Source organism: Polypterus senegalus, chromosome 10 (assembly GCF_016835505.1).
Source record: "Polypterus senegalus isolate Bchr_013 chromosome 10, ASM1683550v1, whole genome shotgun sequence".
NCBI lineage: Eukaryota > Metazoa > Chordata > Cladistia > Polypteriformes > Polypteridae > Polypterus > Polypterus senegalus.
Window position 1 is genome coordinate 74,114,721 of NC_053163.1, and position 214,297 is coordinate 74,329,017.

Consider the following 214,297-nt stretch of genomic DNA (forward strand, 5'->3'; position numbering starts at 1 on the left):
ATACAGTATATAAAATGATCTCGCGGGCGGATATAATTACGCCGGGCCAGATGTGGCCGCTGCCCTTGAGTTTGACACATATGGACTAAATAGAACTTGAAAAGATATATTTTTCAAATGTGATCGCAATTCAGATAGAGTTGGCGCACTACAGCCTGCATGCCTCAATGAGTCATCCTCCCTCTAGCTCTTACTTTTTACCGTTCATCTAATGAATACACTGAGTACGGCTTTACCAAAACAATCATTGATGGCGAATAAAGTATCCATTATTCGAGTATGTAGAAGCGGGATATATATATATATATATATATATATATATACCAGCGTATCATGCGGAAGTAGTGTGTTAAAAAGGTAGAAAAGAAAAGGGAACATTTTAAAAATAGCGTAACATGACTGTCAATATACAGTATTTGTTTTGTGAGTGTTACTGAGTGTTGCTGTCATCAAGGATTTGATTATCATTATTTCTTTCAATCAGGTTCGTATTTGTAGGATGTGTTGTGTTCAAGTTACATTCCGTGTTTGTCAATCGTTGTAAAGATGACAGGTTTCATTCATCGATTAGTTTCTTACTGCATCAATAAACAGCTCGTCTTCTTCTTTATCTGAGACCTGACACACTGCATGCACGGGTTTTTACACTGTCTTCCTTTAGCGGGACATTGACTTTTTCCACCGTGTGCTTTGTTTCCACAGTAGCTGCATTTATGAATATGCTTATCAGGCGCTTCATATTTTTGCTGCCTTTTCAATTGTGTAATTGGTTTTGTTCAGCACTCTTTGGAACTGTTGCTTTTATCTGTGCACTGCGTCAGTTCCGTGAGCCACTTTCGGTGTACTTGCATCGAAGGTTCCCAGCTGTGCTGGTGCCATCTCGTGCTATGTCCATAGCTTTATTTAATGTTACCTTAGTCCTGGCACTTAAAACTTTCTCTCGCAGTTTAAGCTGAGTTTTTGTCAAACACCACCCTGACCATCTCATCTTCCTCTCCATAAGCACAGTCCTTCACCCGTGAATATTTAGTGGGAGTTTGCTATTGGATTGCGCTGACGGACGGCCTTATATGGGCAGGCACTAAATTACAAGCGCCAGCGTCAACCTGTCTATGAACTTAATTTAAAGTGTAGGTTTACATGGTGCTTTGTTTCGAGTAGCAGAACTCATGAATATGGTTGTATATGTCACTCTTCGCTTCTTATTGTTTAAGCTGCCTTCTCAATTATATAATGCATGTTTTCTTGGCGCTTTTTGAGGTCTTCCTGGTTTTCTATGTACTGCGTGATTACGTGGGAAGCGTGATGATGTCACCGAAACTCCCCCGGCGTTGAAGCTCATCTCCATTACAGTAAATGGAAAAACTGCTTCAGTTATGACCATTCGCGTAGAATTTCGATATAAAACCTGCCCAACTTTTGTAAGGAAGCTGTAAGGAATGAACCTGCCAAATTTCAGCCTTCCACCTACACGGGAAGTTGGAGAATTAGTGATGAGTCAGTGAGTGAGTGAGTGAGTGAGTCAGTGAGTGAGTGAGTGAGGGCTTTGCCTTAGATAGATAGATAGATAGATAGATAGATAGATAGATAGATAGATAGATAGATAGATATGAGAACAACATATATATATATATGTTGTTCTCATATCTATCTATCTATCTATATATATACTAATAAAAGGCAAAGCCCTCACTCACTCACTCACTCATCACTAATTCTCCAACTTCCCGTGTGGGTGGAAGGCTGAAATTTGGCAGGTTCATTCCTTACAGCTTCCTTACAAAAGTTGGGCAGGTTTTATATCTAAATTCTATAATGGTCATAACTGGAAGCTGTTTTCTCCATTTACTGTAATGGAGATGAGCTTGAACGCCGTGGGGTGGAGTTTAGTGTGACATCATCACGCCTCCCGCGTAATCCGCAGTACATAGAAAACCAGGAAGACCTCCAAAAAGCTGAAGAAAACATGCATTATATAATTGAGAAGGCAGCGAAACAATAAGAAGCGGCGGTGACATATACAACCATATTCATGAGTTCTGCTACTTGAGAAACAAAGCGCGATGTAAACCTACACTTTAAATTAAGTTCATAGACAGGCTGAGACAGTGTAAAAAAAAACCGTGCATGCAGTGTGTCAGGTCTCAGATAAAGAAGCAGACGAGCTGTTTATTGATGCAGTAAGAAACTAATCGATGAAAGAAACCTGTCATCTTTACAACGATTGACAAACACGGAATGTAACTTGAACACAACACATCCTACAAATACGAACCTGATTGAAAGAAATAATGATAATCAAATCCTTGATGACAGCAACACTCAGTAACACTCACAAAACAAATACTGTATATTGACAGTCATGTTACGTTATTTTTAAAATGTTCCCTTTCTTTTTCTAGCTTTTTAACACACTACTTCTCACGATACGCGGGTATATATATATGTATATATATACTGATCTACATATTTGAATAATGGATACTTTATTCGCCATCAATGATTGTTTTGGTAAAGCCATACTCAGTGTATTCATTAGATGAACGGTAAAAAAGTAAGGGCGAGGGGAGGATGACTTATTGAGGCATGCAGGCTGTAGTGTGCGTCAACTCTATCTGAATTGCGCGATCACATTTGAAAAATATATCTTTTCAAGTTCTATTTAGTCCATATGTGTCCAAACTCAAGGGCGCGGGCCACATCCGCCCGGCGTAATTATATCCGCCCGAGATCATTTTATATACTGTATTATTGTTATTAATGGCCCGGTATATGAAGCTGGTAACACAATAAACTACAGATCCCATAATGCAGCGCTTCAGCTGTCTTGCCGAACACTTACCGCGTTAATCAAGTCTACCTTATGATGCTGCAAGTTATTGCGAAGCTAGAGTTATTGCGCACTGAGTTTGCACATCTACATGCGGCTCGAACCTTGTGCATGTTTGGTAGCACATATCTGTGTGAGAAGCTCTTCTCAGTGATAAAGACTAACAAAACAGCACACAGGAGTCGCCTCACTGATGAGCACCTGCAATCCATCCTGAGAATCTCCACAACACAGAACCTCACACCAAACAGAAACGAACTTGTGGCCAAAAAAAGATGCCAGGCGCCCAGCTCTAAAATGACATATGAGCAAAGACAACTGAATGATTTGATTTGTTATTGCACGTAAGAGCGGGAGTCAACCGTTTTAACAAACAGCGTATTGCACTGATACGAAATAGCTGTGTGTGTATATATGTAGATATGTATGTATATGTATATATATATGTTTATATGTGTGTGTGTATGTATGTGTATATATATATATATATGTATTTGTGTGTATATATGTGTGTGTATGTATGTATGTGTATGTATGTGTGTGTGTATATATATATATATATATATATATATATATATATATATATGACAACAACACTCATCACTCACAACAGTGACTAAACAATTACATTGACAATCATGTTACGTTATTTTCAAAATGTTTCCTTTTCTTTTCATTGCTGCTTTAACACACTACTTCTCCGCTGCGAAGCGCGGGTATTTTTGCTAGTGTATATATATATATATATATATATGGGCGGCATGGTGGCGCAGTGGTAGCGCTGCTGCCTCGCAGTTAGGAGACCCGGGTTCGCTTCCCGGGTCCTCCCTGCGTGGAGTTTGCATGTTCTCCCGTGTCTGCATGGGTTTCCTCCGGCGCCCGGTTTCCTCCCACAATCCAAAGACATGCAGGTTAGGTGGATTGGCGATTCTAAATTGGCCCTAGGGTGTGCTTGGTGTGTTTGTGTGTGTCCTGCGGTGGGTTGGCACCCTGCCCAGGATTGGTTCCTGCCTTGTGCCCTGTGTTGGCTGGGATTGGCTCCAGCAGACCCCGTGACCCTGTATTCGATTCAGCTGGTTAGAAAATGTATATATATATATATATATATATATATATATAGATAGATAGATAGATAGATAGATAGATAGATAGATAGATAGATAGATAGATAGATAGATAGATAGATAGATAGATAGATAGATAGATAGATAGATATGATAGATACAACAACACTCATATCAATGACAAAACAATTACATTAACAATCATGTTACGTTATTTTTAAAATTTTTCCTTTTCTTTTTCGTACCTTCTTTAACACACTACTTCTCCGCTGCGAAGCGCGGGTATTCTGCTAGTTTATGTATATAGCTTGGATGGTTGAAAATATGCTGTTGTTTGCAGTTGTTTGCAAAATTTGTTCAATAAAAGAGTTCTATATTTTGATTGCAACTGTCATGCAATGTGATTCATTCTCTTCATTAGTGCCACCCCTTTGAAAACTATCACTTCATGGGGCCATGCAAGCATGTATTAATACAGTGGAACCTTGGATTGCAAGTAACTTAGTTTACGAGTGTTTTGCAAAATGAGCTAAAATTTTTAATACATTTTTACTTGATAAACGAGCGAGGTCTTGCAATACGAGTAGTACATAAACGCTTTGTCTGCCCAAGTGTCACGTGATCACAACTGAGCTGATGTTTCTTCTCTCTCTCACTGCGAGATTGTGGGTAATCGTCAGTCGGCGTGCCTCACTCATATAGTCAACATCCGTACAAGCGTATACTGTTTACTACATTATTGTGACCACGTGTGTGTGTGCTGTGACGTGCAAGTCCCCATCTTGCACCCCAAAACACAAAGCTGAGTCTCTGTACTTTAGCGACACCAGTTTTATTCAACTTGAAACAGGAATAGCGCAGTTATTTATTGTAGCGGGATCTGCCACTCTCCTATACACAGACACAGCAGTCAAGCAGGGTCGTGCCCAGGTTAGTGGCCAAGTAATACTATGCCCTGCGCATTTATAATGTTCCTTGTATCACCCATTCACGGCAGGTACTTATAGGAAGTCTGTGATCTCTTCAGATTCGAATTTACGGCGAACTGCTACAGCGCTGGGAGACTGCGATTGCTTTGGTACACTCTTCTGCATGTCGTCCCATTGGGTGGAATCCCACAAGAGTATAGAAACTCACTCACACCAGCCATGATTCTTTTCAAAGGTAAAGTGCAGGTTAATTTGCTTTATGTATTTTTACTTTAGATTTTGTATTAATCATTTTTATATGAATAGTTTTCGTTGTGGAACGAATCATATGAGTTTCCATTATTTCTTATGAGGAAATTTGTTTCCAGAACAAATTATGCTCGCAAACCGATGTTCCACTGTACTTGTGTGCACATTAAATTTTTTTTTTGTACAATGCACAATTCTCATGACAGTGGAACAGGTTATTCTTAGCCAGTCTACTGCAGTAATTGAAGTAGAAGATGTGTTTAACATCCACTCCATCATGGGAAAAAAATACAGTTGAATACCGTGAAACCAGTATAATTTTGAAAAATACCGTGATATAGAATTTTGGTCATACTGCCCAGCACTACATTGGAACACATACATAACAGACATAGACAAGAGTTTTGACTCCCTGGAGGTACCATAAATATGACATGGGCTGCTGAATGGTAACCAGTTAACAACAAACAGCTTTAAAATATCACTGTTAGCACAAATGCAACATCTGCTACGTAAGAAGATAAAAGAAGAGCAGCTCCCACTTTAGCTAGTTATAAAGAGCACCTTCTGTCCCCCAAAAAAGCAAAACAGAAACTAGCCCTAAAGCCACAAGGTCATTCAGACCAATAAAGCTTTTCTGCCTATCTTCGATGTTGGGGAAGTACCAGAGTACTACAAAACATATGTAAACACTACAAAAGGTGCAAACATGACAAATGACAATAAGGAGGTCTGGATTTTAACCTGGGACTTTGACTATATGAACCAATAACAACCTATTAATTCTTAAGCTAGTGCAAAATCGTAAAGTCAGTTTTAATTTAGTTCAAACCTTGTGTATATCATTTTAGGTTTCATAGATGAATCAAAAAAGCTTGAAAAAAATAGATGAATATATACCATCAAATAAAACTAAAACAAATGGACACCAATGAAAATAAAGTGATTTACCATCAAAAGCAACAATGCATAATGTAAGCTTGCATCTTTAAACTAGAGGCAGGGGTTTCAAATAGGGAACATAACTGGAGGTTCATACTCTTCTTCTTTTGGCTGCTCCCGTTATGGGTTGCCACAGCAGATCATCTTCTTCCATATCTTCCGGAGGTTCATACTCCAATACAGTAAAATGTGATGTCCAGAAATTAAAACTTATCAGTCTTATGAAATTTATTTAAGTTATTAAGGTGGATGAAAAAAAAATCTACTTTATTTTAAGTGTGCAGGTAAGCGAGATTCTGGTGAACATAATGGACTCAGAAAAAATAAAGAAGGATATAACCATGGCACAGATATTTTCAAAAAATGTATATACTATGGGCTGCCTTGGCTACACAGTGGCAAGCATTCCAGCCTCACAGATTCAGTATTCTGTGACTTATTTTATTTGTGGAGTTTGCATGTTCATCTCAAGTTTGCACTGGTTTCCCTTCTGGTACTCCAGTTTTACTCCTACATTCCTAAAGATGTGCTTGTTAAGTACATAGGAAACTAAATTGGCCCCAGTATGTGTGAATGTGTCATTTCGTCCTTGGTTCCTGTTGGACGTACACTGCTGCCTAAATAGGCTCCTTGCAATTGTAAATGAGATTACTTGCACTTAGGAATGTACAGTATGTATGTGTATGCAGTATAAGCAGCAAGACTGTTTGAATTTCTATAGGAAATGAAAGTAAACATAGCGAAAAAGATTTTTTTAAAACTTTAAACCATTACTTTTGGAGCCAACTATTATCTTGATTTTATTACTAAGTTTGAAAAACTTAACCTCAAAAGTATTACAGTACTTGAGATTAGGAAAAGAGGTATTTGATCTGAGACAAAACCAAGTAATATGGGGGTACCAAGCACTAAGCTATACAGTCAACAACTTTGTGAAATTAACATTAGCAGTTAATACAGTCTACAGAATGAAATCATCTGTCATATACAATGTGAATAAAATAAGTTTTACTAATGTGCACAGTATTACAGATTTTTGCCAGCAACACCTGAAACCACTCTATCAACAACCTTGGATTACACAGGTATGATGTGGCACTAATATAAAAGGAGTTACCTTGCAATTATATAGTCATTATTAACTTGGAGACTTGTTAATAAAATTTTGTTATGGAAACATATTTACCCTTATCCAGCCATTTATCATACTTAAATTGTTACCAGCATAGGCTACAGTCAGGTTTGAAAATGCACAAGTATATGAGATGGATGTCAACAGTAATTAACTAATTCTCTCAATAAAAGACAAATTCAGCTGCATTCTACATTGGCCATATGTGTTTTACTATATGGAAGGTTTGGTTTATGCTATGTAGTAGACAAAGAGTTGCAAGACAGAAGAAACTGAGCATAACACTTTAACACTACTGTGAAAAGCAACTAGTTTCTACTCCCACTATGTCATTTTGTTCAAGTTTTATATTGCTTCACTCCCCAAATAATTCAGAATAGTGCATTTCCTCAGATTTCAAAGGTCCAAAAAAAGTGGGTGGCTATACAAGCAGAATTTTGGAGTTTAATAAAATGGCAGCTTCCCAGAGGTGAATCAATGATGTATTTAGGATTTCTGTTTACTGGACAAAATGGCATTCAGTCTTGAATGTGGAAGTACCAATAACGAGTCACATTCTGATGTAAATGTTTTTCAAAAATGTATGTATGTAATTAAAAGGTCCAAATTTAATATAAAAATTACATAATTTGTAACTTGCATTTTTGATTAGATACATTTTTAATTATACAATTCTGTCAAAATGTTAGGTGCTGTCACTGAATTTCCAACCCATTCCTAAGGAGGGGTGCATTCACCCTGTAACCATTTTCCATGGATTGTGGTCTGAGGTAGTAAGATTAACTGTACATGTGCCATCTCTGTTATCTACTATCTGTAGTGTTCTGGCACATTGAAGTGGAGCGGATGGTTTGGGATGGGAAACTGTAAGATCCATTAACAAATAAACTACAGTACAGTTGTCAAAAGTATTGAAATATTGATAAGCATCAGTTTTAAAATTACTTTAATACTCATATTTCACAGTATTGATTCTACATTACGAATGCATTTCTAGTTCGCCATGGTTCAAGCTGCAGCCCTGTTTCCATACATTCAAAAGTTTTAATAACATTGTTATTTCAGAGTGTGAGACCTTTCAACAGTATGCCTTAACTAACAAAGAGGGAAACCATAGTGGCATCTGGAAATACTTTCACTTTCATGCTATCCTGTTTGCAAGAACTGCAATCCAGTCAATACAGAAAAATTTGGGAGACATCTTATTTCTAAATTATAAAAACATTAATAATGAGTATAAACTGCAGATGCTATGATTGATCAGCCGCCAATCTACAGCGGCCTATTTTCACTAAAAGACTTGAAATTGGCTGACCACAAAGAATGATCTTTTCAGCCCCTGCTTTTCCAGATTTTACAGTCATTTAGTTGCAGTGCTCCTGTATGCAAGGTATTACAGTAATTGAACCACTGTAATTGAGGTCATTTACAGTCCTCTTCCTGTAGTGAAACAAAGCAAATCAAAGGTTGTTTTTCAAGAGAGCAGATACGATTGGAATATTAGCCTTTAAATTAAAGAAAGTGGAGTAATAAACTGAGAAAAAGGAATTGGAGAAGTCATCCTTTGCAATGGCAAGAAAAGCTATTTTAATGACTTCAGACCTTTTTTAATTTTGTCCTTTAAATTAAAACAGACACCATTTGAGCTTGCACAGTGAGCTTGTTTTAAGTGCAGCCACTTATATTTTTAATTGGGAAAAGAAAACAAAAGCAAATTTGAAATTGCTGCTTAGTAAACAATAGGTTTGTTAGCTTAACAGAAAAAATGTGTCTTTTACTTACAAACTTGTTAAGCCTGTTCGTTTGTGTCTTCTTGATAAAGAAGTAATTTGCGGCTATTTTAAATATTTGTACTGTGTTTATTTTTTGTTGCTGTTTGTCATAAAGTTTAGGTTTTGGTAAGAAACGAGGACTGCATTAATAAAATAGTAATCTACTGTATATTTATAATTACACCTCAAGAATTATTAATGTCTAGCAATACCCTGAAGAAAGAAAAAAAAAAACACCCGTATAAACATTGCAGAAAAAAAAAAAATCAAACAATATTATAGCTTGCACTTGCGAGAAGCATTTTCTTTAATGACATATATGTATTATGAATATTTTTGTACAAACACATTTTTTTAGTATTAGAATTGTATTTATTTATTTCAGTATTTTATTTTATTTATTTTAGTATCTTTATGGTCACTGAACAATAAGTCTACAGGATTCAATTTTGTTAATAAAAAATGAACAGTCAACACCTGTGGTCTATAGTTTTTACAGTAAAAATATACTTTAATAATATATGACATAAGGCTTCCCTGTACAGTGGAACCTTGGTTCACAACCATAATTCGTTCCAAAACTCTGGTCGTAAACCGAAGTAATTTCCCCCATAGGATTGTATGTAAATACAATTAATCCATTCTAGACCGTACGAACTGTATGTAAATATAATTTTTTTAAAAGATTTTTAAGCACAAATATAGTTAATTATACCATAGAATGCACAGCGTAATAGTAAACTAAATGTAAAAACATTGAATAACACTGAGAAAATCTTGAACAACAGAGAAAACTAACACTGTAAGAGTTCGCACTATAGCGCTACGAACCACTCCCTAAAAACCACTTTTTTTTAATGAGTTTTAAGCAGAGGAAATAAAAAGATCATTTGAAAAATCCATAATTTAATAAACCACCAAGAAAAGTAACATTGCAACAATGCACGCTACAAACCAATCGCTGTAAACAGAAGTGAAGTGGAGGTTAAAATCCAATAGAAAAAGTCTTCATTAAATAAAACGAGGTTAAAACAATGCTCGGATCGGTCTCTTTAAAACAAGCCTGGTGCATTCTTTAACTGCCTTCTCGGCCTTATGTGTCCAGCTGTCTCTCTCTCGCGTGCACGCACGCCCGTGTCTGTGTGTGTGTCTCCCTCGCTCGCATGCGTGTGTCTCTTGCTCGCATGCGTGTCTCTGTGTGTGTGTCTCTCTCTGCACAGGGAGAGACCGAACATGTGCGGAAATCATCGGTGCGCACAAACCGAAAGGAAAACTGGCTTGTTCGTATACCGAGTCTATGGTCATGAACAGATGCTAAAGTTTGGCGAACTTTTTGGTCGTAAACCGATTTGTACGTGTTCTGAGACGTTCGTGAACCAAGGTTCTACTGTATCTGGTTATGCAGGAGCTTAGTGTGCTAAGTTTTTTTTAAAGGGATAATGGGAAAAAAAATTCAGAATTGGCCAATCAAGTAACATGAAATTGGTGATTAGTATCAGCCTTAAAAGAAATGTCTGTTTTAATTAAAAGACAAAATAAAGATCTGGATTCCTTAAAGTATCTTTTCTTGCCATTTGTCTAGTTGCACAGGATGACTTCTCCTATTACTTTTTTTTTCAGTTTATTACTCCACTTTCTTTAACGTAAAGGCTAATATACCAATTCTAGCCAACCCGCGGCGTACCATACGCCCATAATCAGGCCGTTTTTTTTTTATAATTTTGAAGCACAGGGAGGAAATTAACATTTGAAAAATCGGTAATGTAATAAATCAGCAAGAAAAGCAACATTGTAACAATGCACGGAACAAACCAAAACACAATCGTCCGTGCAGCGCTCAAGCACAGAGGGTGGAACGGGAGGAGAGGAGAAGGGCGTCCACTAGCTCCCTCCGTCATGCTAATCTGCTGATTTCTCGTCCAGTATGCACTGCCTGCTCATGTGCCCACCTCCAACTCGTCACTTGAGTCGTTGTCGTCTTTGTTCAGTCCAGATGCACCTGTGACTCACGTAGATTTTTCATTGCTCTGTGCAGTTTTGGTTGCCTTTCTATATATAATCCACCAAGACACCCGACCACGGTAGCAGCGAGGTGGGAGGGAGGTGTGTACAAAGTGCAGGAGCATCAAAGAAGACGCATGTTTGTTGCGGATGCGAATTGCTGTATGTAGCGTGTAAAACAGTTTGCTATGGTGCACGCGGTCGTGCATTGTAACCGAAAACTCGGTTTTTAAAGACTGCTCACTTCATTGTGTATACGACTGTAGGTGAATGAAAAGATGCAACTCTGGAGAGGGCAACATACAATACAGCGTTTTACACGCTGCGTACAGCGATTCACACTCGCGACAAATTGTTTTACACGCGGCATACAGAGATTTACATCCATGACAAACATGCCTCTTCTTAGATAGTCGTGTCGCGTCCACCCTCGTTCTCGAAGCATACACACCGCCTGGTCATGTGGTGCCTCCTTGTGAACCGGTCAGGCACAGAGAAGGTCAGCTGCCGAGAGAGCGTCTCGACTGTTGCAGGGCCTGCATTGGTGAAGCAGGTGAGACGGTAATGAAACAGAGGCACAGGGCTTATTAGTTTTTAAAGACTGCCTCCTTCATTGGGTTTTAACCAATGCACGGAACGAACCAACACACAATCGTCCGTGCGGCGCTCAGGCGCGGAGGGTGGAACAGGAGGAGAGGAGAAGGACGTCCATTCCGCTCCCTCCGTCATGCTAGTCTGCTAATTTCTCGTTCAGTATACACTGCCTGCTCATGTGCCCACCTCCAACTCATCAATCAAGTCGTTGTCGTCTTTGTACAGTCCAGATGCACCTGTGACTCACGTAGACTTTTCACTGCTCTGTGCGGTTTTGGCTGCCTTTCTATATATAATCCACCAAGACACCCGACCACGGTGGTAGCGAGGTGGGAGGGGGGTGTGTACAAAGTGCAGGAGCATCTAAGAAGAAGCATGTTTGTTGCGGATGCGAATTGCTGTATGCAGTGTGTAAAACAGTTTGCTATGGTGCACGCGGTCGTGTGCCGTAACCTAAAACTCGTTTTTTAAAGACTGCTCACTTCATTGTGTTTTAACCTCAGTTGTCAAGGAATGTTTTAAGGATCCCATGGGATATCCCTCGCAAACAGTTTTACATGCTGCATATGGCAATTCACCTCCGTGAGAAACATACCTCTATGAACAGAGATGCTAATATGCCTCTTGTTCACAGATAAAACAAGCTCCCAATCTGCAGCTTTTTGTTTACACTGCAGGAAGGTTGTTGCAAAAAAAGGACATGTGCTAACTCAGCTACCAACACCTTGCATTAAGGAGCACTACAACTAAATTTCCTAAAAGATTAAAAAAGCAGGGGCTGAAAATATCAATTTTTTTTTTAATCAGCGTTTTTACCAATCATCTATCAAGTCAGTTTTTTTCTGAAAATTAGTTGATTCCTATCAGCAGTCTATCGATTGGAGTATCCCTACTCTACAATTTAAGATGCTGTGACTTTTCAGTGCTCAACCGCATAAGCAATAGTACTCCTCTGTAGGGCTGTTCGATATAACGATATATATCGGATGACAATATGAAAACGTCTATCGCTGCACATTACGCTATCGTTTGTTTTGTGGTGTCGCAAAATAAACTGTTTACGGCAATGTTTTTTCATTGTTTTGATGGCCACCACGTGAATGCAGACACACTAGCATGGCTGATGAAGACGAGGCAACACCAGGTAGCTCCACACAGAAGGACCTTGTTCCTAAACGAGGGGCTACCTCTGTAGTATGGAGATGGTTTGGATTTGAAAAGTCTGACACGGACCAGAAAACGGTACTGTGCAAATTATGCTGCAAACTGATCGCTACCACAGACTCCAACACGACAAACCTCTTCTACACCTCCGCAAAAAGCACGTGAGCGAGCATGCAGAGAGTTTACAACTGAGAGGCAGGCCACGTAGGATATTACAGTTGTAAAGGTACTATTTAAACGAGCATGTTAAAAGCTTGGAAGATTAATTGCTACCAAAACAATTTGCTTAAGGCATAATTTTCCCTGCAGCGTTTGCTGTCAGCGTTAATCTTGTTAAAATTACGTTTACGCCACAACTGCATTAACGGCAAATCTCCGTTAACGAGTTACCGCGGATCGCCCGTGCTTGGGGCTGGACAGCATCAACACGTTAGCGCCGTCCAGTCCCACACACGGGGTGATCAGCTGTAACTCATTAACGGAGATTTGCCACACTACGATGTGCAAATTAACATTTTACTAGAATGTAGCCTAAAAAATATTATATTTAATATCCATCCATCCATCCATTTTCTAACCCGCTGAATCCGAATAGGGTCAAGGGGGTCTGCTGGAGCCAATCCCAGCCAACACAGGGCACAAGGCAGGAACCAATCCTGGGCAGGGTGCCAACCCACCGCATGTATATTTAATATTATATATTTAATATATTTTTGTCGTAAGCCTTATTGCTGCTACAGTTTGAAGTACAATGTTTACATTTGGTTTTGACAGTTAATGTTAGACTTGTATTTATTTTGTTTAAAGGGTTTATTGGCCTTATATAGTTTAGTTGTTAGTGCTTTGATCCTTTTATATTTAATATATGTTGTGAGAGTTATTGCTGCTACAGTTCACATTTTGTTTATGTCAGGCATTTTATATAGCAGTATTTTATATTGGGCCTTTAGTAATTTGTTTTTGAAAAGTGTTTTATATTTGATACATTAACATTTTATGTTTACATTCTAAGTCAAACATTTGCTCAAATGTTCTAAATAAAAGAACAGAAATAATTACAAGTTGAGTACTTCTCATTTTTGATTTTTTTAATTTAAATGAAAAAAAAGGAGTGGTGATTATATAAACTATTCACTGAATACAAAGAAAATGTACTATATCGTGATATCGGGATATGAAATGAAATATCGGGATATAAGATTTTGGTCATATCGCACAGCCCTACTCCTCTGTATGCTCATATACTTCAAAGTATACTGTGCTTCAAAGCATGTCTTTAGTATGTCAGGGTTCATCTGCAGCCCAACAAAAGCAGGTCGTGGCCTCACGGAAGAGCGAACGGACTTGGTAGTCTTTCTTGTAAAAATTTGGAAGTTACAAAGACATCACAGTTTAGCTACACAAAAATGTAATGTGCATTTTTTTCAGTTATTCAAAGCCTTTAAGTATGGTAGTAATCTGTTTATGTGTTACTTTTGTGAAGAATTGTTTACAAAGCACCACATTATGTAGATATTTAAGTGAAAAGAACATTAATATTTGTTTCAGTATTTTCTGCATTCTGTTTTGTATCCTGTTTGCAAAATAATGTAATACTTAGTTATCATTTAATGACATTTGTAATATTTCATTGTGCTAATTCAATAACAGTATGTTTCCATAAACGTAAAAAAAAAAAAAACTGCTGACCGCTTTGATTTTTAACCAAACTTTAATCTGACCTTTTACAGAAGATTGCACTATAACAATTCATCCCACTACGCTGACACGAGACGATCGCTACCGCTAACCTGTCCTAAGTGGTGGCAGATGATAAAAGGATAGACGGAAAATCACACCTCAATAAATCCCCCATATACCCGTTATTCTACAAGGTTCAGTCACCCCTGATGCCAGCACATTTATAGTCCACAAAAAAAGAACTAATGGTCCATCTCTATAATCACATGAGGAATATATTACATCAAAAAAAAAAGAAAACAATCCCTTTCATATGCCATCCCCCAACCCTAAAATAACCGTTATATGTTGCGCTAAATATATATATATATATATACACATACACACACTCACCTAAAGGATTATTAGGAACACCTGTTCAATTTCTCATTAATGCAATTATCTAATTAACCAATCACGCGGCAGTTTATGTATTTAGGGGTGTGGTCCTGGTCAAGACAATCTCCTGAACTCCAAACTGAATGTCAGAATGGGAAAGAAAGGTGATTTAAGCAATTTTGAGCGTGGCATGGTTGTTGGTGCCAGACGGGCCGGTCTGAGTATTTCAAAATCTGCTCAGTTACTGGGATTTTCACGCACAACCATTTCAAGGGTTTACAAAGAATGGTGTGAAAAGGGAAAAACATTCAGTATGCGGCAGTCCTGTGGGCGAAAATGCCTTGTTGATGCTAGAGGTCAGAGGAGAATGGGCCGACTGATTCAAGCTGATAGAAGAGCAACTTTGACTGAAATAACCACTCGTTACAACCGAGGTATGCAGCAAAGCATTTGTGAAGCCACAACACGCACAACCTTGAGGCGGATGGGCTACAACAGCAGAAGACCCCACCGGTACCACTCATCTCCACTACAAATAGGAAAAAAGAGGCTACAATTTGCACGAGCTCACCAAAATTGGACAGTTGAAGACTGGAAAAATGTTGCCTGGTCTGATGAGTCTCGATTTCTGTTGAGACATTCAAATGGTAGAGTCAGAATTTGGCCTAAACAGAATGAGAACATGGATCCATCATGCCTTGTTACCACTGTGCAGGATGGTGGTGGTGGTGTAATGGTGTGGGGGATGTTTTCTTGGCACACTTTAGGCCCCTTAGTGCCAATCGGGCATCGTTTAAATGCCACGGGCTACCTGAGCATTGTTTCTGACCATGTCCATCCCTTCATGACCACCATGTACCCATCCTCTGATGGCTACTTCCAGCAGGATAATGCACCATGTCACAAAGCTCAATCATTTCAAATTGGTTTCTTGAACATGACAATGAGTTCACTGTACTAAAATGGCCCCCACAGTCACCAGATCTCAACCCAATAGAGCATCTTTGGGATGTGGTGGAACAGGAGCTTCGTGCCCTGGATGTGCATCCCACAAATCTCCGTCAACTGCAAGATGCTATCCTATCAATATGGGCCAACATTTCTAAAGAATGCTTTCAGCACCTTGTTGAATCAATGCCACGTAGAATTAAGGCAGTTCTGAAGGCGAAAGGGGTCAAACACCGTATTAGTATGGTGTTCCTAATAATCCTTTAGGTGAGTGTATATTTTATATATATATATATATATATATATATATATATATATATATATATATATATATATATATACACACACACATACACAGGTGATGGTCATAAAATTAGAATATGACAAAGTTTATTTATTTCAGTAATTCCATTCAAGAAGTGAAACTTGTATATTAGATTCATTCATTACACACAGACTGATGTACTTCAAATGTTTATTTCTTTTAATTTTGATGATTGTAACTGACAACTAATGAAAGTCCCAAATTCAGTATCTCGGAAAATTAGAATATCAATTAAGACAAATGCAAAAAAAGGATTTTTTAGAAATGTTGGCCAACTGAAAGGTATGAACATGAAAAGTATGAGCATGTACAGCACTCAATATTTAGTTGGGGCTCCTTTGGCCTGGATTACTGCAGCAATGCGGTGTGGCATGGAGTCGATCAGTCTGTGGCACTGCTCAGTTGTTATGAGAGCCCATGTTGCTCCGATAGTGGCCTTCAGCCCTTCTGAATTGTTGGGTCTGGCGTATTGCATCTTTCTCTTCACAATACCCCATAGATTTTCTATGGGGTTAAGGTCAGGCGAGTTTGCTGGCCAATCAAGAACAGGGATACCATGGTCCTTAAATCAGGTACTAGTAGCTTTGGCACTGTGTGCAGGTGCCAGGTCCTGTTGGAAAATGAAATCTGCATCTCCATAAAGTTAGTCAGCATCAGGAAGCATGAAGTGCTCTAAAACTTCCTGGTGGACGGCTGCGTTGACCTTGGACCTCAGAAAACACAATGGACCAACACCAGCAGATGACATGGCACCCCAAACCATCACTGACTGTGGAAACTTTACACTGGACCTCAAGCAATGTGGATTCTGTGCCTCTCCTCTCTTCCTCCAGACTCTGGGACCTTGATTTCCAAAGGAAATACAACAAAACTTTGGACCACTCAGCAGCAGTCCAGTCCTTTTTGTCTTTAGCCCAGGCGAGACGCTTCTGACGATGTCTCTTGTTCAAGAGTGGCTTGACACAAGGAATGCGACAGCTGAAACCCATGTCTTGCATACGTCTGTGCGTGGTGGTTCTTGAAGCACTGACTCCAGCTGCAGTCCACTCTTTGTGAATCTCCCCCACAGTTTTGAATGGGTTTTGTTTCACAATCCTCTCCAGGGTGGGGTTATCCCTATTGCTTGTACACTTTTTTCTACCACATCTTGTCCTTCCCTTCGCCTCTCTATTAATGTGCTTGGACACAGAGCTCTGTGAACAGCCAGTCTCTTTAGCAATGATCTTTTGCGTCTTGCCCTCCTTGTGCAAGGTGTCAATGGTCGTCTTTTGGACAACTGTCAAGTCAGCAGTCTTCCCCATGATTGTGTAGCCTACAGAACTAGACAGAGACCATTTAAAGGCTTTTGCAGGTGTTTTGAGTCAATTAGCTGATTAGAGTGTGGCACCAGGTGTCTTCAATATTGAACCTTTTCACAATATTCTAATTTTCCGAGATACTGAATTTGGGACTTCCTTAGTTGTCAGTTATAATCATCAAAATTAAAAGAAATAAACATTTGAAATACATCAGTCTGTGTGTAATGAATGAATCTAATATACAAGTTTCACTTCTTATATATATATATATATAATATATATAATATATAACACACACACAATAAGAATATTCCTTCCACCAGTTCCCTTTCCAGAACTTATAAATAAATCCACAGTACTGACCCCTGATTCCAGCAGGCGAAACGAACAGTTCTAGCAATTGTGGACTCCTAGCAGCAATCAAATCTTCAACATAAAAGATATACAGTCAGTTTTGCGCCATGATACTGAACAGTACCCAAGTCCATAGGAAACAGTGGAATGTTCAATTCACTGGCCAAAAAGAATTACTTCCAAACAACCGACAGGACTGTAGAAGCTCAAGGACTTCATCACATGGCCCATGCAGTAGCTTATCTGCTTTTTTCGATCCCCATTATGCACCCCCCACCCCCACCATCTTCTTGGCTCTCTTCTCTCTATTTAAGGGGCACACTTTATGCATATCAATTCCCGAAAAAAAAGGAAACCCGAAGTCCCATCTCTGGGGCACTGCTGTCAATCTCAGGCTCTAAAAACGATCCCCACAACACCCGATCGACAGCAGAAAAACATATATTTATGTGGCAGTACTACATAGATCCCCACCCCAAGTCAGCGGTACGGCGGGTCCAAAGTAGGGCTTGATATTGGCCACATGAATTGTTTCCATTATGGCATCTAATCCACTACCCCTTTGTATGAGGAAATTAACTGGACCTAAACGTTTTATAATTTTTACTGGGCTAACCCATTTGGGCGCTAGCTTAGCAGCAAACCTGTTGACAGCACTGTAGAGTGGGTGAGCCCTTCTCCAGAACAAGTCCCTGACAGCAAAGGGTACCACTTGCCGTCGTGCACTATAATACTTGGCCTGCCTAGGTGTCAAATTCGCCAACCTCCTTTGGACTTGCTACTTTAATTTTTTGAGGATCTGAATTGTGGTGTATGTCTTTGAATCAGGGAGACGTGCTGGGGTGATGAGATTGTCAAGGGGACCTTTGAGTTGTCTGCTGATAGCAACCCAAGCCGGCATCTTACCAGTGGCCTCATTCACCGCTGTGTTGATAGAAAATCAGAGCTCTGGTAGCCACTTATCCCAGTCTTGGTGTAGTTCACCCACATACGAGGTTACCATAGTCTTCGGGGTCCTATTCACTCTTTCTGTCAAATTTGTCTGTGGATGGTAATCCATGCTGAGTTTCTATTTAACCCAAGCAGAATACAGTTCCTGAAGCATAGAGCTAGTAAAATGAGGGTCCCTGTCAGTCACAATATACTTTGGGACCCCCCAGCAGGTGAAAATCTCATCTTTGAGGGTAGAACAAATCTTCAGAACCTTGACATCCCACAGTGCAAACAGTTCTACCCATTTTGAAAAATAGTCTACCACAACCATTAACACTGTCTTTTGGGCTCTGGATAACGGTAAAGGCCCCATCAAATCAATACCCAACATTTGTAAGTATGGATTGGAGAAATCCTACTGGCTTACCAGCGGGGTTCTTCAGTTGCTTACAGATCTTACATGATTTCACGTGGCTCCAAACATCCCTTTAAATGGTGTGCCACCAAGCTACTTCCAGAATTTTCATCAAGGTCTTTATCTGCCTAAGATGCCCACCAAAAGGACTGTCATGATAATATTTAAGGAAGTCAGGCACATACTCTTCTGGGACCACTAACTGGCACTTGGATCCTCCGAGTTTGGCTGGCACCACACGGAAAAGGAAACCAGAAGTCCCACAGCTGTCAATCTCAGGCAGTAAGAACGACCCCGACAACACCCGATCAACAGCAGAAAAACATATTATATTTATGTGGCAGCGCATTGAAGCATTTGCTTTAAATTACTAAAATTTAAATTATTTGTTTTCAATAATGTTAACATTTCAATGTATAAAGGAATTGCAATTTATTTTTAAAAATAGTGTTGCATTATACACTGTATTGGGTAACGAAAATAGTATTGAAGCTCAATACTTTTCTTAATGTCCTAAAGAAGTTTGAAATTCCGGTATATGATAACCTTAGGAGAGACTGTGAGCTCAAACATCTAGCTAAGCAAATAAACTTAGAAATGTCTACTGGATGTTTTTACCAAATAACTGTAGCTGTAGGATATTAGCTCAGCCTCTCTCCTGTATACCTGCTGTAATATTACGCAGAAGATGTAATTTATGGCTATGTTAACCATTTCTGTAATTTGTTTCATGTAAATTCATAAATGTGCAGTAAGTGAAATTATCTTCTGTTAGTCTCTGCCAACTGATTTCTGAAATCACTGTGGAACACTTCCCAATCAAACTTCTCAGATGCCATTTGTAAAGGAAGCACAATTTTTTCAGCTTGAGACTCATTTATCATTTTAGTAGTCTTGTGATTTTTAAATGTTTTAACATCATCTACAAGTACTGTATCAGTAAATTAAGCATAAAAAGGTGGGAAGATGCACAAGGACTGTCAAATCACACATGGCTGGTGTCTTGGAATTATGGATAATGTAAGGTTTACCAATACTGAAAAAACTTTCAAATAAAGTTAGAATGTTTTAGTTTAGGGACTATGGCATTGGGCTTTAAAGAACAATGTTTCTGCTTCAAATGCTATGTTGAACTTAAAGACCTTGAGCAAGTCACTTGACCCGCTTATGCTTCAAATGAATGCAAACAATTACATTATATCCCAGTTTTGTTATTCTGCTTTGGGTAAAGATTACTCTACAACATTTTCCCTGAAAGCTATTCTTGTTTTCAACCTCAAAATAAATTGAAAAAATGTATTATCACTGGAAAAGCTCTGTGTCCTCCAACTTCTATTAGAAGTGATGTTTCCAATTAGCAAAGCATGTTACACCAAAAACATTCAGAATATTTATCAGTGTAAAATCACAGCATGCTGCTCTGCTGCAGAATGGAGTAGGAATGTGTGTACATGTTAAATGACACAATACCTTAAAATGTTACACATATACAGTAATCCCTCACTATATCACGCTTCGACTTTTGCGGCTTCACTCTATTTTATATGTAAGCATATCTAAATATATAACACAAATTTTTCGCTGCTTCGCGGATTTCTGCGGACAATCGGTCTTATTACTTCTGGTACATGCTTCCTCAATTGGTTTGCCCAGTTGATTTCATACAAGGGACGCTATTGGCAGATGGCTGAGAAGCTACCCAATCAGAGCATGCAGTTAAGTTCCCGTGTGCTGACTGGCTCAGCGACGGAGTGCCGAATTCGATTCCGCTGCGTTAACCAGGAAGTCTCGTCTCGCTCATTCAGCATCAACATGTTTCACTGTGTAAAGAGTTAACTTCTGTGCTCTTTTGTGTTTATCTTTGTGCATAGTCAAGCCCTTCGTTATGGCTCCAAAACGATCTGCTCCTGCATCAGGGGCCATGCCCAAGCGCCAACGGAAGATGCTAACGAATACCGAAAAGGTAAAAGTTTTGGATATGATGAAGGAAGGGAACAGCTACACCGCTGCAGGACGCCATTATGGCATCAATAAGTCCACGATTCTTTTTATTTAAAAAGGAGGAAAAGAATATAAGATCTACGGCCGCAGTGTCCTTTAACAAGGGCACAAAACAAGTTGTAAAAGTGGATGTAATAAGGCGGTAGTCCGGATGGAATCTGCTTTAGGGATTTGGATTGAAGACTGCCGGAAGAAGAACAACGGAGGTGCTACACAATGGCCTGAAGAGGCTCCTTTAGAAGAGCTGTAACACTCTCCTTTGTTGTGCAGTAAAATTAAACTCAACGTTATCGGACAAGTCGTCATGTCATTGTTGGTGAGTAACCATAATTAATTTTCTACGTACAGTACTTATTACATGTACATAGTTTAGTGTCACTGTACACACATTTTACTGTATACAATTTTTCTTGCATTGTACGTATTTATTGCAGGTGGCCTGTCTGTCGTAATGGCTGTAACATATGTGATATCGGTGACGCTTTAAAATAATATTTAGGTTTTACTGTATATAACAGTGTGTTTACATACACAATTTTAACGAATCTTACCCAATATCTAAGAGAATACAAAGGGTTTATGCTGTATAACTGTGCGAAAAATGTTTACAATAATGTGGGAGAGTTTATAAGGGCTTAAAATATATAAAAATAACCATATGAACATATGGTTTTTACTGCGTGGATTTTCACCTTTCGCAGGGGGTTCTGGAAAGCAACCCCCGCAATTGAGGAGGGATTACTGTAACTCCAAGTCTCTTTGGTACTAGTAACTTTTTAGATCTGATCTGCTGAAAGACATCCACCAGTAGACAGTAGTTCACAGTGGCAGTGAGGTCAAAAGCAGAGGACCTGAGTGAGACCAAATCAATGATTGGCAGAACCTTTAAAGAATGCACTTTAAAGTATAGCAAAATATTTTGCTATACTTTGCTGTGAATTGCAAATATTAAACCTTTTTCTTTTAATTTGTGTAAACCTTTGTTTTTAAAACAAATCAGAAGGCAGAAAACTAAGATCAAATTTACCATTTTCGTGAAGAAGCAGGGGTGCCTAGTTAACACAAAACACTGAGGTACAAATTGAACCAAAACAAAATGGGAATGATGCAAACAACTCCATTCAACCTCCACCAAATACCCCAAGGGAGGACTACCCTGTCAACATACTCCAATTAAACTATTGACTCCCAAGAAGACAGCAAAGCAATCTGTTCTTTAGACTCACACATTACACTAATGAATGAAAGAGCACAGGCTCAGTCCATCCCAGATGCCAAGCAGCTGCTGAATATTTTGAAAAAGAAAGACGGTCTTTCTACACAGATAAGATATGCAGAATCTTTATGTCTTCTAATTCAATTAAAAAAAGACAGACAGAAGAAGAAAGACATTATCTGACGTCCTCTATGCTGTCACTATTTGGATACAACTGCAACCTCCAAGGGAGAAACTGTGTTGTGAAGCTCAAAAATAAAACTCTGCACTCCTGTCTCTTAACATTAATACATCAGTGTAACAGATAGGATAATGGCACATACAGTCATGTGAAAACATTAGGACACCCTTTGAAAGCATGTGGTTTTTTGTAACATTTTTAATAAATGGTTATTTCATCTCCGTTTCAACAATACAGAGAGATTAAAGTAATCCAACTAAACAAAGAAAACTGAAGAAAAGTCTTTTCAAGATCTTCTGTAAATGTCATTCTACAAAAATGCCTATTCTAACTGAGGAAAAAGATAGGACACCCTCACATGTATTCCCTCTTAAATTGGCTCAGATCTCACACAGGTATATCACACCAGGTGCACATAATTAGTAGATCGTTACTCTGCATGTTGAATGAGGCTTGCCCTATTTAAACCTCAGACATTTAGTTTGGTGTGCTCCTGACTGTTGAAGTGAGAGTGAGCACCATGGTGAGAACAAAGAGCTGTCAGAGGACTTCAGAAAAGATTGTAGCAGCCTATGAGTCTGGGAAGGGATTTAAAAAGATCTCAAAAGATTTTGAAATCAGCCATTCCACTGTCCGGAAGATAGTCTACATGTGGAGGGCTTTCAAAACAACTGCCAACATGCCCAGGACTGGTCGCCCCAGCAAGTTCACCCCAAGAGCAGACCGCAAGATGCTAAAAGAGGTCTCCAAAAACCCTAAAGTGTCATCTCGAGAACTACAGCAGGCTCTGGCTACTGTTGATGTAGAAGTACATGCCTCTACAATCAGAAAGAGACTGTACAAGTTTAACTTGCATGGGAGGTGTGTAAGGAGGAAACCTTTGCTTTCCAAGAGAAACATCGAGGCCAGACTGACATTTGCCAGAGATAAAGTTGACAAAGACCAGGACTTCTGGAATAATGTTCTTTGGACAGATGAGTCCAAAATTGAATTATTTGGACACAACAGCAGAGGACATGTTTGGCGTAAACCAAACACAGCATTCCAAGAAAAGAACCTCATACCAACTGTGAAGCATGGAGGTGGAAGTGTCATGGTTTGGGGCTGCTTTGCTGCAGCAGGACCTGGTCAGCTCACCATCATAGAATCCACGATGAATTCTACTGTGTATCAGAAGGTGCTTGAAGAACATGTGAGACCATCAGTTAGAAAATTAAAGCTGAAGCGGAACTGGACCATGCAACATGACAATGACCCAAAACATACTAGTAAATCAACCAAAGATTGGCTGAAAAAGAAGAAATGGAGAGTCCTGGAATGGCCAAGTCAAAGTCCAGATTTGAATCCCATTGAGATGCTGTGGGGTGACTTGAAAAGGGCTGTACGTGCAAGAAACCCCTCAAACATCTCACAGCTGAAAAAGTTCTGCATTGAGGAGTGGGGTAAAATTTCCTCAGACCGATGTCGAAGACTGGTAGATGGCTACAAGAACCGTCTCACTGCAGTTATTTCAGCCAAAGGAGGTAACACTCGCTATTAGGGGCAAGGGTGTCCTATCTTTTTCCTCAGTTAGAATAGGCATTTTTGTAGAATGACATTTACAGAAGATCTTGAAAAGACTTTTCTTCAGTTTTCTTTGTTTAGTTGGATTACTTTAATCTCTCTGTATTGTTGAAACGGAGATGAAATAACCATTTATTAAAAATGTTACAAAAAACCACATGCTTTCAAAGGGTGTCCTAATGTTTTCACATGACTGTATGTATAGTATATCTGCTTTGCAAATACATTCACATCTGCAGACTTTAATGGGGGACTACATACAGCTGATGAAAAATATGAAAGCAATACTATATTTGAGTGAACAGCCCAAACAAATGAAAATCTTGAACATAATAATGACAAAAATATACACTCAAATATTACTTGATTCATACTGATTACCCATTCAAATCAAAAGAATACACTTTCCTGTAAAAGTCGATTGCTCTGGTAAAACCACAAAAACGTTCATCTTCAGAGACACGTCTCCCTTGTATCCCCAAGTAAAACAAAACTTTCTTCCAGCAGGTAGCTCACAGGTGAATTCTTGGCACTAACATGCTGCTTCATCACTCGATGTCACTCTCTCTCTTTTTCTCTCTCCCTTCAGCCCAACCTGTCTTGTCCATACTGTGTCTTCCCCTTAAAGGCATAGTTCCCCATTTTCGGTGAACCCTCAGCAACCCATTTCCTGATGTAAACCCTGAGGAGACACAAACTAACAAAGGGATAATAGTGCAGATAATAAATGTGGCACCTGCTACAAATTATTACGAGTTATTTTTGACACAGATCTCACTCCATACACAAGCCTGTGTAACTCAACCTGTATTAGTATAACTGTATATTGAGGGACTATAAAGAATCTTGAATGGGTGTCCTAATGAGAAGGCTATAGGTGGTAATGACATATTATGATAAAGCCCTCATATACACAGAGCACCTCAAGGACCCTATACCAACTCCAGATTCTATTTACTCTTCACCCAGGGCTCTGTAACTGGATACAGTTGAAGTAATTCAAATCAACAGAATTGTAGGTTAGACTGCAGTGACTAAAATGATTAGTAACAAAGAGAAGTCTATGAACAGAATAAGATGGTAGATCTGACAATGTAGTATAATGACCGTAACTTAGCTCTTTGCCAGGTTCAGAGTCAATGCTACTTTGTTGGACTGAGTGAGAAAGTGTGACACAATCTGGTGGTAATCCCACCTCAACTTCACATCCCCTTTAAGCACATAACTGCAGTGTGGTGTAACTGCTAGATTGTTGGTTCTACCCTCAATGTCAAGTCACTGCGTAACTCTGAGCAAAGCATTTAATCCGCCTATGTTCCATTAGTGGAGTATATATGTAAAATAAAACTTGATAACATAAGCCACCTTACAAAAAGGGTGTCTATGAAGTATACAATAACATCTAACAATCTTGAATATTCACAATTGTTTGGAGGATAAAAAGTAGATGAATAATAGAACATGCCTGATTTTGTATTGCTATACCACAGAAAGTGTTTCAACTGGTGGTATAAACATGTATTACTGTCAAGAAATCATAAAAGACAGAAAGGCAATATAAGGCTATGAAATTTAAATACAAAAAATATTGGTTGCTATTAACCTTCAGTTCTACAGATCTTTTTCAAGCATTGGTGATCATCCTGTTTCTTGCCTTGCATCCACTGCCATGAGGATAAGCTCCAGATCACGTTACTGAATTTGATTAAGAGGGTTTGAAAATGTTAAGTGTACAAACTGCTCTCACCACTATGGTCTGTCAAGACTATATTGCAGGATCAAAGCCCAGATCAGCAGTTTTGAAAAACAGTTTTTACCCACCTTCAGTAATGCTTACCACAAATAACCCACCATCCCAATTGTCTCAATCAATGCTGTGGAGTCCGTACACAAAACATACGACTCCAACTCAGACTCCGACTCCTCAATTTTTGGTACTACCGCTTCCGACACCTACTCCAACTCCTCTGTATGTAATTTAACTAATATACTTACTATGCTGATTGAAACCATACAACATACAAGATACAAAGTACTTCATCTTCATCACTGCCAAGGTGAATCATCAGGCTACTTTTTAGAATTCTAACCTGTTAAAAGTTCAGGCTTAAAGGATGCAGCAATGTTGTTGTGGCTTACAAACACTGAGTAACATTAAACATAAGACTAAACTTACAAAATTAACAAAGAAGCTATATTCTTATCAAAAGTCTAAAATTAAAAATAGTTTCATTGAATTAATATACAAGTCCATGGACATTTTAACACATTATATTGCAATTTACATTTAGTCAGAGTTGGTAGCAACTCCGACTCCACTAACCCAATAATTGCTTCCAACTCTACAGCTCTGGACACAATCCTCAATTGAGATTTGCAATACTCAAATCCCGCCTTAGAACTTTTGTAACTTTACTAACAACAGATAAAAAGCAAGCTTGTTTTCCCTGTGAAAAAACAAAGGTAGCAACACTCCAAAATGATTTCCCCCAATTTTGGTCTGTAACTAATCCTGTTACCTCTGCTACACTTTGTGATAGACATAGGCAAGTGTGCCAAGCTTCCTGTAACCCAAGGTAAGATGGGGATGTATGTCCATGATTGCCTAAACAAAGTGATGACACCGGACTCTGGTCATCTGAACATCCCCAGCATATGATGGGCTAAAAGCTATACATTTAAGAACTTTAAAGATTTTTTTTCATCCATTACACTGGACAAATTTTGCAAATTTAAGCAACTCTAAGAAGGTCACATGCAAACTGGTGTCAACTAGCAACAACATGTTATTTACACAAAATAGTATGGAGATGAAATCCATATCCATGCTCCAGAAGTTAAAAATGATGGATTTCTTCCTGATTAATGGTATTTGTTTAGTTCTTTTGTAATTCACTCTTAAAAAGCAGAGGAAAAATTGAGATTTTTCAACTGCTGTCATTTTTGGTGTGTCACAAAGTAGTTAAAGCTGAACCTTAATTACTTTTGCAAGATACAGAATGCATAGAAAATGGATGCTTGCAATATATATTTAAAGGCTATTCATCATCCAAACCATTGTTTCCAAGACACTATTGCAGTCCACCTCAAAAATCAATTGAAATATACACTATTCACTAAATTATTTATTTATTACAGCAGCTATATAAAAAGAGATGGGTACTAAAAATTCATATCTTTCCAGTGCAAACAATGAGTAAAGAAATTTCCCTCACATGCTATTTTGATCCCCCACCCAAAGTAACTTATTCTAGATGAAAGTCAAAATGATAGAAAATAGAAATATATATATATGTCTAATAATTTTAAAATGATAACGGGAGAAGGGTCCTACTGTTGGTTGCAGCCTATTTACTAAATTCCTAATTTCACTATTGATTTCGCCTGCCCAACAGCTGAGCACTACCAATACAACTAATTGGATCCCACATTTCTTATGTTCAATCTGGTCCCCAAGGAGAATACCGATTAGAAGTGTAGTTTAATTAAAATGGCACACATATTACAGTTTACATTCACCTAAACGTTACAATATATACAGCAAGTCTCTTCATTTTTCACTTACAATCACTTACTAAATTTTGACATGAAACTTAAAACCAAATCAACTTAGTACATTATTATATAGCGCCTTTCACTAAAGATGGGTATGGTACCACCTTAACAGACGGATGTGGCCACAGGAAAACGCTTAAAGCATCTTAATCTCACGTGCCTTTCGAAATGACTAGCAATTTTGAGAAGTGAATTTTTCGCTAGTCGATTTATTAGACCTCAAGTCACCAGGAAGCCCGAGTGTGCCGTTATGGAGTAACGGGTAAAGTACCGACTACAAAGCACGTGGCGAAACGAAGCAGAGTACAACATACATAATAACAACAGTCAGGAATACGTCAGAGGTGACAGGCTAGGCCACACGCGTTCATAATTGAAGCTGAACAATTCCTTTGCTGTCAAAACTTTTTCGCCTACAGCTCCCTCCTAGCGGCGTTTCTTGCAGATGCAAACAACTCAAGTTTTGACGCGCAAAGTTTAAACTGAAGGATCATCACTTACCTTGCACGGAAATGGCAGAGTGGAAGCCACTTTCTCCATGGCCAAGTTCCTGATGCTGGGGGTGAGGGGGCCACGACAAGTCGGGCAACAACTGAGCTTTTGCCGGCACTGATTGCACACCAGATGCCCGGCCTGGCACTGCAGGATGGGCGGCAGGACGTAATCAAAACATACCGGGCATTCGAACAGCGCAGTCAGCTCCGCGGTCTGGCCGGGCAAAGTAGAAGCAGGCAATGCTGTGGCAGTTGTAGGAGCCGCGGACCCCGAACCGGCCGCCGATCCGGCCACTCCAGCAGCCGCTGCCGCGGCAGCTGCAGCTGCGGCAGCGGCGGCAGCTGCTCCAGCGGAGCCACTATGCTTACCGCCGCCTGCTTTCCCGGCCCCGAGCCCTCCGCCTCCGCCGCCAGCCGAGGACGGCCGGCTCATGGTGATCTCTTTCTCTTCTCTTCTACCTGACCCAGTTGGTTCTTATTGCCAAAAACACCGTCCCAAAATTCGAATATGGAACTCTTTCCTTGCCCGCTCCAAACAAGCTCCGAGTCTCCCGGGACACAACATGGCTGCCGAAGGTACACTCGCTGAGCCTACGGCTGCACGCGAGGTTTCTAATTGGATGAACCCAGCAAGATTGTCAGACAGGCAGCCATAGAGAGCGATTCTTCATGACCATACTTTCCACTGATGCGGAGGGGGTGTAATCAACGGATTTTGGACTCGTGGTGCATTCTGGATCTTGTAGTTTAATATATTTAGAACGCAACTGGAAAATAACAGAACTTAAGGCGGCAGGTGTATTTAAAGGCCCAGCAAAAATAATACAAAAACATATTTAAACAGATTTGTCTTAACAGTAAACGATATATAACTCATTATAAATAGTTCTTCGGTTTTCATTAACATTGCAGGGGAATTAACTTTACGGTTCATAATGAAAAGTTTCTTGCATGAGGAAAAGTGCTGGCACGTTGCCATTCAGAAGTGGCTTGCACTTTGTTCTTTTCCAAAGTACAGCATTTATTTACTGTTAGCAGATTATTACCTGTCGTCATCGGAACGATCCAGTATCAAGGTCTAAAATGACTCACTCAAGGTATGCAATGAATAAAAAAGACAGAATTCTCTGATTTTAATCAAGACTAAATTTACATTATTTGATCATGTCCTGGCAACAGAGAATCGTTTCTAGTAATGCCTTTAGTGCCGCAGGAACACCTCTTTTAAAACTTCACAGTGCCATGGCTCTTTTTATTAATAAGCATAAACACAGTAAAGTAAAGCTAGAACAGTATTACCATCATAAAATAAAATCTAAATACAATCATCAGGACTGGATTAAGGAGGGTGGGAACCCTAGAGTTAGAGATATTTTTGGGGCCCCACCTACACAAAATACTATGAGTGCTATAAACGCGAGTGTTATGGGGGAGGAGTGGTATGGTAAGGACTACCAGGGGTCCACCTGGGGGGCTTGAAGCCTGTAATGAACAGTTTCTTTTTGAGAGGAAAGGGACCCACAGACATTGCTTATGTATAGGGCCCAGAGTTTTGTGCTACACCCCTGGCTATAAACATCAACTTTATGGTCTACAGAGACACTCACAGTAAAGTAAATGACAAATACAGATTTATAAAGTTTATATCTTTAATTAGCCACAATAATAATAATCTTCGCATTTAAAAAAGTTCTTTTCTCACTACTTAAAGCATTTTACATAGAGAGTCGGGAGCAGCTTAACCACCAACAATGTGCAGCATCCACCTGAACAATGCAACATAAGCCTTTTTGCACTAGTACACTTGCCACACCTAGCCATTAGGTGGTGAAGGGGTGAGAGAGATAATTACCCAGAGACAGGCTACTGAGGGCAATTTAGCCTGGGCATCAGGATACATCCTGCTCTTAATGAAGTAAATGTCTAGGAGGAGTTAATGACTCATCCAAAAGACAGCGCCATTTTCATTACACTGGCGCATTGGGATCCACACACACACCACAGTATAAGTGTCCCTTTCTGGTCTCACCTACACCTCTTCCAGCAGCAACCTAAGATTTTCCTAGATAGTCTTCCATCCAAGTACTGACTGGGCCTGAACGTGCTTAGCCTCAGGTGGATTGCCTGTTCTGAAGTGCATGTGGTATGTTGCACAGCTGACAAGTAACCATCACAAACCAACATTTGAAAAATAAACTATACAATCTTATTGCAAATACCCACAAAAACAAGAATTTCAAATATTAAATAGGCATTCTGTATATAAACACAGACAAATACTTGCTTTTCAAAATTAAACTTTTCTGTATTTCTATGCAGCAAAGTCCTTGATTAGATCACTAAAATCCAGTTTCCAAAACTGATCACTCTCAATTGACAACAGAGTTAAATAAGTCCATCTGTCCTATTGTGGATCTGAGCCTATTCTTCACTAGCCAGAGCTCATCATTTGCAATAGTAATAAGCAATATTAGATAAAGCCTAAAAGAAAAGTCTCCATTTGGAAAGATGTCCTGCAAGTTTTTTTTTTTCTCTAAGACACTGTAACAGCTCTGGAGCAGATGAAATGCCTTTTGTGCTTATGAATTCTTAGAACTGGACAATTTACTAATCACCTCGCCACCATGCCTTAAACAGAGAAACGATGCAGATGCAGAGAGAGAGAGTATGCTGTGCCATCTATATGACTGCAGTGAGAGCTGTGTTTGAATACTTTGCATTAAGTTGAGTTCATTCACCGTTGGCGTCAGACCCCATCATGTGTATTGTCACTAGTCTTGTTTGTAGTTTTAACAGACAGAATGTCAAATCACAGGCAATGATGTGAGAATGTCCCATTGGGGATTTAAGAGGTAGCAGTGTTGTTTTATGCGGATGATGCCCTGTTTGCCTCACCTGACTGTGATCTTCAGCATGTAATCAAGTGACTCACTGCTCAGTATGAAGCGGGTGGAATGAGGATCTGCATCTCCAGGTTTGAGGTCAGGTTTCTTTCTCAGAAAAGAGTGGATTGCTCTCCCCAAAGTGTCTCTTAGTGGAAAGGCTGAGGTATTCTGATGAGATACAATTAGAAGCTTAGCAATTTGGGAGAGCCTCAGAGTAGAGTCACTGCTTCTCTGGATTGAGAGGAGACAATTGAGACGGGTTGAGCATGTCATAAGGAACACCCACTGGTCGAATCCCACTGGATACAGCCCCTTCAGCAGACCAGAACACAATGGAAGGATTATACAGTATATATATTCTATGTATTAAAAAAATCTAAAGAGGGTTATACTATTTGTAGCCATGGTTTAACTTTGATGACGTTGTAATTAAGGGTAGGCACGTTCATGGCAATCATGCACTAAACAGAAAACAAACAACACCTGTGTAACATTTTAGTTTAGGTACAAACAGCCATTAAAAATCTATAAACATTGTATAAATTATGCAGTTATGCAACAATATGGTTTTGGCAATTTAAAAACGTGTCAGAGTCTATGATCGAAATCAAATACAATATAGCAGTTTGGATGAAATGAAAATTAAACTGTAAGTAAAAAGTGCAAGTAGCGGTATTGTCATGTGTACAGAGAATGGTGAAATTTGTATGTTAAGCAGGATCACCCTGCTGGCTTTCAGAGCTGCGCTACCTTCCTGCCTGTTCATCCATGCTGATCTGTCACTATGAATTCCTCAGATTATTTATTTTTGTGATAATGTTCCCAACAAGTGAGAATACCACCACCTGGCAGCTCATGACTACCAATTTTCACATACAGAGTTTTTTTTCTGACTCTTGTATGCCACCTAAGTGCTACTTTTTTCTTCAGCAGCATCTTGCTAGCCAGGTGACCGATTGTAACCAAATGTTTCACATGCCTTGTGTTTCAGAGTAGTAAATAGGAGGAAATGGAATTCACAACTGGATAGAAAAACACTGATGTGTCTTTGCTTAGTTAATGCTGTTCTTCAACTGGTTATAATTTGTGTTTTTATAACAGTGACAGAAATTATTCTCTCAATAAACAATGAGATATCAAGTTGTATGGTAAACACGTGAAGAAGGGATTAACTAGTAATGTTCACTTCTTCCAACAAGCTAAACCATCACCTGGATATTGTCCAAGTAAATAAAAAAATACACATGATAGACATTAGAAAATTACAAACATTAATAAAGTGCATTCATCATGGCATAGACATTTGGAGTTTTAGTTCCTTGTCACCCAGCTGAACGGCTGAAGTTTAACCAACAGATCACATTGTCTTTATGCACCAGCATTCTTTAATCATCATTAAATGTGATTTTTCTGTATTGGGATGTCTACTTTTTTGTTGTTCCCATTTCATTATTTTAAAATATGTAGGATAGTTTATAAACAACAGGAGACCTTCAGTTAATTAAGATTGCATGCTTAGTTAAGAGTTATACTAATGCAATATCTCATCCATATTCTTTTACAAAGTCATAAAGGACTCCAAATTCAACTATCAGAGTTTGTTTCACATTTCCATAACTCTTTTTTATGAATTAATTCTCTGTCTTAAATGCACTTTCCATTTATTTGCACCACTGTCCTTCAGTACATGATGTCAAAAAAACAGGTCACGCCTAACTTTAACAGGGAAGAATATAAAGAGACACCAGATGTAGGATTTTAGAGTGACTTGGTGACATACCCATCTTCATTTTCATCTTTAACCAGGAAGACTACAGCGATCTCATCTCATGCATGTCCCTCTTCCACTCCGTCCACATCAAAAGCCAATGGAGAAAGGAAACAGGCATCATTTGAAAGACCATTTACAGAGAAGAAGTATCTTTGAACACTAGAAGATTGAAAAGAAGCCTTATGTTTAAGCAGCTGCCTTAGCCTTCTGGCATAAAAAAAGGGGTTTTACCATTGAGTCACCAACTCTGATCATTTATTTGTGTTTTATTCACCTTAACAATAACTAAACTCAAAGATCTATGTTGGATTACCTTTATTTCTGTCTTTGAGGATTTTAAAAACAGGGATTAGGTCTCCATGTGTCCTAAAGAGGTTCTGATCCCTTAACCTTTGAGAGTAGAAGACATAAACTTTCATATTTGGGTGACCTCTAATAACTTAACAGCAGATGTGATCTTCTCTTCAGCAGATGAAACTGAACAAAAGAGAAGAGTAAAAAGAAAAAAGCAAAGTACCCAAATAAGGGAACTTATTTTGCCAAACTCCAAGTCATGTGGTCTACCACAGTAGATTATATACTCTTATATAGTGTTTTCTAAAAATTAATGTTAACATGACAAAATAGTGAGCATGAGAATAGCATAAAATAAATTTAACATCTAATTTGTTAATTTAAAGATTGTCATTTATGATCTTAAATGAGATGACAATGTACATTGTAGTGAAATTAACATAAAACCACTTCTAATTAATGTTAACAGCACCTTTTCAAGCTGTTTTTTCAAGCAACAGACTGGAGTACACATTTTAAATGTTAGACCTATCAAAACTAATTTCCAGTTTCAGGTAACTTACTATTGTGTTGCTGCATAATAAACACAATGATATTTCATACAGTGTCAATTTGAGATTTATTTTTTGTTAGTGGGAAAATCCTATTGTCATGCTGTTACTGTTTCTCACAATTTTTTGGCATAAGAGTTGGTCCTGGTTGGCAATCAACAAGTGTTCTGTTTTAATTAAGTTTCAGTGAAGGACCATTACAATTTTAAATTCAACAACATTTATTTATATGGCACATTTTCATACAAACAATGTAATCAAAGTGCTTTACATGATCGCAGAGATAAAGATACAAAAAATTAAAAAAAAAGGAATTAGGCAATTTTAAAGATTAAGTAACCAAGAAACAAGAAATTAAACAAATTAATCTAAATGATCTTAAAATCACATAAAGTTCAACTAGAAGACCACCATCCTTATGTACAGTGTCATGTTATAAGTCTCTAAGGAGCTGGAGAAAAAGCAAAATCTGCAGGGGTTCTAAGGCCAAAAGATCACCCAGCCTCTATTGGTCATTCTACCTAACACAGATGTTCTTAAATCATTACTTTTCATTTCCAAGCTTCATATGAGAGGATGTGATTAAGTCGAACTTACAGACAGCTGTGGCACCCGCCCTCATTCCATCATCACAGGTGGCTGCATGGTGCCTTGATCTGGTGGTGGTAGCACCACCTCAGAAGAACTGGAAAAGACAACAGAGAGAAATAAAGTTTAGTAAAGATTACAGATCCACGCGAGCAGGGAGAAGCGGGGACACCGGCTACAGCAGAGTCTGCTGCTTCATCTACGGTACAAGTAAGCACAATTGAACTGTCTGAATTGAAGGTGTTGCTCGCTGAGCTTATGCAAGATATAAAGAAAAGCGAGAAGGCTAATGAGAAAGCAAGGGCAAAGGCAAGCGAAAAAATGAGACAGGAGGTGAGACAGGAGTTGAAACAGGCAAATGAATGGCTGCGACAGGAATTCCAACAGGCAAACGAAAGGCTGCATCAAGAGGTGCAACTTGAGCTTCAACAGGTGCTGGGTAAAATTGAAGAGCACATTCAGGAAAACTCAGTTAAACTGAGCACGCTTACTGATCAATTGGAGGATCTCAAGGAGACATTCACGAATCGGATTGAAATGGCCGAAAATTTAGCTGCCAGTGCCGAGGAAAAAGCAGTAAATGTCAGCTCCGAATGCAAAAAACTTGGAGACAGACTGGCTGCTTTGGAAGATGGAAGTAGAAGGCATAATGTCAGAATTGAAGGTTTGCCTGAGAATCGAGAAAGTTCAAACCCTGTGAAATTCACAGCTGAACTTTTTTCTAAAATAATCGGGGACGACTTTAAAGCAGAATCTAGCAGCAGCTTACCGCGTACGCGGATCAAACACCGTTAGACCCAGACCCAGATCTTTAATAGTTCGTTTTGAACGATTATCATTTAAGCTAGGAGTGATGGCACTCCTCAGAAACAAGGAAGATATTATATATGAAAATAACCACATTCGTATCTTCCCTGACTTCTCTCCAGCAACAGCTACTAAACGCGCAGCCTTCTACAACATTAAACAGCGGTTACGGCAAGCCAGCGTCAAATACAGCCTCTTGTATCCGGCAAAACTGAAAGTGGAATGGCAGGGTCAATTCTATGTCTTCGCTAGCAAGTAAGAAGCAGAAAACGAATTAAGAAAGCTGATCCCGGGACTATTCTGATACATAATAGTGAGTCATGGCCGTTAATGATAAAGCAAGTATTAATAATCTACTGTCTGATCTATTCATTTTAAAATACGGGTTTTTATCTGCATATATTCTCATATATTCTCATTATTACTTAGTATTACTAGGGCGCTATCTGTTAATGTTTTATTTTGCTTAATTATTTTCTTTTCTCTTTTTATTTTTTTTCTTTTCATCTCTACCCTAAACAAGACTGTTCAATATCATACCTTTGGTTTATGGTTATTGCTATTACTGCATTAAGACTTGTTATGCTTATTCTGGACACATTTTTAACACCATCACCGGGTTTATTATCTGGGTGTATCATCTTAATGCACTAAAATTGCTGAAGACTATATATATATTTTAAGTGCAAAATTCTTTTTTATTTTTTAAGACTATATTGGTAATAGATATCTCTATCTTTTAACCCTAAAGCGCCGCTGCATTGGGGCTTGTTTTGCTTTGGACGTGCTATGTCTCTGGGTATGTCAGAGGACTGGGACCGTGTGAAGTGGGTTTTAGCCTCACTAGGGGAGGCAAAAAGGGAGGGTGGGGGGTTAAGGGGGGGAGAGAAAGAGAGCAGGCTTGATCTATACTTAATCTATCCTCTTAATCTTTATAATTATAACTACCAACGTAATAATAAGCTGCATGGCAACAACTCTAGGGGAAATAGGAAATTAAGACCGAAGCTGTCTCACTTCCAGTTAAGACTATAAAATGACATCAAAAACTCAGAATCAGTGTCTCCATGATGGAACAGTTAACTTCGTAAGCTGGAATGTTAAAGCACAATAGCACGCCGGCTCGATGTAGTGCGCGTCAACTTGATCTGAATTGCGCAATCACATTCGAAAAAATATATCTTTTCAAGTTCTATTTAGTCGACACAAATATCTTTGGTTGGAATGTAAGGCGAATTTGCTCTTTACATTTCTATGGTGAAGAAAAATTTATGTAATGATGCCTACATTTAACTTACATTCCTACCAAAGATATTTCTGTCGACTAAAAAAAAATTCCATCTATTTAAAATTTAAATAGAACTTGAACAGATACGATAGTTCATAATATCCATGCAAACTTACACGTAAGAGCGGGAGTCATCTGTTTTAACAAGCAGCGTATTGCACTGATACGAAATAGCCTGCCCATTTAATTATTAAGGAATGGATAAATAAATTAAGATTTTGTACAAATAATGTTTTTCATTTTTCTTCGTTGATGGATTCTGGCACACCCAGCAACAGTTGCTCGCACCCCAAAGAGTATATATATATATATATATATATATATGTATATATATATATATATATATATATATATATACTGTATATATGTGTGTATATGTATATATGTAGATATGTATGTATATGTATATATATGTTTATATATGTGTGTGTATATATATATATATACTAGCAAAATACCCGCGCTTCGCAGCGGAGAAGTAGTGTGTTATAAATAACGTAACATGATTGTTAATGTAATTGTTTTGCCACTGTTGTGAGTGATGAGTGTTGTTGTCATATATATATATTTACACACACACACATAAACATATATATATACATATCTATACATATACACATATATACATACATATATATCTACATATATACACATACATATACATACACACATACATACATACACACACATATATACACACAAATACATATATATATACATACACACACACATATATAAACATATATATACATATACATACATATCTACATATATACACACACAGCTATTTCGTATCAGTGCAATACACTGCTTGTTAAAATGGATAACTCCCGCTCTTACGTGCAAGTCTGCGTGGATATTATGAACTATCGTATTTGTTCAAGTTCTATTTAAATTTTAAATAGAAGGAACTTTTATTTAGTCGACAGAAATATCTTTGGTAGGAATGGTAAAACAGACAGGAATATTATTCCTGAATAAATCAACTCAAACCTTAAACAACTTATAATATTTTGCTCTCCATAAAAATATATCCTGTCTAAATTATACAAGTTAGAAATAAAGTAAACATTAAAAGAACAAACATTCAAATTTCTTTACTCTTATGTAATTTTATATAAAAAATAAACTTAGATTTTAAATATCCCAAAAGATTTTGCTCTCCATAAAAATATATCCTGTCAAAATTATACAAATTCAAATATGAACATGCTGCATAACAAAACCTGGAAATATAAATAAAATGTGTTCCTTTCAGCAATAACAAATCAAATCATTCAGTTGTCTTTGCTCATATGTCATTTTAGAGCTGGACGCCTGGCATCTTTTTTGGCAACAAGTTCGTTTCTGTTTGGTGTGAGGTTCTGTGTTGTGGAGATTCTCAGGATGGATTGCAGGTGCTCATCAGTGAGGCGACTCCTGTGTGCTGTTTTGTTAGTCTTTATCACTGAGAAGAGCTTCTCACACAGATATGTGCTACCAAACATGCACAAGGTTCGAGCCGCATGTAGACGGACTTTTTTTGTTCTTCAAAGTCACCAAAGCGCCGTACAAACTCAGTGCGCTCAGTTTATCAGCAAAGTGCGATTTGGGAACACCGTAGTGACGACTTGGTTTAACATTACTTGGCAACAGGGAAAGAGGGGAAAGTTGCACTGGTGCATTTGTGTCTCTCATAAAAGCAGCTTCACTTGAAATCACTTTGTGATTGTGCACGGGTAAAAACGTCCGCTGAAGTGTCAGATTCTTATTTAATTCTTCTGCTTTCTGTATCTTCTGCATTGCATTCAGGTTACCCTGATGTTTTGTCTCATAGTGCCGTCTTAGATTAAATTCTGTAATTACAGCCACATTAGCTCCACAAATGAGACACATGGGTTCAGTAAACATATACTCAGCCTCCCATCGGCTTTTAAAGGCTCTATTTTCAGAATGAACTTTTCTCTCCAGCATCGCGTGAGCTAGCTTCGCAATAAGTGTTCGGCAAGGCAGCTGAAGCGCTGCATTATGGGATCTGTAGTTTATTGTGTTACCAGCGCTTCATATACCTGGGCCATTAATAACAATAATACAGTATATAAAATGATCTCGCGGGCCGGATATAATTACACGCCGTGCCGGATGAGTTGACAAATTGAGTTTGACAAATATGGACTAAATAGAACTTGAAAAGATATATTTTTTGAAATGTGATCGCGCAATTCAGATAGAGTTGACGCGCACTACAGCCTGCATCCTCCCTCGCTCTTACTTTTTACCGCTCATCTAATGAATACACTGAGTATGGCTTTACCAAAACAATCATTGATGGCGAATAAAGTATCCATTATTCGAGTATGTAGATCGGAATATATATATACATATATATATACCCGCGTATCGCAGGAGAAGTAGTGTGTTAAAAAAGCTAGAAAAGAAAAGGGAACATTTTAAAAATAACGTAACATGACTGTCAATATACAGTATTTGTTTTGTGAGTGTTACTGAGTGTTGCTGTCATCAAGGATTTGATTATCATTATTTCTTTCAATCAGGCTCGTATTTGTAGGATGTGTTGTGTTCAAGTTACATTCCGTGTTTGTCAATCGTTGTAAAGATGACAGGTTTCTTTCATCGATTCGTTTCTTACTGCATCAATAAACAGCTCGTCTTCTTCTTTATCTGAGACCTGACACACTGCATGCACGGTTTTTTTACACTGTCTTCCTTTAGCGGGACATTGACTTTTTCCACCGTGTGCTTTGTTTCCGCAGTAGCTGGATTTATGAATATGCTTATCAGACGCTTCATATTTTTTGCTGCCTTTTCAATTGTGTAATTCGGTTTTGTTCAGCTCTTTGGAACTGTTGCCTTTTATCTCTGCACGCGCCAGTTCACGTGAGCCGCCGGTGTACATGCATCGAAGGTTCCCAGCTGTGCTGGTGCCATCTCGTGCTATGTCCGTGGCTGTATTTAATGTTACCTTAGTCCTGGCACTTAAAACTTTCTCTCGCAGTTTCGCTGAGTTTGTGTCAAACACCACCCTGACCATCTCATCTTCCTCTGCATAAGCACAGTCCTTCACCCGTGAATATTTAGTGGAGTTTGCTATTGGATTGCCGCTGACGGACGGCCTTATATGGGCAGGCACTAAATTACAAACGCCAGCGGCAGCCTGTCTATGAACTTAATTTAAAGTGTAGGTTTACATCGTGCTTTGTTTCCGAGGTAGCAGAACTCATGAATATGGTTGTATATGTCACTCGCTCGCTTCTTATTGTTTCGCTGCCTTCTCAATTATATAATGCATGTTTTCTTCAGCGCTTTTTGAGGTCTTCCTGGTTTTCTATGTACTGCGTGATTACGTGGGAGGCGTGATGATGTCACACGAAACTCCGCCCACGGCGTTCAAGCTCATCTCCATTACAGTAAATGGAGAAAAACAGCTTCCAGTTATGACCATTACGCGTAGAATTTCGATATAAAACCTGCCCCACTTTTGTAAGGAAGCTGTAAGGAATGAACCTGCCAAATTTCAGCCTTCCACCCACACGGGAAGTTGGAGAATTAGTGATGAGTCAGTGAGTGAGTGAGTCAGTGAGTGTGTGAGTGAGTGAGTGAGTGAGTGAGTGAGGGCTTTGCCTTTTATTAGTATAGATATGTATTAGTGTGTATATATGTGTGTGTATGTATTTATGTGTGTATGTTGTGGTCCCCGGCCGGGACACCCAGGAGGACCAGAGAAGGGCTTGTGCCTCCTCCAGACCGCGAGGGGGCCTCCGTCCTGGTTATGTTGGGGGTCTCGGGTACAGGCCTTGGAAGCCCAGCCCTGTAGGGACCCGTGGCCGCCCCAGTGCCTAAATATCCCGAGAGCGAAACACTTCCGTCACACCAGGAAGTGCAGGGGGGAAGACTTTGGGAGACATCCGGAGAGCTGCCGGGAGAACAGCCGGCACTTCCGCCACGCTGGGGCGTGGCCAAGAGAGGAACACCGGGAAAACCTGGTGCTCATCCGGGTTCCCATATAAGGGGCCGCCTCCCTCCAGTCATTGGCGAGAGTCAGGTGGAAGAGGACGGAGCTGAGAGAGAGAGAGAGAGAGAGAGAGAGAGAGAGAGAGAGAGAGAGGATGGGAGGCGGCCAGGAAGGCATTTTGATTGTGAGGCCTGGACATTGGGGGAACGGCGCAAGAGGCACTGGGGAGTGCACTGTAAATAATTGAAGTGTAAATAAAGGGTGTGTGGTGAACATAAGATGTCTGTCTGCCTGTGTCCGGGTTCAAGTTCACAATGTATATGTATGTGTGTATATGTAGATATGTATATATATGTGGATGTATGTGTATATATGTATATATATATATGTATATATGTATTGTCACACACGTACGCATGGGAGGCAGTTAAAGGGCTTGAGTGAAGGCAGTTCGGAGGCATGCCGGGCTGTGGCAGAGTGCACTGACTCTTTTTCTCCCTTGCCTGTAGACCATCCCCGGGGGATTTCACCTGGATCTCCTGACATCACTTCTGGGACTGAGCCAATGGAAGTCGGCCACACCAGCTCCAGTCCCTCTGATGTCACCTCCGCTATGAGCCAATGGTGGAAGACCACGTGTGGATCCATATGACCTCACTTCCTGTCTCCCCTTTAAAACCTGCCCCTTTTCCTTTGTTTCCTCAGTCTTGTTTTGGACTCGTTGTATGCACTTCAGTGCTCTGTATTTTGTTGAAAACGACTTTTGCAGCCAGGATACCACATTACACGGGTGGCTGCCCCAAACCTTTATCTGTCCATGTCTCGTTCTTGTGACAGTGGCGTAGTCGGCAGGATGGAGAAGTCCCAGAAGAGAAGGGGACAGGACCTGCAATATACCCAGGTGGGAGCGTACCGGGGCCGAGTATTCAGGCGGGGAGGGTGCCCCGTGGTTCGGCGTGACCCGGTGTGGGCTCCGCTCCCGGCACTCATAACTAGGCCATCTGGAGAGGCCAGGAGTGTGCGGGTGGGGCTCACAGAATTGGGCTGCCCTGGAGGGGGGAGGCAAAAGGGACTCAGTATGCTCTCTTGGGGGAGAGTGCCTGCCTCCCTGTGAAACCAAAGCCCCATTTACCACCTAGGGGTGCCCCAGACTGGCAGGTGAATAAAATAAAAAAATGGAGGTTGGACCCTGAGTGGCCGACCAACAAACAAGCCTGGTCCTTATGGGCAATGGTAGGGCATTGGCTACGCCATTTGAAAACACGCCTACCAAATAATAGAGCAGGTAGCTTGCTATCTGCTCCTGGAAGCGCTACCCCGTGGCTTCACCCAGCCGGTTTGGGGCAAGCAGTTTAAGAACATAGAGCTTCTGGAGACACAGAGGGCGGCCTCAACTCTGGGGGAGCAGAACCGTCCTCATGTCAAACTCAGCCGGGGTACGTCCCAAGACCTAGCCCCTCCCTGTACAACCCGGAGCTTGTATTGGCGTCCGCGGTGCCGCAGGCACGCAAACCGCTTGGAGGCAAGGAGGAATGCAGGTGGAGGGTGAGGAGGGGTTGGTGTGCTCTGGCTAATCCGTTGGCGGTCCCACATACTGGCGTGGTGATCGTCAACGGACACAAGACCACAGGTTTGTTCGACTCCGCAGCAACATTTCCATTATTGCCCGCTTTGTGCAACTGCAACAGTGGCTAAAATTTAAGACCGGTATAACCTGTGTCCACGGAGAAATCCGCTGGTACAGGTCCGCCGCTTGTGTCATCAGTTACGGAGGGTCAGTTCAGAACTCACCGTAGCGTCCTACCTGATCCTCCACACCGGTGATACTAGGGCGGGACTGGTCTAAAATCAAAAGCGTGAGACACATACCACTCCGGGGTTAATTTGGGCCTCGTTATGGACGGAGATAACCCTCTCAAGCTGCCTCCACGCCGTGTAATCAGCCGGCAGAGAGAGACGAAGCGTCGCCCTGACTGGCGTGGCAACTCCGGGCCGTCGCTGGCTAACACGTCATCCACCAACGCCTGGCGGAGCGGAGGAAACCACGCCCATTGAGGTCGACGCTGACCCTCTCTCCGTGTTGCGGTTCCAATTTAAAGAAACGCCGGCTTCTTTTAGAAGGGAGCAATGGAATGACGACTCCCTGAAGTTTGTAAAAAATGCAGTGGTCCTTGTCAATGGCCAGCGCACTAATCAGTCGATGCCACAGGGCCCCTACTTTGTGCTAGATAATGACCTCCTTTACCGTGTAGCAATGCATGACGGGCAGGAGAGGCTGCTGCTAGTGCCGCGTACCTTCCGCGGCAGGTCTGCGAGCTAGCACACGCCCACCTCCTAGGTGGCCACCTGGGCACCGAAAAACTCTGGAGCGGATCAAGCCCGTTTCTACTGGCCAGGAATTAATGAGGAGGTTCGTGCTTTTGCGCTTCCTGCCCGGAGTGTCAACTGCGACAAATTCCTAGGAGGGACCGTGCTCCTCTGTTCCTATTCCACTGATTGACGTTCCCTTCCACAGAATGGGTCGACCTGGTGGGACCCTAGAGCCCTCAGCCCGAGGACACAAGTACATTTTAGTCCTCGTGGATTATGCTACACGATACCCGAAGCTGTTCCGTTGGCTCAGCTACCTCTAAAGCCATCGCACGGAATTACTAGGGTATTCGCGTGGGGATCCCCAAAGAAGTCTTGACAGACCAGGGGACCCCCTTCACCTCGGAGACGTTCAAGGAGACTGCCAGATTACTGAAAATAAAGCATTTAAAGACCTCGTGTATCATCCTCAAACCGACGGATTAGTAGAGAGGTTTAATCAAACTCTCAAGCAAATGCTGCGTAAGGTGGTCAGCGAGGATGGAAGGAACTGGGATCAGCTCCTCCCCTCGTCCTTTTGCCTATCGGAAGTCCCACAAGCCTCCACGGGTTCTCCCCTTTGAACTACTGTATGGCGACAACCTCGGGCATATTAGATATTTTGAAAGAAGGCTGGGAAGAAGAGGCTCTTCCCTCCACAAACATACTGAGTATATCGCGCAGTTACGCGATAGATTTGGAAAGATTCGGCCTGTCCTTAAAAGTCACATGGAGGAGGCTCAAGCAGCACAGGCCCGGTACTACAACATGGCACGCCTCTTCGGAGTTCCACCGGAGATCGGGTCATGGTCCTAGTGCCTACCTCCCACTCTAAATTGCTTGCCCACTGGCAGGGCCCCTACGGTTAAGGAGAGGAAGGGACTGGTCGACTATTTGGTGAGTCAACCCAATCGCCGCCAAAGGAGCGGGTTTATCATGTGAACCTGCTGAAACCGTGGAAGGACAGGGACCCATCCCTCCTCCGCCAGCCCGCTCACTCTTCGCCACACACACGACCTTAACTTCGCACGGACTTAAGTCCCAGACAGCGGCAGGAGCTGGAAACAGTTATCCGGACCGTTCGGGAGGTAGTCAGTGAGAACCCGGAAGGACCTCTCTGATTGAGCACAACATCGTGACAGAGCCGGGGTTGTTGTCCGAGAACGCCCGTATCGCCTTCCCGAGGCAAAAAGGCTGAAGTGGAGCTTGAGATCAAGCATGCTGGAACTAGGTGTAATTGAGGAAAGTTATAGTCCCTGGTCCAGCCCCATTGTGCTCGTCGGTAAGCCTGACGGGAGTTGGAGGTTCTGCAATGACTTCCGTCGGCTTAATAAAGTCTCCCAATTTGATGCCTATCCAATGCCAGCGTGGACGACCTCCTCGAGAGGCTTGGACAGGCTCAATACCTGACCACACTTGACATGACAAAGGGTACTGGCAGGTTCCTTTAACGGACTCCGCGAAGGAAAAAAAGCGTTTAGTACCCCTAGCGGACACTGGCAGTATCGTGTCCTTCCATTTGGGTTACACGGGGCTCCAGCAACCTTTCAGCGTCTGGTGGACAAAGTGCTTCGCCTCATAACTCATACAGTGCTGCCTACCTGGATGACGTGGTCATCTATTCCAGCACATGGAAGGAACACCTACAGCATGTCCAAGCGGTATTACGGACACTTGGTGAGGCCGGGCTCCGGATTAATCCCAAGAAATGTTTCTTTGGATTAAGCGAGGCCAAATATTTAGGCTACCTGGTGGGTCGGGGTACCGTAAGGCCACAGTGCTCCAAAATTGATGCCATTCTGAAATGGCCCGTCCATGAACCAAGCGGCAGGTCCAAGCCTTTCTCGGGTTAGCGGGTACTACCGCCGGTTTGTACCCCGGTTTCGGAGAGAGCGGCGCCCTTGACTGATTTAACAAAGAAGAGGGCCCCGAACATTGTGGTATGGACTGAAAAAACAGGCGCTGCATTTGGTGACTTAAAGCAGGCCCTTACGTCCGCACCTATTTTGATGGCACCTAACTTTTCTTTGCCTTTCATCCTCCAGACGGATGCTTCGGACACAGGCCTGGGCGCCGTGCTGAGCCAAAGCGTCGATGGTGTGGAGCACCCCATCATGTTCCTGAGCTGGAAACTGTTGGACCGGGAGACCAGGTATGCAGCGGTGGAAAGGGAGGCTCTGGCGATTAAATGGGCGATTACTTAGCTTAGGTACTACCTGTTGGGCCGGGAATTCACCCTTGTCACGGACCATGCACCTCTACAGTGGATGGCCCTGCACAAGGAGTCGAATCCGCGGGTCACCCGGTGGTTTCTTGACCTACAGCCGTACAAGTTTTCGCTCGTTTATCGTCGGGGTGGTCTCCATGCCAACGCTGATGCTCTTTCTCGGGTTCACGACCTCTCGGTTAGGGTCGCCCGACCCGATGGGTCTGGGCTAAGGGGGGGGGCCTTGTCACACACGTGCGCATAGGAGGCAGCTAAAGGGCTTGAGTGAAGGCAGTTCCGAGGCATGCCGGGGTGTGGCAGAGTGCACTGACTCTTTTTCTCCCTTGCCTGTAGACCATTCCCGGGAGATTCCACCTGGCTCTCCTGACATCACTTCCGGGACTGAGCCAATGGAAGTCGACCACACCAGCTCCAGTCCCTCTGATGTCACGTCTGGCTATGATCCAATGGTGGAAGACCACGTGCTTGATCCATATGACCTCACTTCCTGTCTTCCCCTTTAAAACCTGCCCCTTTCCCCTTTTTCCTCAGTCTTGTTGTGGACTCAGTTGTATGCACTTCAGTGCTGATTATTTTGTTGAAACGACTTTTGCAGCCAGGATACCACATTACACGGGTGGCTGCCCCAAACCTTTATCTGTCCATGTCTCGTTCTTTTGACAGTGTATGTATGTATGTATGTATGTATGTATGTATGTATGTATGTATGTATGTATGTATGTGTTTCCTTTGTACTTCTTTAACACATTACTTCTCCACTGCGAAGTGCGGATATTTTGCTAGTGTTTTACTATTTTTTAATATGGTTAATTACTCGCTATAATGTAAAATAGTTAGTTCTATTATGCATATGTAACAATTCCCATGAAAATAAAAATCTGTTGAAATTCTATCCGCATCCCCATACACGAGCAGCAGAACTGCAAAGAGGCTAGCATGTAGCGTAGGCCCGGGGGTGGGCGAGCGAAGGGGAAAACCCCCTAGTTAATAATACAGAAAATATTATCCGCTATACCAATATCCATGACCTGCCTCACATTAACTTTTAATCCTTTTGAAAACATTAAATGCATCTTGTGTCCTCTCTTATGTATTGGCTGGCTGATATGCAGATGAAAATACAGAAATTCAAGTCCTTTGACTTCACTGAAAAGAGACAGAAAAAAGATAGAGTGCCTGCTGGTGAGGTTGCCAGTGGTCAGCACTTAGTTAAAGATGTGTTTGTTGAGGAAGTGTTCACAACAGACTGCCACATACTGTACTAAATTATTTTTAAATGATCTCCACTGTGAGTATTTTTTTTAATTTTAATGAGAAGATACATATTGTTCTCATTGAAAAATTCTTGTAATCAATCACATTGAGGAAAAAAATAGTGTAGTAAAAGTTCTGCTGATAATTTTTTCATCACAGAATGCTGTTCCATCTGTTGTTACAGTTAAGATGACTATTAAATGGTAAAGATCTCTGGATTCTTCAATTGTGTCTAATAAGCAGGCAGCTATGGTAGTCCAATAGAGCATTTGTTGAAATGTATCTAAGGAATATGACTACTTGCAGACTTAATCTGGACAGCATGAGTTGAGAGAGATGAGTGGGAAGTGTGGTTCTCAACATGCGTCTGAAACACACTGAGTCAAAGAGTACTCCATGTAAAATTGATTTACATTTGAAAATCTTGTTTGTTATTATCCTAAAATTTGGCACCCACCCCCTCAATCCTAGAACAATGCTAGAGAAAAGTTGTGATTGTTGAAAAGTCAATATGTTTGTGTCCCAGGCTACTAAGGCTACATGTAGACTGCAGTAAAAAGTGAGCCAATTCTTATTTTTGGTTAATATTAGATTTTTTCTTTGACTGTTAAATTTTTTTTCCAAGCAATTTAAATCTAATATAATTGTTTAGCAATCTCTATCCTTAATCTTCAAAATGAATTTAAGAAAATTTATTACACAGCTATAACCTAATGGACAATGTTACAGTTCAAAAGTCACTCTGCAAAGAGATTTGCACACATACACACACACTAACACATATAAACATACTGTCTATATATATATATATATATATATATATATAGTGGAGGACGGCTGGGTCCAATGCACGGCCGGGGCACCCCTTCACTATATATTCAGGGAGAGCAGCCCTGGACAGTGCAATACCTCCCCCCGGAGACTGGATTGCCATCCCCGTGGGTTGGAGCGGTGCCTCAGCCTCCCACAGGGCTCCATGGGGGATGGAGTTCTCCACAGCCCTGTTGGTTTCTGCAGGCACAGCCAGGGGATGCTGCAGCAGGAGCTCCTAGACCCTTCTGGCCAATGGTTTTGCCACACCCGGAAGTGCAACTGGATGTCGGCAATCAAACACCTGGAGCACTTCCGGGCGTCCAATAAAAGAGGCCAGCAACCACCACTCTGCAGCCAGAGTCGGGTGGAGGAGGACGAGGTTGCCTGGTAGGAGTGGTGGTGCAGGAGAAGAAGTGTGTGGTGTTTTTGGACTGTGTTGTGGCTGGGGGATGCGTGGAAGACGTGCCCTCCAGCTGAAGAAAAATAAAACTTTATTTATTTTTATATGTGCCTCCCGTGTCCAATCTGTGTCAGGTCGGGCGCAATATAGCGACATTGTTACAATATATATGGTAAATGCATGAGACTAGATGAGATAAAGATTTGGGCCACCTCAAAGGCAAATCCTGTATAAAAAAAAATAAAGTTAACAAAAGAGTTAACATAATTCGTTTTTACAGGTGTTAGACTGCTGGGCTGCACTTGTGGTCTCTTTCTAAATCCTTCTCGGCAGAAGGTGGCGGGTGAAGTTCCCAGGAGCTGTAGTGATGTCATAGCTCCTCATACAAACAATCTTTAGGTTTGAGGATAAAAGAACAGGAGAGGCAGTAGTTAAGAGCATCAACCCATGGTTTGGGGTGGAATTACTAACAGAAGAGCCCTGAGCCTATCTTCCAAACACATTTATGAGATAGATAGATAGATAGATAGACAGATAGATTTATTTTATTATTTATTTTATTATTTAATTGATATATTGGAAAGCAGCAGCTGAATTCTCTGTTTTATTTTTGCCACTCTAATTAGAAATATTCCTAAGGAAGTTACTGGGAAAGTTAGAAACACACAACTTATCACATGATACAGCTGTGTCGCATGTTGGATAAAAATGAATCTTTTGTATATATATTTGTATACATATGCATAAATGTATTATATATACAGAGAGAGAGTGACAGAGAGAAAAATACATAAAAAATTATTTCCTTCACACCAGCCATGAATTCCAGCTACGTGCAAACTACTGAATTGCTGACTTTATTTTGTGTTAACTTGTTTAGTGCAGACTGTCTGATGATCATCAGCTCACAATGGCATCACTTGCCGTAAGAGGTGCCAGGACTGGTGAGAACAAGATGGAGTGGGGTTTGAGGCACAATAGTGGTTTGACAATTTTTGAATGTCAAAGGGGACATTCAACTATTGATAACAACATTTGGTTTGCAAGATTCTATTGGTGAAAAAAAAGTGCTTGGGGTGCAACATTTTAGAAGTTACAAAGCAGTTGGGCAGCTTTTCTTTTTTTGTATTTCACATATTGAACCTGTCATACGAGTGAAAGGAATGATTATCATTATGCATTGGTAAAAACTGCCACGTCTGTGTCTCCTATATATGCTGCCAAAGTTAAACACATTTTCAGTAAAAACTGAAAAGAAAAATGTAGGCAATTAAACTATATTTTTTATTTATTTCAAGATTTATGATTTGATTACAGTAATAATATTAATGTATTATTAATCAAGGCCTGATGATGCACCTTTAGTATTTCACTTGTTAAATAGTCAGTCAGTCGTTTCAGACTCACTTAGTCCTAAACAAGGTTGTGGGAGTCCCAGTTGGCATTGGGTATAAGGTAGGAACAAACCCCAAACAGGGCGTTAGTCCATTGCAGGGCAAATAGACACACACACCCACATCAACCCCAACCACACACGAGGGCCTTTTTCAGATTGCCAATTCGTCAAATAGTCAACCAAACCACATTCAATGTCATGAAGCAGACACCATCAAAATTCAGGACCATGGATGCTTGAAACCAATGGCTGTTGTCTAGCTAGCTGACACTGAGCAATCACATTGTATGCACACTGTATAAGGATGAAGTGTAATAGATATTAGAATCACATGCCAAAAGATGAAAAGCAAGATAAATCACTGATGTGACTACTCATAAATTGCAGAGCACACATACTACACCTCTCTTAAATTGACAGTTGAGTGTAGAAGGTTTCCTCAGAATACAGATAGACAAACAGTGAAGTATAGGACGTCTTCTTGTCTTATATGGGTTTCAAGGGTGCAAGCAGAGGCCCACCTTTACAAGAAAGTTAATATTTAATTATAAATGTTACCTATTGAGAACACTTTCTTAATGTATTAATTTTAATTAAAAGGTGTGTTCAGAGGCTTCTACCTGCCAAAATGCTTCATGATCCCTGGCCAACAGGGGGCAGCTAAAGTCACCAGCAGAGGAAACCTCAACCAGGCTGCTCATTTAATATTAAAATCAAGAAGGATAAAATGAAGGTCAGAACTTTCCTCCCAATAACTAGGTGGTAGCACATGGGCTTAATGGATTAGGACTGTGTTGAACCATTACTGCTGTGTTTCTTAAACTACTTTTCAGCAGCCAAAATGAATCAGATATGTTTGTGATGGATCACCACATGGATGTGTAATGAAGTTAGCAGAGTTCATGTACCTACACCTCACTCTGTTTAGCATATTATGTATTGCAGTACAATCCAAAACAACACCATTGACATATTACAGAGAGCTGTCATTTCTATGCCATGAAAATATAAAAATATTCCCCATGACACCACCTACCATCTCATTACAAGTCAAACAATCAAACTGAGATAACTAACAAGCAAAGACATATATAAGAAAGACAGAGAAATGACAAAATGACACAGACAAGCTTGTGAGGTGAAGGAACTGCAGTGCCACTTTGAAATGACAAAATGAAAATAACAAATGAGGCACAAGAAAGTGATTATTATCTGGATGTTATGAAAGGGCGAATTAATAGGATCAGGGTATATGTATTTAATCTTAAAGCAGCTTTAGTGGCTATGGACAAGTAGTCAGTGTCTCATTGCATGTTCGATGTTTTGGCTTACATTGAATCTAAATTTGTAGCAGAGGTGTAAAGGAGGCTTTGCTTTAAGTTTTATATGCCTCAATGAGGAAGAATTCCTTCTCATAATACTGTTTAAAGTGGTTCAATAAAACTCAGTCAACTGGTAGTGTGAAGGACATTTTTGTGGGACAATTGAAAACTGTAAGAACACCAGAAAATATCAAAAGGCTGAGACAAACTGTAGATATTCAATGTGATGTCAGTCAGTAGCATTAAACATTTCAAACTGGAGAGCTCATCAAATTATTCATCAAGATTTATTCTGTCACCTTATAAAATGCAAATAGTGCATACTTTTTTTTAAGGAATGACTTTTTTTACTTAGTTTATTGAATTGCTAAATGAAAAGCATAATATGTTGAACCATTTGCAAACTCAGTGACAAAAATGTATTGTGATATGGTATAGCTCATTCGAAAATGTTATTTTTATTAATGTTATATAAGACAAGGTAAATAAACCGCATAAATTCACTATTTTTTGATTACGTTGCTCCTTATCTGGCATCAAAAATATAGGGACTACGTTATGTAATCATTCAAACTATTCTTTCAAAATCCATCATATCTTTATGCTGCACCCTAAAAATGTACAAAGTATTTCACAAGCCACGGCACATATAGAATGGAGTCATACTTAAAGGGACAGAATAGAAACAAATCTAATAGAAATAACATAAAAACATGAAAAATAACAATTCAAACTTGACGATAACATCAATAAAAATCTAGAAGAAAATAAACATAAGTGAAGGAATAAACCCTGTCTGTAATATATCATGCAAATACACAAACATACAGCAGATTCAGAAAGTATTCAGATCCTTTCACTTTTTTCACATTTCGCTATACTGAAGTTTTGTACTAAAATCATTGAATTCATTTTGTTCCAGAAACACTCAATACCCCAGAATGACAAAGTGAAAACAGTATTTTAGAAATTTTTGCAAATTAATTAAAAATAAAAAAATTGACATAAGTATTCAGACCCTTTGTTATGACACCTGCAATTAACTCAGGTGCATCACATTCTATTGATTACCATTGAGATGTTTCTACATCTTACTTGGAGTCCACCTGTGGTGAATGCAATTAATTCAGGTTAGGTCAGATTGGGGAACATTCACTGAAACAGCGCGTTGTGTAAGAGCTTGCTCCGCGACCTGACCTGACCTGACCTGATCTGATGAAACAGCTCATGATCCTGGTTGACAATCCCTCAAGCAGACACACGGTCCAGTCCCACCATCTGGAAATGAAAAAATTCCTGCCCCAGCTATGTGTTACATGGATGTCCTCTTGGCCTGGTCCAGTCACTCACATCCCCAACAGAGGATCCTGAGAGCTGAATCACCCTCGGGGAATTGCGTCCACATGGCCATGGTACCATAACTGATGCTCCCACACAATGCAGGTGGTGTGACTCATTTGAGACTCCATGAGCAACCGGTTGGTCAGCGCAAAGACAAACCAGTGGTGCCCAAGGATTCTCTGAAGAGACACAGTACCGAAAGAATCCAGTCTTCATCTCAGATGATTGGATAGTGTCCATTTCTCACAACCATATAGCAAAACAGGGAGCACCAGTACTCTAAAGACTTGGACCTTCAAAATTTTGCAAAGATATCGGGAACACCACAAACCCTTTTCCCATGACGACATGACCACTCCCCATGCTCTCACAATCCATCTAATGACTTCATTGGAAAAGTTAACAGAGACATAAATGTCACTGCCGATGTAAGCAAATCTCTCAATGAGGTCGACAATCTCTCTGCAGACAGACACACTGCTGATGGATGTGCCCAAGAGGTCATTAAAGACCTGGATCTTGGTTTTTATCCAGGACACTCACAAGCCCACACACTCAGACTCCACATGCAGTCTCTGGAGAGCCCAGTTCAGAGTCTCTATTGAATCTGTAGAGATCATAACATCATCACCAATGTCAAAATCAGTAAATCTTTCTTCACCAACAAATGCCCTACAGGCATTGGACCCCACAACCCTGCCCAACACCCAGTCCATGCAAGCACCGAACAGAGTAGGAGCAAGAACACACCCCTGATGAAGCCCAGAATCAACTGGAAAAAATGCAGAGGTTCTGCCTCCACTCTGCACAGCATTTACAGTACCATGTTGTGAAAAAGACAAAAAACAAAGATTAAGAGTTGGGGAGTCCACCCTGCATAATGTCATAGTATTTCACAATAGCAAGAGTAGTCATATGAGATTAAGTCAATAGTGACTATCTGACAAGTGGAGGATTTGCTCTTTTATATGTTCTTGGAGGAAGAGGTGGGACAGGAGGGGAAGTGAGGTCGGAAGGAGGGTGTAGTCAGATCCTGGAAGTAGGCAGAATTTTAGCTGGTCTTTCCTTCTGAAGGGGTTAGTATGATTCATCAACCCCAGTCTCTGTTGCTTACCCTCCGGTAAGCCCTTAAACTGCCTCCCATGCGCACGTGTGTGACTGGTCAATATTTGCATTTGTGCTCAATGATAACCCTCAGTGCCAGGAGGCAGTCAGTTGATTGCACCTCATTCTCTTTATATATGCAGGCCAAATATTGTATTAATCCCTGACAGGAAATTGTCTTTTCGTGTGACCTTTGGAGGTCAGAGCCAGAGCAAGGTCAGCCATTATATAATGTTCCTGGGGCAAGTTTCAGGTTAAAGGCCTTGCTCAAGGTTCCATTGGAGTAGGATCCCATCTGGCAGTAATGGGATTTGAAATGGCAACCTTCTAGATACCAGCGCAGATCCTTAGCCTCAGAGCCACCACTCCGCCCTAGAGGAAAGGCACACACCTGTCCATGGAGCGTCCAACAGCTGGCCAAAATCAAGCTATGAGATTAAAGGAATTGTCTGCAGAGCTTAGAGACAGGATTGTGTGGAGGCACAGATCTGGGGAAGACTATAAAAAATTCTTGTAGCACTGAAGGTTCCCAAGTGTACAGTTGATTTATAATTCTTAAAAGAAAAAATTTTGAGCAATAGTGGGAAATGGGTCATGGTACAAAAGGTTTCCCAGAAGTTGATGGTCACTCTTGCGAAGCTCTAGAGAACCTACAGTATGTGGTAATGGGAGAAACCTCTAGAAGGACAACTACCACTCTAACATTCCAACAATCTGGGCTTTATGACTGAGTGGCCTCTCCTCAGTAAAAGACACATGAAAGTCCACTTGGAGTTTGCAAATAGGCACCTAAAGATATAAGATTCTCTGGTCTGAGGATGATCTGACGAAACCAGGCACTTCATCATGTCTAAGGTAAACCAGGCACCACTTGTCACTGGCACAATGCCATTCCAACAGTAATGCATGGTGGTGGCAGGATCATGCTATTGGGTCATTTTTCTGCATAAGTTACTGGAAGCCCAGACAGAGTTGAGGAAAATCTGAATGGAGAAAAATACAGAGATATCCTTAATGAAAACCTGCTTGAGAGTGCTCTGGACCTCAGACTGGGCCAAAGGTTTAACTTCCAACAGGGCAATGACCCCAAGCACAAAGCAAAGACAACATAGGAGTAGCTTTGGGACCTTGCGTTGGCAAACCAGATACTGGACCTAAACCCAGTCGAACATCTCTGAATGGATTTGAAAATAGATGACCACAGACAGTTTCCAGTCAACCTAAACAGGAGAATCTGCAGAGAAGAATGGAAGAAAATCCCCCAAAACAAATGTGTCAAGAAGACTCTAGACTGTAATAGCTGGCAAAGGTGCCTCAACTGACTTCAACTCTGTTCTAAGTAAAGGGTCTGAATACTTGTGCCAAGCTGATATTTTATTTTTTGTTTTTAATAAATTTGCAAAAAAATTCTAAAATCATGTTTTCACTATTGACATTGTAGGGTATTGAGTGTTGCCTAATGTGGGAAAAAATGAGTTTCAATAAATTAACACTAAGCTGCAACATAGCAAAATATGAAAAAGGTGTAGAGGTCTGAATACTTTCTCAATGCACTTTAACTAATAAATAATATTTGAATAAAACAATATTAATGACATTTAGACAATAACCAAAATATAAGAAAAATAACAATTCACAATTAACAGAAATGACAAAATAAACATAAGCCAAAAAACAAATGCTTGGTGACATATAACAAGTGGGCAAGAAGGCCACTAGAAATAATTGGTGATCAAAGGAAAAAAAAATCAAGAGGGATTTGTGCACAACTGTTAAAAACTGCAGGAGATAAAAGAAGTAAAGTGATCTGACAAAAGAAATCCAATTGTTTGCTTTATTATGTCTTTGGAATATTGACTGTTTTTCAGCTCATCAATTTCACGTTTAGGTAATATGGTTCTGCAATGATGCACAAAGTCTTTTCAATCTTTCCTCTGCCTCTGGCTCTTCTTCAATATCTTACAATAAATACAATGCCACGATTCTGTTTTGCTGGATATTCTCATCAACATACTAAACTTGTTGTTGAAAAGATAACTTTACAACACAAGCCATCCCAGTGTTTTTTTCTTTAGTAATTAAGAAAGTAATTGGCCTTCAGGGCCATGTCTGGTCAATGATGTTCTTATGAGGTTACCACAAGCTACTTCTATTCAAGGTAATGTATTATGAACAAAATTGGTAATAGTTTTGATTATAGTGATGTTTTATGATTTTTCCATTACACTCTTACATCACAAGGATGCACAAGCTAAATTGTTAACTAATTGGCCCCCATATGAGTGAGTCAGTGAGTATCCCATGGGATGGACTAAATCATGTTGGACAGGCTCTGCAGCTCTCTGACTGTTCTATTCCATATGAAAATTGAAATTGAACAAATTCATACAACTGCATTGAATGAAGCCACAATGAGAGAGAAATTTCACTTTCTGAACCCTATACCCTGTAAAACTTACAACATAATTTACATAGTATTTGAAAACCTAGTTGACTTTACTTTATAATAATGAGATAATGAATAAATAGTTATTGAAGAAGTGAATTTGGAGAAGGGTATCAAAAGAATTAGATACCTGGAACAGTGCACTTGGAAAGAAGCAATTCTGCTAAATGACAACCTGATGGACTGATGCTACATTTTCTGAGTAAATATTTTTTTCAGTTCAAGGGCTACACTCAGCACTGCCAGCAATTTGAAGCTAAATGGTTTGGCAGGCAAGCTCTTTGAATAGTGCTCAGAATATAAAGGTGTGTTAAAATATGACCTTGATTATCCATGCATGCTGTTTCAGTGGGGTGCTACTGCTAATTACTTCTGATGCTAACGCTCACCTAAACTGCTAATTAACACCAGAAATGAAGAGCTCATTTCAAAGGCAATTGAACCAATTTAGATAACATCCTGGTAGAGAGGTAATCCATTAGTCTTGGCCTCCCATGGGCATTTTTTCCTTCTCGCATAACATTTTGTATCTTCCTGCCCTCCACTTTATATCTGAAGTGCCATCTACTCAAATTGTGGATCGGCAGGTGAAAAATGATCCCAGACCCAGCATTAGGTAGCGGTCTTTGCACGTTATGGACCATTCAGCACTTCTATGACATGCTATTCATTTTGTTGCTTCCTATTCATGAATGCTCCCCCAGGGTGGAGATGTTGTTTGCTTAGTAAAACCTCTTACTCAGTTTCAAATGATTTGCGTAATGGCATTAGACGTCTGGTAAGGTCCCCATTTATGGATACATAATTATTATAAGGGCACTGGCAGCACGCCAAATATAATTTCAACTCAGTTCTGATTTGCGATACCTGAATAGTTGTTCCTAACAGTTAATTCTGTTATGTAAATGTACTTGTTGATGCACTTCTTGTGAAACTATACTATTCACAGCAGATATTGACAGGACGTTTGGTTATTCTTTCTTAATAATGCTCAATGTAACTATACTTGACAGTCTAATCTTGAAATGGTTCTAGTACAACACTTTTATTGTGTTGAAATCGTGCAGTACAGTATATAAGGAGCCTGCACACCAGATTGGGAGGACAAGAAATCAGATCAATAAAATTGAGAGGATCAAAAATCAGGATCAGATCAATGAGAGAAAGAGAGCACGGAGACTACGGGAGGAGAAAGAGGCAAGAGTGGTGAGGACTCTGCATTATAAAGAATGGAAGTAGGTGGTCTGGAGTATGCCCCGAGGAAGCGAGTGGCAGGCCTTTGCTCAAGTGTAGGGCTGGAGAAGGAGAACCCTTGCAGCAACAAGGTCATGCAGCGTCTCCCTTCTTACTTTGACAAGCTGGCTGAGTGAGATGTGTGTGGGATTCAGGGGAGTCCTGCAGACGTCGACAGACTGGCAGTTGGAACTCTGAACCTGGGATTTAGTGAATAGCTGCACCTGTTGATGGGCATCTCCTCATGGTGCAAGGTCCTGATGGGATAAGCTGACGAGACTCCAGATTTTAGGAAGGGGCATTAGGGCTTGCGTGTATTATAAAAGAAGAACCTGCCTGGTATTTTAACCTTGTTTTAATGAAATGTATTTATTGCTTGTTTTTAACCTTCACATGACACCTTCATTGTAATTTATTTTATCTTTAAAGAAGATCATTTTTATGCACTGCATTTTGCAACACTTTTACCTGGTTTTAATAAAAGCACTGAACACTTTGCATCAACTCCTTGTTGACTCTGTGTCCTCATTTGCCCGGCTCAACTTGGTATAAACTACCAATGGTTTTGGGTTCAAGAGTGTGAAACAGGTTATTGACATTATTTGAAGGAAAATGATCATTTTTTTCTATTCTTTGAATTGAAATCATTAGCAAAAGTAAAATAAACTGAATTAATGCAATATTCTCAATCCTGCTTAATCACGTTCAGAACTGTGAAACCACAGCCTTGCCCTAAACGTTTAGACAAAAGGCCCGAATCAAACCTGGATGGGGCACCAGAGAAATCTGGGAGTGAGTGGAAATGAGGCGATGTAACTGATACTTGTTAATCTCATTTTTCTTTTCGGTCATGAATAGGTATATTTCATATCAAAAATGAAAGTTCTCACATTGTTTTTTAACGTGTTTATACTATCAGGCAATTTCAGGTATTCCTGGACTGATGAGGATTACTGTAATTTGTTAACATTTATAATGGATGACAATTTGAGAAATCTGAGATCACACGATGCTTAAATACAGGATGTTGATGTTCAAAAATGTGAAGAGACTCTGGAAAAAATAGCCTACACAAAACTATTTATGTACCTTTCACAAGGTAGAGTAATTAATGTCTCACTCACAAAGTCAAAACAAAGTATATGTAATGTAATGTTATATATACAAATAAGAGAGGTTCTTAAGACTACCTTTGATTAAATCATTTTTTAATTCTGGATTCAAGGAAGACTTAACCCAGTTACCTTCCTTTCACACTACCAGGAAGCTCATACCTCTATTCAGTGGGAGAACAGAGCAGAGATTTAAGCAGCTCTCAGAACAGCATTGTTGTGGTCACCAAATCTACTACTACTAAACAGTAGTGTAGTAGTAGCAGAACTTGTTGATGTATACAAGCTTGAGGTCTTCACCCAAAAGCATTCAGCCAAAGGATGTCCTGTGGGAGGAAACAGATCATCAATGACATTGGCATACAAGAGTGTCATGACTTGTCTAGAGAAAATAATGGACTACGGTCAGCTAGATACCATAGTGGTACAGCATGTTATGAATGGGGCATGGCAGGGGATGACTCAAATAAGTTTCATTTCAGTCACTGAAAAATAACAAGGGTGTTTAAGCAATGCAAAACTTTGATACATGAAGACTGAAAAATATTGCATGGTCTACAGTGTCTCATTTTCAAATGATTCATGAAACCTTCAGATTTTGCACAACCTCAGTTAACCCACTTCAATTGATCCAACTTACTGGGTGTCAAAAATGTAGGTTGATGGTGGTATAATGGTGCGGGTTCAATAGCTGAATGTCACCAAATGTTTAAACATCTTCAGGGGCTAGTACAAGGCAGAAGGTCACCTGCAAATGGACTGTTCCTCAGGGTAAGGGTCCATGCCACAAGGCTGAGATAGTGCTGGGATGATTGTAGGGACGTTACGAGTGAATTCAGTTTAACACAGCATTGTTCTTAATCAGTCACTTATCTCAGCCAAACTACTTTTTAGATGTTCAGTTGGGTTTTGTTCACAGTAGAGATACACTGACAGTTAATCTGGACTAACTATGGAAATATTATGATTTCACTAGAGTTTCCTTCCTGGGTTTTATTTCTTTTGTTTTTATTTGCTAATGTCAGGAAGAAGATTGTTTTATTAAATTCTTTGTCATTGAGTATATTTTGTTTTTTTCTCTTCTTTTTTGTATAATTCTGTTTCTTATTGCTCTTGTCTTTTAAATTTGAGCCCAAGAGGGCTTCATAAAGAACTGAGAGGCCTCAGTCTAGTGATGAGGCATTGTTGTTCAGCTAATTTTGGATTCCATTTATTATAAATGCTCTTTTTTTGATTCTTTGATTTTTGAACATTTGTTCTCATTTCTGGTATTTAATTTTTGGATTACATTACTTGATTTTATTTGATTTAGGTCTGCCTCTTGTTTACAACATTTAGATACTTTTTCGCTAGCTTTATTATTTTATTCATTTTCTTTGACTCTTTCATTATTAATAAACATTGGTTTGTTGACTGGGTCAAGTACTCTATGGCTGGCCTTTATCCTTTGCGATTGTCTAATCTTTGACCCTCTTCTGACATCACACAGAAATGAAAAATATTAATGGAAGTACTGGGAAATGAAATATAGTCAAAATAAAATATGGGTTAAAATCAAATAAATCAAATTGATCTTTTGTCTTGCCAAATGTCATCTTCGTCTTTTCTCTTCGACTTTCATTTGCTGTGACAAAACTTCATTACGCAGCTTTCCCCTTTTGCTCATATCTTGCAATTTCTTTATAACAGTATTCATGTTGGTTTTTTCAAAGTAATACTCTTTGATATTGTCTAACCACTTCCTTCATGGTCCACCCTGCAGCCTTAACCTCCAAAAGTCAGCTGTATACATTATTTAGGCCGATCTTTCATTGTTCATTCTTGCAATCTGTTCAAATCTTTTTTTTTTTGTCTCATGGTTATGGTTTGTACAATGTCTTCTTCACATTCCACTATACCTTTTACGTGGTCTTGCCATCTTATTCCTAACATCCATCAACAGCATTTCATTTCAAATGCTCTCAGTCTAGTTTATCACTTTCCTTCATTGTCCATGTTTCTGATCCGCAAAGCATTGTTAACATTACACATTTGCATGTGGTCCTTATCTTCAGTTATTCTCCCATAGTTTCTTTAGTTTTGCATAAGAGTCAAAAATATAATTCAAAGATTAAAGTCAAACAATGGAACTGAAATTCAGTAGTCAGAAAAAAACAACAAGAGATTTACTTGCAAAAAGTTTTTACAATATTCACAAACACTGGCAAACCAGGAAGTGTCCAAATCTGTCCTTTATACCTATGACCTTGCAGAATCATACACTTCTGGTTGGCTTCACAGAGCAACTACCCAGCAACAAACACAACAAAGATCACAAAATAGTACCACCAGAACAAAATGGCAACATGGGAAAAATCATTTTTTAAAACACTCCAATTCCAAAAATAAATTAAATGACCCTATTCCTTGACATCTAAAACATATGTCTACACTAAAGGAAATGTGCAGAAAATTTTCAAAAACACATAAAAAGATTAACTTCATGATAAAATTGTAACAGGCTCTTTTTAGGGTGTATACAGTAGGCCACAAACCACCTTCTTTTAATTTTCATAGCCAGATTATTTAGAGATGCTTATGTAGTGTTTCTAACCATGACTTCAAGTGAAGCTTATGGTTCTCTTTCCTATTTATTTCAGGATCGCTTTGCAGTTGACATGGGCCAACTGTCCTTTTGTTGTAACTTAATAATATATTAATAATAATAATGACAATAATAATTCTTTACATTTATATAGCACTTTTCTCACTACTCAAAGCACTTCACATAGTGAGTGGAGAGCCACTTCAACCACCACTGATGTGTAGCCTCCACATGCATGATACAATGGTAGCCATTTTGGCACCAGTACAGTCACCACACATTAGCTGTGAGATGACCAAGGGAAAGAGAGAGAAATCCAACTATGGACAGGGAATGATTAAGGGGTCAAAATGATTAACAATTTAGCCTGGGCATCGGGATACATCTTACATTTTATGAAGGACACTCAGGGATTTTAAATGACCACAAAGAGTGAGGACTTTGGTTATATATCTCATCTGAAGGACAACTCCATTTCTACAGCACAGTGTCCCCATCACTGCACTGGAGCATTGGGATCCACACACAGGCCACTTGGCAAATCCACACACAGGCCACTTGGCAAACAATGAGCCAATATTTAAATAAAATATTTTATTCAAATGTGATATATGTTTTTATAGATTACATGGTTTTAAAAGAAACAATGCTCCATGTAGACTGATTGCAAATTTGTCCGAAGATTAACATCAATCGATTTAAACACAAACATCAATGAAACAGAACTGTGCCTTCAGCACTATGGACAGTTCCAAACCTGAGCTTGTCTATAAAGCATTTCTCACTCTCTTCACCCTTGTTGTGAATCTGCTTTCTCTTTGAAGAGGCTCTTCTTGCTCACCTGGTCAGTTCAGAACTAACTTTGCATGCATGTCTTAGGGATGAGGAAACAAAAAGTAGAAATAATAACTCAGGAAGAAAGTGCAGTGACCTGGCATGAAATTCAACACAGGTGCCTGGAGCTGTGCAGCAGCAGTAGTGTCAGAAGGCTCTTTATTTATTTTCAAGACAGACTAAGGTCTTCCAGCTTAGTTAATTAATTTAATTATTGAATTTAAACGAACAATACTTTCTATTTTTGCCAGTGATTAAAATAGGAAGTGATTTCATTACAGGAGAATAGACTGATTTTGTGAAGTGGTGTTTTAAAAGAGCAAATTTCTGTGACTCAATAAGCAAAAATAAAGATATCCTTAATAAACATATATATAAAGCTATTTTAGAATTAGTAGAGAAATCTTTTCCTAAAAAGAAAATGCTCAAAGGCAAAAGAGTTGTGTCTTGCTGGAATGTAGAATACAGTATAGCTGAAAAAGAGCATTTCAAAAACCCTGGAAATCAAAGTTATTTGCAGATGTAATAGAATATAACAGAAACAAAGGCTGTTGCTAGAAGAATAATTAAAAATGCTAAAAGTAACTTCTGGAAAGAGTATTGTTGGGGTTTAAATAATCATAAAACAGTAAAACAGGTTTAGAAAAAGTTTGGTATTAGAAAGATTTTGGGAATACGAAGAAGGAATCATAAGCTTGATAGATGCTTATAATCATTGTGTTAAGTTGTGAGATTTAATTCAATGTATTCAAATAATTTAAAATGCAACTTGTGGAAAAGATGAAATTTATAATGAATTAAAAAAATCGGAGTAGTAATGCTTTAGAAGCATTATTTATTTGATATTGTATGGTAATCTGATAAATTATGGTAACATGCAAACATAATTCCAGTTTTAAATGAGAGGAAAAATAATTTCTAAAGTCTCTTCTTACAGGTCAATTGTTTTGACATCTAATAAGCTGATAGAAAGAATGGAAGTGTAAAGATTGTGTTATCTACTAGAAACTAATCAGTTGTTTTCCACATTTCAGTGTGGGTTTAGAAGAGGAACCATATTTAGATGCTAGAGGATGCAATAAGAAAAGGTTTTTAACACAATGAAAGGTGATGTCTTAGTCAGGGTTCTTATCCTGTGTAAGAAGAGGAGACCAGAGACGTAGAAAGGTTTGGGGCAGCCACCCGTTTAATGCGGTTTCCCGGCTGCAAAAGTCTTTGAGGCATTTTTAAACAGTTGTTACACCACAGAGTCCAAAACAGAACTGCCTGCCTAAGCAAAGGCAGTGAGCTTTATAGCACAGAGGGCGGAAATGATGTCGTCCTCTGGGCGAACTGAAGTGACATCATCCTTGGGGCGGAACCGGAAGTGACCTCATCCTTGGGGCCGGAACCGGAAGTGATGTGTCCTTCCTGGAAATGGCGGCTCCTGGTGGGATTTCCCGGGTAAGACCTGCAGAGAACTCAGAAAGAGCGTCAGTGCACCCCGTCCCCCCCTGGGCAGATGTATAAACAGTATTTTCTAAGCCCTTCAGCTGCTTCCCATGCACACGTGTGTGACAAGACTCCCCCCTCAGCCCAGACCGCCGGGTCGGGCGACCTGCACCGAGAGGTCGTGGGCCCGGAGAGGGCATCGGCGTTGGCATGAAGAGACCCCTGTCGATGAACGAGCGTATACTTGTACTGCTGCAGGTCAAGAAACCACCTCGTGACCCGTGGATTCGACTCCCTGTGAAGGACCATCCACTTCAGAGGTGCATGATCCGTCACCAGAGTGAACACGCGACCCAAGAGGTAGTACCGCAGCTGAGTTACCGCCCATTTGATCGCCAGAGCCTCTTTCTCCACCGCCGCGTACCTGGTCTCCCTGTCCAACAGTTTCCGGCTCAGGTACATAACGGGTGTTCAACACCGTCAACGCTTTGGCTCAACACGCACCCAAGCCTGTGTCCGGCGTCCGTCTGGAGGATAAAAGGGAGAGAGAAGTTAGGGGAGATCAAGATAGGTGCTGAAGTCAGAGCCCTTTTTAAGTCACTGAATGCAGCCCCCGCTTTGTCAGACCATACCACCGTATTAGGAGCTCTTTTCTTTGTCAAATCGGTCAAGGGGCGCTCTCGAGAAGCGAGGCACAAACCGGCGGTAGTACCCGCCAAACCGAGAAAGGATTGGACTTGCTGCTTGGTTTGCGGACGGGCCAGGCCATTATGGCTTGCAACTTGGAACACTGTGGCCTCACAGTACCCCGCCCACTAGGTAGCCCAAATATTTGGCTTCCCTCAATCCAAAGAAACATTTCTTGGGGTTGATTCGGAGCCCGGCCTCTCCCAGTGTCCGTAATACTGCTGTGACCTGCTGTATGTGTTCCTTCCAGGTGCTGGAATAGATGACGACGTCATCCAGATAGGCAGCACAGAACGAGTTATGGGGCCGGAGCACTTTGTCCACCAGACGCTGAAAAGTCGCAGGCGCCCTGTGTAACCGAATGGAAGGACACGATACTGCCAGTGTCCGCTAGGAGTGCTAAACGCGTTTTTTTCCTTCGCGGACTCCGTTATAGGAACCTGCCAGTACCCCTTTGTCATGTCAAGTGTAGTCAAGAATTTGGCTGGTCCCAGCATTCGCTTGATTTCCAGTTCCACTTCTACTTTCTTTGCCTCCGGGAGTCTGTAGGGTCGCTCACGGACGATCACCCCCGGTCAGTCAATATGTCGTGCGCAATCAGAGAGGTCCGACCGGGTTTTTCACTTACCACCTCTGGGACAGAGCGGATAGCTGCTTCGAGCTCTTGTTTCTGTCTGGGGGATAGCTGCTCGAAATTAAGGGAACTTACTTCAGCGAGAGAGCAGGGCTGTCCGGAGGAGGGATCCCTCTCCTTCCACGGTTTCAGCAGGTTTACATGATATACTCGCTCAGCTGGTCGGCGATTGGGCTGTTTCACCAAATAGTCAACCAATCCCTTCCTTTCCTTAATTTCGTAGGGGCCTAGCCAATGCGAGCAGTTTAGAGTGAGAAGTTGGTACCAATACCATGACGTGATCCCCGGTTGGAACTCCGGAGAGTCGTACACGGTCATAAAGGCGGGCCTGTGCTGATTGCCTCCTCTATATGACTTTTAGAATCGGTCTTATTGCATCAAATCTATCGCAATTGGGTGATATATTCCAAAATATTAGTGGAGGGCTGTGCCTCCCCTTCCCAGCCCTCTTTTAAAATATCTAATAAACCCCGGGGTTGTCTTCCGTACAGTAATTCAAATGGAGAGAACCCCGTAGAGGCTTGAGGAACTTCCCGATATGCAAAGAGGACAAGGGGGAGGAGTTGGTCCCAATTCCTCCCATCCTTGCTGACTACCTTACGTAGCATTTGCTTGAGAGTTTGATTAAATCTCTCCACTAGCCCATCGGTTTGAGGATGATACACGAGGTTTTAAATGCTTTATTTTCAGTAACTTGGCAGTCTCCTTGAACGTTTCCGAGGTAAAAGGCGTTCCTTGGTCCGTCAGGACTTCTCTAGGAATGCCTACTCGCGAAAAGACTCCTACTAGTTCCCGTGCAATATTTTTTGTGGTAGCCGAGCACAATGGAACGGCTTCAGGGAATCGGGTAGCATAATCCACGAGGACGAGTATATATTTATGTCCTCGGGCTGAGGGTTCTAGGGGTCCTACTATATCAACCCCAATCCTATCAAAGGGAACGTCAATAAGGGGAAGGGGAATCAGAGGAGCACGGTCCTCCTAGGAATTTGCCGCAGTTGACATTCCGGACAGGAAATGCAAAAGCGCGAACCTCCTCATTAATCCCGGCCAGAAAAACGGAGCTTAATTCGCTCTAATGTTTTATCGAGCCGAGATGGCCTCCAAGAAGGTGGGAGTGTGCTAACTCGCAAACCTGCTGCCGGTAGGTCCGCTGGATTAGCAACAACTTCCGGACCTTCCCCTCATGTTCAGCGACCCGATACAACAATTCATTTTCAATGACAAAGTGAGGTCCCTGTGGCATGGGCAAATGCGTGCATTGGCCGTTAACGAGAACCACTGCATTCTTTATGTGTTTCAGAGAGTCGTCATTCCATTGTTCTCTCTTGAAAGAAGCCGGTGTTGCTCTAAACTGAACGAACAATTCAGAGAGAGTCGGTCTGACCTCAAGGGGCGGAGATTCCTCCCTCGCTGCCGGGGCGCTAGTGGATGACGTAGTAGCCCGCGACGGTCCGGGAGTGTCTTCGTCACTCTCTTGGCCTACCGCCCCACTCCCTGTCGGCTGATTACACGGTGTGGAAGCAGCTTGAGATGAATCGTTGTCATCTATAACGAGGCCATAAGTTTTCGGGAATGCTTTCTAAACTACGCGTTACTATCAGACCAGTCTCGCCCGAGGATTACGGGAAACGGAGGATCCGGATGCACCGCCACGGTAAGCTGTCGAAGGGTTCCTCCGAGACATACGTAACACCGGGCGGTATTGTATGTGCGGATATCTCCGTGTATACATTTTAGACTGGTCTTCTTTTAATCCACTGTTGCGGTAGAATAAAACGGCGAGCAACGACAGACACGTTACTGCCGGAATCGAACAGCGCTGTTATTTTATGACCATTAATAAGAAGCTCCCCCGTATGTTTATCCGCCAGGGGATTGCTAAGGGCACACAAACAACCCGCCATTGTCCCCTACGGTCCGCCTTGTTCCCCGACAGGTCGCAAGCCAGACGGCCCGGCGACTTCGGAACAGGCTCTGGATTGCGTGGAAGGGACTGCTTTAGTAGGACATAGCTCCCGGGTAGTCCACAGAGCGGCTGTTCTGCCTTCCCAGGTTTCACAGCCGGCTTCTGGGTTTGCAAGGTTTGTAGCAGCTCGTCCATAGAATGGAATTCGCCCCAGGCCGGCTGGGCAAAATCCTGGGGTAGCTTTTTTAGCAGCAAAAAACAGGCCACTTGCTGCACTATCTGTAAGGGGTCAACTCGAATGCCGTAGCCACTCACCCACCTTTTGCCAGAGAGCCATAGCCTGCTCTGACAGCCCTTTGTTTGGGTTAAACTCCCAGTTTATTATTTCCTTCACCTGCCAGCCTGGGGACAACCCATCGTTAACAGGGACCTTGGTCCCGATGGGCAGCTCGGCTTTCCTGCCAAGGAGAGCATACTGAGCCACTCGTGTGTGTTCCCCAGAAGCCAGCCCACGCCTGTGGGTCCCCTCTACCTTCTCCACGAGATGGGTGGTCAACCCCGGGTTATGCTCATGGAGCAGAGCCTGCACCGTCCTTCCTGACCCTCCGGCGCACTCCCTGCCCTGAAACTCGGCCCCGGTACTCACCCACCTGGTTCCATGAAGTTCGTGTCCCGGGTTCATCGGGGACACCATCCTGCCGACTACGCCACTGTAAGAAGAGGAGACCAGAGGCGAGAAGGTTTGGGGCAGCCACCCGCTTAATGCGGTTTCCCGGCTGCAAAAGTCTTTGAGGCATTTTAAACAGTTGTTACACAACAGAGTCCAAAACAGAACTGCCTGCCTAAGCAAAGGCAGTGAGCTTTATAGCACAGAGGGCGGAAATGATGTCGTCCTCTGGGCCGGAACTGGAAGTGACATCATCCTTGGGGCCGGAACCGGAAGTGACCTCATTCTTGGGGCGGAACCGAAGTGATGTGTCCTTCCTGGAAATGGCGGCTCCTGGTGGGATTTCCGGGTAAGACCTGCAGAGAACTCAGAAAGAGCGTCAGTGCACCCCGCCCCCCCCTGGGCAGATGTATAAACAGTATTTTCTAAGCCCTTCAGCTGCTTCCCATGCACACGTGTGTGACACCTGGTTGGTGTTCAAATTCATGTTTCTTGTCTCTTTTGTTCATGTTTGATTCTTTGATTTATGTTGATTTTGTATGTACATCATTCTTTATTTTTTACTTTGCCTATGTATATCAGTTGCCTTTGCTATGTTCTATGTGCTTTGTGAGTGAATCCTCAAGAGGCGGGACCACCTGCCAAACACTGCCAGGACCTACCCTCCACCCTCAGTTCACTGTGAAGCAGTGAGTTCTTGTGCTTTTGTAAATTGTTTATGCCTTGTGCTCTTTCTCCATTATTTTGACCTTCTGCTGTGTATTTTGACCTTGCTTTTGGATTTTGCAATGAGACTCTATTCATCTTGGACTGCCTTCTTGTTACAGCTAATTCAATTTTGAATTTGCTCTCTTTGTAGCTTCATTGTGAAGTGATACTTTTTTGTGAAGTATAAATCTTTTATTTTATAAACATTTGGTGCTTGCTTTTAATACTATCTGGGGTTTGATGGTGATATCCCCATCTAGTGGACATTATCGGAAATATCTGGTGCTTGGAATTCCTAGTCACAGCAAAAATGTTGATTATACTCGTAGTTTTCATGGATATAGAAAAAGCATGTGATATGATCTGGAAGGAAGGTTTAATAATTAAGCTTAGAAACCTCTGCACACCAAACCACCTGGTAATAGTAAAAATAAACAAATAATAAAAAATAAAGCAATATGAATTTACATAAGATAGATCTATAATGAGTAGAAAGGTAAAGTCTTTTTATATAGTATTGTAAAATTACTTCTCTAAAGATAAGTTTGATGACAAGCTCAGATGATTGGGGAGGACAGGAGAGAAAAAAGCAAAATCTGCAGGGGTTCCAAGGACAAAAGACCACTGAGTCCTCACTGGGTATTCTACCTAACATAAATGTACTAAAGTAGTTCCTTAATATTTCCAGGCTTCTTTCCAGATAAATTGACGTGGTGGGTCTGGGGGGCAGTAGGGGCACAGACAGTGCGTTGATCAGGTGATGGTGGTACAAACTACCACCAAAATAAAAATGGAAAAGAAGGCAAAGAAAAGGAGAGACTAATAATGATTGTAAAAATGTGAAACATGTAGTAATTCTATATATGCATAGTCTATTCAGAGTACTAAAATGTAGCAAGAAAGAAAAGGCAAAATAAAAAAGATGCAAATTGAAAAAGTGTTTTTTTTTTAAAGATCAATGGTGTCATTTACTGGACTAAATAACTGAGCTAAAGGTCTGGACTGGTTGGTTATTCAGAATGACATACAATAGAAAATGGCCCTCCACAAGAAAGTGTTCTACTGTAAGTCCAGTCCTATTTAGGATCATGATAAATTATATATTTCAAGCTATTCCAGATAATATATGAAATTCATTATATACAGATGAAATGGAGGAGTTCAAGAAATGTTAATCTTGTATTTAAAAAAGTGCAAGAAGCAGTAACTAAGACTGAAGATATGGTAGGAAGATAGGGTTTTAAACTATCAAATGATAAATCAAAAGAGGACAAGTTATTAATAATGACCTTGCAATATGCATTAATAATATCTTCTAGAAATAGAACTTTAAATATTTAGGAATATGGCTTGATGATCAATTACTATGGAACAGACACAAAACTAATGCTATTAATAAAAGTAAAAACAGTTTTAAACCTTACGAGAGTGATAACCAGTGAATCTTCTGGTGGAAATAAAGTCATTATTTTATAGATATACAGATCAGGGATAAGATCAGTTATAGATTATGACTGTCAGGAATATGGATCAGCTTTGAAAAATATAGATAAAGAAATCAGAGGTGATACAATCATCAGCCTTGAGAAAGTGTATAGGAGCTTTTTGTAAATCACTGATTCAGCACTGCTGGTGGAATCTGGAGAAATATATTTAGGTTTAAGTCACCTTTTTTTGGATATTTCAAAATATTAGAGCACCCAGTTTAAAAAGTGTTGGTAGAAGGATGGGAGCACCAATGTAGTAAAGAGTTTGTAGGATGTGGAGGAAGGGTTAGAAGAGTAGTAACAAATGAAAGGCAGTAGGGGAAGTGGGCAGTAGAATTTACTTACCCAAAGTTTCACATTGGCCTTATATAATCAACCTCTTTATAGAGGGAATTAGTAAGATTGATAAACCTGAAGGGCAGGTTTTAAAAAGCATCTTACATCATATTGCTACAACCATTTAAACAATTTATACAAATACGGGAAAAGTGGGAGCAGCGGTATATATTCCTCAGTTCAATGTAAATATCACAAAGGACTTCTCCGATCATTTATCATTCTTTTCCATGGAATTAATTTTGGTATTGGTTTAGGCTATGGAAAAATGATCATGCAAAGTGATCATTTGTTAAGACTCTATAGCATTATTATCAATTCAAAATGAGGAAAGTAAATCATTACCTGATATACTGTACAGTAATCATAAAAATGCTGCATATGTTCTGGATTCTATACAATCAGGGTATTATAGTAGGATTTTTGTGCGTTCCAGTGCATTTAGATATAATGGAAACTGTAGCAGCTGATAGACTATCTAGAAAACCTTTAAAAACAGATATAGCATAAAATAAAAATTCTCTGTAAAAAAGGAAATAAGAAATAATTGCATGAAAGGTGGGAAATGAGAAGTATTGACAGGCATTTAGTATGTTCCAAATTCAAAATTCAGTTCATGGGAATGTCTTTATAGAAAAGCACAGGAGAGATTTATTTTTATAAATAGATTAAGAATATGTCGCTAATTTTGATTTTTAATTTTATTTGAAGAAAACTATATTCCATATAATCATGTCAAACTACATATTTGACTAAAACAACAAGCCATAATTCAAAAAGAGTAGGTCACTAACTAATAGATGGAAACTATTAACAATATTTAACCACATAATCTGCATCACGTATTTCCCTGCAGTGTAAATATTATGAAATGAAGACAGCCTGGCCGACAAGACAGTTAATGACTTTACATATACATAACCTAAGTTTAAAAAATATTTTAATAAGGTCTAGTAGGAAGGCAGTCATTATGCAGTTAAATAACCATCTCAATAAACATGCTATTCTTGATAAATTTCAGTCAGGTTTTAAAACAAATCACAGCACAGAAACTGTACTCGTTAAAGTCTTAAATGACTTGCGGGTAAATGCAGACAGAGGCCATTTATCTGTTCTCATCCTCTTAGATCTGAGTGCCGCATTTGACACCATTGATCACAACATTCTTAGAAATCGCTTTAGTCAGTTGGTGGGCGTGTCTGGCAGGGTCTTAAATTGGTTTGAATCCTACCTGGCAGGTAGAAAATTCTTTGTTAGTTGTGGTAATTACAACTCAAAGACACATGATATCCAATATGGTGTACCACAAGGCTCTATCCTGGGTCCACTGCTCTTCTCAATCTACATGCTTCCGTTAGGTCAGATTATCTCGAGGCACAACGTGAGTTACCACAGCTATGATGATGACACACAGCTGTATTTCTCAATAGCACCTGATGACCCCGACTCTGTTGTTTCATTAACACAATGTCTTACTTGTGTTTCTAATTGGATGAATAGTAATTTTCTCAAGCTAAATAAAGAGAAAACAGAAATTTTAGTAATTGGCAATAATGGAGACAATGAGATTATTAGAAATAAACTTGATGCATTAGGATTAAAAGTCAAGACGGACGTAAAGAATTTAGGGGTAATTGTTGACTGTAACCTAAATTTTAAATCGCATATTAATCAGACCACTAGGACAGCATTTTTTCACTTAAGAAACATAGCAAAAGTTAGACCTCTTATATCATTGAAAGACGCTAAGAAATTAGTTCACGCTTTTGTTTTCAGTCGTCTAGATTACTGTAACGCACTCCTCTCAGGACTACCCAAAAAAGACATAAATCGTTTGCAACGAATGCAGAATGCAGCTGCTAGAATCCTAACTAGGAAAAGAAAATCCGAACACATTTCTCCAGTTTTGATGTCACTACACTGGTTACCTGTGTCATTTAGAATTGACTTTAAAATACTGATTATGGTTTACAAAACCTTAAATAATCTCGCTCCATCTTATATATCAGAATGTCTGACACCCTACATTCCAAATCGTAACCTTAGATCCTCAAATGAGTGTCTGCTTAGAATTCCAAGAGCAAAACTTAAAAGAAGTGGTGAGACAGCCTTCTGCTGTTATGCACCTCAAATCTGGAATAGCCTGCCAATAACTATTATAATAACTATTCATGGTGGCTCTAAAATCCGTACTGACCCCTAATCTCTCTTCTATTTGTTTACCCGGTTTTCTGTGGTGGCGATCTGCGCCATCACCACCTAATCAAAGCACCGTGATGTTCCTATAATGATGGATTAAAAGCCAGAAGTCTGCATGACCATCATCATCAAGTCCTTCCAAGAGAACCCTAAATACAAAGAGGACTGTTTCATTTATGTTAGGTAGAATGCCCAGAGGGACTGGGCGGTCCCATGGACTGGGACCCCTGCAGATTTTATTTTTTTCTCTCCAGCCGTCTGGAGTTTTTCTGTCCTGCCTGGCCATCGGACCTTACTCTTATTCTATGTTAATTAGTATTGTCTTATTCTAATTCTTACTTTGTCTTTTATTTCTCTTTTCTTCATCATGTAAAGCACTTTCAGCTACATTATTTGTATGAAAATGTGCTATATACATAAATGTTGTTGTTGTTGTTGTAGTAAAAGAGAAGAAATGTATTATTAAATAGTAAAATGTATAAAACAGACAGGAGTATATAAAAGGTGTGGCCAATATGGGCATACCACAACCCCAAACCCCAAATACAACCACACAGAACCCAAGTTAAAATGATGGTTCATTTTAAAAGAAACATGCCTTACACAGGCTTCTCTTCAAAATCAATACAATCACTGTGCACAATTGATTTACCTTTTTTCTGTCCTTCCTTCCTTCCTTCTCTCTTTCTCTTCTTTCCACCACTCTTCCCAGAAAAGCTTTCTCCATGTCCTCCTGATTCCATCTCACCTGGATAAGCTCTAGGGATCCTTTGGGAATACTTCTAGTACATTGGTACTGTTGTGAGGAAGTGCTTCTCGGTCAGGAAGAACCTTCATGTGACAAGGGAGACCATGCAAGGACCCCACAAGGACTGCCCTACAGAATTACAACTCCTATGCAGTACTGTGTCTACATGGGAGCTACGCCAGAGGGATGTTGCCACCCAGTGTATTGGGGGAACACATAGACCCAGGAGGCAGTCACCACCTGTCCTTCCATAATATCATCCTGCCAGGGAAAAGGAAAACCAACTGCCCTTGCTGGGACTCCAAATCCACCACTGTTCTCCATCCATTATAAGGGCCTCTCGAACAGGTAACTGATCCAACATCCCAGCCAGGACGTCAGGATGCCAGTCCATCCATTTTGTCAATCACAAAGCATATAAGGATATTATCATCATACAGAAGATGGCAATAATTTGCCCCCCAAAAATAGGATCCTTCTGTGGCACATTTACATTTATTGAATGCATGTATCTGTGAGTATTGGATTTTCTTGTTTGTTTTGGGCAGTTACCTTTTATTTTTTTGCCATTTTTAATTTTTTTTTCTAAACAAATATTCCTATTTCTTAAGATTTTGCTCTGAGACTTGTCCATTCTAGCAAAAGGTTTTACACTCTATTTCCCTAGAGGGGTATTTATGTGTTTTATGATTTTTGGACATTATAAGAGTTTATTTAAAACTCTGGGAGTCAGTTCCTTAGTTTGGGCTTAGTAAACTGAATTCTCCCTGTGGAATCAGTAGGTCAGACAGTCTGGGGTGAGGCCAATATTAGGCAGGCAGAGAAGGTCTGACCTTGACATTGGCAGTCATCCGACATGTTGGAGGGAAAAGAGGAGAAGCACTAGGCCACAGCTCTAGTCCTCAACTTGGGATGGAATTACCATTAGATGAGCCCTCAAGTTGTTTCCTAAGTGCATGTGTGTGACATGGTCAATAACACCAGTAGGCTTTATGCAGCATATGGCTAATTGAGTAACGTTAAGTGAAGGGCATGTTGATTTATTTAGACCAGAAACGCATTACTTGCTTCCCTTAATCTTCCTGCTACTACCTCTTTCATTTTTGTATTGTTCTTGTATGCTGCATCATATTTTATCATTTTATATGTTATCTTCTTATATTGATTGTTTATATTCTGTGTTGTCCTTGTTTCTTGCACCAACACTATCAAGACAAATTCCTAGTACACATTAGTGTACCTGGCTAATAAAGTGAATTCTGATTCTAATTCTGACTTATTGAATTGTGTGCTGTCTAAACCTAGAAGCTGTTACCCTAAAAAGGACTGCTTGACTTCTGATGATTTAAACGACTGAAATCAAGATGTGCAGTCAGCAAATGACTGCTACCTTTCCCATACTTCTGTGTTGAGATAAAAACTATCAGTAATAATAATAATAATAACAGCAACAACAATAACAATAATAACAATAATAATAATACTTTTTAATTATATATCACCTTTCCCATGCTCAAGGCACATACTTCAAAATAAATATCTGCCCATTTATATATTGGATTTTTCCAGTGTCAGAATGATGTGGAACTGGGTTCAGCCCAAATAACATTGTTTGAAAGGTAAGAACCAACTCTGAATTGGATGCCAAGTTTCACTCACAAGCATACATACTTATTGTGGGAACATTTAGAGTTGTCATTTAATCTGACTGGCAAATTTTCGGGACACTTAAGGAAGCAAGACTGCTCAGAGAGGAGCCACATGGATACAGGGAGAATGTACAGATTCTTCACTATCAGTAATTTATTTAAGTCCTGCAGGTAAAAGGCAGCCACACTAACCACTGCATTAAGTGCCATACCCTTTGGGTATTTCATTTACCTGAATCAATGTATCTAGAAGGTGACTCTTCTCTGTCCTTATTTCTGCAGAGAGATAATATGACCTTCAAAGTAAAATCAATTACAAATATTTTAGATCATTTTATGTATTTCAAAAATATAGGCAGACATATCTCATTTCAGTAGTCTCCCTAGTAGCACTAAATGCACCCAGAATCTGACTTGAAGGTGTACAAGAAATGGTGATGATAGAATATAAATTACTTTATTAAGGTATGCTGTGCACAGAGGGGCTTGGTTGTAACCAAAACTGGAAAAATAACTATTCAAAATATAAATAAGGTGAAAGTATAAATGTATGACTAATGCAATACAACACAAATTAACAAAACTTAGTACAGTACTGTATTGTAATTACCAAATACCAAATACAATAGAGATGCACAGTAGGTGTGTATAAGCATTACATGAAATAGTCCACTAGATGGCAGTAATGCATCTTCAAGTGTGACTACTTCCACAAGAACGAGGCTGCATTTTCAGTTCTTCTTTTTCCTTATACTCAGAAATCTAAATCTAAACTCAGCAGGAAACTTCAAATGATTTGTTGATACTTATGTTCCAGGAAGTTAAGAAATCCTTAAGGATAACTTTCCACAGTGTTTTTTTTTTTATTTTCAACAAATAAGAGTGGTAAAAGGAGAACACCTTTTGGATCTTTGAGTATAATGACACTGAGTCCAGATATATCAAAACGATGCACTTACTAATTCAAATGAAGCACACCAGTGTGGTATAAATGGGAGGAGAACAAAGTACAAAATAAAAAGCTGATAAAAATAAAACTATTCTACTCTTCTGGGCTTTCCTAAACTGGCCCTGTGTATGTCTAACAGTTGCTGTGTCCTACCTTAAGTCACAGGCACCACACCCTCCTGTCCCTCTTTGTGACTCTTTTGGTCTCTTATTCTTACCAGTTAACCTTAGCTCCAAATCTCTACCTGCCTTTCGACATCTACTTTTCTGAGGCAGATTTAAGCCCACTTCTTGTTGCCGCTTCATGCTGAACCCCAGAATTAATTCCAGATTGAACTTTCTTTGGCTACAGAGACAGTATGTCTGATTTGCCTTTAATGGCTCCTGGTGTCACTGCACTCCTGAGCCTTCCAGTACTCTTAAAGAGTCAGGCAGCACTCCAACTCCAAAGGAAACAGGATCCCACTCCTCCTAGGCAGGGTCCATGTGACACTTTCAGTAATTGGGTGAAAAAACATTGTCCTTCTTCACTTCACCCACTTATACTCCAGCTAGGGGGCCTGTGGTGCCACACATCAGCCAGAAGGCCTCAAATGGCTCCCTTCTGAGGTAGCACTGCAGACTTTCGTCACAAGGCATGACTCACTTTCTTGACTGTCCTGATGTCCTGTGGGTCAGATTTATGATAGGGTCTAGCCCTTAAGTGCTGCTCCTTCCATTCCACATTGAAATACAGAAATGGTTTGTTATTGCCAGTGTGGTCTTCTCTGGAATGCCCTTTCACGGTTTTCCACCTTTGTGGTGCCCTTGCCCCTTAAAACCTTGGAACGTGTACACCCACACACACACGTGCACATACTTTTTATACAAAACGCTCTACATAGAAACATACATATACTTTACACACAATATATACTGTATAATGGCACAGAGGTAAAAGCTGTAGCCTCATGCATTTGGCATACTAGATTTAAAGTGCTGTCTGGTCAGTGCTTGGATGAACTTTTCTCCAGACATTAGTGTCTGGTTAATCTAGGATGTTAATTTGGATCCGAGTAATTGTGTGTTTCATCACATCGGCCATGCGATAGACTGGCACCATGTCTGGAGCTAGATCGATTGGTCCTTTGCACAAAACTAAACTGGATTAAATGGGTCTGAGAATGTTATGTTGTTAAGCTAACTGGCAATTCTGAACTGGCCCTGAATGAATGAGTGCAGATATGAGTGAACATGTCGTGTGATGGACTGGCACTTCATCCAGGAATAGCTCATGCCTTTTCAATAAAGTTGTCAGGATGAACTTAGGCCCTCATTTCTATCAATAAAACAGCCTAAACATGGCTCATTTCATGCATATCTTGCGGGAAAGCAAAATACATCCAGCAAGATGTGATGGTGTGGGTCAACTCCATTCTACAGAGTCCCACCAGGAACAATTTGCCAAAAAACTTTGAAAACCTTGTCTTCGCTTTTCATTTTAGGGTATTGAATGTTGTTTGATGTGAGGAAAAATTAAATTTAAAATATTTTAGAACAACACTGGAACACAGCAAATTGTGAAAAAGTGAAGAGGCAGGAATACTTTCTGAATCCACTGAATATTAGGAAAAGCCTAAAGGTTATTGAGGATATGGTGGAGGATCATGGAGGGACTGTACCTGGACATGTTTGGAAACAAGAGGAAAACGGTATCCTAAGAAGAGTAGTTGAGACAGGGTTGCCAGACGAACGAAGGAAACAGAGTGACCAAAAAGTTGATCAGAGAACTGGGAGGTGAAGGATATACAGAAGGTTGTGTGCAATATGAAGACGGCTGGAAACATGAGGCAAAGACACAAAGAGATATACATCTACTGCAGTAATCCCACACTTCACAAAAAAAAAAAAGTACCATGTGAATTTCCCCTTGGGATTAATAAAGTATCTATCTATCTATCTATCTATCTATCAGAGTGGTTCTTTACAGTGAGGGGCCATTTTCAGTTCTCTAAAGAACCATCCACATGAAGATTCCAGAAAGAACGTTTATTTTTTAGATCCGTATCATACAGTAAATGACCATGAATCAATGGTAACAGATATCTGAAATACAACTAAATCATGAGTTTCAAAGGATTCTGGCTGCATACAATAACACTGGTTAAACTCAATTTTCTTAACCTGTTAGTGTCCTGCTAGGTAGCCTACCATACATTAAAGATTTCCGTATTTTGTGTTATTTTTCTGCATATTGTAACAATTTTCAAAGTAAAAACAGCCAGCTTCATATGTAAAGGATGAAATGGTGCTTTGTCAAGCAATAATTCTACTAGGAACTACACAACCCAGTAGAGAACCATAAAATGCCATTAAATAACCATTATTTTTAAGAGTGTAGATAGGGGAAAACCAGATGTAAAGAAGAAAAAAGCAAAACAACCTAATAATCCATCCTGGACAGTGTCGTGGAATGTTACTTTTAAAAGTAACTTAGATACATTACTCATTACTATGTTATATACAGTAGTTACTTATCATAAACTGTAATGTGTTACAAACAGTGTGTTACTTTTGCTTTACTTTTTCTTCCTGTGTATGAAAGAGTACATACTGTATTTCACTAGCCAGCATGTTGTTAAGTCCTAAGGCCATGTATATACCTTCATAAAACTGACCAGAAGCAAATTTGATAATTTCTGGCATTTTATAAATATATTTACTCCTTCATGTGCTGTGAAATATCATCCATTCCCTTTTCCCATCCCCAAAAATAGCCCCCGAATATTTGTGTTATAAACACTGGCCACTGTGCTGCCTGATCACACTGTTTCAAAATATATAAATCAAATAGCTGGAATAAAACTAAACTGGCATTTCTTTACTGATACTACTTTTCTGTTTCTTTTACTGGATTGCATGCAGCATATTCTTTACTGCTGAATCCACAATACACATGTGCTTAACCTTTTCTTTACTAGCTGTCACCAGACGGCCATACCTCTTGCGTGCACCATGTTACACCGACAGCAGCAAGCAATGTATTTGTAAAAGATGGTCATACTTCTTCATTTTGGAGAGGCAGGAATAAGCTTCCACAGTAACGCAGGTTGTTTTACTTCAGTAAATAAGTATTACCTTATGTTACTTTAAAAAGAAATCAGACGATATAATGCTAGTTACTTTTAACTTGTTACCCTCAACACTGGTCTGGCCTTGTATTTGCGTGTATTCCAACCCAGTTTCTAAATGAGAAGTCAATTACTGCTCAGGTAACATTTTAATACTTTTAGTTTGTCCCAATTATTAAGATTCTCTGCCTTTGTTTCTTTTATTTTGAAACAGCTTAATACAATGTTTTAATTGCTCCTTATTAACAGTATGATACAAATAACAAAGGCAGCAGCAGTTCTCCATCTAACTTGTTTCCATTTACACCTGTGTGTGTGTGTTCATTGTGAATGATCTGCATTAATAAAATGTCTGAATTGAAGCTAAAAAAAAAGAATGACACAATTACTAATCCACTCAAATTCTGCCATACAAGAATGGCCCCACATGGCAAAATGAAAACACTAACAAACCACAGAATTAAGTAAGCACTTCTCTTGGCAAGGGTCGGTTTCTAATAAAGCAATCGGGTTGGAACAAAACACCTACGGCCACTACAGCCCTCTATAACAAATTTGGAGACCCCTGGTCTCAACGATCATTCTGTAGGCAAACAATATGAATTATATCTGGCGCCCATCCAAAAAAGGCTGCTTTGCTACAACACGTTTCCTCTTCGCTTGGGAATGCTGGGCGCCGCAGTCAGGGAGCAGCTCTCTGCGCTCGCTACTATTCCTCCTGGCTCAACTTCAAGAGCGGAGTCACGTGTCCCGAACATCCAGCCAGGAGGGACTTTCCGAGCCGGGACTGGGAGTGTTGTCATTATTGGAAGGCGCTCCTGTTGCGCTGCGTTGTTCCTGGTCTGTTGTATTTTGGGTTTTCATTTCTCGCCGATGATGCTTGCAACCGGAAGTAGACATGGTTGCTGACACTTCGATAGAAAACTGTTACTACAAACTGGACGAGAAGCCCGAGGTGAAAGTGACCAATGGCCGGTGGAGCGCGTTCGTGCTGTGCCTCAGCTTGTTGCTCGGTGTCGAGGTCTTTGGGACCGCGTGCCTCTTCTATAGTTTCTCCAAGGAAATCAAAGAGGTAAGGGATTGTGTAACTACTGATCGCGCGTCAGTTGTCACCTGAACACTTTCAGACACTTTTTAACAAGGCGCAATCGGAAACATTGTTCAAAGTTGTTCAGCGAAGCATCCCATGAAAAGAAGAGGGGGAGTATCAACCTTTTCGGGCTATTAAGAAAAAAACCGACAAAAACATATGTTGTTATCTGAACTTTGCAAGTGAACACGTTTAAAAGTCACTTAGGGCTCAGAAAGTGCTAACAGAATAGAACATATTTTCACTCACTTCCTGATTTTTAGCGCAGAGGCGTATGGGAACTTCTAGTAGACGGCCGTTGGTGCCCAGCCAGGTACAGAAGTGCGCAGACTGTACAGGCTGTTTGTCGGACATTGGTGTGACAACCACCAGTTAAATGCTCTTTTTCATACCTGAGACTAAAACTGGACGGTCAGGCAACACGAGCACTTCTTCGATCTAGACGCAGGCTGCCAGGTACTTAAGTCAAAATCCCCAAATCAACAAGCCAATTTCCACACCCCCAGATTTCTGAGAACCCCCCCATTCTGAAAATCCTTTACAACTTTTGTGTGCAGATTGTACATGTACACCACCTACAAAAGAATGGACTGTTTTGCACTACATGGAGTATATTTAAAAGTGGTGGGCACCTTTTTGTTATTCAAAGCAGGTTAAAATATATGACTTGCTAAACATTCATGTAATGAAAAACAAAGTGCATGCACCACACCAACTCGGAAAAAGTTAGCACGGTAAGGAAATTTTAAATAAAATGAGGAGGCAATGATTAGTAAATGATCTTTGACCTGAAAACCATGTTGCAGCCTATTATTGGATGCTGCAGTTAACGAATATTATTCTCTTTTCAAAAATAAACACATATTCCAAAAGAAGTTTGGACAGTAAAGAATTTAGCACTCTGTAATGTTGCCTTTCCTGCTTACAACAGGTAAGAAAGGTTTAGGTACTGAAAACAGCAATAATATTTATTGTTTCAGGTTTAATTTCATCTTATTCTTCTTGCAAATAAGCCTTAAGGTGTACAGACGTATGGGGTCTTCATTGTCACATTTTGTAATTTCAGTATGTGGTACACATTCTCACTTATGCACAGGTCAGAACTGCAGACAGCCAGGCCAGCCAAGCAACTGCACCCTCTTCCTATGCAGCCATGCCCTTGTAATGCATGCAGAATGTGGTTGTGCATTATCTTGCTAAAATGTGCATTGATGTCATCATGGAGGCAGCATATGTTACTCCAAAGTCTTTATGTGCTTTTCAGCATTAAGGGTGCCTTCACAGAAGTGCAAGTTATGTTTGCCCAGGTCACTGACAGAACCCCATACTATCACAGAAGCTGGCTTTTGGGCTTGTAGTTGGTAATAGAAGGGTTCTTTTGTTCCGTGGTCAGGAGGACACAATGTGCAGTTCTTCCAAAAAAAGACCTGAAATGTGATTCATCTGACCACAATACATATTTCTACTTTCCAATTGACTATCTAAGATTTCTTCAAACCAAGAGAAGTTGGTGGCGCTTCTGTTAACATACAGTTTTGTTTTTGCACAGCACAGTTGTAACCAGCATTTGTGTACAAAACTACGTATTGCGTTACTTGATAAAGGTTTGCTAAAGTACTCATGAATCCATGTGGTTGAATCACTTATTGATCAGTAATGGTTCTTGAGTGCCGTTTGAGGGATTGGAGATCACGGCAGTCAGCTTAGGCTTTCGCCTTTGTCTTTTACACATTGAAATTTGTCCAGATTCCTTGAATCCTTTAATTATATTATGCAGTTTTGAGGGTTAAATGCCCAAATATCTTGTGATTAGTCTTTGAGAATCATTTCCTCATTGATTTGTGTGAAAACTGACGACCCTTGTCTCATCTTTGCTCCTGAAGTACTAGGTCTTTCCTAATGCAGCCTTCATACCAAGGCATGATTACAGTCACCTGTTGAACATCTGTTTCTACTTACATCATTATTTTCTTTTTTTAAGTCATTATTGGCCCTAAATTGCCCCATTAAATTTTCTTTTTTGGAATGAGTTGTAGGCTCTCAATGGCAAGAACAGAGGTATATTTACAAACAATGAAGTTGATCAGGCTGCACATCACTATTGTTTGCTTTAGATTCAAAGTCAAAAGTGAATTTTGAAATTACTGTGTTTATTTGTATTTTCCATACCTTCTCAAGGTTTCCCAGTTGGACTTGTACTTAATGAACTTATCACGTATAAATGCAGTGTTCCATTCTTCTGATAGGAACAGTTTAATTTTAAATTGGAATAACTTAAGATAGTGTTTATTTTAAAATCCATCCATTTGTTTTCTTAAGCCACTTATCCAGATCAGGTTGAGGGAAAGCAGAATGTATTCCAGCAGGCATAGGGCACAATGAAGGAACAATCCCTGAACAGGGTGCCAGTCCATAACAGTTATTCTAAGATATAATATGTAATAATTTACAAACTGCAACACTTAAAAAAATAATAAGAAGAAGAAAACACTACTTTAAAAGTTTTGTTCAGTTTTCCATTTACTGCTAAATATGTGCTTATAGCTGGATGCTTTTTGAATTGTATTTATGACTGAAATTGATTTTAATCTTGTGATGCTCATGACTTCACAGAACTCCGCAAGCTAACACCAACCCTGGGCTTGCTTATGTGCTTAGCTGAAATTCTGAATCTCTTTAAAGCTGGAAAAATAACCCACATTAGTACAGGCTGGGAGGGGGATATGCATGCCATTGTGAGATGGCACTTGAATCTCTAACCACTCCAACTGCTAGCCAATCATACTTTAGCTGTGAGTTGAGTGGGCGGAGCAATGCCAGGTGCTTGTTGCAATATTCAGTATGTTGGCTATTGCTGGATAATAATAATAATAATAATACATTATTCTTTACATCTATGTAGTGCTCTTCTCACTATTCAATGCACTCTCCACACAGAGAAGACCATGGCCATAAACCCAGGATCTTCTTACTTCAAGGCAGCAAGACTACCACTGTGCCACCTGTGTGGATAAGGCTTTTATCGAGCATTTAGGGGTGGCAAATGTATGGAAGCATATTTCAACAGTAAAGTAATTCACATGAAAGAAAAAAAAGTTTTTTAAGAAACCACCCATATTTTCGTTCCCATATATTTTCTGTCATGAAACAATGACAGGCTTTTCTTTGTGCCCATTATGCAGGAAAGTTTGGGTTTGGCAAAGTGGCAACATTTTTTTTTAAGGCTAGGTCGGAGTGACTGCATTTGTCATAATGAATTGTATACACTTTTGACAAAATAAAGAATACAAAATTTTAAATAACACAATAATAAACCACACATGTCCTATTTATTCCTAAACTTAACTATGCAAGCACTAAAGTAATATGCTTTGCTCCTTTTAGTAGTAAAATGTGAAATTAAAATAAGTTACTATAGGATTTTTAGTATAATTTGCATAACGACCTGGGTATTTTTATGCATCACACCCCTATCAACCCATCAATATTTCAGACTTGAAAATCAAACTCCAATTCAATTTGAAAGTGTTATCTGAATATATTTTGGAAGCTAGTGTTACCTTGGCCATATGCAGGAATCTGGATTGGACAACTGTCCATGACATGGCACACCCTTGCCTACAGTGTACAGTGTTTCAATTTCTGGATGTAATTTAGAAAGCAGAATACCCGCTGAAATACCACACTTGTATGGGTATGTCCTGCAGACTCCAGACAGAGTATTCCTCAGCTGAGATCTGAACCCAAGACCTTTGAGATGTGAGGCAGCAGCATCAACCTCTGTGCTTCCCTTGGAAATGTGTGATAATCTTTAAAACCAGTACATTCCATTCTTTTCCAATAACTGAAAGGAATTTTAGACATGAAAAACTGAGTTATTTAAATGGAAAATGTGAAGAAATTGAAACACTAATAGCGAAAATTTTAATTCAAAGGCCAGTTGATTCTTTTGTTCAGTTGTATATCTTTAGTGGTGGCATTTGCTAAAAAGAATTTTCACATATGGCAGTAAAGCAACTAATAATAAGGAAGTAAGAAAGTTTCTTAATTTGGTTTATGTGGGTGGATTAAGAAAGGGAGGAAAAAAAAATGCCACAAAGATTCCTTGCATTAGAAGAAGGTGTGATGAGATCACAATCAAGAGTGACTAGAAAGGAGTTCATTTTTTTTATTAGAGCTTAAGTGCCAATTTACAGGAGTTTTTTTTTGTTGCAGTGTAATTTTAAAGAGTTCTGCTCCATCCAGCTTTTAATTTCACTGAGGTAAGTTGTGAGCTGAGAATGCTATGATGAAGTTTCACTTTTAACATTGAAATAGAGTTGGCTGTCATCTGTATTAAAGTGATAATCCATCCAAACCTACAAATAATATGGCCAAGTTGAAGCATATAGATAGAGAAGAACAGAGGGCCGAGGGCAGAGCCCTGAGAAACTCCTTGTTTGACTGGTACTGAACTGGACCTGCTGTTGCCAAAACTAACAACCTCTTACCTATTAGTTAGATAGGACTTAAACCAGTGGATGGCAGTGTCAGAGATACCCAGAATGTTCTCCATTCTGAACAGTAGAATTTTGTGTCTGACAGTGTCAAATGCTGCACTGAGGTCTAACAGAATTAATATGCTGGCTTGTCCAAAGTCTGCTGCCATAAGCAAATCATTAGTTACCCAAAGCAGGGCACTTTCACACCTGTGCTGTGCTCTGAAACAAGACTGATAGGAAGTAATTGGTGAGTTGGAAGTCTAAATACACTTAAGAATGTTTGACAGAAAAGGTAAATGAGAGAGGGGTCAAAAATTGTTAAGACTGTCAGCATCAAGACCAGACTTTTTTAAGATTGGGTTTACAGAAGCAATTTTAAAAGTGGCTGACTCAAAGCCCCGGTGTCGAGGGATGTATTGATTATTGTCGTAACAGTTATTATTTTTGGATGAAGGCCGGATTTAAAAAGTGTGGTGGGAATGGGGTCCAGTACACAGGTAGTTGGCCTTATCTTACAAAACAAATGCAGTTGTAACTGGTAAAAAATTAGTAAAGAAGCTGGATGGAGTGGAAAGAAGGGGAAAGATATAAATAGATATTGGATTTATGTTAGTTAAATTATTTAGATCTTTAATTTTGTGGAGGAATTTTTCATAGGCTTCGGTAGAGGAGGTAATTGGGGCAGAGGCAGTCTGAAGTAGTTTATTATCTACGGAGGAAAAAACCCTTGGGTTATCATGGCCACTTTCCATTATTCTGCCATAATGTGTGTTCTTGACTGCAGTTAGTGCATTCATGTAAACCCTTTGATGGCCAGAGAAAACCTGGATATGCACAGTGAAGCCAGTCTTATGTGACATTTTATCAAGGTGTTGACTAGCTGCTTTCATAGACAATACTTCTGAATTATGAATTATGGAGCTGAATGCTTAAAGGAAACCTCCTTATGTTTTAACAGAGCTGTTTTATCTAATGCTAAATGAAAGGCTGAGTTATAGTAGTCAGTAAGACTAGCGTTGATGGAATCGGGGAAGACAGAAAAAGATAAGAAATGGATTTAGCAAGGATACAGGGACAGATATTTTTAATGTTTCTTAAAGATATTTGACATTTACTGGTTAGAAGAGGGAGAGTTAATGAGACAATGAAAAGTACTGCTTTATGATCAGGGAGTCCCAAATCACTGCTCTAAGTGCTGCAGACAGATTAGCCATCTGATAGTAACAGTGATGTGGAACAGCACAGCAGAGAAGGTGAAATGGGTTGGGTGGGGTGGCGCATATGAACAATGGTAGCAAAGCAGCAAAAAATCCAGAAGAAGCATAGTAGGAGATGCACATGAAAGATAGTGACCAGAATACAACCACATGTGTATAGCGCTGGGTATTATAGGCATGATCGCCCCAAAGCTGCAAGCCAGGTGGCTGCAGACATTAGATCACTTCTCAGTCATTTCCAGTTGAAGCATGTACAGAAGGAATCAACAGCAATCCAGCATATCCATTATAATCAAGGAGACATAATATCCCCAACTCCTAGATCTCTAAGGTGCATTGAAAAAATGTTTGTTGATGAAGCATCAAGCAGGAGCGGGCAACCAAAAAGAAAGTCTCATCCAGTGAACCACAGAAAGATTTGGTGTTCCCGAGGTTGCAAACCCAGTCAAGGCAAAGTACATAAAAATAAATCCAAAATCAATGCTATTTGAGTTGAGTGCATCTATTCATACAATAAAAGAAAATGGAAAAAGTGCAAGGTTAATGCGAATTTTCACAAAAAAATGATGTTAACAGGGAGGAGCGACAGCAACATGCATGCACAAAGTAAGAAACTTAGACCAGAGAGGTAAAACCATATCCGAAAAATAAAAGAAATTCACTGTGTCTGTCCAAAGAATTTAAAGGAGGAGGCTTAGGGGCTTACGTGGACCAGTTAAATTAATTCAAGAAATTGAGATGTGTTAGTTATATAAATAGATCAATAGATATACAAACTTTCAAAGAAATGACCAATAAAAATAGCATTGTGATATTGTTAGGTTTACTTATTAAAAAATGTGTACCCACATATACAAATCCATGTGATATGAAGGATGCATCAGTTGAGTAAATAAAACAAATGAGTGATCTAAATATGGCAAAAATATATATTAGTGAAAGTAAAAGTGGAGTAAAAAAATGTTCAAAAAGTGTGCTAGAATTAAAACTAAAATTCAAAATGAAGATGCTGGTAGGAATAGCACAGTGTAGTGTAGTGAAAGAGGCAGTAGGACATTGTGACAGCAAAATGTTCAGATGAAAAATGAGTAGAAGGAAATGGGATGTGCCAAGATAAGTACAAAGCTGCAGAATAAAAATGTGCAAGAAATATTGGTCAAGCAAGTGAGGAAGTTAATGTATTTATAAAACATTTGCACCGAGTCAGTAAAAATTGATTGCAAATTTTATTTTTTCATTTTTCAAGATATGTAAGGAGTAAATCAAGATTTTTGATGGTTAATTTTGTCCATGACAGACTTTTTCTTTTCTGTTTTTTTTTTTCTTCCCTACATTCAGTCACCTTATTTTTAGATATTTTGATAAGCCTTCCTAAACTTTTTCTTAGATAAAGCCATAAAAATCTTAACCATTTCAGGGAGTCTGTCAATTTTTAAGTTTCTTAGTGGAGAAGTTTTATTTGAAAAATCCAAGCCTTTAAGATATTACAAGTTAAATATTTCTTTTTAATGAGAAAAATCACAAGCAAAATATGTGGTGCACTTCAGAAAAAAAAAAATCATCAATTCAGTATTACAAACAAAATAGACAAAACTAACACTCAGTCCCCCTCTCCTACACAATATGTCACATATGGCAATAAAGCCCAGTCTGTACTGAGTACTCATATATATATTCAGACAAAAGTAAAGGCCTGTCATCCTTCATTAAGAATTCCTGGTAAATTCTTAAAATGTCTAAGCTAGTCTTGCAGAAAAGATTCATTTTTGCAGTTTTAGATAATGCATCAGAGGTGGGTTAGGTTTTTTTTTCAGTTGAGCAAAATAAGTCTTAAGACCTATATAAACTGCTCAGAAAATTAAAGGAACACTGTGAAACACATCAGATCTCAATGGGGAAAAAATCCTGCTAGATATCTATACTGATATGGAATGTGTTAGGAACAAAAGGATGCCACATTGTTTGATGGAAATGAAAATGATCAAACTACAGAGGGTTGAATTCAAAGATACCTCTAAAATCAAAGTGAAAAATTGATGCGGCATGCTAGTCCATTTTGCCGAAATTTCATTGCAGCAACTCAAAGTCATACTCAGTATGCATACTTGTATGCATTTCTAACAATGTTGGGGTGTGCTCCTGATGAGATGATGAATGGTGTCCTGGAGGATCTCCTCCTAGATCTGGACCAGGGCATCACTGAGCTCCTGGACAATCTGAGGTGTAATCCGGCAGCAACAGATGGACCGAAACAAAATGTCCCAGAGGTGTTCTATTGGATTTAGGTCAGGTGAGCGTGGGGGCCAGTTAATGTTATCAAGTTCTTCATCCTCCAAGAACTGCCTGAATACTCTCGCCACATGAGGCCGGGCATTGTCATGGACCAGGAGGAACCCAGGACCCACTGCACCAGCATAGGGTCTGACAGTGTGTCCAAGGATTATATCCTGATACCTAATGGCAGTCAAGGTGCTGCTGTCTGATCCCTGGGGGACACCAGTTTCACCTAATTCTGAAAGAGTTCCCATCATCCTCTTTGCTTCCTGTTTCAAGTCAATTTTGTACCCACATACACGCTGTGCCTTGAATTCCCACTTCTTTTAGTTTGATCCCTAATGTTTCATGTGGTACCTTATCAAAAACCTTCTGAAAATCAAGATAAATATGTGCTTCTCATCATATGTTTTTATTACTTCCTCATAGATATCCAGCATATTGTGGAAACATGACCTTCCCTGTTTGAATCAGTACTATTTGTTAATGCGCCTGTTCTAAACATGTATGCTTTCATTAATTTACCTGTAATATATTTTAACCGTGCTAGCCTATAGTTACTCAGATCACCCCAGTCTTCATTTTTATCCAATGAGATAATACTTACTAGCTTTCAGTCCTAAGGAATTGCCCCAGTGTGAAGAGATTTTTGAAAAATATGTGTCAAGAGTTTATACAGTATATGTACTCACTAACTGCCTTAAGCACTTGAGGATAAATGTTATCTAGTCCTGGGGCCTCATGCATAACGAATTCACATTAAAACATGGCATACAGACAAAATCTGAAACGTGCGTACACAAAAACATCCAGATGCATAAATCTATGTGTATACCAACTTCCACGTTCTTCCGCTACATAAATCCCAGTCAGCGTGAAAAATAACGCACATGCACACGTCTGCCACCACTCCCCAACTCCTCCCAGAATTACGCCTCTTTGAATATGCAAATCAATATAAATAGCCCTTAAGCTCAGTGTTCTGTGAAAAGGCAATGGCAAAATCATGGGGGGGAAATAGAAGAATTTCAGCGAATACCAAGTGGAGGCAAAGAAAAACGTACTATTTGTTGGCTTTAACAGTGGTATAAACAACAAAAGGAAGTTGATGGAGTGACATAGAGTGTCAGAGAAACTCGAACGTTCAAGTTCACAAAGTCGCACAGTGGCCAAAATAAAAAAAGTTGTCAGATATCAAAGTCGCCGTGAAAAGGCAAGTCGTAGCCAACCATCTGAGAGATATGGAAGCTTATTAGGGTACATAGAAAAGGCAAAAAAAATAGGTACACAGTAGAGGTAAAAATCTCAAAATGTCAGCTTTAATCTAGAAATTTCCACTTTAATCACGTATTTTTATTTTGTCATTAAAGTGATGTATACTTGATAATTTTCATGATGATATGAATTAAAGAATGCTATTAAACATGAGAACACGGCGCAGAGATAGTGACGAATTGGCACCCCGTCCAGAGAAGATGCCTGCTGCGCCATGCTCTACCTTCGATGAAATAATTTATTGCAGCAGTACTGTCTCTTTCAAACATACTAACCTCCTATTCCTGTCCTTTCTTTTCTTTCTCCACTGGATGGTTATGCCCAAGTGACTCTGGTGACATCCCTGTTTGAGAGTTTTTCACAACACTCTTAAAATCTCTGCCTTTTTTCCATTTTGTTGTGGTATATAAAAGAGGAGATATCAGACAGACTAACTTCTCTTCTGTTTTTGAGTAGTAGTAGTTTATATATATATATATAGTGCCCTTCACAAATAGAAGTTCACAGAGCGCTGAACAGCAAATATAGAACAAATACAAACAGTTAAAACAAAACCAATAAAGACAATAAATAAACAAATTGGAACTATTCAGCACTTGTTTAAAAATAAATGTTTTTAGTTGTTTTTTAAAAGAATCAACAGACTTGACTCCACACAGACCACAAGGCAGGCTATTCCATAATCTTGTTGCCACAGACTGAAAGGCACGATCCCCATGGGCTTTTAGCCAAGTGCGTGGGACAATGAGAAGGCCCTGTTGCCCAGATCTTAGAGTCCGACAAGCTGTATGGCGTTGGAGCAGGCTGTTTAGTTACTCAGGGGCCTGTCCATGCAAAGCTCTGAAAGTAAGTACCAAAACTTTAAAATGAACTCTATAAAACACTGTGCATTGTGTACGGAATGGGAGTGATATGATCATTCCGGCTAGCACGAGTTAGGAGCCCGGCAGCTGCATTTTGAACTAACTGATGAAGTGAGAGAGAGGACTTGCTCAAACCTGTAAAGAGAGCATTACAGTAATCAAGCTGTGAGGAAATAACAGTATGAACAAGCATCTCCAATTCTGATTTTGAAACAACATTTCTTAGTTTTGAAGGATTTCTTAAATGAAAGAAACACGAGTGGCTGACTGACCTTACATATTCATCAAGTGTCAGGGACTGGTCAAAAATAACCCCAAGGTTACGTAGACTCCACTTAATAACAGGACAGACAGAAGATAACTTTAAACTGATCTCAGAATGAGGAAAAGGAGGAGCAACAATTAGTACCTCAGTTTTTCCTGAATTCAACTGCAGGTAATTACTACTGATGCAGTTGTTAACCTGAGACAATCAACCAAAGTGACCTAAAGTATTAATTTGGTTAGGCTTTAATAAAAATCTGTGCATCCATTCAAAATTCAGAGTTTTATAAAGTGCCCTTGATGGTAAAGTCAAGTCATTTTTTCCCTATATATTTTTTTTTCTTTGCTGTATTCCACTTTAGGAAATACTGCATGTCAAATTATTATTATGTGCTTTGAATTTATTTGTTGAACACATTGGCAGTAATTATAGTATAATAATCCACTCTTTTTTAATGTGTTTTTTGTTTTGTTTTTCTCCTTAGACACAAGAACTGGCACGATTAAAAGATTACCAATTGCGCTGCATAAATTATCTTGCTGAACCTAATTTTACAGAACAAGAACTTAATGGTGATATTGATTGTGAATTTTGGCTTCAGGAACTGAATGTCACACTTGATAAGGTATGTTTTCAGTGGTTTATTGGAACGTTTTCCTTTTTAAATTGTAATTTGACCATAAATAATAATTTCTCATCTAACACTATCATGGGTGTGCTTTGTAAACAATATTTATCTCTACATTCATCTTCAAACTTGCATTTTGCAATTCAGTTATTTTACAATTTTAATATGTAAAGGCTTATTCTTGATGTGTTTGTTTGCCTGCTGATTATCTTGGAACTGCCCTTTATACTTGCGATCAGTTTCATGTGATACAAAAACAATGTTCAAGATAAATAGTTATTTAAAGGGAAAATTGTGGCAATTAATATCACTACACACACACACACACACACACACACAAGAGACTAGTTTACAGTCAATAGTCTATATAGTATTTTAAATCATGTCATTTTCTAACCCACTTAATCCAGGCCAAGGTTGCAGCAGGACTAGAGCGTGTCCCACCTCACATAGGGTGCAAGGCAGGGAAAAAAACCTAGACAGGACGCCAGTCCTTTGCAGGCACACACACACACACACACACACACACACACACACACACACCCACCCTAGGGCTAATTCAGCATTTCCAGTTCACCTAATGTGCATGTCTTTGGATAGTGGAAGGAAACTGCAGCACCCAGAGAGACCACGCAGACATGGGGAGAACATAAGACATTTGGCAAACGAGGAAACGATAAGAGGAGACCATTCAGTCCATCTAGCCTTTTTTTTTTTTTAAGCTAAGAGCTAAGCTGTTCTAGAAAACTCCATGCAGGGATGTCCTGAGATGCAAACCCTTGCCTCCTTATTGCAAGCAGTAATGCTACCACTGTGGCACCATACTGCCCCTATATGTCAGTATATACAGATATGGTAATTTAAATAAAATGTATGTTTTATGTAATTTTCACTTTCTCTTACTTAAACATTATTTTACTTTACAAATATTGTTTACTTTGACAAAAAAATCATTTTTGGTTACAGTATAACAAGATAGAATAGTTGTAAAATTTGTTATGTATGTTGAATGAAATAGCTTCTCATCGGAAATTCTCTTTTTTAAAATCTCATCTGTTAAAAAAAAAAGTTTTTAAGCAATTTTACTCATGATCTTTTGAGTTGTCTTGAATAAAATGTCAACAGAATATACAATAAATAAATTTTCTTGACAGTTTGTCAATTTTATTTGTTTTAGAGACTGAAATCTGATATCAGAAACACAGTATATCATGAATTTGCAGGTAATCATTTCATTTTTATGTTAATACTATATAGCATATGGTTTGGCAAAAGTACTGCAGGGAATAAACACTGGTATTTACAATACTAATTTCAAAAGGACATTAAAGGTTAGAAAGGGATTAACAGCAGACCAAGAAACTGATATATGTCTGAATGTATGCATGTATTTTGATGTCTTTTCTTCCATGCACATGTAACACTTATGCTGGGCGAGTGGCTCTACAATGAAAACCTGTATAGAGAGAGTAAGAGCTGGTTAGGTAAGACTTGTGGACCATGTGTTACTTAAAGTTTCATAGTCTGGTGATATTGGTGGGGATGGGGGGAGATTTTGTCATGTGAACATAGTGCTTAGAAAGACAAAGTAGTAACTACTAATTATGAGAAAAACATTCATAGAACTTTTATTGTAGTAAGACATAGTGTGGAAGTAGATCCCTGAATATGACAAAAAGTGGGGAAACCAGACGTAATGGATGGTGGTGATTAGGGAGACAGCCCACAAGTTTTGAAGCAGAGCAGGACCTGAGAGTAAAAATAAGGAACAGGAGAGTAGTCCGTAATTTCAGGAAGTATTTCACCCAACCTAAGGATTGCTAATGAGACAAAATGCCTGAAGTATGAGAAGAGAAGTTAACAATTTACCAAAATCTGTAAATTAGATTACTTTAAAATAATGAGATGAGACAGTGAATAACCACAAATGTAAGCAAAAGATATGGTAAAGAATTGTAGTGAACAGCGTTGTTGAAGAATTGAATATTGTAAGACCCAGTGTCGTCTGCTGTAGGGCATAACAAAGGTGTACTTACATAGTAATAATAATAGTGTGGGAGTTCTAGCCAGATTCTACTTAATTCTGTAAATACAGTAATGTGTTTTTATTCTTAGTCTGTAGGTGTGAAATACCCAGCGGCACATTTTCCCAAAGTTGTACTTTTTTGCAGCTGTTGGTGTGCTTAATTAGTCTTTCTTAATTTGAATTCACTATCTTGCACCATTTAATTGTTTTTAAATATTCTTAAAGCAGTCGATTAGGAGTGAGCAGACACAGACAAATGGCTAAGTATATCCACTCTTTATGCCTACACTACAACAGACTAGCAATTTCTTCGGGGCTATTTCCCAATTTGCACTCAGTGCTGACAGGATAGCGACCAATCCCCCTTACCCCCCATACCTCATTCACAATCCAGTTCTCTTTGAGCAGTTTTGATAATGTTTTTTTTTTATCATACATTTTGGAAAATGAATATTTATAAAGCAAAGAAGTAATTGTTACTTTTTGTTTAAATTCAGGAGAATTAATGAACACTTTATATAATGTAGCAGGTCACATTTACAGATAGTTAATAAGAATTATTCCAAAAGAGGAATTAGAAATTCAAGCAGTGAAATTCAGGTTTCCCTCCTGCAACAGGTTTTGATTTTCATCTCCATTTTGAGGGTGACAAATTTTTACTATAGTAATGATTTAAAAAAAATTGTGTGGTGCACAATATTTTTGACACGTAAAAGTAGCTTCATTGCATGTTAAAATCTGGCTATGAAAAGAGTCTAAACTGTAAGCACTATGCAGTGTTAGTACATAAAGACCTTACTGGTTTTAAGTAAGTTTCACATTTGTCCATGTAATCATTTTATTTTCATGCATATCCAGTTCAGTGTTGACCCAGAACATAGCCCAAGTATTACCTGGCTCAAGGAAGGAATCCAATTCGGATGGTCTGCAGGGTATAGATGTAGTTATGCAGTGAATAATGCTGCATTAATTTTGACCTGATATTTGGCTTCATGGCAAATCATTAGACTATGAATCATTTAAATCCAGTGAAGGAGGAAGGAACAATGTCTGCCAAGAATTTAACTGAGACAAAGTGTGGAAAGGGTACAGTGCTATGGATTGCACCACATACAGCTATTATAATATGAGCTTTGAAGCCTTGATTGCATATTCTTAAAGAAATTGCACATAAAGCTTATGCAGTGTGTCTTTTTAGTACCGTATTGTTACTTTTCTACAGTGTATTGTTACATATAATAGAACTGAAGGAAGAACCTTTTTTGTTTGTTTGATGCAATTGCGTAATTAATAAACCTTTAAAAGTCATGTGACTGCTGATAATCTTTATTTTTTATAATACTTTTTAGAAGGAGCTATTTTGAAAACAGCTTTACAGTTTGTCAACATTAGTATATGTAATAAGGAAAAGATTAGAAATAAATACAGAACACATCACAATACATGGTGAGATATAATAGATTCTGTTGGTTCACCATTAAGTAAATCATGTAGTTTGCAACAGAAAAAAAAAATTGTAAGAGCAAAAAATGTAATTTCTAAAAAAAAAAACAAAAAAAAAAACAAAAACCAAGGGACCCGTTTACCTATGAATTACGAAGAATATTAATTACCAAAGTTTTTATGATCACAGTGTCATAAATACATGCACTGAATGAACAGATGTCTACTATCATATGGTTAGGTTTCTTGTGTGAGCTGCAGACCTACATGAAACTCCTTTATTTTTATAGCTCCATGGTGTTTCTGTTTAACTAATCTCTTTCGTCTTTGATTATATGATGATGCACACTAATTATATGATGATGCACACCTTAGTGAATTAGTATTTTAGCAACAGTGGACCTTGGTCAAGTTACAGAATTTGATACTGTGGGATCCTTTATGCAGATTCAACAATTTTCTTATTTATCCATGGAGCATTTGAGCATTTGCCTGATTTTTTTTTATCTAAAGTTGGGTATGGAAAAGATTTGTATTCTCTAACTCAGTTATGAAGTGAATCAAGTGCTCCTCTTTATGCTGGACCTTGAACCAAAATGTGTTAAGCTTCTACAGATACAAGTGTGATTAAAAGCTCATCCTTTCTGATTCAGTATATGGAATAAAGAGACACATATTCCAGATTTCTGGATTTAGAATATTTAATAACATTAGAAAATTGGAATGAAATTTAGTTGAGTAACCTCTAACATAACAGCCAAAGAATGATTTTGATGTCTGCAATAATCAGCTCCTGGTGTCCATGAGGCATCAAATCTTTGCATATTGGTGAGAGTTAACATTCCTGTGTTGTTCTACCATAAATCCATGCAAACTAGGTACCCACATCTTTGTATTCAATACTGTGAATCATGCAGAAGGGATTAATTTATTGTGCAGACTTTGAACAAAATATTTAACTTTGATTTACATGGGAGTCTCATCTTCTTCTTTGCAGTGCAAAATGTATCCTTATTTGCATATGACAGACCAGCTATCCACCTAAAGCCACAAAAAAACAGAAGACAATTACGTAGTCGACTGGACAATGGTAAGAAAAAAATTCAAAGATTGTGTTTTTGACATGTTACATATGCAGTTAAAGTTGTGATTTTACAATTTTAGATTTTCCATACTTCAAGCAAGCAGATGGACGTGATGTGATCCTATGGGAAAACTCGGAGGAGCTGACTTTCCAGCAAGGGTTGATGGATTACAGGGATGGAGAGATTATCGTATTACGAGATGGCCTATACTTTATATATTCACAGATTTATTTTTGGACTACTCCCCAAGTCAAGGAGTTTCAACAACAACCTTTCCTTCAGTATGTATACAGAAAAACCTCTTACCAGGATCCAGTCCTTCTGTCCAAAGCAGTTGTCACCAAGTGCTGGCATGAGGCTGCTGAGTTTGATCTCTTTTCCAGTTATCAAGGAGCATTGTTTGAACTGACCCAGGGAGACCGCATATTCCTAAAAGTGACAGATGTTACCGCTGTAAGCTTGAATGAAGAATCCACCTATTTTGGAGCATTTATAGTTTATTAAACACTAAAATCAATATCATGGAGCCTTCACTATGGTTTATGCTTTACATTAATTTTTGCATTGGACTATGTAGGAGGGTTTAATTGGTTCACATTTCATGATAACAGTTTTAAATGCTGTATTGGTTCACACAGTGAAAAGAATATAATTTTAAATGCCTTTGTTCAAGAGAAAACACTTTGGTGTTATACTGTACATGCAGGAAAATGTAGGTTTTCCCAAGTGTTAACCTTTTTTAACTTGTATTTTTGATGTCAAAAACAAATGGTAGGGCAATAAAAAGGAAAGACATCCACTTATCAAAGCCCCATTTTCTTTATGTGAAATGCGCTGGTAATTATTCCCAATCCATTGTAAAAACACCAGCTAAAAATGAAAAAAACAAGGTTTTGTGATAGTTGAAGACTAGTTGAAGATAAGAGAAAAAGAAAATCCACTGAAATGTTATTACCTCTAATGGCTAAGAACAACACTAATAGATTTTTTTAAATGCAGCTGAATGTAGAATTGGTATTCAGTAGGTGATGATATTAAAATAACCATTTCCAATTGGAATTGTGTGTACAAGGCCACAGAGGCAACTGGTAACGGTAAGAAAATCTTTTTTTGCAATGTGCTAGCCACTTACCATGTCACACATGGCCACTGTATTAATCATTATTCTGGTTGACGGACCATCAAAGTGTTTGTAGATTTCAGTTGCGTTGTAGCTTTCTACAAGGCAGTTGAGTGAAAGAAAATAACATACAAGCAAAAAGTCTCAGGCAGGTTTCCAACTATGCTGCTGTTTTAGTGTTGTTGCCAATTCCAAGCACAAATATTCAGCGTAGAATTAAGAAAGGCCATCTGCCCTTCACTCAGTGCAAATGTATAGCAAGAGAATTGGCATACTCACAAATGCTGTTCTTTATGAAGTAAATATCTTGTTAATAAAAATAAATTCTATGCAATGTTAAAATGTCACAAAATAAGTCTTTGTACTGTACTCATTACACTATGGATGTTTTTGTTTTAATTTAACAATTTCACCAAGGAATTGAACAACACTGACTATTAGCAAGCAATGGTTTGAGTGCTGAAGGCTTGATTTCAACCATTTGTTGCAAATGGTTTATTTTCCATTATGGGTGGTTTGTTAGTTCATGATTTAATGTGGTGTTCCTCAGCCCTGTCCTCGGTCATATGATTCATGATTAAACTATGTTCATAAATATATGAATATAAACTGGGTCAGACCTGAAACATTCAGATCTATTACATTTTTTTATTGCATACTGGATGATGTGTATAAGTTTATAAAACTTGCAATTTACTATTTCTTATTTAATACTGTGCCTTTTAAAATAAATGAATATTATTTACCTCAGAAAACAACAGCATTCAGTTGCTATTGATAAATAATTATGTAATATATAAGAGCTAGTACAGTATTATTCTACTGTAATTCACGTTGGTTTTATTTCCAAAGTGTGCAGTATATACATTAACAGTAACATTCATTGGCCAAACCCACTTATTTTACCATAGGGCTGCAAAGAGCTGGGGCAGCATTAGAACACGGCAGGCAAAAACCTGGTAAGGGGGACCAGGGCACAGTCTTGCATATACCTGTATTGTACATCCATTCCTGGCCAATTCATTCACAGTTAATAGTTAAACTAACATAAATTCTCGGGGGAAGAAAATTTGGGTGGCAATTTATAAGCACAGGACGTGGTGTAATGATTTGGTAATTGTGAAAGCACTGGGCCAACACACTGCATGTATGTTACTTAAAATGGCCTTATATTCTTCTGTCTTTTAAACTGATTGAATTACACTATGGTTTATAAAGGTGACGGCACCCTTTTTAAAAACAAAATTATATATTTTTTTTGGTGTGACCACATGTTCAGTTGACAATATTTCTAATGAAACTTGGCCCAACACTGACTGGTAATGCCAGTGGACAGTTTCAGCTGAATATAAGAGCTTTTCTTACATTTTAACATAGTAAAAGGACTTGTGTGATAACCGCTCCTTTTTAAGTCACTTGTTCCGTTAGAGATTTGTGGTGTGGTATAGGTAATTACCTCCGATCTTAGAAAGTTTTTTAAACTCATGATCCGTTATCCCAGTTTCAATAAAAAACCCTAAACTTCCCAGATTAGTGATCTTCTCTTCCCTTTTCTGATTCCTTATTTAATACTTTGAGTATCTCCAACCTCACTTCTCAGATCACAGCACTCACCATCAGGTTGATTTGATTTTTTAACTTGTCTGCAGCTCATTCGTCAGTGTACACAACTTCACTTCTTGTTTGTGAGCTGTTGCAAAAAAAAAGCAATATTGTCAAAAACTTCACATTCATGTAACCGAAAATTGCATGATGAACGTGTTAGGCTGGGTTTTGGTATTTTACTAAAGCATTGTGACTGCCTAAAATTAAATTATTACATTTGTCTCATGAATGTAATACACATGATGTGTATTTCAAACAATAGTAAGTACTCTCAAGTGTTAACATTTGCGTGATGTTTAGTAATATGTAGTAATATTCACTGTGTATTTTGTTTAGAATAACATCAAGACTTTTTTCCTTTGTCAGAATACTGTTTATGGTATGTCAGAGTAGCCAAGTGGTTTTCTTTCAGAAGAGATGTACAGTGGGCCCTACTGCCAGAGATAGTGTTGGGTTTACTTATAAAAGTAACCAGCATGCATCTTCATATTTGTTATTTATGACTTACTGTATACAACAAAATCATCTCAAGGTATTTCCCCCATCATGGATAAAACCAAGTACAATTTGACAGAACAGTGAAAACAGATACAACTCTTAAGTTGTAAATAAATAAATATTAAAGAGCAGGGATGAATATTAATCATTGAGAATTGTCAAATACACATCAATAAAGAGGCATCTATAAATATTATTTAAATGCCGCCAGTTTTGCAGAGGCCATGATAGTTTCCATAAGCTTGTTCCATAGGCAGGGACTACAAGATCAGAAAAAGCACCCGTCCATTATGAGGCTTCTTCAAGGGAGCACTCAGATGATAAGGTGATTGAGATCTAAGAGAATGTATTGTGTGTAGGTTTGGCAGAAGTAGTAAACTTAATTTGTCCAAATATCACACACTCGGCCTATCTGTGGTCTTTAGGGAGATACCAGCTAACAGGAACAATAGTTAAGCTGGGATGATGCGGAAGGACATATGACTTTCTCTGTATCGTGGGTAGACAAAAATAGCTTATAATTCCCTGAAGTGATGAAACTGAAATTCTGTAGATGGATGCAATACAACTGGGGGAATAAAAGAAAGTGTAAGGTCAATTTTAAAACACCTGGGTCTCATTTATAAAACTGTGTATGGATTTAAGCATGAAAATATATGTAAGCCAAAATAAATTAAAAAAAACCAAACTCTTATTTATATATCCTGGCAAATGCACATTTCTATGCAATTTACTTCTTGTAAATGTGCGTGCAAGAACACGCCTCAAATGCTGCCCTGAAACATCCATGTGTGGAGCATGCGAATGAACATCATGGCCATGCAGTCATGATGCCGCAGTGCTTCAGTGCCAGGGAGAGCAGTCTTACACTTAACACATTGAGACCCCGACACCTGTATTCAAGAAGATGTGGCTGTACACTGCACCCGAGAGTGCAAGGTCATACACGCTGTTATAGCACCTCTACTCTGAGTACTGGGGGTCAGGGGAAGACATAAGGTGCCAGCGCATGAGGAGGAAGTCGCTACCACATGGCACATATAATGGCATCACTGCTGTTACAAACCCGTGAAAAGCTGCAGGTTCAGCCAATTACCTTGCCAATAGCCAGCCACTGCAAACAGCACCATCAGATTTGTCAAAGCTACCTTACCTCACAATAAAGACTCTCTGCGCCTGCTTGTGTTGGGTTTATGGAGCTGAAGCGCCCCTTACTGTCCACTATATATATTATATAAAAACTGTCTGGCTCATTTTAATGTGTAACTGCAACTCTTTGCTTTAGAAAACATTGATTTGAAAACTAATTTGCATACTGTATTACATCTTCCCCTAAGAGTGCAGATGTTTACAGTTTTACAGGTGCGGTTATTATAATATTTAGCCTGATTTGAACCATACTCCCTTTTTCAAAAAATGAATGATTAATATGTGGAACCACATTTAGTAGGTACACTATGCAAATCTGGGACATATAATGAGATTTTGTGAAGTTCCTAATGATAACTGCCAACAGTGAAGAAATGAATGCACAGTTTGCGTGTGTGATTGCATCGTAAATGAGGCCAGACATGTCTCTGATGGCAGGTTTGCACATTCTGCGTTTGGAACTCATTTAGCTGCATTTTTCTCAAATGACAGACTAGAAGAAAGGTAACCTATTATTTTTTAAGACATATATTTCCTTTGAAATCATCTAAAAGAGCCCTGTTGCATATACATGTTATGTTTGCTGTTTAGAGACACAGCATTTAAAAACCATGCAGTAAATTCCACGTTTTTACAAGTCTAATAAGTAACAGGAGGCCTGATCACAAAAACACTTGCACACATTTATGAAGTTTTGCACTGAGACCAATGAAAAGAATTTAAAGTAGCAACTGACATTGACAACATCTGTTTCTATAGGAGTTGTAGCAATCCATACAATGCATGATTTTCTTGAAGATAAATGTTAAGTTACAAGTAAATTTAGTGCATGAATAAGACTGATGTAAAAATTCATTATTTCATTGTAGATTCAAACTAGTTCAAGGTTAGTTAAAAATTTAAAACAGATAACATTGGAAAAAAGGATCAATTTGTTAACATAACAATAACCGCTCACATTGTGTTTCTGGTAACTTGTGCATTCGCTATGATCTCACCGTCAAAAGCCAAGACCACTGCTGCTCTTCTCTGCTGTCGTGCAGGTTGCCAAATATCCGCCAGCTCCTTTCATCCTTCTGACAGCATGGCACGAAAATGTGAGCTTTCATTGGACAGGAGAGCAGATGGGGTATCAAACTCGACCACCTACAGTAACAGGCAAGAAAGCAGACATTTGAGTGAAGAACTCAAGCAGATCATAAGTTAAGAAACCATCTTGTTAGACTGCCTCCTAGGCAGTGCCCTGATAGACTGAGTATTCATTTTAGTTCATTATAATTTTCTCCGAATGCTTCAACAACACCATTTGCTAGAGGAGCACACGTACCTCTCCTTGGTGTAGCACCATGATGCGATCACAACTGAGGACAGTATTCAGTCTATGCGCGATGATCAAAGTTGTGCAACTTCTAAAGGAGTTATGGATCATTTCTTGAATAAGTGTGTCGGTTTCCAGGTCAACTGCAGCTGTTGCTTCATCCAAAAGTACAATCTGGTCAGAATTAAGAATATTTTAAATGTAGAGCAACAGTTATGAATGTTAACAGGGTGTGTCTAACCTAAATGTCTTATGGCTAATAAGAAATGTCAAAGAAAGGGAGAGTTTGCTGGCCCTCAGCCACCACGTTTCTGGTTTTCAAGCCTGGCCTTTATGTCACGGAGGACTTAGTTCGAAACCTTATGGTATGCTGAGATCCAAAGATCTTGAGTCCACTGTGGCCTTCCTGCAAACCACACAGGGTGTCACACTTTAGTCGAAAACTAAATAACGAAAAAGGCTAAAACTAAATGAAGAAAATGGTCAAAAGCCTGAGGATGTATATTAGAATAGGCATGGTATCAAGTTAAATAACGAGCATATTAAATATAGTGCTAGGGCAGCAACGTCAGTGATTTATGAAATTGACGTTTCATGTGCTTCTGCTGTTGCTTTTACACACTTGGCTATCATGTTTTGCTCTTAAGTACACATTGAGGATTCCTTTATATATTTGGATAGATACTGCATATGCTTGATTTGGTTGCTCCTTAATAATAATTATTATTCTATACTATTATAAAGCACTTTACTCACTACTCAAAGTGCTTTAGTGAGTGGGGAGCCACTTCAACCTCCACCGATGTGTGGCGCCCACCTGAATGATATGATGTAACGACAGCCATTTTTGTGCCAGTATGCTCACCACACATTAGCTGTTAGGTGATGAAGAGAGAGATTCTGTAGTTAGCCAGTTAGATGATGCCAGGGGATGATTAGGGGGCTAGAATGACTAGGCCATGAAGGGCATTTTAGTCAGGACAATGGGATTCACCCTACTCTTTCCGAAGGATGCCCAGAGATCTTTAATGGCCATGGAGAATCAGGACCTTGGTTTCTCATCCGAAGGACAGTGCCATTTTTACAGCACATCTTCCCATCACTGCACTGGGGCCTTGGGCTCCACATTCAGACCACAGGGTAAGGACCCCCTGCTGGCCTCACCAACAATACTCCCAGCGGCAACACAAGCTTTTTCCTAGACAGTCTCCCATCCAATTACTGGCCAGGCCCTAATGTGAAGTGGGGTGGGGGATCAGTTTGGGGGCAAAATGGGAACACTGTGGGGTGGTCTGTACAGAAAATATATTGCTTTTGTAATGGCACCATCAGTAACAATATTAGCAGGTGTGGTGGCAAGAACTGTGTGACATTGACTTGAACTGAACAAACACCATTGTAGAAACTGCCTCCCTGCTTTTAGTGTCCTACTGCCCACCACAGGGCACAAGTGGCCTCCCTCCTCAGGGAGAATGTCTTATTTTTCCACAGTGGCTGCCTGAGCGGTGCTTTTATGGATGTCAGTCTGAAATCCACGAAAACTGAAGAAAGACAGGACAGTTTTGTCATCTTGTCTGAATATGAGCTTTTGTGTCAAGTTAATTTTGCAGATGTCATTAATGAGCGTTGAGGTGGATTGTGTAGAAATGAGTGCAGTAAGATCAGACCTATTATTTACTCTTTTATTTTGTTTTATATGATGTGAACAGTGCATTTTGTTGCTTTAGGTTTACAGTGTTGAAGTGTTACATAATATGCATTTATAATGTTTTGTATGGCATCTGCAATGTTATGAAGTACACATAGATAAGTAATCAGTTAGTGACAGCAAGTGGCTCATGGGCCCTGGCATGTGTGCCAGTGCTATTGCTGCTATGTATTCATCGTGTAGCTAAGAAAGCCTTCATGATGCATCATTTCAACAATTATCCGTTTAAAAGAAATACAGGACTGGTATCAACTGCCATAACCCGTATGTCTACAGTGGACGGGATAAGGTCTGTTTATGCTGTCAGTCTGGAAATCAGAAAATATCTCTTTTTGAATGCTGCACTACTTGTAGCCATGATCCTTTTTCATTCTTGCCACAAAGGCCACCAGTTGCCTTTGTTGCCTTTGGTATTACTGGTGTCCGAGTTTCCTATTTTGCTTTGTGCTTTGGGTCTCTGCCCTGTTGGAAGACAGACAGAGGTTAGGACCATGCACTGATACAGTATGTTGCCACACCACCTCAGGATCCCAGATTTGGACCCGAGTGCAGCACCACACTAGTTCAGATGGAATGGAACAGTGTGAGGGTTCTTTTTATGGTGGCTGGAGTGCCAGCCCTGCCAACAACCCCCAAGTTTTCCTGCAGGGCTAGATGCAGGTTAACGTCATACCCAGGTCAGGGTAATTGCAATTGCAGGTTAAGGGCCTTGCTCAAGAGGATTTGAACTTAATATGTGCTGCTACAGGGAGCAAATGTCATGATCTGAACAGAGTAATGACATATGCCTGCCTCAGTCAGTTGAACATCAAACGTGACACTGCGTTTTGAATCTTCTTCAGTGACTAGGTGACACAAGCCAGTACTAATGGCAACAAAGACTTGCAGTGGTCAAGAAGTGATGAGACCAAAGCCTGGACCAGGAGTGGTGCTGCATACTGCATCAGATACAGTCTGACTTTGCAGATGTTGTACTGAGTTTGCCTAAGCCTAATTGGTGGTCCAGCGCACACTGGAGCAGGTTTTGATGAGGGATACCTCTATAGTGTGATCTGTACAACTCTTGGCTGGCCCTAGCTAGTCTCTTAGCCCCTGCCACTGAAAACCAACTTCACTGTGGGAATGCTATTGCACAGGTGATAAGCAGTGCATGGTTTCTTCCAGACATGATGTTTAGAAGGCCAAACAGCTCAATCTAGATCTCATCAGACCATAGAATCTTGTTTGTCACAGTTTGAGATGCTTTAGGTGCCTTTCTGCAAAATCCAAGCAGGCTTTCATGTGTCATCTGGCTACTCTGACATAAAGCTCAGGTTAGTGAAGTGTTGCAGTGGTGGTTGTCTTTCTGGAAGTTTCTCACGTCTCCAAATAGGTTCTCAGGAGAACAGCCAGACTGACCATCTGATTCTTGATCACCTCACTTTATAAAAGGACCTTCTCTCAGGATAACTCAGTTTAGCCCAGTTGCCAGCTGTTGTTACAAACGTTTCTAATTTAAGAATTATGTAGGGCACTGTGCTGCCTGAATTTTTGTGTAGCCTGCTCCAGATCTGTGCCTCAACACAATTCTGTCTACCGTCACAATTGTTTTGACTTCAGGCCTTGTTTTTTTTTTCTCCGATACACAATGGGACCTTACATAGACAGGTGTGTGTCTTTTTTATAAGCATGTCTAGTCAACTGAGTGGCTGCTGAGTGAACTCCAAACAAGGTGTAAAATCATCTAAGTGATGATCAAAAAATGTGATGCCCCTGAAGCAAATTTCAAGTGTCATCATAAAGTGTCTGAATACCTCAATCGTATACGAAATTTCAGTTTTTTGTTCTTAATGCTGGTAGATTTGCAAAAAGTTCTAAAATCCTCTTTTTGTTTTGTCATGCTGTGGTTTTGAGTTTTGATTGATATGGGGAATATTTTACTTTAAATGATTTTAGCACTAGCAAAATATGAAAAAAGTGAAGAGGTCAAAATGCTTTGACTCCACTGTATATAAATCCAGCATTTCGTTTCTCACTGAGCAGGAGAGAGGACTGCGTGAAAATCCTGCTAGTCAGCATCAAGAGATCTATTGGAACAGAGTATGGCTACAAAATGGAAGCAGATATAACAAGAGGCTAAACAATTGAAGAAATGAAGACCATAGTAAGTAATGAAAGTTTACAGACAAGGGTTTCTGTTCAATGAGCCAGCAACTGAACACTAATGCAAGGTAAGATAATACGGTAGTTCATTTACACAAGGAGACTCTACTTATAGCAGCAGCCAAATAGTCAAATACATATCTTTATTTTCTACTATTTAAATTGTAGTTTTTGTATATTGTGAGGGTGTTTTAGGACACTATCAGACAATTAAGACATGTTTTGTCACTTGGAAGCTGCACTAACGCACTCAGCTATGGGTGTGAAAAGTGTTAGAAATGGAGATGCAGCACCAGCAGTTCATGTTTTGAATGACATGGGATCTGATCATACATAACAAACCCCCAAAAATTTATGGAAATGAGTAGATGGCGAGCTTATCGTCTGGGCTTCTTTTCATAATATTCTTTGCATTATAAGATTCTGTAACATACTATTACATTTGATAGAATTTTAATGTATGAATTGTGATCTTTGTTCGGCTTATCATCCCGGCCAATACCCCCAGGCCGCCAGATGGAGCCCTCCCTGCAGTATGGAGGTGCCCCGAAGATCAGCAGGGAGTCTTGGGATATGTACTTTTTATATAAGGCCCTGTTGGATACCACAGGGGCCGCAAAAGGGAGCTGCAGGGAGGACCGAAGACTTCTTTGTGCCCTATAACCCGGAAGTGTGTCAGAGGAAGAGCGACGTGCTTCCAGGGTGAAGAAAAGGACTTTTTATCTGACCCGGAAGTGATTGAGAGTCACATGGACTGGGGATTGGAACACTTCCGGGTCAGGATATAAGAAAGGACTATGAGAGCTCCCAGACAGCGAGCTGAGCTGGGTGGAAGGGTGGGAACGCGTCTGGGAGTTGGAGGATTGCTTATTTGTGATTGATTATTGTTATTACATGAGTATAGTGGAGGAAAGGGTGCTTTGTGCGCTGTGGAGATTTAATCAAGTCAATTATTGGACTTTTACCTGGTGTCTAGAGTCGTGGACAGGGGTTCAAGGGAGCGATAGCGCCCCCTATCTGTCACAGAATATACAAATTCAATAAATAATTCAAAGAAAAAATGAAATTGTATATTTCCTGGAAACGATGCAGAGTGGTACTGAGGATTAGCGACCATTACAATCTATTAAATCTTTGAAATTCTGTCAGTGATAGTAAAAGTCTGAAAATAATGGTATGTAAGAAATAAAGCAGTAACATCTATCTAAAAAGTTGGCCAAAATGAATCACTGATTACCCCACTTCATTTACATAACCATTCTATTTACTATATAATAAAACGCTAAGGTCTGTGTGACCAGTCCCACAGAGCAGAGGCGGCCTTAGGAGTACGCGGGGACTTGGGTGAGTGTCATATGCAGGGCCGAGAGCCATAAGTGTAGGTTATATACCGTACCACCACGCTCACGGGCTTGTCCGCCTCTAATGCTGTACGCCTTATTATTGTTAAAAAATATGGTGCCTTATTCCGAAGAAATCCACCATGTACTGTATTTCAGACTATAACGGATTTGAATGTCTTGCAGAGGCCCCGCATATTTGTATGATGAGCTGACGGTGACAAAAGAATCTCCTATCGCGGGGCCCCCCTCAGGCGTGGGGCCAGGGGCGATTGCCCTAGTCGCCACCCCCAAAGGCCGCCTCTGCAAAGAGCAATCGGATTTGTCAGTTTGGCTCTGGTTTGATTGGCCAGTTTGGCTTTGGCGATGCAACGAAAGAGGCAGTGCGAGTGTGAGATACACATAAAGGAGTAAAGGCGTATGGGCCACGCTGAGAGAGTGGCCTTCAAAGACGGCAAGTATACAACTGGACAGGAGATGTGAGAATAATGAAACCGTATGAGATGCAGGCTTTACAGGAATGCACTCGAGACAGAGAGCTGGTGAAGAGGCGTTCACAGAAACGTGAATACGGAGGAAAGGCGCTGAAGGTACACAAAGGGCAAGAGGTAGCAAATATTTTTTAATTATTCTGTTACCTGTCTGTGATGCGTACCGTGGCTAGTACCTTATAAAATCAATGACAAAATTCATGGTATGGTCTTGGTGTTACATGGACCAGCTGTATATTGTATCACACAAATTATACCAGTTTGACAAATTTACAGTAGCTGTTAATTGTTCTTTTATAAGTAAACAACACTTGAACAGGTCACTTAAATTAAAAATGGTTAATGTCATGACAACATGTTTTTCAAATGTTCATTGAATCACTGAAGCAAATTTTACATTGCATTGCAGCCTTTATTTAAACCATCAGTTAGTTTGTTCTGCTTGGCATCCACTTTTCCATAAAACTATCTGATTCAGCTACTGAACAGTAACAACCTTGGCATTGTGAACATTAGATAAGACATATAAAATTCAGCTCCAAAGAGAGTAACAACAATTTAAGATAATACTACCTACATTATTTTATTGATATGAATGTATGTGCATGACATTATTTCCCAGAAGCTATTACTGAGCTGGTTATTTCTCTGATATATAATTACAGGATAAAACAGAATACTGTAAAATGCATCAAAACACTTTGCAGACAGTCTTACCTTCTCATTAATTTGGTCAGTAAAGCTATCTGTCCGTTTATTACCTTGCTTTGTCGCAGCAGAGCCCGTGCCACACATAAGAGCTGACGCTCTCCAACTGAGAAGTTCTCACCATTCTCTAAAACAGTCGAGTCCAGCATTTGAGGCAAATTTATTACCTGTAAACGTTAAAAGTGTAGAGGGCCATTATTATGGTGAAATTCTTACTTGTGTTTCTTAATCAACATTACATGAGCACATTGAAATAGAAACAAGATATTTATACGTTATATCAATGACAGATTAAAAGTGCACTACAGGTAGACATGAGGAAAAGATTCTATCAGGTGAAGTAGCGTTGTCACACATATCCCAGTGTATCACCACACATTAAAGTGTATCAAAAAATCTCTTTTTAGCTTTGATGAATTTATATTTATAATGCATATACAAAATATTTACCCTTTAGAAATGTTCATCTTTTATCGTTACACATTATTTCCTCTCCATGCCATATAAGTTAATGCTAAAGCAAGCTGGACTCGTGCAAATTGGTATGCACATAAAGATCACTACCCCAAGTGTGAATGAGTGCACACATGTTAACTGCAAATGATGTCACAGAATCAACACACAGGTGGCCATGGGTGACAACTGTATTGTAGTAGCCAGCATATTACCCTGAAGATGGGCGGGGCTGGATGGGTGATTTACAGCAGACTGTCATACAGGCACACAGAACTCTGCATTTCACAAATCCCTGGATCACTGGAACAATAAACTTTATAAGGAAGCTTCAGGAAGGTAGGTGGAGACTCCAAGGGCACTGAATCAATAGAGCCTTGCAGAGGAATAGGGGGATTCATAGAGATAGACAGACATGTCATTGTGACTCTGCAAGATGATCTGGGACACTAGAAGGTGAACATAACTTCAAAAAATGCACAAGAATTGTGGTGGCTAGTTCCAGTAACTGTTACTTTATGAGATGTTTGCTGTGTCCATAACAGCGGGAAGGCGTTTCATCTGAAAGTAGAGCTGTGGATCATTCATTGTTAAATAAAAGTGCCTGTTACTCTCATTGAGCGTGTGTGCCTTGGCCCTTCCATCTTGGTGCTTGTTATTACAGGATTTTGTTGCATTATCAAATGTGAACTTGTAATCCTAGCTGGGAGTGGGTGTAGGACACATCATATATAGTTCTCACGTCCTATCCTGAGGTCAAACTTTTAGTGCAGCTCTGAGGCGCTTGATAAATTTCAGGTACAGATCTTAATCCAACTGAGAAATTGTGGCTGGACTTGAAAAAGGGTGTTCACTCATAATCCCCGTAACGTGACAGAGCTAGAGCAGGTTTGCTAAGAGAAATGGGGGCAAAAAATGTCAGTGTCCAAATGAGCAAAGCTGATAGAGATCTGTGCACACAGGCTCAAGGCTGTCATGGCTGCCAAAGAAGCATCTAGTAAATGCTGACTTGAAGGGGGTGAACTGTTTTGTGTTTTATATTTGTTTTAATTCAGCGTTGATCTGTTTTCACTTTAACATTTTCTGTTTATCAGTTTCAAAAAATCCAAATTTAATCCACTGTAAGTCAATGTTGTATAATAGTAAAATGAGAAAAATTTCCAAGAGGGTGAATACTTTCTATACATACTGGACATTACAGAGTTGTGATTAATCAAAGTCTTATCATTGCATAGAAAGGTTGATAGACTGAAAGTAAAACTGGGCCCAGAATTGCATTATAACAGGACAGTTTCATTGTTGTCAGTCAACTGGTCTGTATTATTAGGATGTGGGAGAAAACTGGGGCAGCAAAAGGTTGCTTATGTGATGACAAAAAAAAGATGCAAACCCCACAATGAAGGCATCCCACCTGACAATCAAAGAATTCTAAGCAATGTAATGCTTTGTTGCTAAACGTGACACTGTCCTACTCTCAAATTTGAAATACAGAATCCAGAGCCTATGAAACATGATCCCGAGGGTTAATTCTGCTCCTAAATTCCCATTCAGTAGTACTTTTGCATTAATGGACAGGGACCCCATTTCGGAGTCCAATGGTAAAATAATATGCTTGATGGGATATTGACTTCCAGCCAGCCTTAAATTGGATGTCTTAGTGTTGAAGGTTGCCTTTTCATGTTCTCATTGCCTCGATGCACTTCCACTTGGCATTGATACACATTGCTGAATAAATTGCTACTCGCCTTATTCATTTATGGCACTTGCATGTACATTATGTTGGGTAGTTGAGGTAGCTACAATTTTCACTCAGAGTAATGAGGGTAGGCAGGATTAGAAATGAATATATTAGATGGACAAAACAGGTATGACAGTTTGGTCGACCAAGGGAGAGTGGCTAAAGGTGGTTTGGGCATGTGCAGAGGAATGATGAGAGGAACATCGGGAAGGGGAAAAAAACGAAGGCCAAAGATGTGGTTTATGTGATGAGGGAGGACATGAAGGCAGTCAGTGTGGCAGAAAATGATGTGAAAGACAGGGATAGATGGAGACAGATGATCCGCTGTGGCAACCCCTAAATGGGAGCAGCCAAAAGAAGAAGAAGCAGTATATATGGTGGATATTTCAAAGGAAAAACAGACTTTGTGTGCCTAAAAAAAAATTGTCAGAGCCTAGCACATAACCCAAGGTTATCAAGGATATGTTACAAAGTGTTGAATAGTACATTTTATTAATTTTTTTAAATCAATGAAAATAAAACATATGTCTAGTAACAAAAAGAAAATCAGTTATTCAAAAACAGAAGTAAGCTATAGGAATTTGGAACAGATTTTAGAATCATCTTTTTGAATCTTCAATATGATAATTCTCTGAATAATTTTAGAATTAACACATTGTAAATTTGTCTATTAAAAGTTGCTATCTCTGGTAACAAATCCCATTTTTCTGACTTCTATCATAATGTCCCCATGATGAAAGTTCATTGATGAACAGACACTGCATAACATCACCAGTACTTTTTATGTAGTATGAATTGCTGGAGCACTGTGTGTGTGGGACTGGTGTTTGGGGACATTAGTTTAATAAAAGCGTGTGTTTTTCTAAACTGTCGATGTCCGTTTGGTTGTGTCCGGGCTGAACTTCTCACAAGAGCAATGTTAACAGAAATAACCAAACAAAATCATTCAGATTGAAAAACGATTGAAAAAGACAAAGAAACTGAACATAAACATAAACCAAGGAAGGAAACCTGGCCAAAATCTAACATACAGCTTTTGCATAGCGAGTGGGTAAAACAGTAAAGTGTTCCTTTACAATCGAACATCAACTTTTGCCTTTGAATAATCGAACAGTGACTCTTGATCTAACAGCTCTAAACAGCATGATAGTGATCTTCCAAAAAATAACCCAAAATGAAGACAGTATTCACAGCAAGTCAGGCATGTAATTCTAGAAAAGCAGACATCCGCTCATGACAGTAGTGTGCTGGTCAGCTAATGTTCTTTTTCAGCAGGTTAATTCTTAATGCAGAAAGTCTAAGAAAATCTTACGTTCTGTAAACATGACAGTGAATTCATCTTAACGCAGTGCTCCCTGGTCATTATTTCTTAATCCAGATGTGATCCAACCCCACTAATTCTCATCAACTAAAGAACACATTAGATAGATAGATAGATAGATAGATAGATAGATAGATAGATAGATAGATAGATAGATAGATAGATAGATAGATAGATATTTTATTAATCCCAAGGGGGTCCATGGGTTATGACACAGTTCCTTTCCTACAACAGTGATGTAACCTGAATTTTTGGTCAAAACACACCCTAGCCTAAGTCACTTACCTATCCTAACATATTTGCAAAATCATAATCTAGAACATAAAAACACAACTAAGCCACAGAAAAACGAAAAGGACATAAATATACCGTACTCTGCACTGTACTGTAGCAACAGAAAAAATGATAAAAAATGAGTGTAAAAAAATTCCTTACTTTTATTCCTTCTGATCTCTTTACAATGTCTAATTTCACTTCCATCGTGATGGCTTTCCTCTTCTTCGAAGCACTGCCATCTGAAGACTTTCATTTAGGAGCCATGATAAGGGCCAAGAAGTCGCCAAACAAAGCAACACAAATGGAACACTTCCCCTGCGCGCAACCAAACTATTTGCCAACTCCCTCACTCATACACTGCGTTACTGAATTCATAAGTAAAGGTGTGCTGATTAAAATGAACTGAAGTGAAAAACACAAGGTTTGATTTTCAAGGTTACAGTTGAAGATCTTTTTCTGACCTTTTCCACCTTCAGGGCTGTGGGTTCACCAAGCGGATTGTGAATTCAGGTTTAGCTTATGGAGCATCATTCACGGTGAGCACCATGCAGACATGCTTTTTGTGCATCATGCTAACTTCTACAGGCGTACTGTGCATATTCTTACATTTGAATCAACTTTTTCAGGTTCATACAGTGAGTCAGAGTTGTGATCGAAACTTTTAGATTGAAATGTGGTTTCTTACACTTGCCAGAAGCAAATCTAGCAACACAGTGGACATGCAAACCGCTGTAGAAAATGAACCTCCTGTAGATTTAGAATCAATTTCAAGACAATACATTTTTAAGCCAACAACACTGCACATCACATTATCCTCACTTCAAGTTATATGTGAAATATAATATTGGAATACATTTGAGATTCAACAAAGCATAAAAAGAACAGTGCAAAGAAAAACTAAATTCTCTTACATTCTCCTTCATATGTGCTTTCTCAAGTGCTTCCCAGATCTGGGTATCTGTGTATTCATTGCAAGGATCCATATTTAACCTGCAACAAGACATACAAATGGACAGTACAAGGAATCTCGATAATTGGAATAATAAAATTGATGAAAATGACAGTAAGGACAAAGCCGATTACCTGACTGTACCACTGAAGAGCACGGGATCCTGTGGAATAACTGACAACCTTCTCCGCAGGTCATCCAGGCCAACCTGTGCAATATCGACTCCATCTATGGTAATGTAGCCCTCAGCAAGCTCAACTAAGCGTAAAAGAACCAGCACCAAAGAGGACTTGCCTGGAGACCAAACAGAATTTGTCATTTGGGTCAATCATCCATTTCATCTAAATATGGGATTTAATATGTGACATATATTGTGAACCACAGACAAAGTGGGAGTTCCAGATCTCAAAAAGTGGAGAGGGTGTAACAGTTATGTTTCACATTTATGGGCACCAGCCACTGTGATCTTACCTGGTAGTCATTAGAGCACTTGATGCATCTTACCTTGATTCCTCCTTCATGTTATCACTTGTATGGTGGAACGTTTGAAAGAGTGCCAGTGTTGAGTGTTTTATTGCCTCTTTACAAATGATCTGTTTGGTTTATCCTCTTTAAAAAGTAGTTGGGAATGGAATTGTAAATTTGTTCATTTGGAACAAAAACACGACCCTTATGAAGAAAAAAAATCTTTCAGAATTCCAACTATCGTAACTGTCAGCTCTAATACTGGGCTGGGAACAGAGGTTTTATGAAATTATGAAAGAAATGAGAGTGAAATGTAACTGGCCAGGTTTGGTTAGTCGTGGAGAGGAAATCCTGCCCTAAATAATTCCTGTATGCTTCTTTCTCTGTATTGCTGACACTAACTACCATCAACTATGCAGAACTCTGCTGGTCCAATAATGACACCCTATAAACTAAACATGAACTCAAAACTAGTTGTGTTGATTTTCAGCAATTGAAGTATTGTTGGAAATGCTTAATTACCATCAGACCTATTGAATAAACCCAGCATTGCTTGAGCACTATTATTTGGGTAGACATATGCAGACTGAAAAACCCTCCATACTATATATCTGACTCAACTGAGTGTAAATGGTAATGCCAAAGTTGGTCCCTCTTTTTTTCCTCTCAATGCAAGCAGACACACATGCAGACATAGAGATGCAGACACATGTGGTCTTATGATGGGTTGTGATCCCCTTTTTTTACCTATTTAATTTTCCAGCACACTGACAGTCATAACCAGGATGGACTAGGCGGAATAAGGGCACACAACAAGAAGTCTTAAGGTGCAATAGTATATAATGCATTTGATAAAAACAAAGCAAGCAGTGTCCAAACTGCAATGCCAATAAATACCTCAATACCTCCAATAAATAATCCATAATAGGGTGCTGTGAAGTTAAAATCAATATATAAATAAATAAATCCATTAATTAAAGTGAGGATCATCTTTTCCCTTTGGTTTCTCCAGTTCTCTGTCTCTCTCATCTCCCCTGCTCACCCTCCAAACCTCACAGTAGGCTTGAGACGTCAACGAACACGGTCAACTTTCTGGCTCTCCTGCCACAGCCACCCCTGTCAGTACCCACTTTGATCTTCCTGTGGCCTACTTCGGTGTTCACAAGTTGCTCAATCCCATGATCACTCCTGCTCTTCAGCTTAGCAGGATTAGATCTGCCCCTGGAGTGCAATTCCCCTCACACCACTATGGGGCATCCCAACCACCTCGTCTCCTCTCTCCAACACTGGCTTGGCCACCTGATCCTGCTCTTTCTATTTCCTTGATTTTATCTTTGCTCTCTTTTTGTTATTTCCTCCTTTCAATCTTCTCAGACACTTTATATAGCCCTGTGAGTGTAGGTCCTGCCCTCACTGAACCACAAAGCTGCCAATGATGGAGGGCTCACCCACATGTGTATAATTAATGATTCCATTCTCCCATTACCACTCTATTATCACATGTCTTTTTTGCATATACCTACACTATCATGTCTGAGCCACAGTATTTTAAAACAAAATCCTGAACCTGCTCTAATTTGCCACGGACCCTTGATACTCCACACCACACTTGGTAAATAGTAGCCAACCTAACTGTAACAATGCACACTGTTCTTTGCTGTGTTTTCTCTTTTTTATTTCAAAATGGAGATACAAATAGAAGAAAATGGTACTTGGAATAATGAGGGTTAAGGAGCCAAGGTGCAAGGTTCAACCCCTTTGTTCATGGCCCCGAATTCTGTCAGTTTGTATGGTCTAGTTCAGCTCACAATTGTACATCACACACATATTTCTTGTAAAGAGTCACTTTGTGAATATTGTAGTCAGGTAGTACTCACACCTGGTCGTAGATTTTGGGAATGTTCCAGGCTCAGGTTTGCGTATTTATCAGTCAGTGCTGTGATTAACACTTTCAAGGCAAGTGTCGACAATAGTTGACACATAATGAATTGAAGGCTAACCACCAAGAAAAATCACTTAGAATGTATCATACAGCTTTATTCACTAGATGGCAGCAAAGCTCATGAGATAAAGATGAACAGCCATTCATTTTCATTACATTATGGTGTTGGATACTGGCATCCGCTCTCATTAAAAGAAATCCTCTGCCAGAGATGTGCTGTGTATTGCCATTGATTCTGCACTGTCAGAGGAAAGTGACAATTAAAGTGCTGCTGAAAAACCATTTTGTTAGTTTTATGTTTTTCACAATCTGGGTAATAAACAGGAGTTTGACAAAGCAAAAAAAAAAAAAGAAAAAGAAACCTCCAAAGAGTTAATATTGATTATAATTAATTATTATACAATAATTATTAACCCAAGAATTAATCCATCCATCCATTATTAAACCCGCTATATCCTAACTACAGGGTCATGGGGCACAGGCAGGAAACAAACCCCGGGCAGGGCGCTAGCCCACCGCAGGGTGCACACACACACACACATGCACACACACACACACACGCACACCAAGCACACACTAGGGACAATTTAGAATCGCCAATGCACCTAACCTGAATGTCTTTGGACTGTGGGAGGAAACCGGAGTGCCCGGAGGAAACCCACGGAGACACGGGGAATCATGCAAACACCACGCAGGGAGGCCCCGGGAAGCAAACCCAGGTCTCCTAACTGCAAGGCAGCAGCGCTACCTCTGCGCCACCATGCCGCCTCCAAGAATTAATATGATTAATTATTATACAATAGTTATTATCCTAAGAGTTAATATTAATTATGATTAATTATTATACAATAAATATTAACCCTCTAACATCACAGTTTGGAGTATATCTGATAAAACATCTCTACTTAATGAACAATCTACAGTACTGTGGTAACATACACTAACTACACTTGCTGCTTCCTGAGCAGCTCTTCTTTTCTCCACCCTAGTGGCCCGCTGCTTCTCTTCTTTCGTCTGCATCTTTTTTGCGTTAAAATTGATTAAGTTAGGGTTAGTTTTGCAATTGCTTAGTACGTTTTCTTTAATTTTTCACTTAAGCTGGCACTTAATCTGCCTTAAGAATGATTAGCAAAGGTGGTAGGGAATGAGAATGGCGCCCATATGCATGCGCTGCCGAGAGTAGATTCTACAATAAAATTAAAATAAAAATAAAAAGAGTAATAAAAATCCTCTCCCCGAAAGCAGATAGTAGACATCACGTTGTATATGTATACCCAATTTCAACTCAATAGGTTTGCGAGCTACAGGTGATTTAAAATCCCGGACAGACAAACGAACAACCACGGTAGCGTATTATAGAAGAAGATAAGGCCTTCCATTTTCCAATACAAATAAAAAATATCTATGTATAACTTTATGAGGAACAGCCCAAACCTTTGTCAGAATCTGTCAGACTTTAATAAATGTCCTAGTTAAGGAAGAACTGGAAATATGCAGACCTTTAGGACAGCATGATTACTTCACATTAAATCTTAATCTTCTTATTTCTTTGTTGTTTTCACGGGTAGGGTAAGAGATTTCAGATTTGTTTTGTTAAGTTGTGGCATTTTAAGTCTTACCGAGTAGTAATTCACACGTTGCAATGTAATTAATAAAGCCAAAAAATGTCATTAAAATAACAGAAATGAGTTGAGGGACTAATGAAGTCACACAAGGGAAAGGGTGGATAAACAGTTTAAAATATCATCTCATTTTCATACCTTACTGACTTGTGACGTGCTCATTGCATTGCAATTTTGAAATTCAATTCAATATATTATACATCATTGCATGGGGAAAATATTCTCATAGGTTTGGCTCTTTATTAAATGATTTGTCAAATGTGTAAGCATATGTAGAACTCAATGAAGTGCTTACTTGCATATCCCTCGCATGGTGTGGTCCCGTGGGAATATCCAAGCTGACAGTTCGAAAATAATAAACTCCATCTGGTCCAGTTTTTGACGTCCTCCACGTAACTTAGGCAGAGTCACTGACCACAGTATGTTAGCCAGCCTAGCCCGGTCGGCTAACACCGTTGCTAAACGCAATAACGCCATTGTCAACTTCGGTCTGCTGAACATCCACTCACTCACGAGCAAGGGGCCTCTCATTCACGATCTCCTCACAGATCGTAAGTTTGACTTTTTCTGTCTAACCAAGACATGGCAACAACCTCATGACTTTTCCCAACTTAACGAATCCACTTCCCCGGGGTTTGTTTACATCTCTCAACCCTGTGGCTCTGGTCGGGGAGGAGGTCTTGCATTATGTATCGTGAGAAGTGAAAAGTCCTGCCGCTGTCTGTTCCTGCCTTCAGTTCATTTGAATCTCTCGTATGTTATTTAACTGGACCTATTCCTACTATTATTGCAACTGTTAACCTGCCCCTTAAATCAAATAATGACTTTCTGAACGACTTTGCTGTTTTCCTTACACACTTATCTACTGTTTCATCGAACATAATACTTCTAGGGGAGTTCAATATATATATGGATAATATCAATGTCCCTATTATTAGAGAATTTACATCCTGCCTTGAGAGTTTTGGATTCCAGCAGCATACTGATGTTCCCACTCATTCCAAAGGACATATCTTGGACTTGATTTGCTCTTCTGGAGTTACCCCACTTGATTGTACTGCAGATGAACTCCCCATAACTGATCACTTTCTTATTTCATTCAATGTTAAACTTGCACTTTCCAATACTAAGCTTTTCCGTCTCATGTCTTTCCGTAATATTAAGAATATTAACTTAGACTCTCTTTCCTCTAGTATTGATTCCCTTATGGACATTCATAATTTATCCACTCCTGAAGAACTGGTTTCACACTATAACACTGGACTTAATGGTATTTCTAACTCTCTCGCTCCATTAAAAACTAGATCTGTTTCTTTCTCCTTTTCTGCTCCCTGGTTCACGCCTGAACTTCGGCTTTTGAAAGCCAAAGGCCGGCAATTTGAACAGTTGTATAAAAAAACTGGACTCTTTGTTCACAAAGAGATGCACAAAAACCATATTCTTTATTACTAGGATTATATTGCCCAAACTAAATCTAACTATTATACTCACATTATTTCTTCCAATGAAGGCAACACCAAGTCATTGTTTTCACTACTTAGCAATATCACACAACCCCCGGATTCTTTACCTTCTCGTCTTTAGTCAACTGATTTTTACAATTCCCTTATGTCCTTTTTTAATGAAAAAATCCAGAAGATTTATCAGTCTCGTGGTATGGATTCCTCCAGTACTTCATTTGAATTTCACCCACCAACTCACTCATTTTCCTCTTTTCAGCTTCCTACTTTCTCAGAAATCTCAGATCTTGTCTGTAAGTCCAAGCCATTCACCTGTCAATTGGACCCCCTCCCTACAGTTCTGGTCAAAGCCTCCTCCCCTCTCTGGTCCCTCAAATTTCTGCTATAATCCACTCTTCTCTCACTACTGGTACAACAACAACAACATTTATTTATATAGCACATTTTCATACAAATAATGTAGCTCAAAGTGCTTTACATGATGAAGAAAAAAGAAAAACAGACAAAGTAAGAATTAAAATAAGACAACACTAATTAACATAGAATAAGAGTAAGGTCTGATGACCAGGGAGGACAGAAAAAAACAAAACAAAACAAAAAACTCCAGATGGCCGGAGACAAAAAAATAAAATCTGCAGGGGTTCCAGACCACAAGACCACCCAGCCCCCTCTGGGCATTCTACCTAACATAAATGAAAATAGTCCTCTTTGTATTTAGGGTACTCATGGAAGGATTTGATGATGACAGTCATGTGGACTTCCGGTACTGTTCCTTCATCTTTTAAAACTGCTGCAATAACCCCAATATAGAAAAAACCTGGTGCAGATGCGACTAATTTCAGTAATTTCCGTCCTATTTCTAATCTACCCTTCATTTCCAAAATCCTTGAAAAAATAGTGGCTATTCAACTTCATTCTCATTTATCTCAAAATAATCTGTATGAACAGTTCCAGTCTGGTTTTCGTCCCCTCCACAGTACAGAAACGGCACTTATAAAAATGACTAATGACCTCCTTCTGGCAGCTGATTCTGGTTTAATTACTATTCTCATCCTTCTTGATCTGAGTGCAGCCTTTGACACTATTTGTCACACTACTCTCCTCAATAGATTATCTTCGATTGGCATTACCCACACTCCACTAGATTGGTTCAGATTCTACCTCTCAGGCTGCACAGTTTGTTCAGCTTAAAACTTTCACATCCCAACCCCAGGGCTCTGTTTTGGGGTCCCTCCTTTTTCATTATTTACCTCCTTCCCCTTGGAAATAAATATCTTTCATAAATATAAAATCAGCTTCCACTGTTATGCTGATGACACCCAGCTCTACTGTATCTCACTAGCAAAACTGCTGCTTCCTTTCCACCCTCCTCACTTATTGATTGCATAGCAGAAATTAAATCCTGGTTTTCTTCAAATTTCCTTAAATTAAATAGTGACAAAACTGAGGTTCTCCTCATTAGTACAAAAATCAACATTATCCAAAACTGATAATTTTTCATTTGTTATTGATAATTCCTCTGTCTCCCCTTCCGTACAGGTTAAGAGTCTGGGTTAATCCTTGACAGTATTTTATCCTTTCAGTCCCACATCAATAACATCTCCCAGTCTTCATATTTCCACCTGCACAACATTAATTGTATTCGCCCCTCCCTCACTCTCCACACCACTACTATCCTTGTTCATAGCCTTGTCACTTCTCGTCTCGATTATTGCAATTTCCTTTTCTTTGGTCTTTCTTGCAAATCTCTTTATAAGCTTCAACTGGTCCAGAGCTAAGCTGCCCACATCATTACTAGAATATCACTCCTGTTTTGCAGTGTGTTTTATCTATTGTTTGGTGTCCTTGAGTGTTTAGAAAGGCACCTACAAATAAATAAAATGTATTATTATTATTATTATAACCCAAGAGTCATAGGCCTTTATTCTAGCAAGGAGCTGCCAAAGGGCACACTTTCAATTTAGTAAAGAATGTTGATCCCTTCCAGGAACAGGATTCAGTTGTGAAGGATCTGAGAGTAAGGCTAGAAGGACGAGCAGCCAGATTTGGAGATGTCAAACTGCTTGGGCTAGTTGCCGTACCTCTTGATAATACGGTTAGATGTTTAGTAATGCACAGACATTTAAAACAATTACATATCATTTTGTATAATAATTGCTCTTAGTTTTGTTTGGTAGCCACAAATTTAAATCTTTATTGCCGGATACCAAAAGACACAATTGTTCGATGTTGTGTTGTATGAGATACTGTCAAGGGAAATTACCGTGATCAAAAGTGACATCATCAATAGCCTTCAAAAAGGATGGCTTAGATAAATAAAATGGCATACTGGTGAACTTATAATCCATGTGTAAGTCAAATTGTAACATGTTTAGAAAGTATACTGAAACTTAAGCATATAGAAATATCCATCGATCAGTTTTCTTCATGCCTTCTTATTTCATTATGGGATAATTGGGAACAAGAACCTATCCCAACACCTAACTGAATATGGAGTGAAAAAGGGCTCTTTATTTCTTTATTTCTTGGTACAAAGAGAACTGTCTTCATCTTAACATCAGTAAAACCAAGGGTCAGGTCATTGACTTTCGTCTCACTGAAGAGCCTCTAAGTCCACAGTTAATGAAGAGTTTATTCACTCCTACAAATACTTTGGGGTCCACATCAATGACAGGATGTACTGGTCTTGCAACACAGAAAAATTATATATGAAAAGGGCAGAGCATATATAGTGGCACTGCCAGGAACATAGACTAGGTCATCAGAGCTGTAAGTAGTAGTAGTAGCTCCATCACTGTGTTGTCCCTCTCATAAAAACACTGAGCTGACAGGATGGAACAATGAAGTCTGAAGTTGCAAGCAAGCAGTCATTGTGGCTGCAGGGAAAGTGCTAAGATATTTTTTATATATTAGCACAGATACATACAAGTTTAAAGGGATTTTGCCAAAGAATAGATGGGCAAGCAAGGGTCAGAATATCTAAAAAGCCAAAACAAATATCAGAGATAAAATAAAAATACAAAACAAAATAATAAAAGCCAAGTTATAAATACCTACATTGTTTAAGAATGTTGTAAACTATAATTTATTTGTATCTTTCATTTATTAATGATAGCTCAGGCAAGTTATTGTGTGCACCTCCATCTTTTATAGGCACTGTGTGATGTCACAAACAATGTGAGTAGTAATAGGGTCATTGCTACAAACAAAGTAACATGACCCTTGCTAAAGACACCAATATGGTGGTTACCATTGAAAAACTGCAAACAAAATGACAATGTAATAAAGTCACAGAATTAGCAATGACAATGATAAACCACACAAAAAACATAAAGGAAGCAACATTGGAATAACAATGGAAGCCCAAGTATTCTCCTAAATGTGTACCAGAATAAACAGACTCATAATCTGAGCGCTTTAACAAACTCATTAGAAGTAAAAAAAAAAATTGCTATATACATTGCATTGTTTATATGTTGAGAACTTTGTTTCATTTGAGTATTATTTTATCCATAATAATGCATTATTAAAATGGATTGTGTTGAGTGCAATGCAGAGTGTTGGTTAGTGAGCAGCGGAGGCTCTGGACGTTGTAAGGGTGAAGCCAATCGAGTGTCACTTCATTGGTTCAGCATATCCAAAGTTGAAGTGAGATAAAGTGACAACATAACATTATATTACTGAAAGCAGCTTTAGAACATTCTGTGCACAAATTTTGTTAAAGGCTAGGGAGAAGTTGTACAAACAATAACTAACCTGAGCCAGTGCGACCTACAATTCCGATTTTTTCTTGTGAGAAGATGCTGAAGGTAAGCTTGTTGAGGACCAGGGGCAGGTGGGGATGGTACCGCATTCCCACACCATGAAACTGGATTGCTCCCTCTTGTGGCCAACTACAGGAGGGGAAGGAATCGGGAATGTGCCGTGGAGCTTCTGATTCTAAATTCTATATGGAAAATAAAACATCACATTTAGTAAAATTCATTACACATAGTAAACACAACATTTCTATTCTCTCCACTATTGAAAAAAAATCTGGTGGTCTGACTTTAGTGTCTTTAGACACAAACATCACTAAAGCCAGCTCAACCAAACATTAAAAAATTAAGAGTCAGGCTTTGAAAAGTAAACTCTTTTTTTTCAAATTAATGCTGATAAATAGACAGCAGGACCTCTCTAATCACCAGAATGCAGAACAGAAGCTAATTAGATCTGTAGGGGTCTTAATTTTTGTATCTTCTTGAACATTTAAAGTCTGATTTCTAATTTACTGTTTCTATTGTACATTGTGTCCTCCTTTGTTCATCATTTTTGATATTTCCTTGTTAAAAAACTGAGTTTACAGAGGAGTCATCATATCCCTGAATGAGCCTCTTACTTTAGTATTTCTTTGTCTGATTTTCTTTGAAGCATAAATATAGCATAAAATAATATATCGTTCACAAACACATTTAAGTCAGGTGAAAGCTATGGAGTACCTTTATGTAATGATTGATCCTTTCCACTGATGTAAATCTGGCTTCTGACTCAGCAAGAAGGCGCACAGTAAACTGAAAGAGTCCTGTCAACTGAGGGCACAACAGAAACATTACATTTGTACAATAATTTGTCTTATATAGTAAATGTTTAAAAAACTTACAAAATACCATGGTCATCAAAATATAACTGAAATGCATCCTCTGCTGATTGATATATAAAGACTGTCACAATGTGAACTGTGATCTAACTTCATGACAAAGAGCCTGAGACTCATTCTTGAATAAACATCTCAAATGTACAAAGATGCCATTATTTCTGTAAAATAAATTCATATTTCGTGTGTGAGTGTGTGTGTGTTCACCTTGTGATGGACTGGCACCCTGCCCAGGGTTTGTAACTGCTTTGTGCCCTATGCTAGCTGGGATAGGCTCCAGCCGACCCCCAAGACCCTGTTCTAGACTAAGTAGGTTGGAAAATGACTACCTGACTGTTAGAGAAGTAAGAGGGTGTAATGGCAGTGAATGGTATGATAGCTTTTACTCTAAAGTATGCAAAGGCAATGGCATTTGTAGCACCAAGCTTGTGTTCTTGCCCTGCACACTATGGTGTTTTACACACTATCAGGTTGTCATGTGTTTTCACTGGTCTCTATCGTCTCTTCATACATCCCAAAGTGGTGTACGTAAATGAGTCTTCTATGAGATAATGCGTATGGGACAGCAGTCCAGTGGTTAGCACTGCCACCTCCAAGCTTCCAAGTCTTTGGTTTAGTTTGTAGTCCAGTCACTGCCTGAGTGTAGTTGGCTTGCTTTCCTGTTGTTTGTACAGAATGTTGGTATCCTGGGTTCTTTACAAATTCTAAAAATGTGCAGATGAGGGTAACTGGCGATTATAAAGTTTTAATTAATGTGTGAAAGTTCTCTCTGATGGATTGTTAGGATGATTAGGAAGTCAGTGAATGTATCCAGAACACATACATTCATTTTTTGGGATATGTGTTTTTTTCTTGCAAGTAAAAATGTTTGTATTATTGGTTTTTATTTTAATACTAGCAAAATACCCACGCTTCGCAGCGGAGAAGTAGTGTGTCTGAGACATCACACACTGCATGCACGGGTTTACCTTTCCCAGTCCTGCAAAGTCAGTTCACGTGAGCCGCTCGGAGTACATGCATCGAAGCTTCTCAGCTGTGTTTGTGCTATCTCGTGCGATCTCGCAATGTCCACAGCTTTATGTAATGTTAGCTCAGACCCGCCACTTAAAAGTTTCTGTCGTACTTTTGCTGAGTTTAGTGACAAACACTAATCTATCCCTGACCATCTCATTTTAGTTTGCATAAGCACAGTCCTTCACCAGCAATTTTAACTCTGTTACAAAGTGATGAAAAGTCTCATTTATACCCTGCGTCCTGTCATTAAACTTGTATCTCGCGAATATCGTATTCATCTTAGGCATGACAAACGCCAGCGGCAGCCTGTCTATGAATTTAATTTAAACTTAAGGTTTACACTGTGCTTTGTTTCCGCAGTAGCTGCACTTATGAATATGCTTGTATGCGTCACTCGCTTCATATTCTTTTGCTGCCTTCTCAATTGTAAGCACAGTCCTTCACCTGCGAATATTTCGCGGCAGCGTGTCTATTGCATAATTGCTGACAGAAGGCCTTATATGGGCAGGCACAACTCCGCCTCACACGGCGACCGAGCTGCAGGCTATGGCCGTATACAGTATATGTACGTAAGTAGGTTCCAGTTATGACCGTTATGCGTAGAATTTTGAAATGAAACCTGCCTAACTTTTGTAAGTAAGCTATAAGGAATGAGCCTGCCAAATTTCAGCCTTCCACCTACACGGGAAGTTGGAGAATTAGTGATGAGTGAGTGAGTCAGTCATTTAGTCAGTCAGTCAGTCAGTCAGTCAGTCAGTCAGTCAGTCAGTCAGTCATTGAGGTCTTTGCCTTTTATTAGTATAGATTTTACATTTATTAACATACATTAGTGGGCCTTGGCAAATCTACAATGTGTTGAATATGCACTTGATATTCTAATCATTCAATAAAGAATTGTTTGACACTTGAGTTAAGGTGCTGGACATTTTACACCACAACATTACACAACAACACTGCACAATAGCACAATCCCCCAGTTTTCCCCTTAAGTATTTTCTTTGCCTTTACATATCAGTCTCATAGATATTTCCAAAAATTGATGATCCAGCACAAAATTCTGCACACCTTTTGAAAGAAGTTTGTAGAAATCTGATATAGGCAACTTGTGTGGAAATTTAAATACTGGTGACGACCACCTCCTTGAGGTAGATTGATGACAATATAATTGCCCAATAAAGACATATGGATATGCTGAATAAAGACTTGTAGTGTTGTAAATGTATTTATTATCTCAATATTGATATTTTCAATTTCTTTTTAAAAAACTAGGGGGCTTTGCTCGCCAACAACCCCGGCCTGCACTACGTGCCAGCCAGTTTACATTTCTGCCGCTCACATATGTGGATTTGACTTAAAGTTTATTTATTTATTTATTTATTTTTTTAATTTTTATTTATTAATTTTATTACAATCAATACATAGCAATCAAGTTTTACAAAAAAGAATTATGCTAAGAACAGATCGATCCCCACCCTTGAGAGAGAGAGCAAGCCAAGCGTGTAAAATTTAAGGCTTGTAAAAATACCTAAATTAATAAATTCTCTGTGCTTTATAAACTTATTTTAAAATATTACTGATTAGATCCTGCCATGTTTTGAAAAAAGTCTGTACAGATCCTCTAACTGAGTATTTGATTTTTTCCAATTTTAAATAATATAACACATCAGTTTCCCACTGACTTAAAAGAGGAGAGTTTGGGTTCTTCCAGTTTATCAGAATAAGTCTGCGTGCCAACAGTGTAGTGAATGCAATCACAATTTGTTTGTCCTTCTCCACCTTAAGACCCTCTGGAAGAACCCCAAACACAGCTGTTAATGGGTTAGGAGGGATTGTGAGTCCAAGGCTGTCTGAGAGGTAATTAAAAATTTTTGTCCAGAATAATGTTAATTTGGTGCAAACTGGACTTAAAGTTTAAATCTGAACAATATTTTCGATCTCTTTTCGCTGTTCCGTTATTTCACCGAGTAATAATTTCCATTTGTTTGCGCTAATGCAATCTTTAGTATAATTTTTTTGAGACTTTCAAATTTTAGTACTTTCATTATCTCTGACCTGCTCTGCATGTGTATCGCCCCAACATTTTTGATTTCTTTATGACGTCCTACTTTGTCAACCATGCTTTGTGTTTTATTTCCGGCCCCAGATATGGTTAAATCTTTTGGCACAAAGTCTCGTCTCGCAGGACATAAAAATATCTCTCTGAAAAAGTCATGTCTGGTCTCTGGATTTTTTTTATTATAATAGAGAGATGATCATTTACTCAAGTACCCAAAGACAAATTTGAAATATGGATTTTAACGAGGTGTAATCCAGAGAATATCTTATAAATAAATGCTGTACTTTCTAATTTTATTACAATGGAAAATACATTTTTAAACTAATGTATCTTTTCAAAATAAGAGTTGATTGCATATATTTTTTTCAAAATACTAAAATATTAATGCAAAAAAATTGCTGTAGTTTATGTTTGTTAAATAAAAATGTAGGCATATTAGGTATCCGGGCATTTTACTTTAGTATCATTTTACACATAGGTTATTTTTTTAAACCGTCATTTACCTTAATTCTAACAATTTGATAAAATCTTTGTATCTTTTCCAGTAGTTACAATATTATCATTAATCACCGTCATCCAAGAGGAAGGAGTTGAGATGGTTACCTGAACAGCATATGAAATGGCAAGGCCGGCGTAAGCAGGTGGAACCTGTCCATGCATAAAAATGATGAGTACAGTAACAAGTGTAATGATAAATATACTAATGAAGTCCATTCGTACAGCGAGCCAGCGCATCCCACAGGTGAATAGGTAATGAGCTGCCATGTTAGAATTCAGTAGCTCCTGGTACCTGTAAGAAATAAGCAGCACAAGTCTATTTATACTCCACATTGCTGTATATTCTACTGTTTCGCATTGACTTCCTCTTACATAGTACTGTAAAAACTTAAAGTCTACAAAAAAACAAAATTCTTAAAAGGCTAAACCCGGGGAGAGTAAGTCTGAAGCCTGCCTAAATCTTGTTGTAAGCTGATCACAACATTTTATGCTTTCCATCTTGAATACATAGAGAATGCATATCATTAAATAAATGTCAGTTAAAAATGAAGACAACATCAAAGCACAACCAAAATATTGAACACCACATTATAGTCCAGCCCGCTTTTTGAGTTTTGTGTGAAATTATATCAGATTTGGCTTTTTTTCTCTTTTGTTTTGTGATGTTCAAATCCACATAAAGGAAATAAACGTGTATACCAAAATATTTGTAACTGCAACAATTTTCTGGGAGAAATGGTGCATTTTCTGGGAACATTCCAGGGGTGCCGATAATTTCAGCCATGACTGTATTTGGCTATGTCTGAATGCTTTTAATGTTGGGTTGGATAAGTGTGGGTAGTGATGATTCTCTTCACACTGCTGCTCCTCAAATGTTTTTTTGATGCGTATATGTGCACATAAGATTCTGCAGGCATGCAGTCACCAACACGGCAGTAAGCATCCCATGACTAGTGATTGCATTTTTTTGTCACATGCAACCTAGTGGATCCTTGTGGTGACGTGGACACACTAAGTATAAATATGCATTTACACTACATATCTGTTGTATTACAAATTGCTACAAAAAAAGGGGAAAGCTACTTTTATAAACCTAGGACACACCAAAAAACTTTAATATTTAAGTTAATTTGTTAACGGGAATAAATTGAAACAAATCCAACAACTTTCAAAAATATTAAAACAGAAAAAGCAAAAAAGTAAAAAATCCTTGATTCACATTCAAAATACAAGAAATCAAAACACAAAGAAAACAAAAAAAGAACTAAAGAAATCTACAAAACTCAAAATTATATGTTAATAATAATAACAAGCTGAAATTTCAAAATAACAATAATGAAATAATAAGGCAAAAAATCCAAAAACTTTCACAAACAAATCTAATGGCCAGAAGACTGCAAGACAGAAATGAAAAACGAGGAGAGCAGAAAGGCAGCAAGCATTTAGATTAACCAGCAAACTAGACAGTACACTGATATTCTATTCCATTACAGTTACGCACTGTTCAGATCTTGTTTACAATTGTAATGTGTGAGAGATGGCCGGCAGTTTATCCTGGCCAACACCCACAGGCCACTAGATGGAGTCCTCCCTGCAACATGGAGGTGCCCTGAATTCCCGCAGGGCATTATGGATAATGGAGTTCAGCTTCATAGCCCTGCTGGATATCGTGTAGGCCGCCAGGGGACGCTGCAGGGAGGCACGATTGTTTCTATTATAGCCCGGACGTACTCCCTAGTCACGTGGATGGAAGAAACGAAGTACTTCCGGGCTATAGGAAAAGAAGAGTTTTCATCTGAACCGGAAGTGCTATGGAAACACATGGACTGAGGGACAGAAGCACTTCCGAGTCAAGGACTATAAAAGGACTCTGGGAAACCCAGCAGATTGAGCCGGAGTTGGGAGGGAGTGTGACCGAGCTGCTGGGTGGAGAGGAGGATTGATTATTGTTTATTATTTATTGTTTATTATTGAGTATTGTGGAGGTGGAGGTGTTTTGTGCACTTTATCCAAGAAATGAAACTTATTTTTTTATACTTTTACCTGGTGTCTGGACGTGTTGTCTGTGGGTTTGGAGGAGCGACAGCGCCCCCTACTGTCACAAATGCTTATTTGGATATATACTTTTTTCTATATTATACAACTGTATCACCTTAGTTTTACCCTTTTACATTTCTTTTTAATTATAAATGATTTTTCTTTAATTTAATTATTAACTTTATGGCACAGTCTCAAGGCTGATTCAGGGCACATTTCCCTACATGTTGTACTTGTATAACCGTGTTTGTAACAAATAAACAATCTTGAATCTTGAAGACCTTGTGTCCTGCTAGAAAGCCTGATGACAGCACCTGATGGAAGTGACCTAATCTAGTGACTCATTATACTGTACAACTTAACAATTGACAAATGAACAAACACATAAGGGAGGAAATTCAATTCATGAAAGAAATAAAGAAGCCATAATAAGTCATTAAAAAGCAGTTTACATAAATATAACTTAAACAGAACACCTTATCCAAAACTGGGAACATCTAATAAAAAAACAAACATCAAACATGTGACCAACCTGTAGCATCAATTGTAGCTTTTTGCCCTGCCACTGAAAATATTACTTATGGTCCAGGAAACACAGTGCTAAGATTCCCTATGCTGGAGCTGCAACACGATGTGGATGCCTTGAGCTCACACCAAACGATCTTACATTTGAAATGTTCATTTTGCTCAGCTCCCACATAGTATTCAAAATTTAATTGTTGGGAAATATTTTGTCAGGAAAGCAATATTCCAATACACCCCTAGAGCTGATCAGACAGGCCATAAATCTTAAAAGAAGAAACACTCTCTCTGGAAAACCTTCTGGGCTCACCTATTGAGAAACTCCTCCTCTCTGCCGTAAGCTTGGATAGTACTGCGTCCCTGTAGACTTGATGTAACATGAGAGATGAATGGAGATATACTAATGTTATCCAGTCTCTTGAGTTCACGGATCATCACCCTTTCAGGACATGGAAAAAGGGATGTATTGCACATAATCAACCAACATAAAGATGTGCAGTCACCTACAACAGGCCCTGGCTAATAAAATATAGAATGACACAATATGGAACAAAAACTAGAAAAGGTTATTCAGAATAAAATGATTTTGGTGGTTACTTATTAATTAAAATGCTGCAACAATTTGAAGCACCCACTGTATGATATATTGTAAATGTTGCCAATTACTGTGTCTTTGTGGGATATCATCTGACAATAAGCGTATTCTACAGTTCATGTCAATGTTATCAAGTACAGGCTTCATGTTCAGCTTCAGATTTCATGTCGCCAATAAAGTAAAATAAAATACTTACAGTACCTTTGTATCCTCCCACAGACAGGTCAGTACAGCGTCAGCAACACAAACTGAATCCAAACAAAGACCTTGATTACTGAACAGGGGCCTCATGTATAAACGGAGAGTATGCACAAAAATGTTGCATACGAACGTTTCCACGTTCAAATCGCAATGTATAAAACCTAAACTTGGCATAAAGCCACGCACATTTCCACAGTAGCTCATTCCCTGGCACACACAAGTTCTGCACTTGGTTTTGCAGACTGGCAGCACTCAGCGTCAAAGCAGTGCTACTGTTCCTGTGTGGTTTCCCTTTCTTTTTTAGATCCACATCCCTGACGCGGCTTTGTAAATACACTGAAATTAACCACATATTGTTTATTAGTTTAATGCATCTGATTGTAATTAACCTGTAGCAATATAATGGTCCACAGAATAGTCAAACTATTCTAAATACCATAGCTGCTTTAGCGTTGTTACTCTCACTGCACCTTCTTCTTCTTTCAGCTGCTCCTGTTAAGGGTTGCCATAGTGGATCTTTTTCCATATTACTCTCACTGCACCACTCAGAGTATTTATATCACTGTACCTGAGAGGAGAATAACAGCTGTACAGCAACTGATTGGAAAGAGAATTATCGGTATACAGCATCAAGCACATGCTGTCTCAGCTATGCTTTCTATTGAACTGCTCTCATACGGCAAATGCTTCAGAGCCTTTCCTGTATGGACCTCGCGGTTCAGAAACAGTTTTATCCCTAGAACTATAAATGCACTCAATCATTCCATCAAGTGCTCCTTTTAGAACTGTTTGTTCTTATAAGTACAATTACCTCACTGTAAACTTGCAATACAGTTATAATATTGCACAACCTGAGCCACTTTTAAAAGCGCGTATTTACATATGAAGACAATATCATTTTTTAGATAAAATGCAGCAAAATATGTTTATTATATTATACAGATAAAACTTTAACTTAATTTAAATAATCTATACTGTTAATAAATAAACATGTGAGGACACGGTGTCGCAGTGCTAGCAAGGAGCTGGCGCTCCATTCACGGATTGTTCCTCACGCTGTATTCTTGCTGGGACTGGTGCGACACTGGATGGATAGAATAATTAAACATGTACTACAAAGAAATTTCAATGTTCCATAAAAGTTTTGAAGAATCATCATTGTAAGCTTACAGAAGGCTTAACGTCTATTACAGAGCTGATTGTGTGGCGATTGGGTATTTGGAGAAAGAAAAGTAAGGACAGGAATTCGAGGTTAGTATGTTTGAAAGAGACAGTACTGCTGCAATAAATTATTTCATCGAAGGTTGTGCACGGCGCAGCAATCATCTTGCGTGAGGCAGGAACAATCACTGTGCCACTGTGTTCCCATGTTTAATAACATGCTTTAACTCATATCATCATGAAAATATCAAGTATACATCTCAGTATTTTAATACTGTAATATCACAAATGTAATGGATTCTGTGTTCTGTCGGAAGAAGAGAGAGCCTGTTTAAGTATCACGTAGTGATTCACACACATAGAGCACATAGAAGGTCAAATACAAAACAAAGCATTTAACGTGCTACTTTAATTACGATGGGATTTGAAAAAACTAGTAAATTAAACAATTTTAAGATGAAATTTATGATGTTCTACTTTAATGACAAAATAAACTACGTGATTAAATTGGAAATTTTGAGATTAAAGCTGACATTTTGTGCTTTTTTCCCACTGTGTGCCTTGTTTCTTTTCTCTGTACCCTAATAAGCTTTCATATGACACTCAGACGGTGGGCTACGACTCACCATTTCACAGCGACTTTGATATATGACTTTTTTTTATTTCAGGCACTGTGTGACTTTGTGAACTTGAGCTTTCGAGTTTCTCCGACACTGTATGTCACTTGATCAACTTTCTTTTGTTGTATATACCACTGTTTAAACCAACAAATAGTATGTTTTCCCTTGCCTCCAATTGGTATTCACTGAAATTCTTCTATTTACCCCCATGCTTTTGCCATTGGCTTTTCAACGCTGAGCTTAAGGGCTATTTATATTGATTTGCATATTCAAAGAGGTGTAATTCTGGGAGGTGTTTGGGAGTGGCAGCAGGCGCATGCACGTGGGTTACTTTTTACAATGACTGGGATTTATGTAGCAGAAGAACATGGAAGTTGGCGAACGCACAGATTTATTCATCTGGATTTTTTTGTGCGTACGAACATTTCTGCTTTTGTCCGTACGCCATGTTATAGTGTGAATTCTTCACACGGCGTTATGCATGAGGCCCCAGAACACTGTCCGATAATCATTACACCAGACACACATCAGGTACATTCATACAAGCTGTTGAGTAGCCTTGTGATCTGTGGATAAGACCTCTTCCTTGAATTTAGTGGCACAAATACTAATGTTCCTGTACCAATTCCCAGAACAGAGGAGGGAGAAATGTGACTGTGAAGGATTGCAGAAGCCTTTAACAAGGCTTGTCGTTCCAAGGCAGAATGTTTTCTACATGCCCTAAAGCGCAGCTACAGTATATGCTAGTAATACTGTGATCTGACTTCACCACCTTTATAGTGGGTTACATTCAGGGTCTACGCTGATGCTGTAACAGGATGTAACTGTAATAGAGGTTCATGAGCATCGATAACATCTGTCTTTCTTCAGAAATGTAATACTTAACATCTTACCCCTCCCTGGTGTCTTCATGGAAGTACGTGAACAAGTATTCACAGTTTACAAAAGCCAGTTTGTAACCACAATAAATACAGTAATTCAACGTGAAAACAGTGCCTGCTTGTCAATGTATGACAAAGTTCTGTTAGCCAGTTCAGGATCATTTGGGGTTGGTGTCTACCCCTACTGAATTTGGTGCAATTGTGAACCAATCTTGGATGGGGTGGCCCGTTCATCACAGTGTCCTCACCATCACTCACTCATACTCTGCTAGTTCAGAGCTTCCAAAAGTGGTCCAGTGGTTAAAAAATGAGATGCTAACATGACATTTTTTCCAAAAGTCTAGACTGATAAAACAGAAAAGGAAATCCTCTATTTACAGGAGTCTGCTTATTATAGTCAGTGCTACTAACACTTGACAGCTGTTGCTGCATTCAAGACCTAGTGTGTTAATGTGGCCTCCAGCTTATATTATAGCCCATTGCTTACTTAGATGCTAATTCTCACTTAAGTCGCTGCTTAATCAAGTCTAATACATTCCCTTTTGTAAACTTACTAAAGTAATACCCAAGAATACCTGTCTATATCATCTACCCCAAACTATCAAAAAAGGAAACATTTTTGATGCCAGCGTTCTTGCAGCTCCAAAGGTTTACATGTCTCTCTTTGGATGCTCCAAGAGGTATTAGGCTCCTGCACTGTAGCACCTCCTAGTGTACATTAACTGCAACATTTAAATCAACACAGGAGACTCAGGTCTTTTGTTTTGGTGATTTTAAATCTCCTACATTTCTTATTTTGATTTGATTTGATATACTTTATTAATCATCAAGAGGGAATTGTCTTTTCTCATAACCTTTAGGGGTCAGAGCACAGGGTCAGCCATTGTCCAGCAGCCCTGGAGCAAATTTGAGGTTAAGGGCCTTGCATTTTGCCCTGCTGTAATATCTGATTAGAACCTGGGTTGTTTGTGTTTGCATAGACTGGAAATGGCAGTTATTTCATAAAATAAGACTGACCAATTGATTTGTCAATGCAAAAATATTTCTACAAAATATAGATAAGTACAGTGTTTTAAAAGCTGGAATTGTAATTTTCATTTACTTGAATTTGTTTTTTACCAAATCCATTATTAAAACAACAAATATTGGGCAAACAAAGGTACAAAAAATAATGCATCTTATGAATGAAACATAACTTTGAGTCTGTTAATTATCAAGAGGCTAATTTATATTAGGAAACATAACTTTACAACTTAAGTGAGCACAGGAAATGTATGACCTGATATATTATGAAGCTGAGTGAGCATTTGTGTGCAGATCCTCATCACTGAACTGTCTCCACCATATTTTGCACAGATTCTCCATTTGCAAAAGGGAAAAACAATAATCTATGTTCATTCCAAAATTTAGTTGGTGTCCCCAATCCAGGCACTGCTGTGTAACCAGCTACCTCTTCATAAAAGTGTGACTGATGGACGGCAGTTTCTTATTTTGTTTTGCTTTTGTATTGACAAGTCTGAAGTAAGGACAATAGACTAAAACACATTCTAAATAAAAAGAATTTTCATCCATCCATCCAGGCATTATCTAATTGACATTGTAATTAGTATGTAATAAGCAATTTATTTCAAATAAAGTAAAATAGTCACAATAGAAATCTAAAACGGACATGACAATAACAATTCTATAACAATTCAGTAATTATTTTCCTCTGTGATGCTGATCTTTCTAATCACAAAATATGTCATTACGATAGCAATTGACTAGAAGAATTCATAATTAATGGCAGAATTACGGTATTTGAGTGTTTCTCTAGAGTGCCTCTTTCTCTTGCACTATTTGGCTCAAAAACTAATCAGCACATTGTCAACACATAACAGGTTTAAGTTTACAGTTTGGTATTTTTCCATCTAGCTGTTTTAGCTCTAGACCAGTGTTTCCCAAACTCAGTCCTGGTGGACTCCTGTGGCTGCAGGTTTTTGTTCCAACCAGATTCCAAATCAGTGATAACACCTGATAGCACTGATCTCATTTAATTATTGGTATTTTTTTTTCTTTTATGCGACATTCAGAAAAGCTTAGCAGCATGATTTTTACATTTATAAGATATTTAGAAATATTTCTGCTTTTGCTATAATGCTTAACTCTCTTTTGTTGATTTCATTATACTTTGCCCTTTCTCTGTGCAGTTTTTCCCCTTCATTGTATCTTAATAATGACAATTAAAAACAAGCAGAGCAGACACGCAGGCAAACAACACAGAATAATCAAAAGCCACTACTTTAGAGTCAGACCCACTAATTAGTAAATAATGAATTAATTAAACAATTAGAAGACCAAGAAAAGTAGAATGAAAATCAAGATGAAAATACTGTTAAAAAGAAAAAAAATACCTTATTCCTATATAACTGCTTGGTACATTTTACTAATGTAACTAATTTCTATATTGTTCCCTAAATACAGAACTTGAGAAATTATCAGTTCACTTAATTAGCCCAGGAGTTGGAATTAAAAACAGAAGCTGGTTGGAACAAAAACCTGCAGCCACAGGGGTTCACCAGGACCGAGTTTGGGAAACACTGCTCTAGACCGTATTCAATAAACAGTGACACACAGACACACACACACACACACTCAGACAGACACCCACCCATCATCAAAATATCTATGTTTTAGGGGGACCATAAAATGGCTAGATCCATTGAAAACTGGACATTGAAATTTTTGTCAGGTTTTGCTCTTCCCTCATAAAACAATATGTTATAGTGGGTGAGGGTGCAAAGCAAAAAGTAGAGACCCCAAGTGTTTTACATAGACTAAGACTAAGCACCTGATGGGATCTGAAAACTCAAAGCACGTTGGTTTATGCTCCTCTGTCCCAACATGTGCATCACTTGCTCCAGATCACTGCAACATCTCATCATGACCGATCACTCAATATTACAGCATACTGTATGTTCCACAATAAAATGCAGCTCATTTCACAATGAAACTTTTAATGATAGAACAGGCAGATCTTAGCACTAATGAATGACTTGTTGTAACATAATACTGTATATAAAAGGTCCTATTGTGACCTACAGACTATAGGCCCAATTTTTGGGGGTCCGTTCTTTAGAGTCAAATGTGGAACAACAATCTGTAGTCTTCACTATGGCGTTAAAAACACAGACATGGACTACACAGAAAGTGGCAAGTTGGAAATTCCATGAGCAGAGATTTGCTGCCACAAGGATAACTGTTTTGCAATAATAGAATAATAATTTCAAAATAACACAGCTGTGACACCATCTGACCCTGTACTGAGGGTTTAGATAATGGATGATCCAAACAAATGAATGAATGAATTAATGTAAGAGTCCTCAGCACCACTGCACCGAGAGGAGCCCCTCAGGCTAAATGAGGGAATCTTTTAGCCCAGCAGTGTCAATTGTCCATTTTAACACTCCATTTCGGAGAGCCCAACTGGTTCTCTTATATTAATACTGTTTGCTGTTGGCTAAGTAAGCAGAATAACATCTTTAAAAAAATCTTCTAGAGTAACATCTGAGCACTGCATGCAAGTCACAGTTTATTATAATTAAAGTTTCCTTTGTTGTATTTTTTTATTACTACAGGAAGCTTATGTATTGGATATTTTGTTCTGTTTTCCAAATTTGCATCTGTTTTAATGGACATTTTAACATTTGTACACCATCAATGCTGCACTCAGGTCCTAATTCTGGGGTCCTAAGGTGGTTTGTCATGTGGTAGATGTGGCAATGCACTGTATCAGTGTGTGCCCCTACCCTAACCTAATTATGCCCCATTCCAACTCAATGAGCCTGAGCCTTATAGCAATTATGTACAGTATGGCTACTTTTTTTACCTGAAAATTTTATTAATAGGGTAAAGGAAGAAGCCCAGCGGGACCAGTGACATGAGAAACCATGGGAACACCGTGCCTATAGTTCCGAGGAAGAAGACGACCAGTGTGAGGTTCTGAAGAAGTAGTTCTGTCTGCATAGCCAGCTGCACATCCACTGGGAAAAACAAAGAAAAAAAGAAGACAACATCTACATATTGTGTCTGGCAAGGCTCTTCACTGCATACACTACATTTTATGCAGTACACTCTAAATTTCTAAAAAAATTATCCTGCAAGAATCATTTAAAAATCGGACGATCACATTGCTTATTAAAGGTAGATTAAATCCACCCAAAAATCAATACAAATGATGCTGATATAACTTAAATTGACGTTTATTTATTTATTTACTTATTTATTTTCCTGAAGTCGTCTAGTCATTTCCTTAAGGATTAGAGTAGCTTCATGGTTTTGCACCAGTGAATCTCTTAATTAGAAGTCCGTTGTTCTTTGGTTGTCTGCATTCAGGACACTTAACTGGTCCTTCTAGCTACTTTACATGTCTTTTCATTTAACCACTTGCCAAATAAGAGTGTGACACAAGTAATAAAGAAACAACAGCTAACCTGGTTTCATTTCTATTGATATGGATTTACCATCTGTATGAAAAATACTTGTAAAAAATTAAAAGAATAAAAGAAAATTTACTGTGGCTTAAAAAACATCACAATGATGTTCTCCAAAAAGGGAAACTCTAATATGTTAAAATATCTGAGGAGGAAGAATGAAAGCAATAACTAGACAGATAATTTAATAATACATTTCATTAAGAAAAGGAATTTGCTTCCACAACAGAGTCAGACCCACCTGAGAAAAATAAGCCTTTAACCAAAAAAAAAAAAAAAGAAACACCATTTTATATTTGTCACCTTATTTCAAGGACTGCAGTGTAGGTGACTTGCTAAATGTTACACACTGACCCCATCAGCTCTATAAACCTTATGACTGTTGCGAGGACTGAACAACCAGCCATGTTGGAGGCCATGCACAAGACAACCATCTCATTTTTCCATCCATTCATTATCCAACCCGCTATATCCTAACTACGGGGTCTGCTGGAGCCAATCCCAGCCAACACAGGGTGCAAGGCAGGAAACAAATCCAGGGCAGAGCGCCAGCCCACCGCAGGCTGTGCACACACACACACAATTTAAAATCGTCAATGCACCTAACCTGCATGTCTTTGGACTGTGGGAGGAAACCGGAGCACCCAGAGGAAACCCATGCAGACACGGGGAGAACATGCAAACTCAACACAGGGAGGACCCAGGAAGCGAACCTAGGTCTCCTAACTGCAATGCAGCAGCGCTACCACTGATAGATAGATAGATAGATAGATAGATAGATAGATAGATAGATAGATAGATAGATAAGGCACAATATCATAGATAGATAGATAGATAGATAGATAGATAGATAGATAGATAGATAGATAGATAGATAGATAGATAGATAGATAGATAGATAGATAGATAGATAGATAGAGATGTATTGTAGTTTATGACTCTAGCACCTTGAGATCATCTTACCTTCATCCATATCTTTAGAAAACCGGTTAAGAATACGTCCGAGTGGGGTGGTTTCAAAAAAACTCATTGGACTTTGGAGAATTTTTTCGAACAGCAAATCGTGAAGTCTTGACGCAGCTCTCAGAGTACACTGTGAATCACAATAACACATACACTTACAGACGTGTCACAGTTAACATTAAGCAGACCACAATGGTCTTTTTCAAATGAAATAATAGAATAAACTATGCTATTCATTTATCCATTCAGTATCTTACTCTTTATAGGGTCATGGGAAGCAAGAGGACGAGAAAGGGTCAAGACAAGGAAAACCATAAGAGCATACTCAACTCAACTCATCTCAACTTCTATTGTCATTTATTCTTTATGGTTGAACGAAATTTCGATCCTTACCATCCTTGGTGCATAGGGAAAACAACATTCATTTAACATACACCAATGTAATTTACAACAAAACAAAAGACGCAGAGGTATACAGCTCAAACAATGCTCAGTATCCATAGTAAAGTGCAGAATGTAAAGTGACATTACATAATTTGAGGAATGTTATAGGGATACGGTACTGGGTGAGTGTCAGCTTGAAGAAAAAGCTATTATAGGAATTGGCTGTGCTGATCCTAATGCTGCAGTATCTTCTACCTGATGGCAGGAGGTCTCTCTGTATTATTATATATATAAAGTTATACATGCCCCCTACACACCCAGACCAATATATTATATAAAAGTAGAGACATAAGTTAAAAACATAAAGCAAGCATTTTAATGGGTTATGAGGAGAACAAAAGTAAAATCATTTGAAAATTATTTAATACAAGCTAAAATAAAATTCTGTAAAAATGAAATAATTTGAAAATATTTATTTAATACAGACAACATAGAAATATTATTATTATTTAATACAGGTAATTAGAAAAAAAGTGGGCCGTGGCAAGTAGTAACAACACACTTTCTTGACATGTATGTTACAATACTGATACAGAACTGCACAGCAGTACGGCTGGATAGCAAAACGGTAACAGTGTCGCTGTCCTCAGCCAACCATAGCAACTGAACAAGTTGCAAATAGGCAGCAAACACTAGTTTCCTCGTTACATTTGGGTTATTTTCACCAAGAGAATCTAAGAAAAGAAAGTATAATTACTTATAAAGTTACAACTAAGTACTGTAAAAAGGTAGTGAAAACATATTTTTATTACGAAATTTGAAAATGAACTAAATACAGGACATTTGGGTGTCCCTGAAAGGTCAGTACGGGACAGGGGACAAAATGATCAAATATGGGACATGTCCTGTATATAAGGGACGTCTGGCAACCCTAAGTATGTGTGATGGGTGAATGACGTCTTCTACAATGGCGGAGACTCTATGCAGACAGAGGGTCTGAAAAATGTCCTGGATTGAGGAGAGGGACACCCCTATGATCCTCTCAGCTGTAACTTCACTCAAATTACACCAATGCACATGGCCACACTAATTGAGAACTGAAACAGAGCAAAGAAAAAAGTTTATTCAACTGTCAATTGTTTGCTGAAGATCTTTGTTCCATCCATCTAATTTCAGTAGCTTTATATTTCTGTTTTTGATGACAAAAAGTCAGAACCTCTTCATAAAGCAGTGGATAAAAGGTGGGTATCCATCGGGGAATACACACTCATTCTCCTGTAGTTCATAGATTGACACCAACATGAAAACTTAGAGGACACATTTTTATAACCATTACATTAATTTGCTTAGCAGAAGCATTTGTCCAAAGCAGCTTACAAAAGAGGTTGACATAAGCAAGTAAATGTCAGTCTGGGGACTGTTTGGGAACAAGAGGTACAGGTCAAAATTAATCAGGTCAAATGAAAAGTTACAAACAAAAAAATAATCTATATATATAATTCACTAAGGCAAGACACCCATGGAAAGCACGCCGGAAGGGGCGTGGATTCACTAAGCCACCGACAGGTGGTGTATATGGTTCGAGAACGAGGGTGGACGCGGCAGGACTATCTAAGAAGAGGCATGTTTGTCACGGATGCAAATCGCTGTATGCGGCGTGTAAAACAGTTTCCGAGGGGTGTCCCATGGTCTTGCAGTTGGTGAGCAGGTCTCTGTTGGTTGCTCTTGCACATGACCTGGCAGTGTGTATGCTTCGAGAGCGTGGGTGGACGCGACCGCACCATCTAAGAAGAATCATATTTGTCGCGGATGTGAATCGCTGTATGCACCGTGTAAAACGCTGTATTGTATGTTGCCCTCTCCAGAGTTACATCTTTTCATTCACCTACAGTCGTATCCTCAAAACCAACCCCATTTGGACAACTGTGTCTTTCAGGAAGTGTTCACCCATCAATACATAATTATGCGGTGCGGGTTGGCTAGTATAATTAAATTCCTAGGTTACAAAAACCTAACAACTAATAATCATTTAGACAGAAATTTACCAAACAAGAGAGTCTTCAAACACTTCTTAAACGTATTGAGGGAGTCAGAATTTCTAATGCAGGTGGGCAGCTCGTTCTACAATCTAGGAGTTACACATGAAGAGAGTCTGGACTGAGATTTGATGCCATGTAGAGGTGACATCACCAAACACCATTCATCAGCAGACCTGAATGGTTGAAAAGGAGCACAAAACCTCACAAGTGTCTCTATATATAAGTAAGTGCCTGCTCTGTAGGCCAGCACCAAGGATTTGAACTTAATACGTGCCATGACAGGGAGCCATTGTGGTGATCTGAAAAGGGGAGTGACGTTTGCCCACTCTGGCTGGTTGAACATCAGACTTGCTGCTGCATTTTGAATCATCTGCAATGGCTTGGTGACACATGCCAGCAGAGAGTTGCAGTAGTCCATACGTGACAAGACCAAAGCCTGAATCAGGAGATGTGCTACATACTCTGTCCGATAAGCTCTGATCTTTGCAGATGTTGTATAGAGTGAATCTGCAAAACCAAGAGGCCAGGCAACATGGTCATTGAAAGACAGCTGGTTATCAGTCATCACGTCAAGGCTGCAAACAGACTTGGAGGGTGTTAACAAAAATGAGCAGAGATGAGCAGTGATGGGGCACTGACTAGAAGCTAGAATAACAAGAAGGTCCATCTTTGCCACAGAGATGGTGCTCCTTCATCCTGCTGAACAATCAAATGTTTGTCTAATACTTCAAAAGACTCAGAAAAGTACTTTTTACACTTTCCTTATTCTGAACAGTATTTACATTATATAATAAAGGCAGCTTTTTTTGCTGAAGAATTTACAATGTGCTCCTCTTTTGTACCCAACAGTCTTTGGTCAAGTCCCAGTGTGACGTTTTACTGCATCAAGCTTTGTTTTTTGTTGACACGAGTCAATATACCATATGTGTTGCTTCATTGTTTTGATTTATTTAAAATAAAAATAAAAAATACTTATTATAACAAAACATATGTATGCCGCTGTGCAATACTCAAGAAGAATATTCAGTACTTTATAGAACTGGTAACACTCTTTTTAATGTATTTTTTTCTTTTGGTACACAGATTAGGTAAATAGGACCACAGTCTTTTCTTTAAATGCACTGTCTTCATACACATTCCTTTGCTTCTATACTTTAAAGGTTTCTATTGTCTTAAATTGCTCTGTACCTTAATATAATTACTTGCAAGTTTCAAGTCTCTTAAAATGATATCCAATATGTTAAAGTGGGTCAAACCTACAGAAGAGTGACACAATACTTCCCATCCCTGCCATAACTTATTTTGGATGGTACAGTAAATGAGTGCCACTGTGGCAGCACAAATGAACTCCTAAGGATACAAGATTATTTATTAGATTAGATCAGACTAGATCAACTCAGCTCAGCTCAACTCAGATTAGATTAGATTAGATTATTTATTAGATGAGATTGGATCAGATCAGATAAACTTTATTAATCCCAATCAGATGCATACAGCAGCAGAAACATACAAAACAAGAATGGACTCATGTTATATATAATACAGCTAATCAAGCAATCAATAAACTTAACAAGTGCATTGGGTGGAAACACTAAATTGGCTGATAGCAGTGAACAGAAAAGATCCCCAGAGGTCATTCTAGCCACACTCTAAACACTCAGGATTGATTACCAACATGAAATATAAACCTTACATATTCTTTGATTGCTTGACTTGCATACCTTTACAAACACAAAGCCCCGGAAAGCTTTAAGGAGGAGAACTGTGCACATAGACAAGGCGTAGACTTTTATGTAAAAATGTTTCTGCGGATTATCTCTCATATTACTATTCCTCTGAGTCCCGTTATCCAAAGTAATGGAGACATTCTGTGGAGAAAGAGTAAAGTTACATATAGTACATATAAAGCAATATGTTCAAAATAAACTATCCTTTAGAAAATGTTTTTAGGTTATTCGTGGGAATAGACACACTTTAACCTTTAACTGACTCTTTAATGTCCCACTTAACACATACCATTACAGTTGGAAACATTTGGGGACATTTCCACTTTACCAAGATATTAGACAACTGAGAGTAAGATTTCAGTCAGGAATGCTCAGTCACAAATTGAATTTTACAAGTTCAGCCACTGATCTGCTTTACTCAAAATTAAAATGAAACTGTCTGAAACTTCAGAGGAAGGTGACTGATATTTTCATTGTTATTTGGTTGTTTAAGTTCTTGGAGCCATAATTAAAAGCACAGTACTGCACCTATCATTCCATTTACAAAAAGAATGCTTGTTTTCACAGCTTTCCTCAGAGAGAGGAAAATACAGAACAGAATAAATAAATTAAATGCTCATTAAATAAATTAGTCATTTTTTAATCTGCTTAGTACTGAACAGGGGCATGGGGGTCTGCTGCAGCCTATCCCAGCTAGCATTGGGAGGATGGCAGGAATAAACCGTGGACAGGGTGCCAGTCCATCGCAGGGCAAACACACAAACACCCCAACCACACAAAGTAGGGCCAATTTAGGATCGCTAGTCCACCTAACCTGCATGTCTTTGGACTATGGAAGGAAACCGGGGCACCTGGAGAAAACCCAAACAGACACGCTTATATGATAAAAATGTGACAACTGTGTTTGTTTCCAAAGTTTGCAAAGTCATATGTGGGGCACTGAGCAAGAACTTTGTAATGTTGCCAAGTGGTATGGAAATGGAAAACATTTCCCATGAATTCAGGAGATAATGAAATTTTTCCAACTACTGAGGTTGCATAGACAGCAAGTATGTCTTCATACTGTATGTTCAGGGGCAACTGAGTGACATGACGAAAACACAAGTGGGCGACAGACAACTTGGCGAAAGGACAACTCGGTGAAGGACAATTCTGCGGAAGGACAACTCGGCAGCATCCTTTACCAGTTAGGTAATAGTTAGGTTCAAAGAGATTTTTTAATGATATTTAAATGACAACGTAGGGTGCTGGAAAATCCACATAATTACCTGCTTTATGAGAGTCCCAATACGTTGAGAGTAAAGATATTCCTTAAGCCATACTCAAAGGTCATCTTTTGTATTCTAAATATCGTTATCATACAATTAAAATCAATACAATTTATATAAAGGATTAGCAATTTTGGTTGCAGAAGATAATGTAAGATACAGTTTGTTCCATCAGCAGAATAAAGTTTGTTCGTCAATTATATACATTTATTTTTAACATTTTAAATCACGTTGTCATTTAAATATAATTAAAAAATCACTTTGAACCTATCTATTATCGAACTGGTAAAGGATGTCGCCAAGTTGTATTTCGGCAAGTTGTCTTTCGCTGAGTTGTCTTTTCGCCAAGTTGACTGTCGACCAGTTGCCACCGAACCGTCTTCATATATCCTGTGCATGAAATTTCCTTCCATGACTTATTATCTGAGCATCTTAGTGGTATCAGTGAGAGGAAGCATACAGGTGCCTATATCATCTCACTTTTGCCACCAGTTGCTCCTTGATATTTATGAAAACCCAGCATCTCAACGTATCATGTTGCTTCTAGAACTCACAACTGGCATGGAAGTGTCAGGTATAAACTAGGCTTAAGTGTTAACATGGCGCTGACTTTTTGTGTAAAGAAAACTAAAAAATGACTCAGTAGTTGTAATACACTAAACAACCTCATGGCTAAATTACTTATTACTTATTCAATATTCCTCTGACACTATAATTTAACACCTAAGGTCCACAATGACACCTTCTGTCCTTCATGGTCCATTGCCCCAAATAAATTTAGTTTAAGGCTTAACATAGATTTTTAACTCTCCATCGGGTACAATTAGCAGTAGACCCTGCAGAAGCAAAAACTAATAATGTCACAAAAATTACTCGATGGCCAGTATGTGAAAGCTTTTCACATTCTAGGCATATTTGGGCTTGGATATGTTGCGTGTTGGCTTCACTGTGCTAAGTTTCTGTTCTATTATAATCCTATTAAAACCAATAATTCACATTGTTACATTTCATTATCATGGTTATTTTTCAATATGACAGAGGTTAGGAGCATGTGCACATTGCCGTACCCACCACATGACAAACCAACTCAGGATCCCAGATTAGGACCCGTGCAACACCACACTAGTTCAGAGGGAGTGGAAGCAGTGTGATGTTTTTTATGGTGGCCAGAGTGCCAATTCTGCCAGCAACCCCCAGGTTTTTCCCTGCAGTTTGGAGTGCCTACATGGAGGGCTGGATGCAGATTAACATCATACCCAGGACAGAGGATTTGCAGGTTAAGTGCCTTGCTCAAGAGTCCCTTTAGGCATTTGCAGGATTCGAACCAGCAACCTTCCGATTGCCAGTGCAGATATCTAGCCTCAGAGCCACCACTGCACCTTCAAATATGACAATGTCATGTCGAATATGTCAATATGACACATTGATGCAAAAATATTTAATGAAGTAAATAAACAAAACCTAAAAATGCTCCAACCTTTAAAGCCAAGTCCCCAAACGCACCTGAGTGTTAGATAAATTGTTAGTATTTGTGACAATAAAGCAGAACCAAGCCTGTCCACTGCACACTTGTAGACATTGCTGATGATAGTAGACAACTGGGTGGTGGGCAAACCTGGGGTCTGAGCAGGACTGCACATCGTGGGAAGTTCGTGGGTTTGTACTGTTCACTGAATCTTTCTTTCTTTGCACTACACAGACCTGATCACAATTACAGTGGCACTTCAGAATGAAGATGTCTTCACCAAATCTCATTCAAATGTTTGCCGTGTTTTTGTCCTTCACTCTGAATCGTGGGTAAGGTATTACAAATTCAGATTTTTAGGTAACGTTCATACCATGTGTCTTAAAGGATCAGATAAAGCTGAAGATACCAGCATAGACATTTTTTATTGTACATAATCACACTATTACTTTTTAATATTGAACCGTCTACTCTGCATATGTTTCATCTTTGTGGAAAGAAAAAGAGCACACCAATGGCAGAACATGATGAAGCACTGCGTATTGCTCATAGACAAGCTCACACATAAGAAACCAAAGAACCGGGATGTGACAAGAATCAAAGCACACAGTCTATAATCGTCAGAATGTTACATTCTTACTTTTATTCCAATTTTCATGTCATCTTCTGCTTTTATATAACACCACATAAGGCTTTATAAAAATATTGCTCAAAAATCGACAGCATGGTAAATCAGATTAGCAGGTTACCTCTTTTGATACGTAATTAAAAAAAAAAAAGCTGATGAATCTCTGTATTCTTAAATCTCATCCACCTGAGCAAGGCCATGTCTTCACTGTTATATTGTACTTGTCCATAGCATTTTGTTTCCTGACAACAAAGAGTTTGCAACTTTCATTTTGCATTTTTGATTAAAGCTCCATTATCTGGGCTTAAATTAAAACATTTTTCATGTTTTGAATTTCTTTCTCCAATTATAGAGAAAGACACTGTTTATGAGCATGCACTGATACCGCATGTTGCCATACTCTCCACACAACAAACCACCTCAGGATCCCAATTAGGACCCAAGTGCAGCCGTACAACAGGTGACACCTCAGCACCACACTAGTTTGAATGGAGTGGAACAGTGTTGAGTTCTTTTTTTACAATGACTGGAGTGCCAATCCTGCCACCAACCCCCAAGTTTTCCCTCCAAGTGGAAGGAACTGCTTACCATGCTGGATGAAGGTTAACGTCATACCCAGGATGGAGCAATTGCAAGTTAAGGGCCTAACTCCAGGTTTAAATCAAAGAAATGATAATAATATGAAATTTTTTGAATTCTGTTGGCTGTGTTTATGTTGTTTGTCTGTCTGAGTTGCTGTAACAGGCATCCAAACTGCTCTGGTTAGGTTGTTGATGTGTTATACCAGTGTGAACATGGGTGCTGCCCTTCTATGGGAACCACAGAAGAGCAGGGTGCTGTTATGTGTCTGTTGTGGGCTAATGGTGCAATAGAAGTACAAATCCATTACAGATTTTCTGCAGAGTATGTAGACAGTGCTTTAGAAGCAAAGGGAATGAAAAACTCAAGAATAGCTGCACGAATTTCAAAGATGAAAAACAACCAAGTCACACATCCATTACTGAATGTGCCAAAGACGCACTTCTGATAAACAAACCTGACCACTGCTCTAACAGGGGTCAATGTGTGAATTTCCTTTGTGAAACTTTGTGAATTTCCCCTTTGGGATTAATAAAGTATCTATCTATCTATCTATCTATCTATCTATCTATCTATCTATCTATCTATCTATCTATCTATCTATCTATCTATCTATCTATCTATCTATCTATCTATCTATCTATCTATGTCGAGAGATTATGTTCAAGTGAGCCCTTGTATTATGCCAAATGTATCCACTTTCTGGATCAGCTTTGGTTGTTACATCACTTATCTCAGCATTACTGGCCATAAGGCCAAACCCACCCTCGATAGGATGCCATTCCATCACTGGCAGCGTTCACACCCATCATCTGTAACACACAGCTTGGTGGTGTAGTAGCAAAGGCTTAAGGACCACAAACTCTGAGTCTGTGGGTTCAAATTTTGCCATTGACTCTGTGTTACCATGAGCATGTCACTTGACCTGCCTGTGGCTCAATTGGAAAAACAAAAAAAATGTATTCAATTGTATCATAAATGTTGTATAAAGGTGTCAGCCAAAAAAGCACATGAAAATGCACAATTGTCCTTTATTATATTTCTTTTGACATACATGACTTGTAACTAATGGATAGTGTGCTCAACCCATATGTGGATGTGCACTTAATATTACTAAACTGAACAAAATAAAAAAAGAATTTTGGATTGTGGAGAAACTGGAGATAATGGAAAAAAACACACAGGTATGGGGGACAATTTGCAAACTCAGCACCTTAGTTGATGGTAAATTAACTCTATTTGTGGAGCCATGTAGAACCACTGGGTCTTCCAGACCACTCATATAACTATTAAAAAGTCAAATAATAGATGTATTTTTCATTTAGTATGCAATTGTTGAAATGCTTTTCAGATAAAAAATGAAAGATCACTCACCCCACTGCCCTGTCTAATCCAATAGCTGAGCCACCAGGTACTGAAGATAATACTGCCTGTAGTCAGCAAAAAAGCTATGACGGTGAAAAAAAAAACAACGTAACCCCCTGCCGCAAGTATGTAGGTCTTATATGCGGAGAATGGCACGGTTCCTGTCCCTTTCTCCTCGGTCTGCATCAGATGACCTGAATGAAAGACAAGATGAAACATCATTGTTTTCCTGTGTTACGTTCATTTACAGTTCATTATATTTTAATTAAAGTGTTAATCGGATAGACATAGTCAGTACATAGACAAGTTTTCATAAGTAGCCTCAACAAGGTGTAATCAGGAAATCACTGCCAAGTCTTTAGAGTCCTGGGGCCTCATGCATAAACGATGCGTACGCACAGAAATGTTGCGTAAGAACGTTTCTACGTTCAAATCGCAATGTATAAAACCTACACTTGGCGTAAAGCCACGCACATTTCCATGGTACCTCATACCCTGTCATACGCAAGTTCTCCGCTCGGTTTTGCAGACTGGTGGCACCCAGCGTCAAAGCAGTGCTACTGTTCCTGTGTGGTTACTCCTTATTTTCCTGACGCGGCTTTATAAATACACTGAAACTAACCGCATATTGTTTATTATTGTAACGCATCTGATTGTAATTAACTTGTAACAATATAATGGTCCAGGGAATAGCCATAGTATTCCAAATACCATAACTGCTTTAGCGTTGTTAATCTCACTGCACTTTTTTTTCTTCTTTCAGCTACTCCTGTTAAGGGTTGCCACAGCGGATCATCTTTTTCCATATTACTCTCAACTGCACGACTCAGAGTATTTATATCACTGTATCTGAGTGTGAATCACAGCAGCAGCCGATCGGAAAGAGAATTATTGGTATACAGCATCAAGCACATTTTGCCTCAGCCACGGCAAAACACTTCAGATACTTTCCTGTATGGACCTCGCAGTTCAGAAACAGTTTCATCCCAAGAACTTTAAACAATCAATCAGTCCATCAAGTGCTCCTTGTAGAACTGTTTGTACTTATAAGTCCAATCACCTCACTGTAAACTTGCACTAGTTATAATATTGCACAACCTGCGCCACTTTATAAAGCGCGTATTTACATATGAGGACGATATCATTTTTAAGATGAAATGCAGCAAAATATGTTGATTATATTATATAGATAAAACTTTAACTTCATTTAAATAATCTGTATTGTTAATAATTAAACATGTGAGGACACGGTTCCACAGCGCTAGCTAGTTCACGGATTGATCCTACCTTGTGCTGTTTCTGGGGCTGACGCAATACTGGAAGGATAGATGTATAGAATAATTAAACATGTACTACAAAGATATTTCAATTTTCTTTAAAAGTTTTGAAGAATCGGTGTTCTAAGCTTACAGATGGCTTAAAGTCTACAACAGAGCTGATTGTGTGGCGATTGGGTATTTAGAGAAAAAAAGCAAGGACAGGAATTGGAGATTAGTACTTTTGAAAGAGACAGTACTGCAACAATAATTTTACCGAAGGTCGCACACAATCACGTACTGTGTTCCCCTGTTTAATGACATGCTTTAACTCCTATTATCATGAAAAAGATATCACGTATACATCTCAGTATTTTAATTATTCAGAGAGCTCTAATGTCACAAATGTAATGGATTCTGTGTTCAGTCGGAGAAAGAGAAGCGGGAGCACGTAGTGATTCACACACACAGAGCAAAAGATCAAATACAAAACAAAGCATTTAACGTGCTACTTTAGTTAAGATGGGATTTGAGAAACTAGTAAATTAAACGATTTTAAGATGAAGTTTATGATGTTCTACTTTAATGACAAAATAAACTATGTGATTAAAGTGGAAGTTTCGAGATTGAAGTTAACATTTTGCACTTTTTTCCTACTGTGTGCCTTTTTTTTCTCTGTACCCTAAAAAGCTTTCATATGACACTCAGATGGTGGGCTACATCTCCCCTTTTCACGGCGACTTTGATATGTGACAACTTCTTTTTTATGTTGGGCACTGTGCAACTTTGTGAACTTGAGCTTTGAAGTTTCTCCAACACAATATGTCACTCAATCAACTTACTTTTGTTGATTATACCACTGTTTAAACCAACAAATACGTTTTTCTTTGCCTCCTCTTGGTATTCTTATATTTTCCCTCTTGCTTTTTTCATTGCTTTTTCACAGAACGCTGAGCTTAAGGGCTATTTATATTGATTTGCATATTCAAAGAGGCGTAATTCTGGGAGGAGACGGGGTGGGACAGAAGGTGCGTGCACGAGCGTTACTTGTCATGCTGATCAGGATTTATGTAGGGGAAGAACGCGGAAGTGGGCAAACGCACAGATTTATGCATCTGGATTTTTCTGTGAGTAAGCACTTTTCGGCTTTTGTACTTACGCCATGTTATAGTGCAAATTCTACTCACGCCATTATGCATGAGGCCCCTGGTGCTTACTGTTTCTCTATATGGTTGCTAGACATGGACGCTAACCAGTGACCTGAGACGAAGACTGGACTCCTTCGTTACTGTGTCTCTTCAGGGAATCCCTGGGTACTGCTGGTTTGCTCACGGAGTCCTGAATGAGGCACATTACCTGCATTGTGAGGGAGCATCAGTTATGGCATTACACCATACCTGAGTATGATCTAGCTTGCAGGATCCTCATTGTTGGGAACCCGAGTGGCTGGACCAGGCAGAGGGGATGTCCATGTAACTCCTGGCTGCGGGAGATTGAGGGTCATTTAAAGAGGGTGGGACCGGACTGCATGTCTGCATGGGGGATTCGGTCTCGGTATGTTTCATCATGTGGTGGGTGCAGCAACGTGCTATATCAGTGCATGCCCCCCAACCTTACCTAACCTGATTGCCAATAAGTCACCAAACAAATATTTTTATACATGAGAAAGTCAAAGGCATAAGAATCTGTGAGAAATGAGTTCTTGGGACTCAATGACGTTTATCTTGAAAATCTGAGCTAGTGTGTGGTCAAATAAAGCAAAGAGTCAGAACATGGCAGATAAAGCATGCCATTCATCACATTAGAATACATCCATCCATTTTCCAACCCGCTGAATCCAAACACAGGGTCACGAGGGTCTGCTGGAGCAAGGTGTCAACCCACCGCAGACATTAGAATACAGCGATTCCATAATTCCATTTCAACATAGTGTAGTGTCCAGACAAGTTTAGGGTGGTTTTTGTACTACTCTAATGTTCAGGTGACTTTTACCTGTGGTGCAGTTATCTTGGTTGTTATAAGTAGCAAAAGTGCGGGTTAGTTGATTGCTCACAGGGTTGGTGTCATATGCTAAAAGAGCTCCATACTCTTAGCCAGGGCGACAAATGTTACATTTAATTCAATGTGTATGTACTGCTGAATACTTTTGGACACTGTGCAATTAATTATTGAAAGCTTTGAGATGAATATCTTTGTTGCACACCAGTCTTTACCTATGCTGCACAGAAAAGCATGACAATATGCAGCAGACATATTAGTTTATGTTAATATTGCACACTGGCAAGTTGCTTCTCCAATTATCTGATATGCCAAAGTGTCTGCCTGGTTACCAACAGTGAATAACTTTGTTAGATAAGAAGTTTAATATGCTACTAGATGAAATGGAACATGAAATATGAAAGTCAATGTAAAGACAATGCAAGAAACAGTCTTCATTATTTGCTTTGTTAGTAAGGAAAAAACAATCACAGACAGAGCAGTGTGAACCTTGGCACAGTAATGACAAATAGTACACTTTAATGGTCTGCTTTTTAGTTATGTCCCAAGTCTAAAAGGCCTTGTCAATGTAGTCTCTCAGGATTAGAATGCACATCTGGGGATGGCTCACTAAAACGCTTTGTGACCACAAGGGGATGCCAGAGAGCTCCAAACCACTGACACAGCAATACAGCACACCCTGATGTGATACAATAAAGAATATTTATTCACTACAAGCACCTTCTCTCCTCAATCTCCTAATCAGCTGCAATAACAAATAAATCAAAACAATTCTTCCTCCTACTCTCCTCCATTGAGTTTTACACATCACAACTTTTACAATCTTACTGCAACTTTTTTCTTGAGATGCACTTTACCTGCCATGGATACTTCTATTACACAAAGCCAGTATTTATATATTCATAAGCTGAATATTAAATGTAAACTTAAGGAATATTGTTAAAACATTTTAAAAGAAAAATGATTATGTTTTGGATAGTGCTGACCATCTTTGAGACTTTATTCTTCTGTGATTGCCTGCTGCCAATGAGGTGGCCAGTAAAGTTCAACAGGGACAATGGTTTTGAATGCAGATTTGTGTTTAGAGAGACAGCCGGTTGGAGGTAACAGAGACATCTTCAAACTGTCAACATGCATCACTCAAGAGCAAAATTCTTATTAAGGCTTTAGAGAAAGATGGGGATTGCTTTGGCTAACACACCCCTAACAATCAGAAGTTTCAAATTCGTTTCCATTTCAACATTGTCATCTTCTGTAAGCGCTGCGTTTTCACTGGTTGGTCAGCATTCACCTCCTCGTCATCTTAGGAGTGTTTATTATACTTGCACAAATAAAAGACAGCACAGTACCTGCTCCAGGGTTGTTTAACAAAATGGTGGGTAAACTGCTGCAGCTCAGCGCCTGGCCATCCAATGTTTTTCTTTTCTGCCTTGTATTTTGCTTACTTTTCTGTATCAAATCCTAAAAAAAAAAGCTACAGCTGAAAATATGGTAAATGATAATAATATAATGTTATTTACTTATAATTTTATTTCACTGGAATTTAGAAGAAAGTATCATTTATAAATTAACAACTAGGAGGTGGACAGGATCAGCCCATGACAGGGTGCTTCTCCATTTCAAGGTCAAGTAATAATCATAGATTTTTTTAATCTGGATTTATTTAACACAATTCACATAGGTCAATTTTTTTAAATGCAAAATTATTTGAAACGTACAATGGAAAGTCATCATAATAAAATGTCACCTTTTGTTGCAGGTTCTGGAAGAGAGCAGCATATTCACCATTGTACTTCATTAGATCAGCATGGCTTCCCTGTGCTGTAATGCAGCCATCTTTCATGAACAGGACTTCATCACAGTCTGCTAGGTACTATAAAAGTTTGTCAGAAAATAACAACAAGGCAACTCATTTCTGCATATAAACTTATGTGTTGTTTAAATGGGGTAACAAAATGGATCAAAATGAAAGAGCCGTTTAACTTCTAGGTGTTGAAGTATTCTTCCTGGACTGATTGCTCTTTTTCTTTACTCCTTCCTGACTTTATCCCAGCTTCTATCTCTCCTACATTAAAAGCTTTTCTTCTCTCCACTGGGTGTTGACTGCTTCCATAACCCATGCCACCTTGATATTTCATACAGTGTGTCCTACAGGAATGTCTTCTAATGCTCACGTCCTGACATAAGCCAGGCTTGCATCAGCTGCAAGCATCAACAAGTATCTTCTGTGGCACTCCAAACCCATGTAAACCAATTTGTTTGACAAATAAAATTAGAACATTCCATTTTTATATGAATTTTTATATCAAATACTACAAAAGAAAAACTTTTATTTATAAAGCTTAGGGAGATTTTTTTCAATTTCTGCTTAAGCCTTAGTAATTTGTACCTCAATTTGATGGGTCACAAAGATTACGGTCTTCTCTTTTGTAGCACTTCGAACAACTTGGTGAAAGAGATGTGCTCCTACGTGGGTGTCAACAGCGCTAAGAGGGTCATCAAGAAGCATCAGATTTTGACTGCTGTACATAGCTCTGGCCAAGCTGACCCGCTGCCGTTGGCCACCACTAAGATTTGCTCCACGTTCACCAATCTGAAAAATACCATCGTAAAGAAAAAAGGTGAAGTAAGAGAAGCTAATTCAGTCACCCATCTGGAAAATAAAAGGCTGAAGTAAGGGAGGTTCATTTGGGTGCTTTAAATATATGAACAACTAGAGTATGGCCTTCAAAAATCCAGTTGCCTGATCATTTTCAGATTACAGGAGATATGTCAGTTGAATGGTGAGATTATGGGGTCTCATTCTTCTGTACTGGGGAGACGTTAACTCCTGAGATGATTACTGACCAATATGGATCAAAAGCAAACATTTAATGTGGCTGTAGGCAGGAAAAGGCAAAAGTAGCTCCACAGGTAGGTTGATAATGCAAACACAACAGATAAACATTTAGGATGAATTGTGGGAAAAATCCTGCAGGAAAAAGTTTTACATTTTCTTAATTGGGCTGACACATTTATCTAAGGTGACTTGTAACGTTTATGGTTACATTTCTTTTGATTTTCCAATTAGAGCACTGGCAGGTCAAGTGACTTTCATATGGTAACACAGTGTCACTACTGGGAGTTAAACTTACAAAATTAAGGCCATGAAGTCCAAAGCCTTAACCACTACACCACACTTCCTTCCTTTAAAAGTAGAGGTTACTAGGAATTTGATACAAAATCAATAACTACAGGCTCCGACAGAAACCTCTAGGTGTACACTTTGCTGCATGTATGTGGGGCCCATGAACAAGTAAAACGATTTTGTGTACGTTATTGGTCCAGTCGCACGTATGTCAGCAGTTAAAAATAGTCTACTGACTACACTATAAAGCTGCATAATAGATACAAGGATATTTAATTATTTCAAATAATAGTAATTTGCTACCATTATTTACTGTACATTTTTCTTCAGCTCACTTTATGATGGCACTGCACAGACTTCCCTAATCCTTCTTTAATAAAAGTGGTTGAAGCTTTATTACTTGTTAATTGTGACAATATAGGAAGTATTTCTACACTCTACCACTCTTTATCAAAACATGCAGCCCTAAATGCTTTGAGACGCTGTTGGGATAGGGACCACTCCATGATAATTTCAAATAAAGAATGGAACTTGTTCATCGACAGATACTCTACTTATTAAACTGGGCAAAGAGTGATGTCATTTAAATAACAATGGTAAAATGTGCATGCTTATCGCAACTTAAATTATCTAAAATGTCCTCGGGTGAGGACGTTAATTGTGAGTGATGTCTTCAGGGCACTCACCTTACTTAGTTGTATGCTTTGTGGCTGCCACATATTCTGAATGATACCTGGAAAATAATGTTTGCCTACCTGTCAGAACAAGCATCTCTATCACTAATGTCATGACAGTGTTCAGAGTATTACTGGATGGCATAATATTGTGGAATTAAAAGTCTGCTGTGATATCTTACACTATGTTGCCTCTTCATCAGCTTATAGCATTAAGTTGGAAAACTCCCAATTCATCCACTCTATCATAGTGGGAAAAGTATGTCCAGTTTCATAGCTCTCCAGATGAGATGGGGAGAGTGCTGAAGATGAATTTGAACCTGGCTTGAAATATTGTAATACTTAAGATAGTACTATAAGTATTCTTCTAAAATGAAGAAGGCAGGGGAGGTCAGATGCAGAAACAAAGGCAGGGTTACATTGTGTTCTATTGATTTTCAGCACTTTGCTTAACAGTGCAATGTCTGAGCAAAATACATTTACTGTATTTAGAAGTTAAACATTGATTATCAATATTTTTCAGACGAGGAGTATTTGAAAGAATGTTCAAACTCTGTCTCTGCCATGCCCTCAAATGTTAATGTACAAAGTATTTTGGATTCCTATTTTAGCAATATTATAAAGTGTCTTAAATAAAATAATGTGTGATTTTAATTTTAACATCTACATTTTTATTGTAGAGTAACATGGTGGCACAGTGGAAGGTTCTGTGGTCTTCTAGCTGCAGGACACTGGGCTCAGATACTGTGTCAATCACTAGCTGTGTGGTGTTCACACATTCTCCTTGTGCCTGTGCAGCTTCTTCCTCCATTATTCTGGTTTCTTGGCATCTCCCAAAGACATGCAGTTTAGTATGAGTGCCAGCTCTAATCTGAGCCTGTATGAGTGTTTGAGTCTAAGTGGGTTTGCTTTAAGACATGCTGCAATCCCATTCAGGTGGTTCAACCTTTACCCCTTCAAGGTTCCCATGCCAAGGCCCCTCAACATGATATTTACCCTCTTGTATGTTTGTTGCAGTCTTGACAAAGGTTTTTGTTTTTAACTTACATTTATTAACAAAATCAGACATTAACTACCTTCACCTTCTGGATTCAAAACTACTTGACTGGACAACTGCAGTTTGTCAAACTATCGAACTGTGTCTCTGGGACGGTGAGCAATGTTGGGCCTTCACAAGGGATGGTTCTGGCCCCATTCCTGTTCACATTATACACAGCAGATTTTCAATATAAGTCAGACTTTTGACACATTCAGAAGTACTCTGATGATACAGCTATTGTGGAGTGTGTAAGAAATGATCAGAAAGGGGAATATAGGGATCTGATTGGAGCTTTCAGTGACTGGAGCAATAAAAACTGCCTGGTTCTGAACACAACAAAGACCAAGGAGATGATAGTGGATTTCCACAGGTCTAAAGGTTCCCTTTTAGTCTGTCAACATCCGAGGGAAGGATATTGAGGTGGTGCAGACTTATAAATATCTAGGTGTCCAACTTGATTGACTGAACTGGTCAGCAAACCGAGATGTCCTCTACAGGAAGGTGCAGAGCAGGCTCTTTTTCCTCAGAAGACTCAGATCATTCAGCATATGTCATGAAATGCTGTCTGTGTTCTGTTAGACAGTTGTTGCCAGTGTCCTCTTCTTTGCTGCCATGTGTAGGGAGGCATTTGTGATAGACAAAAACATGAAGAGGATGGACAAGCTGGTGAATAAGACTGGCTTAGGGCTGGGCAGGAATGTGGATTCACTGGAAATTGTGGTGGAAAGATGCATGAAGAGGAAGGTATGGGCCATCCTTGAAACTAGCAGTCACCCTCTCCACATGTTGCCAGGTCAGAGACATAAACATAGCAGTTGTCTTCTCTTGCTGCTCTGTAGAACAGAACGCTTTAGGTGGCTATCTGCACCACCGCCATCTGATCAAGGCACCGTGCAGTCCCTGCATTGATGGATTGAACGCCTGATGTCCACGTGACCATCACCATGTAATTCTTCCACTTGAAACCTGAAATTCATTAGGACTGATTGAGATCATTGATATTGGGTAGAATGCCCAGTGGGGGCTGGGCGGTCTTGTGGCCTCGGAACCCCTGCAGATTTTGTTTTTTTTCTCCAGCCCTCTGGAGTTTTTTGTTTTTGTTTTTTCTGTCCTTCTGGCCAATGGACCTTATTTTATTCTTTGTTATTTAGTATTGCCGAATCTTATTTTGTAAAGCACTTTGAGTTACATCATTTGTATGAAAAGTGGTATATAAATAAATGTTGTTGTTGTCATTTGTTTCTACTGCTGTGAGATTTTATAACTCTATTGTCAACACAAATGATTCAGCACCTGGTCACCCCTCTACCTTCCGACACTGTAACAAGTGACTATTTGTACTTTTTGCTATTTATTTATTGATGTTTTGTACTCCTTACCTTTATCAATGATTTCTAACAATTTTTTGCTGATGTGCTTGAGCTACTGGACATTTGAATTTCCCTGAGGGGATGAATAAAGCATCTATCTATTGTGGCAGGAGGCTGGGGGCCAGACCCAGCCGGGATACCTGGAAGGACCGGGAGGCAGCTTATATGTCCCCTCTGCCATGAGGTGGCAACCGCCCTGGATAAGGAGGGGACCATGGGGCCGAGCCAGGAGGCTCAAACCTATAGGGGCCTGTGGCCACCGCCAGGGGGCGGCCCGGGCGTCGAGGAGCCCGGGAAACCTGCACATCCGCCACACCCGGGCAGGTGGAGGACGAACCTTCCAGGGACACCCGGAGTGCTTCCAGGTGCTAGTGCTGCACTTCCGCCACACCAAGAAGTGCCGCCGGAAGGTCATCAGCAAGCACCTGGAGCACATCTGGGTGAATATAAAAGGGGCCGCCTTCCTACAGTTGGGGAGCTAGAGTCGGGAGCAGGAGGTGGACGAAGGTCCAGTGACAGGAGGAAGAAAGGTGGCCCACGGACAATGAAGAAGCCCATGTAAGCTCATGTAATGCTCTGTCTATCTATCTATCTATCTATCTATCTATCTATCTATCTATCTATCTATCTATCTATCTATCTTAAAGCATAACACAAAATTAAGAAGCCACTTCAAAAATGGTATTTATAAAATAAAAAAATATTTTACCAGTGCCTGAACTTGTTAATTATAACATAAAATGAGTAGGCATTTCTAAAGGATATACATTAACCCATAATCACCAAAATACAGAATTTCTAATGGCAGTTATTTTTTATAAAAAAGCTGCTCACTTGGCTTAAGTATTACTTTAAATTATGCATAAAAAGATTACATATTTCTGCAAAACAGTAATTTTTAAATACAGAATTAATCATTGAAAATGTTTCTTTTTTTCAAAATTTAATTACAGAAAGTACTTTGTTATGCTCTGGATTCAACAATAGCTACACTTAACACAAGCTGAACTGTAACTGTGTTTTCTTGCCACATACAAAAATCTAAACAGCAGAAATGACGCAAGAATCTTGTATGGCTGTGACAGCAGTCAGGAAAGCCGAGGAAAGACCTGTGGCCAGCCATGACACTTGTGCAGCTTTAATGGAGTGGCAGCAATGGCGTGTGTGTAGCTGATCTATGATATCTCTCATGAGACTGTCATTCTAGAACACTACAATTCTTTATGGCAGTGTGGTGTGTCCCCTTCTTTTGACTTTTTCTTGTTGGGTCTTTATGTGCAGCCCATTACCATTTTAGTTTCAGGCTAGTACTGTAGCCATAGAATATATGAAATGAATGTTCAAGGAGTTCTTTAGGAATACTAGCAGTCATCGCAAACTGTATGTAGCATATTGTAGCACCCTGGTACTTGGTTCAGGAAGAACATGCAGCAGAACAAGAAAGTGGTTGCAGAAGGAGGTTTATTTAATAATTGCAAACAACAGAGTATAAGGCAGTGACAAAAAGAACTGAGCTGGGAACTATTTACACCAAACTATAAACGCTTCGCTGTTCTGGCTGTAAGGGACACCCTAGCTACTAAGTTACCGCCTAGAACTTTCTATCTGAATTGTAGCTCGCTTCTCTCCATATGGTTTTCCTGCCATCCTGTTTCATGCTCCACTGTTAAACTCAGCCTGCTTTTCACATCCTGCTTTTCATACCACCACACAGTCAATGAAGACCTTGCCATTGTTTTCTTCAAAGATAAAAATCACTCAGACTGTACACCATTTTCAATCCAGCTTTTGTGCCCATTTCCACACCTATCAATCCTTCAGAAATAAAAGCCTCCCACTGACTGCAGTCCAGTTCTTCCTTTTTATTTCACCTGATGAAGTTGCCACCACTGTTTTGCCACCAAAGATCGGTTTGACAACCCGCTGTAGCAGGACTTTTAGTGGTTTGATTATTTTGCTGCTATTTTACAGTTATTTTCATTCATTATGCAGCCCACCTGAGAGTCTACTGAGGCCCCCTTGTTGGCCACCACTGCCATTTGAGAACCTCTGCTTTAATAGAATAAGTGAGTTTATAAATTGAACAATGTTTGTAAAAATATATTAATTTTGTGAATATAGTTTCAAATTAACTAGTGAAACATAGTGAGTTTGGGGTGGTCTTAAAGGTTTCAGCAATCAAAAATTACCTGGTAAGTATAGTTAAAAACAAATAACTTCAATCAGTACCTACACATTTTCTTATTTCATCAAAGTACTATAGCATTATACAAGCAACTTTAATGATTCTTTAAAGTTAAACAAATGAAAATGAGCATATACTCTATCAATAAAGCAATGTGCAATCTTTGTCTGATCACCTCAGTTAGATCTCCATGTGGCAGGTTGGCAATGTCTGGGAGCAAGCAGCAGCCATCCAGGACAGCATTATACCTGTGAACACCGAGACAGAGGAAGACATTTCATTGCTTGTAGAAGTTGTCATTTCAGCAAAAATGCTTAGTAATTAATGCAGGCTCAAAGTATACTGTATGTAGCAGCAAATTACACAACCTATCTGGTCTCATAGACATGAACTGCTACCCATAATCTATCAATTCATCATACTCCGTGATTTAGTCCGCTGGTTTGCAGTTATTTACTATAATTGTGGATGATCCTTATAGCTCCTTCTGAGTTTTATACAGGTACTAATGTGCAGCAGCAATCGAAGCACAAATGAGACACACAGGTTTACCGGCAATGTCAGTAAACATATACTCAGCCTCCCATTGGTTTTTAAAGGCTCAATGTTCAGAATCCCCTTTTCTCTTCGGCATCGTGTGGGCTAGCTTTGCAATAACTTGCAGCATCATAAGCTAGACTTGATTAACGCGGTAAGTGTTCGGCAAGGCAGCTGAAGCGCTGCATTATGGGATCTGTAGTTTATTGTGTTACCAGCACTTCATATCCCTGGGCCATTAATAACAATAATATATAAAATGATCTCGTGGGCCGGATATAATTACACGCCGGGCCGGATGTGGCCTGCGGGCCTTGAGTTTGACACATATGGACTAAATAGAACTTGAAAAGATATATTTTTTACACGGGAAGTTGGAGAATTAGTGATGAGTCAGTGAGTCAGTCAATCAGTCAGTCAGTCAGTGAGGGCTTTGGCTTTTATTAGTATAGATACATCTGTTGAAACCAAAACAAATTAACTTAAACTACATTCTGATACTAGATAAATATAGAGTTAGATCAGTGAAAAGCAACCTTTTTCGAGTTGCAGCGCACTAAGTCCAAAAGTTTTCTTTCGCGGCGCACCTGAGGGACTTCCCATAAATAAAGTCGTGACGACACAATCTATGGACAATCGCCAATAAAAACAGTTAATTTTACAAGTTTGATAGACATTTTCTTAATAAAGGAATCAAAGGATAAATCTTAAATTTAATTAATGTGAACGTTGAGATTGTTTTTCAGCACATGAGATTGATGCGAGGATCAATTTTCAAAAGACAGACGCGCATTTCCTTGTCGATTATTTAAAGTCTTTCTCGTTTCTTAGACTTTATTTCCGTAAGTGTTCCGTTAACTGTTTTTCCAACATAAAATATATATTTTTAAACATTATCTTTTTAATCAACCAAAAGTTCAAAAACACTAGCAATTTTAAATATTTTACAAAAGCTTTCGCAGCCTGACAATGAGTTAGATAAATGTCAATAAAAGTTAAGTGGGTATAATAAAATATGCATGATATATCATTAATTAGAAAAGAACAAATTGGTATTAATGGGCTCCTTTCAAAAAAACATTAGGGGGGCGCAATTAAAACTGTTACGAAAACTCTGGTCGCAAATACTTAAAGGTTAAGAAACGCTGCCCTAATCAATGGCTTTTGGACTGTGGCACTCTGTGCCTCGTTGTGCTCTCCTGCCTGTAAGATATGTTGTCATACTGATATATTTATATATATTTGGTTCTATCTTTTTGTATATGTGCTGTTATTTTGTAAAACAAGTTAATGACTAAGAATATGCAAATTACTTTCTATTTGAGTTGTGGCATTATTAAAAGAGTCTTTATTAATCATCTTCTTTATAAACCAAAATTAAACAAAAAATATGCAGCAGAATTCAAGCAAGAATGAAAACACTGGCTGAGAATGTACACATATAGAGCTCGGGTTACCGAGACAATTATCCATTACCTGTCTTCATGAAAATCTTCACCAAACAAAATATTTTCTTTGAGAGATTCATTTAGAATCCAAGGCTGCTGAGCTGCGTAAGATATCCCTTCACTAACTGCTAGAGTGCCTTCAGTAAGAGTCATCTATGAGAACACAGAGAGACAAGGGTGACACTACAACCAAATTGTGAAAACAAAGGTGGCTGCTGCTGTCTCATTCCCTGCCATTGGCTCACTGTGCAACCCTGTCTGTACTCAAATTATAAAAATATGATAATAAACATATCATTTTGTTTTTACAGTATGCTAAACTTATACATAGTTTGCCTCAAAATTGCATACACAGTCTGATATCCACTAATTTACAGGCATAACACCAGTTACATAATTCAGGTATTATTTTATTATAATATCAAACTTAATTTCCATACAGTAAATGTTGTGACATGTGATAATTGATGTTTTCAAATTGTTCCTGCATAGATAGTAGTAGTGGAACTAATAATAATAATACAGCTATACAAATATCTTGGGTTTCAACACAACAGACTTATACAACACAAACAAATGAAATATTCTACACATAATTAAAGCCATCAATACATACGCCACACCAATAGTCACATAATCCTTCAGAGATATGCACTGATCATAAACAGACCAAAAAGAGAGCTCCAAAGGAAAACACGAACACCAGCACCCCCAAAGCAGCCATAGAATGACTCACTCTTCCATTTGCCAAGGAAGGAATGGCTCTCACAGCTATAATTAATTTACACAACACGCAGATTAATAATTTAAGAAAATTGTTCCACACAAAACAGCATACGTCAACACTCCACAAAGCAATACATGTAGTTCATACAAAAGCCAACTAAAGACCACTAAACCTACATACTACAGACAACAGCACAGAGAACAAAACCAGAAAACATTGTATGGCAGACATCCTGCATAGATTCCTTAAATGATTCTAAAAAATTAATAACTCTTACAATTTGAAAATCTCTCCATTTATAACTATTACATAATATTACATAGTATTACATACTTTTACATGATGTGTCATTTTCTTTCCATAGTTAAGCTGGTTATAAAATTTACTTTAATGAATGTATGCATTTAAATTTAATTAAATTCATTATTTTATGTGCCCCCAACTATTTTATTTTTAGTCACATATGACCAAACAAAATTATGGTACAAGACAAAAATGTATTTTTTTACTTTTCAGTGTATTTTTGAATAAAATCGTCCATCCATCCATCCATTATCCAACCCGCTATATCCTAACTACAGGGTCACGGGGGTCTGCTGGAGCCAATCCCAGCCAACACAGGGTGCAAGGCAGGAAACAAACCCCAGGCAGGGTGCCAACCCACTGCAGGGCACACACACACACACACCAAGCACACACTAGGGACAATTTAGAATCGCCAATGCACCTAACCTGAATGTCTTTGGACTGTGGGAGGAAACCCATGCAGACATGGGGAGAACATGCAAACTCAACGCAGGGAGGACCCGGGAATCAAGCCCGGGTCTCCTAACTGCGAGGCAGCAGCGCTACCCACTGCGCCACCATGCCGCCCAAATAAAATTGTGTCACTTGAAAATGTTTTTTATATATTTTTTCCTCCCTGTCGAAAAATTCACCATTAACATATAGACCATTTAACAGACAATCATAATTTGACTTATCTAATGCAGTTTATCTCCCTTTTCATTTTTGTACATATGGTTTTAAACACCACCAAAAAGCATCTTTTTCTGACCTTCAGTCCTTCTCGAAGTTAAAAACTAGAAACAGTACAACATCAAGTGTGAACTCTGAAGTTCCAGTGAATGCATGAATGCAGCATTAAACATAAAATAATGTTTATGAACCGACTTATAAAGATTATGCTGTTCAAGGACTACTTTTGTGGATAAGCTGTGAAAATACATTCCGTAAGCGGCATTTTGTTTTAGAACAAAACATCAACAGAGTGCAATTAACAGTCATGAATAAAGCTTCATGGTATTGAAAGAATAAGAAATACTCGCCTGTCCTAGGATAGCTGAAAGGAGAGAGCTCTTCCCACTTCCTACTCCTCCACAGATGCCTACTAATTTGCCCTGAAATAATAATTACATTTTTGTTTTATTTTGAAGCACTGGCGTCAATCATGGAAAACAAATGAACAGAAATTGTGCCATCTGCCCTTAAACCTAAGATTTTAAGTGTTCTGTTTAATAAAATAGATATACTGTTTGTATCTGTCTATTAAGTAACCCAAATTCTAGCAGACACTTGTTTAATTCCCAGATAACTAAAAAAATAAGTGCAATTATAACATTTGCATGATTTGGACAACCCCAGTATTCGTCAAAAGGGAAAATGAAGAGCAGTTATTTTATGTCAGTTTAACTTTGAGAAAGTAGATGTATTAAATGAGCCAAAACAGGATACAGCCACAAACCAAATCCCACCTTTACGTCCACAGTAGTGGTTTTGGAGCAGGAGGAATGATACAGGAAATATGGTTGGAAATTTTTGCCAGGTCTGATATTGAAACTTTGCTATCTTTATTCCCTTTTATGAGAAAACCCATAAAAATTAACTTAATTAAATTAATTAATGTGTAAAATGAATAGGCAACATGATTATTCCATCTTAATGAAAATGACCTTATGTTCAAAATAAAAACTGACTTGAACTTTTTTTTTTTTGCAGATTAATGAAGGATGTTTTCAATAAGAAGGGTTCCAGTTTGGAATTTTGAATATTTTAAGTATCACAAGTACAATATAAAATGAATCTCAAAATAAACCTTGGTAGGCCCAGGGCCTTTTGTTTTTTTTATGTTGTATATCCAAATGTGTGGTAAAAGACAGTACGTCAGTTATAAAGCCTTCATGACCCTTTACTCGGTGACTTTCATGATAATATTTTATAGCCTATCAAATAATTTTCAAAAGAAAACAACAGAATTTTTAAGGTGTGAGAAGATCACTTCATCCATTCACCACAAATTTTGATTATAATGTGTTCTTTTCTGGTGATTTGCTCTTTAAAATGTTCTGACTGCTGAAAAATGGTAACAGTATGACTTATGACTTACATTTACGTTAGGTTTTACATATAGTTAGAATCATACCTTTTTGACGTATAGATTGATATTGCGTAAGGTTTTGTTCAGGGTGGTGTAAGGCTGTGGATTGGGGGCTCCTGGAGCATCGGCGCTCTCCTCTTCAATGCTGAGTGTCAGCTGCTGTATATCTTGCTCCATCCTCAATTCATTGTCTTTTGTTGCCCGAATATACAAAGTCAGATCCCTTTTTTTGTCAGTTTTTGTTTCATCTTGTAAGTTTCCTCTGCCAAATCGCTCAGGCGATTCTCTTTGTCGTATTGCACTCCAGGCAAATGATGCCCCACTGAACTCAATGACATTTTCAGAATCTTGTGTTTTCATTTCAATACTCTGTTGCTCCTCTATCATCAATAACTTCTGTTCATGAAATATTGAGACAATTTACCGTAACTGTCAAACCCAAGCAATAGCTTTAAAAAGCAATTCAAAGCTGAAATGTGTACAAGTTTGACAGAAGATAGATAGATAGATAGATAGATAGATAGATAGATAGATAGATAGATAGATAGATAGATAGATAGATAGATAGATAGATAGATAGATAGATAGATAGATAGATACTTTATTAATCCCAAGGGGATTGACTAAGAATAATCTTACTGAAGAATAATTCTCTTTTGGAAATGAAAAAGACAACAAATTAACTTAAGACACCAAGTTACTATCATCGTAACACACATTGCACTCATTAATACCATTCATTGGCAATTTAATATACCATATGTTACCTGAAACCTTTTGATGGCCACAGAACCTTCAGAAACGGCCCTCACAGAAAGAGGTGTAGTCCTGAGTGCAAATGACACAGAACTGAAAACTGTGAACACAGTAAAGGCCTGAAAAACATAAATAGTGAGTTATTAATGTTTAATCTATTTATTTAAAACTAACCATCCCCGGTGGCATCACCCGCCTAGTAGTGAAACAAGACAAACTTTAAAAATTAACAAACAAAAAGGTATCACTAGTTAAGCGGAGGCAAGATACATTCCAAAACATAGAGGTAGACTGCCTCCCCACTCCTGACATTACGCTTCCCGTTGCCCTCAGCCCGCAGCCACTATCTCCGATTAGCATGAAGATAGATAGATAGATAGATAGATAGATAGATAGATAGATAGATAGATAGATAGATAGATAGATAGATAGATAGATAGATAGATAGATACTTTATTAATCCCCAAGGGGAAATTCACATGCTCCAGTAGCAGCAGCATACTGATAAAAACAATATTAATTAAAGAGCAATAAAAGCGTAGTGCAAGTTAAAAAATGCAAGGTGGAGAGTGTGAGGCAGGTATAACAGTCTATAATCTTGTGTAATGTTAACATTTACCCCCCGGGTGGAACTGAAGAGTCGCATAGTGTGGGGGAGGAACGATCTCCACAATCGTCTGATAGAACATCTGTAGCATCTTATTGCAGATGTGGAAGGACGCCAGCCTTCTAAGGAAGTATAGTCGGCTCTGTCCTCTCTTGCACAGAGCATCAATATTGGCAGTCAAGTCCAATTTATCATCCAGCTGCACTCCCAGGTATTTATAGGTCTGTACCCTCTGCACACAGTCTCCTCTGATAATCGCAGGGTCTGGGAGGGGCCTGGGCCTCCTAAAATCCACCACCAGCTCCTTGGAATTGCTGGTGTTCAGGTGTAAGTGGTTTGAGTCGCACCATTTAACAAAGTCCTTGATTAGGTTCCTATACTCCTCCTCCTGCCCACTACTGATGCAGCCCACGATAGCAGTGTCATCAGCAAACCTTTGCATGTGGCAGGACTCCGAGTTGTATTGGAAGTCCAATGTATATAGACTGAACAGGACCGGAGAAAGTACAGTCTCCTGCAACGCTCCTATGCTGCTGACCACAATGTCAGACCTGCAGTTCCTGAGACGCACATACTGAGGTCTGTCTGTAAGATAGTCCACGATCCATGCCACCAGGTATGAATCTACTCCCATCTCTGTCAGCTTGTCCCTAAGGAACAGAGGTTGGATGGTATTGAAGGCGCTAGAGAAGTCCAGAAACATAATTCTTACAGCACCACTGCCTCTGTCCAAGTGGGAGAGGGATCGGTGTAGCATATAGATGATGGCATCTTCCATTCCCACCTTCTCCTGGTATGCGAACTGCAGAGGGTCGAGGGTGTGGTGGACTTGTGGCCTAAGGTGAAGTAGCAGCCGCTCCATGGTCTTCATCACATGTGATGTCAGAGCGACAGGCCAGAAGTCATTCAGCTCAACAGAACATGATACCTTTGGGTCTGGGGTGAAGCAAGATGTTTTCCAAAGCCTCTGGACTCTCATCCTCTTCCAGCCTCCGGTTGAAGATGCGCTGTAAAGGACTCCCCAGCTCCAACGCACAGGCCTTCAGGAGTCGTGGTGATACTCCATCTGAACCAACTGCTTTACTGGCACAAAGTCTGCTCAGCTCTCAGCTCACCTGGGCTGCTGTAATTGTGATTGGGGGGAAACTCTCTCCTATGCTGGTATCAGCAGAAGGATTGGTGAAGGATGCAGTACTCTGAGGTGAGAGTGGGTTAGGGTAGTCAAACCCGTTAAAGAAATTGTTAATCAAGTTTGTTCTCTCCATGTCCCTCTCGATGGTGGCACCCTGCTTCAAGCTGCAGCCAGTAATGATTTTCATCCCATCCCACACTTCCTTCATGCTCTTATTCTGCAACTTCTGCTCCTTCGACTCCCTGAACTGGACTCAGAGTTCCTTCTCCACTCGATTGAGCTCATGCTGATCACCGCCTTTAAAAGCCCTTTTCTTCTGGTTCAAAAGGCCCTTGATGTCACTTGTGAAAATGTGCTATATAAATAAATGTTGTTGTTGTTGTTAAGTGAGGAGGGCCCTGCAGTACTGCAAGCTAACTATAATACTTAGCATGATGAGAAGGGTCGCAAAATCAACCGGAAATTAAATTATTGAAAAAAAAGATAAGTCCATTAAGAAGTTCTCTTGTGAAATGCAGGCAGACATACATGCAGACAGACAGACAGATGTCGGATTTTATATATATAGAAATGAGCAATAAGGCCATACAGAAAACTCATCCATCGACCCATCAGCTTTTCTTTTATTAAGCTGTGAGGAGCAACACCAGGTGAGATACCAATCCATTGTCCAATGTCAGTTTAGATTCGCCACTTAGCCAAAATTGCAAAGACAACAGGAGAATATACAAACGCTATACAGGGAGTGCTGGGCCGAGAATCAAATTTAGGCCCCTGAAGCTATAAGGGAAGAGCATGGAGCAGTCAAACACCATAACATCTCCACATGGAACTACAAATTAAGCAAGGATAGCACTTTTAACCACAAATGAAAATGATACAAGAAAGGAATGAAGATCGCACAAGAACAATAGTGAATTTTAGTATAGAAGTGTCGAACTGAATCAGCCCGGTTTGTTTTCGAATCCACTTCTACCTCATTCATCTTTTGCCCTTCTTATTGAATTACAGACAACTTAAAAATGTTTAGCCATTATACAGGGGCTAAAGAGGCTGCAGTTTGAAATGTTTGAGATTTTCAGTGTTGGATAAAATTCACATGAGACTGCAAAACCTCCTCAAAGTGTACATGCTAGGATTATCGCTTTCAGCTGGTTGTCAAATAGCAGGGTGAGAATAATGACATAGCAAAAATACAACATTTTCATTAAAAAAATAACAACTGAATGAAAACCGTTATTTCTGCCATCTGATTACATGATATAATGCCTTAATGGTGCAGTGCACAGTATAAAGGTATGGCAAGATGAGCTGTAAGACTGGAATATTCACAGGGACCTTACAAATGAAACTGATGATATGTTCCAAGATATACAGTACATGATTTTCAGTCTCAGTTCTTAACAATAGCTCCTCAGATATGATAATATTATGCCTGTCCTCCATATACTGTATTTCAATACTGTTCTACAACTCCCATGTCCTATTTAAAGACATCTGCAACACTCCATTTTAAACATGACTGTATTGGAGGCACAATGTGCTGAACATAGTATTATTAATGAATAAACTACAATGTAAGTGGGGTATGATGCAAGTTTTTTAGAGCCATTATCTACACACTAATTACACTCTTAAGTAGACTCCTTTATCTGCACTTAGTTGCATGGTGGGCCAAATCGTAATAATTGCAAATAAAGTTATTTTCTTCACATGGGACTGAAGAACAATATTTCCACACCCCACATATATATATATGGGTCCCAGTAACTTTTTTCTTTTACATGCTCTTCCTAATATGTAGTTTTCTTGAATGACACACAGAAAGGAACCTGAGCAGAAGAAGAACCAACCCACAGACTAATCCTCTTGGGCTGAGCCTTACTAAGGATTTGATAGGACAGTCAGTTTGTATCCAGCACGATCCTCATCACAAATATACTATCTAACTAGCTACTGCTTCATCTTCTTTTCATTCGGCCCCTTGTCATCTTCCTCTGCTCTGCAAACGTAATATACCACTTGAAGGGGTAAGTATACCCATTTGAGGGTGTGATAAAACAGCCCTAAAAAGGAAAGGTAAGACTGTTGACATGTTACTTTCTGCAAGTGTAGCCAAGAGGCACATTGATGCCCACTGCAGGCCACTCACACACACACACACACACACACACACTTGCTGCTATGCCTGGTGTAGGTTAGTTTTTGATTGTTTTTGATTTTGATATACAGTACTTTGTTAATCCCTAAGGGGAAATTGTCATTGCACTGGAATGTGGTGGGGTCAGAGCACAGGATCAGTTATTGCACAGCATCCCAGGAGAATTCTCACATTAAGGGCGTCGCTCAAGGGCCCAATAATGGGATTTGAACCAGAAACTTTCCAGATGTCAGCGCAGATCCTTAGTGAAAGGATGGAATTTGCAGTAGTTGTAAACTTGTAGTACTCCAGTCATTCCATTGTTGCATGTTTTGATCTACATGAGGCGGCAAACTGAGCTGCTGTTTAGGCTTCTGCCTCCCGTGAACCATCCATAGCAGTTCTCAATATCTCAGGCAGGTACTAAGGAATTATTTCATTGGCTTGAAACAACATACAAGGAGGTTACCAGATGGCGGATCTCCAACCCCTTTTTACATCCCACATGTTTTTGACATGCATTCCCCTCCCCACCCCCCAAAAAAGAAAAAGAAAAGATGATTTGATTTACTGTTTCAGGATGGATTTATGTACTGTATGTTAACAAAATTTCAGAATTACAATCCCACATTGATTAAGAAAAATTCTAATAAAAAGTCTTTATGAGATGGAGATTTATCAATGGGAAAAAATGTACTTTTCAGATTTAGGTGTATTCTTGTTTGATTTCAATACAGGTACTTGCTGCAAAAAAAAATGAAAAAAAAAACACCTAAAGTTTTAAAAGAGTCAATTTATTTATTTAAGGAAACATGAACAATAAGCTTACCTGTGAAGCATTTAGATCATAATCCAAGAACATGTGGAGAATGAAGGTGCTGACGCTGGCAATGACTACGATGACAGGCGCCAGACCTACTGTGATGCTGTGAATAAAACCGGCCTTTTGCAGAATTTTGTGTTCCTTTGCCCGGATTTCTGTAAAACAGACAGCATTACAATGGACAGGGTTGTTTTAGTTCAGGCCCTTTTGTGCGTTTTTTTATGTCTAACTAGTTTATTAAATATTGTCTAAATGAAATCTGTGTCTAAATGGAATTTGCCAATTAAATGTAATTTAACAAAAAGTTATACCAGAATCTCACAATAGTTGTATAGCTTTTATTTATTTCATCTTTTTGTTTCAGTAATCAGCTTTGATTTTATTTAACTCATTTATTTGATAAGATTTTGCTGTCTTATTTGATTATGTGACATTCAAGTTTGAGCAAATTAAGCATTGTTGCATAATAACCAACTCAAGAACAAAAGTTAATTTGGTGCCATTTAGGAGTAGAAGAAGCACATTTTGCTGAACTCCTAAACCCAGTGGATATGCCCCCCCGACCTTCGTTTTATGTTGATTTCTTCTGTGTGGCTGAGGTTCCTGCACTGATTAAAATCAGACAGATGACATCCAACTTGTTGTTTGAAGCAATCAATATTGTGGTGTGTTTTGAATAACTTTAGTGTGGCAAGGAAGGCAAAGACAGTGTCTCAGAACTGGTTATGCTCTCCATTTTTGAAAGATGAAGAGGAAGGTGTGTTCCGGGGATCACACTTCTGAGTTTTACTGGGAAGCCTGTGGCATGACACGAGAACATAGACTATGTCTACTACATTAGTCTAAGACTGGCTAAAGAACAGTCTTGTCCTTGCCCCGATACCTGACGGATCATGGGTATTTGTCAGTTCTCTCTACATGTGCCTTATGGACTTGGAATAAACATTGCACCATGTACCCCATAGAATCTTAGGACAGATTCTTGAAGAGTATTGGCTTCAGGGGCTGCCGCTGCATTCCACCTGTTCCTTTTTCAGTTGTGTTCACTCTCAGCCATAGGGTGAAGTGCTAAGCAATACAGGAAGACCACTATGTTGAAATACTGATTCTCCAGATCAGGAGGAGCAAACCAAAGTTGGTTTGAGCTTGTAGTTTTATTGCAGGTTGACTACAGCCAACCAAAAGAAGACTCAGCCATCTCAGTGGCAGACTCAGGCTGGACTGATTATATAGTATGTTGACTGGCCAGGATTACTCAAGAAGTATTGGGAGATGTTGCTGAAGATAGGGTGGAGTGGTCTTCCCACCTTATCCTCTATGTCCTTCACCAGGATATGTGGAGTTAAAAAAGGAGCGAGGTGTATATGGTGTCACACACATGTACGTGGGAGTCAGCTTAAAGGACCTAAAGAAGGCAATTCCTTGGCAAGTCAGGAGGTGGCGAGGTGCAGTAAACCTCTCTCTTTTATTCCTGCAGACCAAACACGTGGAATTCTGCCTGGATCTAATGATGTTGGTTCCGGCCCCCATGTCACTTCCTGTTTCGGCCTCAGTGACATCACTTCCAGTTCCGGCCTCAATGACATCACTTCTGCCAACCCACCTTATATATCAGTAAAATTTCGCTTGTGAACTCAGGTTCAGGCTGAAGATCATACACAAGGTGTGCAAGATGTTCATCTGTTTCTGAGCAGTAACACATATAAGCATGCAGTAAGGCAATTAAGCCCAACACGGGAATGTCTGCACCTGAGTTTGTTCACCAGTGCTATATGGGAGAAGAGCTTTTGACACTTGTCCTTTAACTTAACTGTCATTGTTAAAGAGTTATTTGAGTTTTTTAGGAAAGCTTAATTTCAAGATATTTTAATATATTCTAAATAAAATACAATCTCTAAACCTAAGCGATACCAAAAAAAAATTCAGTCCTATACTTGACTATATTTATCTGAAAGCTTTAGGCAATCAGGATTTACCTTCTCAGCAAAGCAAGTTGAAATACTGAAACACAGCAATACAGTAATTAATCAGTAATTCAATTAAAATAAGAAAGAAATGTTAAATGTGTTAATGCTGCAGGTTTACAATCCATCGATCCATTTTTAAACCTATGGTGTTGTAGGGAGTGTTTGCTTATTTAAGCAGCATCTGCTGGAAGGCTAAAATAAATCCTTGACAGACAAAATATTTTACAAAGTCCATGACTCCATGTCCTATTACAAACCCATGATTAAGAACATATTAGGCCAGCACAAAGGTTCAATCAAGCTCTTGAAATAGTATTTTGATTAATAATATAACAGCCACATTTGGTCAACCTCTTTTATAAATTATTCATTTTCAGAGTAATTGGACAGCATTTATATTTAGGCCCCATCTGAAATATAAACTACTGGTTAAAGTTTTTACACATAGACAGAAAGGTAGTACTTTATTGAACCCAAGGGAATAATCACAAACTCTCTGGTAAAACAGAACATAAAGTCAAGCAAACTGCAAACTAACACACGAGATCAACACACATGTGCAACAGCCAGAACCATACACACAATACAGTATGTGCCTTTAATGGATTATGTCCCAAAAGAAAAACCTTTGTGGTGCCTGTTTTTAACTTGTAAGGGTAATGACAGACACGACTGAAGGAGAAATTGCACAATCTGAGGGCTCCTGTAGCACCTCGCAGAGCACTTAGCTGGTGCCTAAAGGCCCTCCAAGACGGCCCCTGAATTTGCCATCATTCTCCTTTTCTGCCACCATCTCTAGTAAGTCTATGGTGAGTTTGTGTTCCTGATCAGTGTGCTTAGTCAGGGCAAAACATTTTGAGAATGACACAAATATTATTTTTCACAAAGTTTGCTGCCTCAGTTTTTATGATGGTAATTTGCATAGACACCAGAATGTTATGAAAAGTGATCAGATGAACTCCAATTAATTGAAAAGTCCCTTTTTGCCATGAAAATAAACTTAATCACAAAAAAAAATCATTGCTGTTGTGAAGAAGGCTTCAAGGTGCCCAAGAAAGTCCAGCAAGTAGCAGGACTATCTCCTAAAGTTGATTCAGCTGCGGGATCGGGGTACCACCAGTGCAGAGCTTGCTCAGGAATGGCAGCAGGCAGGTGTGAGTGCATCTGCACACACAGTAAGGAGAAGACTTTTGGAAGATGGCTTGGTGTCAAGAAGGGCAGAAAAGAAGCCACTTCTCTCCAAGAAAAACACCAGGGGCAGACTGATATCTCTCTATTATAAAAAAAAATTCTGGAGAGAAACAGTAGGGCGAAAAGACATGATCTTCACGTTAAGATCACGGAAGACACTTGAAAGACCCATGAGACTAGAGAGATTGGCCACGGAGTGTCTGATGGGACCTTCAAAATGAGACTTTGTGTCAAGAGATTGACCCAGGACTGTCTTGCGATGACGTAGAACATGAGATTCTTGCAAGACACACCCTACTTACAACCAAATAAGAGCACGGGCAGCAACACACTCAGTCGTGTTTTGGCTTTGAGCACACACAGATCCAGAGCTCTCAGAGCATATAAAATGTATAAGGACAATATGTTATAAATGAAACGTAGGCGACTAAGTGAAGAAGAAAGCAGCGTGGAGAAAAGAGGCTCAAAAGCGTTGGAGAGACAAAAAAGAAAAAGAAAATAATCTAGGTGCAAATTCAGAAAATAAAGACAGTAATTATTAGCCCGGAACAAGTGGAACTGAAAAAAATGCACATCTAATCTGGACGCTGGCGCTATACACATGCAGAGCAGGTTAGAGATTATGAAAACAATGGAATTCGAAAGGCTAAAAAAAACAACGTTGGCACAATACACATGTGGAGAAAGTTAAAAAATATGAAAGTATGAAAATTAGAAAGTATAAAACAAAGAAAGTAAAGATTGCATTAGCGCAAAGAAATGGAAATTATTACTCGAAAAAGGAAATATAATTATCACGGACCAGGTGTCATTGAAAGAAAAGCAGGATAAAGCGAGGTCAGAAATAAAAGACAGTAGAAAACAAAGTAAAACATCATAAAGAGGTTAAAAAACAAGGGGGCCAAACACATGCAGAGCAGGTTAGAGATAATGAAAACTGGAATTCAAAAGACTCAAAATAAAATGCAGGTGCGAAAACACATGCAGAGCAGGATACAGAAAATGAAAGCAGAAAAAAATGACAGTGTGAAAAAAACAAAGAAAGTGAACATCGCATTAGCGCAAAGAAAGAGAAATTATTACTCGGAGAAATGACGAAAAAGCGAATAGAGATCGAATATATGGACATAGGTGATATGTCAGAAGTATGTAAATATTGTAAGGTTTTGAAGTTTAAGTCAAAATAATTTCCAAAACAGAGTTTACCTCAAATGCATTTATTGGTTACTTTGCAAAAGAAATTATTAACAGATGATGATGTAGATTGTTTTGTCTGTGCTGAAATTCCGAACAGAGAAAGCTATCCTGAATTATGGTACAAAATCATTAAACACATGTCTCACTGACCTTATTAAAAAGATTCAACACGTTGGGACTCGAAAGATTCCAAATGTTTTTACATAAGTTCTGAAATAAAAGTGAAACTAATGAAATAGCAACAATTCAAAGAAAAAAAAAAATCTTAAAAAGTGTGTATCCGGAAAAATAAAAACGGGGGATGACGAGCAAAGCAAGCAGGGGGCAAAGCCCCTTAGTTCTGCAAAAGATACAGAGATTGGACTGCTGAGGACTGGGGTAAAGTTATTTTCTCTAATAAATCTCCTTTCTGATTGCTTGGGGCATCCGGAAAAAAGATTGTCTGGAGAAAAAAGGTGAGTGCTACCATCAGTCCTAAGGCCATGCATGTGTGGGGTTACTCACAGTTTTGCCTAAAAACACAGCCATACATAAAGTATGGTACCAAAACATCTTCTGAAAGCAACTTCTCTCAACCATCCAAGAACAGTTTGGTGACTAACAATGCCTTTTCCAGCATGATGAATCAGCGGGTTAGAAAATGGATGGATGGATGGATGAAGCACCAGGACATAAGGCAAAAGTGATAACTAAGTGGCTTGGGCAACAAAACATTGAAATTTTGGGTCCATGGCCAAGAAACTCCCTGAACTTAATCCCATTGAGAACTTGTGGTCAATCGTCAAGAGGCGGGTGGACAAACAAAAAACCACAAATTCTGACAAACTCCAAGCATTGATTTTACAAGAATGGGCTGCCATCAGTCAGGATTTGGTCCAGAAGTTGATTGACAGCATGCCATGGCGAATTGCAGAGGTCTTGAAAAAAGAAGAGCCAATACTGTAAATATCGACTCTTTGTATAAACATAATGTAACTATTGGTAAAAGCCTTTAAAACTTATGAAATGCTTGTAATTATACTTCAGTATATCATAGAAACATCTGACAAAAAAATATAAAAATACTGAAGCAGCAAACTTTTTGAAAACCAATACTACCAATGTCATTCTCTAAACTTTTGCCCATGACTATAGATCTCCAACATCCCCTTAAATGATCCCATATATATAATATCTACTGCACGAGTGCCTTTCTGCATGCATGCCATTAACACGTGGCTAATTACAAGTACATCTCATTTAACACTCCTAGGAAAGTTCAATTCTAATAGCCAGTTGCAGTGGGCATTTTGAAGACTCATAATTTCTGCAAAGCCTAAACATTTCAAGTGTTGTTGCAGAGATTGTTTCATATTACTTTCTTATGTTACTTTTAAATTGGCTGTAATAATTGTCTTTGATTTGCTATTACTAAGACATGTTTGCTTCCTTTTTCTTTATATGGTCTACCATATAATGGACCTGTTTTCAGAAATCTTCTTTTGTAATGGTATTCTTACAAAATTATCCTTTTCAAGATTATTAAAAAAACACACACACAACGAAAGGAATATGTGGATTATTGCAAAATTAAAAATATACTGGATTATTTGTCAGAAAAGACACAGTGGAAATATTTAATAATTACATACAATATCATGGAACATAAATTGTTAATGCAGACATAGATTGTGCACACTTACTCTGAATACTGCGTGAAAATGGAATTTCCCAGGAGTACATCTTGATGAACTTTATATAGTTGAGGATTTCATTCATAAGCCGCACACGATCATCTGTGACTAGCACACAAGTTCTGCGAAAATGAGCTGTCAGCCATGACACCGCAATCTAAGACGTAAAAGGCAAAAAATAAATACTATAGCACTTTAAATACTTTTAATGAAATTCTATGGAAAATACGTAAAATGGTGACAATCATTTTCAATGAGCGCACTTTAGAGTGCAGTCCATTATCTTGAGATCTGTCAAAGAGACCTTATTTGTTTCGTGTCCGAGATGCTACATTTAATAAAGATGGCAAGAAAAGTGACTGTGCTTGCAATATACACTATTTTTCACTCACAAAAAAACAAATGAATTGTTTTATTGCAAAATGCTCTTCATCCCTTTTAGCCAAATTGAGAAAAGTTACCTTTTAATATTGTGACCAAATCAAAAAAATATATATTGACAAAATTGTCTAACAGGTTTAAATAATCCATATTGAAACTTTCCATTTTTCAAAATAAATGTTAAGTAGTCATTTTTCAGACATATCCAAATGCAAAATGTTACTTGTCCACAAAAGCAATAAATACAGGTTATACATTTACAAAATGAATTAAATATTTTAATAGCTAAATGACTTAGAATTGCAAAAGCATCCAAATTAAGGTGATAAAAGATCAAAGGTGGAGCAGGAAACATAACAACCATTGTCCCTTTACTTAGCAGGAGGATACAAAGAGATGCAAACAAAATCTTTTATTTATAAACTGGTGAACAAAACAAAATAGTTCTGTAAAAGTGAAGTGATGTTGACTTAGCAACTCCATCCTGGTGTACACCCTCAGCTCTAAGAGCAGTAATTCTCCCTGTTTTCCTTCTTCTCGTCAGTTTCCTTGAGTTCACTGGACTTGTCTGTTCTGACAGAAGGGTTGTGCAGCAACACTATCACTAGGCTGAAAGACCTGATGTTACCTGACCGCTTATGAAGACAGCAGAAGCACATTTTTATATACTGTAATTATATTACATTTCCCCGTACTGAAGGTTTGCTAATACACCAAGTTGCATTGTTCTGAGGCTGCATTCTGGGAGTTAGTTGCAAATGCCAAGACTCGCATGGAATTGATATCTTCTAGTCGAATACAAATGTTAGTATTCAAAATTGTCATGATGTGATTTTAATGAGCTTGGCATCCGTTGCCATGTGGTGTAGCGGGTCCACAGCTCACGTCAAAAAGGCCACTTTTTAAATAAATAATCACCGCTTTCGTGGCTTAGAGAGGGGGCGTGGTATTTGTAGTCAGAAACGGTTCCCGGGTGAATTCGTGATGCGGGTGAACCTCGCTTAAGTGCACAGGTGAGGAGTTGTCCGCATCCGTAATTGTTCCTGGGAGCTGCTAATTGCCACATCTGATCCATGTCCCTGTAATAAATAGAAGTACGGGGTGGCTATGAGGGGGAGAAAAAAAGAGAAAAGAGGAAAAAAGAGAGAAACAGAGGTTAAGGAGGAAGGCGGCAGGCAGCAGTGAGGAGAAATCCAGTGTGTGCAGGAGAGAAGGAGAGCGAGCAAATGCATGGCTCCCGCTGTATGCAGGCACCTGGGAAAGGCAAGCCCAAGTAGGGTGTTTGGCCGGCATCCGAGGGCCGATGGTAGTGGTCTCTCCTGCTGAACGCTTGTTGGGAGCAAGTGTGACGGGGAGCAGGTTGGCTCACCGCAGCGAAGGCAGCAGGAGTCGGAGATTTGGAGTAGAATCCCCAGCGTGAGCGTCCTGGCCGTTGGGGGAAGCCAACTCTCGGTCTGGTAGAGGTTAAACTAAGCCAGGGATCAGGAGGCCACCAGACCATTGGAGTGAAGGTCAGATGAAAGTAGGGCGGCTCCATTGGTGCATAGCCTGGATGGGCCAGTAGAAAGGGACCGGGCTGATTTTAAAAGGACAGCTTCCAGCCGTTGTTTTAACCTTGGTTTTTAAAGGATTTATTTATTATTTTAACTTTTCAACTATTTTAATGGATTATTTATTTAATGATATTTTTGAAGCACTGCATTTAAACACTTTGTTTTGTTTGTTAATTTTAAATAAAAGCACTTGGCACTTTTTGCACCCTCCCCTTGCCTCATTGTTTGTGCCTCACTGCCTAGCTCATTGGTGACATTACTGACGGTGTCAGGTTCAAGGGCTCCCAGAAGGAAGAGGGGAGCTTGGAGCGATTAATGAGTTAATCTGGGAGGATATCAGTTATGAAGGGGTTAATGTGCTGCTTTAGTTAAGACATAAGTTCAGTACTCATAAATTGATAATTGATCTTAAAATAGAGTTTGCAATGTTCTTCAGCACAACAATTATTTTAGGAAATTAACTGCTGAACAAATATTAATGAAATATTTTTGTCAAGTTAAATGACTTCTACAAAGTCTTCCAAATGCCAAGAGCTGATTAATATGTGACCGTATTTCTCCATGTGGAGTGTGTAATACATTGGAGTGTACTGAGTATATTGGCAGTTCAATAGACAGTGCTCAAAATATATATTGTCAGAAAGAGAAATTGAAAGTTTCATTGTATTTCCAATACACAAAGTACAACATGTACAGAACATTGTATAAAATATGCTACAGAAGATCTCTTTATACTCAGAACTGTTGTAATAATTCAGAGCGTAAAGGCTGTCTAATACAACATAGAATTTGTCCGTTGAAACTGAAAGGATAAATCTCACATGTATAATATATACAATTTTTTATATATATATATATATATATATATATATATATATATATATATATATATATATATATATATATATATATATATATACAAACTGCTCAAAAAAATTAAAGGAACACTTTGAAAACACATCAGATCTCAATGGGAAAAAGAAATCCTCCTGGATATCTATACTTATATAGACTGGGTAATGTGTTAGGAACGAAAGGATGCCACATCGTTTGATGGAAATGAAAATGATCAACCTACAGAGTCCTGAATTCAAAGACGCCCCAAAAATCAGAGTGAAAAAATTATGTGGCAGGCTAGTCCATTTTGCCAAAATTTAATTGCAGCAACTCAAAATTGTATGCAGCACTTTGTATGGCCCCTGTGTTCTTGTATACATGCCTGACAACATCGGTGCATGCTTCTAATGAGATGACAGATGGTGTTGTGGGGGATCTCCTCCCAGATCTGGACCAGGGCATCACTGAGCTCCTGGACAGTCTGAGGTGCAACCTGGTGGCATTGGATGGACCAAAACATAATGTCCCAAAGGTGTTCTATTGGATTTAGGTCAGGAAAGTGTGGTGGCCAGTCAATGGTATCAATTCCTTCATCCTCCAGGAACTGCCTGCATACTCTCACCACATGAGGCCAGGAATTGTCGTGCACCAGGAGCCACTGTACCAGCATAGGGTCTGACAATGGGACCAATCCTGATACCTAATGGCAGCCAAGGTGCCTTTGTCAAGCCTGTAGCGGTCTGTGTGACCCTCCATGGATATGCCTCCCCAGACAATCATTAACCCACCACCAAACTGCTCATGCTGAATGATGTTACAGGGAGCATAATGTTCTCCATGGCTTCTCCAGACCCTTTCACTTCTGTCACGTGCTCAGGGTGAACCTGCTCTCATCTGTGAAAAGCACAGGGCACCAGTGGTGCATCTGCCAATTCTGGTATTCTATGGCGAATGCCAATCGAGCTGCATGCTGCTGGGCAGTGAGCTCAGGGCCCATTAGAGGACATGTGGCCCTTGGGTCACCCTCATGAAGTCTTTCTGGTTGTTTGGTCAGAGACATTCACACCAGGGGCCTGTTGGAGGTCATTTTGTAGGGCTCTGACAGTGCTCATCCTGTTCTGCTTTTCCCAAAGGAGCAGATACTAGTCCTGGTAATGGGTTATAAACCTTCTATGGCCCTGTCCAGCTCTTCTACAGTAACTGCTTGTCTCCTGGAATCTCCTCCATGCCCTTGAGACTGTGCAGGGAGACACAGCAAACCTTCTGGCAATGACACGTATTGATGTGCCATCCTGGAGAAGCTGGACTACCTGTGCAACCTCTGTAGGGTCCAGGTATCGCCTCATGCTACCAGTAGTGACACTGACTGTAGCCAAATGCAAAAATAGTGAAGAAACAGTCAGAAAAGATGAGGAGGGAAAAATGTCAGTGGCCTCCACCTGTTAAACCATTCCTGTTTTGGGGGTCATCTCATTGTTGCCCCTCTAGTGCATCTGTTGTTAATTTCATTAACACCACAGCAGCTGAAACTGATTAACAACCTCTTCTGCTAGTTAACTGACCAGATTAATATTCCTTTAATTTTTTTGAGCAGTATATATATATATATATATATATATATATATATATATATATATATATATATATATATATATATATATATATATGAAAAAAAATTAAATCTGAAAAGTTTATGTTTTAATGCAGTGCTGGGCACCATCAGTCTTGGAGGGCCACAGTTGCAGCAGGTTTTTGTTCTAACCCAATTGCATAATTAAAAACCAGTCCTTACCAATAACAGGTCTTATTTAATTTCATGGCTTTTTTGTGTTTTAATTCTTCCATGTCAGGTTTTTTTTAAACTGGAGAGTTCACAATGAATGGAGACAATGCAAATATAAAATGGAGACAAATTAGATGGAGAAACTGCTGGTTGCTTTGTCATTTGCAACTTATTACCAACTAGACATTAAGCCCGTTACAATAACGGGCGCTAGAACAGTAGTGCATAAACATTAGTAGGAACAGTCTATATTAAATGGCAAGGGACCCTGACCTCATTCTGTTTCTTGTCTTAATTTTTTTTTTTGTCAAAAATATTTTTGCAAGAAGCCTAAAGTAAAATAATAATAAAAATAAAATAGAAACGTATGACAATACAGTAAGTATAATTAATATTGCCTTAGTGTAAACCTTTGTAACAATCTGTAATACACAAAATCTGAAGAAGATATTTAGGAAAAAATTTCTATTTTTTTACCTCATGAAATGTTTCTATAAAATTTCATTACAGACAACATTTCTTGTAAATATTCTGAGTTTGGCAAGAGTTTGCCTTGATCAGGACCATCTACAACCTTGACAACAACATCTGGAAAACTTGTAACTCTTGATAATGCAACATATAACTGACCATGGCTGAATACTGGTTCTAGCAAGTAAATGCCAACTTTTTGTAAGGTTTGCTCTTCTGAGTCTTTCTCTTTTAGCGTTTTTCTGACGCTCATTTTCTTTTTCTTCAATCGATCTATTTGTTCATATTTTTTTTTGTCTTTCAGCCTTTCTTTTGTTGATGTTTACTTGTTGAGCTGACTGTTCTTCCAGGAGATGTTACTTATATAGGATTTGATTGTCTGTGTCTTTTGTCCTACTTGACGTGTCCTTTTTTTTTGTGTGGCATGTTGTTAGTAGATATGTCCGTAATATTTTCTCTTACAGTAATACTGGCTTGTATGTGGCTGTAATATGCGCCAGTGTATTGTGTGCCTTTAAATTTCTCTCGCAGTAATACTGGTTTGTATTTCCGTAAAATGCCTGTAATTTTCTCTGACGGTTATACTGGCTTTGATGTCCGTAATAGGACTTTAATTTTCTGTCACAACAGTGGTCAATCAGCAGCAGTGTCCGCAGCAAATGATGTAATGTGTGGCGTGCAGTTGATAATCGTGACTGTGTCGTCTCCCCAGCAAGTATTTTAATCTGTGCTGACGTGTAGCTGATTATTGTACGTGTGGCGTCTCCCCAGCAACAGATTTTATGTGCGCGGCCGCGACTACCTAATCAGCACTCTACCCAGCAATGTTGTCTTTTATTTGCTTATCATGCGCTGCTGCGGAAAGGCCATTCACTGTGTGCCCAGCTTCGAGTGTGTGTGCGACCAAGGTGCTGTGCACATGGGCGGGGCACGGTGCGATGTGTGTCGCGGCCCCGCGCATGCGCACTTCAGCAGAAGACACACACACAGACACCTGGACGCACACAGGGCTTTTATTAAAGAGGATGAGGAGCCAGTAAAAACAGCAAATGCAACTCTTTAAGACTGAAATAGACAATTAAGAGTGGGAAATGTTAACAAGTGAAGACGACTAAATGTTGCTTGAGCATTAAGTACTTCTACAGCAATACAGACTTCTTAATAAGAAACTCAGTTGAATAGAAACCTGCAGCTGCCACTCTGTAGACCCCTGTTTTACTTCCATTTTGTTGGTTTTCTGTTATCAGCAAATTGCTTGTTTCTTTTTTCCTGACTTTTAAGATATACTGTATTGCTTAAATACAGGTAATTATTTTGGGTATTTCCTTTTTTAAAATATACACTTAAGCTATACTCACAACGTCAAAGAGAAATCTTTTCCTGAAGTGTGCCGTTTGTAAGCCTCTCCAAATGTAGAAAGAGCACAGTACCACTTTTGGACAGTAAACATTGATTAAAAAAGTTGATACCCTTTTTATAATATATTAGTTTTTTACAGTAGTATCTGTTATACAGATTTCTTCCTAAGCATTTTTAAAAGATATGGTGGTCTCAGCTCAGAGATCATAAAGTGTGGCATGCACTGTGTATTAAAGTTATAAACAGTTTTTTGCAATACCCTGTAGGTACAGTATGAGGAGTTATTTTAAAAATAAAAAATCTTAATTTCTTTTCCTATAGTGCGATGATGTTTAAGCTTATGCAGGTCCAACACATGTGGTTTTATCTCTGAAAATACATAGAAATAGCTGCATATTCACTGCACACGCACATATTTGTTAGAGGGACCTTATTTAACGGTACCCATGTCAGTTCCCTGAGCTATATTTCATAGTTTAGTACATTAATATACAGTGGTGTGAAAAACTATTTGCCCCCTTCCTGATTTCTTATTCTTTTGCATGTTTGTCACACAAAATGTTTCTGATCATCAAACACATTTAACCATTAGTCAAATATAACACAAGTAAACACAAAATGCAGTTTTTAAATGATGGTTTTTATTATTTAGGGAGAAAAAAATCCAAACCTACATGGCCCTGTGTGAAAAAGTAATTGCCCCCTTGTTCAAAAATAACCTAACTGTGGTGTATCACACCTGAGTTCAATTTCCATAGCCACCCCCAGACCTGATTACTGCCACACCTGTTTCAATCAAGAAATCACTTAAATAGGAGCTGCCTGACACAGAGAAGTAGACCAAAAGCACCTCAAAAGCTAGACATCATGCCAAGATCCAAAGAAATTCAGGAACAAATGAGAACAGAAGTAATTGAGATCTATCAGTCTGGTAAAGGTTATAAAGCCATTTCTAAAGCTTTGGGACTCCAGCGAACCACAGTGAGAGCCATTATCCACAAATGGCAAAACATGGAACAGTGGTGAACCTTCCCAGGAGTGGCCGGCCGACCAAAATTACCCCAAGAGCGCAGAGACGACTCATCTGTGAGGTCACAAAAGACCCCAGGACCACGTCTAAAGAACTGCAGGCCTCACTTGCCTCATTTAAGGTCAGTGTTCACGACTCCACCATAAGAAATAGACTGGGCAAAAACGGCCTGCATGGCAGATTTCCAAGACGCAAACCACTGTTAAGCAAAAAGAACATTAGGGCTCGTCTCAATTTTGCTAAGAAACATCTCAATGATTGCTAAGACTTTTGGGAAAATACCTTGTGGACTGATGAGACAAAAGTTGAACTTTTGGAAGGCAAATGTCCCATTACATCTGGCGTAAAAGGAACACAGCATTTCAGAAAAAGAACATCATACCAACAGTAAAATATGGTGGTGGTAGTGTGATGGTCTGGGGTTGTTTTGCTGCTTCAGGACCTGGAAGGCTTGCTGTGATAGATGGAACCATGAATTCTACTGTCTACCAAAAATCCTGAAGGAGAATGTCCGGCCATCTGTTTGTCAACTCGAGCTGAAGTGATCTTGGGTGCTGCAACAGGACAATGACCCAAAACACACCAGCAAATCCACCTCTGAATGGCTGAAGAAAAACAAAATGAAGACTTTGGAGTGGCCTAGTCAAAGTCCTGACCTGAATCCAATTGAGATGCTATGGCATGACCTTAAAAAGGCGGTTCATGCTAGAAAACCCTCAAATAAAGCTGAATTACAACAATTCTGCAAAGATGAGTGGGCCAAAATTCCTCCAGAGCGCTGTAAAAGACTCATTGCAAGTCATCGCAAACACTTGATTGCAGTTATTGCTGCTAAGGGTGGCCCAACCAGTTATTAGGTTCAGGGGGCAATTACTTTTTCACACAGGCCCATGTAGGTTTGGATTCTTTTTTCTCCCTAAATAATAAAAAGCATCATTTAAAAACTGCATTTTGTGTTTACTTGTGTTATATTTGACTAATGGTTAAATGTGTTTGATGATCAGAAACATTTTGTGTGACAAACATGCAAAAGAATAAGAAATCAGGAAGGGGGCAAATAATTTTTCACACCACTGTATACAGTACACCAATCAGCCACAACATTAGAACTCCCTATCTCGTGGCGTCTAAACAGCTCTAACTTACTGAGACGTGGACTCCACAAGACCTCTGAAGATGGTGTCCTATGGTATCAGGCTCCAAGATGTTACCAGCAGATCCTTTAAGTCCTGTAAGTTGCAAAGTGGAGCTTTCATGGATCAGACTTGTTTATGAAGCACACTCCACAGACGTTTCATTGACTGAATATCTGGGAAATTTGCCAGCCAAGTCAACACCTAGAACTCTTTTTTATATTCCTTAAACCATTCCTGAACAACTTTTGCTGTGTGGCAGGGCACATTATCTTGCTGAAAGAGGCCCCTGCAATCAGGGAATTCCATTGCCACGAAGGGGTTTATGTTGTCTAACATTCTCTATGTAGGTGGCACATGTCAAAGTAACAGCCACACGGATACCAGGACTCAAGGTTACCTAGAATATCACACTGCCTACACTGGCTTGCCTTCTTCCCATAATGCATCCTGCTGCCGTCTCTTCCACAGGATACCTTCTTCCATTGCTCTAAGATCCAGTTCTGATGCTCATGTGCCCATTACAGGCACTTTCGGAAGTAGACATGGGTCATCATGGGCACTCTGACTAGTCTGTAGCTACGGAGTCCCATATGCAGCAATCTGCAATGCACTGTGTGTTTTCACACCTTTCTCTCATGGCCAGTATTACATTTTTCAGCAATTTGTGGTATAGTAGCTCTTCTCTAGCAATTGCACCCCACATGCATCAATGATCCTTGGGCACCCATGACTCTATCACAGGTTCATTAGTTGTCCTAGCTTTGACCACGTTTGGTAGGTACTAACCACTGCATCCCAGGAGTACCTCACAAGACCTGCCATTTTGGAGAAGCATTGACCCAGTTGTCTAGCCATCACATTTCGGCTCTTATCAAAGTCTGTCAGATCCTAACACTTGTCCATTTCTCCTGCTTCCAACATATAAGCTTCAAGGACTGACTCATCACTTGCTGCTTGCTCATACATCCCACCCCTCGACAGGGGATACTGTAACAAGATAATCTTTGTTACTCACTTCAGCTGTCAGTGGTTTTAATGTTTCGGCTGATCAGTATACATGCTGTGGATATGCTGCATTCCATCTAAAATCCTCTACTGCTTGCCAGTGCAAGTCATTTGTTTCTTTCATTGTGAAAAAAAAATTGGGGCAAAGCAGCAAATTCTGCTCTAATTATTACTAAAGTGCAGTCCACGGGTTCATAATGACCAGATAACACACTCATTAAGAAACTGGAGCATTGATATTTTGTTAATTCCTTCCTTTCAAAATGTAAGTAATATCAAGGTTTTAGCTACTGAACTAATTTAGAAAAAATACCAAAGGCAAACCTTGAAAGATATTTGCAAACCTGGGATGGACTGTGGTGTGTGCGATTTGGATTTTGATACCAAAAGAGTATCCATGGCGTGTGAGAGACATGAGTCTGGGCAAATGTTATAATGAGATCATTAGAGTTAACTTTCCATTATATAACTAGGGGGCTTTGCTCGCCATCTCCCACTTTTGTTTTTCCGGATACACACTTTTAAGATTTTTTTTTCTTTGAATTGTTGCTATTTCATTAGTTTCACTTTTATTTCAGAACTTCTGTAAAAACAACATTTGGAATCTTTCGAGTCCCAACGTGTTGAATCTTTTTAATAAGGTCAGTGAGACATGTGTTTAATGATTTTGTACCATAATTCAGGATAGCTTTCTTTGTTTGGAATTTCAGCACAGACAAAACAATCTACATCATCAGGTGTTACTAATTTTTTTTGCAAAGTAACCAATAAATGCATGTGAGGTAAACTCTGTTTTGGAAATTCTCTTGACTTAAACTTCAAAACCTTACAATATTTACATACTTCTGACATATCACCTATGTCCATATATTCGATCTCTATTATTACTCTCCGAGTAATCATTTCTTTTTTTGAGCTAATGCGATGTTTACTTTCTTTGTTTTGACACTGTCTTTTTTTTTTCTGCTTTCATATTCTGTACCTTGCACTGCATGTGTTTCGCGCCTATGTTTCTTTTTGAGTCTTTTGAATTCTAGTTTTCATTATCTCTAACCTGCTCTGCGTGTGTTTGGCCCCATTGTTTTTTAACCTCTTCATTATGTTTTACTTTATTTTCTACTCTGTGTTTTATTTCTGACCTTGCTTTATCCTGCTTTTGTTTCAATGACACCTGGTCCGTGATGATTATTTTCCCTTTTTCGAGTAATAATTTCCGTTTGTTTGCGCTACTGCGATCTTTACTTTCTTTGTTTTATACTTTCTAATTATCCTTCTTTCATATTCTTTTAAGAATGGCACGGTGGCGTACTGGGTAGCGCTGTTGTCTCGCAGTAAGGAAACCTGGGTTCGCTTCCTGGGTCCTGGGTTCTCCCCGTGTCTGTGTGGGTTTCCTCCCAAAGACATGCAGGATAGGGGCAATGGCGATTCAAAATTGTGCTTGGTGTGCACCCTGTGGTGGGCTGGCACCCTGCCCGGGGTTTGTTTCCTGCCTTGTGCCCTGTGTTGGCTGGGATTGGCTCCAGCAGACCCCTGTGACCCTCTAGTTAGAATATAGTGGGTTGGATAATGGAAGGATATTCTTTAACTTTCTCCATATGTGTATCGCGCCAACGTTGGTTTTTTTTGAGCCTTTCGAATTCCATTGCTTTCATAATCTCTAACCTGCTCTGTATGTATATAGCGCCAACGTCCGGATTGGACATGCTATTTTTTCCAAATCTACTTGTTCCAGGCTGATAATTACTTTTCTTTATTTTCTGAATTTGCACCTAGATTATTCTTTTTCTTTTTTGTCTCTCCAATGCTTTTGAGCCTTTTTTATCCACGCTGCTTTCTTCTTCAATTAGTCGTCTACGTTTCATTTATAACGTATTGTCCTTATACGCTTTATATGCGCTGAGAGCCCTGGATCTGTGTGTGCTCAAAGCCAAAACACGACATGAGTATGTTACTGCCCGTGACTCTTGTTTGGTTGTAAGTAGGGCGTGTCTTTCAAGAATTTCATTTTCTACATCATCGCGAGATGGTCCTGGATCAATCTCTTGGCACAAAGTCTCATGTTTAAGGTCCCCGCGAGACGCTTCGTAGCCAATCTCTTTAGTCTTGTGGGTCTTTTAAGTGTCTTCCATGATCTTAACGTAAAGATCACGTCTCGTCGCCCTACTGTTTCTCTCCAGGATTTTTTTTTATAATAGAGAGAAATGAGCAGCACGATGTGTGGGGTTAAGGTAGATGTATGTATAATGCAGCAGAGCACTTGAATGTTTCATAAAATAAATACATTTCACAAGGTGAAATTCAGTTTTACTTAAGAAAAACACAAATGACCATGCAAATAAAACAAAAAATACTACCATAAGTGGATAAAAGAGAATGAAGATGGCTGTTCCTAGAAGAGCAGATGGCCCCAGGAAAACAGAAGTATATATGACACCAATTATGACGAGAAGAGGTCCTCCAGCTAGAAGACATCCAACTGTCGCAAGATCATAGAGACGTTGGCCATCATTTGCACAGATGTTCACCAGCTGCAAGACACAACAGTCTGTGGTTATACATTTCACATTTCAAACAAAGTCTTCTCAACCTCTTGCATTTGTTAGATTTTTTTTCAATGATTCATTAACTTTCATGCTGCTTCAAAAAGTGATCAAGAAAACTTTTTGTATAAATGCACACTGGAGATTTCTAGAAATAATGATTGTTCCTTAGATACTGTTTTATAATGATTGAGGCAAACGTTTACTCATACATCTCTGATAGTGTACACGTGTGGGTATTTGCTACGCTCAACAGGCCTTGCATGTGTGCACCCTGTAATGGGCATGTGTGCTTACCCTGTGCCTGAATTTGGCAGGAAGGGGAGTGCTTAAAAAATAATACATCTCCTGGGTATAAAAGGAAAGGCTTTTATTAAGCTTATGTTGGGCCACACAAAAATTGCTTGGGAACTCCGTGAACTACATGGTGTATTTTAGGATATCCTCTGTCTTTTGAGAAGACTACCTCAACCCTCCAGAAAAATGTCATCCTCCCTGCTACTACAGACAAAATTCCATCGTCACTGCTCCCTTTGAGCTCTGTGAACATCTTATTTTTCACTCTTATCTTCAACACGAAATATGAAAAATGCAAGCTGGAAGGGTGTAAGGCAGTTTTACGCTAAGGACATTTCACTTATCGACTTGTTTACTAGCAACCAGTAATAACACATGGAATATGCACCTGTCACGCCTTATTTTATGGTCTTTGTTCTCTTTTTACATTTAGGTAGGCAGGAATGCATTTTAGAAAACCAATCAACTTCATCTCCTGTGCACTGTCTGTTTGAAGAGATCTGCACTCCTATAACACTTTACCTTAGAGTGTTTAGTGCATGTAACTTATTTTAAAAATCCTCATTGTTACAACCCATTTCTAGTAAATGAAAATTGATTTAAAGAGTTAAATGTATTATGGGATAGCCAGAGTTTCATTTTTGGCTGAAGTTTCTTATGTTTTAATTGAATCTTTTTATTGCCTTTTGAATGTTATTTTGTATATTGTTATTCATTTTATCTTTGCTTTCTTTTTCATAGGTTATTTCTTTTTGAATATTGCTTTTGTTAATTATATATTTCCCTATATTGATTACTTAAATACACTCACCAAGCACTTTATTAGGTACAACTGCTTGTTAATGCAAATATCTAATCAGCGAATCACATGGTAGCAACTCAATGCATGTAGGCATGTAGACATTGTCAAGACGATCTGCTCAAACTGAGAATTAGAATGGGGGAAGAAAGGTGATTTAAGTGACTTTGAGCATGGCGTCGTCGTTGGTGCCAGATGGTCTGCTATTTCAGAAACTGCTGATCTACTGGGATTTTCACACACAACTATCTCATGTGTTTACAGAGGATGGCCTGAAAAATGGAAAATATCCAGTGAGTAGCAGTTGTTTGGATGAAAATACCTTTTTGATGCCAGAAGTCAAAGGAGAATGGCCAGACTGGTTCTAGTAGGTAGAAAGGCAACAGTAACCAATATATCCACATGTTAAAACTGCAGTATGCATAAGAGCATTTCTGAATGCACAACACATTGAACCTTGGAGCAGACTGGCTACAGCAAAAGGAGACCACACTGGCTGCCACTCCTGCTAGCTAAGAACAGGCAACTAAGACTACAATTCACACTGGCTCACCAAAATTGAAGATCGAAAAAAACGTTGCTTGGTCTGATGAGTTTCGATTTCTGCTGCGACATTCAGGTGGTAGGGTCAGAATTTGGCATCAACAACACGAAAGCATGAATCCATCCTGACTTGTATCAATGGTTCAGGCTGGTGGTGCTGGTGCAGTGGCATGAGAGATATTTTCTTGGCACACTCTGAGTCCCTTAGTACCAACTGAGCATTGTTTAATTGCCACAGCCTACCTGAGTTTTATTGCTTACCATTTCCATCCCTTTATGACCACAGTGTACCCATATTCTGATGGCTACTTCCAGCAGGATAACACACCATGTCACAAAGCTCAAATCATCTCAAACTGGTTTCTTGAGCACAACAATGTGTTCTCTGCACTCAAATGGCCTCAAGTCACCAGATCTCAATCCAATAGAGCACCTTTGTGATGTGGTGGAATGAGAGAGTTGCATCATGGATGTGCAGCCAATAAATCTGCAACAACTGTAAACCTACTTTTGCTCACCCCTGATATATATATATACAGGTATACTGTATATATCAGTCTGGTCCAGTTTGTTATGTGCAGACCATAAAGCCTGCTTCTGCTTCTGCTTCTGCTTGCCCAGAGGGGACTGGGTGGTCTCATGGTCTGGAATCCCTACAGATTTTATTTTTGCTCCAGCTGTCTGGAGTTTTTTTGTTTTTTCTGTCCCCCCTGGCCATTGAATCTTACTCTTATTCGATGTTAATTAATGTTGATTTATTTTGTTTTCTTATTGTGTCTTTTTTCTATTCTTTATTCTGTAAAGCACTTTGAGCTACTGTTTGTATGAAAATGTGCTATATAAATAAATGTTGTTGTTGTTGTTGTTCTGGAGTCTGGGACCAGGCTGATTTGTGCTGCTTAGACATACCCTATGTGTTCAGACCAGTGTGGGAGTACAGGTCTGCCTTTTGAGGCCTACCACATTTTTAGGTTTCAAGAATTGGACTGATTCAATCAAAATGATGACATTTACTTTCTAGATCTTTACAGTTTAGTTTATTTTTTTATTATTATTTAAAATCGGACTGTTCTTCAAGTAATATATTGTGAATTTTAGGACAGTGGCAGACATATCTACTGTGTAAATTAGATATGAATATATATACTGTAAGCAGTCTGTTTAATGTAGAAATGCTTGACAGCTGCTGTGCCCCCGTCCAGTGGTTTTGTGTTGGAGGCTGCATGGAGGATAGAGATTTTAATGGAGGCTGGAGTGACAACAGAGGGTGTTTAGTTGTAGGACAGAAAATGGAGGGAGTTTTGTCATAAATAACAAGGAGGGTGAAGCTTTTCTAAAAGGAAAAAGTTGAGTTTTGCCAAAGGGAAGATGGAATTTTGTCAGAAGAAGCAGGATGCCATTACACTGAGTCTCGTCAATCCCCTGAAATCATGAATGGAGGACCATAAATGGAAAACATTACAGTAGGTATACGTATATATAAACCAATGGAAGAAAATAAATTAGATTATAATCTGAATTATTATTATTCTCCAGAACCTAATTCAATATAGTTTTCAGGTCACAATAAACAAGAATTAGGCATGAAAAAGAGTTAAAAGAATATATAACTCTTAGAATTAATCAACTGTCTCGGGAAAACATTTACTGGAAAAAACAGAAATAAGTTAATATTGAAAAACATTCAAGAAAGAAAAAAAAGACATCAGATGACCAAAACTAAAACAGAACTAAAAATTAGTAGGTATAGTCATTAACTTACAAAAATGAACACTCTGATTGTAGGTAGGCTAACATGCTATAAAAAAAAGAAAGTAACACAAATGCACTGAAAGGCACACATGACCTTGATTTTTAATATCTCCTCCTAGACTATGAAAATTATATTCCTGTTAAACATGCCTGGCTTATTTCACGGAAGGGAAGGAACTGCTCAAGTGAAAATTAAATACAAATGTCTCTAATATACGTTTCCACCCCTTATGAATGTGAAAGCATTCCTCTCGAGTAGAAGACTACGTTTATTTGCATTGCCTGTGATGTCGGAGAAACTGTACTAGATGTGTCAAGAATATAAAGCATATTCAGGATGATAAGCAAATAGATGGCGGCTGAAGGAGCTGCAGTTAACCATATTATGGAAAGAGACGGCTTCTATTGGTGTATAGAATCTAGACGTGACTTTAGTAAAGTAAGCAACAACTTTATGACTGATTTACCAAAGATGGATTTTACCCATGCAGTGGAATAAATGCAATTATAAGTGCCTTGAGCATAGTAAAGGTGTTATATAAATAATATTATTGTTATTATTAATAATAATTATTGAAGTACCAAGTTTTTGGGAATTATCCCTAACAATTCAGCCATTTACCATCATCTGGCAGACAGTTTTTTTCAGAGTGCGCCTGCATTTATGGTTAAAATGAGAGCCAAATATGAAAGCAAACTGATCAAAATCAAGTTTAGTTTAGTGCACAAGTGTGTGAATTAAGATTCCTTGTTAGAAATTGTTTTTGTGTAAAAAATGTGTTTGTTTCAATTTCCTTAATAATTTGAGTGTTCTGATATCAAGGAATGTTTCTATGTATGTGTTTTGTATTAATAATTTAGTTTGGGATAAATATAAAGATTTTTTTCTAATTTAATTTTAAGGGTATCACGTTGCCATTTTAGTGCTGTAGTGTCAGGACGGGGGAGGGGTACTGTTCCTGGGGCCGACTCCCAAAAAGCACTTGCACTATGTCACGATGCTCCACTGTATGACCCAGCATGGCACTCAATACAGTGTCTGAGATTACGGATTAAAATCTCAAACAGCCTCAATATTATGCTTGTAGTATTTAAAGCATTCTGGTGAAAGACTCATTGTATTCAATTTCTCATCTTAGTTTGTGGTCTCAGTATCATGGTACCGGTGACAACTTGTTTTCAGGTTAACAGGTTAAGGCAATTCTCATTTTGGTGTAACAGACGGTTGTGCTCCCTGATTTTACACAACAGCATTTCAGAGTTTTAGATATTGTCTCACATCACAGTTTCTTGAATATGCACGCATCTCATGGTCTACTTAAAACACCATCATTATGGTTGCTCACTAACTTTATTGCCAAAAGGAAATTCAGCGAGGTTAGCAGAAACTAAAAAAACAGATGGACCAGACGTACACCGCAGCTTGGACACTCGCATCTGAAATAACAGCAAGGAAGCATAACATAAAAAAAGAAAGTCATAAAATATATATATATATATATATATATATATATATATATATATATATATATATATATATATATATATATATATGTTGTAGGCTTATTTGAGCGTGACAAAGGGAAAGAAAAGATGCTAAACATGGCCCTACACTACCATCAAGGTGCTGTAACATCTGGACTTGGTCATCTCATTTTTTAAAAAAGGAAAGCAGAGTACAAGAGTACTCAAAAAAGGAAACCCACAAAATTTCCGGTTCAAGTTGACTTAAAATTGAAAATATACAGCCACTAAAGATGAAGTGCTCACCGTATTGTGCAGAGGACACACACTCACTCCTCTTGCTTGAGAAGTTTACGTGTACCTATAGTGAACACACACAATGTAATGGACACATACAGTGAGCAAATAAGGACCAGAAGATGGAAAATGGAGCAGAAAGTCAAATGGGAAGTGCAGGCTTAAAAACGAGATGACCAAACCGAACTGTGTGACCAAAGCCTAAGGACTAGACAGAAGAAAATATCACAGCCAGAAATGAAGCAAAAACCAAAATAAGCAATCCTTCTACAGAGTATGCCTGTGAAATAAACAAATCTTCTGATTAAGATTCATAGAGAATATTTATCCACAAAGTAATAAAGTAGCATGGAATCGTACCCATATTCATAGCATCATCAGAAGCATGCCAAAAGTGCTCATATGACCAAATTCAAAATGGCATGGAACAAATAAGAATTTGAAATAAATATCAACTTTTGAAAAAAAAAAAAAAACCCATGAAACCATTGAGAGACGCATAATCTTCAAGTACCAAAACCCAAAATACGAGGGAGGGCCCAGAAATTCCCAAAACTATTAAAAAAAATACATTAAACATACAGAAATTCCCTTGAAGTTACTTTCAGAATACTCTCCTTGAGGTGCAACACTCGTACATTGAAGTGCTAAGGCGTCTACGGGAAAGTATCAGAAAAAAAGTCTCCCAAGAAATGGCCCACTCAGCATGTGATTCTGCACCATGGCAGCACACCTGCATATTTCATGTTGTCAGTCAGAGAGTTTTCCACCAAAAGCAATACAGTTATTGCTTCACAACCTCCATATTTGCCAGCTCTTATTCCTCTTGATTGCTTTTTCATTTCCAAAATTAAAGTTGAGGCTGAAGGGAAGAAATTTGAACAAATCTGGGAAAAACCATAGAAGGCTCTAGATATGGCAGCAAAATAGGAGGACAGAAAATATTACCAGGAATGGGAGAAGCTCTGGGCTGAATGGATTGTATCTGAAGGAGTTCTCAAGACGGAATTGCTGTAAGTTTTATAATCGAGTACGTTTTTGAACAATTCTGAGAATTTTTTGGTGATCCCTTGTACACCAAAATATATTAAAACCTAAGCTTATATTACATAAAAACTTTTATACACTCACAGCCAAACTTGTGATGGAAGAACCAAACCCAGAAAAGCTAGAAAAGAAATAACAGGTAGCTGAACGTTTAATGCTGGTGGGTCTTCTTCAAACAAACAGCTGGTTAAGAACAGGATCATGGCACATCAGAACAGGAGTCTGTGGTCTACTTCAGTGAAGACAGGAACAATAAGGCACCCTTCTTTTGGTCTGGATATTCTGTTTGTCTTACAGCGTATCTCAGGTGACATTTGCAAAGGTCTTGTCTTGGCGTAGCAGGGCAGTCTGGGTATTGACCAGTAGTGTGTATGTATTAATCAGTAAGGGCCAAATGGTGAAGTAGTAGTAAGTGTAGCTGTATATCACAAAATTCAAATTTTGTTTCCAAAATGACTATTTTTTTCCACTGTCTCCTGTTGTTTATAGTTTGCTATATTGTTCAATTTTTAGCAGAAACAATTACAGGTACAACTTATCCTCACTAGAAAAGCATACTTCACTTTTTAGATCTTGGTAAGTTTATATATAACAGTAAACCGACTATATGTGAAAGAGAAACAGAGAAATATTGGAGCATATATGTCAACAAAGATCTTTTAAAGCAAAACCTCCAGCAACAAACTCAATAATCTTTTTAATTTTTCTTTAGTGTGTTCAGCAATCACAAACACCAATGGTAAACCTGCAACAAAACCATTATTATGCGAAAATTGTATTTGTGTGATGAATTGTTTACATGTGGCAGTATTCATGTTTTCTTTTGAGCAGCTGATATAAAAGGTTGATGAAAGGTAACAATTCCATCTGCTCTGCAGATAGTGAAGAAACTACCATGGTGAACAATTTACTGAAGAAATATTTAAATGTAAAAAATACCATCAGACAGAGTGGACTGCTGAGGTAATTTAGAAGATAAAATTCCATCTTCAGGAGCTTAATTGAGCAACCTCCTCAGTATATTGAAATAACGGAACTCAGCAACAAACTCATTATAGCTTCCTCAAAGAGTTTAGCTACAAAGACTTCACACAGATATGCTCTTAACAGGGACAGTGGTAACTACTCTGGATTCAGCTACAAGGCAGAGCTCAAGTGTGGAAAACACTGCTTACTGCAAACCAATTGCTTTAGATCAACTCAGACCAGTAAAGTTATTTCTTTGAATAATCACACAACGTTATGGTTTTGGCTACGGCAGAGTTCTACTTTCTCCTGCAGTTCAGCCATAATTGGTCTTGTTTTATGTCATTGCAGAGATAAACACCATCCCAGGAAAAGAGATTGAGGATCTTGATCACTATACTCTACTAGCCATGTGCGCCCAACTATGTTGCACGTGTTAAAGTTGTCTGTGAATGGCTCCCTGTTTAAACGCGGCTGCCAGTCGTGAACTGGGCCCTTTGTTGCACAGCATTATGATTTATTATAAGGGAAACAAAATTACAAAATAAAACCCTTGGGCATTGATTAGATAGGAACGGCCTACTCGGAATCACTGTCCGAATAGTAATTATGTGGTGGTGTAGGAGCATTTCTGCTTCTGTCTGTTCACAGTCCATCTCGTTTTCACGACGCTATCGTTTCCTCTCATGATGTCTTCTCAACCTTTCTCCAATCTCGCAGGTTGCTTTGTGGCAATCCAAAGAGTAAGTCAATATACACGGAGCAATGGTTATAAAAGGGGGACACGTAGGTATCCAGGCTCTTTAAAGCATAAATAGGGATCACTTCACTGACATGTGAGCAAGGTACGGTACAACTGTGAGATGCGCAGCACTCGCCGGCTACAACACTGTCTTTCTTTCATTCATATGTTACGTAGGCACGTACCTTTTATCTTCAGCAATCTCATTCTCTAACCAGGCCTCAGGAGCTAACCAGCATAACAGTGTCCACCACCCCTTTCGTTATTCCGGCACATTATTAACATCCATGAGTAACAACAACGTACTAAACTGGAAGGTGGTCTACGTATGCGTGGAATTCGCGGACAAACAAAAATCAAGATCTAAATGAAGATCTCTTTAGTTAATTTAAAGCACAACAAATTGTTTAGTTTGAATGTCTGTGTTTTGAGGTGTGACTGGAGTACAACAGTCTTCATTAGTATAAGTTTGGAGGAGATTCTTAATGCAATGCCTATGTTTTAGCTGTCTTTCTACTGCCATCTAGTGCTTTTTCTTCTAATTCATTCGCGGACAAACAAAGATCAAGATCCAAATGAAGATTATATATAGAGATATTTCAGTCTATTTTGGGTTTCAGGGTTATTCTGAAAGTGTCTGTATTTTTCTGAATACTTACATTTGACACTTACAACTACAAAAAGCAGCTATCTGATATTCTAATTTTTTTTTGGTTCTTTATTTTGCCTTATACAATTTCTCGTATCAGGAATTTCTTAGTTTTCGCATACCTCTTGGGGTCAAAGCGCAGGGTCAGCCATTGTACAGTGCCCCTGGAGAAATTGAAGGTTAAGGGCCTTGCTGAAGGGCCCAGCAGCATAGGATCTCTTTTGGCAGTGATGGGGATTCGAACCAGCAACCTTCGGGATACCAGCGCAAATCCTTAGCCTTAGCGAGACCACTCCACCCTAATTCAGGTAATGTTTAACAGAAGCACCCCCAATTTGTCAGAACCTGTGTCCAAAATATTAATCAGTAGATTGTGATGAAATTTGTTTGAGATGCTTCATCTATTAACATTATGGCAAAAGTAAAAGTTGCAACTTGATTGGCTGGCTTCAGAGTCTCAGGAAAATATACCAAATTCTGCCATAAGTGTTGAGAAATGGATTAATAATTCATTCAGTTTTTTGGTTTTTTTTTTTGCTTGATGCCTGCGTGATCCTGTAGTTTTTATTACTGGAATGTGCAAAAAAAAAAAAGTTTATTTTTACGCTGGGATTATGGTGCGACTCAAACCACCTACAACTGAACACCAAAAAAACCGAGGAGATGGTGGTGGATTTTAGGAGGATCAGGCCCCTCATGAGGGAGGCAGGCTCTATTGTAGGCACGGAGCTGGACAGTTTCACATCCGTGGCAGTGCAACGGGCGCTGAGCAGGCTCCTGTCAATCATAGAGAATCCACTACATCCACTAAACAGCATCATCTTCAGACAAAGGAGCAGCTTCAGCGACAGACTGCTGTCACTGTCCTGCCCCACGCTATGCGACTCTTCAGTTCCACCTGGAGGAGGGGTAAACGTTAACATTATACAAAGTTATTGTCTGTTATGCCTGCATTTTTATCACTCTTTAATTTAATATTGTTTTTTATCAGTATGCTGCAGCTGGAGTATGTGAATTTCCACTTAGGATTAATAAAGTATCTATCTATCTATCTATCTATCTATCTATCTATCTATCTATCTATCTATCTATCTAATCTAATCTAATCTAATTTATGAAAAATACCCGCGCTTCGCAGCGGCAAAGTACTGCCTTAAAATTTTTATTAAGAAGAAAATTAAACCTTTTTAAACTGAGGGAAAATATACCAATAATTATTTAAGGATCTCTTTGTATACCACATTGTCAGTACGGCCCTCCAGTTGTAATATGACCAAGCTGTGCGCTGAGCTTACTCTTGAGCATGCAACGTACAGTTGGCCATGTGAAAAGAAATCTTGTTTCAGATCTCACAGCTTGGATTGCTGCTGTCATAATCGGTTTGAGTTTCATGGTTTGTTTCAATTATGACAGTATTTGTAGGACTTGTGTTGAAGTGACATTTGGCATCTGTCAAGCGTTGTAAGTATACAACCGGTTTCATCGATAAAATCACATCCAGCTTTTGAGAGTTTAAACATTCATAAACATCAAAGTGTCCACTACTGAAATCGTCACCTGTCAATCTAAGATGTTTAAGAGGCATTGGCGGTTGTCAAAAGGTGTAAAATATTTGGCCATTTCGGTACACTTGAAAGCGACAACCCAACAATTCACCGGCAGCCATCAACTCACATGCAGAACCATAGGTGAAGAGCTTAAGCATTTCACTCTTCTAGTGCTCCTGTAGAATAATTATCTTCTGTACCGTCATCAGTCCACACCTTGAACCTGTCCCAGTCATTCAATACATAAGACACAATGTTCCTCCGGATATCAAGAGTGAGCCTGATATGGCCGTGCAATATGTAACAAAGAGAATGGAAAAGATAGGTGCCATCTCCGGGCATGGAAACCACTCGGTAAGTGACAGTTCTTTGATCGATGATGATCACCTCGATAGACATGTTAATGGGGGTATGGTTGGAATGATAAAGGAAATGGGTACCTGAACAATGTAAAGTAAGTCTAAAATACCTACACAATAACTATAATCGTAATAAATGAACAATAAAACAGTGGAGAAGCCGTGGATTAAATAAAAAGGCTGTAGTTATCACCAGGGGGACGTGAATCCCGTGGCGAAGCAAGGAAGGAAATGTAGAGACTGGAGCAACGGACGGCCGCCTACCAAATTTCGTGAAGATGGGGCCATAAATAAGAAAGTTCAACATGGCAGACATTGTTGACCGTTATTGACTCGTTATGACCGTTACGTGTAGAATTTCGAAATGAAACCTGCTTAACTTTTGTAAGTAAGCTGTAAGGAATAGGCCTGCCAAATTTCAGCCTTCTACCTACACGGGAAGTTGGAGAATTAGTGATGAGCGAGTGAGTGAGTGAGTGCTTTGCCTTTTATTAGTATTGATTAGTATGGGCATCAGCCAGAGAAAAGAACACAATCTTCCTATATAAACATGACGGTGGTTTTTAGATTATAGATCATTTATGTAATTTTTGTTAACTCTATGTGGAGAGAGCACTTTAAGTTTGGGATGCATGCTGCACAAATAGAAGGAAGATCTTCACCATCACCCAGACAAGTTATCTGCATTCCCACTGAAACTGACAAAATCTTTGGATTGAAAAAATATTTAAGCTGCTATGCACCCAGGCTTGAAGGGATTCATCATCTTTTGTATCCTTAAACAAAGTATCCTTCAGTAAGCCACTTTTTAAATAAATGTTCTACTTTTTTGCTTCTATTAATTTAGTACTTTGTTTAATTCATTGTATTTTATTGCTATAGCAAGGACATATTGTTTGGTTGGTTGAAGGTGTAGTGTTAAGAGCTCCTCGTGTGGGTCACTACCATATTCCCATGGGGCTGAGAAGGGATGCCTTCAATAGGTAGCAGTGTGGTGAGTGGGAATCGGCTTTGGTATTTGAGGTGAGTTCTAACTTTTTTAGGTATATAATTTGAATTTTTTTTATTATAAATTTTGTTTGGTTTTGAGTAGGATTTGGTTTTAGTTTTGTATTAACTTAGAGAATAATTTTGACAATTATAGCAATAAAAGCATGTTTTCTTCTTTACTTCATTCTTCATCTTTCAGACATTATTGTTATTGTGCATAAATGCTTAAAGTATATTAAGTTTTGATTTTTCAGTTTTTCTAGTGGTTCTTGATTAGTTTTTTGGCACTTACGGTAGTATTTTATTTCCACTTTCTATCTCTTTTTAGTTTCCTGACACGCTTCTGCTTAACAAACCAATTAAGTTCAATAAGTTCAATGTAACTTTTACATTTGTTGATGCAGAAAGCTTTACAGTGTTTACTTTGGTGCTCATAATCTCCAAATGAAAAAAAAAAAAAACTAAATGAATAACTAAAAATTCTTCTATACTGTTTTTACTGTTTTACTGTGAGTTCTGTCATCACTGGAGATAATGTAATGCTAAGAGGACATAGGGAATGCTGGTTCATACAACAAATAGAAAGCCACAGAGCACAGTCTGGGTGAAGCCATATCAGCTCAGTAGCATTTAAATGAGTTGCATTTGATTGTGTACATGCATATAATGGTTCATTTACTTTAGATTTAAATGTACATATTTCTGCTTAAATAATACTGTAGGCCACAGTCGCACTTGCAGTTATGATTATCTTGACATGTTGCTTGTCTTTAAAGTTGATTGAACATACAGAAAGTCCTGTCATAGTAAGAGAGTAGCACATTTTAAAAAGGCATCAGTGGCTTCCATGGAACTGCTTTACTTGGTCCCACCCTGCCCTCAGTTTGTGAGATGGACAGGTACTACTGTATGTTGGAAGACACTTTTTTAACCTCTTTTGCTTCTTCTTGGTGGATATATCCAGAATAAGAACAAAACAAAGGTCAAAGCCAACCCGAAATACGTTAAAGATGTTCCTAAAGTTAATTCCCATGAGTTTTATTTAGAAACATGAAGACATGGTGACTGTCCTTAAATGAAACTTTCCAAAGATGAACTTATGATTTACTTTTTTGACTCAGATCACTTTTTTACTTCTGTGTTTGCATTGGCTTTTCTGTGCATACTTCTCTTCAGATTAGTCATCTAAATGTAACCAATATGTCTTAAGTGTGGGTGCATAAGAGTGTAAGGGATTGGTCCAGGCAGGGATATGTTCTGGCTCACTGTGACTGTTGAAATGAATTAAGGGGACTGTAGAAAATATTCCCTGAGCAAAACTTGGAATTGTACTTTATGATTTATGCTGTAAAAAGCCTGGGCTCCTAGAAACTATTGAAATTGCCAGAAAAAAATTGAAATGCAGAGTCGGTGGTTTCGTTTTCCGGACGTGCTCACTCCCCTTGTCCATCAGTGGCTAAGTAAGTTTCTCTCTTATTTGTGTTTCCTCGGTGGTATCACTTTGACAACAGAGATGCGTTCTTTCAGCTTCATGCTATAGCCTCATACATCTTTCTTCTTCTGACTCATTAACTTGGGGCCGCCTTGCCAGGTCCTTGAGCTTCATGCTGTAGCCTCACACTTCCGGGCCGCCTCGCACTTCCAGGCCAGACAGACATACACACACACTTCCACGTGTAAACGTTTATATATAAGATTGTTAATAAAGGCAATAATGGCATATCAAAAGAAAACTATTACAAAAAAGGCTTATTTTGACGAACAATACAAGTCTGCATTTAACCATGAATAAAACTGACCTCTCCAATGCTGATGTGTCTGGTGTTGTGGAGCTTCAAAATTTTGGTAAAGGCAGATGTTAGCAAAGCTCCTCGCAGTCGTGTTCCTGTTCGATAACTGAGAGCCCACATGAGACTGAAGGACCAGGAGCGTGTTAGTTCCACCAGGAAGATTGCACCAATCAGAATGAGCCCATATAACATATGTGACCCTGAACTTTGGGAGTATTCCAGCAGACTACGGATAATAACAGCCTGAAAATAAAAGCAGATACATTTAATGATTGGGAGCGTGTTGACTAGAGAAAGGACAATGGAAGATAAAAGGTACAGGTTTAACTGTACACAGCCACCTGGTTACATACAATGTCAACCCGCTGGCCCCTGGCTCTGTGGCCAAGGATCTGCGCTGGTATCTAGAAGGTAATGTCAGAAGACCCTACTCCGTTGGGCACTTGAGCAAGGAACTTAATGGGGCACTGTGTAATTGTTGATCCTGTGCTCCGACCCCCAAAGGTCAGGCGAAAAGATTATTTTCCCTTGGAATTAATAAAGTATATCAAAAAATTAAGCACTCCAATGATCCCATTGGTAGCTTGAGCATTTTTTGCTAAAAGTACATGGAAACAATACAAAAATACAAAAGACAATACAAAAAGGCATAAAAGAACCATTATATGTAATTGAGAATTTTTTTTAATTCATTTTAAACATTCAAGAAATATTTCCTGTCAAACAAAAATACATTCAAACTTGCTATTTTTGTTTTTTAGTAGAAGTGCAGTAAAAATTCAGAATAGGTTTGCGTTCATTTGGAATCATGAGAGTTTTCACAAAGCTACATACAAATGTTTAGGAAGAAAAATTAACTTACTGAACTAATAAACCCAGCAACTGTGGACAATAACAAAGATAATATGGCGATTATAGCCCGTGTTCTGCAGAAGCGCCAGATCACACAAGTCAGTGAGGCTCTCTCTTTCCCTTTGCTGCTCAGTTCTTTATGCCATAAGGATTCAAACCTGTCAGAAATGAAGAAGAAGAAGTTGTCACAGCTCTAGGTGTTATGTATAACCCCTCAACTGGGGTCCTGCTAAATTAAAAGAAGCAATTTCAATTTGTAGACCAAATAAAACTTAGTGCCTTCTCCTGTTCATTGAAAGCTCACTCTAAATTATTCAACTAATTGCTTTGATGAACATTTCAAAAGCTTAAAGTTGCACTTTGAAATTGGTGGTAGTCACAGCCACTTGGATCGCCAGTTTCAGTTGAGCCATTGATGGTAATGCTCTCCGGTCACAATGGTTAGCCACCTCGTCTTTTTTCCCAATTTAATTATATTTGTTTCTTTATTTGCTTCTTTTCAGCAGACATTTCATTAATGGGACTGCAAGAATCCATCATAGCCTGAAGAGTTAGGCTTATTATAGCACACTGTGATGCATCTGCTGAAGAAGGATGGGTTGGAGTCATAAATCAGATGCACTTTAAAGTCAATGAAGATAATTGTTCAGTAATTAAAAAGCTTAATTTAAATGCAAAGCAGGAGAAATGATTCCATGGATGCAGGCAGATTTAAGCTTGAAAGAATTCCTGCAAATAGCGCTCCCTAACAGAGCTTAAATTCAGAGTTTCTGAAAGTGGCATAAACAGCATAGTGGTACATGGGGTGGGCACTGAATGATTTGTGTGGATGTTTTTAAGGTTTCGATTTTAAACTCTGAAGCCTTCATCAAAGAGAAATGTGTCAAATAGTTATTGGATTTGCGCAGACATTTCTGATTGTGAGGTGCAATGAGAAAAAATTGAGTGGGTCAGATCAAGTCTGATTTATACTTCTACATTGAGCTGATGCCATAGCTATGTGCAGAGGCTGCGCCATAATCTATGCTAACAAAAGCAGTTCACGCTTCTGCGTCATGCTGATCACAAGTTGGCAGTGTTTGTAGCACAGTGGAAAAGCAAATATCTATTAAAATGCTTGCACTTGCTGCACATTTTCCACAGTAGGTGAATGTATTTATTCCTCAAATTTTTCCACTTTTTGATACATTTCAGAACTTCCAAGCCAGAAGATGAAGGAAATGCATTTCAGGAAATACGCAATTACAATACTGGCCAATCATTGTCGTAGGGGTCTGTGTAGGGCTTGCAACATATAGTGTCCGATTTCTGAACAGGTGTGTAACAGCAGCTCAACACAGAAATGTAAATCAGCTTAAATGGGGCTGTGTGACAGACTGATCGTATGACATGTTGAGATGGCTAAGACCATTGAGGGGAGTGTGGTAAGCATGTTCCATGATTTATTTATTTATTTATAAAGCACTTTAAAAACAACCATTTTGGCTGACCAAAGTGTTGTACGATAAAACCCCAATATATCAGACAAACAATAACCAAAGGGTAAAAGAAACAGAAACACATAAACTCATAAGAGTTGAAGAGATTCATGATAAAAAGTACACAGATAGTTAACATATCATACTGGGTTAAAGGCCAGGGAGTAAAAGTGTGTTGTTAAATAGGATTTAAAGACAGCAAGTGAAGGAGTCTGCCTAACGTGCAACGGCATATCATTCCAGAGTTTTGGAGCTGCAACTGAAAAAGTTCGATCACCTCGGAGTTTGCATCGTGCTTTAGGATCACGTAAAAGCATCTGGTCTGCTGACCTGAGAGAGCGAGATGGTATATAAGGGTGCAGCAGTTCCAACAAATAAAATGTGGCACAACTATTAAAGGATTTAAAAACAAATACAAGGATCTGAAAATGGATTCGAAAACGAACTGGAAGTCAGTGAAGGGGTGACATGCTTGTGCTTTATTGTGCCAGTTAAAAATTGAGCAGCGGCATTTTACACCAGCTGCAGGTGAGTAATGGAGGCCTGGCTAATTCCAAAAAGAAGCGCATTGCAGTAATCTAGACGAGAGGTTATAAAAGCATGTATCACTGTTTCAAGGTTGCATTGAAACAAAACAGGCTTGATTTTTGACAGCCGCCTCAACTGGAAAATTTTACCACTGCGTTCACATGGCTATCAAGTTTTAAAGTGGAATCCATTTTCACACCTAAATTTGTGATCATGGATTTCTCAAATTGAGCCACAGTGGAAAGGTCAATGCAGGGGGTCCCACTGGTGCCACTGGGTCTAAATAGCATGACTTCTGTATTGTTCTCATTAACATTTAGAAAATTGAATGCCATCCAACTCTACTTATGTCAATAAGGCAATCAAGCAGGGACTGGACAGAACATAGACCAGGGTGCTTCAGAGGGAAATAAACCTGACATAAACTTGATTATCTTATTTGTGATTTTTTTGACAATAGTTTTTGAAATGATAACAGCATTGTCAAAAAAGGCATGTAAGTGTCAGAACTGAGAAACACGTGATGGAGTGTCAGAACAGGATTATGTAAAATTCATAGAAAAACAAAGAAGATCGAAGTCAAACTTTAATAACATATCTATTTTTTTCATTCTTGAGTAGAGGTTTAGGTTTAGAATTTGCCAATGACTGGATTACTTGCCTCGGCATGTCTCCATCTCTTATTGTCATGGCTCATCGTTATTACACTTCATGCCACTGACTGACTTTGACAAAAATCTACATCCATCCATCCATCCATCCATCCATCCCGCTATATCCTAACTACAGGGTCATGGTGGTCTGCTGGAGCCAAAACAATCTACAAAGTACATGTTAACCAATAACAACATGGCTGTGTCCATAAAAAAGGCATTGAGGAAAATGAAATTAATTTTTAAAATCATAATTCTATTAAATTTATCCCAAACAAAACATTTTAAAAAGTAATATTCACAGCATACTATTAATAGCTTCAGTTGGATACTAGCATTATAAAGCTGTTATCAGCTGGCTTGAATACAAGCACTTGAACTGTGTGCACTGATCCCGGGGCATTGCAGAATCTGTACACAGGTAACGCATGAACAGGACTCCCTGGTACTTGCCATCACTAACAGACAGCCCAGGGTGTATCTTGGGTGTCAGTTTTTCTAAGAGCATGTCAGTGGGACTATGGCCTAGTAATACTTCTGGGGATGGTCTGGATCTGGGCCATGGGTGGGGTTACAATGGCACCCTATCCAGAGCTAGATGAGCTCAAACTGGAGAGGAATAGGACAGTAGTCAGGCAGGGATGAGGTGTGGTCAAGTCCAGTAGACAAAAGAGGTGAGAGGAGGATTAAATGGGAAATATGAAAGGAGGCAAACTACTACTTGAAACAGAATGGAGACAAAGACATTAGTTAATGGAAGCAACAACAACAACAACAACATTTATTTATATAGCACATTTTCATACAAACAGTAGCTCAAAGTGCTTTACATATTAAAGAATAGAAAAATGAAAGACACAATTATAAAACAAAATAAATCAACATTAATTAACATCGAATAAGAGTAAGGTTCAATGGCCAGGGGGGACAGAAAAAACAAAAAAACTCCAGACGGCTGGAGAAAAAATAAGAAAGCAGAATGAATGTTTGGTGTTTTGATTAATTATTATCATATGGTGTGTTTATTGTAATGACTAATACTCTTATTATTCTATTTAAATAATTGTCTTTAGAAGGATCAAGCCCTAGCATAACGCTTTTTTCACTGGCTAGGCTGTGTCCTTTGCATTGGGCTTGGGCGACATGTGACTGCAAAGTTGGATGTTTAGCTAATGAAAGGCCACTTTTTGTAAGAAAAACCTAAGAACAAATGTGTGCTTGGACAGTCTTCTCAAAACTCTTGTCTCCATGTAGCTTTGTGAGCTAGGATCATCTATCACTGAGGGCAAAATGATGGGAATGTAAGAATAAAGAACAGTTGGAACCAAATATGTTAAGAAGGAAGTGATGAAATTGGACAATAGTGACCTATTTCTTTGAAATTGTTCCTTTAATAAGAGAATACCTAATTACTCCTAGTTAATACTGTGCTCCAAAGCATTACCAGTTTGCCCCTCAAAAAGCTACATGTGGGATTTTTAATGAACCTTGTCTTACCTCTGACAGTTAATCATTGCAGAGTCATAGCATGAAAGACCCCAAATGTCGTGCATCTCCAAGGACCCTTTTCTGAAGGCTTTCCAGGCTAAAGAGGTTAGCCAGCTGAGTGTCATAAAAGAAAAAAGTCCTGCATTGTCCACTGGGTGTTGATGTCTAGTAAAAATATGAAAAGAGATTTTTTATTTTTTGATGTATAATATTAATATTATTTTTAAAACAAAACTAATACAAAGAAATATTTTTTGAAATAAATACTCTTTATATAAAAAAAATTAAATGTAATAACAACCAATGTTAACTAGTACTGTATGAAACTAAGCAGAGCACACACATACTGTCCATGACATGTTTATGCACTCATTAATAGGAATGGGACCTTGCAGTAAAATGTAACTCTGACACAACGCCTACACCATAAATGCAAACTTCTAGTGGAGGACAAAAAGAAAGCCACGATTGTCAAATAAAAAATAGGAATTAAGATTAATGCGAACAAAAAAAACAGTATCAAAATTGCTGAAACAATACGACATTTGCTGTTATTTAAAATTAAATAATTTATATAGCACTAATTAAATTTAGAATCGCTTTTCTTCATCAGCACTTAATGTTCAGGAATTTAATTCGGTAGCCTTGAAGCTTCTAATAATAGAAACTAACATCACATAAAGATAACACAAGTTAAACAACATACAGTACAGTAGTGAGAAGTCAAGCAAGATGACACCTTTTATTGGCTAACTAAAAAGATTACAATATACAAGCTTTCGAGGCAACTCAGGCCCCTTCTTCAGGTAAGATGTAATCAAAGACATCTTCTCACTACATTCATAATGGCTAACACGGTACAACACCCTACTACTACAACATACAGTATAAACAATTTCAGAATAGTACAATTATAAAGGAGATATGAATATGATGTGCAAATGAGTGTATGTACACATACCTCATACATGTACATACACATACACTTACGTAGGGGGAATAAGTGTGGAGGAAAGGCTAAATTACTGAAATTAGTTTTTTTCTGAGAAAGAACCTGTTTAGGTGTCTGTTAGATTTAGTTTTAATTGACATAAAGCGTTTACTTAAGAGAATGTTTTAGAACAAGTGAGGACCTAATAAGATGAGTCAGTGGTGATCCTTTTGACAGGGTTTATGACACTAGATGCATTCAGGTCGGCAACAGATGGAAGAGCACAGCCAACGATTTTCTCAGCAGACCTCACAAAACACTAACTTATTTTCGGAGCAGACCATTGCTGAACCAAACCAGACAATTGTGTTCAGATATTTAGTTATGGCTTTGTAGGCTTGTACTAAGATGAACTAGGAAATATTTAATTTCTCTAGCTGGCGTAAAAGTTCCTCTGCTGCTGAGCATTGAGGAGGTGTTAATATCCTATGAGTGTTTGTGATAGTTGTGATAGTTGTACCAAAATATTTGAAGAAATACAACAAACTGACAGTATAGCAAAAAGGTGGTAACTGCTACGACCATTCTTGATAACCTGGCTACCATGATGTCACACACTAAGCAGCACGAGCACCATATTCTTAACAACATGCGTTGTCCTCTCCAAGATGGCAACACCCATGACAAACAGATGCACAAAAGGAAGCAATTGTGATGTCAATAAATTAAAATTTATTTTAGAAATTCTGACTTGAAAGGACAGATTGCGACACGCTAATAGAGGAAGGTGGTTTTCAAGCCTTACTCATGGGTTACTCTGAAGGGCTTAAGGAGTTGAATGCTGGCACAGTACTTCTGGGCTTTATGCCTTTCCTCCTCATCTTGAAGGAAGCGCATATCTGAATGAAAGGAGGTCTCAAAGGGAAGACCCTCTGCATGGCCAACGGCATCCAGTGCATCAGAAAAGAAGTATGTTGTAGGTTCCTGTCAAGAAACAAGGAGAAACAGACATTTAGCATTTAAAAAGCACTCCAAAAAGACAGCTTTATCTGCATCATTAAAATGTCTTCAAGCTTTTTTTAGAAAAGACAAGTACTGATAATTATATAAAAAAATCTTTTTTAACAATAATAACTATCTGTCCATCCTTAAATTGTTACTGCTTTATCTGAATCAAGGCCATGGGGATTTGCAGGCAAAACATGGGGTGCATTAGGTGTTTCTCTTTAGCCCAGAACAATATTCTTGCCACTTTATCTGGTGTTTTTTCAATCCTAGAATCCATTCCTTACATGAATTTTTTGTTTAGAGTCCCAGTTTAAAAGTTGTTTTTTTCTTCACATCCTTTTACGTATATATTTGCTTTTTGGTAGTGGGCACTGCCATTTTGTAGTGTTTGTGTTGCTCATTGCCTTGGTAGTTCATACCATGTGTCACACATGTGTGATTGGTGGACAGTTTCAAGGCTCATTTAATAAAGGTAATTCCACTCCAAGCTGGGAGGTGGCGCCACTATTCTCAGGCTTCTCCTTTCCTATACTCAGGACAGAACATCAATGGCACAAACAGCTGTGATGTCACTTTTCCTTCCACTGATGACTCCTCATCTTATTCTCAAAGACCACATAAAAAATCAGCACCATGAAGAAGCCAGCAGTCAGTGGACTTGCTTTGAAAAGACCGTATTGATAGCAGACACCTATAGTACAGCCCACTGTTGGTTTTATTTATTTAAACAACCTTTATAATAAATGGGTATCATCTTCTGGTGCACCAAACCTTTGTTTTTGGTTTTCTTATTTTGTTACACAGTATATGTGTATATGCTTAGACACACAAGCCTTACATGGTTTTGTTTAAAGAGGACACATGGGAACAAAAAGAATTCTGCACTGTCTCTAACATACCTTCTGGAGTGGAGGAGGACACAACTCAACATGCCAAACGTCTCTTTAGCTCAACCTCCAAAACCTGCTAGAGCCGGTCTGCCTGAATTAAATGGAATGCTGCAAGCTGGTATTCATTCTGAAGCCAGCACTGAGAAATGACTTAAATTCTCCATAAAGAGCTGGAGCTCAAATTATCTTTAGTTGAAACCTATTATTCTGCGTTTCCCATTTGGCATGTGGCAATTAAAGAGTATCCAGACTGGAATTCCAACTCTCCTTTTTTGTGCAATTCTTACATTTTATATGTACATTTTACATCTTTAAATAAGCTTCTGAATAGTTATTGTCATATACAGTACTAGCTAACCCCTGCAGCTCCATCTGTGTAGTAGTGAAACAGGACAACCTTTAAAAATCAATAAACAAACAGGTATCGCTAGCTAAGTGCAGGCAAGTACGCTCCAAAACATTGTTTAGGCATTTCATTACTTTACATTAGTTATATAATCAAGAGTTTGCATTTTTGGCTACTTTAAAAGTTTAACAAAATGACTGCAGAAAAATGTATGCATAGTGGTGGCATAAACAGAATATTAGTTTGTTTTTTTTTTTTAAAAAAAGACATATTTGAAACAAAAGCACTCCAAGTACACCATTTAAAATAAAATTTGCCAGAGTGGGTTTTCAGACTGATGTCATAGGGGAAGCATTTTTGGTTCCCAAAAGACCCATCCACATTAAGGTTTCAGAAAGAACATTTAGATCTGCAACAGGCTTCATACATTTTTAAAAAAATGAATAGATGGTAACAGAGTTGTAAAATACAAATGGGTTCCTGATTTCTGAAGGACTCTTGCTGCATGCAATAACACAGACTAAGTCCAGGTTTTCATAATCTGGTAGTGTCCTGCTAGGCAGCATTTCATTTTTTTTCTACATATTAGGAAGTTTTTCAAAGCACACATAACCAACTTCATATGCAAAGAACCCTTCTCAGAATTAAACAGTGTTTAGTCAAGCAATGGCTCTGTGAGGGACCACACAACCTAGTTATGAACCTTAAAATGCCATCATGCACATGTTTGCAGACTTGGGAACCAGGCTCACTTCTGAAAATCTGTAATGGCATAACTGACACACACAGTCTGGGAACATCTATACTAAATTTTCATTTAAAAGTGCACTTGGCTTCCTTTTCATGTTGACAGAACAGTTGCTGCTCTTCAATGCCTGATCTGCTTTGAATGCAGTCCATGGTTAGGCATAGTGACAGCACCTTCCTCCGCTTGGTTTGAACTAACAGACTTTCTGAAAATGTGGTCAATTGAGCAAGAAAACATTTTCCCAGAAACACTCAATAGACCTGAGAAGTGATTTGTTTTATCAATTCTACTTAAAATCTTGGCATTCTCTCCCTGATATCAAGAAGGCTGAACCTTGTTATAGCGTGGACATTTCCAACTGATTCTGCTCATATAAATGTGTATCTGGTTGATACCAGTTGGAAACAAATCAATTAAAGGTAGACCTGCTGGTTGTCAGCTAATTGTTTGGATTTAGTTTAGCTTCAATCAGTATGTGAATCTGCACTTGAACAGCAAAGTAGCCCCCTTATGTGCTGCACGCCCCTGCCATTATGCTTATTTTGAACACTGGCTTGCCTCTATAAATAGTTTTATTGGATATTTATTTGGATAACTGCTGTCAAATTAACACCAAGAGGCACGAGGTTATTAGTGCCTGGATAGGCCATGGCTTCTCAAAGCACTGCAGAGAAATGGATAAGACAATGATCAATAGCAGTAGAGACACAGGTAACAGAAAAAAATCAATCACTCTATTTTGAAATTGTGCATTAGTACTGCTTTTCCATAACACAAGGACTCAGATTTACAAAATGTGCATGGTGCCTTTGGCTGATGGCTGACTAAGTGCATTTAATTTAATTGCTTGGGTGAGTTCTGTACAGGATCACAGTCTGACCAGAAATCTAATATTATATTTGCTAATACTGGAAATCCTCCTTTTTATTAAGAAAGCTTTTTTTTTTTATGTGTGCTGTAATTTCATATCCTGGGCATCTGCAGTAGGCGAAGTCCATAAATGAGCGCACCATTTTTTGGCTTTTTTTCTCCCTTATAGTGTATATATACTGTAACTGTTACAAAACCATGTGTTTGGTGAAAACAACAAACACTTTGGTGAACTGCAACTAAAATGAGTACTAAACAGTATACATTAACAAACAGATCATCTGGCTTATACTGTACATCTTGTCCCTAAGTACAATGGCAACAAGAATTCTTTTAGCTTTTGTAGTGTTGTTAGAAAAGCAAGCAAATATATTACCTGATTTTTTTTTTATCATTTTAGCAACACTGAAATGAATTCTATTTTTGGTGCAGTTCACATGGAAGCCTGGATTTGTTTACCAAAAATCATAAACTTCGAATAACCAAAACTAAAATAGTAAATAAAAATTCAGTCAAAATTTTTTTTGCCAAAGTAAAAAAAATCAAAAATCTACAATAACTTGTTTTTTTACAAAAATTGGTTGAAAGACATTTGCAAGTGTCATCCGTTGTGTTTGGACGCCAGTCCATGAGTGCCTACATCTTTTCTCCTGGCAGCTGATAATTTATAGCATGCATTGTGTAGTGGTTCAGTCACATGGCTATAACAGATACTGTAACCAACAAGTGAAAAGACAACACAGTGATGTCACAAGAATAACACTAAAAAGGAATAATTAACAATAACAAAATAATAAAAATGATTTAATATTGATAATCTGCTTATCAATTTAAATACAGAGAATATCACCAAAATGATTTTGCACTGCTAGACTGCTCTCATTAGCCACTTGAACTCGATAAACCATAGAGACTAGTGCAAATGTTCCGGTCAGGTCAGGTCAAGTCAGATTGGGGAGCATGCGCCAGTACAGCATGTTGCTGCACCTACCACACAACAAAACAGCTTGGGATCACAGTTAGCAACCCCCCAGGCAGACACGTGGTCCAGTTCCAACCTTTGGAAATAATCATCTATCAGCCACAGCCAGGTGTATTATGGGTGTCTCCTTGTCCAAACAATGAGGATCGTGTGAGCCAGATCACCCTCAGGGAACCGCACCACATGGCCATAGTGCTGTAACTGACACTCCTACACAATGCAGGTAATGTGCCTCATTTGGGTCTCTGAGAGCAACCGCTTCTTCGACACAAAGTCAAACCGAAGGAGTCCAGTCTTCGTCTCAGGTCACTTGATAGCATCCATGTCTCAAATAGAAAAACAGGAAGCACCAGGACTCTAACGACTTTGACTTTTATCCTTTTGAAAGATATTGGGAGTATTACACACCCCTTTCCAGCAACCTCATGACCCCACATGCTTTCCCAATCTGTCTACTGACATAGAAAGAGTCAACAGAGACATGAATAACACTGCAGAGGTAAATCAACCTCTTGACGAGGTCGAAACTCTCTCCATAAACAGACAAACTGCTGATGGATGTGTTCAAAAGGTCATTTAAGGCCTGGATCTTGGTTTTTATCCAGGACACTTGCAAGCCCAGGAACTCAGACTCTGCTCTCAGTTTCTTGAGAGCCCCAATCAGAGCGTCCATTGACTCTGCGAAGATCACAGCATCGTCACCAAAGTCAAGACCAGTGAATCTTTCTTTACCAACAGATGCTTAACAGCAAGCTGGACCCCATGACCCTGCCCAGCACCCAGTCCATGCGAGCACTGAAGAAGGTAGAAGCAAAAACATACCCCTGATGAATGCCAGAATCAACTGGGAAAAACATAGCTGTTCTGGTTCCATTTTGCAAAGTACCAGTGTACATGCTCAACATGTCCCACAGAACAGCAAGATAAACTGCTTTACAAACATCAACAAAGACTGAAAGAAATTCTGATGATATTTGTCCTTGTGCTCAATGAGAACCTTCAGTGCCAGGATGTGGTTAATGGTAGACTTCTTAGGCATAAAACCAGACTGTTCTGTTATCACAGAATCCTATTGGAGATGACCCTAGTGAGGACCTTACTGGTCAAAGAGAGCAGTGTTATCCCAATATAGATGCCACAATCCAGGGGTTCACCCTTCCCTTTCCAGATAGGGTCGACAAATCCCATTTTTCAGTCAGTTGGGATGACACATCTCCCAAATGGAAGCAAGGATTTTTCCATCAGCTTGGAGAAGTTCACCCTGGATACCAACAGATCCCTGCAGCCTTCCCTACCCTCAGCTGATTCACCATCTGTGCAATTTCAGTGAGATTGGGTGGTTCACAGCTAATTGGAGGATCAGCCTCAAAAACCGTGGACTCAAAGGTGACCAGCATGCTTGATGGAGGGTAAGCTTTAAATAGCTGCTTAAATTAGCCAGCCCAATGGGTCACCACTGCAGCATCATCTGTAGGGACCATTCCATCACCCATCCTTACTGCGACTCTCCGAGGAACAGATTCAGATATGCGTAATCCTTCGATTCCATTGTAAGCAGTATGTTTCACTGTACATTAATATCAACAGTAGGTATATGCTGTGCAAACTCCAAAATACAGAGTTTTCTACTGCACATATGCATTCATTTTATTTGCCTATGAATACAATACATTAATAAATAATTTGTCTGTTTTAAACATGTCTATGATTGCTATGCTAGAAGGTGTTAAGAACCAACAACTAGAACACGGTCCTCTGCATTTTTTGTGGTGGCTGTTATTCTTTATCGTACCGTTCTCAGCACTTTAAATGGCCTGAAATTTGAAATCAGACAATCATTCTGCTAGAGTAGGTAAGATGCCTTCCTGAGCATAAGTTAATGTTTCGAGTAACAGAAAAAAACAAAATAATAAAAAACAAAGCTTAAAACTAACACGTAGTTAATCCCATTTTATTATGTTGGCCTTTTCATCTTCAAACATTGCTTTTTATAATAATTGCCACCTGTCAATGGCTTCGTGAATTTGTTTTATTACCCACCCAAAGGTATTTTCTGGAACTGAGAACTGACTTCAGCTTCCCACTTGGAAATGAATCACTTGATATTATTCATCACATTCTTAACTTATGGTGAGCAACACTTTGCTTGATTTAACCACATAAACATTATTAAATAACAGAAAGGTTTAATAATCAATTGACAATATTGTTAGGCCAGGCTTTGGTAAGATAAGTAATACATTCTTTATTAAAAAATGATTTTCCCAAATACAGTAACAGGTTCCAACTGCCCCTGTACACCTTTCAAAAACGATTCTGCTTTTATTTAATTTTTTTACCTTATCATCATCTTCAGCAATTGCATGCTTTTTCACTATTCGTCCTAAGATCTTCACAAAGTCTTGCATCAAATAATAGCTCTAAAAAGCAATCTGCAATCTGTGCATCTAAGGAAATGAAGACCATTAATTAGACTTCAGCGCTCATTCTTCATAAGACATAAACTCAAACATACTGTAGCATGCTTTTAATGGAGATGTTTGCTTTTTAAATATTAACAATTTAATTTACAAAGACATTACCTCAGAGAATTGTTACCTGTTTAAAGTAACCAAACCTTAAGGTGACCCAAAAATTCCAAGGTGTTAAACATCCTGATTCTGAAGAAGGCAATATGTCTATAATGTGTCCTTTCTTCATTCAATAAGACCTCAAGGTTTACAATACTGAAGAATTGTTGACTAATGCAGAATGTTTCTTCCAATTAAACAATTTCCGAGCAAAAAGTTAACATTAACTTTCCCTTTTTAAAATAACATTAAATACAAATGTATTTACATTCATGTTTTTCTTCAGCTGCTTGCATAATTTACATATATGCAAGTAATTCAGATTTTTATGAAATGCTCCCACATTCTGGTTACTAAACTGTTCATGCAAACAGCAAATTGCAAATACATTTACATCAGTAACATAAAACTAAGCATGCCAGTCAGGCAGTCATTATCCAACTCGCTATATCCTAACACAGGGCCACGGGGGTCTGCTAGAGCCAATCCCAACCAACACAGGGCCCAAAGCAGGAACAAATCCCGGGCAGGGTGCCAGCCCACCACAGAACTAAGCATGTAAATACCTGAATTAGTTTAAAACATTAAAAAGCCTTTCTACTGTTAATCTGCGCAATGAGATTAGTGTACAGACATTAAAAATATTTATTTGACTGTATTAAAAGATGATACATATGATATTATATTATGTCCGTAAAACTCTTGTATTGTATATTGTATACTGATTTTAAAAAGTAGAAAGTAGGAAAACAACAGAAAGATGATTAATTACCTCATAGAACTGAAACACAGGTCATCCACACACTGCAAAAGGACCAGGCGCATCTATAATAAGAGAGAAACACCGTGTCACTTTACAGTTCAGCAATGAATTATATAGTTAAAATCTATATGTTTAACACAGTTAAACACTTTACACCATCTGCCCATAATGCAGAGTTGCCCCTACCTGTATAGATTTGGTCATAAAATAAACATTTAGTGTCAAAACTATGTTCTTAACAGAAATGCATTTCTTGTGGCTAGTGCTATAAACAGCAGGTTTCCTTCTCTTTGTAAAATCTTGAGAATCTGTAACTGTTCCCCAATTATGTGTCAGGTCTTCTACATTCCACCCCCTTGTATTATTAAAAGATGAATGAGCTATACAGTACATAGCTACTAATGTGGTCAGATGCGCACCACTCCTGATTCTCTGTGAACGTCACCAACCCAAATTTCTGTGTGCTGGTATTCATTCTTGGAAAAATGCTTTCTATGCAAATAGAATGTATAAATAAAATGAAAGAGGGATTTGTACATTTAGATTAAAATGTGAAAAAATCACTCTGAAAACCTTTATTTCATGTTGATTGAAAAAAAATATGTATCTCATCATCAAGGGTGTTCTTGAGAAGAAATGTTTAAGAGCAGATATCCCTCCTTCCAGCTTCCTTTTGTCATGTTTTATGGAACACAAGAGGGACAGTGGCCTTATTTTAATGTAAGGTGACATACAGTGGTTAGGACAGTAGAGGAGGATTTTGAATGCTTTGTGGTGAAGTTGGGGTTTCACCAGTGGTCCATTCAATTTTGTGATAATGATAGAGGTGATAACCGGAGAAGTGGATGAAGGATTGCCATGAGTGCTTTTGAATGCAAAGATCTTATATTGATGTCAAAAAAGCATAACTGAAGGAAAAAAAATAAATGAAATGGAAAGCCAGTTTGAAAGCAGAAGTCCTCCAAGGTAAATGCAGAAAAGAACAAAGGGACAGGAGTTGGTGGATGTCTGAGTTTTCATTTTAGTTTAATCCTGATGTTCTGCATATTCAATTAATTATCATTGCTATTCATGGTGGCTCCAAAATCCGTACTAACACCTATTCACTCTTCTGTTCTTTTTCCGGTTTTCTGTGATGGCGAGCTGCGCCACCACCACCTAATCAAAGCACCGTGATGGCCCTACATTGATGGATTAAAGGCCAGAAGTTCACGTGACCGTCATCATCAAGTCCTTCCATGAGAACCCTGAATACAATGAGGGCTGATCATTTATGTTAGGTAGAATACCTAGAGGGGGCTGGGTGGTCTCATGACCTTGATCCCCTGCAGATTTTATTTATTCTCCAGCCGTCTGGAGTTTTTTTTTTTGTTTTTTCTGTCCTCCCTGGCCATCGGACATACTTTATTCTATGTTAATTAGTGTTCCCTTATTTTAATTCTTATTTATTTTGTCTTTTTTTATCTTTCTTCATCATGTAAAGCACT

At 38.8% G+C, this 214,297-nt stretch overlaps 3 protein-coding genes across 3 annotated transcripts in view; 1 reads left to right on the plus strand and 2 right to left on the minus strand.

Annotated features, from left to right (window-relative positions):
• siah2l (seven in absentia homolog 2 (Drosophila)-like) overlaps nt 1-28,798 on the minus strand; it is a 98,310-nt gene extending 69,512 nt beyond the window's left edge. The window contains exon 1 of the mRNA XM_039765976.1: nt 28,026-28,798. Within this exon, the coding sequence (XP_039621910.1) occupies nt 28,026-28,451 (426 nt within the window). The 5' untranslated portion in view covers nt 28,452-28,798. The remainder of the gene's footprint in view (nt 1-28,025) is intronic.
• A 48,982-nt stretch (nt 28,799-77,780) lies between these two features.
• tnfsf10l4 (tumor necrosis factor (ligand) superfamily, member 10 like 4) lies at nt 77,781-94,532 on the plus strand. The gene is made up of 5 exons (XM_039765977.1): nt 77,781-78,154; nt 89,032-89,172; nt 90,353-90,398; nt 93,642-93,734; nt 93,809-94,532. The coding sequence occupies exons 1-5, from the start codon at nt 77,981-77,983 to the stop codon at nt 94,231-94,233; spliced, it is 879 nt and encodes a 292-aa protein (XP_039621911.1). The 5' UTR covers nt 77,781-77,980; the 3' UTR covers nt 94,234-94,532.
• A 1,738-nt stretch (nt 94,533-96,270) lies between these two features.
• On the minus strand, nt 96,271-211,885 carry LOC120538190 (multidrug resistance-associated protein 5-like). Its single transcript, XM_039767643.1, has 30 exons — nt 211,817-211,885; nt 205,439-205,617; nt 203,712-203,867; nt 199,566-199,713; nt 198,713-198,946; nt 185,276-185,449; nt 173,376-173,523; nt 167,345-167,493; nt 162,648-162,755; nt 161,926-162,276; nt 160,832-160,903; nt 158,805-158,929; nt 156,967-157,039; nt 150,786-150,989; nt 150,144-150,269; nt 149,746-149,857; nt 145,152-145,336; nt 139,832-139,978; nt 135,688-135,817; nt 134,121-134,274; nt 127,105-127,233; nt 124,341-124,527; nt 120,513-120,602; nt 119,791-119,980; nt 110,680-110,839; nt 110,508-110,586; nt 105,862-105,975; nt 99,429-99,593; nt 99,100-99,247; nt 96,271-96,539 (listed from the first exon to the last, which is right to left on the minus strand). Exons 1-29 carry the CDS (start codon nt 211,883-211,885, stop codon nt 99,170-99,172), a joined length of 4,236 nt encoding a protein of 1,411 aa, XP_039623577.1. The 3' UTR covers nt 96,271-96,539; nt 99,100-99,169.
• Nucleotides 211,886-214,297: the final 2,412 nt, after the last annotated feature.

Bases quoted from the DNA above. Each gene is read 5' to 3' on its own strand.
- LOC120538190 (XM_039767643.1), bottom strand. From the start codon at position 211,885: ATGCAAGACTTTGTGAAGATCTTAGGACGAATAGTGAAAAAGCATGCA. The intron at 160,904-161,925 runs GTATGATTCTAA...TTATTATTTCAG, and splicing joins TCAATCTATACGTCAAAAAG to GGCAAATTAGTAGGCATCTG. The intron at 134,275-135,687 runs GTAAGATGATCT...TGTTTTTCCCAG, and splicing joins TTCTAAAGATATGGATGAAG to TGGATGTGCAGCTGGCTATG.
- tnfsf10l4 (XM_039765977.1), top strand. From the start codon at position 77,981: ATGGTTGCTGACACTTCGATAGAAAACTGTTACTACAAACTGGACGAG. The intron at 89,173-90,352 runs GTATGTTTTCAG...TATTTGTTTTAG, and splicing joins TGAATGTCACACTTGATAAG to AGACTGAAATCTGATATCAG. The intron at 93,735-93,808 runs GTAAGAAAAAAA...TTACAATTTTAG, and splicing joins ACGTAGTCGACTGGACAATG to ATTTTCCATACTTCAAGCAA.